Below are 268,065 nucleotides of genomic sequence, written 5' to 3'. Positions count from 1 at the left end.
AGGGATCTGTCTGCTTTCAACTACAGGACTAGCAACGAACCTTCAACATACCTTAATATTTGTGATAGTCTTAGGCGTGGTTCCCTGAAAAGACCTCAGATATGGCCTGTTAAATACTTACAGGATTTTTTAAGGACCTTCTTACATCTGCACAAAAACTGATGTGGTTGATGCTCTTCACAGTATTACTTTGTCAGGTTCAAGGTCTTAACAGCCTCATTCAGGATCATGCCATCATTGTGCAAAATAAAGCGTATAGGAGGTTGGTGGCCTCTGAAGCCTACCATACACTGAAACTGCTAGCTCCAAAACTGCAACAATATCTGCAGCAGGAATGCACAGACTGGGTTATCATAAAGGATTTCTCTTTAGCTCTAAGATGCATCACACTGTCTGCTCTGAATATTTTATGTTTGTTTGCCCATTTCTCTCCTACGAATTTTTTATGGATTATTTCTTTCTGATTTCATGTCATGATTCTTGTAATTTACTGCTGAAAGCAATGATTCCTGTGTTGTTGAGCTGATGAATATCCTTTCTGGTATAATGTTTGTTTCTGACACTGCCTTACAGCCTTCATGAAATTTTAATTTCTCTTTGCTTAGCTCTACGTTCGCTTTCTCCCTTGGTACAATGCAGGGGAAGGCTTTGTAGTTCTGCTTATTCACAGATGCCTTCATGTCTCTTTCCCATTCAGCTTCCTGTTTGTTTGTGTGCTTCTGCCCTTATCTGGAGCTAGTCAGTGCTAAAAAAAAATAAATAAAAAATACCTCTACCATTTTGGAATATGTTAGTACCATAAATGTATAATACATGATATTTTAAGGCACTGCTTGTATCCCAGGTATGATGGTTTGTTTCCTTGGCTTTTTCTGGTCAAACTTTCGTATAATGGTTGGTTTTACTATGATTACTAGATATAAATCTATTGTGAGATTTCTTTGAAAGGCATTACATTCGTTGTCTGCACATCTATTTTGCATATTTATCTCCCCTCTTCTGTATTTCTTTATTTGCTTTTCACAGTTTTGAGACATTTTTTGCTTCCTAGTTTTATGTTTTCTTTGCTTACCTCCAGGTATGTTTCACTTTGTTTATTCGTGCTTACCAGCTTTGTTCATACCTCTGCCACCAAGACAAGTCAGGGTGTGGGTCTTGGTTGTTCTCATCAAGGCTTTTTTTTACCCTTTATCTTGTATGTGACTACTGTCAGGACATTTAGTAGCCAAACCAAATATAGTATATATCCTAACTTGTTCTTGGGCCAGTTCCACTGAGAACTCAGCCTTTTTCACTGCTACATCTCTTCATTCATCTACTCAGGGACAGGAGCTACCACACAGTTGTTTTTTTTTGTTTTGTTTTTTTTTGTTTGTTTTGTTTTTTAATGTACTGCTATAGCTTTAGGATTTGCAACTCCTTTCTAACACACTTTTTAGTAGCAGAACATGATAAAAACTTTAAATTTTCAGATCTTTTCAGAGACATCTGTAGTGAAGATTCCCATATGTTCCCAGGTATCATAGCATGATGAATGTCTGGAACAGGATGGGGAGAACAAAGACTGAGCTGATGCTGGGCTCAGAGGAGTGGCAGGACATCAAGTACACTGCCAACCAGTTTGGTTTTCCTGGAGTGTGCTACTGGGGGACCCTGGAAGGTATAAAGGACCATGGAAGTCTAAAGGTCTAAAAGGACCTTGGAAGTTTTGCTTTCTGTGCATACAGCAATGATGACACCACGCCAGAAAATGTGTCCTGCCATGCATCCATCTCTCAGGTTGCCCAGGGTTAAGGATTAGCAGAAGAAAGCTTCAGCAGAAAACCATCCAGAAAGCAAAGTGGATCTTTGCTCTGCTGTCCCCTCGTCTTCCACATCACCCTGTTATTTAGAGACTGGAGGGACTGGAGGGACTGAATGGAGGGACTGGAGGAAGGAACCTCTGGTGTCTCTGGTCCAACCTTACTCTCTCACAGCAGAGCTGTCCCCAACATAAGATCACAGCAACAACAGCTTTCTCTAGATGAGTCTCAGAAATCCCAAATGGAAATCCCCCACCTGCCTGGTGGCCTGTCCCAGTGCTGCGCCACTCTTCTGGGAAAGGAGCTTTGTCTGGCATCCAACAAAGAGCCTTCAACTTGCAGCTTTTGCCACAGGTCTTCAAAAGATGCATATATGAAGAGACATCATCTTCTCTTCTCAGCTGTTATCTGAATAGACAGAATGATCTCTTTTAACCCTCTTCTGTCCAAACCTTCACAGACAATTAGTGCTGATTTTGGGGTTTTCTTTCTTTCTTTTTGTTTGGGTGTGGGGTGTTGTTGTTTATTTATTTATATTTATTTATTATATATATATTATATATAATTATTATATAAAATTATTGTATATTATTATATTATTGATTATTTTTGAATCCTTATCTGCGTTGTTTCCCAGTTTTGAGAACTGTTTTTTTTTTCTTTCTTTCTTTTTTTTCTTTTCCTGGTGTCTCAAATCTATCTTTGTCATTGTTGATTTACATCTGTTTAAATATGATTTAAGCAGTGTGGTTTTGCATTTCACTCTCTTATTCTTTTATGCCATACATGTATTTTGTTAAAAATTGGAACGTATACAGAAGGTGCTTTGTTGTGATCGTGATGGAGAAATTCATCAAAACAGAAAATACAGCACTACTTGAATGAAGATCCAGGCTGACTACAAGCACAGTAAAAAATAAAACTCCAGATATTTGGATTTCTTGATAAAAATCAATTACAAGGAGATTTCTGGTCAATCTTATATATAAATGGCCAGGATGAAAATAACATCTTAGCTAACCTGATCAGGACACATATACAAAGATGACACGTTTATGCTTGTTAGGACATTATTCACCAGAAGTTATGGAGCTCTGAATGCTAGGGGAAGATTTGCAGAGAAAGAAATAAATACAGTGTCATTATTCTTACAGTGGAAACCAAAGGATCAGTCACTAATTTACCAAACCAAGGAAAGGGTGGGGGGTGGGAGGGCAGTAGGTTCAAATCAAAACAGAATTTTTGTTATTCTTTTGATGCTTTGTTGTTTTCATTAGGTAAAATGCAACATATATACGTGCAAATTCCCTGAAGAATTTCATGGTACTGAAAACAACGCTTTCTGCTTTTTCTTTGGTTCCACAAATTCTACGTGTCTTTCCTTTTTGTTTTATGAATACAAATGCTTACAAGTGCCATTTTGAACCAAAGGTAAGACTGTTTTATTTTAAATATGCCACAAGTAAACAGCCTAACTGTTCAGTAAATATGCAAAGGTCTATGGGTAAATGTTTGGTATTCAAAAAAACAAACCAACAAACAAACAAACAAAAAACACAAACAAACCAAAACAAACAAAAAACCTCACCCCATTCTTTGTTCTTGAAAAAAAATTGCCAAACATAACACAATTTTTGACTCTTTCCCATCTTCCCTGAAATCTCCCTTCTTCGCAAATTTAGGGTTATTAATGTGAAATATGTTCATCTGATTCGTAACACACGTATACATATATGTGTATGTGTATTCTTGTGTAAGTGTGCATATAATTGTTCAGCTCCACTGGCAATTAGCCCTCGGTGAATGTAAACCCAAATGGCAGCAATTCTGATTCTATTGGAGAAGAATAAAATTCTGATTTTATTGGAGGACAAAGCTACAATTAAAAAAAAAAAAAAAAAAAAAAAAAAAAAAAAAAAAAACAGTGTGAATTTATATAAAGAATAAGTAACAGCATAAATCCATGTGTTGTGTTTGAGGAAAAGACAATAGAATGTTACAGATAAAACATTCTCTGAACCCTGGTAACAACCAGCAAATCTCAGTGTACCATGACAATAAATACATATGGACAGCACAGCCTAGTGGAATGAAAAAGGGGAAGAAAAGGGGAAGATGAACCAAGACATTAAAAACATTTTGTAGAGGTCAAAATCTCTCTCTCTCTCTTTTTTTTTTTTTTTTTTTTAATGTTTATGGGATGGGAAGGAAGATTAATCAATAATTAAATTTTTTCACTGGAAAGGTGTAAACTTTATTTGTTTGTTTTATTGCCACATGGAAAGAAAGTGCATTTGCACTTTTTTTTCTCAGTCAACACAAGTTATCTAGATGTCAAATAGTCATTTATGTACATTCTCTAGTGTTCTTTCCTACTGACTTTGGGGCTGGAGGATGTACTGCTCTGACTTGATTTCCTCCCTGACTTTCACTCTGCAACTTTCAAAAACTTTGAAAACAGCAGTCTCATTTTATACCGGGCAGAAAGAAACTGGTTTTCTCTCCCAGAGATCTGTTCAATTGTTTTTCTACCTTCCATCAGGCATAATCCATTAAGGTATTTTTCTTTCCCTTGCTTTGTGTATGATAAAACAATATTAAACTACTTCGATGAGGTCTGTCCCTGCCCTGTCCTGTGTCATGTGCTTCATTTGCTGACCGTCTTTCGAATTATTCTCAAATAATTCCATAGTACTTACAGTTTTCTATGCTGAGCCTCTTTCTCCTGTATTTGCATTTTCTTATGATTATCTCTTTTTCAGTAGCATTTTTATGATGCTCTGAATGTTACCTGGGTAGCACACACCATTTTCGCAGACATGCCATTTGTCCCTCTCCCATAGCATTATTGCAGATCATTGAAATGGATGTTAGCTGCCTGGTCTATCAGTAGTGGCACAATGCTCAGGCTAATGACAGTCTCCTGATGACCCAACACTATTTCTGATCACACGCCTCTTCCAATTAACATGTTGATAGTCCTGCAGGCAACAGCGCTGGTAGTTATTCCCCAGCATCCTTTACAGCTACTGTCCCGCTGAAAGCCGTTAAAATACTTGATGACTAAAAAACATCCAGAAATTGAAGACACAACTTCTAAGCAAGATTTTGTTGTGTTTTCTATCCCCCTACCAACTAGTTAGATTTTGCCTAAACTTAAAGTTGAGTCTGCCAACAAGGAGTATGCTAACATCAATAGGACAGTAAAGTGCTATCACCAGCTGTGACAAATTTCTTACTTTCCACCTCTGTTTTCATACAGGTTAATGTGAAGAAATTTAATGCACAAAGAAGAAATGTCTGTCTTCACTCACAAGAGTGTGGCGATATTGTTCACAGTGAGCAGAGTTAAGAGAAATGATCCCACAACAAGCAATCAAAGTAGTACAAAAAGGAGGGAATACAGTAATTTTAACTTTCTTTGAATTTCGTGTGACAGTGTATTATTCTGCTTAACTGATGGACATACATTAGAAAGGAATAAAGGACCATGTCCATGAATTATGGACTACAAAATATTTATTCTGCATCCACAATCCATTTTCAGCTTCAGGCTGTAAAAATCATCTCTTCCTTAGTGCAAGACCAGTCCATGGTCTGCATCCCCCCGTACATTTTTCATTATCACTGCCATTACCTCTGGTAACCAGAGGTAACTAATAACAAGAACTTAATAATGGTAACTGATCTCTACCTGTCCAGGGTATCTGTAGGCCATATTTTTGCAGCATCTTCCTCTGTGAGTCTTCAGAGACTCTCCCACCAGAAGGCATCTTTATGACTTTGTAGCCTGATTTTCTTCATAGCCCATGCCACAGGTTATTCCTGATTAAATTACTACTTATAGAGACAAAGATGCTTCAGATAAATTTATTTCCACAACCATTGGTAATGGCACTTACTTGGCAGCCCTGGGTTCCCATTAGATGGAACACTTGAGTAATTAGTATATCTACTTTTTTTTCTGCCTGTCCTATCTGAAGACTTTCTTTAATCAGCTTTTGCCTTACATAAGGGCACACACCCGCTACTCTGGTTAAAGGAAAAGCTAATGCTTGGCAATTTCAGTGGAGCTTTTCCATCCAACTTCTACTGGCAAAAACATTTCAGGGAAAAAAAAAAAATCAAGGTCACAGGAAAGCTTGCCAATTCAAACTGCTCAGTGGCCTGGATTTATGATTTTTTTTTTTTTCCCAATTAAATTCACGTTCCCTAAGTGGGGATTTCACACCCCTTGTGTTAAGTAAATTGGTGTCTGGATTTTTATGAGCTTTGGCAGGAAAAAGTATCCAGTGAACCAAGAAAAATACCGAGCTTTTGGATGGAAGCACCCAGGATTTCAGGCTTACATCTGAACCAAAGAAATGATTGTGAGAAGTCCTTTGATGAGTGAAGACAATCATTTTGATGCAATTTATAATTAAATATTGTTGTGTATCTCTGTTCTTCCAGAACATCCTCCTGTCACTGGAGTTTCATTTGGTTTATTTATGCATCGGTGATGTATTTTGAATGCCTCTCTAACATTGATGGATATTACACTTGATGTTTTTCCTTATGTCCCTTTGGTGGTGCAAATGTGAGAAAGGGCAATGAACTTTCGGTGACTCTCTTGTATAACTAAAAAAAAGATTTCTTCATCGGGTTCAAAAGTTCAGCGCGTCAAGAGAAATCATCTTCTTGGTGCCATTGCACACAGGGTGGGAGAATTTTGGGGGAGGCTCTATCTTACAGTAAAAGATAATTATTCTGGGATGCAAATTTGGTAATTCTCACCAATGGTGGTTTTCAAATTACCATGTTGATAAATTGTTTGTTGTGTTTTTATTAACCTCTGTGACCTAACAGAGTGGGTTTGCATACTGCAAGCGGCTTACACTGAAGGACAAAAAGCTCTTGGCACACCATTCGTTGTGGTAATAGCGCCTCAGGGTCCCTTCAGTATCTGCTTCGCTGAGGTTGGTAAAGTCAAAAAAACAAGGCCTTTCGATTGACAGCAGAAGAAATGATGGTAAGGAAACATGGAGAAAGAGCAAAGAAAAAAAAAATCCCACCAATTTCATCCCTCTTCACAAATGCTCACTGATCTTGGGACTTGGGCCTATCCATACACAACCTTTCTTCAGTGCACACTCATCTGCAGGCCTTTGAAAGCCAGTTAAGTCCAAAACCAAACGTGTTGGCAACAAAAGTCCATTCTGGAAAAGGGCCACCACAGAAAAACCTGGTAAACTTTTGTGCATGGGAAACACAAACGAAAAATAAATGAGATCCATCCCAAAAGAAACCAAACCAAAACCAAACCACCCATCAAAAACAAAACAAAACAAAAAAAATAACAAAACCCCAACCCAGCAACTTTGATGTAGCTAGTGAGAACAGCTTTTTATAGTAAATAGCTTCTCTAGGTGAGAGGTTATAGACCCAAATGGAGCATCAAGTCACTGAACTACTGAGCAAAAACCACTGATGGAGGACACCTTGATCATCGTACTATTTTTCCTTAGGACGTTTATGTGCTCTGAGGCAGACAAGCAAAACAATTCAATAGGATCCTCAACAGAGAATGGCATTTTCCCCATGAAGCAGGCTGTTTTCAGGGTGTAGCACTGTGTTTTTGACCAATAGCATCTTTCAGCAAAACATCTCCTCCCTGTGGAGTACAGAATCATTAAGGTTGGAAAAGACTTTCAGGATCATCTGGTCCAACCGTCACCCTACTACCAATGTCAACCATGTCCCTAAGCACCACATCCAACCTCTCCTTAAACACCCCCAGTGACAGTGACTCCACCACCTCCCTGGGCAACCGTTCCAATGCCTGACTGCTCTTTCTGAGCAGAAATGTCTCCTCATTTCCAACCTGAACCCCCCCCGGCACAACTTGAGGCCATTCCCTCCAGTCAATGGTGGGGCAGAAGTGCTCTTCTCAAGCCATCCTGATGTCCGTGTGGCTAATCATCACTTTGAGGGCCCTGCCACTGACTTTTCGTGAATCCCAACTCACATGGCTGCCAGTAGGACTGTGTACACAACAACAGAATCCTGGAAAGCTCCCAGAAACAATCATATTATGCTGTATGCACATCTCCAACGTTGCATCTTCCTGGTCAAATAAAACGTGGCTAACATATCCTTCTGTCCTGGTTTCAGCTAGGATAGAGTTGTACTACAGCTAGTAGTTGGCATGGTGCTGTGCTTTGGATTTAGGATAAGAATAATGTTGATAACATGCTGATGGTTTAATTGTTGCAGAGCAGTGCTTACACTAAGACAAGGACTTTTCAGCCTCTCATGTGCGTGCAGAAATGCACGTGTCCATATCTACATACATGTAAGTAACAAAGTTTTGCAATGGTTTGAGTTTGCTTAGTGAACCCCAGAAAAGGAGCAAGGTAAATTACCCTAATGGAGCTCCACCCAGAGACAGGACTCTTCTGGTATCCTCTCTTGTGTGTTTGCAGCAGATCAACAGTCTTCATAAAGCACCATAATAGACAGTATAGGAAAAAATAAATAAATAAATAAATCTGGAAAGTGCCTTACATTAAAGACAGAAAAACAGTGTGACAAATACCTTACTACGTCCAATGATGTGAGCATCAGAAAATGCCTGCAGAATTTTAGTTCAATCTTCTTTGCAACAGCTTTTAAATAGATGCAGCTGCAATTAAATCTTCCTTCAAATCCTTCTCCACCTGGCTAACCCAACCCCACTCTTCACCTCTCCTTGTGGGCCCTGTGACCCAGGTCTGACTGTCTTCATTGGCATCAGCTGGTCTTTCTCTATTTTATCCATACCCTCTTGAAATAGCCACAAACCTATTCACAAGAACCAAAACAGCCACAAGAAATCCTATTTGTTTTCACTGGTACTGACTGGAGAGGAAATTCCTTTATTTGGCTTGCCACAATCTTCCTAATGTTGCTTAGGTTGTGGTTTTCCATATCTGCAAGGAGGGCAGCCTCTTGGCAAATGTTCAGACTTGCATCCATAATTTCCTCCAGGAGGACTTGTGAATTTTCAAGATAGCTGAAAACATCCACTGCTGTCAGACAAGGGACTTGAGCTGATTTGGAATGACTCTGGGATGTTGCAAAGCCTGAATTGGCCTGAACATAATGGAGAACACTAGTCAAGTGCATCTTGCCAAACCCTTCTCTTTAAAACACATGTACATGTAGGTTGGTGTTTAACCAAGATACCTTTATTTGGGTAAAAGTTTGTCAACTGGTTTGAGTGCTTCCCCTTCAGCAGAAAGTGACAGACATCTCCCCAGAACGACTCTCCCTACCTCAGATGATGGAGGGAGAGTTCAGAAAAACTCAGACACATGGAGCTAGCAGAATTGTTCTTACCACTGTTGGCCACCAAAACTCAGATTGAATGCGTATTTGTTAGTGTCTCTGGGACACATGCACCGCACTGGACTGTTCCCCCTGGTTTGACTGGGCAGAGGAATCACTTCCAGTTGGGTACAATATAATGTTTCTTCTGTAATGAGATCCATCCCACTTGCAGCCTTCCAAGTGAGACAGCTCCTGTCCACAAACCCTCACGCACACTTCTGAGATAACCACTTGTACCAGCTCTTTTCCATGTAGGAAAAACTTCATCTTCTCTGTGATACCACCAGCCAAAAATTTTGTTTCTTCATCTATATTTACATGATCTACCTGGAAATATTATATAGGAAGGGATAAAACTTTGAATTTCAGGAGGCTATTTCTCTGGCATGGTCTCTGTTAAGGCTGAGAGAGGTATTTCATGAGTAGTTGTGCATCAACAAATATGTTGCATGTGGAGACAATTCTTTGCTTGGGTCCTTGGCACGCTGGGAAAAGTTTTTTTTTAGAAAATAGCTTGAGCTGCTGACAGTAATGCACTGGTTCAGCAGAGCAGCAGATTGCCTCTGTTTGGAAAGTGGGAAAGTCACTCCCAGTGCTTGCTGAGATGTTTGCAAAATGAGCATGCTCATCTTTACAAACTGATCTTAGAAGAGTGTTTTGGCTAGAATGTATGTATGGGGTGTTCATGCCAGTGAAGGAGATGAAGCTAAAATTTTCAAAAGGGTGACTGTGGCAACTGACTTATTGTGGAAAAAGAAAAACAAAACAAAACAAAAAGATGATGTGAATTGTTTTTGCAGTCTCCAGTACGGAAGGTCAGCAGGCAGTTTCAGTGCACCCTTTGTTACTTGTTTGGGGGCCAGCTCTGTCTCTGGTCATTTTTTCTTCTTGGTTAGTGCTCCGTGACTGATGAGGATCTCAGTAAAACACAAATTGATTTGCTTGGCTTTCGTGGTCACCTCTGGACTGTAATTACTCAGGCAGGAAAAATTAATTAGTCCAGTGTGGGCCGACTGCTGCTCTCCGAGCACTGCTGAATCTTAATTGGAGAGCTCCAGAGAAAGGTGCTGATTCACAGCATTGCACGATGGGGTGGGGATTTTAGTGAAGACACAAGGTGGAGGAGAGAAGGGAGCTGAAGGTCAAGATGAGGTATGTTTCCTGCTCCACCTTTAAGTGTGGTACCTTCTTCCCTCTGTTTCGCTGTGATAATGAGAACATTAAAGCCTGCTTACCACAGTAGTGCCTCTAATAATGCCACTGTATATCAGCAAATGATACAGCAACAGGAAAGACAATGGAGCCAGCTGTAGGGCCCATCATAGGGGTTAGAGGGGTTGCAGAGAACATCACAGGGGTTGCAGGGGCTGCAGGGTGGGCCTTTGAATCAAGTCAAGATGCATTTTCCTAGAACCAGACATTTCCTCCTGAAGGGGCTGAATAGCACTGAATGGTCTTCAAAATGCACAGAGGAGGCCGAGCAAACGTACAGCTGCTGCTAGGAAGTAGTTAATTATTTTTTTTAATTTCGTTAACTTGCTTCCCAATCTTCAGACATAGGCCAGCCCTTAGAGATGAAAAAGAACAAGAACAAGAAATGGATTAAGGAGATAGGTAAAAAAAAAAAAAAAAAAAAAAAAAGGAAATGAAAAAAGCATCCTCGCTTGCAGGGCAGTAGAAGATGCAGAAAAGTCCTTGCCTTAGTGGCAGCACTGCCCTGCAAGAGCTCCAACTTCCCTCTTAGCAGCACGCTTAGCCCCAAAATGCCCCCAAAACAGCACATTTCAGCTACTGGGAAGGAAATGAGCTCTGTCACGTTGAGCTAACTGCTCAAGGCCCTGCTCTTTGGCCCAGGTGTCTGTGAGGCGGTGTTGGAAGGAGTCCTGTTGTGTGAGTCAGTTCTTTGTGGGTGCTCCGTCCCCACCAGGCTTGCTTTGGAAGGCCCAGGAGAGTCTTGTGGGCACTGGCCTGGGTTCCCAGGCTGAGCCAGCTGCTGGCAATCAGGGAAGCTCGCTCGGTGTCTTGGCTTGGGTTTGCGTGGCCAGGCTGTGGGAGCGGGGGGGCTGCAGGGGTGTCCCCTGTGAGGAGAATGCAGCAGCTGCCCCATGGGAGCTCAGGGCCGCTTCCAGGAGGCTCCAGAGGGAGCATACCCTTGTCATACCCTTTTTGATCTGGGTGGAGGGAGAGGGCATTGGAGTTGAACATACATAGAGTACTTAGGATTGGATAACAGAACCACTCAATAGATGCATATGGTAACTTCTCCCTGCTAGTCACAGTCGTTTCCCAGTCTGCGGTTTCGCTTATCTGCCATTAGAGTGCACTGTTGACTCACATTTAGTTTGTCATCTACTACCTCCCAGTTCCTCTCTGCTGGGCTAACCAATTGCTTCCCAGTCTGTACTGAAGTCCAGGTTATCCTGGCTCAGGTACAGAGCTTGGTCCTTCTAGCTGCAGAACTTCATGAGGTTACTTTTGGCCCAGGCCTGAGGTTTGCTGTGGTGCCTCTGGTCTGATGCTCTGCTGTGTGCTGGCTGCTTCCTTGTATTTAGTGTTGTCTACAAATTTGGTGAGAGTGCATCAGAGTCATCATCCAGAAAGCATATGAAGATATTGAGATGTGTGAGGCCACTGCTAGACCCCTAGATTCTTTGCTTGTTACACAAAGTCAACGAGATGTCATTCTGCTGCCTTCTGAGATAGGTGGTCCATTACTACAGCCTTTAAACAAAAATATATTTCACTACATTATCTAAATTGTGCCCAATTATCTGTTCTACCACCTTCACGCTACCTCCACTGCCTCCCACCTCCTCCAGGCTGTGGCCTGGAGGAGGCTGCGGCCTGTGGAGAGCCCCCGCAGGAGCAGGCCCCGGGCCACAGCTGCAGCCATGGAGAGGAGCCCACAGGGAGCAGGGGCAGAGAGGGACCGTTGAAGAGGGAACTGTATCCTCTTTTTTCATGGGTGCTGAGATTGAGGATCAGGATTTCGTGGTAGGAATTTGTTTAGATGAACCAATTTACATCCATATTGGTTTTGTATGTTTGTTTCACCTTGTCTTGCAGGACCATCTTGGCTGGGTCTGCAGTGTTGTGCAAAAGTGAAGTTTTTCATAATAAAGAGCAGCTTTTTTTTAGGGGAAAAGGCTGAGGTGGCCTTCATCAGAGTATTGTGACCTGAAAATGCAGCTCCCTTAGGCCAAGATGACAGCACAGATCTCTGAGTGACAGGGTAAAGCTAGTATTTTCGGGTATCAGTGGCAAAGCTTAGTGTGGAGACAAATGTCAGCATCAGTCCCCCAGCAAACCAGGGTAGCATCTGGTGACTATCTCTGGACAGCCATCACTGTATGCCAAAGACAAAATTACCCAGCCATGAGAAAAAGAGTATTTTCGTGCTGAAGCATGAAAGGGAGACATTTACTGAACAGAAGTGCAGGCAGAGTTAAAATGACTGATAATCTCTGGTGATCTCCTCCAGCCTTCTCAATGCTCTGCATCCTTTGTACAATTGTGAGAGGATTTAGAGGCAAAAGTCTGACAGGTTTTATAGGACTCAGCTGTTTACAATACTACTGCCGCTTATGAGGTGTGTGTCATGGACAACAGCTTCCTTCTCATTAGCAGAGCATTGTGTATCTTGCTCTGGCGTATGGACTTACTCCACAGGCCAGTGCTGCCAGCGGGGACAGATCAGAAGGAGTTCCTTGTAATTAGTGCTGCTCTCATGAATGTATTGTACCTGCTGGGACTTTATGAGCTACCTCTTGCCATGCAGCACAGAGACTGATGGCCACTGGGGTCAGCCAGGACTGTGTCCCTTAGCTGTTCTCTGCTGTAACAAGGCCTGGCTGTTGGATGTTGTCTCTGCTCTACTTCTGTGGTGCACAGAAGTTTGCTGTCTGGAGAAGATGAGGCCTCTGGGCATGACATTTTGGTAGAATGCAATAGCTTGTACTAGAACAAAGCTGGGCTACATTGAGTCAGATTCTCTCTGGCCTTTGAAGGACGTGATGATCTGAAGGAAAGTACAGGAGAGCAGGAACCAAACCTTAATCTGACCAGTAATTTAACGATGTTGCTGCTGACTTTTCCTACCTTGCAGCAGGCCCCACGCTATTTTTGTCTGACTAAAACAATGGCAGAGTATGTTGGATTTTGCAGAGTGGAGAGTCCAAACGGCCAGAGGCATGTGCTCAAGGACGCAGAGGTGGCATGGTCATGTAGCCCCAGCTGGTCATTGTGGAGTCCCAAGAACAAATCCTCCTGGTGATGGACACTATGAAAACTTACATTAAGGGAAAAAATAAACCCCTAATGCTTGGTGGCATGGGGTGAGCAGACCAAGTTCTTTGAGGAAGTAAATACTGCAGATGCTTTGGGAAATGCAATTAAACGTCACTGGGTCTATGACTTGTAGTATTTGGCCCCCTGATGATCTGCTACCTTATCATGGAAAAGTAATGATCTTACTGAGGCCTGAACTGCTCCCCTCCTGCTGCCTCAAGAAACAAATTTTTGGCAGTGTCTCCATCCTTGCCCAGGTCTTCTGCCTCTCTCCAAGTTCTGGCCTCTCATCTTCCGTACCAGAATATTTCTGTCTGCCAGCAGAGAAAAGCAAATAACAGTTTCAAAGCAGGAGGCTTGATATTTTTTTCATACAGACCTAGTTCTTTACTCTGTGCTGTCAGGTACATTCAGACTAGACATCCTGGCCTTTCTCTAACCCCTTGGGAGGCCCAGGGCCTGCTCACCTCTCTGCTTTTCACAGAAAACATCTGCAGAAATACATATTTCTTGATATTTGCATGCAAGCTGCAACAAGCACCCTGTGGTTCAGGAAGAGGGACAGAACATTTTTGTTCCTTTGCTGAGGCAAACTTGCCCCAGGGAGCATCATACCTTTACAAGAATGCAAAAGTGAATGCTCTGTCCTGGAATCCAATGCAGAGCCTGGGAAGGAGCTCACTGTATGCTCTGAGTGATGGGATTAATGTACCAAAATTCAATGAGAGATTTTAAGGTATCAGAAAGGGATTTGATTTAATTTAACCTTCCAAGTAACTTGACTGCCTGCTTGCATTTCTACGTGCATCTTTACAAACACTGTGAAACATATGTCCAGCTAGTCTCAATAAGATCACTCGTGTGCAAGATGGAAGAAAAAGTATGCCAGCTATTGTGTCCTTAAAAAGTATGTCCTCTTGGTTGGTGAAGAAAAAGGTTTTTTGCACAGTCATGCCACTTGGGAGTCAACATTTATTGCATCGTAATCTTTTGCTTTAGAATTTTACTTGCTTCGCCCTCTCTAAGTTTTAACTAAGATTGCTTTTTGTTGCTTGCGTTTTCTCATTTTTGTTCTCTTGTGGATCTGGTCTCTTTGTTGGCATAACAGGAGAAGAAATTGTGGTGCATGGCTGCCACAGCTACTACTGCACAGGTCTTCTGCTGACAAGTCATTTGAGCTGTGGCCTTTGTGAAAGCAACACTTTTGTGTTTTTCTGTTGTCTGCCACGTTCTTTTAATCAGACTGTGCTTACCTGAAGACATCTCATACAACTCTTCTTTGAGCAAAGCCGAGCAGGATACCACATATGGTGGTGTTTGGAAGAAAGTATTTGATCTGAGGATCGATCCCTCGTCTTCTACGCTTACATGTGAGCGTGCAGAACCACCTCAGGGAATTCCCTGTTGTAGCCTCTGGGTGCCTGGAGCTTGTTGCATGACTGAGTTTCAGGAGATGACTTGGGTTCTCTGTGACTTTAGTGAGGAACTTTAACAAAGGCTTTTGAAAGACTAAGTCAATTGCATCCTTCACAACTGGTTGGTTGACACAGTCGAAGTAGATAGAAGTAGAAGTAGATAGAGGAATGCAATTTTCCCTTAAAGAGGACATGCTGAGTTCTCTGCTTTATGTGCCATGACCAGTAACGAAAGTCGAGTCTGTGCACGCATGCACCCTTCTTGATATACCGTCTGCTGTAAGATACATGAGGGAAGACAACAGATTGCTAATACCCTTTTGCAGAACTCCCTGTGCAAAGTTCCCTGAATCAGAAGGAAGACCTGTTGCAGAGGACCTTACATCTTTTTGTTGACATCTAATTATATGCCAAGCTTGGAGTTATCTTTAAGTTTTTCTTAGGGGTTGGATTATATGATTTGGGTGCTTGATTAGATTTTGTGCTTTATATAATAGTTAATAGTGAGTGTATGTACAAATAAGTATGTTTTTCACCTGTGGCTATTAAAAAACAGGGAAAGACCGTCTATTAGCAAGACATAGATAATATAGTGAAATATATTTTTGTTTAAAGGCTGTAGTAATGGACCACCTATCTCAGAAGGCAGCAGAATGATATCTCATTGACTTTGAGTAACAACCAAAGAATCTAGGGGTCTAGCAGTGGCCTCACACATCTCAATATCTTCATATGCTTTCTGGATGATGACTCTGATGCACTCTCACCAAATTTGTAGACAACACGAAATACAAGGAAGCAGCCAGCACACAGCAGAGCATCAGTCCAGAGGCACCACAGCAAACCTCAGGCCTGGGCCAAAAGTAACCTCATGAAGTTCTGCAGCTAGAAGGACCACGCTCTGTACCTGAGCCAGGATAACCTGGACTTCAGTACAGACTGGGAAGCAATTGGTTAGCCCAGCAGAAAGGAACTGGGAGGTAGTAGATGACAAACTAAATGTGAGTCAACAGTGCACTCTAATGGCAAATAAGCGAAACCGCAGACTGGGAAACAGGACTGTGACTAGCAGGGAGAAGTTACCATATGCATCTATTGAGTGGTTCTGTTGTCCAATCCTGAGTACTCTGTCTCTGTATGTTCAACCCCAATGCCCTCTCCCTCCACCCAGATCAAAAAGGGTATGAAAAGTAACCAAAAATGTCTGCTGGAGGGTGACAAAGATGTCAGGGATATCAGATGCAGGTCTTCACGCCTGTGAAGACAGGTAGAAGGAGCTGATTTCTTTCATCAGATGAAGAGAATGCTGAAGGGGAGGTAATCACAGCCCCCAAATACTTAAAGGGCAATTACAAAGCAAATGAAGCCAAACTCTTCTCAGTGTTACCAAACTATAAAGCAAGGGAGACAGAGACCCTATACTGCAGCTTCATAGGTTCAGATAGGATATTAGGAAAAATGTCCAGCTCATTCAGGTCCTGCAGTGATTTTTAAGACCTTTCCCAAAATGTCTGCTTTACCCCAGTCCCACACTGCCCCATTCAGCACAGACATTCCTATCTATGATCTTAGACAAGGTTCTCTTAGCAGCACAGCAAATGCCGATTAGGATAATTTTACATCAGTATTTATATGTGTGAAATTCTGCTTACATGAAACTTTTCATCAAGCAGATTTAAGAAAGTGCTTGAAATCTGTTTATAAGGAAATGAAATGAAAATTTAAGTAGCCTATTAAAACTTGTATTAACAATCAGTGGTGTGTAAACTGGATAGTCAATACCACAATTTGGGATACTACATACTTTGTGAGCAAGTGTTAGAATCAATTTTGGAAAGGAATAAGAGATTTTTTTAAATTCAGCATTACCACATTCCATCAATCGCTTGGCAAGTTACCCAGTGTTTCTCTGTGCCTTAGTGACTGCATATGACTTAGTAGTGGATTAAAAGAGAGCCACAATGTAAGTGTTATGGTACCTTACAGCAGGGATCCACAGCTCTGTGGAAGGAGCTGAGGTCCTATGGGTAGTAGGCCAAGTGTTAGACAGTACTGACAGACTAAATTTGTACAGAAGAGGCTGTGTCTGTATTTCTTCTCCCCTTTTCTCACTCCAATATTAACAGCACAGCTTCACTTTGTCTACTGTCAATAGACAGTTTTTGCATCCAAAAACCAGGTACACAGAAAAGAAACAGTTTGGGGGATTATTTCATACACTTGAATTTGGTGATCATTACAGCTTCATCTTCCCCTAATATTTTTGTCCCATGTGAACAGAAATGTTCTATATTTTGGCTTCTCCAAAACCCACTCAGAAGTGCAATTTTGTGCATAAACATAAGCGTATGCTCACGTGCCTATTTCCCCTGTATTTTAGACTCTCTGTATTTAAGGATTCAACTTTGTCAGTATCATTCCTTATGCCCTATAAAGAAAAGCTCATTTTTTTTTTATTATTTTTCTTTCCAGATCGCTTATTTTAAAATATTCTATTTAAATATTTTAAATATTCGCGAAGGTTCCTCACTATGGACTTGATGGTAGACTTTGCCTGTGACATCCAAACAATTTGACTAAATTCTATCCCTTTCTCACAGTGGGGTGTAGATGTGTAGCTTTTTTTTTTTTTTTTTCTTAAAATTGGTTGAAACAGCCTTGTATGTGCCGTTCTGGGAGACCAATTAAAATGTCTAAAGCTATGCACCTGTGGACATAGATAACGCCACTAGGAGGCATGTGCTTGTAAAGTGTATGTCAGTACCAGTATCTGTCTTTGAAGTGAGCAACTGTCTGAAAATCTTCCTGACTCCTTTTGCCATTCTCTCATCACCTTTTCTGATGCTGACCCATAGATTTTTGTCTGTTAGTCTAGAAGAGGGGATTGGAAATAGGACAGGGAAGAAACTTATAAAAAAAACTACAAAATTGCAAGCCCCTTCTTTGACTATTTTTCTGTTAGCATACATTTAAAAGCTCCACAGAAAAAGATGTTGCACACCCATTATATACACCAATCAACTGTTGAAAGATGGTGTCCTGAGAGGTTGTGCAGTCTTCATTCTTGGAGGTTTTCAAGACCTAAATGGAGGTTTTTGAGACCTGTTTAGGAAAAGGTCTGAGAATACCCATCTGACCTCATAGTTGACTCTTCTTTTTCTGAATTTATCAGCTATTTTCAAACTTACTTTTCACTTTGTTCAAAAATTCATAGATTTCATTTAATCCTTTGGTTACCTTATTTCCCTTCCCTTCCTTCTCTTCCTTTCCCCTCTTCTTTTTTTATTTATTATTATTATTTTATCTCACATAATCAAGCTCATCTTCTAAGTTTATTCTCTGTTCCTTTAATTTTATAACCTGTTGACTATCTCCACGATCCGAAATACCCATCTCAGATAACCTTATTGGTCCTGCCAAGACAATAATTCAGCTGCCATCCCTGACCAAGGAGTTCCTATGTGATAGTCCATGGGCACACAGTGATACATGAAAACCAGCTTTGTTCTCTGTTTATCTCCAGAAACAGAGAGATTTTCATCGTCAGGCTAAAACTTCATAGTTACAGACATCCACATGTGCTGCTGGTCTCTGCTGGGAACAGAGGGAGCACAGAGAAAGGCTTTTCACCTGCTCCCCAGTGATGGGGTGGCACCACCATGGCCTGTCATGGTCTGTGATTTCTGTCATTTCTGGGAGACGACAACATCCTCCTGATCTGGTTGGTGATGCTTTGGAGCGAGGCTGAACAAGCATACGGTACTTGAGGAGTTAATAAAAACTGCTGGATTAAAATCATTACATTGCCACTGAAAAACCCCACTGTTAGCCACGGGGAAGCACCTCATCTGCAGCTCCCTTACAATAAAATGAAGGGCAATTTCATCCAGTCACCTGCTGCTGACCTATTTAAGGTACCTGGAGGCAGGGCAGAGGCAGTCGCTGCTGTCTCAGCTGTTTGTCCCTCAGCGAGCAGCCTGGGTCCAGCTGCAGGTGGGGGGATCTTATCAATGTGTATAAATACCTGAGGGGTGGAAGACAGAGGGATTTGGCCAGCCTCTTTTCAGTGGGCTGTGGGGACAGGACAAGGGGCCATGGCCACAAAATGGAGCCCAGGCAGTTCCGCCCCAACATACGAAATAATTTCTTCACAGTGAGGGTGACGAAGCACTGGGACAGGCTGCCCAGGGAGGCTGTGGGGTCTCCTTCTCTGGAGAAAATCAAGGCCCATCTGGACACCTACCTGGGCAACCTGCTCTAGGGAACTGCTTTGGTAGGGGGGCTGGACCCGATGATCCCTGGAGGTCCCTTCCAACCCCTACGGTTCTGTGATTCTGTGATTCCTGAGGGCCTGTCCCCAAACCCCCACTCTTTTTCAGGTTGGGAAGTGGTAAGGAGAAGTGCCTGTGCTGCCTCCCCAGCATGAAATGAGTCCCGCCCTTGAAATTAGTTTTCCTGTTGTTTCTTGCAAGGAAGATTAGAACTTTTCGATTTTTACAGGGCCTCCAGAATTCCCATAACTTCACTTGACTACATTAAAAAAAAAAAAAGTCACGATGTTAACAAATGCACTGCAAGGCCAGGCCAGGCTATGTCTCTTTAATATACTTGTAAATGCATGTATTTCTGTCTGCCTTACCTGGGAGGGGAAATCATTTCTAAGGAACGTTGCTAGATATAAGAGGTGGATTACTAGAGCTGTGTCCTTCATTTAGGAATAACAGCCATTAAACTCCTTGTTGCCATGGGGCTGCAATTTCCAGAGGTGATACCCATTATCAGAGAACTGGCTGCTGGCAAGCAGTTAATGAGAGAGCTTTGAAATGGCTCAGTAAAAATCCATCATCCCTGCAGATTTCTGGGACGTGTATGAAAGAGGAAAGGGAGCCAAAACTGGATCCAGCTGTGAACTGCACAGACATGGTTGCTTTCACAGGCTGAGGGAAGCCCCTGTAAGGTTGCAGAGCTTTAGGGGCTATGCTGGCCTGTGGCAGGTCAGGGCCCTCCACCCTGAGCCCAGAGCTCTTCCCTGTGACCAGGGCAACCTCAGCAGCCTGCACAGACAAGGAAATACAAAAGTGTCTTTAAGCATTCAGAGAGCATTCGAGAGCTAGGGCATGGGCATGAAGGAGCTTTTTGCATCACAGAGATGTTCTTCTACTTGTGCTGGGTTTTGGTCTCTTCACCATGTCTTCCCAGCCTTGTCTTCCGAACTTGTGGTTGTGTGAAATTATTCCTGATGAAGAAAGAAGAAAGAAAGAAAGAAAGAAAGAAAGAAAGAAAGAAAGAAAGAAAGAAAGAAAGAAAGAAAGAAAGAAAGAAAGAAAGAAAGAAAGAAAGAAAGAAAGAAAGAAAGAAAGAAAGAAAGAAAGAAAGAAAGAAAGAAAGAAAGAAAGAAAGAAAGAAAGAAAGAAAGAAAGAAAGAAAGAAAGAAAAGAAGGAAGGAAGGAAGGAAGGAAGGAAGGAAGGAAGGAAGGAAGGAAGGAAGGAAGGAAGGAAGGAAGGAAGGAAGGAAGGAAGGAAGGAAGGAAGGAAGGAAGGAAGGAAGGAAGGAAGGAAGGAAGGAAGGAAGGAAGGAAGGAAGGAAGGAAGGAAGGAAGAGAGATCAAAGAAATAAACAAACAAAACAACAAACAACAGAAACACACTCAGGAGCTATAGCAATAGAAATATGCTTGCTGGACACCCCAAAGATCCAACATTATTCAAAATACTCAATAGGTGTTGTAATTAGCCTGAAGGAGAAGGGGAGGGGGAAGAAGGAGGGGAAGCTGTCATTCTTTGTCTCCTCCACAGACTGACTCTCGGAGGACAATAGTTACAAAGCATGATTTTTAATAGTTTTCAAGAGATTATTCCAGAAATACATGAATGAGGGCAATGCTGAAGCGCAAATTCCAGATTAGGCTCAGAGCCACTGCTTTTATCACTGCTTTCATAAGCAAGTGTTACATAGTACAACAAATTGACAAAACCCAAAGCAACCTTCAACCAGCCCTCAGAGATTATAAAGAGCAAAACAGGGAGCATATACAGAAAGATATGTGTTAAATTAAACAACCTGGAGAGCAAATAAGTCAACATTGTGACCAGCAACTATAAAACAAATACAATGATTATAACAAATCATAAACAAATTTATTAGGACAGAAAAGAAAGGTGAATAATAACAGTAATGGTAATAGTACTACTAATAATAATGTGTACAAACAAGTGATGCACAATGCAATTGCATCACCCGGTGAACGATGCCCAGCCCATCCCCAAGCAGCCAGTCCCCCCACCCTGGCCAGTATCCCATATTAATTGCTCAGCACAACACCATGTGGTATGGAATACCCCCTTTGGCTAGTTTGGGTCAGCTGCCCTGGGTCTGTCCCCTCCAGCTCCTGCTGCACCCCCTGCCTGCCTGCTCGAAGTGCCTGTGTCTGCACCGTGCAGGTCTCTGCTTTGCAGCAGTGCTTTGCTGGCTGCAAATGAGCCAGAAAAAGAATGGGATGCAGCCAGCCTGCCTGCCTAGGTGGTCCGTGCCATGTGAAGATCTTTACTGGAGACTGGAGAGAACTAAAAAGCCTTTGGACAGCTCTCTGGTAGTCATTCCCTACCTGTCTGGGCTCCTGGGTGCTTCCAGGTCAAAGCTAGTTATGGACTGACCTGGGGCTGTGTCACTTTGCTGTAGCTGGCATTATGAAAGACAAAATCTTTTATGTGCAGTCACTTACGTGCAGTATAAATCTGAGAGACAGAAGGGAGGAAAAGCGCTCTTTCCCATTCTAGTTGCTGTTCTCTGGATCTGAGAGACTGCTCTGAAAAGACAGCAAACAGAAAGGATCCAGCAATACTGCAGAGGGTGAGACTGATGAGAAGAGGATGGGGTAAATGAGCAAGCAGGTTTCTGAGGTGGCAGAAAAAACATCATCTAGGAAATTTGAGGTACTGCATACAATCTGTCACAGCCCAGAGGTCCAGTGAGTAGCTGGACTGAGAGCAAACCTGAAAGAAAACTTTCAGCAAGGACAGAGTGGGCACGAACTCTTCTTACTTCCCTTCTGCCTCCTTTTTAGAGGTTTATTGAAGATGGAATCCTTCTCTGAGTCAGTGGTAGGCCATTCAGTTGTAAGTAAAGTAGTGATTAATAAACCTGAAAGAGAAATTTAGGAAACACTTCCAAGTCAAGAAACACATACCCTGCTATGGGTATGCAGGCCTGTTTTTGTGCTGGGGAGAACCACAGAGCAAATGGATTTCTGAGTGAAGGTCAAGAAATATGGAGATAATGAGTGAATTACTACAGATCACAATGAGATGGAGATTGTAAAACTATGTTTTTATGAACTCTACAAAAAAGGAGGGAAATGGAGAAAGAATGGGATGACAACACGTAACATGTAAAGAGCATGAGTTACCTACCTGTACCTGTTCAGAAAAACTTGGGAAAAAATCTGGGGCACAGGCACAGAGCTGAATAGGCTCCACTTGAGTATTTTGAGCACCATCAGAGGCTGGACCACCATCAGAGATACTGAAATAAAGTGATGGTATTGAAGAGAATATCCTTATCTATGGACATCTGAAGAAAACAACAGGATGACAAGATCCGTGAGGTTATTCCTGACATAGATTTGGTACATAAATGAAAGCATGATCATTCCCTCCTCTTCACAGAGCATTTGTCATGTACTTTTACAAAATAATAGCAGTGCATTATGAATATTTACAGCTTACAGTGGGTAACCCCTCCTGCTTTTGCAGCCCCCTTATTTCCACTCTGCTGTGTTGTTTGAGCCATGAAATCACCAGTAATACTCCCTTTTGGCTGCATCCCTGGACAGATGCTGCATTGCTTGAGGAGGCATGGCCAATAAATAATCTGTGTTCAGGGAGGCTGATTGTTGGGATTAGTGCTTCAGATGCTCTTAACATCTGGAACTCCAAACTCATCATCATTGGAACCCGGAGGACAGCAGCAAGGTTGGTAAGAGCTCTCACATAGGGGGTTTTGCCTATTGAATTGCTGCTGACAGGTAGCAAGGCAAGAGGGGGCTTGTTGGGGGGCAAGTGACAGCCACGCTAGACTTCCAAATCTGTGATACAGTTTCTTGTCTGTATTTGTGATTCCCAAGGCTTAGCAGGGGCTTCAGGTCTTCAGGAACTGGCTATGTAAGAGGAAGCATGGCTGAGAAGGTGGAGAGAGCACTGAAAGTTTCAGTCGTAAAGGTCTCAAAGCTCCAATTCATTGTGTCTGGGAGGTGGGATGAGGATGGTTTTGCTACTGACAAGTCACAGAACTTGAGTACAGCCCTTGCACTGAATTCAAGATGCTGCCAAACAAGAGATAGAGAGAAGGCATTACTGTGGACTGGTCTTTGGTTTACATCCCTGTCCAAAACCAGTCCCTCCCTGTTAGCAGAAGAGCTTTCCTTGACTGGGCTTTCCTTAATGGGGCTTTCCTCCGGGTTCCAACTCTTTTTTTTTAAAAAAAAAAAAAAAAAAAAAAAAAACCTGCACTAACCTTTCTTTTCCCTTCATCACAGGGTTTTATGAGTCTTTTGTTTGTGGAGACAGGCAGCACAGAGGATGAGAAGAGAATTCTCAACAGCCATGGATGGGTTACAGCTGCGGGTAAGGCTTACCTCATGCAAATCACAACATTCCGCTTTTCTTCAGAGTCTCCAGCAGCTAACGGGAAGGAAAACACCAGCCACATCTATATCTAGTAAGCCTGTTAGCTGGGAATGACTCTCTTGTTTATCACTGCAGGGAAACTATAGGAGACTGTTCAGCATTAAGTCCAGAGAGTACCTGAGCTCCTTGCTTAAGCTTCTCTTCCTCCCTTGCCTGCAAACAGCTCAGCCTGCCCCCTCCCAAGGACTGCTGGCTGGAGCAACTCAGGGGCTGTCCATCTCATGAGTTAATCGCTTCCTGTTCTGATGCCAGAAGGAGATGAAGCTGTTATAAATAGATTGTGAAGCCCTCATGGTTTCAGCTGTGACTCACACACATGGCAGAGAAGCATTAGAGAGAATTAACATTCAATCTCTCAGGCACTTTCCTGAGAGCAAATTCCATTCTGTCCCTGTTGCTTAATCTCCTTGCCCAGAGGAGATCAGCAGCACTTTCTGGAGGGTCTGAATGGGTCAGATGGACAGGTAAACCTGGAGCAGAAACATCATGGAGCAAAGGCTACTTCAACTGGAGTAACTGAGCAGTGCCTGTCTGACAAGCAGCTGCATTTAGGAGCATGGCAAGGAGCTCTGCTTCACCTTTGCTGGGGCTGAGATCAGACAGTCTGGATTTGTTATGGCACACACACACTGAGATGCCTGACCACATCCTCTGGGACTGAGACAGCTTCGGCTGATGGTATGTGCTGGGGCTAGATGAGCATGGGGAGAGGGCAGTTACTGTACAGCTGAGTCTGTGTGCAACTCCCATTCCTTCCCCTCCATCATAAGTTTTCAAAGCTCAGGGGAAAAAAATGGAGCATGCACCTAACTTAACTTTGAGAAGCTGGGTGATCTTGTTTCCATATGTTTTTGAATTCATTTTCATGTGTCTAAGTGCTTGGTACCCTCACTCGCCCTGCCTTGTTGTATTTATGTGATTAGCAATGCAGATCATTGAGCAATGTATGTGAGATGGAAAAAAAAAAAAGTAAAAGAGAGGTGAGATCACACAGATCTTGGGGTGGGAAATGTGAAGAGTCTGTTTGCAGGTATCTATCCACCTTTTTGTCTGCCTGTCTTACAGGTACAGGGAAAAAGCAGTAAGAGTATTTTTTCCTGAAAGATGGCTGGGAGAGTAGTTTTTCCTCTCAGGATGATGAATATTCCTCACATCTAGAGTTGCACTTTGTGTGTTTAGTGTCCAGTGGACAGAAGAGATATCCATGCCTGTAATTTCATAGTACTGCCATGGTTTCATGGCATTTCATCCACAAGGAAATAAAAAATAAAAAAATAAAAAATAAAATAGTTTAGACTAATGGATGAGAGTTCAATGTCAGTATTTCTGGGTCCTCAGTTAGTGGTCTGGGGAGCCTGGCATTTGTGAGATGACGTATGTATCAGAAAATCTTTTCCTTTCATGCTCTTAGACCCAGAAATCAGGATTTCTCAGTAAAGCAGGGAAAAAGGCAGAAAAAAATCATCTGAGAAACTGCAGATTGGTGGTGAAATCACCTTATTTTGATGGAGATAGATTCAAGGAAATCACCCCATGACTACTCCAGGGGAAAGAGGGTTTTATCCAACTCCTCACTGCAGGAAAGTAGCATCTCATTGCAGCTCTAGGAAACATACTCCAGCATAAACTGAAGCCTGTCAGTGTGAGGATGGTAAAAGAGGTATTATACAGGCTTCTCCTCAGTGCCTGATAAGGCACTCTATGAATTGTAGAACAGTTTGGGTTGGACAGGACCTAGTTCCAACCGTTTTAGATTGTTTATATCTAAATGAAGCTCTTTATGGTGTCCAAACAGATTCCTCTATCTAGAGACACACATGTATGTGACTTAGTCTGATATCTAGAATATGGACTGCATGTGTGCTGTGTCAGGATAAGGCTTGAGTGGGTCTTTCTGCTGAGTGGGTTCTGCAGGAACCTGTATAGTCTTAAGGCATCCTTGAAGTCCTAATGATATTGTGGAAGAACCTGGAGTATGTTGCACCTTCAAAATGTATGTGACAATGCCTGAATTGACTAAGGGGCTTCGGAAGTAACTGCGGCATCTTTCTGTTCTCATACAGAAAGTATGCCACATTTGCAACCCAAAACTGCAACCCAGAGTTTCATCAGGGTCTAGATCCCCCAGAAGGATCCTTACAGAGCCACAAAGCCATGTGCTAGTGGCTCTACAGCTTACCTTACTGTAAGTGATAAGGCTCAGTTGACTGCAGAAACTCTTGCATGAAATACCCTATAATTCACCAAAAAAAAAAAAAAAAAAGAGTATTGGATGTAAATGGCAGGCCATTTGTTATATAACATTAATCACCAAGCTTTCAAACGCAACCTATTGATGTCTCACAGTAAGTGAAAGAGCAGAGCTCATGCTTAAGGACCTAATCACTTGTCATCTGTTCATTGTTTTGTTTTACTTTAACATTTATATGGTGGTCTCCCCAACCTTGATGGTCTCCAGCATTGTGAGATCTACATCAACCTAAAATATTAGCCAGTTTTCCAAAACATGACATTTGAAAATGTCAAGATTATGGAATATACATAATATAATGGGAATTACACATGCAAAAAAGAAAATGAAAAAGTTCTATCATTCATGGTACATGGTGAAATGTATATCATTATTTTATAAAAGCTGTATCAGGCTGGTGGCTGCCAAGAACAGATGCTGGACTCTGCAAAAAGAGGGATGGGGTGGAATAGATAACCAGGAATAAGTCATGGTGGTTGAGAAGGTATGAAATGAGAGCTATAAAAAATACTGCCAGTCTGGGCTGATGAAATTCACCTGCAGGAATGAAAAAAAGCAATCTATCAGCTGGTGTGTGGGTGTTGTTCTTCTGAGAGAATCAGTAAGGTCAAAAAGGTGAGGAGAGTAATGTCTTGAAAAACTCAGTGAAAGACAAGATGTCACCTCTGGTTCTAATTATAAATTACAATAATTACAACGTGGTCTAGAATGCCAAGCTAGGTGTCACAGGAGTACTGGGATTAGTCCATGTCCCTGCAGTAGTGTTATTGTTTGATGTAGTGTGCCTTTCACCTCACTGGCATACATGAGAGACCATTTTCCTGTCTCTTTTACTCTGAGATATCTTTTCTCCTTACAGCAGGAATCCAGCAGCCGGGGCCTCCTCAAGTTCATTGTTATGGAAGTGAAATGGATTCATGTGTTGGCCATCTTCTTCTTTCTGCTGTCTGTAGCTATGACAGGCTGCTTCCTGTGGCAGTACAGCCTCCCCAAACTGGATCCCAGTGAGTAAACAGCTTTAAGCCTGACCAGTAAAGGCCTTTTTCACTGTGGATATTTTTTCCCAAAGACCTGACAGCACCCAGATTAACACATGCTAATTGGTGCAAGAACAGAAAATTGGGTTGATGGGATGGCATTTAACTCTTCTGGTGTCCAGAGGAGCTCATGATCACAAGAAAATATAGCTCATGGATGGATTTGCCAATACTTCTGACTTCAACATAGATTAACTGATATACCAAGGAAAAAGACATTTTATTTCACATGCCTTCCCTCCTGTTGTTTTTTTGTTTGTTTTTTTTGTTTGTTTTTGCATCTTAATGTAAACATCACTCCAATTTAGAATGGATTCTGTTTCACACCCTACCATGTAGTTCATCTGATGGATTTGCTTCCTACTCTATTTCTCTAATCTTAGATCTTTGAACTGGCTCGAGTCCCAGGGTCGTACTACATACTTCATACTCCACTGAATCAAAAGATCTTTGCTTGCCCCCCCAAATTTAAGATATGTCTCTAGCCCATGCAGGATACAGTTAATTCAGAAGACAGCAAATACACTAGTTGATATAAATGTATTCTATTAACCATTGAAATTGTATTCAATTTTGGGTGGCACTTAAAATTCACTTCTACATCCAATTTCTGAGGTTAAAATATGCATGGGACAACACTGTCTTCCTTAACCAAACACAGACCCACCTCTAGACAGTGACATGGCACTTTTACTGCTTCTAAATCCAGTAACAAATAGTTTCCACGGTCTTCTGTAGACCCAGCCTCTTAGTCATCCAGGTTGCAGAGTCAGTTGCAGTCTTCTGCAGATCCTGTTTGTTCCATGTGCTATATCACATTGGAATGAGCAATAACAGAGCACAATGATCTCTTCACATCCTGTAGTATCCAAGATAGAAACAATTCCAGATTCTCTTTTTCTGTGCAGAAGTGTTTTTCAGCTTTGGACAATGCAGTCAATAAAGCTAGTGCTGACTGTTGGATGAGGTTAGAGATTCTCGATGACTCTATGATTTTCGGTATGTCTATTCAAGTCACGTATACTATCTGTGAACTGTTTTCCAGACCCATCTGTGATGGAAGTACGATCAGAAGCTGTGCAGATGTGCCCCCGCTATCCAGAACCAGTACCACTGGACCACCCAGTCCCCATTCTGAAGGATGCATTGGAGAAGGTCTGTGAGGAGAAGGGAACTGGGGGAGAAATAATTCATGACTACTGTTCTGAAGGGTATATAGGAGCCAATACACATTTTGCCTCAGAGCATCACTGAGGAAGGAGGTAGGGGACAGAGAAAAAGCATATCACATGAATCTACAAATGGGTATGTAAAACTCCTTCAGTGACCATACAGAACAGGTCCATAGGCAGATAACTTATCCAAATAATAAGCTATGATGAATTTATGTTATTGCTTGCCCATCAGAAGTTCTGGTGAGCATACATCAGCAGAAATGACAGCTGCGCTTGTTCTTGGCATCTTGTCACTGCATCATTCATGTCATGAAAGCAGTTGACTCATGTAACTAGTGCCTATTAGCCAGTGACCATCACTTCCTGATTTTATTGCTTTACTGGCTTTCTTGCATGCCACCATTTAAAAAACAAAAAGCTCTTGTAGCTAACTTCAAAAAAGAAGTGGAGGAAAAGGGAAAGGGGAAGGGGAAGGGGGTTGGGAAGGGGAAGGAAACCTGCATTTGAATGAAGGAGAGACCTGTTTTTTCTCAGTATGATATGCTTTCTCTAACATCGTAATGCTGTTTGAAATTCTAGTAGGCTCTATTTGAAATGAGGAAATCATGTAGCGTTGCCTTCACTGTATGAAGTGTAAGGACAACCAGGCTTTGACAGGACATGCCTGATTTTGTAGACCCTGATCATATGATATAGTCTTCCATTTGTCTCCTTTTCCAGGCTGCAGAGTCCTAGCATAATTAGTTATAATGAGGAAGCTGTCCCACAGCTGTGATTGCTGTTTTCATTCTTCTTTGAGTACTTTCCAGTTCTAGCATACTCTTGTGGAGATGCAGGAAATCGGAATCCTAGACAGTATTCAAGGTGCAATTGGATCAGGGATTTATACAATGACAAAGTACTGTTTTCTGTTTTACTTTTTGTTGCATTTCTAATAAGAGCGAATATTTGCTTTATCTCTTTTTCTGTCACAGAGCACTGAGAAAATGTTTTCATAGGAACATCCATCATAGACCCAAGGTCTTGTTCCCAAGTGCTAACAATCAGCTCATTGCCCATCTCTGTGTATGCGTGGTTAGGGTTGTTTTCCTACATGCACATCACTTTGTCTACACTGAATTTCAATTGCTATCACTTCACATTCAATTTTATTAAGTCTCTATTGTTGTCTCTGATGTTATTATAGAATGGTATTTTATTACTCAATTAGAACTAAGTCAGAGAGGTTGTAGGGCACCGAGTGACCAAGAGTCACCAAACCTCCCTTCTATATCCTCCTCAGAAATAAGGTATCCAAACACCTCCTAACTTCTTTGAAACAGACTAGTGAAACTATTTCTATTTTGTAAATTAAATAAAGCACAGAGAATCTGATTACTAAATATATAGGAAGACATAGATATTGAAAGGGGCTTAGACACCATCGCCTAAAGATTGTCTTCAGATCATCTCAGGCTCTGCCTGAGCATCAGGCATGCTTTTCGAGCAGAAGGTTGCTCAGGCAGGGCAAACAGGATGGGCAGAGTAGCCCTTCCCTCTCAGGAGACCATCACACCTGATGTCTGCCTTGCAGACAACAAATCCAGCCATGGTGTCCACCAGGCAGAAAGCTCGTGCCAAAAAGACTGGAAACCCAGACTGAATGCCTCCCCAGAATTGCAGCTGTTCAGGTCTCTGGCTCCAGGGAGTGCCTAAGCCTGTTGCTACCAATTTCAAACCTCAATCATTCTGTGATTCTGTGATTCTGTTGTGCCAGGGGAGGTTTAAGTTGGAAATTAGGAGAAATTTCTTCTCAGAAAGAGTGGTCAGGCATTGGAACGGGTTGCCGAAGGAGGTGGTGGAGTCACTATCCCTGGGGGTGTTTAAGGAAAGGTTGAATGTGTTGTGTAGGGACGTGGTTTAGTAGGCAATATTGGTGGTAGGCAGATGGCTGGAACAGATGATCTTGGAGGTCTTTTCCAAACTTAATGATTCTGTGACAGCTTTGAGAAAGTCATAAAAGAGTAATGCATTCTCTTTGTAGGAGGTGGGGGGAGCACAGTGGATGATTAAGTCTATATAACCCTGGAACAATAGGAAGCAAAAAGCAATCACAGCCTTCTGTGTCAGCACTGTTCCTCTGAGTGCAGTTTAAACAAGACTTTTAGCTCTAGCATGTTTGATGGCATGTAAAATATCATGGGATATTTGAAAGGTCTGGATCTGTTTCTGATACATATTTGAACCTATATATTAGTGTAAATAACAGGTGCACCATAAAATTTAAGAAGAAAGAAATTGCAATTTTTAGAGTTTCAGTGTTTTTTTAAATCATATAAACATCATAGATATTATCAGAATGAGCACCATATTCCTCTAAACAGTGGATGTGTACACTTGAAGAAAGAAACTGCATAATTCAGCATAAGCAATTCAAAGGAGCAGGACAGATAAAATATGTTCTTTTGGCAAAACACATTTGAAAAATCACCAGGCTGTGTATACTCTCAGTTGCTTGACAGTAAGTAGGGCTGATTTTCTGCATCTAGTTCTGCCTGTTACAGAGCATATGCATTATAAGACTCTTCACTTGGATATTTGTCATTTCCTATCATTTTCCAGGTAGATATGATGCTGCGGCAAAAGATTCATAGCTCTGGTCTCCCTGCCATGTCAGCCATTGTTATCTACAATGACACTGTACTGTGGACAGGCAACTTTGGGAAGAAGAATGGCTCAGATCCTTCCTCAGTGGTGCCGAACGAGTATACTATTTACAGGTGAGACCTGTTTCTACTGTGTTATATATGAAACATATGGGTTGCATGCTGTCAAATGTTATCCTCAAAGTGAACAATTTTGAGAAGTTTTAGTAGCTGTGATTAACAGATACACACACACTCCCCGTATCACGATACAATCCCTGCATAGAGGACCTTGTGCTATTTCTTCCAGAAGACCTTTTCCAAACTTGACTGTTCTGTCACGAGTGGTTTTCCCCAGGGGTCACTGTTGGGGCCCATCCTTTTCAATATCTTTATTGATGACTTGGATGGAGGAATTGAGCACGCCCTCAGTGAGTTTGCAGATGACAGCAAGCTGGGGGGACATGTTGATCTGCCGGAGGGTGGGAAGGCCCTGCACAGGGACCTGAGCAAGTTGGGTTGATGGGCAGAGGATGAGGTTCATCATGGCTAAGTGAACTGCACTTTGGCCACAACAACCCCATGCAGCACTACATGCTTGGGGCAGAGTGGCTCAAAAGCTGTGCAGAGGAAAGTTCTGTAATCCAATGCACTATTGGGGTTGCATTTAATCATGTAAACATCATAGATACTACAAGACTGTGCACCATGTCTTCTACACAGTGGACATGTAGACTGAACAAAAAAAAAAAAAAAAACACATAATTCAGCATAACCAATTCAAATGAAGAGTGCAGTTAAAATGTGTTCTTTTGCCAAAACATATTCAAAAAAAACTCCACCCTGTGCAGACTATTCCAGAATGCTGAATAGCAGACCATGAAGGCCAGAGTTAAGGATATTAACCTAACCTACTTTCCAGTATGTTAGCCATTCTGTTCTGAATAGAGGTATTGGCATGTAAGTCTACAGGTAGTGGGTCAGTTTGGTACTGAGTACTGCTCGTACTGAGCATCTGTTGTTTTGTTTCATGGGTTTCTCAATACTTTTATGTTTGTTTCTTGACAGAATTGCCAGTGTATCCAAGATCTTTCCAACCATTATGTTGTACAAGATGTGGGAAGAAGGGAAAGTCACATCTCTGGATGACCCTTTGGAACGTTATGTCCAGAACTTTGCCATTAAAAATCCTCTGGGAAGGTTCAAGGAATCAGAACAGAGATATACAGCAGATGGGCTGATTTTTTTGGAAAAAGGCTCAACACCACTTAAGCCATCTCCTGTTACCTTGCGTAGAATGGCCAGCCAGCTCTCAGGTGAGGCATCCCTACTTGCTCTCTGCAGACCACTGTGCCACTTGAAAGAGACCACAGAGACAACAGATCATGGGTCAGGGATTAAAAAGACAGCTCTTTAGGCTATTTATCAGTGTGGCATCTGCACTTCTCAGAGGTCAGGAAAGACCCTTGGAATCAAGCCATCAGGAGCTTCATGAAGTGATTATTGGAACTGCTCCAGGCCACCTGTTCAGAAAGGGGCCAAGCTGCTTTGTGGGCAGGGGAAATTTTTTTCCCATACAAGATGAATATATATTTATTTCAATGCTGTAGCCTGACCTGAAATCAGTCTCAAATTGCATAACAGTTTTTGTACTCCAGCCCGGAGTGCTCCTATTTTTCTGAGATGTAGAGTTGAGGGTCAAAGTGGCACCAAACATTTCTGCTTTGATCAGATAGACCTAGATTGCTGAGCTAAATTTAGTTGTCAGTGTGCTTTCTGATCTGGGATTCCTGAGCTATTAATAGCTTTGTACTTGCTGGCAGGCGACTATTAATCTTCTGCTACTTTCAAACCTGGGAAAATCTAATGTTAAGGTGGAAAGATTTCACAGGACCCAGGAGATAAAGATCCTCTTGAAATAAAGCTTTTAATACTTGACTTGGGGATTCCAGAATATACTGGTCAAAGACACCATGCTGAGATCTCCTGCAGCAGTTTCATTGAACTCTGTAGAACTTGCATTATTGCAGATTGGAATAAATAACCTAAAATAGGACCTGTGATTAAAATAATCTGTAGGCAAATTGCAGTACCTCAATACAAAGCATCACCTGAAGCCAGCCAAATAAGGGTTCTCCAAGGACTAATGAGACCAAAGTCTGGAAATATATCTGTTTAAAAGACAGAAAACACAAAGTGGCCTGTAACAGTAGGAGACTGAAAGGAAGGTCTTTGCACAAGGCTGCCCAGCTCCTGGCCATGGTGGTGTTGCTCTAGCCGTCCTAATTATGTCTTGAGGAGCACCAACTCTGCCTGGTTCTATCTGGCTCTCAGGAGTGCTCAAAGCCAGTGTGGCTACTTCTTGCAGGAGTAGACTGTGCTGGGGCTGCAGCTCCCTGCCTTGCTGTAGTTCCCCGTCATCTGGTGTCTTGCATCTCAAGCTCACGCAATGGCTCTCCAGCAGAAGTGAGACCTGTCCTCCCAACAGTTCCTGGATATTGTGGTTTAACCCTAGCAGGCAGCTAAGCATCATGGAGCCGCTTGCTCACCCTCCCCATACATTCCCAGTGCTATCCCCAGCTGTATCACGGAAGAGAATTAGAAGGGCAAAAGAAAGCTGGAAATCTCTTGGGTTGGGAGGGGAAGGGACTGTTTTTATGTTGAATCCAAAACACAGCACCATACCAGCTACAATGAAGAAAATAAACTCTCTCCCAAACCAAACCAGAGCATTGGACCATAACCGGTGTCAAATTGTGGGATGTTTCTTCTCCATGGTACAGGTCTGCCCAGGAAGCTGCGGTCTACCACCCTGCTGTGGAAAGGCAATACACAAGATGCTCTGGCTCTCCTGAAAGATGATGTCTTGGTTGCTGATCCTGGAACCAGGTCAGATGTATTCACCTATGGGCTTTTGGTTTGGGTTCATGTTCCATACTGAAATTAATCTCACCTGTATACTCCATGTCCCATGGAAAAAGACAGTTATTCCTAGAAGAAGCTTCAGTTTACCCATCTACAAATACACTTGTCTTAGGTTGGAAAGGGTTACTTTTAGAGGTGCCAGGTTCTTTTTTGATTGAGTATAGAGCCTGAGTGAGAAGCCTAGATGGGGCAAATTAAATCAATATACTTAGGTCCAATGAGCCAAGTGTGAAAGGTACAGATTTTCACATGTGACCTGGCAAGTTAAACCAGTGAATTTAAACTATCATAGATTTTACTGAAGGTTATGTTATGTCTGTAGAAATTTGCACATCTCTTATAAATGCTACTAACAGTTGTTTACATTTTATGTAGTCTGTTAAAAGTCTGTTACCTGAACTGCAGTCAAACAACCAAACTTATGAAAAAGAGCTAATGGGCAGTGGATAAAGGAAAAGATTTAGACTAAAAAAATAAATAAATAAATAAATAAAGTCTGCAAAATGTTTAGTGATTCAAATTATATTCTGAAATATATGTGTTCTGAATTCAATTATATTCAGAAATAATTAACGTAGGGTTACTAAGGATTCTACATCACATGAAGCCTGTAAGCTTAGAAAACTCTTTCTGAAAACAAATTAGTAGTTTGGTCTTGGCAACGTTGTGTGAAGTTCTGTCCAATATCACGTAGGAGGTTAGAATACATGTACCTTTTAGGACCTGAGTACCAAATGGAAAAGTTATCTGCATTGGTATCTATATATCATGCTCACCATTAAGATATGTGATGACATCTACTCACAATATCTGAACCCCTTATTACTTCACGTATTGTTTATTTTAACTCTGTTTCACTGGATATACTCACATATCATTCTTCTGAAAGGAAATTTATAGTCATTGCTATGGAAAACTGAATTTTCCATCACACCAGGATGAGGACGATAACGAATTATTCTATAAGGTATTAAGTGATATCTCTAGATTATCTGACCTTGTCCATATGGGAGACCTCAACTTCCCAGATGTTAACTGGGAATACCACACAGCTGCTTAATTTGTTGCTTGTAAACAGAGAGGGTCTTGTGACTGCGGTGGCAATCAGTGGCCATCTTGATCATTCAGTGACCATGAAGTAATTGAATTTAAATCTTTGATGATACAAGGAAAACTGCCAGCAAAACATCAATCCTGATTTCGAGCTGCTCAAGGAAGTAGGTGTAAGGTCCCCTGGATATCTGCATTTGAAGGTACTGGGATCTATCAGTGCTGGTCACTTTTTAAGAGTCATCTGTTAAGAGAGCGGTAGCAGGTAATTCCAAAGTGTCAGAAGTCAAGCAAGTGGGGCAGAAGCCTGTCTTAGCTGAGCTTGCATCTTTTTCTAGAGCTTAGGTGCAAAAAGAAAGTCTATGGACACTGGAAACAAGGTCAGGCAACACAGGACTATGGAGATTCTGTTCACCTTGTATGGAGAAAATTAATGCAACCAAAGCTCAATTACAGTTGAAGATGGCTGGTACTGGGGGGGACAAAAAAGGGCTTTTTAAAATGTGTTAATAGCAAAAGGAGGACCAGAGAAAATGATGGATCGTTACTTGATGAGGATGGTCACCTCACAAATAAGAATATAAACAAGGCAGAGGCATTTAATGCCTTCTTTGCCTCTATCTTCAACACCGATGATGAGCTCTGGGCCCCCAGATGTGCTGAGTTGGAGGACTGTGACGGTGGAAAAGATAAATTCCCAGCCAATTCCAAACTCATGCAGAATTTGCTGCTCCAGATGGATGCATATGAGTCTATGGGGCCCAATGGGATTCATCCCAGGGTACTCAAAAAGCTGGTTGATGCCATCACGAGACCCCTCTGAATTATTTTTCAATGGCCTTGGAAGTCTGGAGAGGTCTCTGTCAACTGGAAGATTGCAAATGTCCCAGTTTTCAAGAAGGGTAAGAAATTGTTACACGTGATCTGCAGAGAGGACTTAAATGTGTAATAAAAGGGTTGCAGATGATACTAAATTTGGAGCTGCTGACTGCCTGGAGGGTGGAGAGGCCTTGCAGGGAGATCTTGACAAATTAGAGGGCTGGGCAGTCACCAACAGCATGACATTCAACAAGAGCAACTGATGGACTCTGCAGCTGGGACAGGACTACCCTGGGTATATATACTGACTAGGGGACAAGAGGCTGGAAAGCAGCCCTGCAGAAAAGTATCTGGGGGTTCTGGTCAACAGCAAATTGAATTGGTAGTCAGTAGTGTGCTCTGGCAGCCAAAAGGATCAACTATAGGGAAGGGATTGTCAATTGCTAAGGGGTTGTCCAGCTCTGCTTTGCATTGGTGCAGCCTCACCTTGAGTTCTGTGGAAGGACATAAAACTATTAGAGAGTGTCCAAAGGAGGGATACAAAGATGGTGATGGATTTAGAGGGCAAGAAGTATGAGAAATGGCTGAAGTCACTTGGTTTGTTAAACCCAGAGAACAGGAGACTTAGGGGAGGCCTCGTGGCGGCCTGCAGCTTCCTCGCAAAGTGTGGCAGAGGGGCAGGCACTCACCTCTTCTATCTAGAGACCAGCAATTAAACTGGAGGGAATGGCACCAAGCCTTCTGGAGTTCTAGAAGCATTTGGACAAAGCCCTCAAACGTATGGTTTGGTTTTAGGGTGGTCCTGTGTAGAGCCAGGAGATGGACTCAGTGATTCTTGTAGTTCCCTTCCAACTACTTATTCTATCATTCAGTGATAATATATTTTTCTGGGAATGTTGAACTTCAGCCCATTTTTGACATAAACTTTTAGTCCTACGTGTATTTATTCCTGAGGTAAAATATTTATGTACACATCATGCTTTTATTCATCTAGATGAGCTGGAAGTAGTTGAAGTGGCTCCAAATTTATGATCCAAATAGACCTTAATGAGGTGTATCTTCACCCCATTTAAAAAATATCAAATGTTAAAACCACAATCTCTGATTTATATATTTTTTATGAAACAAAATTGTCCATTCATGTCTTTAAACTTAAGTGTAAAGTCTTAATGTCCTTTGTGCATATTATTGACTCAAGCACTTAGATGTCTTTAATCACTCACCTTTGCAGGATACTGCTTTAGAGATGTTTAAGTGCTTTTTAAGTGCTTTTCCTATCTTAAGATAGCTTAGGTCCTTCAGTGATTGCACCATGTTAAATCTCCTGAGGCTCACCTGAGATTTTGAGACCTTTAAGGTAAGCATGTCTAACTCTTGACTTTGCTCTTGGAGAGAATGAAGACATTCTTTATGTGAACAATTATTAGACGGTAAGTCAGGATATGCAGATATATAGGTTTTTGCTTAAAGGTTTGTTTGTTTGTGGGTTTTTTTTGGTGTTTTTGTTTTTGATTTTGATTTTTCCATCTCTGGCCTGCTTTCGAACCTTAGAAGTTAAATAGCTCAGCTGATGTTCATGTAAGAAATTTCTCCTTCCTGAATTAATCACAAATCAAGACATTAACACTTTTTCTCTGTCACTGCCTTCTCACTTCTTTCTCTTTCTCTAATAAAATCACAATCATTCCCCAAATGAAAGAGACCTAGCCATTGTTTTAACAAAGTCATACCTACACTGCATCACTGAGGTAAGGCTGATGCAGATATATTCCTTCCTTTTCAGATGCCACTACAGCAATTTGGCCTTCTCACTGCTGGCGCATGTACTAGCTGACCATGCAGCTGCGGGACAATACCAGCGCTGGATCTCAGAGAACATCCTAGACCGCTTGGGCATGGAGGACACTGGCTTCGACATCACACCACCGATCCGATCCCAAATGGCTGTGGGTTTCTATGGCAGCCAGCAGCCAGCCCCTCTCTATGACCTCGGCTGGTACAGGCCTTCTGGCCAGATGTACTCCACAGCTGCTGACCTTGCCAAGCTGGCAATGGTCTTTTTAGGCACCTATCACCGTCGTCTCTTAGAGCCTGACACAGTGAAGACAATGTTGACACCTCTGTTTAAGTGCTCCACTGAATACTTTGCTAACAAGACTGGCACACCCTGGGAGATCAATGAGCAACTGGGTTATGATGTCATTAGGAAGGATGGAGACCTTGATGGATATTCAGCTACCTTCTCACTTATCCCCAAACTCCGCCTGAGCTTCATTGTACTGATGGCAGGGCCCAGGCCTCAAGGTGAAGATATTGTAACTCGGACATATGAGTATCTGATTACTGCCATGGAGACTGCATTCAGAGAGGCAGAGAAAACCTTGTCTCCTCCTCCAAGTCCAGTCCCTTATGTTGGCTACTATACCTACTCCAACCTGACTTTCTATGAGATCAAAGTTGGACCTGGTGGGGTGCTGGTCATGCAGCAGTTTGGGCCTCACGTTGAAGAGCTGATCCCTGAGAAATACCGGACAATCAAGCTCCATCACCTGGAAGATCGTGTCTTCCAAGTTGTTTTTGACAAGGAGTTCCCTTGTGTTCTGCATCTTGGCTCTGCTTCCATCTCACTGGAGACCCAGAATGGGCAGCTCTTTAATTTTTATCCATTTGATCGCAAGGGTTTGTCTCCTGGGTTTGATGCACCGGGCCTGAACACATACAATGTATTGCGTGTACTTCGTAAACCTGTATTCTATAGCTAAATGTCCCTTCTCCTTTTCTGACCATTCCTGGGAGATGGCTCAAAATCTGCATCTTACCAGACTCTCCTGTCCATGTGGCTTTATGGATGCCGCTTGAAAGGGAAAGATGCTGGCAAATGACTCCCTTGTCCAACAAATATGTCATGTATCACTTCTAAAATAACTGCAATGGTTTGCCACCCCTGGCACTGCATGACAGGCTGGCTAGCAATGGAGGATGCCTACAGAAACAATAAGTGGGAATGTGCTGGATGGATGGTGTTTGTGTGTCATAAAAAAAAACTCAAGCACTTAGGTCTTCACACATTTACTGCCTGTATAATTACCATTGTGGTGATTGACTGGTACCATCAAAGGGCTGGGAATTTCCTGTGTTTCTCAGAAAACAACTCTTCTTCAGTCCAGTGGTCCTTTCAGGGCAGTTAATGAACCCAGCTCCCATGAACAAAATTCTTCATCTGGGTTTGGTGGAAAACGGCACCAGCATGATACCAGGCTCTGCTTGTGATGCCTGAGAAGTGGGGGTCTATTTCTTTCCCGGTTCACCTCAAAAAAACTGTGAAAGGGGCAAACAGCAATATGGTTATGTCTTGGCTCCATGGATTTCAGCAAAAGTTGGGGTCACACTAAGGATATTATAGCACTTAATTATAGAAGTTGAAGCACACTCCTGTGAGCTGGGTCATATGAATACATTCTAGTATATTCCAGCTGGAGTCAGGTTTGTTACTATCTCAGTACACAGGCAAGTGTCTGAGTGTGGCACTTAAATACAGGAGTGCATGGAAATCTTTATGAGTATTTTGTTGTGCCTCTCTCAGTTCCAGCTTCTGCCATCTCCCACCCACAAGCTCGTTAAATACATGATTATTTTTGCCTCATTTTGAGAAATCCAGTCTGCAGTCTGAGTGCTAAGATAAAAACTGCTACTGTCATGACATCACTCCTGACCTAAAATCTTCCTGACAAGACAGCCCTTTACAACATCCTTTGCTCCTAGCTGATGATACATTACAACTGACTTCACTTTGCTTCAGCAAGAGGGACGTATGACATGAAATCAAGCCACAACACATCACTATAAGCATGGCAAGAGGGCATAAATTTACAGGCAGCTTGAAAAGTCCTGGTTGTAAATCTGTAAGGTTTCGATCATTTGTATCATACATCAACAAATCCCTAATTCTTTCCTTCTGCTTAAACATCTGTCATCCGGCAAAATGACAGCTGGTGATAATTGGTATTTGCTATCATTAGGACTCTTCTGCCATCTCCTGGGCGAGATGTGTAAAAACCCTCAAGACATTTTTGCAAGAGGATGTATTAGCAAACCCAAAGTTACAGATGGAATTTTGAATACTCATTTCTGCTCTTTTGTAAAGAAAACAAATAAATGATAGCAAAGCCAATAGCCAAGAATCAAGCAAACTTGTACATAGATTTTATTCAAACAGTTTCTCAGACACTAAATAATTTGATTTATTAGTAGTCTTAGGGCACAAAGGAAAAATAATTAAAAAAAAAAAAAAAAGGTTATGCTATTAATGATTAAGCTAGGGTTATAGATATACTTCTCAGCCAAAAGTAATTTTCATCTACACATAAAGCCTTGTCCAAATAAGACAACAATTCATCAATATTAGTAAGAAAATTCAGTTGGAAATATTGAAAGTAATGTATTTTCCTCTTTAACCCTAACTTTGTAATGTCAGAATTCCCAGCACAATACATAATGCAAAAGTCTTCCCCTTCCTGTCTTTCCTGTCCCTTTGTGGGATCCTCTGATGAAATCTTTTTTGTTTTGCCTCTGCCTTTCTGGCCAAGCCATCAGTGTGCAAACCACACAAGCAAACACCATGAACTTACACCTCTTTTTCACCACATACCCCTCTGCATTCCCAGGACTCATTTAATTGGCTTGTTTGCCTGTTCATCCCAGTGCCCCTTTCCCTGTTTTCAAGGCAGGCTGGCTTAAAACAGGAGAAACCAATGTGCCAGGACCAGCAGAAGGTGACTGCCATCTTTTCACCTTTATGTTTGGCTCTCAGTGTTTGTACCAAGTCATGTTGCTGAACAGTACAACCTGCCAGCAGTGCCCATGCATGCAACCCCGAACGCACCCAGTCTTCCACACAGAGTGGTGAGAGGACAGGCAGGACTGCACATCCACTATGAACAAGCCATTGAGCCACTGCAGGGTGGAGAACACATGCAAGTGAGACAGATACTGTTTTTACAGTCCATTTTATTTAAAATTAAATGACTTTCCTGTCCTCAGAGCTCCTCCCTTGATTCTAAAATTCTTACATAGTAGTAGTGAGTTCCCAATAAAGGCAGACCTCAGTCCCTCCACTCCACGCAGCTTTCGATTATATCTGTCATGTAAGGTTTGTTCCATGAATTTTCATCCCCTTGCCTTGACAATCCTCTCATTCTGAAGACGATTTCACTGTGTGAGAAACCAGGCTGGACTAGGACTGGCCTCAGAGCAACATCTCTTCCAGAAAGAGTCATTATTTTGCCTCTAGGGTTCAAGAGGCTCATAGGGCATCCCACTGTGCCCTGGGAGGCCTCTAGGGCATCCTGCAGGAAACTGGGGGTCACTGGGAGGCTTTCCAGGGGAGCTAGTGGGAACTGGGTGGCCCTGGTTGACCTGTGGATGATCTAGAGTGCAGGGGAGGACCACAGGAGGCCTGCAGTGTGCCCAAGAGTGTGCTAGAGAGCCCTGAGAGGCCTTCAGAGGCCACAGGGTTCCAGAACAGTCCATATTTTGCCTATAGGGTTTAAGAAGAGGCTCTTAGGGCATCCTGGAGTGCCCTGGGAGGTCTCCTGGGCATCCCAGAGGAACTGGGGGTCAGTGAGAGGCTTTCTGGGGGAGCTAGAGGGCACTGGGTGGGTACTGCCATGGTGAGTGTGACAGTAGTTTTTAAGTCTGTGCAGCAGAAGGCCAGGTTTCAGTGTCTTGTAGTGTGTTTTGACCCATCAGCATAGCCTTTTGGTTTTCAGATAGCCTACTCAAGTGCCTAATTTCTCCTGTGAGTTATGTTGTTACACTGATTTTTTTGTTTGTTTGTTTTGGTTGGTTGGTTTTTGTGTTTTTTTTTTTGTTGTTGTTGTTTGTTTTGTTTTTTTGTTTTTTGGTTTTTTTTTGGCATGTAATCTGTTATGCTCCTAAATTATTTTTGCCTATGGAAAGAAAGGTTTGAGCTAATTCCAGTTGAAATAGTTTCAGCTACTTGCTTGATCATAGTGTCCTTTCAGTATTCAAAGCTGAAGCAAAAGCACAGGAATTGTTGCTTCTAGAAATAACCCAGTCCTCTGTGTTGTGCTTTGCACGCTGTTGAGCTGAGCCAGATAAACAAAAACAACACAGGTGCTGCTCATCCTGCTTGATTTATTTTATTTATTTGTTTGTTTGTTTTCTTTGCCCCTCCTTTTCCCAGGTGATCGGTTGGGTGCCAGGTGGGGCCTGATGGTATATAAGCTGCAGGTGTCCCATCAGAGAGCTCTTTCTGCTTGAGTTGCTTGTTGTGGGGTGGTGGTTACCTTTTTGAGGTAACAGCTGGTAGGGTCTTTTAGAGTAAAGCAATCTATATAAGTTGTAGGTGCCTGTATTGTATGCAGCTCTTCTTCAGGTGAGTAGTTTTTATAGCATGTTTATGGATAGGAAGATGATGTTACTGTGCGTGTTTGCCCTGTGGTTCTAGGACCCTTATGATTTTTGCAGAATTACGGGGCTTACTGTGAATGTGCCCATATGCCTTCACCTGTGCATTAAATATTATCAAAGTTACAATCTTGGTGGTAAAGTGGTGGAGCAGGGTTTAGGGGAAATGTATCATCCAAGTTCCCTGTGCCAGTATGTATCTGAAACCAGCAGCAGTAGGCAGGTAAGGTGTAGACATTTTCCAGGCTAGGGACAGTTTGTTATATTTTTAGAACTTCTTCCTGCTGTTTTGTTGGCTGTAGAGTCTTTTGACCTTGTAGCCTTCTACATTTTCTTCTGCCCCTCTACCGGGGCAGAGCATACACACTCAAGGCTCTGATCTCAGCAGGAGGTTTCTTTAGAATAGTGCTTGTACTAGGAAACCCTCACTTCCTCATCCCATATGTGCCTGGAACAAACAAACAAAAAAAAACCACCCCAAGCCTACACTGCAATAGCCTCCCAGCTAGGATAAATCAATATGGCAGCACAGATTTATCCCAGCTGGGCCCACACTAGTGCCCAATGCAGAAGTCATGCCATAGCATGGAGCTGTGCTTCCTCCTCAGCTCTCCTTTGGAGCATCTCAGTTTCACCCCAGAGCTTTTGCTCCAGAGAATATTGGATCAGGACTGAATCCTCTACAACTAAGTATTGTGGCAGGTTTTGTGCACTTGGTTGGGATGTGTTTTCTGGGGAAGTGAATCTGAATTGATCCAAGTAAACTTTTTTTTTAAAACTGCTTTAAAATGAGGTCCAAATCCTAGTGTTGCACCTGCAAAAGCTTCTCTGCTGCAGCAGCTCTGCTGGCCTGTTTGTGCTCCACTCCCCAAACCCCCTGGGCTGTGTTTCTGGACACATCTGCAGGGGATTATCGTTTCCACCAGGTCTGCTCCCCAGTACTAGTGGGGAAAGGAAAACCAGGTTGTCAACAGCCACCCACCAATGTGGCAGAGAAGGGGCTGGTGAGCTACGGTGGATAGAACTGGAAGGCTGAGACCTCAGTGAGGATGCCCAGGCAGCCTAGTGCTTAATGCAGTAACCTCCATTAGTACAATCTGCTCTTGGCCCATCCTGGAATGGCTCCTCAGGGCATATTTTGGACAGAGCTGGGCTACATACCTTCAAAGATTTGTTTTAACTGCAAAACAGACCTCCATTACTTGTCTCCACTGAAGCTCAGGTTGCATCAAAAGTAGGTGGAGTTGTCATGTTCCAAATAGTCTGACCTGCAGCTCCTGGAGTTTATAGGACTGATCTTGCTAAATCCAGCCCATTTTCACCATACACCAGTGAAAGGTCCACATGGCACCGAGTGAACTGGGGGCACTGCCACCTTGCCAGCCTCACCCTGCCTGCATCCCTGAGGAGGGGAGCACCTGGGCAGAGGTGCTTCCTGGAGCACTGGGGCATGCTGCACCCATTCCAGCAATTAAATCTCACATGCAGTTGTGGTCTTCCTGCAGCTGGTGACAGCATGGGTTTCTCCATCTTTTCCTGCCTCCTGGCTCTTCAATAAAGCTCCCTTCCTTAGGAGGACACTACACAGCCTAAAAACATTACCTCAATGAAAAGGGTATCTCCATCCTTGCCAGGGTCTTTCCTTTTCAGCCTATCCCTTTTATTGTGGCAATTCCTACCTTAATATAGATTCTGCAAACCCTCTCCCACTCCAGTACCCAGAGAAATGCTCTCCAAATGTGAACAGAGCTTGGGCCTTAAAGAGAGGGGCAATAAAAGGCACTAAGAGTCAGCCACTGGCATGGCACAGCCCCTCCAGGAACAGATGGGACCATCCCTCACGGTTATGTTCAGGAAAGGGAGCATTATCTGCTCGTTTCTGAGGGCATGACACTGGGTGACCAGACTGGAGCTTTGCAAGGACTCTGCCTTGCTATTGAAAATAGTTCACTGGTTTCCAGCCAAGGTGCCTGGGTTCCCTCCTCAATCACAAAGTCCATGTCTGAGCTCACATTCCTTCAGTCTAGAAGCAGTCCTGGAGGCCACGAAACGCTGGATCAAGGGTCACCTAGTGGCAGCAGAACTGACGAAGGTTTGCACAATCCTGCAGAGACCCCATGCAGTACCTACAGGAGTGGGACCCAATCTCCAGACAGGGACACTTGAGTGTGGCCAGGCCTGGGCAGCAGCTGCTGCGCAGTCCCCGCTCCCACATGGGGCCCAGATGCTGCATCCTTGGGGTTGGTTTTCCTTTTAGCAGCTCTCCCTCCTCCTCCTAAATTGAACACAGCAGAAAGTTGAAGGGAACCGTGGCTTTCCCATGCCCTGCACCCTCCTGCACTGATCTCTGGTTCGGTGTCTGGGTATAAACGGCCTCTCCCCCATCAGCACTGAAGATCCTACTGCCAAAAACCAGACAGGCATCAGAGCACTGAGAAATGGAAGTCAGAACTAATTTATTTAAGAAAAAAAAAAACAAAAAAAACTTGTAAAAAGGAGGGGGGCGCATCGATTACAAGCTTTGGAAGCTTTTGTCAGGACAGTGCCAAAGAAATTAGCTTTATACAACAGAGAAAGGGGTAGCAGGAGGGGCCCAGGGCCATTCCCCCACCCTGAGCCTCCCCAGACCTGCATCTGCAGCAGGGTCCACAGCAGTCCCCTGTGAGGGTACACCAGCATCCCGGGACTCGTCCCCTTTCTCCCTCCACCACAATTAAAGTGCAGCAGGGAAAGGGGGAAGAGGGGCTGGCTCCCACCCAGACCACCCCAGCACAGGCCACAAAATGTGAAGCCCCAGTGCCCATGGCACGATGCAGCTCCCTCGTCCCTGTGAGCTACGTGGTGACCCTGAGGACCAGCAAGGAAAGGGTTCTCACCACCACAGTTCCCAGCAATTTCACACACAGCCCCAGAGGCAAATCCAGGGGAAAAAAAAAAAATACTCCCTACAAGCTTCCTAACACAAAGGCACTGGGATTGAATTAAGACCCAGCAAGTGCCAGGAGGAACAGCACTTCCCTGCTGTGCCCAGGTGTCCCTTGGCAGGCAGGGGAGGTGGGAGGAAGAAGGGACACCCCCATCCTGCGTGCCCCAAGAGAGATGTGCCTCTCACTCGGGGTTGTGGAGAAGCTGCATCCCTTCTTCCTCCACCTCAGGCAAGAGCCATTTGCAATAGAAAAACCCAAAAAACTCAGCGAGGGCACCACAGCAGGTTCAGGATCCTGCAGACAGCGCCTGGAGAGCCCAGCTCAGCTCCTGCTCTCAGCCAATGCCCCCTCTGCCGGGGTCCCCGGTCCTCTCAATTTATTATTACTATTATGTGCAAGTAGTTTTGCGTCAGAACCCCCCCCAGCCCTCCTCTCTCGCCCTGCAGCTCCAGCCCCACGCCTGCACCTCAGCCCTGCTTGTGCCCCAGAAGGTTCCTCTGGCCCTGGGGTGTTGTGGAGAGCAAAGCGTGAGGGTAGCTATTAGACAGGAAAGACTCCACCACCCCCCCTCCCTCCCCAAACCCTGGCCCTCTCCCTCGCACGCACCCCCTGCCTGCGCTGCCAGCTGCAAGGACAGTCCGTGAGGGCCAGGTTACTCGTCGCCCTCCTCCTCGTGGTGGTGGTGGCTGGAAGCAGGAGGTTCTTCCACCTCCTGTTGGTGGTGGGCATAGTGATGGGGGCTGGGGCCCTCCGCAGGCATGTTCTCCTCTGTGTTCAGGTAGACGTTGAACAGGGCTCCCTCGTGGCTTGGCTCCTTGCCGCAAGCCTGGCAGCTACAGTGAAGTATCTTCTCCACCAGCTTGTCAACCCTGGGGATTTCGTCATTGCCTGGGCAGTCCAGTGTCACCTGGAGAGAGGGATGAGGAGGCAGCAAGCCTGAGTGCACAGACTTGACACCCCAGTGGCAATCCTGAGCCACATCGTGCCCTGAAAACTCAGGGTGTTTTAAGGCAGAAGCAATGGCTTGCTACCCAAATAAGCCTCCATGGTCAGTCTGCAAGGCAAGGGTGCTCTGGGAACATCTCACAGGTCACAAGCTGCACGGACCTATTTTACCATCCAGGAAATGAAATGACTCAAGTGGGACACTGCTCCCAGGCACAACTGGCACAGAAATAGCAGCAGTAGCTGCAAAGGCCACCCAGAAGGCACATTGCTGAATTATCACAGCTAAGTTGGCCAAAGCCATCTGCCCAAATGTCTGAGTCAAAAGCAAAGCAGAGAACTGAAGCCCTGGGTGCCTGGGCCTGCCCCAGAAGCAGGGTTTATGACCCTTCCAGGATCAACGATGGCATGAAATGTGCAGAGATGCTGGGAGGTCTGAGGGTGACTGGCAGATGGACTGTGGGAAGCACTTCTGGACAGCCTAGAAGGTAAAAACTCCCAAGTGAGGGGAGGCGACAAAGGGAGTGGTGCAGAGAAGAGGCACAAGGGATGGATAATGCAGGGACTGACGAAGGAAGCTTCTGCAAACAGTGACAAATGCACCATTCATCACAGCAGCCACATTGCTTCCACCCAGGCATCTCAAGGAAGGGGAGAGTCACCTGAGAGATACCGTGGAAGGAAACTACAAGCGAAAAAACCTCAGGGAAGGAGAATGACTTGTCCCAAAGTGGTGGCAGAGCAGATGTCAGAACCCCTGAGCAAGGAGGAGCATAAAAGGCCATGGGGCAGGCACGGATACTCACAATTTCCCACATGGACTGGGCTGGCATGCAGGAGTCACAGTGAACCAGGGACTCTGTGGACTGAGGGAAGGTGTTAGGGACGCTGTAGCTGAAACACTGTCCCAGGCAGGCCCTGTGAAGACAAGAGGAGGGATGAGGGCTCAGGGTAGGTGCCTGCTCTTCCCAACAAAGGCAGAAAGAGATCTGACTTTCTGCTGAAGCAGGCAGAAAGCATTAGGGCAGAGACAGGACATCATGCTTGGCTTCCCGTGTGAGTGACAGTCCCCACAGCGATGATGACAAATCATCAGCAAATGAAAACCAGCTGCTTCCAGCACTGCTCCGAGAGTGTAGCCGTACCTGTTCTGGATGGACTTGGACTCGCAGCCGCTGTGCCCCACGATCTGGGTGATGTTCTTCGCCTCGCACCAAGCACTCTTGTCTGGGAAGAGGGCGAGCTTGTTTATGGGGGGCGGTGCAGCCAGAAGCAGCGCTGGGAAGAGGGCACCAACCACGAACCGTAGCATCATGGCCAGCTCTGATGAAAACCTACAGCTGAAGTCAGAGGAAAGCATTAGCAGGAAGGGGAATGGGCAAGCCAGCCCATTTCTCTGATCTCGTGGCAGTTCTTGTTTGGGTCACACACAGGGACATCCTCCCAGTGTGCTGGTACACACATCTCCCTCCCCAGCTACTGCACAGGGAGCAAGCCATGGTCTGCCTCTCCCTTGTTCAAAACCAGCTCTGGGGCTGAGGCAGATGCCTGCATTACCTCTCCTGAGCCTTGTGCCAGGAGTAACAGCAGGCTTTTCACCATTTCTTACCCAAGACTGGGCTGGAAGAAGTTTGCAAAACAAAAGCGTCACCACCACAGGCCGTGCCAGGTTGGGAAAGTCATGGACCACAGAAATGTTTGTATTTGAGGAAGGTGCAGACCTCCCCACTTCCTTTTCTCCCACCTTAAAAACCAAAGCTGTCCTTGCTGCAAGCCTTCCCAGAAAAAAAGGGAAAGAAAAAAGGGAAAGAAAGCTTTCACAGGAAAAGAAAATCGTTCTTCAACTCACAGCGTGCAGCAGGTGTCGCTGCAAGGCAGCAGCAAGCAGGGAAATGTGGAAACCTCTCTCCAGAGGCAGGAAACCACAGAAATGACCAATATATCATTTATTTTTATAGAGCCATTCCAATTCAGCAGCAAGGCTGTCGAACCGTTGCTCTGAGGACAGGAACTCAGTTTGCAAACAAGAAGGGGTCCTTCCAACACCAAGCATAAACCTCACTCGCAAAGGTGGTCGGCCAAGGAGGTTCCTTACCACCCCAGAGAAATCCCACACAGGGTTTCCTTGCAGGCCAGCTGTATTCTCGAGCCAAGGTGCCTGCATTAACACTCCCAATCACTGGGGAAAGGCACATGGAAAAGCATCACAGAAATAGGTTTTTTTTTTTTTCCTTTGTGGGGTTTGGATCAAGTCACAGTGAAAGGCAGATATTTATACTTCCGAAAATATTTGTTAGAACCATGTTATTTAATTTTTCCTTCTATTTGTTTAACCAGACAAAGATCCAAAGCCCACAAAAAGCCCACACTGGAATGATTCCTGTTGACTCCCACGGCTCCTGGGCCCGGCCCTATAATGGAGAGGAAAAATGCCTTGTTTATCGGACACGGGTGTCAGGGGCAGCTCCGCACAGGGCACTCCCAGCCGGGCGTTCCCCAGTTGCTTCATCCATCTGTCACTGCTGCCTCCTTGGCCAGAGGACCACCGTGCTCATCTGGACCCTTGGGCTGGCTGGCCTGCTAATGAACTCTTGCAACTCAGCTGAGGTGCTTTAAGGTCACTACGGGAGAAAGCGTTTTGCCCTCTCACTCCCTGCACTGAGCTCAACCTCCTAGGCCTGAAGCAAGAAGTGCTCTTCATGAGGGCCGCAGGAGAGAGATGCTTCCTGACCCTCCATCCCAACACAGGAAAGCAAAGGGCATCCCTCCTCTCTAGCCCCCCGATTTCTGAAGGAATAAGGTCAGGGGTTCTGCTAACTTATCTTATTTCCTGACTGTAAGGGAACCCCACTGACATAATACACAACCACCTTTCCTGGCCTGGCTTCCTAACCCTCAGATGCAGCCCCGGCACTTGTTCATGTGAATCCCACAGATCCCTGGTGAGAATACCCACACAAAGCATGCTCTGCAAGTTTTGTTTGGAGACAAGCAGAGGGCTTTAGCCCCTGAACTTACATTGTTGTTAATGAGAGCAGTGTGGTTTGATACATTTGTCCCACAGACAATTCTTAGGGCTCCTTTCTGTTCCCTGCGAATTTTTTCCATTTCAGTAGGGAAATTCTGCAATTTCTGCTAAGAATTACACAGCAAAGCTGCATACACACTTGGTTTGTTTGGTTTGCTGAAATGAGCATCGCTCATTCCTCAAATGCCAGCAGCTCTGTGCTGAGGAATACCACTCCCAAAGACAAGCCTGAGATCAGAGCTGGGATGTGACCCAAACAGCAATTGCAAACCCCCTGGGGAAGAGATGAAATTCCTCAGGAGTCAGCACACAAGTTCACTTCCACATGCCCAATTAGAGAGCAATTTCCTTCCTTCCAAAGAAGGTGGTGGCTGTTTTCTTTCCCAGGTTCCTCTGCAGCTATACCCGGTGGCAAAGAGCCGAGCGGCTCTGACAGCCCCGCTTCCCTGGGACCTTTCTTCCCCCGGAGGGAGATGCTCAGCAGAAATGTGCTGCAGCCCTGGTCAGCAGGCACAGAGGCAGAAAGGATCATCCCAGAGCATCCAGGCTCCTGTCTCTGATATCAAGAAGAAGATGAGTGAGTTTGTGCTCTGCTAAAGCACTGGCCCTGGCCTAGATTCAGGAAAGCACTTAAACATATGCTTAAGCCCCTTCCTGAGCAGCGATGTCTTGTAATTGGGGCCCCCAGCATCACGGAGCTGGTCTGGTTTGCAGAGGGGCTGCAGGAGCACAGGGCACCATGGCAGGGCTGGAGCAACCACCAGGGCACCGTGTGGCTGAGCCCTGCAAACTCTCACTGAGCTCAGGCTGTTAACAGGCCACATCCGCGTGGTGTTTTCCTTCTCCTAAGAATGCCCTGGAACCCGCAGGCCCACATTTCTAGTAAGTAACGAGGTTTACGCCAGTGCCTAGGAAAACATCTGATGCAGCTGAGTTTGGGAGGGAGCTGGGGCTGGAAACAGCCTGCTCGCGACTGTGGTGTGTTCTCTGGCATAGTTCGAACCAGTCATGTGAACAGAGCACCGCTAAAACCATTCATCTGACAGCAGCCACAGGGCAGGAGACAAAAGCCCCATATTCCTCCTTCCCCCCTGGCTGGGAAGGGGAAGGAAAAAGGAAGATGAGGCACCCGAGCAGGTTTGCAAACTCCTGATTAAATAAAGGCATTGAGCACATTCCTCCATGACAAGCTAAATTACACGTTGCGGCTCCTCAAGGAACAAGTGTGTGCTCCCCGGTGCTGACCCCAGCCCCGACCTGCAGGTGGGAGTGAACACTTCCCCGCACACAGGAGCTTCTTTCTCCTCGCCCCAGGGCATTTTTTTTTTCTGGCTAGTCAAAGCTTTTCAAGCAGAAAGTTCAGCTCAGTTCCGGCAGGCCTATCGTCCCCAAGGGTGTCCCATCTTTGCTCTGCTCGACCTACACCGCAGCTTCCTCCAGTGTCCTGTCCCCAGCAGTTCCTGGGGCTATTCTGGCTCAGTGTCAGGCCCCTAACAGGGGATAGCTACCTGGGTCTCCCCGGAGCTAGAAGACGCCACGTGCTTCACCCTTCTCAGGCCACACATTGGGGTCATTCACCACCCAATAGGGCTGCATTCAGAAAAACAAACAAAAAGAAAAAAAACCACACTCCTATCACAGCCCCGAGTCCTTTCCCAGATGAAGGAGAAGGCAAAATGACTCAGCCCTGGAGCCTGGCACATCCCAGACTCCAGAGACAAACAACACGCACGCAGCTGCAGCCCTGCAGTGAGCGGCCCCTGAGCCCTTTTCCAGCCTGTCCCCGTGCCCGTGGAGCTCGAGGAGCAAAATGTCCGTGGCTGAGAGGTCTCAGCTGCCAGCTCCACGTCCCTTCGAGTTCTGGAGATTGTGGCAGGGGACGTGCTGCCAGCTGAGCCTCCCATCAGCATGGCTTTGAGGCCTGGTGGCAGACATTTGGTGTCAGCTCCAGTGCCAGCAGCCCCAGGGACACTCAGAGTCCTGCAAGGACAGTCACCGAGGATGCCTGGGAAAATCTACGTTGTGCTGTTGGCCAGAGGACAATCACGGGAATTACCTCCAAGACCATGTTCCCACCATCCAGCCCACAGCTGTTTCCAGCCACTTGGAAAACAAACACTTCTGGAGGAAAATAAAACAGATCTAATCAGTTTTACCCTCTTTTTCCAGAGGGAAGTTTACACTATAATACAAGACAAGCCTGCAGGTGGAAACGGGGAACATTTCATGAGTAGTTTAATATATTTATATGTATTTTTCTTATCCAGGATCTTGCAATTTTGCCAAATACATAGAAATATATACACGGGTATGTTGTGCTCATGGCCACACATGCAGCATCGCAGGTTCTGCGAGACAAGAAACCCCTAAGCTTCATAAATACTGCTTAGCTAAGGCTCAAAGCCCACAGATACAGCACAGAGAGTGTCAGCTCCATACTGTAGCTAAGGAAAATGAGGTACAGAGCAGGGAAGTGGCTTTACCTCAGTGTCTAACTCAATGACTGAAGTCTTTGCATGAGATGCCTGAGACACCAGTCCAAATCCATGGGTCAAAAAGCATCTCCGTGCCTCAGTTTCCCTGCCTGTAACACCAGGGGCAGGGACCACCTTACACCGTGTGAACTGATGGCTGCAGAGGGAGTGGGAAAGCAGAGGAAGGCCGGCTGACCACTGTGCTGATCTGGCCGTCCCTGCTCAGCAGAGAGGTTTATCTTGCAGTTTCTCCTTTCTTTGGGCTTGTTTGGTTTTTCAAACTGACTCTCAAAGCCAGCAACTGCTTTTCTAAAGGCAATACACTTCTTTCCTCAGCCCCTTTGGTCTGAAGAAGAATAAGCAGGAGCTCTCCTGGGAGATCTGTCCAGACTGGGTTGTTCCAGGAGTTTGCTCTCTTCTTCGGTAATTAAACATCAGGGCTTGATTTTCAGATGTACTCAAATCCCCAAAGTCCCACCAAGATACTTGTGAGCGAGACATTTTAAAGTGCGCAAGACTACGCTTCTAAAAAAGGCAAGAGATTATCTAGCACCTAAAAGGAAGCAAAGCCACATGAAGTCTCTGATTTGGTGACAAGTGGGAAGAAGCATGTATCAGTCCCAGAAAGAGCCCGTGTGGCTCTCCACTGACACAGGATTTTGTCCGTACAGTAACTTCTGCACACTGCCGGGAATGGCCTCATCTCAACTCAAATAATATTTGCTTAAGCAGAACGAAAAATATTTTAGGCCAGCCTTAGTAGGAAAAGTTAAAATCTGAACTGGGAAAACCTGAAAGGTTGCTGTGAAAAAAAAATCAAAACAAGTGATTTAATACTTTCCCTTTAATTCCCCCCCTTTTCATTTTCTTTCCTTTTCTTTCCTTTTCTTTCCTTTTCTTTCCCTCTCTATTTTCTTTTCTTCCTTTCCTTTTTTCTTTTCTTTTCTTTTCTTTTCTTTTCTTTTCTTTTCTTTTCTTTTCTTTTCTTTTCTTTTCTTTTCTTTTCTTTTCTTTTCTTTTCTTTTCGTTAAAACTTTGATATCTCTACATTTGAAAATTTAAAACAAAGTACAGGATTCTTTAGGGGGCTTCATTGTGCCAGTAATATCATAAACTAATTTGGTCGACATCATGATAATATTGCCAGGAGGGAGGGAAGAGAACTATGCACTGAAAATGTCTAGAGGTAAATCTTCAGGACAGCAAGATAGATGAGTGCTTAACTGAACACAGAAGCCTCATCTAAACTGAGAACTTCAGTCTGGCTTTGCTGAGCTGCAAAATCTGGGAAGAAATCACAAAAAAAAAAATAAAAAGGGAACTACCATAGGAAGATGTGTGATATTTAACATGCACAAGAATCAATCCCAAAGACTTTTGATAGTGGAAAAAAAGTCGTGTCATTTCTCACCGTGAATCTGTCTGTCTCTGCTCCTTTCAAAGACAGGAGATATTACAGCTTCTCTTCCCATAACATATTAATTTCCACTCAATCATAGTTGGGTGATTTACACAAATAAAGCAGAAATAGAGAAAAGCAGCACAGTGTTTTTAAACTCTCCCTTCCCCACTTTGACCAGAATTTCAGAACAGTTCACTAAATTGAGACTTTAAAATCTGGCTTCTTGACCATGCACCGAGCACTTGAGAAACTCAATTTATACAGCTAGAAAAAAAAAAAACCTGCAAGCTCCTATACCTATAAAAGTCATTGGAAAGCTCCCTATGGACTTAGGCTTAGAACGGTGTCCTAAAGGAGCTCTGATGAAAAAGGGACATGCTAATGGCCTGTGGAGGAGGCAAGAGTAATATAAGCAATTTCTGGTAATTTATTTCAATTGCTCAATTTCTTCAGCATTAAGCACAATCACGGCCAGGAAAATGCATCAGCCTAAAGCACTGGAATACATGCCTCATACCACCCTCCTCTGCTCCCTTTCTTCTTCAAGCATCTGCTTAAAATGCAGCCCCAAAGAGCAGCGGGGTAAGGCCGGGCTGTGCTGTGGGGCAAGGAAACCAGTTTTGGGGAGCAGCAGGAGCAGGGTTCCCTGGAAAACCACAGCAAGGGAGCACGTGTGGGCTCTGCCTATGCCCGTACCCGAGGAAGGATTGTCCTGCGACATGCTTTGGCTGGAAGAATCCCCCGTGGTAGGTTGTACTGCAAATAATACGAGATCCGGGTGCTTTCAAACACAGCTGTTTGCAGCCTTTTAGCCAGGGGCCTCGCTCGCATGCCCGGACCTGAGTGAGGCGCAGCTCCCTCCTGCGCTTCCCCCGAGCTGGTGTTTCCCACACAGCGTCCCACGCACGCACTGCCACCGAGCAGGCAGCCGGCACGGGCAGCGCTTTCAGCCCACACAATCTGGAGGCATCGGCCAGAGGTCTGGCTGTGCAGGAAGCCAGTAGGTGCCCAAGTGCAAAGCGTGGGTCCAAACCCTTTGAAAACCCCATGAAATTCCCCAAATAATGTGCAATTTTTCAGCTGCAGCTGGGCTGCCCTCCCTGAAGCTGTTTCCTGCAAGCAGCTGGCATGGAAAGGGGCTCCGTCCTCCCCCTTGTGCAGCATCTCCAGCCAAATGCTGACCCGCTGCCACTCGCCCCGCTGCGCCTTCCCCAAGCCCCAGGCTGGTGCACTCACGCCGCTTCCCCTTGCAACCGATGCCACAGCCTCTCCCCTCCTTTCCCCGTGAAAACAGCATTCCCGAGGACGGCGGTGAAACCCGTGCTGCCTCTGGGAAGGGTCCTGCGCGTCGCTCACGTTTACTCGTGTTTGATTTGCAAGCCGGCACCAGCCATTTCCCCAGGGAGCGGCGCGGGAGTGCGGCTCCCAGCAGGCCCAGTTCTGCTTTCACTTAGAGTGAGGTAAACTGGGACTGGCTCCTCCGAATGACTCCACTGGTGCAAATGAGATCAGAATCTGGCACCGCTCGTCCTACTCAAAACAAGCCTAACTGGAACCAGATAAAACCAGTTCTAGTAAATAGTGGCCACCGGGATGATTATTTTTTTCATTTCGCACACCCGCAGCGTAAGGCCGCCTCGCAGTCGGAGATGGGAGTTGTCTCGAATGCCAACCACGCTCGCTTTCGGCTTGGTCGGTCATTCATTACCAAACTTGCATAAAAAATCAAGCCGTGTCCTACGCAGCAGGGCTGTGCTCGCAGGATCAGGTTCCAAGCTGCCAGAACAAGAGGTGGAAAGAGGGAAGCAGAACGGGGTTTGCGGCTGGAGCCATGGGTCTCTCCGCGACATTCGGGAACCTTCCTCCTGTTTCCCTGCTTGGGCCATATCCTGGCCACAGCCAAACCAAGAGCACAAATCCAGCTGACTTCAGGGTTGCTGTTTTACCCACTTTTTCAATTTCTCTTTGAGCCAGCCTTCTCGGCGTTGATGACACAAAAACCAGCGCCTGCGCTATTTCCCATAGCACCGACTGCAAAATCTCTAACACCAAAAGATAAAAATATGAGGCACTGCAGAGCCAGAGGCTTTTGGGGGTAACGTAAGAGCTCACAGCCCTGTTGCTATTTTCAATTACTCCCAGACATGCTGGGGGCTGACCTCACACTTGACATTTAGACAGTGTCTCCTAAAACAGCAGGATTGGGCCCAGTAACCACAGTGAAATCAAAGCACGACGCGCTTGCTGGTCTTTCCCCCTCTGGCCAAGCCATCCGAGCCCAGGATCTGTTCCTCTCTGCAGAGAAGAGGGCTCGAGACACATCCCAGCGAGTGACCGAAGCGAGGGCCTGATCCTGTAGCTGTTTCCAAAGCTCAGCTCCAAGTGGCTGCAAAACCGAAACAAAGGTCTGGGCAAACGGCAGGCGCGGCTCTCGGCAGTGCTATCGGAGGCGCAGGAGACAGACAGACAGACAGACAGACAGACTGACTGCCCCTCGTCCCTGCTCCGGTCCTCCTCCAGAAGACCATGCGGACAGCCACCCAGGTTTTTAAGAGCCTGGTCTGAGTGGCTGAGCGATTTCTCTGCCCCAGGCTGTGCTGGAGCCCCTGGGGCTTTGCTTTACCACAGGGGGTCTCTGAGCTCTGAGGCCGGGCAGCTTTGGAGGAATTTTTTGCAGCAGGGTATTGCTGGCAGTTTAACGGGAGCAGCGGGAGGCTCAGGGAGGAACAAGCACTCGGAGCTTCTCGAGCAGGCTGTAGCAGCTCCACACTGCCTCGGCAATGCCAACACACGCCACGAGCACGGTTACTCCGATAGTGGCAGGTCTTCACGGCTGCCTGAAGAGCAGTTTGGCTCGGGGCCCAATCCTGCACTGCCTGGGCACCCAAAACTTGCTCTAACTCAGCTACTTTCCCCGCTGCGGAGAGACCGGGCACTCACGGAGGCTTTGCTCGTTCACCCTCTTTGCAAGACCACAAATTCCCCAAGCTGGAATTTGGCTCCGAGAGGTCAAGCCAAGAACCCGGAGACTTCTCAGGGCTGTTTGCAAACACTTGGGATTTTTATACCGAAGGCAAATTCCGTTTCCCATCCTGCGGTTTGCAAATTTGAGGCAAGCTGCCTTTTCTGAAATGGGAAACTGTCTTCAAAAAGCAAAAGTGCCCATTGTGTACAGCCGATTTTTGGCCAGTTGGACATTGCAAGGAGGATGTTAAGTTCTGATGCTAAAAATACAAGGGAAAATGTGAGCCTCGTAATACCCTAGGATCTTCCCCACTCGTTTCAGTGGGGTGCAGATTTTTTTCAAGAGAATCTGTACGGCAAAGTTACGGTGCCCCAACTCCACGAACACTTCACGCAGGCTGAATTTTAAAGTTGATGGGGTTAATCCTATAGAAAAAAGCGAGATTGAAGGGCAGAACATAGGTTTCTAAAAGGACGATGCCCTCGTATGATATTAGGAGCCAAATTAAAACACAAGGCATTGTCCAGAACAACTTTAATGCAGGCTAAAAATGAGTGAAAGCATGTTCTGTCCCCAAGAACGTCTCAGAGAAAAAGAGAAATCCCCACTCCACATAAAATGGGGAGATAATTGTATTTTACAAATAAGAATTCCTGCAAAAGCATATAGAAACTGAAAAATTATCTTACGATTCAAGAAACAGGTACAGATAGATCAAATATCATCCCTCATAATAATCCAGCAAGTACAAAATCTGTTTGCAGGATATGTGGCTGTAAATCCATGTAAATTCTTTCTCGGCGCAAACTTTTCCAGGAACAAAAGTTGACTGCCTTGCCATCGGGACAATTTCCTCCCCTTACGCTCTCTGAACTCCTACATGTCCTCTGCTGCTCTGGTTAAGCGATAGCAGCGTTTTCCCATCCTCTCCTCCCCACTTTTGTTTGAAACCCAAAGGAAGGACTCTGTCCCACAGATGTGCGACCCCATACCCAATTCTTTTATTTTATTCCAGCCGGGGCGGCAGTGGAAATAGCTGAACGGTTTGCACAGCAGATCCCCCCGAAGTCCGCCTCATCTGCAACCGATTCCAGCCCGTGGCAATACCCTCATCCTCCCGGCCATCAATCACACACAGGGTTTGGGGGGGTGGGGGGGAGAGGAAGGGCGAGAAAACGAAGCAGAAAATCTCTTGCTGGTGGAGGGGGAGGAAAGCCAAGCAGGTCCGCTCGCTCAGGGGGGGGAATCCGGGAGGGAAAGGGAACCGAGGTGCCCCTCGCAGGGGTACTCACCACCAGCAGCACCCGGCCGACTGCGGGCACATCCCACGGGCTGCGGGGCCGCGGGCGGCTACAGCCCCCCGGTGCCCGGCGGCTGCCGCATCCTCGGCGCCGCGGCCCCCGGAGGAGCAGGGCGGGAGCTGCGGCCTCCCTCCCTCTCTCTCTCCCTCCTCCTCCTCCTCCTCCTCGTCGTCGTCGTCCTCCTCCTCCTTTTTTTTTTCCTCCCTCCCTTCCCCCGGTGCCGGGCTCCGGGCGGTGCCGCCGGCTCTGCCGCTCGCGATTGCACAATCGGGGTGTTGGGTGCGGGGGGGGTGGGAAGAGGAGGGGAAAGGAGGGAGGGAGGGAGGGAAGAGGAGGGAAGGGAGAAGAGAGGGAGGGAAGGGGAAAGGGAGGGGAGGAGGGAGGGGAGAGCCGGCGGCAGGGCGCACACAGCCCGCCCGCCCCGCCGGGACGCCAGCCAGCGCGGAGCTGGGGGGGGGGGCTGCGGCCAAACCTCCTCCTCCTCCTCTTCTTCCTCCTCCTCCTTCTTCTTCTACCCCCTCTTCGGGTGGTGCTGGGGAGGAAGGAGGGAAGCGCAGGTTCCCCCGGCGAGCCCCGGGCTGTGCAGTCTCTGCCACGCACCCGGTGACAGCCCCAAAGGGGTCCCTAACCCCAGGGGGGTCCCCAACCCCAGGGGTCCCCAGCCCCACGAGCACCCAAAGCCCCTTGTCCGGGCAGTGGAGCCCCGCTGAGGGACTATAAAGCTGTGTGATGAACCCGCTGCTGGCTGTGGCCCTGGCCGTGGCCGTGCGGAGGTGGTTTCCCAGCGTTTGCTCCTCCAGCAACATAAACAAAGTCTGGGCTTGGCTCACGGAGCGCAAATGCTTCCTATTAAAATCCAGCTCTTAATGGAGAGGGCTTCGGGTAGAGTCCTTGGCATGGTGAAGTCTTTGGGAAAGTTCTTCAACACCAGCAGGGACGTTTTGCTTTTCTTTTTCATTTCCCTTCTTTTACCCTTTTTATCTTTTCTCTTTCCCTCTCCTCTTTTTTCTTTACTTCCTTTTCCTTCTTTCTTTTCTTCCTCCTTTTCTCTCTTCCTCTTTCCCATTAAAACTCTAACAGCCGAATACAATCCCAGTGAAACCCCATTCATTGCTATCTTTCACCGACGATAATTGTTCGAGACCAGAAGGGCTCTGTTTCTGTAAAGACGCAATTAATCTAATAGAGGCCTCCACATCAAACACTGGCACGGCGCTACCCAAATCAAAGATACCTGCGAGGCTTGGATGGGCTCTGCTGGCTCCTGCCTGCGTGCAGATTTGCATACAGAGATCAGAGAAGCAGGAAGGGATGGTGGTAAGAAAGCAGCAGCTGTGCTGAGAGGTGTGTTGGCTGTGCCCTGGCAGTGGTCCTGCATTGGGCTTGGGTGTTGGTGAAGGAGGCTGGAGGCTGCCAGTGGAGGAACGGTTGGTTTCCTGCTGCTTGGTTCCTTCCAACTCCGAGACAATAGGATTCTGTAAATAAGTAGGATGGCAAAATCCTGCTTCCATCATCACTTTCTTATCCTGCTACCGCAGCCTACCTGGCCCCGAACTGCAGTGCGCTGCTCAGCTCCAGAAGGACCAACAATGAACAAAGGAGCAGCCTTCCACCGCAACCGCGTACTGCAGTGGGGAGCCTGAACGCAATTTCCCTGGCATTTTCAATGCTGCCTCATCGAGCTGAATGTGGGCTCCGACTAATCCCTACCTGCTTCCCAGAGCCAGCATGACCATTAGTGAGCCTCTACCCAGGAGGCTGTTTTATTCTGAATAATGTAACAGGTGAAAGAGGAGACAGCAGAGGCTTGGGAGCAAGTTCTCAAGTCTGTGGATAAATGAGGAAAAATAAGATGTAGGCACAACCAGCTACACAGCAAGTGGCCGCAGACATTAAGGTGAAATTCACCCGACTGTATCATGTCCACGGTTTGGTATTTTGATTATTTTTGTGGGATCTCAGCCAGGGTGTGATAATTCAGAGTGCAGCGCTAAGCTGTGCACAGCAATGCGAGCCAGCCTGCAGTCCATTCGCTGCTTCCTACTATTCATCTGTGTTCCAGTCCTGTAAACAGCCAAACAGCAGAAAGGGGAAATGCAGCGATCTGTAAACCTGGGGGTGGGGAGGCAGAAGGAGCAGAGGCCAGGCTTTCTGCTGTCAGAAGAAACAGGCAGAGGTGCGACAGAGCAAGCTGGCTGAGGGATGAAAGACGCTGCCGAGTGGATGGCAGAGCCCCGTGCCAATACGTTCCCCCTCCTGCCTGGCGATGCAGCACCGCAGCCAGAATGAGGAGTGAGGAGCTGATGCCCACAGATGTCGTTTGGACAGATGCTGGTGAAGGCAGGGGCCAGATGCAGCTGCTCCACAGCTGGGAGCAGAGGGCAGTACATGCGGGCACAGAGGAGCCATCCTCACCAGAGGCTCCTCACCCCAGCCAGGTTTGCTGGCTCCAGCAGGGCTTTTCTACTCCCATTTTACCAGATCCTGCTCCCTGGGGAGCTTGCTGCCTGTCCCCAAAACACCAGCACCAAACCATGGCTGAGCAGGGCAACACGGGGGTTAGCACACCACCACTCTCCACTCTCACCCCAACAGCAAGCCCGCTCCATCCGCCTGTGGTTTGGCACCACAGCTAGAAACCATCTGAAAACACAGCCTTGCCCACGTACATCTTCCCCTCACCCCTTTTCCCTGCTGCTGGCTCAGCAAGGCTTCCACACACTGAGACCCAGCAGAAACCCATGCTCTGGTCTCCCCGAGCTTCCCTCCCTCACCCACTGCTGCTGTTTTGGGCCCGCTGACAAACGCTCGCAGTGCCAGGGGCTCCCCGCTTGTCAGGACAGGACTGGGAACTGTGGGCGTGAGAATTAAAAGGGTGTAAGTTAAAAATAAAACTATTCCTTTTATTTGTGTCTTAGCACTGATTCCAAGGCTGCCTGCCCATGGCTGGATGGTAGAAAACACTGCGGAGAAAGGCAGCTGGGAGAAGAGCGTGCCTGTGCTGGCGGAGGCTGCAGGCAGCAGCGAGGGAGTAGCTGCTCTTCTCAGCTCTGTTTCTCCCCAGGTGACTTGTTCTTTGGTCACGATCCTCAAGACACACCATACAGGGGCCGAAAAAGGGCTCCTGAGGGCAAACCTCCCCTGTTAGGCAAGACCTGAGAGGAACTGAGGACACAGGTCTGCAGCAGACCACCCTGCACCACCCCAGAGCAGCCTCTCATTTGCCAAAGGGTGCAATATTGTAGTGCAGCTCCCTGAAATGTTCCCTTCTCTTGCTGGATGGGAGAATTCATCACTTGGTTCCTAAATAAACCCTGAGACATCTCCAAGGTAGCAGCTCGGGGCCTCAGATTGCTGTGTACAAGAGCATATGTGCATGAGGGGAAGGGAGCAGGACTTGTGTCAGGAGATGGATTCAAAGATTTTACGGCTCAGCGAGCAAGGAAGCTGGGGGGTGATTGCCTTTAACCCCTCAGGTGGCTAAGGGACAGTGGTGGCAGGCAGTGTGAGCAGCAATCCTCACTCAAAGCAGGTGGGTACAACAGCATTTCCCTTAACCCCCCTGGGACGCACACATTGCATCTGGCTCAATAACCTGTGGAGTTAATGAGCAGCTGGAGGGGCAGGTTCAGCTGTGGGGGTAATTTGGACCTGCCACCTCCAGCAGGCCACAGCTTTAGGGTAACAGATCCAAGCCCTCTGTGTAGGCGCCGCAGAACGGCAATTCTGTGGTGGCAGTTTGGCTTTCTGGCTTGAATGGGATGTCCGACGCACCTGGCCACGCACAGAAAGTGAGACTCGAGGATGGACCTGAGTGGCAGGGCCTGTGCTCGGGAGTAAAGGATTTATCATAGAGCTCATTAGAAAACATCTGGGCTCAGCAAATGACCTGGAATGCGACTCAGCAGCGGGGCGCTTCTCTCTTCCCCAGTCCCGGGAATGTGAGCTCCCGCAGGGTGAGACTCGAGCCAGCTGTTTCCTCTAATCCCATCAGCTTTTCCTTTACAGGGGTCCCAATGCTGGTGAGCAGGAGAGAACAAGAAAGTCCCGTTCCCTCCCCTCAGTGACTGGGATTAGTGGTTTCTCTGCAGTGCCATGCCAACGCATTTTGGGGCCCTGGGGCAGCAGTAAAAAACAAAGTACCCCTCCCATCTCCGAGCAAGTCCAAGTGTGATTAATTGCTTTTCTTTCCACCTTGCCCAATCGTTCCCCTCCCAGGCATTCTAGGCCCCTCCGTCCCTCCCTCCTTCCCTCCCTCACTTCCCCAGCAACTCAGGTCATGCAAAACCCTTCTCCTACCAGGCTCGTGTCTGCAGGGGCAGTTTCTATCTGGGAAGGCTGGAACGAGGCTGTTGGGCTTCATTTGCAGGTGAACATTCTTCCCTTAAAGTTCTTTTTTTTTTTTTTTTTTTTTTCCACTTCCAAAATATAATTTTCCTCCAACTCCATTACAACCGACTCTGATAACTGTCTTATTTCTTGCTGCACAACTTCCCCCCGCTGAAACCCTTTTATTACACTCGTTATTTTCCTTGCAGCGCTGCCTGATGGCCCCAGCCCAGCTCAGGGCCTCATCACAATAGGTGCTTGTATGTGTTTAGAGACAGTTCTGGCACCGAAGCGCCTACAAACTGTCAACCAGCAGTACAAACTTAGAACATACACATGTGTGCAGGGAACATTTTGCACATTACCAAAAGGAAATCAGCACCCGCCTGAAATGGGGTGACTCAGCCCGGAGCAATATTGCGCTGCTGTTGCATAGGAAAAGGCTCGTGTACAAACTCACTGGCCTTTAAGGAAATCACCCAAAATCAGAAGGCTCAAAGTCCTGCTTTCTGCAGTCTTATTACCACGGGAGACAGTCAGCATTTTTTTAAAAGAGGGGAACAGAAAAAAGAATGGATATACTGATTCACTAACAGATTGAACAGCTCTGCTCCCACTCCCCCCACCCTCCAGCAGATAAATGCAAACGTAGTCCTTAAGGTGCTGACATGATTTTCATATTTTAGAGGGTATGGTTCCTAACATCACAGAAACACGGGACACTGAGAAATCTGCTTTCATTCCCTCCCTCCCTCCCTCCCCTCCTGTCCTGAAGCAGGACCATGATTTTTGGGTAAGCGAAGCAGGTAATACTACTGCAGCTGATGAGGAACTGAATGCAACTTGCCAGGGGACATGGCCAGAAATCTTAGCTTGTTACCGCCTTCTTGAACATGCTGAGTGATCTGTGCTAGTATTGACCAATTTTTCATCATTCTGTTTTTAATTTTTGTAACAGTACCGCTGCTAGGAACTGCTTCAGAGGCTGCTGCAATGTATGACAAGAGTTAATGTTGAAGCCTCAGTTAAGTAATTAAAGGCTCATCCTGTGCTCAGAGGAGTCACAGTGACCTTCCCTCTCTGCCAGCCTACCTCTATTTATTCCTAATATGGGTATAAAATCCACAACTTAGCAGATAGTAAACTAGAGCCTCCCACAAGCATGTCACCTACTGGGATGCTCCCAAAGATTTAAGGGAATTATTTCTAAGGCGTGAGACGAACCCACTAAGTTCGCTTTCTCTGCTCTGCCTGACGTGGTGCAGGCAGCACGGCTATGCAGAATTTCCTGTGCAATCATCCCAGTGCACCTCCAGTCCCAGCCCACAAACAATCCTGTAGCCCCACGCTGCCATCCATCATCCGAAGACACATTTATTGACATACAAAATGCCCCAACTCTTGACAGATTATCTACAACACCATGTAATCTTCTGAGAGAATGAAAAAAAAAAAATGGGCCCCGTGCCTGGAAAAAAGGGGGAAAAAACGCACAGAGCATCAGCCAGTCCCTCAAACAAAACCAAGGAAGCGAAAACAGGCTGAATGGGAGGAGCTGGGAGAACAAAGCAGTAATGATCAGCATAGAAATAGGTTGCCTTGCATCTGAGAGCCCTGCCAGGGACATCTTCAAGGAGTGTATAACAGGGTCCTTGAGCCGAAAAAATTCTGCATTTAGTTCATATCAGATTGAGCCATGGAACAGAGATCAGGAACAATGCAATCAACCGTTATGGCTGGGGAAGTTTAGGAGAATTTATGGCCAACAAGAAGAGTTTGATCATCTGATATGAATCCGTGTGTGTTACACGGGTCATTAGATTCCCCCAGTTACTCCCAGGTTGAGCACAGGAACTTGCATTTAACACATCGAGAGCTAAAAAAAATCTATCCATTCCTCAATATGCTTAGTTGCTGATCAGCTGGAACCCCTAAGTCCTTTGTGATCTCTAGGTACGACCAGCATTTAATGTGCCTGGATGCAGAACTGCACATTTGTTTGTAACAAAATCTGCGTCGCTGCACTTTGTTTTTTATTTATATATCCCACCTATTTGGTATCCCACTGAACAGCTATTTTGCACCTGCCATCATTTTTATATTTACCTTCAATAACTAATGAAAATTGCAGGTAACACGAGGCAATAAACACATGCTGGCTCCTGAGGGAGACCGGGCATCCACACTCCCCACAGCACAATCAGGACATGGAAAGATATTTTTTCCTGTGGCTTTAGTCCACCTTTGAACCTAGAAAGATGCTGCTACAGAGAGAGAACTCGTAACTTGTGGCTCAGTTCCCTTTAGCCCAAGCCTCTTTTCCCTTCGTTCCAGTTATAACTGCAGATCCTTCCAGCATCATCAAGGAGCTACCCCACCGTACCGAGCTGAGTCTCACCTCTGAGTGGAGTGGGTCTCAAAGCAATGATAAAGCAGGGAGAGTCTCATCATTCGCATTTTACAGGGGAGAAAACTGAGATGCTGTCTGTCACAACTGGACTCCTAAATCCTCAGGGAATGCAAGGCTCATGGGATTAGTAAGGGGTCTTGGGTTAAGCTGTTAGTCACTACTACTTCAAATGCAGCACTGAGGGGGAGGAAGAATACTCTCTAAAACTTCTAAGAAGAAACACACTCCTTCATACAACAAGAGATTTATGAACTGAATTTGAACTGGTAAGGGCAGGACCTTTTCTAGGAAGGGGCATACACTCCTAACCCAGAGCTGGAGTCTTTACAAGCAGTACCAATAAGGACTAGAGGTGACTATAGTGATTTATTAGTCACCAACAACTTTCTCAGCATCTTTATAAGCAACAGGAGGTGGGTACCCACCAGCATGAGGAATAGCCAGCTCTAAACAGCTCAAAGTGCTGTACAGCGAAGTGCTGACAGCCAGAAGTCACAAGAGAAACAGAGATCCACAGCTGAATTTCCATAAACTAGGTTCCCATTTAGTTTCAGCCTCAGTTAAGCATTTCACTGTGGGTGGGCTATAGGCTGGACTTTCAGAGCAGTTAAGACACTGCACACATTGCATACAGCTGCCTACCGGGGCTGGTGTGCCAAAATTCGCACCAGTCCCGTTTACAAAAGCAGGGGTGGGGTGGGAGACAGTGAGAAAAAAGTTTGTTTATTTCTTACTGTTAGGATGTGTGTGGTAGGGGGGGAAAGCAACAAAATCCTGCCAGCCCAGAGGAAAAGGGAGGGTCAGCAATACCTCCTATAGAAAGTGGTCTTCCAGGCAGGTCAATGCGCACTTCTTCCCCAGCTCTGCCATGAGCCCCGTTTAGCTCAAGTACAAGAGCTGTTGCTCTAGTTAGAAATCACTATGACGACAACCACAGTCTCCTTTGGTCCACTCATGCACCCACTGCGTGCCTTTGCAAACAAGCACCTTCACGCTTTCTTTTGCATTGCTCTGAAAACTCGGAGGGAACCCAATGAAAACATCTGGAAAACCAATTCCTTCTCCTTTGGAGAATCACCCTCATGAACCCTCTGGAAGAGTTGAGTTATGCCATTACCATTGCACTTCCACTACTTGAGCAATATTGTCTCCTTGATCTCCTCCCTCTATCTCTGTTACTTAAGTTTGTTTTTAAGGTGGCTCTGCTGAGGCAGTGACCATGCTCTGAGCTATGCCTGTGGTATCCCTAACACAGCAGTGTCCTGTTGGATGAGCAGGGCTCCCAGATGCAGCTGTGACACAAAGAACTGGGAATACATTTCAATATCTTTTCTCTTTATCAGATTTACAACAAAGTCAATATTGAGGACCTCAGTGTTTTGCTTGCGCAATCACTTGCTGGAGAGTAAAAATTATTTTACTGTCCTAATTTATTTTTTCCTAATTTATTTTCCTAATTTATCAGGTACTTGGGGCAATGTCAGCAAATGGTTACAGAACATACCCTTTCTGGAGTCTCCCAGACTATGAAGTGGGCAGCCTTCCCCTGAAACTCCATGACCTGCCAAGTGAAAAAACAGTCAGAAAGAAAGGCGAATCGAATCAGTGGCTCAGGACCCAAATCAGAGTCCCAGCTGCCTGCCACATTCCCTCCAAGACTTATCACTGGCCTTGGCTACGGCTTCTCCCATCTTTAAAACGGGTATTATAAACCTTTTTTTTAATCTCCCTTAATTCCATCTATTTGGTTTGTAAATTCTCCAGGGCAGAGACTAGTTTTTATTTGAGTGTACAGCACCACATACAGCAAGGTCCTGACCTTGGCTAAGAATCCTAGGCATGATTGAAATACAAAGAAATGACAGTATCTTGATCAAACACGAAGAACTCAGATAAACAATAGAAAAGCAGCTTGATATTTTTTTTTCCTGCAGTCTCTGCTTTTCCGTGACTTGTTTATTCATCTCAAAGCCTCAGCAGACATCTAATCAAGCTGTTAAGAGTCAGATCTGTGGCCAGTCAAGCATTCAGGGAGTTGTTAAATGTTCAAAAACATTTCTATGCTGCAAACAGCTACTTTTTTTTTTTTTCTTTCTCTCAAATAAAAATACAGTTTCTTTATTCGCTGTATACTGACCATTTTCCTATTGAAATTGCATCAGGGTGATAAAGTAACTTCTCCACTAAAAGGTCTCGTTAAGCTTTGGGTAGGAACACCTGATGTTTTTAGGCCTATCTTGTTTGCACTTTTTGGTACCAATCCAAATCACACTACAGTTAGACGAAGCAATGATTTCAGCAGGCTTAAGAAAGAAGGAAAAATGTGATAGTTTCCAGATGAGTGTATTATACTAAATTTAACATGCCTTTTGGTACTTAGAATTTCCACTTTTTCTCCTTCCATTTATGCAATTAGAAATCAAGCAGCAGGAAACTGTTCCTATTCCAACTTCAGCTGGGAACAGTATGGTCTCATTCCCACAGAGAGAACCAGAAGATTTGTCCTCACAAGGAGTTTTGTACAGCTTACACGGACAGGTTCAAAAATAGGTTTTTAAGAATACAATCTTAATAAAAGCAAAACAAAAACAGGCCGATTACACACTTGTGTAGGTATATATATTTATGTGTCAGGACAAACAAGCAGCAGCAGCAAGGCAGCTGTGAAAAACAAAGTCATTATCACCCTATTTAAAGAAAAAGAACACTGAAAAAAATAAAATTCCATTTCTTAGAGTAAAATCATGTAGTTTTTCCACATTCATCCTAATGAATTTTGTATTAACGAGCAAGCAAATTTGTTCTGGTTATTCTCACTCCACTCAGGACATCCACAGCATACCCTCTGAGTGCCAGAGCAAGAAGAACCACTTGTTTGCAGCCCACAGGAGATCAGACTAAGAATTAACTCTGGGAAGTTGTATGTAAACTAAAACAGAGCGTGCCAAGGCAGGGACATGCCATTTCCAGGGACAAAAAAAAATGAAAATGACATCCATCATCACAGCCTGAACAACACAACACTCGCTGAAGCTTTTTGTGCAGGTTGATAGTCAACATATCCAGAGGGCTGCTACCACTTTTGGTTTTCCTGTTTCTTCCCCCAGTTGATGCTTTTCTCTCCAGCTGAACCCATTGCTTCCTGGACGGCTAGCACTGCAGCGCACACACACACACAGAACTCAATAAAAACACTTTCCAAACCACAGAGGAGCTACGGCTCCAAAGTACATAGTTCAAATTAAAGATTGGGGCCAGATAAAATGATTCAAAATTGGGAAGAAAGATATCCTGTTTCCAATAAGTTGTTTTGACCTGACTGATGAATGCAGTCCGGCAAGGGAGGAGGTGGAAAAACAAGGACATGCTCAAGCAGTGGTCCTGGATGGTATCATGCTTTGACAGTCTTTAATGTTGTTCTGGCATTAAAGGTATTTTATTTCACAAGTCCCTTGCTCTAGGCTAGCTCTTCAGCTTCTGTTGACTCTGGGCACAGCTCAACATGTTTCTTCGGCGTGTACAAGCCATACGCAAGTGCCCACGGGATGTGGGGGTGCAGGACTGCTGTAGCACCTGGACCAAAGCTCAGTGCCATTGCTCAGCAACATAAGGAGTTTCTCAAGCTCTCTGAACTCAGAAGTCTGCCCGTCGGTCTGTCCCCTTCCCTTTCTGGCACAATTTGGAAAACAAATATTGTGTAACTTCTTTTCTATTATCTCCCCTTTCTGTAGGGGAATGTGTTGTCACTCTTCCAGTCACCTGCACTGACCACACCTTCAAGAGAGGAAAGCTCCTTATCAACCTATCCTATTTCCCTTCTGTCATGGGAGATGTCTATTTACATCGTGTGCTATATGGGCAGGACATACCAGGGATGGGAGGAAAAAAAAAATAAGTCCTCAAGAGCCATCGCAATTGCTAGAAAGCCATGCTAAGTAAAACGGTGAAGACCTCTTGAATCAGAAGAAGCGCAGTAGGCTGCATGCTAACAAATATTTACAAGGGCTGAGGTAAATGTAAAACAGAAGGCAACACTCGGACCAGTGACTTGCCAAGGTAATAAAGAGCTTTAAATATTTGTGACCCATTCCCAGACGCTGGAATCAAAACGTTCTCCCACAGAAGAAGGGTGAAAAAACAATCAACCTGAAACACAAGCTCTGAGCCAGCTGCCATGTGCATCTGTTTAATTTGCCTACTATACCAGGGAAATTTCAAACTTGATCTGCTCCAAGACTCAAAGCTACAAGAGACAACAGTGGCTAACTAAGTCTGCCACAAGGTTGGGATTTGCCCTTTTCTATCCTGCCTTTTTAGAGAGGACAAAATTCCAATTTTAAAGGGCAACTGTACAAACAGGACATAAGAGTATTTATATTCCTCTCCAAACACCGGCACAAGCAGCAGGGGTTGAGTGGGTGATTTATGAGGTGGGAATGCTTCTTTGAACTGTATGTTAGATGGGGGCTGCCTTTCAAGAGTGGAGAGCAACATACAACGGCTGTCTTTTCTGAAGAGCTCTGAGAGAGGCTTTACCCAGGTGGTCACAGCTGCTAGGTACTCAAATTGAAGTCCTCTCCTTCCATTCTCTCTCTCCCTCTCACTCACATACAAAGTCAACACACCAGAGAAGGCCATTTTTGTTTTATTTATTTCCCAGAAGAGCTCTTCCTTGAACTTTCCAGACATACAATACAAAACAAGGAACAGAACGTTGTTTTGTGCATGGAAACAGTTTGTTGGAGTATAAAGAGTTACTGGTGATCATTACTGAAGAATGTTGGCTTATTCCAGGGGCACTTCAGTATTCCTGAGGAATAATCATTGATTTCTCCTTCCTTCCCACTGGGATAGTCTTAGCCATTAGTCACTGTTCCTGTAAAGCAAGAAGGCTTATATTATTAAAAAGCCATTTGGGTTCCTCACATGGAAGGCGCTGCACAATGTAGAGCAAGCCACTGAGCTTTGTAACATTTCCAGAAGGCAGGCTAACATTTTCATCCTTTGCTAGACTGAGAAGTTAGGTAGTTATTTTCATACCAGAAACATGCCATGTTTTCATGCATATAAGCCTCTGTTATGGTCAACTTGGTACTTCAAAAAAAAATATTGTTCAAGTTAACTATTCACAGATTGAATAGAATACAGAAATCAAAACCACAAAGGGCAGGAGGAAATGTTCCAACTGCTGAACCTCTGGTGCTGTTGTACATTGATATAATCAACATTGTTATCAACGTATAATTTTTTGTAGTAAATATAGACCAAATACCTGAAAAGTATGATACTTGGCATTTTGCAAAGATGTCTAGGTCATGTAATTCTTGGCTATCCGGTTTTAAGCCTTGGAAAAATTGCTAAATGTTGTTTTTAACTTCATCTGAAGTCATGGCAAAATCCATTTGATCAAATGACTTAAAGCCCTCAATCTTATGACCAAAAATTATAATTTTACTGCATTTTAAGTAGTCTTGCTCTAGATGACTGGTTCTTGTATTGGTTTCATGATCATTTTACTAATCCAAAGGACAAGCAGTGAGATGATCCAAGTAACAGCCAAAATGGGTGCAAAGTCACTTTGTAGTCTCCTGATTATTTGATATTATGAGGGTCCTTCATCCTCTCTCATTCTCACTTGGGACTCACAATCAACAAATTGAAGAATCAAGAATCCAAACTGGATAAAGCCCCATGTAACCTGGTCTAACCTCACAGCTGACCCTGTTTGAAGTTAGATTAGGTGACCTCCTGAAGTCCCTTCCAACTTGAGTTATCCTGTGATCCCATGAATGTGACAGGTTCAGAAAACTACGAATAATTTCATTCAAGCCGATCCATGTTACACTTTTCTCTCTCTTAACAAAGCTGATTTTCTTGCAGAATCTCACATTTTGAGAAGGTAGCATTTGAACAAAAACTCAGTTTGGAAAGGAAGTTCTATAGACTTCAGTTACAACAGTATTTTCTAGGAAAAAACAGATGAGTGATAATGCAACAATATTTTCCATGCTCCTAACCAACAGAAATGAAATAATTTTGTTATAATAACCCTGGAGCCATTATATGTGACACAACACTTTGGAGAGAATTAATGACATTAACTGTTAGATGGCTTCATCTGCATCTTCCCTCTCTCAGCATGTTCAGCCTCTGTGTGCCAGAGAAAGCTAGTGGAGACAGCGTGCTGGAAACTGTCTAGTCTTGTGCCATGCAGGCAGCTGTGCTTCTTCTGTGAAGTGTCCTGTCCTTTCAATTACCTCATGCTCCAAAGGACCACCCTCGCTCCAGAGCACAGATTAAGTCCTTAATCCAAACAAAACCCCTTACTAGGCTGACCTGAAAGTCAGTTTTCTGTTACTCAACATTTTAAGTAACAAGCATCTTTGAATGAACAACACTTTCTCAGAATATGTGAACAGGGCATTCTCCCTTCGCATGAAGCCACAGACATTTCACTCCAGTTTCTTTCTGGGGACATAAATTGGAGCAATATCCTCTGGATGGCATGCAAAGCTAATGCATTTTTGACATGAACATATCTGGCCAGGAAAGTTATACACGGACTTTTGATTCTGGAACACCACTGGGCCGTAGCTGGCAAAGTTGTATCAGTTGGATCTAAGCCACAGTTGCTTTATTTCACCATCCAAAGTATTTTATTCTAAAGTAGTCAAGTAATCGTTCAAGAATCTTTCAAGAATCTTGTTCTTGTTTCCTTTTTTTTTTTTTTTTTTTTAACAGGCAGCTGGAGATGATCACAAAAAGGTTTGTCTGGTAAGATTCCAGAAGGCTGGCAAAAGCTCATCTGCCAAGTCAATCTGCAGAGGACTGGACTCAACTTTCACCTCTAGATGTGTCAGGAAAAAGCCTAAAATACTTTCAGGCCTTCTTCGTTAAGCAGAAAAGTGACACAACATCAACTTTTGCATTCTGTTTACTTCTCATGAAGAACTCCTGACGGAACATCTTACCTTGGTACTTTCTGAGGCACTCAAATAACTACAATATCCTGGTGGGTGCCTCTACACTGCTATCACTGAAGTGCTTTTAGCAGTATACGGTTTTGCAGATCCAAAACATTGCTCCCTCCCTTACTTATTTTTAAAAGATCCCACAACAATAAATTACAACAAAAACAGTCCCAACTTTTACATGTGAAGAAATAGACAGAATATTAATGAAGTCAGTTTCTGGATTTAGCGTATCATGAGCGCATTGTCAGTAGCTTGTGAGTAAAGAAATGGTTCCTACTAATTAATCTATTTTAAAAATATTAATATTAATCTGTTTTAAAATATTTAAGCTCCATGTGATCAGTGATAACAATGAGGTCATTTAAATTATTATCTTCAAAACTATTTGTGTACATTGTCTTCAGAATAATTATTACATTATGATCCAGCAAAACAAGCCACAAGAACTTCCAAATGATTGTTTTCAAGCTGCAAAAAGGTCAAAGATCTGCTTCCACAGGCAGATCTACTTCAACAGGCAGATCTACTTGACTTCCACTTGCTCCCTAGCCGATCTCTTTCGAAGTCTGAAGACAATCGTACTGTCAGTTTGGTTTTTCAGCTTTTCTAAGATCTATTTTTATACATATGTTCTCACATTGTGGGAAAATCTACCTACAGGATCTGCTAAACTAATTTTATCTGTCCGGTCTAATAAATTTACTGTTAACATGCCAGATATTAAGAATTTCTGATGAGCAAGGGAAGCACCCCTGCTACAGCAGCACAAGTTTCTTCTAACAAGTAAGACAAGTAGACATTTAAATGGTGTCTAGGTATACTATTTAGTGATAACTTAAACATACTTACTGAGTAACAATAAGTGGTCCCCATACTTACCTTTACAAATTTACCATGGAGAAGATATGGAGACTGGAAGTCGTGCTGACAATTGGAATAAGCCATTCCTAACCCCATCCCCGACCCAAACGCAATAGGCCATGTCTTTCCTGTGGGGAAGGCAAGCAGAGAGGAAAAAGTAAAATTGAGAAAAGCAATTTATTTCACATGACAGTGACAGCCTTGTTATATAAACACCAAGAAAGAATATATTACTGGAAGATGCACATAAGGCATTTTTAGTTCTATGAGTATCCAAAAATCTGCTAAAAAAAGACCACTTCAGAAAAACAGTAAGACATCATATTTAGAATTTAATGGAGCGCAAATGCTGAATTCAAGATATTACCGAAAATTATTCTGTTAGCAAGGCATAACTAGAGAAGAACTTAAAACCATTTTAAAACCCTGGCAGGACTGGCATAAACTGATGTCTAGACAAATGGCTCCAGTAATTTGGCACAGCGTTTCCTGCAATTCCAGAAGTTGACTGAGCACAGTAGGAGCTTAGAGAGATGTCACATATAACAACCCTGTTACCCAACAGTTAAAACCTTAGGTAACTCCATTTCAACTGGGAAAAAAAACACATGACCAATAGTGAAAGAGTTGGTTTAACAAACTGATTAAATTTTAACATACCTCCAAAATTTCTTGGTTTTAAACTGCAGCTATATTAGACAAAAGTTATGAAACCAAAAAGCCAAGATTACTGAAATACACTTACTTTTGAAGAAGATGACTGAGAAAACAATTCCTAATCCGAATCCAGCACCTGTAAGAATAAATTCAGCGAGTGACGACTAAGATAATGCAAAGAAATAAAAAATGATTTAGTTCATTACAGTAACTCTTTGTTCCAACTCAGGAATAACAGACTGCATGTTATTTCAATACACCAAACAAAAACGTTCTTTAATGCAATTCTGAAACAAAGAATTCTTACTTTCATCAATAATTGAAAGCAGCTATTCTTACTTTCTTCAATAATTGCAAGCAGCTAATTCAAATTAGAATCCCAACATATACAAGAACTTCATTATCAGGAAGAGCTGGGAAACAAACTAGACTCTAATCCCAGGGAAAGTTACTGAATTTCTGTCACCATCCACAATGTGGAATTAAGATTTATTTAGCTCATTGTCAGTAAATGAGAAACACCAAAATGAAAACTTAGTGTCCTTGAGCTTGAGATTTTGCAGATTAATATCTTATTGTATTGCGTTTATCTCACTACTTTAACTACTTCAATGTGTGTCCTGAGGGCAGCAAAACTTTGATGCTTTGTGTTACTCTATACCTTGCAAAAGAAAGCTCCGGGCTGCTTATCTTTCACATCCACAACATTCATTATGGAGCATATTTAAACGAATTAGGAATGAATGACTTTCACATCCTTATACTATATATAGAAATAACTGCAGCAGAAGAAAAAAACGTATCCAGCACCATTAAAAAATTCATCTGGCATATTTAAAAATAATTTTTGCTTTCCTTGGAAGGTGTGCAATGATTTTTTGCAAGAACTCAGGCAAGTCTGCAAAATTCCTCTCAAAACCCAATAAATATGAAAGTGAAAAGTCTGAGTTCAGTGGCTAAATTTGACCCCTAATTATATCCGCTAAAGACAAGCATTTTAGATAAGGTGCAGAAGTAAAGAAGTTTTTTTTAAAAAAACAACAGCCGTGCATATGCTCACTGAAAAAATACCTAATGGTTTCAGGTTTATTTTGCAGCAAACTAATCCTGCCAGGGTGAGGGCTTCTCTGCTTTTAATACAAATCTAACTTAAGTATTGCTACTTATGTTAATGAGAAGACATTACTTTTTTTTGCTTTAAATAGTCTTAAAAGCATGTAATCCTTAGCAATGCATTCAACAGGAGCTTAAATAAAAATTTAATAAAATTAAATAAATAAATGGGTTGAGTCCAGAACAATGCTAAAGAATCCTATACCATCTTGATCCATATGAATAAAGTTGTGTGGTTTTTTTTTTTTGTTTTTTTAAAGTTTCCTTTTGTTCCTTAAACTTTTCCTTCCAAAACGTATACTAGCAGTAGTTCCTGCTGAGGCACAGATTATTGAAACAATACTCTAGCAATGCACTACCTAGCAAATGAACAAAGCAGCCCATGCTTTTCGTTGATTAAAAACCCTTAACTATTAGAAGTAATGACTATATGAATAAACCCTCTTACATTTACTCTTGCATTAGGACCTCACTACCATATTTACTGAGTTGGAAATCAGAGTTGCTTTTGAAACCTCTTTGCATTTTACTACACATTTTCATTAGCTCCAACTGCGATAGAAGTAACTACTTTCCCAGGTCATTACAGCTCTGGAGCAGGCTTACAGAACACGCGATTGCAGGAAAGAACTCTGCTTGCCTGCCAAGCGGTCCTGAAAGAACTCCCCCACTTTTTAGAAACCGAGCATTTCACAGAAGGTCAGGTTTTCCCTCTAATCATTTGCACAGCTCAACTCAGGGCAAGTCTCAGCTCTTCGGATATCTGGTCAGAGCTTCATGCTATTTCAGCAATTCAGACAGCAAGAGATGCAATGCTTGTAGAACCTTGTATAAACAGCTAACTACTCACGCTGAATCGCTGACCAGCATTTATACTCAACTGGAAGAGACATCACGCATTACGAGGAGCAGCAGTTCCTCTGTGCTAATTCCTCCACCCCCCTCCCCAGGCAGAGCCTTCCTTCTGTACCTTTGCTAGAAGACAGCTGGTGCTGGCTCTAGCAGAATGTTTATGCTATTAAGGATAATTACTATCTTCGAGAATTCATCCAACAGACAACTGTTTGGCCCTCTGACCTGCCTCCCTCCGACAGTCTCTTCCTACCATACATAGTTGTGCTGACTTTTTGATTCGGGTGTTGCGCTGTTGGGCTGAATATGACTTTCTGGTGGTAATTACCTTCCGTTCAACAGCACCAGGTGTTGTTTGCACTGCCTGGTTCAGAAGGCCTGCCCTGCACAATACCGGTCCTGCACTTCCAGACAGAGAGCAGATCTCCTCTGTCAATCCAAACAGTTCAGCTAATCAATGAGAAATGATTTATAGGATGACAAATTTTGCACCACCTCAATGCAGAGCCCAAGCAGTTTCTAACGTCATCACATATTCCAGTCACTATTACCAGTCAAACCCACGTTCTTCTTACCACTGTGGTGGTAAACTGCTTACTCTTTTCTTTTTTTTTTTTTCAAGACAAGAAAAATGCACTGCAGAAGCAGCTGTAGTTAATAGTTTCTTTCCATCTACATCTTGTATTTGCTTCACCTCCTTTAGATATGAGAATTACACCCTCATTGTAATGGCTCTACACATAGGCCATCAATGCTGTTTCCTGTTGGCCATAAGGGAAGATACAGGATGCACATAAAGGTGAAAAATCCGTTACTTCTGCCAACTGCAAATCAACACAAGCCTAAAATAAAACCCAGGTCTTCCCCACACTTACATCCAGCACCACTGTTGAGCAGAGAGCTCACCATGCCTGACTTGCTAGGACAGAAAGGCATGTTCTTCCTAGGAAAGCTTTTTTCTGAAGTAGCAGTAAGCCAGGTTCTACGGAAGAGATTCCTCTTTTTCATGAAAATGCAAAGCATCTGTTTTGGATGCTATCACTCCACCCTGTTGCAGAAGGAAGGGGAGTACAGTGGCTGAAGATTTCAAAAAAGATGATGGCAAGTTAGCCAGGGCCTTGCTTTAGGTAACAAAAGCATCACAAAGAAATAAGCAAGGAGGTCTAACAGCTAATTTTTTCTTTTGTTTGTTTTCTGCACAAGAAGGAAACTTGAGAAAAAGCCAGAAAAGAAGTACATTAGTGTGCTTGACCCCAAAGGCAGGTTCATTTATTTTCTTGCCGAGAAACAGGCAAGAATCTACGCTGGACACTGCAGCTGATAGCATCACACCTACCAGCCAGGAGTGCCCAGGTCTGCCTCATCACATAGTACATGCTTATGTAACATTTGCTCTTTTCTTGGTTAGTTTAAACCAGAAGCTTGAGCTACACTTCAGTTCTTAGCCCACCTGGTTAAGAATCTATTTCTGTGGACAGTTTGTCACTCATCTTCATTCCGCTAGAAAGCAGTTGTGGTTATGCGGTCATTTCCTGTGTCTCCAAGACCAAGGGGAGCTGAACCGCCTTTCCCTGGAAGCGCAGTAATGCGTTTCACTTTAATTCTGTATAAAGTTACACCAGAGATAAACAATGGCAGAGCTGCTGATGAGTTTTACAGGTTTGAGTTCTCACATGCTCAATTTCCTTTTAAAGAGGCAACATGTTGCTTCAAAGAGCCTCCCACCTGACCAGGGGACACTCAGTCTGCAGCTGTTTCTGCTAAAGATCAGCACCTCTAGGCCAGGCTTTAACTTCATAACAATAAAACATGAAAGGTTTACCTTACAATAAAAACAAATGAACATGGAAAAGCTAAGGGCTCGAGCCACACTGGGCACATTTTCCCTCCCTTTCTTGCATGACAGACTCTTTGGAGGAAAAGGCCACAGGAAAGGGTACAACACATTTTTCACCTCCTCTGACAGCTTAAAATGTTTAACTAGAAAAACAGCCTCTTCCACCCCACATCTATCAATTCAGTTTAAACTCATTTACAGTCAGAGTCACCAGGGGACAGGCCAGTTCTGCTGACATCTTACTCCCCCTCCCTGGCCATATGTAGTGGTGCAGCCACGTGGAATTGGCATTAGGCAGGAAGCCTGGTCTCAGAAAATTCTCATTCTACTTTTTTGGCTCATGCACCTTCCAAGAACAACATCACGGTACCTCCAATCAATCTAACACAGAGGAGCACGTGCCACATACCCAACAGGACATCATAAAAGTGTCTCGTCAAGAAACACAGATCTTCCAGATAGACTCCTGTCCCTGAAGAACATCTGGGAAAAGCTATTCCTATAAATCTAATCAACAGCCCCCCCCCCGGGCAGTAAAACGACACGATTCTTTCCTGGGCTACCCGCTAGCTCCAGGCCAAAGCGGCTCTTAAGACTGCCACACCTAGATATGCTTCTCTTCAGTACCTTGAAGCTTCAGACAGAAAGACTGAAATATGTTTGTTGACATCTGGCACGTTGCTATAGCAGCTGGAAGTATTTTTTTAATTACTTAGTAGTTTCCTTTTCGTCATCAGATGGTTTTCCTCTCCCATTCCTTACTCACCAACACAAAACACAGAGCTTCAGCCTCCTCTCCTTCACGTTGTTATTCTACAGTTAAAAATAAGTGATAAAAAAAAAAAAGGAAGAAGCAACTGCTGGAAGATGGCTTCTTGCTCTAACAAAGTAATAACCGCTCTGCATAGACTAGGCTCTCTGAAAGGTGTCAAGGCCTTGTCTTAACAAAGAAGACTTCTCAACTAGAAGGACTCTGGTAGGATCAAGACAATCTCTGGAGCTCTGTTCTTTTCTCTCTGGGGACACTGACAGCAACAGCTTTGAGGCTTAACAGGCAGATCTCATCTGCAGGCCCGAGCATTAGCTCTGTACAGCACCAGAATGTGCTTTAAATAAATACGAAAAATCAAGGTATTCAAAACAGACAACCCTCCAAGTATCCCTTCCTTCCTGTTGTAGGGTGCCACATCCTGCCCTTCTCACCCCCCAAAACAACTCTTTGACAAGATACAAAGATAACCTTTGTATAAAAACGGTGTGGAGAGTCTTCTTCATAAACCAGGGTCTTCATAGGGCAGCACTTAGCATTATTAGAAATCTGAGACCATGCAGCCACTTCTTTACCAAGAGAATTAATTTTAAGCAGACTGTTAGCTAGGTCTTTCGCAGCAGGAGTCAGATTTTCTTCAAACACCAACCTCCAAGCTTTTGCTCTCATCTCCCCCGTTGTGCAGACTGTTTACGTAACAGACAGAAAAACGACCGAGGACACTGGAAGAAAACATAGTGAAACTATACACCGAATACTTGAAGAAGAGGCAGGAAAATGTCTGTTTGGTTTTCTTGTAGCATTTGACTGTAGTAACCCCGAATTCTTGGAATGACAGAATAAAAATACCCCGATACCTGTGCAATACAAAGATCCCAATATGTTTTCAGGGGCCACTTCCACCCGTTAGTGCTCCTGCAGCTCAACCACTGCCCAAACCTTAGATAAACAGCAGCACTTCTGCACGTGGATGCGGGAAGCGTCATGTTTAGCCCACTAAGCAGTTACAGCCACATGGTTTCACAGCCAGACCACAAACTCTTCATCCCCACACTGGTGGATGAGCTGGTGAGACAAGAGGGTACAGGCCTTTCCTCCCTCCCTCTTTTAAAAGAATAAAGGGAAACAGAGCGGAAGCAGCTCTTTGAATAATTTGGCCAGCACAATGAAGGATCTTGTTAATACTGCATCAAGCTTTTACACAAAATCAGGATTGTACTCTCTTTTGAAGCATGTAGGTAAGAAATCAGGAGAATACTCCTAACACGGAGGATAAAACTCCAGCAGAACACCCTACCTTGGCTTACTACACCACAAGATTCAACCAGTGAAAACAATAATATTGCTAGAACAGGAAGTTTTACCCAACACTTCTACACTTAAGGCTTTGGCAAACCTAACAGTCGTGCTTCTTCACACCCACCCAATGTAGGTTGACCATTACTGATGTCTGCTGGCACAGCTAAGAAACAGGGACAAGGCAGCGCAAGAAGCGTAATGATGGCATCCCAACTAGAAGTGTTACAGAAAGAAGCCTGCATTACTCTCAAATCTCTCTGTCAGTTTATTTTCATCAAGGATATACCAGCAGCCCTGATTTAGACAGAACTCAGTGTGACACAAAGAGCAAGGAGTTCTTCCTTGTCTCGTGGAGCAAACAAGTGGCTCAGGACACCACCTGCCTGCTGTCCCCTTTCGTCAGGCAGCGATATCTATCGCATGCCATCTCCCAGGGGTGGCCCAGCTGGCATCTTACCAGCGCAGCACTACCGTGGAGGACAAGGAAGTTGGTGTGCTTTGAATTCAGATGGCTGCAGTATGACATGAATGTCGCAGCTCTTCCTTTGGGTTTCCTCACACTCCAGCAGCGCTGCGGGAACCAGCTGGAGCGAGGCACAAGGAAGGCTTCCCCCAGGCACCAGCCAGGATGAACAGCAGGACACAGTCCAGCTACGGGAACAGAGACCAAGATTCCTAAAGACATCACTGCTGCATTTCTTCTTCTTCCAGGAGAAGATTAGAGCCCCTTACTTTGTAGGCAGGCTCTCCGTACAATTTTGCTAACAGAACTAGTGAATATCCCTGTTCTCAGAATGCTATTTGTGCACCTCTTCCAAACGAGACCTTTTTCATTGCTGTATCACCTCGCCACACAGCCTAAGGCACGCGCAGCCAGCATTTATACTAACTGGTTTGCTACAAGACACAATGAGTAGAACTGGACCTTCTTCTATACAACAAAGGAAAATAACTTGGGGGCTACAAACAAAGGCCACATAATAACGCAGTTGTGCACTCATGTAATATTTGTGTTCTCCAGCATTAAAAACAAAAACCCAAATGCAGAGCATGTCTTTTGTCCTGGTAGCTAAGCCTGGATGGTTATGTTAGGATCGCCAAGCAAAAAAACACTTCAAAAGAGGAATTTCAGGATTTTTGTATATTTAGAGAAAGTCTAATCCAGTTTTCAGAAAATATAATCAAGTTTTATCATTATATAGACTGACTTTATCCTATTCATAACCATGTGAAGGATTATTTAAAAATACTGACATCGCAATCCATACAATGATTCCTTCTGAAGAATTCAATCTGTGGAATGACACAAACAATACAATTTCACCCTTGCCATTAATAGAAACAGCTATTCAAGCAGGCAAGATGATGCAAGCCAGAAGAAGTCATGGAACAGTTACAGCAGAATTGAAAGTGCCTTTTTTTTCCTTAAAAAAAAAAAATCCTATTAAATGGGAATTAAAAGCATTTTATTTTCAGATGTCAAAACAGAGGATTAGAGGAAAACGAACATTACTACACAGAGTTATTTACAAGCTTCCAGGCTGAGTTTTGGTAAAATACAGACATATTAAAACATTTGTCTCCTGCAAAAAAATGAACTTCAGCACAGCAACTGAACAAACAAATGCAGAAAAAGCAGCATTCCTCGATTACCTTTCAGTAACAGGTAAATTACATTTGAACCATGTAAAAAACTACAATGGTTTCAAAATAAAACAAGACACAGGTACACACAGATTTACCCTCCCCTTTCACACACATACTCTTTGCTCTGGAAACAATGTATTATAGTTATTTGCCCAAAATTATAGCTTCACAGGAAAAAAAAAAAAAAAGCAACTCCACCAACTCCACCAATCTTTGAGGAGTTACTGTCTTTACAAAGAGGCATGAATTATTGCTCAGTTAAAAAAAAAAAAAAAGAAAAACAAACAGATCAAGCACAAACAGAATACCAAAGAAAACAACAAAACCAACAACACAAACCAAAAACCACCAAGAAGCTTTAAACAGAGCTTGAAGTTAGTAGGACAGAAGAAGTGCACAATACTATTTCCTTCTGAATCCTTTCTCCACGGGGCTTTAGTGATAACAAGAGTAAGGAAAAATCGGTTATGACAGCACAGTGCAGGATGTTTATAAAGCTTTTCATATTGAGAAGAAAAAGAAAGCCAGTGGAGTTTGATTCTCCTTCTCCACATATGAAACAACTTTTCTGATGAGAAAGAAAAGTCAGTTATCACTGAGGAAGATGGAATGGAAGTTATTTCAGTGAGGGCACAGGTGAATGAGTCTGGAGACCCGTGCAAAGCCAAAGCTGGTAGGATCCGGTCAGCCCATCAGAGAACCACTCAGTCAGCCAAGAAAGCACAAGGCAGACCAGTGTTTTGTGCCCAGTGGCTACAGCTAGATTTAGAAAGGGAAGAAAAATACCTACACTTACACTCATCATTAGCAAAACAAACAAGCAATGGCAGGCCCATTAAAAAAAACATTAACACAAACTCCCTTTAACAATGTTTGGACACTTCCTGCAGGCTACAGCGGTGTATAATATCTAGTTCTGAAATTAAACACTGTCTTAACAAGACATGACATCTTCTGCTTTCACCAGGAGACAGACAGACTTTTAATACTGAAGTACAAGACGCACACAGGTAGTGACTGAGAGGTCAAAAATATAATACTGGATTTCAAAAGATACCACTGAAGATAAATAATTATTTTGGACATTTGAATGGAAGGGGATGCCCAACTAAACCATTACGGTGTAAATACAAACGACAGAGCCAAATGCATGCAGACTTGCTCAAGCAACTGCAGTAGAAAGCCTGACAGCCTAACACAAAATAAGGCAGGCTGGGTGTCCCCAGCTATTATTTAAAAACAAACATTGCTAATAAAGTCATACCAATAGCTGCTACTTCCCCTTCTCACTCCCCTCTGTTCCCTGAATCCCTTCATCCTGCAACTTCATTTGGCAGGGTTTTGTCTCTACAGTTCTCACAGACAACTGAAAACTGTCACGCATGCAAGGCTTCAGAAATTCAGCACCTTCCTTTAGTGACAGTGTCTGAAATGAGACAATGCAAGGCTAATTGTGATGTTTGCTCTTCCCCCAAACTTTGGGGGAAGATATTTCTTGCAACAGTGCTCAGAAAAAATGCAATGGAGCAGACAGGAATGAAGCTGTGGCCACCAAAAGATGCTTGCACACTCAGCAGTCTGCCAACAGTTTGCCCAGCTAGGCCACCAAGTCCTGTCACATCGAAAGACCACCATCACCCTCACTTAGTGCCTACAGGCACCTCCCTGGGCTGCCACAATTTGCATCCTCACAGAGAGTCCGGTTGTTGTCGACACCATGAAGAAGGTTCCTTTAGTTATGAGATCAATCGTAAAAGCACACAGATCACAAAAATCCATTGCACGCGAGGAGAAATACAAGTCCTAGGCCATTGTGCTGCATCTAGTGCTGAAGTTAAAAAATCAAAGAGCTGCAGGCCACACACCCTTTTTGGGCAATTACTGAAAAACGAATTTTACTCAGGTCTCTATTCAATGCCATCGTGCAGCTAACAGTGGGAATCCTTGGACGAGAGCACTAGTGCAGAAAGCCTACATGCATTTTCTTTCCTCCATCACTGCTTTAGGATGGAAGAAAGCCCCAAGTGACAATAAATGCCTTGGTGATAAGACACGCCGCATCATAACCCAGTCAGAACCCACTTCTTTCAGCCTCCCTGAGAGGCTTTCCCTGTACAGGAACCCTACATGTACATGTACAGCTGCAGCACAGCGCGAGTTCTTGTTTATAATTTGGCATACTTAATATTTTATGATAAAGCAACTAATGCTATGGAAACATAAACATATCTGGGTATGTTTGTCAGACAAACCTGAATAGAATTTCATAAGACAAAACATTGCTCCGGAACACTTGACACTTTTCAAAGGTCTGTTATAAACAATGGAAGTTTCAGTTTACACAAAATTATTAAACATCTTTTCTAATGGAAAAGTATTAGGCAACTAAAACCCAGAGTTTCTCATCAGCTTTCAAGCATAAAGCCACTCCAGCAAAAAATAATAAACATTCACATTTCTCAGCCATTGTTTATCCTTCCAAAAAAGGCTTCTACACCATCAAGGTACTCACACCTTTTATATTAGGCACTTTGCTTCTTGTTCCATATGTTGTATTTAAAGATCTGCGTATGAACACTCATCTCACAAAGCCACAACCTCGCTGCAGTCAGTCTGCCAGCCCATCACGTGGAGAGCACTGAGCCACACACAAACACAACTCCGATCACTCACAAAACTCCCAGGTCAAAGTCAAACGTTACGAATGGTTTGCTGCACACATGAAGCACAAACAAACACGGAATAAAATCAACAGAGCTGTCTTTGTACTTAAAGAAAAGCCACAACTGGCTGCAGAGCTGGGAGAGCAGACAGGAAGCTTCTCAATGTCAAAGTGTGCACACTGTACTATGCAACACGTGCCAGAGCTCTCAGCTAGTCACGCTGAGCATTGCTTTTAATAAACACAGCCCACCTCGCACACCGAGGGATGGGAACAGCCCTGCACAAACGCCTTTCGAAACCCAAGTCGCTGTCACGGAGCCAGACGAGATTATGGCAGGGAAGGACCCGGCGATACCGAGCGGGGCCCATCCACTCCGGGCAGGAGGCATCCCTCCGGCTGCGGTGCTCAGCACAGAGCGGGATTTCTCCCCACACACCGCTCACCTTCACCACAGGCAGCGAGCAGAGCCCAGCCCCGACCCCCACCGGCGCCCCGCGGGTCAGACGGGGCCAAGCCCGAGGAGAGGAGCCCAGGAGGGACCGGGGGAGCCGTGCCCGCCTCCAAGGTCACCTTGCCGGTCACCGGGCCGCGGGACCTCCCCCCTCGGCGCCTCACGAGCCCTGAGAGCGACGAAGCCGCCGCGGGGGCCTAGGCCAGGCCCGGGAGCGCCGGGGGGGCTCCGGCCGCGGCAGGGCCCTCAGGCACCCAGCACGGCCGCGCCGCGGGACGTGCCGTGAGGCGGCCCCCACAGGCTCCGAGCCGCCCGGAGGGCCTCCGCCGCTCCTCCCCGGGCCCTCCCCTTGAGGCCGGCCGCTCCCCGCCCGTACCCAGCTTGACGGCGGAGTCCGCCAGGCACCGGTCCCACTTCCTGCCCAGCTCGCCCTCCGACGCCATCTTGGCCGTCCCCTCCCACCTCAGGCCTCGCCTCCTCCTCCTCCGCCTCAGGACACCTCTCGCGAGATCTGCCGCCGCGGGTAAAGGGCGGCCAGGCAAACATCGCGAGATTTCGCTCGCCCCGCCCGTTCCCCTGGTTACCGGCGGCAGGGCCCGGCCGAACGAGGCCGCCCCGCGCCTCAGGGCCCCGCCCTGCAGCCCCGGGCCCCGTCCCCTCAGCGAGGGTTTGCTCCTTTGCCAACCTGGGCCCTAAGTGTGAAAAAAAACAGCAAACACCAGAAATTGAAATGGTTTCACATAAGCACAGAATCATCTAGGTTGGAAGAGACCTCCAAGATCACCCAGTCCAACCTCTGACCTAACACAAACAGTCCCCACTAAACCATATCCCCGAGCTCTACATCTAAACGTCTCTTAAAAACCTCCAGGGATGGTGACTCCACCACTTCCCTGGGCAGCCCACCCCAATGCCCAACAACCCTTTCAGTAAAGTTCTTCCTAATATCCAACCCAAACCTCCCCTGGCACAACTTAAGCCCATTCCCCCTCGTCCTGTTGCCATTACTAGGGTAAGGAGTGGGAGGATATATTAGTATAATGTTAATACAATGGAGTAGAGAGGGTGAATTATGGATTTAAACAAATCATGGGTGTTTGGCACAGCCTGAAGTGGGCTGCGGTGTTGAACCAGGAATGTAAGTGTGAATAGTTTCAAATTTACTGTAGTGAATTTTATATTGCAAATGTGTAGGCTTTCTGAAAGTCTTTTTCTAGAAGCCTTATGGAAAAATCACAGGGTGTTTTTCAGGTCATAATATCCCCCTTCACACTTGGTAAGGCAATTTTTAACCATTTGCTTATTTTGATTTTTTCGCACTTTGACAGTTTTCTTTATCAGGTTGGAGAGGAGGAGGCTATACTGCTCTATAAAACTCAAAGTTCTTTAAAAAGTAAGTTAAAGATGAAACCAACAAATGAAAGCCTGAACTTTCAAAAGTTTGGTGAAAATTTCCTGAAGTTATTTATTACTGTTTGTGCTCTTTGGTTTGTCGTAGGGGCAAAACTGTTTTTGAACTAGAGCAACTATGAAGGCTTAGGTTTAGCTCAACTCCTTCACAAATCACTAAACATTCAGAATTAGCTATTATTGAGTTAACAATCTGAATAGCTTTTTAATTTATTTTTAATGAAGTTTTTGGAAGGCACGTGGTTAAACTAATCCACGTAAGGTTTAAAAGCTTTCACTGAAGAAGCCAGTTCTTGTTCCTCTGTAAAGGGAGCCTCCTTTTCTTCTCTTCCCCATCCAGTGTGCTCAAAACTACTTTGCATTTGTGTCCAGTCAGTATCAGAAATAGAGCCATGCATTGTGTTTCATATAAAAATACCAACGGGATCAAGCACTTTTTTCCCTGACAAGATAAAGCAGTGTTTCCTGAAACTGCTGATCCAATGGTACATCGCAGTGTGCCAGCTCTACCCTCCCATTTTCAAGCACTCTCAGCTCTGGAAATTATAATTATCAGAAGATACTTGAAGCCTCCAGGTAAGTCTTTAATTTTTCCCCAAATTAAATTCCAGAACTTGGTATTTTAAAAACAACCCAGAAATATGGTCTTCTCTTTGGCAAAACCAAATAACCAGCACAGTCCCTGTGTAATTTCACTTCACACTTACTCATTTTCAGACTTTTAGAGTCACTGGAAAGTGCTGTTTCTTCAGGGATGAAGGAAGTGATGGTGAGCAGTTGGACTATAAGGTGCTTTATAAAAGGTCACGTTGCTGTGTAATGGGTCTCAATGTGTATGACAGCTTTGTGTCAGGAACCTGATGCTCTAAATCCCTTTGAAGGATATGGAATAGTTCAGTGTAATTGTTTTGGATGTCCAGTTTCCTTCTGTGAAATCTGTCTGCTTCTTTTAAATCCCAGAGTCACTGAGTGATCAGAGGGGGCTCTGGAAAGCGTTACCCATTAATGATCTAGAGCATATTCTCTGTACCCCTTCTCCCCCACCCACTCCAGGGAAAAATTAAGGCAGGAGGGAATGTGTCCAAAGACAGCCTTTTCTCTCCATTGCTATAGTTACTTGGCAATTAGACTCTCTCAGTTTAATATTGAGTATTTATTATTGTATGACTCCAAGGTGATGTTTAGAACATGCGGTTTTGAAAAACCTGCTTTGCATTTCACAGCCTGCTGTGAGCTGTCCCTGGGTTCCTTCCCTTCCTTCTTCCCTCATGCTCTCCGCCCCTTGCTTTCCAGTCTTTTTGTCAGCATTGTAAATATATATATGGAAAAAACAGAGGAGGCTGGGCAATGAAAGAAGCCAGAAAGCTTCAAAAATCCCTACCATTCTCTGGTGGAAATCAAACTGTAGCAGGTTCAGGCCTTCAGTCACCACTTGACTTAATCGTATACCTTGCTAGAGTTGTGTATTAAATTAACAGGATTGCTCACAGGCTAAATGCTAGGCATTCACTGCTGCTTAGTTATTAAGCAGATAATCGTCAAAGAATGAAGAGCCCGAATTGGGAATCCAAGATGAATCGGGACTGCTGCTGTTGTCCAAAGTCGCATTTCCCTGGTGCCCTGGGGAAGAAGCCACGCAGAGAGCATGAAGAGGGCACAGTCCCTGCGTGTACCCAAGGTGAGGAGTTTCCCCGGCACTGCAGCAGACAGAACTTGCAGCCCCCTGCACACATCACGCTGCTTTCTTTTAACTATTTGTCCCAGCTTCTGCATAGTGCAGTATAGGATGAATTCACCGTCACCACAATAGTTTCTATTATAAAATTTTAAAGCGAATTTCCTTAAAATCCTGATCCTTCCCCAGGATGAGGATATCGCCTCTTACTCTGACGCTAGGCATGTTTTCAAAGAATCCCATAGCACCTTTCCTGTCAGTTCCCCATTGTGCATTGATGTGCTCCTGATCTCCTCTTTTCCAAAGAATACACATGTAAGTTCTTGCATATTTTTAAAATAACATGAATCTCCTTCCACACACATTTTTTTTTCTGCCAAGAGCAGCAGTAATCTGCATAGGAAGACAGCAGTGTAGGAGTTATCTGCTTGAAATGGTTGACACAGCCTGAGTAGTGGGTCCCCACTTCACTGTCTGCTCTTTCAGAACACTTCTTTTATGTCTGAGAGAGAATCAGACCCAGGCAGGAAACTTCTCCTCTCAGCCACCACTCCAGTTCATTTATTTTTTCTCACACTTAAGCATCCATATCTGCTGGCAAACGCTGGTTTTATTTTCCTCTCTGAAAGCCTCCTTGCTACAACAAAAACAAGTCTAAACCTGAAGTCTGAGGAAAAAGAAACCCCTTCCCAGCAGGACTTTGCCTTAAAATGGGAAGAGTGCCAGAGGCTCCATTAAATCTACTTTGCTGTTATTGATTTTATGTGGAAAGCAGTCAGATACTGAGGGGATGAACAATAGTCTAAGGGCTGAGGTAGGCTTTCATTAGGAAATGCAGCTTGTGATGCAGAGCGAAGTATCATTCAGCCTTTTCCTAGTGATCGCATGCACATTAATAAGCAAGTCCATTTTGTGTCTGTGCTAATGTAATTTCATGGCAGTTTTGCAAAGCTGATGTAATGTTACATGCAGTGGTGTGGTACTGCTGGTTACGGTTGTCAGGTATGGCTGATTGAAGTGGAACTTTGAAAAATTGAACAATATGTGTCACAGCTTGTTCTGCTAATTCTGCTTTAAGCTGCTTTTGCTGGGAATACGAAGTTTGCCTAAAAAACCTGTGGAGGAAAGCACTTACGTGGAAAGAGTGGTCTGTGCTTTTGTGAACTGCTGTGCTTTGTCTGTCTCCAGTACAGGCATCAACACCACTATGACACTTCCCATCTTCATTTGATGTCTAGAATTTTGTGATCCATTTTTTAGGTCAGTGGTGGAAATAGGAAAAGAACCAATGTGCCGTATTGATAGAGGTTTTCTAACATATAAACCCTTCAGAGTACTACTTCTTAGCTCTTTAAGTATGTTTTTCCATTCATCTGTGTTACTGGTTAATTCTATACAGATTCTAACTTGTGAACCATGACTGCTGTATTAAGAAGGAATCCAGGTCCTTCCAATTCTTTTGGCTGGTACATTAGCAAGCTTCCAATGAAGTGCAACGTGTCAAGGAAAGAGTAAAGGAATGGAAAATTTGGTTTCTTTACGGTGCATTTGATCAGCTTCTCCTTGCTTCTTTTTTAATGACAGGCTGCAAACATTATTTCTACAGTTGATGACCAAGTTTGACAAGAATGTTCTCAATACTCTCTTTGCTCAGGCTGAGACACTTTGAAACATCCTATATCAAGCTTTCTTTACTTACAATATGAAGTTAAAAGAGCAGTCACCAGCACAGAACTAAACAGCATCCCTGGATATACAGCTAAGAGAAATGTAGTGAAAAACAATGATCCCAGTAATCCTGCAGTCCACTCTTCTGGACTGATACTTAAAGAAAGCCTCACGGTCTGTTTCTGAACAGGCACTGCTGGATTTTGTCATGTGAGGTTTCAGGTAGGTCTCAGTCACATTTGCCCATTTGTATCACACATTTTGTGAAACACAACTGGATAAAATCTATGGGATATGGAAACTGTGGCTGCAAACAACTCCAGGGCATATCGAGAGATTGCTCTCAAAAGGTGGGCAGGTACTTCTGGACCAAAAGAAAGCAATTGTTATTAGTGGATGAGGATGTTACTTCATAAGTTAAAAAAAAATATTAAAAAAATCATTCTCTTATGTCTGAGGTATGGTCAAAAACTGCAGAGATGTGACTTTTTAACAGGGTGATGGTAAATGACCTCTCTGTGCATATTGGCTTCAGCTGAGTGACCCCGTCTGCACCTCAGATTGTGAAAGAGGGCAATGAAAAATGACTTGGTCTCACCTATTCAGGCAAAAGGCATAAAATTAAAGAAAAAGCTCAAAGTTGGATAAATCTTGTGCCTCTAACAATATGTGTGCTTGAGTGACATGTAACCTTTAATTTTTCTGCCATTAATGTGACAAAGCTGCACTGGCGGTAGAGTGTGTAATTTTTGCCAGTATATGGACATTTTAGGCTTGCTGTCTTTTCCGTTCATCAAATGAGCAGGTAGGCGGCAGATCTGCTTGGGTGCTAGTAAAGTGAAAAATCTCATTTTGGAGCCTGTTTTCAGCATTCTTTGTATGGGAGGAGGAGTGCTTCAAACCAGATGGACAGTGTGTTGGTTTTTATTAAACACCGTATTTTGATTTACTCATCAACTCCTGCAGTGAATGAGAAACCTCTCAAAACCTTTATACTCTAGAGTACCCTCATCAAAATTGCCTTGGAATTAGAATGGGACGGAGTTTTGTTTTTTTTTTTTTTGTGTGTGTGCTATTTTGACAGTGTGTTTGGAGATCTCCATAGTGAGAACTATCTGTGGCTTGAATATGTAATACCAAACTGTTGGGTAGTGTTGTAGGTATCTTTTTCCTATATTAGTTTCCAAGAAACGCTCAGTTTTCAGCCTCAAATCAAGTGATGCTGCTGGTTTACTGACTCTGACTAATAAAACCCAGCCAGCTAAACTGTACCATTGCTAGAAGAAGAGACTCTTTCAACAGTAAATTCAATTTATGAGAACTTCTAATAAAAGTTTACATGTCTTTCAAGTGCCACAAGCTGGGCAAGAAAGAAAATGGGAAATCTGACCCCCCCCCCCCCAAAAAAAAAAAAAAAAAAGCCCGAGATGTCTTTTTCTTTAATAGAAAAATGAATATTAGATTATTAGATGAAGTCTTAAAGTTTTCTCTAGGTTGTTGTTTCTGAGTATGTTCTCAGTCATCTTTGGTCCAGGCTAAATACTGGAATAAAGAAAATAAACAGCATTTCACCATGCATGCAACGTATGCAGAAGGATAAAATAAACATATCATGTTAGACCTCAAATACTCCATGAAGTTCTGGCTAAATGTGAAAAGTACTCTGTAATGCTAATAAGAAGTATTTATCCTTTTGCTTCCTTGAACATAATCAAACATACAGGGAAAGCATATGTATTTTATAGTTGCTGATTGCAAGATCAAAAGCCTTGTTATTAATTGCACATGAATCTGATGTTGTAGGGCTGTTAAGCCATCAACTAACATAATTGTTTGCTTCCTTTGTTTATAGGCCCTCATTTTGAAGATGCACAATGCCTACCACTAAGCTGCCCTCTTTTCTCTTTAGGTGGACGATTCCATGCTGGGAGGTGTGGGAATGCCTGCGGTGCAGCTAGCACCATCTCCCAGCACCAAGATTCATGGCATGGCTCCCACTCAGAGACTGCATTGGCTTTATTTGGTGACAGTGCCTCCAGGAATTGCACCAGAAGGTAGGATGGCTACAACTCTAGTCATATATGTAAAGCCTTCTGCCTGCTGAGATCCGCTCCACACTGCAAATTGCAGGCTACCAGAAGAGCCTGGTCCTACATTTAATAAACAAACAAATAAAAAAATTCCCTTAAGCATGTCCTGCTATAAACAATCAAAGCAAGCAGCTGGTCCTCATTTGAAAAGATGTTACATCAATTTCAAAAGGAATCTGCAGATCTTCATAATGCAAATATTTTTGGGAAAACAAAAAGCAGCTGTTTATTCTTCTTTATACCTATTAGCAGGAAAACAAAATCCAGGATGCTTGTATTTCTTCTTTTAAGAAAAACATCCTCTTGGCGTCAACGTTCATTTGGATCTCAAAACGTTTAAAATATACTACGACTGCATAATTGTGCTTTTGCTCTGTTTCTTCATCAAGCAGCTAGAAATGCTTTTTGTTCATAGCTGTGAGAGCTGTTAACTAAAAGCAAAACAATCATTGAGTCGTTTGCGTGAGTTTTGTGACAAAAGACGTGAAGTTTAGAACACACATTTTCAATTGTATCAATTCTGTCCTCCCAGACCCTGCCTCAAGGAAAACACGTGCATCAGATGTGTGGACCCCTGTAAAAGGAATGAATAATCTATCATGTAATGAAAAAACTGCTTTTTCTTAATTACTGTTGGTAATTACTCTCAGGAAACATAAGGACTGAAGGATCTGGGGATTGCAAAATACAAAGCACTTCAGATTGCTACATATTACAAACTGGCTTCAAGGAAGTTGGGCTGCCTAGTATTGGCGAATAATTGAATTTGGAGACTGTAGAGCAGGAAATGCCTTTTGAGGTCATGTGGCTTCTCTACTAGACATTGGCAAGATTTCCCATCCTAGGGTTTATTTGGTAGTGTTTTTTGATGGTTTTTATGTGCTTTTGAGGGCTTTTATGTGCTTTTGTTTCCCTGTGAAGTAACATAACTCCTGTTTTTCCTGACATTATTAGAATCATAGAAACACAAGGTTGGAAAGGACCTACAAGATCATCTAGTCCAACCATCCTCCTATCACCAATACTACACACTGAGCTATTAAATCATATCTCATAGCACTTCATCCAGGCACTTCTTGAACACTATGAGGGATGGTGACTCCACCGCTTTCCTTGGCAGGCTGTTCCAGTCCCTGACCACTCTTTGAGAGAAAAAGTTTTTCCTGATACGTAATCTAAATCTCCCTTGGCACAACTTGAGGCCATTTCCTCGAGTCCTGTCATTAGTTATCTGGGAGACGAGGATGACCCTCTCCTCATCACAACCTCCCTTCAGGAAGCTGTGGAGTGCAGTGACGTATCCTCTGAGCCTCCTCTTCTCCAGACTAAACAACCCCAGCTCCCTCAGCCGCTCCTCATAAGACTTGTGCTCCAAACCCCTCACCAGTTTTGTTGCCCTTCTCTGGACACATTCCAGGGCCTCGGTGTCTTCTTGTAGTGAGAGGCCCAAAGCTGAACACAGCACTCAAGGTGCAGCTTCACCAGAGCTGAGTAGAGGGCAATGATCACCTCCCTGCTCCTGCTGGCTGCGCTATTTCTAATACAGGCCAGGATGCTGTTGGCCTTCTTGGCCAGCTGGGGACATTGCCAGCTCGTGTTCAGCCGAATATCAACGCTCCCAGGTCCCTTTCCTCTCCTCAGTATTCTAGCCACTCTGCCCAAAGCTGATATCATTGCGTGGGGTTATTGTGGCCCAAATGCAGGACCTGGCACTTGGCCTTGTTGAACCTCATCCCATTTGCCTCAGCCCAGCAGTCCAACCTATCCAGATCCCTCCGAAGGGCCACCCTGCCCTCAGGCAGATGGACACTACCTCTCAACTTGGGGTCATCTGCAGACTTACTGAGGGTACACTCAATCCCCTCATCTAGGTCATCAATAAAGACATTAAACAAGATAGACCCCAGTACCAACCCCTGGGGGACACCACTTGGAACGGGACGCCAGCTGGATTCAACTCCATTAACCACAACCCGCTGGGCAAATCCTTCTACTGCTTTCTATCCATTGCTTCACGTATTAATTTTGTTCCTCTACTGAAAAGACCAGAGGTTTAAAAATGACAAGAACAATGAGAAAAAAAGCAAAAGCAGGCAAAGGTTAACTAAAAAAAAATCAGTGACAGCAGATTGCCAGTCATCAACACACCAACAGTGCAAACTGACCTCTATAACAGTTACGCCGTGACACAGGCTAGTAGCTCACGCTAGCTGCCGTAACGGAATGCAAACAGCTGAGCAGTAATTTCCTGGGAAATTAGCTCGTTGGTTTAGAAACTGGAAGTTGCAGCTGGTTTGCCCTCATAAGTAAAATGAGCGTGGTCAGAGTTGTCAGGTCTTGGAAGGTCCTGTTTGGTATCTGATAGCTACTACAATTACAAGTCAATCCACAAACGTCTGTGATAATGTCTGAGAGGGAAGTCAGGGCTTGGCCGTGGTTGTCTCCTGGTGGATGGATGTACCACAAAACATAACAGCAAAGCAGATCCCTCAAGAATACATCCTTTCAGTCACAATTGCACACATGCTGTGGAGTTTCAACCGTTTCCAGGAAGAATGCATCAGAGTAGGAAGCAGTGTGCGACTCCCCCTGACAACATTTCCAGTTTCTACAGCAAACTGAGGAAAGCAAATGGAACAGCAGCAGGGCTTTTGGCTCACGAGGGCCAAGTCCGCAATGCAGGAGCCAGGGAGCACCAGCAGAGGGTTCTTGGGATGCTGGCACCAAGCCTGTTGGTGTGATGCAGGCCAAAGTATTTTTCCCAAAGAGTAGCAGAGGAACGTGGTGCCACATACTACCTGAGATGTTCTCCCAGGTTAATTAAGGAGGCTGCATCTGTTAAATGCACATGTCCTGACTGGGGAGTGTAAGTATTGAGTCTGGCATCGGGATCATTTTTATCTGAGATCACTGAAATGTCAATGAGCATATTAGGAAAAAAAAAAAAAAAAAAAAAAAAAAGAAGTTTATTTCTTCCTGGAACAGCTGAGAAAAGCAAACATGTTTTATTTGTGCATACACCCAGATTTGCTGATTTTTATCTCGCGTTTGCGATCGGTAACACAGCCGCCCGATTCCTGAAGTCACCAAAATGTGTAAGCACCTGCTTACCTTCCAGCAGGCACCTACACGCTTTGCCGAATCGAAGGCTCAGCTCCCACAGGAGGCCGAACACCCGCCGCTCAGACAAACCAGCGATGCCGCTCGGTACCCAGCGGCCGGCCGGTCCTCCCCAGCGCTTGGGGGGTAAGGAAACCGAGGTGCGAGCAGCATCACGAGCCACACCACGGGACGAGGGCGAAGCCTGCGAGGTGGCAGCGCTGACACCCCCCGAAGCGCTCTGCCTGCACCCCGAGGGCGGCTGCGGGGCTGCGGGGCTGAAACCGCGAGGGTCGGCGCGCCGGCGCGCCATCACGCGCCAGCCCCGCCCACCTCCGCCCTCCGCCACCGCTGATTGGCTGCCTCCTCGCGGCCTCTTTCCCGCGCTGCCATTGGTCGCGCCCTCGCGCCGCTCCCTCCCGCCTATCCCCCCCCCCCCCCCGCCCACTCTGGCGCGCGGCGCTCCATACTTGGCGATGCCTGGCGAGCCGCGCGCTGATTGGCGGAGCGGGAGCGGCGGAGGGGGGGAAGGGGGCGTGGCCGGCGCGCGGCGCTGACCCGGATGTTCACTCCTAGGCAACGGCGGAAGGGGAAGGGGCCGCGGCCTGCTCGGACGGAGAGCGGAGGGGAACCGGGAGGCGCCGCCGTCGCTACCGCCCAGCGCAGCCCCGCCGAGCCCAGCCGCCATGGTGAGCCCCGGGGCGGCTCCGAGGGCCGGGAGGTGGGAGCCGGGAGGTTGGGGGAGGCTGGGAGGAGGCACCGGGCCCCTCCCGGGGCTTCCCCGGGGCTGGGCCCGGCCCTCGGTTGTTGCCCGCCGGGGAGCGGCGCCCCCTGGGCAGGGCTCGGGGCCTCGCCTCACGCGGGTCGGGAGGCTCGGGGGGGGGCAGGGCCGCGCTGCTGAGCTCCGGGATGTGGGGGGGGGGCTGGGGGGTGCGGCGGGGAGCGGTGCTGCCCCGCACCCGGAGGGGGTTGGGGGTTTCGGATGGGAGCCCGGGGGTTGGGAGGCTGCGGAGCGCGGTCTGTGTCGTGGGGGGTTTGTTGAATGGATCGGAAGGGGCAGCTTTGTGGTTTCGCTTCGGTGCCGGGTGTGGAGGGGGCTGCGGGCCCGGCAGGCTGAGCCAGCCCTCAGGGTGTCCAGCAAAGAGGGTGGAGGCCGGGCTGGGCGTGCTGGGCTCGGCCCGGAGGGGTGCTTCACGCCCTGTAACCCCCCCGGGGGGGGATCTTCTGTTTGGTGCGGCTGGTGGGCTTTGTGCTGCTGGGGAATTGGTGAGTGAGGTGCTTCAACTGAAGTTTTTGAGGATGTTCAAACACGGTTTGACTTATGACCATGCCTGGCTATCCGGCAGCATAAAGGCTGGTTCAGCAAACGACTCTTTTCTTATCTTTTACTGTGAGAATTTCAGAGGCAATGCTTTATTGTTTTATTTGAAACTGGAGATCACTGTGATCGCACCCCCTGCGCTGTGCAAGATGAAGCTCTTTAGTTTCAAGTGAAAGGTGAGGAGTGCCTGAGGTTCTGTTCTTCCTGAGCCGATGCTGTACCTGTCAGCTGAGTGTGGGACTGACAGGGTGGAGCATCTTGATTCTCCTGCACAACTTTAAATCAAGATGCCTGAAGGCCTTGTACATGAGACCTGACAGCAGAACTTGCTGTCAGGATTCTGATAAACTGCCCTGACTTCTGTCACGGCAGAAATCTTCCCAGGAAAAGACTTCAAGGAAAACAAGCAGGCTTCCTGTAAAATGGCAGTGGTGATACAGGCTTCTCTTTGAAGGGGATGCAAAAGCATGCTGTTAAGTCAGCTGGGGTGTAGGTGTGGCTCTGTCCCTCTTTTTGAGGAGGCAGAACCCAAACCCCTCAGAAGTTCTGTGAATGCTCGAAGCTTACGCTGTCTGCTGATTTTTTTCATGTTCAGTAATGGAAAGTGGTGGGCGTGGGAGAGCTCTGACCAGAACTGCCAACGCTGCACAGGTCTCAGCTTTGGGTACAACCGTGTGGCAGACAACACGTTACATGAGTGTTGTGGTGCCTGAAGACTTGCTCGCAGAGTGAGGCAGCTGCAGCGTGGTTTGTCTGGGTCTAGACCAAACCCTGGCCTTGGTGATGAGAGGCAAATGAGCTGTGCCTGTGGCTTCAAACCTTACTGTCTCTTAGAGTCAATGTTATGCAGGTGGTACAGTTGCGGCTCCCAGTTCCAGCTTCAGTTCCCACCCAGTGTTCGGAGTGTTCCAAGGATCTTTCGTGTTAGTGGTACGACAGGCCAGCGCTTCCAAATGCTGCACATCAGGACTGAAATGGCCCCGGCACCGCAGGCTGCAGCAAGTCTTGGAGCAGCTGGGAGAAGCTGGCGTGGTTCAGGGCGTTGGGTCAAACGCTCCTTGGTGCTGCAGGTTTTCCAATAGCAGGGTAGAGCAGGCAGGGGAAATGTTGTCTCCTCCTTGCTGTCATTTAAGACCGTCTCAAATCTGAATTGCTCCTGGGGAGTTTAAGATGTCAGGAGTGTTGGCATTTCGGTCAGGTGCTCACTGAGATGGGGCAGGGCAATGTGTGAAGCTTACAAACCATCCGGGTAGGTGCTGTCTCCTGTGCTAAAAATAAACTGAAAATACACTGCTCAGGGCAAAGCAGGACTTGAGACAGTGCTGACTTGTGGAATTGAGGGGTAGGAATGGCTAGAATCCAGTTACACTTCGTAAAAATAAAAATCTTCCAGGTAATGTAAAATATTTGCAAGTATTTCTTCTGCTTTGTGGCTCTTCAGGAAAAGGTGACAATCTTAGGAAAATTTACAGTTTAATCAACCATAAATACAAATTGTCTGGTGTAGCTTCTCATCACTTGCTCAGAATTTGTGAGACAGCTAAAAATCACTGAAGCACAGCCAGCGATGCAGGAGGTGACAGTGACACTTAGTGACTCTCTTTGCACATTGTTCGGAGTAATTAATGCTTTCAAGGTAGGGGATCTTTGTCTTGGGCAAGCACATCGCAGCTTCATCAATAGCTTGGTTTTGTGCAGGTGCTACCAAAACAATCCTGAGTGACTTGTGAAACTGAGCAGCTGAAGACAGCAGCACTTCAGGACGGCTTTTATGAGCACTGAGTCCATCCCTTCAAAGCCAGTTGTGTTGCTTTTGAAACTTCCATGCGAAGCATAAGAGCTCGGGGCAGGTGTTCAGTGTCTACTCAAAGTCCTTTGCACCTTGTGCCTTCATGGAAATGTCGTCTGAAGCTATTTTGTAGAGTCCATGTTTTATTAGCCAAGTGCATGAGCTTAGCTAAATGTTATCTTAAAAGGTGAATTCCCAGATTAATTGAGTCAGAGGATGTTGTTGGGATGGGGAATACTGTCACTGCAGTGATGCTGCATCTTGCATCTTGGCAAAAGAAATGAGCAAAAGAAAACCATTCTCAAGCTGAAGTTGTTCAAACGGGATTTCCTCACATGGAAAATACACACGCGTATATCTCACCAATTGGCAGCTGGGAGTCAAACAAAATGAAGTACGGTTTCTCTTCTGAGTTACTGTTCTCAGTAGTTATTACTGCAGCTGAATAGAGGAAGGACTGTTTGGGGAGGCCACATTGCTGCTGTCTTCCATTTCTAGTTCTACATTTGCCCGCCGTCTTTCTCTCAGCCGAATTTCCCGCGTGCAGGATATCGGATGGGCCTGGGGAGGTGCGCAGCTGGGCAGCGCTCTCCTCTTTGCCTTTGCCTGGGTAGCTGCCTGCTCCTGAAGACTCCCCCGGCAAGTGCCGGCGTCTTCTGCTGCTTTGGAGGTACTGGTTCCTTAATCTGCTAGATAAAATGATGGGGAGTCAATTATTTTCCTTTTCCCCTTGCACTGGTGCACGTTGCAGTCGTGTTGCCTCAAGTTTGATTTCAGCTTACAGATGGTTCGGTGCCTGCTGAGGAGCCGACACTTCTACTGGAGAGGCATGGAATGGGATTCTGAGCAGCATGAACAGTTTAGGTGTGTGCTAAGCCCAGTTTTCCACCCCACTTCTCTACAACGTGATGTTTAAGAGCTTTTTTTCCGAACAAAGGACGCAATGACAAAAGTTTAAGATGATCAAAATCATAATGGTCCTCTGTTGACAAGCGTGTTCTTATTCACTTGATGTGCGTTATAATTTCCCACTTTCCTCGTGATTTGAGCAAGGAGTTCTGAGGAGTTTGGACAGCCCCGACCAAACCATTTGTCTCTCTCCCCCTCCTAATGCACAAGATCCCAAACTTGTATTTTTCCTCATTTTCCCACGTCTCCTAATCCTTTGCCACTTCCAGGGTGATGGGGGGGGGGGAAATCTCATGTTAAAACATGGGATTTTGAATTTGAGTTTCCATTGTAGGTGAAACCCCTGCGGTATGAAGGAGCAGTGAGTGCATCTGAGCACCCTGAGCCTTTCCCTAGCTTCCCGGTCTCTTTAGCTATGCTCTAGCACGGGTTTTAGTTGCTAATGAGTTACGTTAATTAAAAAAACCTTCCCTAGCTTGTACATAAAGATCAGGAATTCGGCCCAATACAGTGGGAGTGCATGGCCATGTTAAGCATTTTTTTCTTTGTTGTTTCTGTAATGCCTTGCTAAGTACCTGATAGCCCACGCACGAGGTATTGGTGTTGACACTGATGTGATAATCGTGCAAATACTCTGAGCGGATGCCTGATGAGGACTGGACTGAAATGGGTGATGTGTGTGGAGATCACAAAGCTCCAGGGGCTTACCTGAGCTGGATAACGCTGGGTTCCTGTCCCCGGGACCTGAGCTGGCAGCTGACGCCCGCTTCTAGTCTTGGGTCTTAAGGCAGGGTGGTTCAGACCCTTCCAAAGGGCTTCTCCTGGGGAGTGGGAGCTCCCCCACATGTAGCAGGAGAGCTGCTTGCTTTTGAAATTTCCTTTATGGGGCACAGGGGCGAACACGGAGCAAGTTTCAGAGAGATTTCCCTGTTTGTTGGGCTGGGAGGATTTGTTACAGGAAGAAAATGGAGAATACTTGAGAAAGCTGCTCTGCTCGTTTCCTAATTATAAAGTTGTAATTTTCCATGGGAGGTGCTGTCTGGGTAATGCCAAACACAGTGGCAATCTAATCTTTTATGGATTTTTAGATACAACAAAACTTCTGAGTTACAGAATCAGAAATCTGTAATAAGAGAAATCTGTCTTATTTTGTGATTGCCCCAAATAAGCTTTTATTTAGTATTATTTTAATTGCGTTAGGTGGTATTTTGCGCTAGGCTTCCTAGAATGGTGGCACGAGCTGTGGTATCAACCAGTAAGACAAATTTTCTGGTATTATCTGGTGCTGTTCTTTGGCCCTGCCTTCCTCTTTTAGGATTTAGAACGAAAACACCCAGCGTGCTGTGAGCTTGTGCTCTTCGTGCCACCGCTTCCAAGTCGGGCTGAAAAATTGCAGAATGTATTTGCAGGCACTTGGCCTTCTCATAAATTACCGACTTTGTTCCTCCTCTATGCAAATTGAACCTTCCTGCTTTATATTCCGCCAGTGTAACCTGTGTTAATTTTCATTACGGGCTTGGTTTCGGAGTCCTGCCTCCTGGTTCAAACCCCCAGGACGCTCGTGTTTGAGCTGTGCCGCAGAGCGGGTCCTTGCTGCTGCTCTGAGCGTGAGGAGGATGGATGCCCTCCGGGTCGTTCTCTTACAGGAAGCAGAGCTGCCTCCTTTCCCAGTGGATCGAGGTGGAATTTCCAGCATGTCCTTGTTGCAGAGCGACCAGCCTGGATGACAGCAGAACCCGTGTTCGAACAACTTAGCAGTATCAGCTAGATGAGAATGAAAGCAGCCCTTAAGAGGATTTTACATGGAAGGAAAAAGGGTTGAGAACGCACTGAAGACACAAGCTTAGTGGTGGCCTTAAGCCACCAACCCACAACGCCATAAATAACATGTTCTTTATTCTCTCAGGGAGTTTCATTTGTATTCCTTCGTGTGATGGCTTGGCTTCTCTGTTTAACAAAGTGCTGAGCTTGGAAGTGCCTTCCCCTTTTTGCTTTGGTAAATGTTGGGATTTTTTAAAAAACAAAAGCTCAAACCACCAGCAGAGGTGGTTGGTGGCTGCCTGAGAGCCTGCACTGGCAATTTGAACCAGGCTCAAGAAACGAGAGATGAATTTTTGTAAATTAATTAATTAAAAGGATGAGAAAGATGTGAAATGAGGTAAAATATCAGCTACAGCACGCTGACTGCAGCCATGTAAAACTCAGTTTATCCACTGTACAAACTTACGGGTCGTTATGGAGACTTGTGGGTGTGATGCTGTGGGTGTGAGCATCTTGGCTCAGTAGCACGGTGCTCCACTAGATGGTCAAATACAGCATTCACATAGCCATCGGTACAGGTGGGGCTGCTTTAGAGTGTGGTGAGGTGAAAATTGGCCAGATGGAGTAACTGTTAGCTTCGTACTAAACTGAGGGAGAGATCTGACATGGATTGGAATTGGCAAATGTGTGTTGGGTGAAACACTGCTCCGTTATAACCTGTCTCTGCTACTTAACTTGAAAAGCTTGGAAAACCATCGCGTTGTTCAATTGCACGCTGTCTTGAGGGTAGGTCAGGCGTGTTCATAAACAGCAAGGAGAACGTAAAAGGACGGGAAGAGTGGGCAAGCATAGGGGTAAAGAGTAAGGGAAGGAATTCCAGGGAACGTGGATGTCTTGTTTGGTGGAGATGTGATAATTTTAAGGCCCAAGTAGATGCAAAACCATCAGCTTCCTAGCTTTAAGCTTGAAATTCTTATCACCGAATCCCTTGGATGAAAGTGAACCGTCCTGCAGGCTTGGTGGTGTAACCTGTAAGGTACTTCTTGCTAGACACCAAGCAAAAGACATATTGACCTACTTTTCTGACCTTTTAAGCAATTGGAGAACATGGAGGGATGAGGGCTAACTAGATAACCTCTCCCTGGCTCCTCTCTGCCTTGCCAGGCATTCAGTTACTTGCCAGAGTTATCTCATGAATTTACAACCTTGGCTACCAGACCTGGGGGCGCTGGAAAGCGCTGAGCTTGTGTTGTGCCAACCCCTGTGTGGGGTGGCGGAGTGGGGCACCGCAAGCAGCCCGACGTGCACCGATGGTTTCAAACGTTCGTGCCAGGCTGCCATTAAGCGTGGCTGTGTTCGTGGCCACCTTGCTGCTAGAGAATATGCCTCCCAGCTGCTGTGATCACATGTGCTTTCTCAAACGGTTTTGATGTTAGTAAATTCTTGCATGAAAAAATCTAGGTTGCAGTTGACTGGAAGGAGAACACGGACAACTGGGAACAACTTGCTGAACTGGGCTGTTCCTTCAAGAGCAAAATTCACCATTAGGATTGAGTAGTTCCTCTTCTGCTACTGGCTACGTTGATTCAAACAAAACAAGCAAGTACATAGGGTAAAAGAGCATTTTGAAAAGATTACCTGGTGTTCCCAGGATAAAAGCATCACAAACACCGCATCGCAAGCAGTGCAGTGCGGTCAGGATGGCAAATGGCAGCGTTGAACCTGAAGAGCTGTTGTGTTTGTAGTGAGCAGCGTTAAACTTTACAAAAATAAAGTTGAGGAACTTCCTATGTAATCACACGCATCTGAAGTTGCCCGGTGTGAATGCCCCGTGCGCTCAGCCCCAGGTATTCCCTGATGTGGCTGAAACAAGTGGCTTCTCAGAGAGGTCCCAAGGTCTGGCACCTCGAGGCTGTCCTATGGAAAAGGGGCTGTAGCTCCTGGTGGAATCTCATATTCAGTTATCTCCTGATAACAGCACGGGCTGTAACGCAGAGCTCCTTCAATTCCAAGTGCTGGCAGCTTCTGTCTTCCTGCAGAGTTGTCTCAGTTGCTGCTGTTTGAACTCTTGCGGCACGCTGCTCTACCTCTCAGCCCCAGAGCCTGGCTGGCCTGGTGGGACTGAGCTCAGCCTTTGCCAAGGGTACCCAGCAGGGCGCTTCCTCCGTCATATTCGGATGGAAGGCAAGGCACTGCGGATGAGAAACAGGTCGTGGGACTGGGGAGCCGCTGCAGACCTCCTGTTAGCTTATTTCAGAGGCCGAGCTGACGCTGGTGGTCAGGAGCAGTAGGTTTACAGTGAGAATGAAGTGGGAGGATGGTGACGAGGGAGCATTAATCAGTAACTCGGGATCCATCTGCAGGGCTGAAGCCGAGAGCCGTGTGATGCGATCTTACAGAGCTAATGCAAGTTTCTCCAAAGAGCTGACAAGACCCTGTCGATGATTTCCTGCCCAGGCACTGCGAGAGCTCCGCTAGCCGTGCAGCAGTGATCCTGCCTCTGGTGTGAGTCAACGTGAGCAGGCAGCTGGGGGCAGGAGGGCTGTGAGGAGGTGGCTTCACACACAGTTCTTCAGAACGCAAGATTTCCTTGCCTGCACAACCCCTTGGTGCATGCCAAAGTATTTTGCAGAGCGACCAAGTGAGTAGAGTGTGGTGCTGACTTAAGTCATAAGGAAATATCTAGGGGCATCTGGAGTTACTCGATGCGTCAGGTAATACTGAGTGGTTCCCCAAGAAGCAGGCTGGATATCTGTTGGGGTGTGTGTACTTGTGCTCAGCCTGAAATCTATTCTGATAGTGAAGCTATGGGGCAGACACACCAGCTTCCTTACAAAGTAGCTGCAAGATCAGGACAACTTCTTGTAGCTCAGGGCTGTGCTGTAACAGCTTTGCTTTGCCTTTTGTTTGGCTAAGATTTCGTATCTATAGAAATATCGAACAAAGACAATGTTGTTTTTGTGGTAAATTCAGACTTAAACTGGGGGGAAAAAAATAACCACAACTGTTTTGCAGCAACAGTAGCCTAATTAAATTTCTTAAATGTTACCCGGAATAGTTGGTCAGCTCTACAGTCAACTTCAGTGACTTTAATCCCATTTATTAAAAGTTAACAATGCAGCTTTGCAGACGAGCTTTTCTGTGTGGCTATTTTACTGCCGTTCCCATCTCCCTCTTTCATGTGGGGCTAATAGATTGCATATTCACTCGATGCCATGATTTATTGGGAAATGACTTTTTGCAAACTTTACGCTTCACAGGAATTCTTGGCAGAAGATGAAAGCTGGTAAATTACATTGTCATGTTTAATAAATAAAACATTGTTTCTGTTACCCAGAAGACAAACACCAGTGCAGAAATCATTAGTGCTGGTGGCAAAAGGTCAAGATGAATGGGCTGTTCCCAGAAAGCCTTGGTGCTGGTCCACCCCGCTCTTCTGTCGGTATTTGGTGGCTCTGTTTGTTGGGCAGGTGACAGATTTGCCTTGGATTTTGTGTGAACTACAACAATAGATGGTGATTTTAGGTCTGAAAGCACAAGTAGGTTTTGAATCCCTTTCGATATGTCCTTGCTGGGGAGGTGCTGAGCAAGCACGGGGCTTTCTTCACTGTGCTGTACACATGTGGAAGTGCTGGCAGGAGCTGAAATGGACAGGCAGCTCCAGGAGATGCTGAGCTCCTGCCTCTAAAGCGAAAAGCGAATTACAGCGTAATGGCCTGCTCCACGCTATCGAGGCTGCAAGTTTTTTCTTAGTTGATGTAACATCGTTTGACAAATGGTTGTTCCATGAGACTGAGCTTCTTAGCGAAGTAGTGCAATGAGCTCTGGTTTGTTCTGAAACTACTGGATGGAAATGCCGTCAGTGTATTATAATCCGCTCGGTAATTGCTTCGGAGGTTGTGCAGGGGTGTTGGGTAGTGTTCCAGCAATGCGGAGCAGTGCTCGCTTGATTTGGAGGCCAGGATGATGAAGTCCAACACAAAACAGGATTCAAAAGACACTTGAAAGCATCAGCTCAAAGGTAAAGAAACAAATGAGGGTTGAGGAAAACGCTGTCTGCGAGCTTTGAAGATCTTGAGGAAATCCTTCGGTAATTGCTCCTGGATGACCATGGCCACTCGCTTCATCTGTCTAGGACTTGCCTTAGGTGTGCTGGCAGCCTGAAATAGTGATAAGTATCCGATGTCATTAACATGCTGGTGGCAATGAAACTTAAGCTGCCTCATTTGCTTTCCTTCCCATAGATTATTTTAGTTCCCCATGCGACCCTTTGGAGCAGACGTCTAAGTTTCTCTTCTCCTCTTTACAGAGGTCCTGCAGGGATCCCTGGGGAGCGCCTGCCTTGCTGAGATTAGCACGGCTTAAATTTCTGGACCGGGGCAGAACAAAAACTGCTCAAAGCAGACCTCTCGTTTTTTGACAAGCGCACAGGTGTATCTGGTGGTGTGTAGGGCAGAGACCTGAATTTAGAAAACCAGCGTTGAAGGTGTTTTTGGTCATGTATCAGCACTAGTACTGCTGCTTCATGGCATGCTCAAGTCTTCTGAAAGGGAGAGCAGTGTAAATAAAGGCCAAGTACAGCAGATTTCACTAATGTATTGCAAGGCATCACTTCTTGCTTTTATTTTAAACTTTAGTCCTTCTCATTTGGAATCTGTGGAACGGGCGTTCTCAGCAGCCAGTCTGCCTTGTTTTGTCTTGACCACAGCAGCAATGTAATAGCAAATCGAGCTAAATGTTGGTATGGATCTGACACGGCCACAATTGTCAGAAGGTAAAAGCCCCAGAAAACATTCTGACCAGAGGGGACCAAGCTATGAGTAGGTTGAGAAGACTTTGTCTGCATCAGCATCGTGTTCTTTCAGTGATCTTTGATCTTTTATTGCTATCCATGATGCAGCATACCTTCAGCTTTTACTACACCTGATTACTTCTTAACTCTGCTGTGGGTGTTACTCCCACTCGTTCACCTTGCTGTCAGGAATCCCTGGTTTACAGGAATATTACGAGTGGCTTTAGAGAGGATCTGCCAGAAGAGGGTTAACAGCCAAGGGAAAAATCCTGTAGGAAAAGGGATTGCAAGGAGAATGTGTGGTTGAAGGAAACATCATGGATGCAGAATTTGTTTGGGTTTCGTGGGTCGTACAGAGTTACTCCCCTTCCATCTGGTATCAGGAAGTGAACGCTGACAGCCTCTTGTGCTGGGAGCCAGGAGGGGAATCCTGCACTTAACATACTATGGAGCTTTTATTACCCACGGTTACAATAATTCAACCCTGTGCTAAAGCTTCTAGCAGTGACACTGTTCTGCTGTGTGATTTGGAAAAGGAGTCCTCTGCCTTCTGAGCTCTGCACGTTGGCAAGGAGCAGCGTGGCAAGCAGGATGGGAAGCTGTTTATCCGTTTCATTTAAAAAAAAAATAAATAAAAATTGAGCACTTATTGAGTACCACAAAGCTGTAACATTAGTCAGACATTCCTGTTGGGAGAACTGACAGGAAATAATGATTTACAACCTGGGGTTTGTCTGCAACATAAAAGGAAGAAGAAAAAGTCATTTGCTGGTTGCATACTTCTGGTCCTGGATTAATTTACGAAGGTATTTTGCTTGTAAGCCGACCGGCGATCAAAGCGGCCTGATGTGCAATTGCTTGAAATTGCTTAAGTTAAGCAAATGTTTTATTTTTGGTGTCCCTTTGGGTTTTTATCTTTTTATTTCAGTTCTCTGTAAATTGAGATGCTTGCAGTTGGGGTAACTTTTCCAATGTGGGCATTTCAGCCCCAAGTCAGAAAATTCAGCTGATAAACAACATGGGCACCCCTGCCCAAATGGTGAATGTTTTCACTATGTAGGGTTTTTTAACCTTGATCATCCCTTCTGAAGTACTTTTTAGGTCATCCAGCTCTTCTAAAGTTGCATCAGAGACTGGAGAAGGCATGGGCCAGAGGTGGTGTTACACTTCTGCTTCTGGCTGGGCTGATTTGGCAGCCCCAGTGCCTGAGTTCTCAGGAAGGGCTGAGAGAGGAGAAGCTGCCACTGCAGGAGCACTTAACCACGTCTGCTGGCTTCTCCTGGTTCAGAAGCTAGCTCAGGGCGGTGATAATGTAGAAATACAACACAGAAGTGAAACCAGTCTGGTTTTCTTTTTGAAGAAACTGCTTAATTCTGTTTGCGCTCAGCAATAACATAAGCAAATGAGCAGGAGCCATCAGAACAAAGCAGTGAAGACCTGGGAATTAAATCTGCTGATCTATTAAATCTGAGAGAGAGAAGCAAATTCCTGCTGACTGCAAGGCTGGGAGCTTGAAGTGAAATCTCTCACCTGCTTTCAGATGCAGTGGCTTAACCTTTAGAACGGGCAGAGGCTTTGTGTAAACCCTCTTGTAAAACCTGGGCTGTAGGGTAAATCTCAGGTGGCTGGCAAGGGAGACTTGGGGAAACTTGTGAATGCAGTCCGTGAATTTCGGTAAGTTTCTGTAGTGGAAAGCTCATGCAGAGATATTTGTGAGGAGAAGTGAAAAATGCTCGTAGGTGGTAGCGCGTTGGATTGCTGCTGTCTGCTGAGAAGAGAAACCAAGCACAGCGTCTGGGGGGTGCTCCCAGCTCTGCCAGGGCCATGGGCTTCCAATTTTGGGTACAAATCTCGGCTCCTGGCAGCTGTGTTTATCAGGAGACAGTTCTGTGTAAAATGCGATGCAGGTGAGCTAGTTCTTCCTCAGGCTGGTCAAGCAGGCTTGGGTGCCGTGAACTTGAAGGGCTGTGCAAGAAGAAGGGTTCACATCCAGGGTGGTGTGGCCGTGGGCCAGCTGTCCCTGCCCAGTGCTGCTCTGTGCTGGGTGACCACCGAGTGGCAGCTCCTCTGTGCCCCGGGTCCCTTGCCTGGAGGTTGCGTGCTCTAAAGCCAGGGGGTCAGAAGGAAGTGCAGCGTTTTGCCTGTTTTACGCGGTCTTAACAATTTTTGCATGTTCTCTCATGGTGGCTGCCTACAAATGTGAGGTTCAGAAGAGTCCATTGCTCCTACAGCAAGTGACAACAGCCGTCGTCTGCCCCCGTTTCAAGTATTGACGATGGCAACACGTTGGTGTGTCGCACAAACAAACACTCCTCAAAACAATTAAACAAAACGCTGGTAACTTCCTGAGTTTTTGTGGTTTCTGCGCTGAATGACAGCTGTCCGTGCTCAGGGTTTGAACAAAATTGCTTTAGTATGAATGGAATGAAGAAATCACCTAACCGTGCCTTTGTGCAACTGTATACTTTGTGCACTTGTATAATAAATGTTTTTTACGTTGTCTGTTTTGATTTGAGCCTCAGTGCAGAGTGCTGAAATGACCAGAGACCTGGGGCCGTTTGAGAGGGTTTCCAGCTTTGCTGTGCTTAACGTGTTTGCAAAAGACTGAAGGGAAGAGCAGGATGCAGGCAAAGGAAGCTGAACAAACACAACTACTTCTAGAGACGGATTTATAACATTTTGCCCTGCAGTAGTATCATGGGAAAGCTATAGCAGATGCTTAAGTGGAGATTGGAGATAGCCAAATATCTTAGAGGAAATGTATTAAGGAGCTTTCATCTAAGCTAATATTTTCAGTCTTTGAGATTCCTGTGATCTCTTAAATCCTTCAGTGACTTGAGCTGTAATAAAACTTCATTTAGAATTTCTGTCTGAACTCCCTACTCCTCCACAGGAGCTCTGTGCTGGATGAAACGGAGGAATGGTGGAAAACGTCCTCGTATCACGTAAACGCTAAGCTCATTAAGTCCTGCAGCCTCAAAGAGCTTGGCTCCAAGAGCGGTCCAGCCTGAGAGACGGCCGGTCTAATCACCTTCCCAGCGAGCAGGGGGCTGTAAGCCTCTCCGTGTCCAAAGGCAAGAGTTGTGTAGCCTGTTTTGTCTGGAGATCTGTGAGGAAACCACGTCTTTAGGATGCAATTTACTGTGAGAATTCAGCAAACGCACACCCAGAAAAGGTGAAGCTGCAGTGTAGAGACGAGTGGGCTAGGTGGATGGCAGTGAGGAGGAGGCAGTGAGGACATCCCGAGTTTCCCAAGAACTCCTTCCTCTTGCACAGCTTGTGTAAGGGCTTTCTGGGATTTCCAAGTGCCTCTAATAACATGCCACTGTCAAAATTGCAGGAAAAATACATTCCTGGGAGTGTTCTTCCCTTTGTAAATACAAGGAGTGTGTGCGGCTGGGTTTGACGCCTTGGATGCGATTCCTCTATCTTTGTGATTCCCCTTAAATATCCACAGCTACTCTGGATACTCCAACTGGGACCAAGGTTGAAACCAAAGGGTATATGCAACCACAGGCCTGGTTTTAAAAACCTTACTTCACCTACACTGAATGAACAAGGAGCAAAAACTACGAAGGGGAACATTTACCTGTTTGGTTAAGTTGAACATAACAAATACATCCAGTACCGAAAGGCAGCGCTGTGCCCTGTCGTGTGTGCTTTGTGTTACCTTTCTGGTAGTGCCAGCGTGGATTTCTGCTGGCTCGAAGTGACTGTGTAAGCACAGAAATAGAGCAGAACCTGCCTTTATTTCAGTCCTTTAAGAGGTCTGCTACCAAGCCATTTAAATGCTCTGCAAGAAAACTGGGGAGTCCTGGTGCTCAGCTGTGCTCTTACCTCATTGATACCAGAAAAATGCAAAAACTGTTGGTATGTGCTTGGCTATTTCGTGGTGTGTTTTTTGGTTGCACACAGGCATTTATGCCAGCTATGGCTGAACCTCAATCCGTGCCTTAAACAGTCCTGCTTGTGTCTTCCTATAGCTGTTACTGAATGTACCATTATAAGGATGGTCAGTCCGAATTCTTTTGGTTAATCCATAAAATGCTGCAAATGCAGAAGACAGTCCTTCATTCAGATAGTTTCTTTCAAAATTACCATACTGTTAAACACCAACTCTGGGTTAATGGTAGTCTTTAACATCATTTTTTCCCTAGTTTTTTTGTCTATCAAACAACCCCAGCTGGCAGAGGAGGATGGAGCACCTCCATAAGTGTTCCCATGATCTCCAAGTGCAGAGTGTGACCTTGCAACCATGTGCCAGCTTTCCTTCCTTGATGTACGAGATAGCAGGAGGTAAAGACAATACATGGCATGAAAGGTCCCCTGCCAGGGCTTGGCTGCTGGAGCTGGGCAGTCACAGCCCATCTAAATCACAGCTTTCCCCAGGGACTAAAAGGTTAATAGAAAATAGTGAGTTTTCCCTTCCCTCTGTTTGAAGAAAAGAAGGATGTTGCTGTTGCTGGGGAGCTTTCTCCCATGAGTTTCTAATTATGCCTGTAGGTTACGCCTCTACTCAAGCCTGGATTGATGTTTCATCTTCATCTGATCTTAAATATTAGGCCCCTCCTGGGAAGAGGACTGTTTACTGTGTGGAAAGAGAGAGGAAATCATTTGTGACTGCACTCGTGAACAGTATGTGGAGTGGCTTCCTATTTCTGACCCTGCTAACTACATGGATCCTAGCGCAGAGAAAATCGAACTGCCCAGAGCTTGGAGCCTCGCTCGATGGTGGTGCCTGGGGAGGCTCCAGCCCCTTCCTGGTAACCTCCAGTCACTGACCATAAGGAAAAGGTGTTGAAAAACCCAGCCGTCCCTTTTTCCCATGAATGATGGCCAATTCCTCAATTGATCTGTGGTCGTTTTTCAAGATGAGTTAACTTCGGGCTTGTTTTGGCCAAGAATTTGCTTGTCGCATCACCCAAAAGTTTAAAGAGTGTGGGGGCTGAATTTGTGTGACTTGAGCATCGTTGCTTCAATCGCAGCAGGTGACTGCCACAATTTCTGTTCCTGGCATCAGTGCCTTCTGCTTTTCAGGTCAGAGGCTTCAACATTCAGGAGACTGTTGTGGGCAGATGAGTCAATGCCTAAATGTCTGTAGAACCGGAGCTTTTTCCAAACAGGATGTCCTAAAACTTGAACTGGATGAGAAATAAACACCAGCTCTTCCAACCCAGCTGTCTGAGTCGCTGTCTGTAAAATATTTATCTTTTGATAGTGAATGGGCAGTGCCTTTTTGGAACGTTTTTTGTAATGGATGGCTGCTAAACTGAGAAATCCCTCCTTTCCTCATTGCCGGGGTACAGATTAATTGCAGGATGCTCAACTTCCCCCTGCTGCTCGCTGATGTGGGGGATGCTACTTGAATAAAGCGATCACATAACTGCTGTATTTTTGAAGTCTTTCTTAAATACAGCTTTTAGAGCTTGGCTGAACATAGGAAATTAAATTTAAGCTCATTGTGTACAGGTAGCTAGAAATAGAGAAGTAAAATGAGAGGAAGAAGTGGTGAAAACAAGCTTGCTGTGCCTCAGCTGGATGATGACATGGTGGTCAAAGCAACATGCAGATTTTGGGGCACAAGTTTGTGGGAAAGTGTCTCTCTTATATGCCTTAGTGAGAAGGAGAGCTAAAGGTTATGCCAAGAACATGGTTCTGCTTATCAAGTGTCTGTGATGATGTCTGTGGCAGGTTTTACAACTCTGAAATGAATTTTAAGCTTTTTTTTTGTGGGTGGAATTGGACGCGAGGCCAGCTGCAACAAATACTATTGGGATACATTGCTGCAACTTCGCAAAATATTTAAAGCTGATGATTTCTCAGATACAGACTGATTTTGATTTGTGTTGTGTGGTGAGAAGGAAATAATGGATCATACCTTTGTCTGCTTGTTTCACTTTTTTTGTTTTTTTGATAAAGCTGAAGGAGGGGGGGAGAGCTCTGTCCAAACAGAATTTGCCTTGCATATGGGTTACCTTCAGCTGAATGGCACAACACAGATGAGGATGTACTAAAACTGCTTCAGGAAAAGGAACTTTCAGTTCCCTAACTCTGTTTATTGTTGATGTAGCATGGAAAAACATTTCACTAAACATTTGCACAAGCGTGGGAAACAATTTTCAGTGGGATCTGGACTCCTTTCCATCAACAGGACGGTGTTAAATTGACAGCATGGCACAAGCTTAAGCTGTGTCCTTATGTCTGTGCTTTAGAACGGGTTTTACAATACCAAATAAATAATCATCGATCAAATGGAACTGAACTTCATTGAAATCTATTTGTGTTGATGTAAAGCATATTCCTGATTAGAAATAGAAGCTGTGTTTGTCGTATTAGAGGAGCTGATGAGCACTGCAGTTCTTGTGCCTGTGAGTGTGATGTGCTTGTCTGTATGTACCGTGACCGAGGGATGTTCTTGTTTTCGCAGAGTGACCAGCAGCTGGATTGTGCCTTGGATTTGATGAGGCGTCTGCCTCCGCAGCAGATAGAGAAGAATCTCAGTGACCTCATTGACTTGGTGAGTACCGGATGCTCTAACCAAATGGTGGCTGAGCCCTAGGTATGACAAAGATCTGGTATGTAAGAACATTTTCTAAAGCATCTCCAAGGTATGGTGATCTGTGGTTCTCTCCTCGTGTTTCAGCAAGGTTGAAGAATGCAGTAATTGCCCAAAAAATGTCATGAATCTACATGTTTATTTCGGGCAAGCCAGCAGGTACTACGGTGTGTGCGTGGACATCCTTTTGGATGACGGGTCATTAGCAGCTTTCTTGATGAAGTCATGGACAGCTTGGAGGCTGTTGTTTAAAGCAGCTGGAATGGTTTATACAAACTTGATGCGTGCCCTTGCACGTGTGTAGAGTCTCCTGATAACTACCTGCCAGCCTGCAGCTTGACACAGGACTTGTGCTGCAGGTGCAGCGGGTGTGCGATGGCACGTGCTTCAAAGACCTTCCTGAGACAGAACATTTCAGGACTAGAACACCGGGGTTCTGGAGAATGCCCCAATTTATCTATAAATTATGCCCTACCAGGTATTCTGCAGCTCAGTGAGTATCCTAAAAACTCCCAGCCTGCTGTGTTGTGCTGCTACCTGTTTTCTGTTTGACCCTGCAACATTTACTTCCCTTCCATAAACTGGTAGTAAAGAAAATTAACTCAAGATTTATAATGGGCACAAGCATCCTTTTTCAGATGCATCTGATTTAGTCACATATTCCGTGATGTGATGTGTTTTTGGTTTTATAATAGGCTAATTGCTGTCAACCACAACTCCCAGATCCCTCTCTGCGGGGCTGCTCCCCAGCGTCTCATCACCCAGTCTGTACGTACAGCCAGGGTTGCTCCATCCCAGGTGCAGGACCCGGCACCTGCTTTTGTTAAATTTCATGTGGTTGGTGATCGCCCAGCTCTGCAATATGTCCAGATCTCTCTGCCTTTCCCCCCTCGACAGAGTCAGCAACTCCTCCCAGTTTTGTATCATCAGCAAACTTACTCAAAACACCTTCTAGTCCTACTTCCAAATCACTTATGGAAAACATTGAAAATAACTAGTCCTAAAATGGAGCCCTGGGGGACTCCACTGGTGACTGGCCACCAGCCTGATGTAACCCCATTTACCACAACCCTTTGAGCCCTGCCCATCAGCCAATTGTTCACCCATCGTGTTGGTTTTATCCATCTGTGTGCTGGAGATTTTGTCCAGTAGGGTACTATGAGAAACCATATTGAAAGCTTTACTGAAATCCAGAAAGATGACATCAGCTGGCTTCTTTTGGTCATTAACTGGCTTCTTTTAGTCAACTCGATGGATGTTACCAGAACAGGAAATTCAATTTGTTAAGCAGGACCTACCCCTCAGGAACCTGTTGGCTGTCACCTGTGACTGCATTGTCCCCCAGGTGTGTTTCAATAACTGAGGTTAATCTCCATAATTTTACCAGGCACTGATGTGAGACTGATGGGCCTGTTAGTTACCAGGGTCTTCTTTTTCACCCTTCTTGAAAATTGGCACATTTGCCAGCTTCCAGTCTACTGAGACCTCTCCAGATTCCCAAGACAATTGAAAAATAATTGAGAGAGGTCCCACATTGACATCAGCCATCTCTCTGAGCACCCTGAGACAAATCCCATCAAGCCCCAAGGATTTGTGTGGATCCACGTGGAGCAGCAAAACCTGCACACATTCAGGGTTGGTTGGGAGTTTTCTTTCCCACTGTCATGGTCCTCCAGCTCAGGGCACCCGGGGTCCTGAAGCCCATCATCGGTGTTGAAGACAGAGGCAAAGAAGGCATTAAACATCTCTACTTTGCCTATGTCCTTGTCTGTGAGGTGACCTTCCCCATCAAGTAGCGGACCTATGTTTCTCTGGTCCTCCTTTTTCTATTCACATACAATAAAAAGGGCTTTTTAAAGTCTCTCACAGACCTGGCCAGCTTCAACTGTAATTGGGCTTTGGTCACATGAATTTTCTCCCTACAAAAGCAAATAACATCCCTGAAAACAGTGTGGCACAGTTACCTCTGGAACAATTTAAGGTATCACTGAAATGCAGATGTGATCTCTATAGAACCTGCTGGATGGGGAGCTGTGAAAACTTGTTTCCATTGTGCAGTCCAAATACATGGCTTATGCTTAACACTTTTCTGACCTAAGCTTCCAAACGTGGTGCATTGGTTTGGCACAGAGCTGTTAGGCCTTTGAACTAAGCCTTTCTTCCTACCTTCTTGTGACAACTACATCCCCTTTCTGTACAGGTCTGAATTTTATGCATAATGGTGGCGAACCTTATCCCAGAGACATTAAAAACCTGATGGTTCTGCAACTGCTTGAACTAGTACCTCTTAATTAAACCCTTTAAATGGTATCCAAACTGTTTATCATCGTTACACATAGAAGAGTGGCTGCTTACCAGGGAAAAGTTGAGCTGAGGAGGTCTGTTACGAAGTGGAATTAAAGCTGGTGTTAGTGAGCTTGGGAGGAGTCCTATGGTGAAAAAGCTGGCTGACATAGATTTATCAAACTCTATTTAAATACTGCGTTTGGTTACACAAGCCAAGGTATAGATAAGAAAGCTCTGTGGGTGAGGAAGGAAATTATTCCCTGCAGGAAAGGGATTATTTTTTTACTTGAAACAATTTCCTAATTGGCTACATCTGTGCCACCAAAACTCTTGGCAACCTAAGGCATCATTTTTGTGGCTGTTGCTTGAGGTGGGACACAATAACTAAATCCTTGGTATGATCTGGGGTGACATGGCTATTTTTCTGATGGAATTTGGGGGAATGAAGGGATATCAGGGTTTAAGCAACTCTAAGGACCGACCAGAACAATGAGTGGTGTGGGGAGCTATGGTAAGCTTGGCTGTATAATTGGTATGAGGTTTTTCTAATGACTCAGAAAATTGCTGGTTCCCTCTCAATGTTGGAATTACTTTTGGATGGTGCTCATTAGTGCTCTACATGCTTAACAACGGCATCACACTGACTGGGATTTTTTTCATATTGGGAGCGTAACGTGAAACAGACCAGTTTGAACCATGCGCATTAAGAGGAGGGTCCATGGGATTCCCACTCTAGTTCCTGCAGTCCCTTCTCAGGGGTGGAGATGAAATAATGTGTTAAATCCAGTACGGCTTCTTTTTTGTTGAGACATCTGTAGACCTCCCTCTTCTGCAGCCCACTCTCAGCCCGACCTCCACAAGACAGAAGTCTGAACTCTGTACAGGAGCATTACACGCACTGCCACCTTGTAATAGTTCCAAAAACATCATGAGCCAGACTAGCAAATAGTTTTTTGACCTTTTTTTTGGCAAGTTTCATCTAAACCTTTACAGCTGATGGTTTTTATTCTGTTTGCTGTACTGTTACCAGACAATAACCTCCTTGAAGGCCAGGCTACAAATGCGTGATGAGCATGAGCAGGTTCATTAAATTTGTGATAGAACTATAAACGATGGCACGCTGACTTCTGCTTCCTTTGTGCTTGGTTTCCTTGCTTCATTACACTTCTATGCTGGAGTAAACTTGAAGCAGAGGCGTGAGTCTTTTTCCCCCCCCCCCTGTGTAAAGTGTAGGTTATTTCTTGAAGCCTGCTTGCAGCTCAGCTTTCTGCAGCCTTTCTATAGGAGCTGATCTGCATGCTGATGCGTAACTTGCTGTTCTTGTGCTGATTAAGGTCCGCTGGAAGACAACGGTGATGACTTTGTATGCAAAAATGTTTCCAAAATTGATATAGGAAGAAACTAACACCTTCCTAGGTTTGTAATGCTGCTGAGGATAGCTGTACTAAGTTCCCTGTCTGAGGTCCCTGTTACTCTGTCTAAACTCTGCTTTTTAATGAAAGAGCATCCTGGTGCCAGTAAGAATGGATGGAATATGCTCAGGGCTGTACATCACTGCCCCCAAGTGTTGAGCTGACCAAGGGAAAGGGTCTGGACTTGAACACAAAGTAAAAAGGGTGGGTAGAAGAGCAGAATTTTTGGGTCATTGGCCCTCATCAGACCAGGCACTTTTCTTTCATTAGCAAACCAGTTTGTGGGTTGCCCTTTTACCACATCTGTTGTTGCTTTTTCCAACTGCAGAGTCCTCAATTAGAGTTCATTAGAGACCTTGTCAATCACAGGACTCCAGAAGTGCAGGCTGAAAGCAGTTGTGTGCGGTGCTGGTAATGTGCCTTGGCATGGAAGGCTCTGCTTGGAATCCAATTAGTCCTTATTTGTAAATAGGCTGCTTGGAGGCTGTCAATGTGCAGGAGGACTTCAAAATCGCTACAAAAAGCGTTTAGTGTAGGCACATGCCTTTTTAAGGACAACTAATTTAAACTAGAATAATTTTCTATAGAACCCTGGAAACTGGGCTGGCAGAAGGCTCGGGGTGTGTACCTGTCAGCCAGGTCTGGAGGGTCATTCATTTTCCATGAGAGGAACATTACCAGGGATTGCACTGCTCTGAGATGGAGCTATCGTGAGGATACCCCAAGCAATAGCACTTGCAGTGTTGCTACACAATTAAAATCTGTATCATGAACACTGTCTCTCTTCCTTACTGCCTCAAGTTCCCCAGCAGAAGTTGCTGCTGTTGATGTTCTGTGCTTCCGGAAGTCTGTTGTGAACCACGTGTTCCATCACGTGCTGAAAGGGGAATATTAAGGGGATTTTCTGCATGGAAATGCTTCTTTTATCAGTTGACAGTAAGGCTTTAGTTTTGCTCACACGAATCCCGCTGACTGGCATGAAATAAGGAGGCTGGTAGAGCGGGCAAAGGGTTTATACTGTGCGATCAGAATGATCTTGGAGAATTGTCCTCCTGTTTCCTTTCTTTGAAGGTGACAGCTGTGCAGTAAGTTGGTCCTCATATCCTTTTAGTTGTTTTTTTTCTCCTCAAGAGAAGCCTCCTCAGCTCTCAGGCAGTGCTGTTGTGGAGGATCTCTGCCAAGGACACCTTGGAAGCACAAGGAAGGGGAGGTGAATGTTAGCTGGGATCACGCCTTCCTGAAGCCTTTCTTTTTTCAAGACATCTTCACTGGCATGACTTGGAGGGGTGCATCTCTGGGAAGGGTGGAGGATGGACACTGGATTTATTGTGCTCAGGGGCCACATGCAGCAAGGGGTCTGTGGCAGGGTTGCTCTGATGGCTTTGGCTTGGATATGGAAGCTGATGTGCCCTCGGTCTTGGTGAAAGTGAAGCAGGTTCCTCTGTAAGTAAGAATTTCCTGCTGAATGTTTAATTTGGATGATTGCCTGTCTGTGCACATATAAATGAAATGAAAAATCTCGCTGACTCAGAAAAATCAGATGGCTGCCATGAAGTGGGAATGGGGAATCATCCTTTCAAAACTGGATCATAAAATGGACAAGCAGACTCACCAGGAGAGTGGGGCTTGTTCGCAGCCACAACTTTCATCTCTTCCCAGTAGGATCAGTATACAGATAATGTTCAATTTATTCCCATTTTTCTTCAGTGTTAAATGTGAAAGTCTCCTTGATGTAGAGAATCAAGTTATTGTTGCCAAGGAAGAAATAAGGCTAAAGTTATTTATTGATAAAGCAATCAGTAGCTTCACTACTTGTTTTTCCAAGGGTAATTTGTAATTAAAGATTTGGGAAGTAACCATCTCTGCTTGAGTTTCTAATTACAGCAGAATGCTTAGATATTTTAGTATGTGTTACTTTTTAAAAAGTCCCAGAGTAATGAATTTACACGTGTATAACCTTCTGACTGAAATACTTGAACAATATTCATGAGCTTGCTTCATACAGCTAGTGTGCTTCCAGGCAAGCCTCAAATCTGCTTGTGTGCCTTTTGGTAACTGAAGATATATGAAGCTAGAGAATTTATCCTCAGTAAATGGCTGCACAGACCATAAAGAACATGAGAATGTGGCTGGGGTTCTTTGTATCTCGAGTCCAAAAGCCTAAGAAGTATACACTTTTGAGGGGAAAGATAAAATAATTGAATGCAGATGGCTAGCTGAACAGCTAGTGAGGATAGAAGATGTTTTCAAAACATAAATAAAATTCAGACCCCGTGAAAACTTGAAAAGAGTGGAAGCAGAACTACGTTGACAGCCTCATGGTGTAAGAGCTGAGTTTTTGACCTGCTGCTCTTCCTGAGCTTGCTGATGGGTGTGATGGACTCCAGGCTATCTGCAGCCAGTTGGTTTTCTAATGCAAGGATTACTGGCTAAAGAAAAGGGGGGTCTGGCTCTAAAGAAACTTACGGTGGTTGTGAGCCAGCTTTCCATTCAGTGAGTGGCTTTAAGCAGGCGCTTTTCCAGCTAGAAAGGATTACCTCTGGATACCCTGATGGTAACTGGAGATCGTGATGTGTGTGAGTGGTCAGTGTGATGCTGGCATGGAGCTAGCAACCCCTCTCGCATGAGATTGTAAAAATCAATTTCACTTCTGGCTCTGTATTCGTGTAGTCATTTTGTTTTTAAGCCTGAACTGTGTCTTTTTTCTTCCAGGTTCCTGCTGGTGTTACAAGCCCTTGAAATGTCTGTTCAAATCTTTCTAATGGAGTGTGTGTTGTGGGGTGTGTGTGTCAGGGGATCACCCAATGAGCTTGAATCCTGATTAGAGACCTATCTAAGAGCTTTCAAAGATTGGGGTGGGGGGGTGGCAGGGGAAGCCAGGCTATAGAAACTTCAAGGTAAAGAGCTGGAGAGTGCGCCTGTGCCTCTCCTGTAGCTGTTGCTGGATATCTCCAACACCAGCTGGACTCCTGACACATGCAGTCGAGACTTCCCAAGATATTGATATGCTGTGACGACTCACGGGACTTGTGACTGGTAATGAGATACAGAAGCCTTCACCTGCAGGTCACTAGTCAAACTCTGGGGCATCTCATTGTGCCTGCCAGATGGCTAGCTTTTGTTTCTCGGTAAGCTCCGTAATGCAGAATCCAGCAAAAGCCCTATTTTATCCAGCAAGTCAGCAGAAGAATGCCAAGGATCCTGTTTTATGAACAGTAGTCACCTTTCAGAGACTTTAGATGCACCTCCTTGAGCTGAATTGAAAAGGTTTGTAATTAACATAAAGTTTCTGCTATGACATCACTGACTGGATAAGTCCAGATTTGCAATCTTATGCTTGCCTCTTCCCAGAAAAGCTAATTGATTTTTCATTTCATTTTTGATAATTCTTGCAGTGCTGGAATTCAATGCAAATACTCAAGGCTGGGCTGTTTCCAATATCAATTACATCGGCCTTGGACACAAGAGTACATTTAAATGTCATTTAATAAACAAAGCATGAAGAATGTATGGCCCTTGGACATCTGATGGATCAAATTAAGGTTTAGCAACGTGTGGATTTGTGGGAGTGACTTTACTAGTGGTTTTAGGTCCAAGATGAATGGAGCCAGGCTTCCTTCTAGAGTTTCCACAACATCCGTTAGGCCACGTCTGTGTTCTGCAGGAACAGGAAAATCTGGGGCTGTGGAATGACTCGGAAAAATTATAATATTTTATTAGAGGCTGGCCCAGAGGGGAGGAATCCAGGCTGATGGGGGAGGGAGAGGGGGGGTGTCTTGTGCTAAAACAAGTCCTGTGGAACTACTGGTGACTTGTACGGACTGTTCTTTGCGTTCAAGTGGCTTCCCCAGGTAACACAGGCAATGTTTTTGTCTACTATTGTAATGATGTCAGTTGCATTAAAGGAAAAGCAAAGTCTTAAGAGTTCACATGCAATTAAGATACTCATTTTTCAGTTTGGTTGCAGCTTTTAGTTAAAAACTAATCAAGTTACGTGTTTTCAGATACCTGCATGTTATAGGCACACATTCCAAAGGACAAATGGCTCTGAATGCCTGCATTGCTAATATTTTGAAACTTCTCCTAAAACCTTAAGGAAAAATGTTTCACCTTTTAATTTTTATGCACTTAGCATAGTTCCGCAGTGTGTGAGGTTCCTTGTGGGTGTCCTGACCTCTACATAAATGTGGAAAAACACGCATTTTTAAAGCACAGACCCTAACACAAACAATATTGCTGCTTCAATTTTAAACGTGATTTATTTCAGTTAAGGCTGTAGGGAGGAAAAAAAAAAAAACTTTAGTGTAGTCATGTTGCACAGCTAGTGAGCCAGACTCTGAACTTTTCTGAATGTATGGTGGAGAATTAGATTGAATCCACCAGCCAGCCTAATCAAAGCTAAGCTGGAGAATGCATGTGAGGCTGAAGAGTCTCACATTCGCCTGTTTAAACATTTACCTGTGTAGCCTTTACTGCCCACTTATTCTAACATTTCTTAGAGGCCAGTTCAATTGTGTTTTAAACAGATTACCAAAACAATGGTCTCTGAATTAACATTACTGGAAAGTGAGTCAAGAAGGAAAGATTATTAGGTTAGCTATGCCAGCAAACGCACGGTTTTGAGCATGGCACAAGTGATTATTTGTCTTGATAGCAGAGCAGTCAACTTAATTAAAACACTGTCCACATACCTGGCTTGCTCTGATGGAGAATCCTGTTACACAAGACAACAGGATCCTTGTTCAACATGCAGCAGAGTAAGCCTAACTCATTCACTTTTTCTTTCCTCATCACTATGCGTTCATTGTGTATCTCCTTGGAAAAAATAAATCCCACAAACACAGTGTCCTGGTGCACGGTGTGTGCTTCTGAATGATGCTGCTATTGCCGTCCAGCCTGAACAGCTGAGTCCGGACCTCCTCAGAGTCCTCTCTTTTTCTTTACTGATTTACAGCGAGGGTGGTCTTGCTCTGAGTATATACACAAGCACTATAATAGATGGAGTGCTTATTTGTGGAAATGTGTGTGCTAGGGTCCAGAGCACACTGTGGACCGATTTGTATTAACGATGGCCTTTAGTTAAAGATACGAGGTTAAAATTATATTCTGCATTTGACCTTCCACTGCTTTGAGAATGGAGAAACTTGTGTCAAAATAAAGCTGGGAGCACACACTTTGCTTACAAAGCAATCCTCATATAGTCAATGTTTTCATCACAGCGATGCTTATTTATAGCGTGGTGATGAATGGAATAAAATCACTGCTCTGGCATTTTGGGATTGGCCTGGGAAGTGGGTTAATTCTTGCAGTTCTAAATTTTAAGTCGCAGTTCTCTGTATGAAGACTGTTAGAGACAGCTGTGCTTACTCAGACACCTAAGAGCCTTTTGGCTTTCCAGTTAACATAGACCTAGATAACACCAGAAGTTAACGCTAATCTGGTGTTTCAGCCTGAAAATTCAGAATGCTGGTGGGCTGGCTGGTCTCTTAAGCAGAACTGTCTTCACTAGGATTGGAAGATAAGGATATCTTCTTGCTAAATATAAACTGAATTCCACAAGAGTCTGAACAGTGATTTAAATGAAGGTTCAGTGCTTGACTTGGGGAAGAATTTAAGGAAGGGCACGTGCATAATGTAAAACAACTGTTCGATGCTTGCATTGCAGCAGCTTGTTTAGCCTGGCAGTGCAAAATACCTTATCAATGCATGTTTAAAAGGCAAAAGACATTAATTCTGAAGGAAACAAATAGCTTTATGTAGCTGGAGTCTTTAAAGCTGCAAATGACCAAGTTCAGATTACTGCATTTGCCTTGGAAGTGGCTTTATAACATAGAAGAGGAAGACCAGTTGGCATAAATCTTGCCAATCCTTTCTTAAAATCTTGTCTATCCTTTCTTAGAAAGGAAGTACAGCAGCTGTTGAAAGTTGATGTAATAAATGATAAAGAAATCATTCTCTTGGGGTACCTGTGCCACACTTGGACTTTTTTTTTCCCAAAAACTGTTATTATGTGAGTAGCTCCATCAGCTGAAATACCTCTGTTCTTCTATGAACGCTGTTGAAATTGTCTAATACTTCCAAGGTATGAGTAGATTTTCATCCCAATTTTATTCTGAAAGAAACGGAAGGAGCAAGGAATATGTTGCCTCAAGTCCTGTAGAGTGCTAAACGCTCATTTTCTCTTCGCTCCAGCCAATGTGATGGAAAGTCCCGGGTAGGAAGGAACCTGCAAAGATCATCAAGTCCAACTCCTGGCTCCACAGAGGACTGACCACCTGCTGAAGAATCTTACTGCAATACTGCATTGAAATACAGTATTATACTCTAAAAGTGTACAATGCAGCACATTCGCTGTTACAGCTGGAAGACTGGCCACAGCTCGTAGAAATTGAAAAAGAGGCTGTGCTTATAAACACTTCTGTTACCAACTCACCCCAAGAGAAATTTAGTTCATCACTGCTACGTGGAAGTGAAATGCCTTGTTTTTAAGGCATAACATGTCATGGGGACCTTCTGGTCAGTAAGAGACTGTGCGTTCCCATTAAGCAATACAGAAACCCCCTCAGCATCTGTGGGAACCTTGAGGCATGGCATAGCCTGGAGCTCTGGAGGAACTTTTTGAGGATTCGAATAATGAACCCTTAATGTTGCTTTGTTAATGAGACAGGGTTTGTAAATATGGAAAAAAGCCTGCAGCTATAACAGCACAGTCAGAACTACCCTAGTGATCTCTGAGCACTAGTCAATAACAACTCAGGTTTGTTTGACAGTGTTAATTTATTTTTTTTTATTTTTTAAATCTGGGGCATGGAAAATTTAGAGTTCTGTAGAGGTTAATCAGAGCTTTAAATAGGAATTTGCAGTTGGCTTTTGTTTTTCCTTAGTAGTTTTGTTGGTCATCTTAATTCCAAGTTTTGTTTTTGGCAAGTGAAGATGCTGCAGATGATACCTGCATTCCTGGGATCCGCTGATTTGGAACCACCTGAGGTTTAGGGCTCCATGTCCACGTATAGCGTGTTTTGCAGTGGTCCTTTAGCCAAAATCTCTCTGCTGTGTGTTCTGTCATCCTTTCTACCCAAGGGATCTCTTCTTGGGAAGGATTTTAGTGGGCATGTGCTATTTTTAGAGAAAATTAATTTTAATTAAAAAACAAAACAAAAAAGTGGAGGAGGGGATGGGGGAATTCCCGATGGTCTTTGATTCCTTGAAAGTTTATCCCTCAGATTTTGAAAGCTTTGCAATTCAAAGGAAATTCGTCCTGCATAGCAAGCCTTAGCCCTGTTATAAAATATTTATTTGAGCCAGGAGAGTGGTGGTGTCATTCACAGGCTTCATCTTGGCTCTTAAGGTGATATCTTAATTTTGTACCCGCAGAAAATTGTACCAGCAGAAAATTACTTGCATAGGTATGCTTTTGCCTTGTGGCAGTAGCACACTGCATTGTCTAGGCTCTTGAATAGCCAGAACGTGTTTACTTTGTTGTTTGTTGGGCTTTTTTAAGGGTCTTTGGTTCAGATGGATATAGGGAGCTTTTCCACAGGGGGATTGACACCGACTTGTGTTTGGGATTTCTTTTGGAAACGTTTTGTGTGTATATATTGGAGTTTGAAGAATTGTACAGCAAAACCTCTTGCGCTCTCTTACCACATCTTAGAGCTTCTCTGGAAGAAATGCAATAGTAACAGAGCCTGGGAAAAAAGCCACTTCTCTCCAAATCATGTTTTCATCACTGTTCCTCGTGTAAATGGCTGTTGGAGTGAGGAGCCTGTTTCTAGGGTGGGTGGGTGGCCCATGGAGCAGCCAAGGAAGGTTGGGCTCAGCTGGTTGCACCGAGGAGCAGCCCTGAGCATGGCTCTGAACGGTGAGGTCTGTGGGGCTTGTTGCATGGGCGTCTAAAATAGAAGTAGACATCTAATGTTGCTCTGCCCCTGAAGAGTCAGCCTGAAATTAATGGGCAATGGAGAACTGAAGGAAGAGGCAAAGTGGAACCAGATGGACTCGTGAGCAGGGATACATCTTTGCTCTTAGCTTGTGCCACGCCACTTCTGATTTGTATCAGCTCCGTGGAGTATTAGGATCATCTGTTTTCAGAAAAAGTAAAGGTTTTGCTAAAAGCTGCTTGCTTCCATCCTGCTTTTATTTACTCAGCAGCTGTATGATGGTTTTGAGGTTGCTTCAGCCAAGTCGCCAAGTATCAAAGAATGAACTCCTAGGAGAAGCATTTGGCTTTCTGTAAATACATAACTGCCCTCTTCTAAAGAATTGAAGTCCGAGCTCTTGTGTTATTGTTGGTTGCCACATTATATTGTGTATTATTTATATTGTGACCAAATTTAAAAAAAAAGGGGGGGAAAAATCATTTTTTAGCACAGTCAGTAGCTTTACCAACCATTTCTTGGCTTCCCTCTGTGTGTTTGTGGGGTGATATGTGGGTTAGCTGCTATGTCTCTTGCTAGCCACATCTTGTTTTGGCCTTTTTTTTTTCCTTTTGTGGTTACTTTGTTTTATGTGTCTTTGCTTACTTTGACTTAATACCTTCTTCTGTATGTAACCTCCTTGTACTTGGGATCATTATGGGTTTTGTTTCAGCTGGTTTGATCTGTTACGATACTTGTAGCGCATTAAAATAGGTTGTGCTGATGCCTTTGGGAGCTGTTGTACCCCTAATTTTTTTCCATTTAGGCTCTTTTCTTTTGAAATAGCATCAACCAGTCAGTGAATCAATGGCTTGAATAGCAGCAAGCAGATATCCATATTTTCTTCATTCTTTCTTCCCTTTTCATTTCTTACGAGTTGTGAATTCATCACTAAATGATTAATTTTACCCTGGGTTGCTTTTTGTCTCGATGTTTTCAATCAGGTTTTCATCTCTACAATGTAGCATGAAATGTAGAAGAGATTTCACATCAGTTATTTCTTCCGTTTTCTGTATTAACTCGTTGCTGTCACCAGCATATTCAAGAACTTCGCGGTTGTTCCATTGTGTTCCCAACTTTCTGCGGGGAAAGGATGTTTTATTTTAGTCCTTTTCCCTTCAGGGCGAAATCTGGAACTCTTTTCTTGAGGGAAACGCACCATACACCAATTATTTAATAACAGCTTCGGGATGGTTCAGTCAGCCCCCACGTGATAACAGTGCTGCACATGCCCTGAGATGGAATTCCTCCCCTGGCTCAGCCACAGCCTAGGAATATTGATACTGATACCAGGGCCACCATCAGCTCCGGAACAAGAGACCATGGGATGGAATTTGCTCTGTTTGCTTGGCTTGCTTTCATGCTAGCCTCAGGCTGCAAAATGTAATTTTGTCTCTTTGCAGTACATCTGAGCTTCTCGGCCATGTTAAAAGCAGATTTACCGTCTTTCTCCACTTGAAGTGCATGGAGACAGCTGGGATTATGAATCCATTATAAGCTACCTGTGTAGGAGATGTTTGATTTTACATGAGTGCACGCGTGCGCACACATGTATTTTTATTAGCCAACGTGGTAATGTTTGGCCAGCTGCCTGGAAACTATTCTAAACTCGACCCAGAGTGGGAGCTCGTGAAAAATACTCTCTAGCATACGGATGGCATATTCTTTTAGCAGCTCCCTAGTTTCCACTCCATTATAAATATTTACCTTTATTCATCAGTCCTCAACAATCACTTTACTAGATGTCATTGGCAAGAAGCTAACATTGAGGCTGTATATATTTAAGTGTGCTGGACCACACTAGTGGTTAGGTAATTAAATCTGAAATTATTGGAGGTGGGAGCCTAGGACTGTGTTGTAATTTAAGTGCAGTTTTTTTTTCTTATTTCTTTTATTTTTTCTAAAGGTTTCTGGCTTTGGGACAGATGTGAGCTATTAATAACAAAATCTGTTCTTAGGGATACCAGGCTCTCCTAATTTTAATATATTACCCTTTCTTCCCTTTCTGTTTTTTCTCCAATCCATCAGGTCCCAAGCCTCTGTGAAGATCTCCTCTCCTCTGTTGATCAGCCATTGAAGATTGCACGGGATAAGGTGGTAGGAAAAGACTATCTATTGTGTGACTACAACAGAGATGGAGACTCGTATAGGTGAGTTCATATCCCAAGAAAGGAGCTAACTGGCTTACTTTTCACATCAGAATATTGTAGTCTTAAATAAAATAAAAAATAAAAAAAATAATAAAAAGCACTATTAAACTCTTCTCAGTGATGAATTTTGAACTGTTTCAAATGCTGTTCTCTTGAGTAAGACAGTGGCAATGGAAGTAGCCCTTAATATCTCCCTGATACAGAAAGACACAAACATCATCTCCAGATGACGGTAGTTTCAGACATGCTGACTGTATGGTTGCTGATCTGATGACCTTTGCAAGGCAGGTCCCTGTCTGTCTGTTGCAGGAACAAGATATGTTTTATCCTAGAAACTTGGCGCTTCTGTGTGGTTTCTGTGTTGTGATTTGCAGTCATTCACTCAAGCCTAAAATGCGATGCCATCATCTTGTTAAAAGGCTGACACTAACAGATTTCTCTTAGGCTTTCTGTAGCGTAGATATGTTTTAGAGGATTAAAAACAGTTGGATCTTCAGAAGAAATGGCTGTGGTGGCCTTGATGTGAAGTTAAACCACCTATTTTTGCAAGGATGTAGAATCTTTGGAATGGATAACAACAGAGAAGTGATGATGCAAGCAATGAGTTTAAACAAAATCATCTTTTTGAACGAAGCAGCATGGACTTGCCAGCTGGGAAAGGTTCTTTCACTTTTTTTTCTTTCACATCTTTTGCAAGGGATTGAGTCTGACTTTGGATGTGAATTGTCATTAGTTCTCTGTGATAATCTTGGCCCCATTTTTTAGCAAAGAAAAGGAATCTTTCTACCAAAATAGCTCGTTTATATTGAGGACTATAGACAAAGACAGTGACAATATTTGAAAAACACGAGCTTTAGGTAATTAAAAGGGCTGTAATAGTGGAGTAATGCTATGATGAGTGTTCAGTATTTTGGCAGCTGCCTTGAATGTGGTTTCTCTTTTTTGGTTTTATTCCATCCCGTCCCATTAGGATGATTACATTTCAGCAGCCAACACTTACAGCTATTTGTTTCCCACTTTGCATTACCTGCCTTTTCTTAACATCTGTAGTGACAGTGCCATGGTTCCAAATATTTAATTACGAATCACAAAACTTATATTCCAGAAACCTTTGTGATTGCATCACTCTTTTCTCTTAACGAAGGGCACTATGCTGTGAAGTAATGAACCCCATTCATCTTCTGTCCTGCGTTAACAGCTCAGCTACTCCAACTCTTCTGGTTGCAGTTGAGTTGCATCTCAGGCTCTTTGCTGCTTGGTGCAACAGCTCATGTTTTTGGTGCTAGCAATCGTAACTGATCTGCAGTCAAAATTTAGCTTTGCCTTGTGCAGGTTTGCTGTAGTGACTTGCCTTCATTTGGCCAGAATGTTACAAATATTCTATTTCAACGTGAAATTCCAGAAAATATTTAACTTCTTTCTTCTAACTTTTTTTTTTTTTGGCTCAGGCCATCATTACAGAAGCAGGTAAGTTATGAGGGTTTATAAGTAAATTGTTTTTAATTACTTTGAATTGCAGGAAAGGTACTTACCTAAACTAAAAGCCTATCTGTCTGCAGATGATCGGTGCAGACAACATCCTGAGATTGATTTTGCCCTAAAAGTAGTAGGAGGAGACTGCTAATGGATGTGAAGATTGACAGTGCATCTGGATTGGGCCTGCCTGTAAATCTCAAGGAGGATTTTTTGTTTAAATATATCCTTTGTTGCAGTGGGCCAAGAAGTAAGAACATTTCTGCGGTGAAGTGTTCACTCATGTTCTGCAGGGCACTATTCTGATGTTGAAAGCTTGTTCAGCTGAAAGAGTTGTAGTAGCTTCTCCTGGCCTCCACAAGATGTGTGCACGCAGCTACATCCTTTCTGGCAGATGCCAAAGAGGGGAGCACATCACAGATACTCTATTTCTTGTGGGTCCTTCAAGAGATGCGTTCTCCCTGAGGCTTCAGTGTTTCTCTAACAGTCTCCTTGAATCCCATTTAGACTGTTGATGTGAGCATTTATCACCAGAGGCTCAGAAGAATTGGAGAGGCACTTGTTAAACAGAACCGTGACACGCTGCAATAACTAAATAACTAATAACATTTGCTCCCTGCCCTCCCCAGCACCCCATGTTTAATTAGCACATTTGGCAGCCCTCTCAGAGGCAGGCACAAAAGTAACCCTAAAGAAATTTGCTCAATCTTTTCTTTGCTGAGAAGATCCTTAAGTAGTTAAAAGGAAGTAAGAAGACTTGTGTTTTTTAAATCTCAGAAAAATGTGGGACTTACTGGGTTTTCAGAAAAGGTATTTTATTTTTTCATGTATTCAGTTGTTGGCGTTAAAGATTTCTTTTTTCTCTAAGGCTCTTGGTTCGAGTGTTCTGGATTGAAGTGATTCTCCCTTCTGGAATTGATTGGCCTCAGCTCTGTTTCACAAAGTAAATTCTTTCCTTCAACACAACGCAAAAGCCTTTGAAAACCAAGTGACGCGAACATGTACATGTGTTAATCCTATTCTGTGCCTGCGTTCAGACACTGTTATTCATACCTCATAAAATCTGAAGTTGTTACTGAGAAGTGGCTCTTACACTAATTTAATCAATTAGGCCAGAATCTAGGAGGAGTTTACTGTGCTTTTAAAAGCTTTTGGTATTTCCACAAAAATTTTCAGAACCACACAGTGGATGAGGACTCGGATACTATTCCCTGCCTGTAAAATGCTACATCTCCAATTACTGTGCATTTAAAACTAAACTTCAACTTTCTTATCGGAGTGTTTGCTAATTATGTTTCTTGTTATACTAATCCAAGGATTTCAAAGCATTTTGTGGACAACTGAGCCTCATATAATTTCTGCAGGAAAGGTGAAGCTAGATAGTCAGACTTTTTCACTGGGAATCAAGCTTTGTAGGTGGTTTCTTTTTTTGAGTGGCTTTATAATCGGACTGGGAGTCAGATTTAAAAAATGGCTGGGATGATTGGCCATTCTGGTGATAATCCCACCTGCTTCATGGGGCGTCATTCAGGGAAATTAATATCCTCAGTGCTGAGCCCCTCACAATTTTCTCCTTCCTCGTGTTTAGATAGACTTGGTTTTCTTCACATCAAACAAGGATCAGACTAAAAGGAACATCTGGAGTCTCTCTTGGATCTCCATAAATGAATAGTTTCACATCTCATCATAGCATCACTGCTGCTTGTGGGAGCAGCCTTCGGTGTGTAGTCTTGCAGGCACTTCTGCAAGTGCTCCTGTAGTAAAAGGTTTGTGGGGGATATCAAAATGCAGTGGAATCTGCATTGTGAAAGCAGACCTCATTTTCATTTTTTGATATTAGACTTCAAGGTCTCTGCCTTTGTCCATACGTTTCCATTCTAAGTATGTTTGATCACTCCATTAAATGGAATCCTTATGGGGAATTTGGTGCCAACAACACTGAATCCTGTTAGCTGAAACAAAAAACATTCTCTTTTAGGGGAATTAGAGGTCTGACTTTTGAAATTTAAGTGCTCTTGTCCATCTGTCTTTCTTCAAATAGTCTCCATGTAAGTTTTTAAATGTGTTGTGAGTACTCTTCCACAAAAAGAAAAAATTACAGGGTTGTGTTGTAATTTTTTTTTTCTTAGGTGAAGTTGCTGCTGGCTCCAGCTGTAATGGGTTGAAAATGCCACAGTCTGCTAGCTAGAGTAACGCTGCTAGGCTTTCCCTAAGCCCCGTTCTGTAAGCCTGCAAAGAGATCTGTTATTTGCAGCTCAAGTATCTCCATCATGTCTTCTGCAGGGATTCTTTGCTCACCTGTTTCCTTGAACGTGATGGAGAAGCACAGTCTTTTGAGTTGACAGAAAACAGATTTATTTATTCATTTTTAATCTACCTTTCAAAATTTAGAAAGAAAAAGCAAGCACGTCATATAAACGGTACTGAGGGAATAGTTGTGTGCCTCTGCACTTGCTGGCAAGGTCAGTGCTCTGTCTGCCTGAACGTCTCCAGCGTGGCTTGGTTTTGGGTGTGCTGCCTGGTGGGTGTAGGAGTGCCCTTTGGGAACCCTGCAGATAGGATTTTGGGGGATTTTTTTGTTTGGCTCTCTTCCAGATTTCAGAGAGCTGTTAGGTAAATGAACATTACTGCAGCTGTCTTCTCCGAAGTGACTGAGTTTTAAGCAACTGTTTTAAAATGGGAACTGCCACCTGAAAATCATTGCCCTGAGTTGCTGTGACATAATTTAGCTTTTCCTGATGTCTCACCTTTTTGTTCAGAGAGGGCTGAAGTCCTTTGAAGGCACGAGGGCAGAGCGAAGTGGAGCCTGTTCTTTGTGCTTTGCATTAAACATGTCAAAACTAGATGCTTTTCTGAGAAATGAATAACAAATGGCTACAGAGGCAAGAGCCCTTACGTATGGACTGCATTAAGACCTAGTGCTAGTTGGCTTGACTATTTTGAAAAGTGAGTAGGCAAAGGGTAGGGGTACATTTTCTTAAACTACCACTGCTATATGTAGGTTGGTTATGCACAGGGAAAATGAAAAGGAGAATGCAGGTCTACAAAAAGGGAATTAGAAAAGTCTCAAGCAGATGGGCTACGGGTTCCATTAATCTTTTAATACCAAATCTTTCATTAAGAGCACAAAATCTCTTCCACACGTGCAGAAATCGTATAGTAAAAACTACAGCTTTACAAACCCTGTTAAATCCTTCACACTGGTCAGACGTTTTCCTAATGCTGTGTTAAAAGAAGAGTTTATTTTAAATCACACTAGTGGAGGAGAAGTCAGACCTTAATTATAGACAGCAAAGTTTGGCTCAAATATCGTCAGACCCCAAATAAACTATACAAAGTGTGTGTATTTACATGAAAATAATTTTAAATATCTCGTGTAACAACTGAGGCCTTACCTTTGAATATTTAAGAAGGAACAGATTAAAACCCAAGCATGTTTTTTTTTTTTTTATACAGTAGAAACACGAAGAGAGGGAGTGGTCCCTAGTTACACTGCGGAGTTTGAGGAGTCAGTGTCCCCTTCCTGTGGATCAGGTCTGACCCACACATTTCTGACGTTTTGTTGTTTCTGTGTTGTCTAACTCTCTCTGTTTTTCTCGTCTCCTTGGCAGATCACCATGGAGTAACAAGTACGATCCTCCCCTGGAAGACGGTGCCATGCCATCTGCTCGCCTGCGCAAGCTGGAGGTGGAAGCCAACAATGCCTTTGACCAGTACAGAGACTTGTATGTCAGTTCTACCATACAGAGCCCTCTGCTTTCTTTGTTTCCTTCAGCAGGCACCCAATACCTGCAAATATATTGGTCTGAAATGTGGTCACTAGCTGCCTCTGAGAGTGGCATACCAATATATAGTTGAGGAAGAAGGGAAGGCAGCAGCTGATCTTCTGTTGGGGAATATATCCACTGATTTCAGGATATGAAAACGTGATAAAATTTGTCAGCTGGTGCTAAAGGCAGAAACTGAAGTGCTTTCCTGCCTCCCTCCCTCTCTCTCTTCTTGAATAAATTAATGGCATCTTTGTCCTGAAATGACCTGTGTTCTCTTTGATCTTGACTAAGTTCAGTCTTTAACGATCTGCTTTTTCTATTCCCTCTGGACTGTACTCTCAAAACATCTATAAATATATATAGCAGCAACTTGCACATTGTTCCATCTTTCTGTAAGATTACAAATCCTAGTTCTGGAATTTGGCAATTCACTTACTTCTGCTGCAAAGGCAATTCCCTGGTGGCTGTGTTTTAGGCTGTGTCTTATGAAAGAAATGTAAAGTGAAGTAATTAACAGAAGTTGTGTGAGAAAAAATTAATTAGGCGGTGTCTGTTTAAGGCTGCAGTAGCAAAATGTCCAGGTGACTTGTCAGGCCAACAATTTTTCTAAGGTGGGACTGCACTGGTCTTGCATTGCATTCACAGCTGCCTTGTGTGTGGCTTGTGGTCTCTTCAGCAGCAGTGGGATGAAATCTTAACGCTAAGTCTAAAAAGCAAGAATGTGTTGCAAAGCCAAAGAGACTTTGTTTTGTCCACTGATAGCTTGCTTTCTTATCAGAGATCCCTAATGACTATGAAAAGGTGAATAACCTTTGTTGCTTCTTCATGTTGTACACAACTGGAGATAACGGAGCTGTAGTTCATCATGTCACTTGAAATTTATACTACTTTAATGCTAACAAATGCAGGTTAAAGAAAAAATCTTGCTAATTTTCTTCTTCTTTTAAGATGTGACTTCGCGTAGCTTCTCTAGGTGTCTAATCTTCACACTTCTCTTTCAGATAACAACTTGTTACTTATTTTCTTGCATTATTTTTATAGTTACCTAACTTGTCATATAGCAACAGTTGTTACAGGTATCTGAATTCACTGAAGGAATGGGATTTGCACGTGTAGCAAAGAGGTTTGCAGTTACTCCTCAGGTGCAGACCAGACCAGTAGGGTGTTTTGTTCACCAAAACAAAAATGAGTAGGCTTAGGGAACCAAGGCTGTCTTTTTGAATCTGTCTGTGATCATTGACCATGAAGTCACAGCTGAATATGGTAACTGCTCTAAAGAAATTTAATTTGCAGAAAGGAAAGTGCAGTACAGGTTATTCTCAGACTTGGGTGAGTCGTCTGACCCTGCTCAGCATGTGGTACAATAGTAGCCTTAATATATTGTATGGAAGTAAAAGGAGAGATCTTATCAAATTTCACATTTCAGTTTGCCAGTCCAAGTTTTGTAGGCAGTGTGTTAGAGGGGCTGCAGGAGGGATTTCTCACAAAGACTTCATTCTTGTAGCATCAGCCAGAAGTGACTGAGGCGTTGTGACTTGCAGGGTAGTCAGACTAGATAAGAGCATCTGTCAGCACTGTGCACTTTGATGCATGTAACGTTCTCAAAAATGTGTCAGAAAAAGAGGAGAAGGGTGGCTTACATTTTGCTGAGTGGTGTAAAAATTGTGGTATTTTTGGAAAGAATTTGCAAAGTTAGGGAAACTTAACCTGACCACTTGAAGGGTTCCTCATGCTTGAAATTGGAAATGATTTGTACTTTACCTACAATAGAGATTTGGATAAAAACATGCTTTGTTTTTGTAGTTGGACTCTGCAGTTTCCTTGACAATTGGATTTGGTATTTTGACAGCAAAAGCTTAATTTTCACTTGGAGATTGGAGGGGGAAAAAATGAGGTGGGCTAACAATTGCCAGCTTTTCACACTGCAGCTCGCTGGTCTTGCCAACATACCAGGTTGGGAATGACTGTAACAATTACCGGCATAACAGCTGCTGAAATCCTGTGGGAGTCTTAAGTGTGGGAAGGTTGTAGGTGAGAACACGGTGGCAGTTGCCGTGATGTAATTTCCATGGTCTGCTAGACCTAGGAACTAATTCTGTGTACCCACTGTGCAGGTCTGAGTGCTGGCTGCTAGAGGTGTCACTGGCCTTCTGGTTTGGCAGCTGGCAGCACTGGGGAAGGAGCGTGTGATGCATCAGTTCCAGTACAACGTTATCACTTCAGATTGCAGACCCAGTCACAACAGGGATTTTCCAGCATTGTGAAAAATTTCAGGCTCGTTTGAAAAATACTGCTGGATTTAAAAATAAATAAATAAATAAAACGGGGAGGGTGTAGTGTGCTGGTAGTCTTTGATACTGTATATTGATACTGTATATACTATATCTTCTGTGGAAATCATGATTTTTGTTATTTGGGAGGGTTTATAACAGGGGCACACCTTCTAGTAGTGATGTTATTTTCGGAGGCAGGTTTTGTAGGTTTTTGTAGGCAAAAAAAAGTTTCTTGAATTGTCCTGTAGTGACTTTCATTGTCCCTGTGCACTCGGATGGAGCTTCCAGGCAGCCTGCTTGTAGGTGACATTAATACTTCACGTTATAAGTACTGTATTTATTAAAAAAAAAAATAGTGTGTTTAAGTGCAGCAGTTGTTGCACTTTTAGACTGAGATTTCATTGCAGGTTAAGAGGATGAAAAGGCGGCTCTGATTTGATGGACCAAGGTCTAATACAGCAGTCCCTTAAGATGCTCTTCTGCCCCTTCTGGATGGGATAGAGAATGGTTTTGATCTACACCACTAACCTCAGTTATGCTGTTTTATGGTAGAGAGGTAACAGCTAATACAAAAATAATCCTGTGTAAGCAGTCATTCACAGAGAACACCAGGCTCCAGTGTGCTTGAATTTCCTGCGTCGTTCTTGTAATGAGGATTTCTGCTAGGTTTTTGAAAGCAGTTTGTGGCTTTGTTTCTCAGCCTTGCTGGACTAAACAGCTGGATCTTTTGGTTGCAGTCCTCTGGCCAGTCACAGGACACTGCGCTGCGGGGCCTTGTCATTGATTCCTAGGGCTAGAAGAGGAAGATCATGGGTGGATGTGAGTTCAGGCTGCACAAGCAATTTGTTGCTGATTGCACCAGAAGAACCTGTGTACAAGAAAGCGAAGTTATTTATTTATTTATTTTATTTTATTTTAAACAAAACAACAACAAAAACCTGCCTGCAGTACGCTTGGATTTCTTACATTGAGTGGTAGCTTATAGTTGGGTGCTGAGGGAGTTTGAAACTCAAGCTGTAGATTGTAGTTCTCAATGCATCGAAAACAGCTGATAAGCGATTGTGAAAGAAGTACAAGGCTTTTCCTTGAGACAAAATACTAACCACAAAAATAAAGGGATGGAGCATTTCCTGCCCTGGCCTAAATTAATACCTTGTAAGCACTTATTCCTGAGATGCTCTGCGTGATGCTCGCTTCACTCGCCAGCTTTAGAATGCATCTCTTACTGGTCATCCCAGCAGGGAGCAGAAGAGGAGGATGCTTATTTTCCAAAGACAAATAAGTACTTCTGAGAACATGTGCTCTTTCCCCTCAGCGCCCAGCGTGAGGTCCAAGATTCCTTTGGTTTATCTCCCTTTTTACCTTTGTGCGCAGTAAGTGATAATATCTCACAGAGTTCATTTTGGGCTTCTTGTGAAATTTTAATAGTTTCAGTTTTTCCTTCTGTCAGTCCCATTTGGCCCACATACCATGCCTTTTTAGATTTCTTTGTAATCAGGTGTGGTAAGTATCCACCTACATTTAGTGAGTCATCAGCATGTATTTGCCATTTCCCAAGGGGATGACACCTGCTAGCGTGGGTGGTTTGAGGGAAACAGCCTGTTATGCATTTGTTAACAATTTGTGTGAAATAATCCGTTCAGATTTGTTCACTGGTGGTTCGTCTTTCTTTTGAGTTTTGTCTCGAAAAGCTTATTGGCCAGCACACAGAATGAGTGTAGTGTGAGAACAAGTGGAAAAGTCTTGTAGGATCCCATAAAATAGTTTCAAATCATGAAAGCTTGAAGAGAAAAAAATTTCTGGAGCATGGAATCATCAGTGCCTCCTAAGTTATTTCCTGTAAGGGTCTGTTTTAATGTAAACTGCTTTTTAAGCATCACTGAGTTGTCCACCTTTTATTTCTGGAGGAATGTTCATGTCTCCTTGGGTCGCAGAACACCAATACTAGGCTCTCTATTATATGTGCAAAACAACAAGCATATTTTTTAGTTATTGTTTTACCAAAGTGCATGTCACTTTCCCAGAAAAACAACTGTTTAAGTTTGATCTCCTGCTGCCAGGTTTAACTCAGACACTGCCTGAAGCTAATGCCCTGGTATGTTTTTGTTCAGTGAGTTATTATTCCCAGATGGAAGTCTAATATCTTACACCATTCAGTTAGAGCTTTGGCTTTCCACTTCAATATTGTGAAGATAGTTTCTTCAAACACATGGTTGTAATTTATTGCCCTTCTCTTGACGTGTGTGTGCAATTGATTGAAATCAAAGCGTAATGAGGACCAGGGCGTCTGGATAAATCTATTCATTTTAGATTCTGTGTTCTGTTGTTTTGGGTTGGAGATAATCAGTGCTTTAATTAAGTAATCTAATCGCTCTTTGTTGTCTGGAAGAAATCATTTCTGAAGTGATTAAATAGACCTCCCTGGGGAAGGATGCTGCTGATCTGAATATCTCTACAAACAAGATGAGTTTTGGCGACTCCGGACTAGTTTAGTAACCTGACATGCATTTAGAATCATTCTGCTTCTCAGAATATTTTTATTGATTAGGGCTTTGAGTTCCTTCAACAGAATAAGTCATGAAGCCTTGAACTTCTGCTTCTGCCCTTGTTTTGATGTTGATCTATTTTCAACTTACGTTAGGGCTCTGGATGAGGAATTTGATAGGAGTGGAAGGAGGTCTGGGAGAGGACTGACCTCTAAAATACGTCTTCATTGTGTATAATCCTCTCGTTACTGAATTTTGGATTGCAGTTGTCTGAACTAGAGTTAGTCACTCGAATTTATGATGTGTTTTTAATGTTCTTAGGTATTAGAAATGCTGAGGATGGCACCCATGCCTTTTAACTTTGAGAATGCTCAGGGGTGACTTTCATTGATGTTTTATCTCATTGAACAGCCTTGATTCGCTCAACGTCAGGGACGTCTCATTTTGGCTAGACTCTGGCTCTTCACCGCTCAACTTTTTGATGTTGTCTCTGCCACTGAGTATCTTCAAATGTCCTGGAGGCTCTGGATAACTTTACTCTTTTTAGCTGTTCTTACCTTTTGCCTTAGTTTGTTTTGGGTTCTGTGCATGAACCACCTCTGGTGTTAACCTTTCTTTACTTCACTTCATAGGGAACAGTGGCAAAACTGTAGTAGGGCTGCCCTCCAACTTTAACTCTTTCAGATTGCTGCTACAGTCGTCATCTCGTGTGTTCTTCCCTGACTTTCTGTACCCCTTTACCTTACCATCCTTTTACGTGATCTGATGAGGTCCTCTGAGCGGAGTTCATTCCTCTCTGATTTTGAAAATATCTGCGCTTCCGAGAATGTTTGAAGCAATTGTTGTATTTATCGGTTTGACCAAATTTGATTTATTTTGTATACAGAACACGCACCTATCCCAGCAAGTAAATAAAAAGAGAGGACCAGATGTAAGGGATGTAATTAATGATTTGGGGTTAGCAGACACTACCAGTGCTCCTGCCTGTAGCTATACATGGGGGAGCAGCCGCCGAGCTTCGCTCCCTGCAGCCCGCAGTGTAACTTTCAGCTCACAAAGTGATTAGGCAGCTGCAAGCTCTTTATATAAGCATTCTGTCTGTGTTTAGATGTAAACTTAGTTTGCCTAAACTAAAAACCCATGGAAAGCTTTGAAGTGACTTTATTGCCATTAGCTCACTGTTCCTCATTAATGGTTACTAGCCCTTTGTGATGGCTTTCTCTTGGGCATGATAGTTACTGTGGTTTTCACAGCAAGGGCCCTGCAGATTGAATCCAGATGCATTTGTTATGCATCCTAGCACTAAGGAAACCTGACTTTCCATCTCACTGCTGGCTAGGCTTTTGCACAATAGGGTGTGACATCAGGATTATGTCATCTGTGTGATTCTTGCCTCCGGGTTAGACTGATAAGTACAAGATGAAGTTTCATAAGACAGACCTAAACTGCCAAGATGCTCGCTGCTTTAATGTCCGTGTGCTTTTAAAATTAAAACCATGATGTTTTCCCAAGGAAATTGTTTAGACGTAAGTGTAAACAGACCAGTGTTGGGGTCCCTTCTTTAGCTCACCCGTAGCCAGCTTAAAACTCAAAACAGCTCCAAAATTGAAGTTGTTAGGCATTATACAGGGTGAATTTAGAAGAGAAGAGGAAAAATAAAGTATACTGTCATGCTGTAAAAACTAAATTAGTTGCTCTTCATCTGATTTTATTTTCTTTGGGTGCTTCATTTTGGAGCATTTCTGGACAGCCTGCATTCTTATCTTCTGAATCTGCGATTTTCAGCAGAGGAGTTTTCCCTTGGGTTCCCACGGTTCTGTGTGATTACATAAAATCTGAATGCTGGAGAGAGCGAGCTCGGGTTGTGAGGCCAGTGCTGATGATGCAGCATTATTCTGAAACACCGCTCTCTGAAGGTTTTAAATCCCTAAAATGAGGTGATTTACATACTTTCAAAAATGGAGCGGGACTAGATTTTAAAGTATCAGTTTACTATGATCTGGAATTTTTGAACTGATTCTCTCTAATAATACATGTCTGTGTTTGTACTCAGAAATTAACTCCTGTCACAAATGCATGGTGTTGTCATGATGGAAATTTGAAGACTAGAGTAAGAACGAGTCCTAGCCATCTTGCAGCATATCTGATAAATGCATATTTGAAGGAAGAAGTCTCTCACACGAAATCTGTAGCCTGTGCAGACTCTGGCATGCGTAGTACATGACACGCGAGGCTGCTGCTTTTTCCCCTCCTACCCATATTTGAATTGTAGCTGGCAGCATCTAAAACGTGTCAGACTGTTGGTTGATGGAGCTGTGGGCTGTCTCTGCAGAGCGTGCTGGACGAATGGATGGGTGTGAGTGAGAGACTTGGTAGCAGTTGGTGCTTCCTCGTGCGTAATGAACCCGTTACGCGTTTGGCCGTGTTACAAAGTGACCCATTGTCTTCCTTATTAGCTGTCTAATGGAACTGTTTCGAGGTGACTTCCCAAGAAGGATTTGGTCATTAGGTTCCATCTGCCAAGAGCAATTGGGTGGTAAGGAAAAAGTGAGCAATACAGCGTTGTGTTTTGTTTTAATAATGAGAGGTACCAGAAAACACAAAATCTGAGGTTCTGGAAGATATTTAGCCTCCAGGATCCCATTGTTTGGATACTGTTTTCCTTCCATGCAGAGTTCCTACACTTCACAACTCTGCTTCACAGTTTGAGTCATCCCACCACGGTCCAGATGTGTGCTTTTAAGTACAACTGGCATTGAAGTTACACATACCTAACGAGATTGGTATGTTTGCTCCAGGGATTTTTGCACCTGTGTATGCTGGAAAGAATTTCTGTAAAATACCTGTACAGAGTCCGTGGGCATACTTTGGGCTGCGTTCATAAACGGTGGTGAAAAACAGCTGCTCTGAATACACAAACATTTTACCTTCTTCCTAGTAAGTATTTAGGTAACATTCTTAAAGCATTATGCAGTTACACTCCTGGGACCAAAGAAGGGGAGAGAGAAGAATTTGAAATCCCCTGTGTTCAGTGGGAGAAGAGTTAATTCCTGGCGTGTTGCTGGTACCAACCTGCCCTTTTTAGTAAAGAACAGGCGCTCAAGCCTCATTACTAGAAAGCTGGGCACAGGCAGTGAAGTCATTTACTGACAACTCTGATCTCTTGATGTTGTCCTAACAACTTTTTTCCCCTTTCTTTGAGCTACGAGGTTGCAGGTGATTTGAATAAACACCTTAGCAATGTTTTGGGCTTGGTAGGGAGTGGGTTGCTAAAATTTCCCATTTCCTTCATGTTTGTGTTGGTTTGAAATTACGGGGTACAAGCAAGCACAGGGGGAGGACTGGAGGATTGTTACCAAGTCATTTGCCATTAGCATCATCTGTTTTTATAATAGTTGAAGTGTCAGCTTCCTCACTTCATCTTTCAGGTAACGTGTCTGGTTGCTGTTAGACACTGGCTTCTCTGGTTGTGACTTTGATCATTGTCACTGTAGTGAAAACATCTGTAGGGTGAATGCTCAATATTTTCCTCTGGGGCAGGTTTTTTTTTTTAAGACAGGTCTGTTGGAAGAAATTGATCTAAATGGAGACACTTCCCTTTCTGTGCTGAACTTCTGTAGCTGGAAGAGGTATCTGTGCAACATTGAGGGGGGAATTTATACACACACACACACACACGTATAAATATATTTTGCTGCTTTGCAAGAGCCAATTTGAAACACTGCAACTCTTTTGAAGATCTTCGTGGTCCTTCTGAGATTCCAGGTATGGGTACTTTGGCATCAGGGTTTTGTGTGCTGCGAGAGTCATAAGCCAGATAGAAAAACCCACCCACTGTCTTTGGCTCTCCGTTCCTTACTGGAAAATACACAAGTGTTTTTATGGATGAGTGATTTGGTTCTAGAGTGTAATTGAGAGTCATAGCTTGTTTTTATTGCTGTGTGGTGGAAACTTATTTTCTCAGCACACAGTCCAACATTCATTTGTAAGGCTTCTGAGAAATAGAATGCTGTTGGGAAGGCTGTGGTGTATTTTCTGATCTGTTATTTAGCGGTAAAACAAAATGATTAATCTGTCCTCCTTTACTGAGGTATCTGCTGGAAGCTGGGGATTTCCTCCCCTGATAGGTCCCTCTTGAAGTTATGGCTTTGTTCTGGCCACGGTCTTTTCAGTTTCAGCCTGGTTACAGCTCAAGTTCCTTAAACAAGTTTCCATCCTGTCTCTCCACCCGCTTAAACTTCAAACACTTCATAAAGCTTTGGATCACTCTTAGCTTAAATATTTTCTTTTATTCTTGCGTTCATAAAGTAGGTCAGTCCTGAGTGTGACATTTTTTGTATAAAACAGCTTTTTCCAGGAGTTCTGTGGTTGATGAGTAACGGATATAAAACTTAAGTGTTTGATCATGACATTAAAACTAGAATTGATTTTGAGTGGAATGCTATTCTGAATTTTGCAGAGAGAAAGAGTGATTTTGCTGGGCCGTATGCCACTCAACCAACTTCCCGGGCAGCTTTATAGAAGCTGGTTTTACCGGAGATGGAAGAACTCTGTCCTCGGAGCAGACAGATGTAGTTTGGCAGCGTAACCTTTAGCTTGTTGGTCAAGGGCCATGACTGGCTCATGACAACCATGGGACTGTTTTTTGTTGTTCCTCTAACAAACTTCTGCCTGTAGGTAAGTGCAGGGACTGTCCCCCTTGTGCTCTGCGCTCTTATGCAGAAGAGGACCGATAGTTTTGCTTTGAATTGCCATCCTTTGAAAACAGCTTACCCTTTGGGGATGTTTCTGAGGTACCCCATTAGGAACTGCAGTTTTCCTCCCACATTGGGTCTCTTGCCCATCTGAGAAGTGATGATTGCCTTATATTGAGCCTTGGATACCTTGGGAGAGAACTCAAGCTCTTTAGAAAACAGAGATGTGCCACTTAAAAATGGGAGGGTAACATACCAAAAACGTGTATCAAGAACAGGGGGTCAAATAAAATCCTGTTCCAGGATCTGTGGGGGGCTTTCAGATTGTTCTGCTGCAAATACTGCCTCTGGTTCTGACGGGTATGTACTCTGGTTTGCCCATCCTTTTCCATCACAGAGGAGGTATCTGCTTATGCCTTCCAGGAACTTTTTCCAAGCTGATTCTCATGCTCAGATTTTAGTAAGGACTGATTTATTTTTTTTTAAATCTGTGGCGAAGGGGTTTCTTGGAGATAGTCTGGATTTGTTGCAAGGCCAAGTTTGAGTGTAGATTTAAATTCCTAACAATTTGTCTGTCATCCAGTTTTTCTTCGTGTAGCAGCCAATTAACCTGTACTACTAATAAATTTTTCTTGAAGAAAACAAGTTTCAAGTAATGTTCCCCTCTTCCAACATAGCTTTCATGGGATTAGATAGTCTTCGGAAAATCCCACTTCAGTACATTTTAGTTGCTGCATGGGGAAAGGTAAAATCTAATGTTGTGACCTATTCTATATATTTTCTCCCCGTGAAGAATGAGTGATGTTTTGGAATTATTATGCATTGGTGGAACGCAGAGGAGGCTCTGGCTGATATTTATCCCGGCATGCCTTGGATTCATAATGGTTCAATCACTGGCATTGTTGTTGGAGTCTCAAAATACTGGATCTGACTATGTCAAAGCAACTTTATTGAAATAGCATGTTAGTATTTAAAACAATATTAATACTATATTTGATTCATTAAATATACAAAGGCAAGTTAAAGCACTTCCATGTGTGCACTGTTAGTTCTGGCAGGAGGTTCTTCAGATGGTTTTATGTGGTTTCAGACAACATTTTAGCACATTCTTAAAATACCCACAAAAGCCTTTATGTAAAATCTCATAAAGGTGAACCACATAAAAATGATTTTTTTCCTGTTTCATGTCATTAGGATCAAAGTACAGTAGGTAAGAATAAATTTCCCAAAACCTTGTTTCAGTCCCTGTCTTAATTAATGTTTCATGCTCATAGCAAGCTCATAAAGTGTGTAATAGGGGAAACTGTCTGTACGCACTAATATTCTCAGCGATTTCTCAGTTCTTTTTGAATGAAATCACTTATTTTTTATATGAATACTTCGAGCAAACTTTCTCTGGAAATGGACAGTGCTTTGTGTTCTCTGGTCTTTGAGTTAAACTGGTCAAACTGTTCTTCTGTCAAAGGAAGCATCGGTCAGGTTAGAGCTCAGCTTTGCTGAGGGACTGAAATTCCTGTTAACTGCATTAAACAAAATCCATTTGTGAATTCCCCAGGGGATGTGGTGTTTGTTGGTTTGTTAGGTTTAAATTGCCTGCTGGAAGTCTGGCTTTAGCATGCCTGTGGAGCTAAGGGCTTTCCTTTGATGGCATGCTCTCGGTTGCCTAACAGATATCATAGGGCAGTGCTGTGTATGGTTGTTTCCTAAATGCCTGGTCTAAGCTTGTTGGTGACTAGCAGTAGGCAACCACTGAAAATAAAATGATGTGTGATGAGTTAATATGAAGTTGTATACACTCCTTGGGACAGCACTGATTTTGGTATAAGCATGGATGCACTCTATTGAGGAGAATCAGGGTTGTTTTAGGCCTTAAAAAAAAATTTACAAAACCCATCTCTAAATGCAGAGAAAACGTTCAAAGCTACATAAGCTGTTTGCAATACCTTCCTGATACCTTTTCTCCTAGCTTGTGGAAAAGGATACGTTAGCGTCGCTGAATCTGCAGCACTTCAAGCTAAGACAAAGTCCAAAACACACAATACATGAAATCTTACATGCCATTAATAACTGTCAGGATCATGTTTAGAAAGGAGGGGAACATGAAGATGGGAGGTTTCAACAAGTTTTTCATGTTGGCAATGAGTGATTCTGTCCTTTCTTGCTGAGGAGAAACATGCAGTCACTTGCACATCTTTGTGATTGTGCCACTCGTGCCAGCGAGGGGCAGGAACATGGAGCTGCTCAATCTGCAGGGCTCCAGGGAACTGTCTGTCACAGAAACTCCTCATTTCTCTGGGTGATGGGCTTTTGCTCACCTTCAGACAAGAAATTCCCAGGTGTTTTGTCTTCTTTATATACATACGTGCAGAATAGTCAGAATAAAACCCATCTGACTACTAAAATTTCTTGTCATTCATCTGTGTTTGCCGAAGCTGCCTCTCCTCCTTTCCTTAACCTTTCACCAGAGGTGGTGGTTCTGTGCAGCACTGAGTTCATCAATGAGATCTGTGAGTTGTGTGCCATGACAAGTGTTCCCTCTTGTGTGATGCTCATTATGGCTCTTTGATAACTTGAGAATGGAGACGGTTGTTAAATGCGGTAGGTTATAGTTTCATTTTTCTAGAAGCCAAATTTGTTTCTTGTGCATCACCCTTCCTACAGCCTTGGGTTGTTTACCATTATTTTGAAGTGTCTTTCATCTAGCACGTAAGGAGCTTGGCAGTAGTGCTGTAAAGGAATTGAGTTCTGCAGATGTCATTGTTTTGTTAGTTTTCTAAAAGTGTACTTTGTACTAGCAGAAACCTGAGATTTAGGTGTTTTCTGTCATCTACTGTATCTGAGGCTGGAATAATACGTGAACCTAGACAGCGTCTCTTCTAAGAACTTTGGGTTTTGGTTCAATTCCACTTGGAATAAATCAGTAAGGCAGCTTCACACAAACTCTTGAGACAGCAGCATAAAGCTACTTACTTGCTCCCTTCTGTCTTAATTAGCAGACCTTGTTGTAAAGAACTTCCAGCCTTGCCCAATAGCAGGAGAGAAGGGGGGGGAAAGAAAACCAACTGTAAAATAGTCTTACACTCAGCCTACTTTGTAGCTTGTGTTTTCACCAGCTGTTACATTTAATTGGAATGCAATTAAAGAGGAATTGTTTGCTCAAGTACTGTAGAAATGCATAGCTAGCTTTGTTTCTCACTAGGCTTTTATTCTCCTTTACAGAAACATAGTTTTTTTGTAATTAAAATGTGTATTATAAGATGATATGAACAGCTGTGTTTCCAGGTATCTAACTATTGAGAGAGTGCTGTCTTACCATTAAAAATCTTTGGTAGGATATAGAGATTCTGTATTATTATTATTAGACTCTGATTTAGATGTTGTTTACTTTTAACATACCTATTGGATTGCATCCTGCAGGTATTTTGAAGGTGGAGTCTCCTCTGTCTACCTCTGGGATCTGGATCATGGTTTTGCTGGTGTGATCCTCATTAAGAAAGCTGGAGATGGATCAAAGAAGATTAAGGGATGCTGGGATTCCATCCACGTGGTGGAGGTTCAGGTACAGCCTCTGGGGCAGCTGATATTCCTAAGTGAAAACAAAACCCAGTTAATTCCAGACAGTTAACGAGCACAGGTGTTCCACTGAACAATACAATATTGTGTTAGGGGCTGTAAACTTCTTTTCCATGTTAATTTTTGAAAATTCCCTGAAGCAATTTGGATAAAGATAAGTCAGGGCTGTAATCAAAAAGAATCCCAGAAGAATTGAAAGTATGTTACTTTCTGTGTGTGTGATTCTGTGATATTTTTTTTTTTTTTAATGTAAAGGTCTACAGATAAATACCACAAATTAGGTAATAAAAACAAGGTAATGGGAGGTTAAATTGCTCCAGCTAGATTTGCTTTTGGAAAATTGTAGAAAGGTGCATGCTTGCAATTGTCTGTCAGAAATAGACTGTGCTCTGTAAGTGCACTTAAATGTACCTCTCCTGTTGCACGTGCAGTCTCTGGGGCCAGCCACCTTTTAGTTTTTGGGGAGGTTTTAATCTTTTGTGTCTTTCCTTTTTCTTATCCTTCCACTTCTAGGAGAAATCCAGCGGCCGTACTGCTCATTACAAGCTGACCTCCACAGTGATGCTGTGGTTGCAGACTAATAAAACTGGTTCTGGTACCATGAACCTTGGCGGGAGCCTTACCAGACAGGTAGGTCTGCAAATTGCACTGGAATACCCTACAGCCCCTTGCCTTATTTATATCTCCAGTAGCCTCAGCTGGGAACAAAAAGTTTATTTTGTGAGGTGTTGTATAAACATCTGTTTTCCTGCTTCATATGCAGTCCAGTGAAGCAGTTAATCTGCAGTCGTGTGATTACCAGGAAGCCCTTTCAGCTTTGCCTGATGGCAGAATAGCTTTCAATTAGAAATAGAAAATATTCAATTTTATTTTATTTTAAGCTCAGATTTTATTTTAAGTCTTGGTTTTGTGGTTGGTACTCTTAAACTTTTATACTTCTGCACGTGTTGCCTGGACAGATCATTTTATCTTTAAGATTTGCCCACTTCATTACTAGAAAATTCCAATAGGATTATAAAAACATTGCATCTCTTTTTTTAAAAAGCAAGGTAGGCCAGACCTGTATTTTGCATAGACCCTAGGATTCTTCTGTTCTTAGGCTTCAAGTATCTTCTAGTATCCTTCTTCAGTATTTTTCATCCTGCTGGACCAGGACAATGATTTAAATAAATAAATATCTTCTAGTCGTTTGTTTTTTTTTTGTGCCAGTTCTAATTGCTTAGACTTCTTGAGAAAGCCATTTTTCAGAGGGAAGGTGCCACACTGATGGCTGTTCAGGCAGTGCTGCTATCTTAGGTCTGCCTGGTCTCGCCTGTCAGAGACTGACTTCACTGGCTGAAGGTGCTTCTGCCCCAGCCACCTGCCCAAAGGGTCCCGTCTCTTTATGGCATGCTGCTGATGAATTGGGGTTGCTCAAGATCTGGACTGTGGAAGTCAGTGACTCAAGGAGTAATAAACTGTGGGGGACAGGAGGCGTATTGTATGGTTGGGAGTGGCTAGAGAGATTGGCAGTTGCTAAGACTCCTTTATGAGACTTCCCAGGGCAGACCTTGGATTTCAATACAAAGGACAATGCAGGCTGTTAAACACTCCATGGTTTTGTACAGGTTTGAGGCAGGTGAGGGAACAAAGAATCAGTGATGGCAGAGAGAGGAACTGAATTGGATTAGCACTGTAGTCACAGAAGCTTGCTCCTAGGTGATTTTTCTTTCCACGTTGATTTACAAAAGAGGCTGCTGCAAGAGCAGGAGGGGAGAAAAAAGCGTCTGGAGACAGTTTTGAGCATTGTGTACTCTTTTAAAACATTTGCAGTACTTACACCCGAGTTATGGTGACCCGGACAAATATTTAATCACAGGCCTTACCAAGACTTTAAATCATAGCTGTGAAGTGGACGCCAAGGGCTTGACTCGAGCCATGGCCTTATGGTGTGGGAGAGCTTTGCCAAAAAAAACAAGAGTCTGTTGAGAATAGGTGTCCTCAGTACACCTTGGCCTGAAGTGCTGGGCCTTGTTTAGTTTGACTTTCACTCTCTTAGCTTTAGTGGGGAGATTCATGCTTCTGTCATCATTTTAACAGTAGACCATTTAATTCATATGTGATGCATTAAAGCAGGGGCCTGCTTCCAATGTAAGTAACCATAAAGAAGCCACTGGGGTAATGATGCACTGCTTCTGCACAAACAAAGGAAACTTAAAATCTAAAACTCAGCTTTGGGCTGGAGATTTTCTGCTTTGCAGGCTTAACGGGACAGGCTTCGTCAGAATCCAGCACAGAAAACGAGATCTTCATCATGCCTTGAGGTGTGCTATGGGGAAAGGAGCTCTTTGTCCTGAGCTGCTTATTTGGCTGTAGCTGGACTAAATTCCTGAGTGCCAGGCTTTTGCTTTTTGTGCTGTAAAATCAGTTTGCCCCATTACCTAGGGACAGCAGGTTTTGTTTGTACTTTTTGATGGGCTTTTTATACAGCCTGCAGTGAACTTAAGCACTGAAAGTAGCTTTTAGTTCTCTCTTGAATGGCATGTTACTGTTTAACTTAGACAATATTGGTAATCTGTTGTTCTAAGCATGATTTTGAAATAATTTTGTCTGTGGTAAATTGTTCATGTTTGTGGTAAACTCAACATTTAAGGTACTTGACCACTTTTGATCCTAAAATGTGAAGAGCAGATGTCCGTATATTTCTGTGGAAGCGTTTGAAGTGTTCACAAGCTTTGTAATATCCTGGCTTATAAACTGATGGCACAGAGAACCTTTCAATGCTTGGAAAGGCAAGGCTGTTGAGAGCCATTACTTTGAAATCAGTTTTGCCTCATAGCTGCAAATTGGTTACTTTTCAAGCGTTGACTGGAATGATGAACTAAGCGGCCAGGAGCAGGCGCAAAGGAACGGCTGATGGAATGCCTCCTGATTTACCACCTCTGGCAACTACAGAGAGCTGGGCATGTCTCACGCTGAAATGCTATGGGGAGCGTTTGCAACTTCTTATGAAAATGCTTGCTCAGTAATTCCCCTTCCTAATGTCTGCAGATTGCACTTGGTGCAAGTCCTGTTTGTTCTGTAAATGGGCAGCACAGCGCAGTGCTGTGGCAGAACCGAATCTAAAAGAGCCCGAGACATTCTCTGCTGTCATTTCCTATTGTTGAAACATCGTTGCCCCACATCAGACACAAATATACCTCTTTTTTGTTTTTAATTTTTGTTGCCTTTATCAAGACAGTTTGGAGAAACTTTGCATTTCCAGAGTATCCCCAAACTCCTCTTAGAAGGCTCCTGCTATGAGGGTATTCCAAATGTTGCATTGAATTCCTAAGAATAACCTCTTTTTTTCTCTCTCCCTGTCCAAGACACCATATATTTCAGTGTTCTTACACCTGGCTTGGGGCCATGGGATGATATGTTCTGGGTAGATATTACTTAAAGTCATTTCCCTCTCCTATGTCTACTTCAGTGTCATACAGTGAGAGCTGATGCCTCTCTTCCAATTTGCTAAACTGCTACTTCTCAGTGGTTTTCCCAACGCATTTCAAGTGGTGCTGTAGGAGCTGGGATATCTATACTGTTGTCCCTTTGTCTTTGTTTATAATTGGAAAGTAACTGTACAAGCATTTTACATTTTAAGTAGGCAGAATAGGGAAAGAGAAGAGACGTGAGAGACTGAGTGAGGAGCTGACCTGTTTTAGGAAGTTGAAAATCTCCTTCGTGTAGCTTTAAATTTACTTGACTTAGTGGTTTTCAAATGAGAACTTAAGGCTTTTCCTTTATCCATGCAGTTATGTAAAGGTATTTATGACACTTGCAGTGTGGACTAATTGAAATGAAACGTCACGTTCTGAACAGAGTTTGGGATTTTTGGTTTTGGTTAAAATGTGGAATTAAAATACTTTCCTGATCAAATATAGAGATGTGTGTATATGTACACACACAACTCAAAAATGTATATTGTGATAGAAATGTCTTAATTTATATACATTCATAATTGGTTTATATGTATGTACAAACTATTGAGAGGATGAGAGATTCTTAGCCAGCTCTGTGCACGTGGGATCTATAGCACAATTTCTCTGAAAACTTAGGGAGAATTACAGCCTCAGTGACATCTTCACATTGGACATCACATTGAAGGAGCCCTTTTGTATGGGAGAACAATTTTTTTTTTGGCCTGGTGAAGACTTTGTAGTTATCTTTAGCAATACATGCTGGTGTTACACACTGTGTCTATATTTATGTTTGTAGCCATCCCACTTTGACTACAAATGACATTAGAGAAGAAATTTTTGATGCGACTGGAAGGCTGAAGCTGTATTTTGCGCCCTCCTCTTGCTATAGTCCTCCCCAAAAAGGCAAGAAAAATGAGATAGAGATGTTCTATTTTTACAGTTGTCTAAACAAGGGTGCTCTTCCAGGCAGTCAGTGTTCTGGAGACAAGCCTGGATGCTTTTCAAGAGAGCTGGGAGCTGAAGCACCGCAGGCCAGGATGGAGGAAGGAACTCTCAGCGCACATCCGATACTGGCAGGCTTCAGTAAATACAAGGGCTGAGGCTGGAATTTGGATAGGGAAAGAGTGATCAGTGCGTTTTGTGCTGTCTGCGTCAATGAAGGGCTGCAGATTGAAGGGCTGCACATCTGAGAGGAGAGGATAGGACGCTCTACCTTCAGTTTGCAAAAAGGAGCGATGCTTACAGGGAAATGGGAAGCGCCAGCAGCTTTTCAGTTCCCTTGCACATTCTCCAGTGGCTGCAGGTAACTCCCACCCGCCTCCTGATTCAAGACAGATGCCTGGCAGATGATTCTCTCTCTGTCTGACAGACGTTAAGGTTCTGTCCTCTTTGTAGTGTATGTTGGCATGACTCATTTGCCACGGCACTGTACTGCTTTGGCTGAGCTTTGTGGTTTCCTTAGGCTGCATTTTTATTTAGAGTAAGAGCAGTCATATGGTCCTGTTTCACTTTATGCAAAGTAGATACAGCCTCCCAGCTTCCTGGCAGATAGTCAAAACTGCACTTTGCTGGTCAGATTCCTAGAGCCCCCTCCTTAAAAACCAAGACTAACAGGTGCCTTTCTGAGATCTCGTAGCGCACAAAGAACCCCTGTGTGTTTCCGAAGCCAGGATGAACATTGTGAGGAGGTGCCAGCTTGCTGAGGAAGAGGTTGGCTCAAAACCTATAGTTTATTTACATCTGGAGGTGTGGGAAGGGGAGGATATAAAGTTGTAGGGGAAATGAAGCCTGGGATTTCAGATTAAAGCAGTACAGATGTGTGTTGATTTTCATGCTTGAAATACTCCATAGCAAAGGTGGAACATTTTGCAGAGCTTGGATGAAGGCTGGTCTGCTGTAATCTGAGCTTTTCCTGTGTTTGGGAAGATGTGCCCTGTGATATATTACTGCTCAACAAAGCACCAGAAGAGACGTTTTGCCGTTTATCATAATAGGTAAATCCTCTGAGGCTAGTGCTCTGCAATTAGGCAAGTCATATATTTTCATCAAGCTGAGCTTTCATGTAAAGGCCTATCCCACTGACTTCCAGATGCTGTAGCAGTAAGCGGGGCGCTGGAGGAGCATGTTTCCACCAGAGGGATCTTCAGGTTGTAGCTGTCATGATCCTTGATCCCCACCCTCAGCTGTTGTCCAGTCCCATGGAGGCATCGTCTCTTCAATTGCCAAGGAGTATTTGGGGCGTGGAGGAAAACGGAGATACACTGAGCAGCAATCACCCAGGAAAATGTTTCTGGTTCCTGTGGCATATGGATCTTACAGAGTTTCAGTTTATTTAATAGCTGGTTTTAGAAAGAGAGTAGAAGAAATGAGCAAGTGGGGACCAGTGGCATGGAGAGCTGACGTAGTATCACCGTTTTTGCTCATGGTTTTGAATGTGCAGTTTGGTGAAAGGTAGGGGGTATCTTTGGTTCCATTGATTGGAATAAATATGCCTGAAGACCATGAAAGGATGAGGTTAGTTCTTGGCTGATTTGTATAAAACCGCAAGCTATGTAGAGCTCACAACCTTCATTTGTCTGGTTAGAGTTTGAAATAAGTGTTGGAGAAAAAGGCCAATTTTTGCTTAACTGATATCCAAATAATTCCACATATTTTCCACCTGGATACTTCAGCCTGCCCACTGCCTGTGGCTTGGGAGCCTTTGGCTCACGTTGGTCTGTTTGTGTTTCATTAAGGAGATTTTTCACATTGCTCTACGGCCAGAGCAGCTGTGGTTGTTGTCGTCAGTTCTTCAGAGCGACACGGTGGATGAATTTGCTTCTTATCTTTCTAGTATTTTTAGACACTGCCACGAGGAACCGAAGTGTTTATCCAACGTACATTTCTCTTATTAACTCTTCCTCCAAGCAACGTTTACAGAAAGCCCAAACAGCTGCTCTGTTCTGTGCGGGGAACATCCAAAGTGACCAGCCAGCCACCGAGAGCTTAACATACCCCGAAGAGTGAGTTCCCCTCTGAGTCAGACTCGTAGCAGATGGCTGGGGAAATGAGGCAAGGAAGCCAAGCAGTGTCTCTCTCGAATGGGAGAGGAGCGACTGAGCCATGTGGATTGGACTTGGCTCATTCTGGAGCATTAGGGTTTTTGGCTGAGCTCAACAGCAGATGGGGAGTGACAGTGGGAAGAGGAGCTGCTTGTTAACGTTAACTTAGAGAATGGAATTTCCCCTCCGAGCAATTTAACCCCTTTATTTAAGCAGATACAAGCTTTCTGCTTAGGACCATACAGTAATGGCCAACGGAAGGAACCTTTAAAAATCCCAACAAGTCTGCTGTTTGTATAACATGGCTGCTTACTGACTCTGAACTCCATTAAAGCAGTGTCTCATAACATCTGGGCTTCTATAGCGTATAAAAATGTTTCCATTCTGGCAGCAGATTTTATGGAGATGTAATAATACACTTTTTGCAAAAATAATTCTATTTTCAGATTCTGTTTCTTACCAGTGAACTTAGCATGGCCAGGTGTGGAGGAGATGCAGTGGGGAGCTTGTGGAAGTAAATGACCCTCTGCCAGCTCCCCCGCTGCCCTACATTTGGTCAATTTGCTGATAGTTCCCAAACTCACCATAACCTGTGTGTATGTGCACATAGTTCAGATTTCTGTCCTCCCTCTACTGCGACTGGATCCATTCTCCCGGCAGCATGTCTCCATTACGTGTAAACAATCTGACTATTCCTAAAGGAAAAAAAATAATCTTACTCTTTTTCTCTCCCTCTTCTAGGTTATCTTTTGCCTTTGGGGTTCCAGCTAAATTACATGCTTCCCCAAGCCTGTTAGGGACTTGGCTTATTAGAAGAAACCTGTAGCTGGTCCAGATACTTAAACTGTACCCTGAGGGAGGGATACGAACAGATGGATAAGAGAATTCAGAGGGATTAGTAAAACCCTTTGAAGACTGTTCTTCCCACTACATTTTTCTCCCAGTTTTGTTTTCGTGCCATCTCAGCACATCTTGTGCTGGTTGATGTTCCTGGGACTGACGTTCATTGCTCAACAGCTTGTCTGTGTTTAGCCAGAATTTTCATCTCAAGAACTTGGAAAGATGGTCTCTTTCCTAGCATCAGAAATTTATAGATCGTGGACAGACAGCCATGGCCTCTAGATGAACATTATGTTGGGTAAAAGGCAGATGAAATATGGAAAGTATGGCACTCTGCAGTGCCAGCTTCCAATTTTTGCTCTTAGTGATGAAAACTCTTGCGTAGTTTGGTACCAGTCTGCTGTCGAGGCAGTACTAAGGGTGTGGTATCATGGTATATTTAAATTTGATCCAATTCTGAATTGCTTCTACATAATGCAGTCTGCTTTACACCCCCACCCCATGCTTAACACTCAGTACTTCCTTCCCCCAGCAGACAAATGTGTGATAAGCTACTCCTCTTTTTGGTCTAAAAGGGGAAAAAAAAAGACTAAAATTTCTCATTAAGTTAAATTATCAGCAGTCTTTGAGGTGGTTGTGATTTTTTTTTTTCATTTGACTGTTCTTTCCTTCTCTACTGGAGTGCACATAATGCCTAGGATGTCTTTTGCCAGGAGATCCTAAAAGTGGAGAATGTGCCCCATGTGTGGTTGGAGATAGTATTTGAGATGAAGATGAAAAGAAACAGCTGATTTTGCAGGGATAGCTCACAGCCATTAACACTGACAGCACCATCCTCGTGTGCATCTCATCAACAACATTGTTTTTGTGTCCACATGCTGTGCTGCTAGCCCTGGTACACGTGCACTGCCATAGATCTCCCGCAGTCCCTTAGTAGGTAGGGAATGACAATTTTGTAGTGCCTGTCTGCATCGGGGGGCTACAACAGGATTTTACTTTGATTCATGGCTTTCATTACACTGTGTTCCTGTTACCAACATGTGAGGCTTTGTCTAGTTGTAGGAATTTCTCAGCATGTTACCAGCCTGTTTGCACACTGAAAGAACAGTTCCTCCAGGATTTTGAGGCTCATGTCTTTTATTCCTTCTCTTGACAAGTAAAGCTGTTGTGCATCTGCCGTCAGGAGATGAACAAGAGCGTACCAGTGGATCTGTCTCTTTTCTTTCTAGATGGAGAAAGATGAGACTGTGAGCGACTCCTCTCCACACATAGCCAATATTGGACGCTTGGTAGAGGTAAGTGTTGTGAAGCTATCACAGCTTGAGCCTGCTGCAGGTTCTCACCTGCATATTTGGTCCTATGCCAAAGAACTCTGCTGTACGCTCACTTTTGCCTTGACGAATTATTTATATTGTACCAAGACTAATGGTGTGAATGTTGCTCAGTGTTTAATGGCTCAGCATTCCTCTTAGCATTGTCTTCCAATAGTTTGTAGATATAGAAAAGCTACTCTGCACTGCTCAATACAGCAGTAATTGAGAAGTAATTTGAGAAGAGAAGACTGAGAGGGGATCTAATTAATGTTTACAAGTATCTTAAGTGTGGGAGACAGAGGGATTTGGCCAACCTCTTTTCAGTGGTTTGTGGGGACAGGACAAGGGGCAACAGCCACAAAATGGAGCCCAGGAAGTTCTGCACCAACATGTGAAAGAACTTCTTCACGGTGAGGGTGACGGAGCACTGGGACAGGCTGCCCAGGGAGGCTGTGGGGTCTCCTCTGGAGATATTCAGGTGTCTACCTGGGCAGCCTGCTGTAGGGAACCTGCTTTGGCAGGGGGCTTGGACCTGATGGTTTCTTTGAGGTCCCTTCCAACCCCTGCAATTCTGTAATTCTGTGATCTTCTTGTGAAACAAATGGTCCTTTCTTGAGAACTGCCTACCAAACCCTCTTGTTCGTTTTTGCAGTCATTTTGGGGCAGAATTATTTGAAGTCTGGATGTATTTTTCAGAACTGTCCCTTTAACTTAGAAGTTCAGTATGTATCAAGTGCTCATTAAATCCACTGGAATTACTTTTGTTAGTGCTCAGTTTTACGGAACCTGTTGGTCCTGTATGCTCAGCACAGTGAGTCTGAAAGATGGGATTGTGTTAGAAAGGTTTTGGTGTAGCACTAGTTTGCTGTCATTACACTGTCATCTATGAAGATGTTTGGATTTATTTGATTCTCAGAGCCACTTTGATAAGAGAGGAGGAGGAAATTCTCAACTGAATTAGACAATAATATATTTTTAAAGGTACTGGGAAATGAAAGAAATGCAGATGCTTTTTGTTTTTGTATCCTTTTTTCCAAGTTTTTGGCCTGAGTAAAAGTGACCTAAGAAGAGAAAGAAGCTATTTATTTGGAAGTTCTTTCTCTAAATTGTTTCAAAAAACAGTTTTAATGAACTGGTTACCAGCTTAAAAATTCAGAGAATTTTTTCAAAATTCAAAAAAGTACAAAACTGTTGCTCTGTCAGCTGTGCTAAGTGACTGACTTGCCACTTGTAGCCTATTCAGTGTCAGGAAATTATTGAGTGAAGTTGAGGTGGAACACACTTGCCTTTTCTGCAGATCAATGCAGAAAAGTTGATTGGTGGACAGAAACTGCCCTCTTGTGGTCCAGAACATACATCCCGTGTGTGTAGCCTAGAGTAATATTAGGAGAGGACAGGAATAGAGCTACAGCTTTTTATCTTGAAGACCAGGGTCATACTATCTGCTGTGAGGATTAATTCGTTTACAGCATGAATCGTGCTGTAGCAAGTCTTGTATGTCAGGATGAATACTTAAGATATAAAAAAGAGTAAATGCAACTGTCCTGTAAACAGCTACAATGACTAAAGACTCGTTTCTTTTTTTCTAGGACATGGAGAACAAAATCAGAAGTACACTGAATGAGATTTATTTTGGAAAAACAAAGGACATTGTTAATGGGCTGAGGTAAGGAGCTCTCTAGCTGACCACTGGAACCCCTTTGCCTCCCTGCCATTCCCCTGTAGTGCCTGCAGCACTGGCCCCAGCTTAGCAGTGGTCTGCTTTCTCACTGGAACTCCCCTTGCCTTCACAAAATCTTTTCACGTCCCTAGTTATTCACCTCACTGTGCTGTGGAAACATTATTTGTTGTGTGGTGTTTAGGGACCTTGTAACTACAGGAATTTGAAGTGATGTTTCAATCCTTTGTTCCCTCACCAGGCAGAAAATAGCCCAATTAGCAACGTTTGTACTTCAGAATTATTTTTAATTAGGAGTTTTATTTTTCACAGTTCTGAAAGTTGTACTTAAATCCTGACTTCTTTCTAGTATTTTTTAAAACAGCCAGTTGGTCCCAGAATTAAGATGTGACATTAATGGCTTGTGGTGCTTAGGCTTTGTTTTAAATTCTGTCTTTGCCTCAAGCACTGCTGGTCAAGATATAGTGATTAAGTGAATGAGCCCTCTGTGCCTTTTTATAGGGAAACTACTGTACTTCCCACCCCTGCTCATGTCTGGTCAGGAATTTTGTATAGAAATCCCAAGCTGGTAGTTCTGCTTGTAGAGAAAAGCACAGAACTGTGATGCCAAATAATTTTATTTTAAACTGCAGATAGAGCTCCCCTGCACAGTGGGACAATGTAGGATAAACAAGTGGAGCACTTAAGCATACTGCTGTTCTGTCTTGTACGGAAATACGAAAAAAAAGTCAGTAACCTCTCCTTCAGATGATAGAATAATGGTGCTAATTAAATATCTGTGCTGCCTTCTTAACAGCATGGGCAGACGGAGTTGACAGCGTCTTGACAAAGCAGCTGCTCTTTTTTTTTTTTTTTTTTCCAAATCCGAGCTTTCATAACAGGTCTCTTTTCATTTGTGGTGTGCAGGGGTTTTGACAGGAAGCATTTAATAACATTAAAAGGAAATCTGTAATGCAGTCTTTATGCCTTGTGAACATTGCCTTAAGTTTTGGTAATTGAATCTATTTCCTATGTCTCCCCACTGCTCAGTTTGAGTTATGTTATTTTGCGCATCGGGGAGACGACCTGCTCAGAACCGGTAACACATCCAGCATCTGGCTTTGGCTTTTCCTCTAGCCTTTTTCCTGTTTCTTCTAACTGTGTATTTACACTTATTCTTCCTAAGTGTGCTTCCAGTGGTTTCCAAAATACCAGCTCTGTGTTACATAGTTCTTCTGACTGTTCTTTTCCCTGTTTACTTCCCTCGTTTCCAAACTGCTCTCTGTAGATCTATTGATGCTATTCCTGACAACCAAAAGTATAAGCAGTTGCAGAGGGAACTTTCTCAAGTGTTGACCCAGCGCCAGATCTACATCCAGCCTGATAACTAAACCAATCCAGGTACCCCCTGCCTGTGAGGTGTGACAACCAGCACTAAACCAGGACTCACCCAGCCGAGACCTCTGCATGATAACTGAGGCCAGAACTAACCCCTAACTCCTGCAGACTGATAAATGACATCTGATCCATGTTTCACCCAAGGGTTACTTCTTAATAGAGCCAACTAAACGTTGTCATTTGACTTGACATGTTTACTCCATTTGAAGTAGCACGCTCTGAAATGTGTCAGGACTTACCACTTCACACTCTAGCTTGGGAGCAAGAAAGGAGCACATGGTCATTTACCCAAAGTGGTGTTAGCTTGGATTTGCTCTATCCATAAGCCCCGGGACCCTGTGCCTTGTGCACCACCACTTTTTTTACAGCAGTAGTACACCACCTCAGTGAAGAACTTCTCTGTAATCTTGAATTCCTCCTTGCAAAAAGACACGAAGTCTTGAAACTCTCTCAGTTTTGGGAGAAAAAAAGAAAAATCTATGGCAGTGGTACTTCTCAGAGTTCTGAGAAAACGTGAGCTTCCCCCACATCACCTATTGCCTGGTGTACCTTGAATTTTCTTGGAGCTTGAAAATCCAGGCCCAGTCGAGCTCTGCTGAAACATTTCTAGCTTCCACTTGCTTGTGCTCTGCACAGCCTCTGAAGGGATTTGTTCATATGCTCTCATTTGCTCTGGAGCTCTGAATGTCTAGGACGCACAGCAGTGACTAACCCTGAGCCAGTTTAACCTTCCACTCCAATTCATAATGAGTTACAGATGTTGTCTTAAACACATTAAGCTGACGAAGGGGAATATGCACTGTTTGTTGATAGTGGCTGAGAACCACTTCTTTAGCCTGTGACAAATGCAAATATAAAATGTATATATTTTTATTAAAGCAGCGGAAGTCTCCAGAGACAAGAGAATGGAAATACTGTTATAAAAATGTTAGGAAAATAACTGACACAAAGAGCAGCCTTGTTTACTGGAGACAGCATCCAGGCAAAATGAGGTAGCTTTGAGTACAGAAGAGGGTGTGAAATATGGCTTATGTGGGGAGAAATCCTCCCAAACTACATCTAACCACTTCTGTGTTAGCAACTCCTGAAAAGTCTAGTATTACTATTCTATTAATGATCATATTTAAAAGTTTTTTTTTCTTTATATTGGAAGCCTTTTACTGTATCATTGGAAAGCAAGGTTCCTCCCCAGCTATCCGACAGGGCAGTGAGCCAAGATGACTTTGACTTAATTATTTTTTTTTCCTCTATAACCAAACGTTTAGCAAAAAGAAAGCCCTGCAGTGATCTTGCTGACAGTTTCTCTGTTCTCCTATGGTTGCTTTGGTTTGCTAATTACTATAGGTAAGGTATCAATTGGAAAAACAAATTCAAGAAGAAACTCTGGGTGCTTTTCTCACTGGTGAATATGCCGGAGAGAGGTTTTGATGTGGCAGCTCTACCCTGGGTGATCAGTCTGCAAAAAAGCTCAGGAGCTCTGACAGCTGGGCCCTTTTCCCATTCGTTGGTAGAGGCTGGACTTCTCTACCTTCCTGGCGTGGTCCTTCTGAGAGTGAGAGCGCTAACATCTTTTGCTGATGGTATACTGGGATTTTTCCAATCTGTAACATTAAAAAAAAAAAAAAAAAAAAGGAATCGCCCTCCAGCAACTGGAGGGTGAGTGGAACTTCTGGGGAAACATCTCTTTTGGTGCAGTCCTTGCTAGACTTAACTTTGCTTTGGTATAATCACTGAAGTGTTCACTTTGCCTTCTGTTTTCTGTATTAAAACAGGCGAGTTGTTTTATTTCCTCTAAGCCTGGGTTGAGGTGCTTCTGCTATTGTCTCTCATGCCAGAAGAACTGTTAAAAACACCTCCTTTTGAATGCGTTGCCTCTGACTTGTGTTTTTACTTCTTCCCCACAGGTCTGTGCAGACTTTTGCAGACAAATCAAAACAAGAAGCTCTTAAAAACGACCTGGTGGAGGCTTTAAAGAGAAAGCAGCAAAGTTAAAATACTCTTCATGCTAACAAGACATGCCATGCACTCGTTAGATTCCTTTCTTAGAAAACTCATTCCCCTGACCTTTTCTGTTACGTCACGTCACAGTTTGCATTCAATACTATTCATGCAACGCCATCTTCTCCCCATGAATAAAGCTGTACAAACTTTTTCAGTCTCTGAGGCCTACTTTGCACCCCATTTTACTATTGAGACCTTAGGCTATGTTTCTGTAGAAGTCCATGTATTTTTTTCTCTCTTCCACCCTCCCCCATTTATATGCATACACACGGATCATTGTTTGTCTTTTCCTCCCCACCCCTCCTGCCTTTTGTTACATTGGTGTAAAAAATGTAAAACAAAAATTTATTAAATACTGTGGTGTGTGAAAGAGGAAGAACTGGAAAAAAAATCTATTCCACGTATGTTTGGGGGCTGGGCACAGGGCATGGCTGGTGGGAGGGAGGTAAGAGAGGGTGTTCCTTGGTGTTGTACTATACTGACTAAACCAGATTTGCAAGGAGACATTGATTAGGAGACCTGCTGAGTTCTGCTCTTCTATAGCCTGGTTCCAAGGCGCTTTTCTGTCAATTTTTATGGAATGCAAAAGGAGTTTTTGTTTTGATTTTTTTTTGTAAAGCTTAAATTGAATCTACATCTGATACTTGAGCCTCCATACTAAAAAATAAAAAATAATTATAAAAATAAAATTAAAAAAAAAAAAATCCCAGGAAGCAGTGTGTGTGCAGTTGGTGTTCTCCTTATTTCTCTTTCCCTCCTGCTGCATTACGTGGGGTTCTCTAACTGAAATGCTGTGAACTCTTTGCTTTGTAACAACTGGAAGCAATCATGCTGTCTGGAGGTAGGCGTGTACTGGAGAACAAAGGCGTGCGATGAACTCATCAGTTATCCAAACAGCTGCTGCAGTGTATAGCCATAGAAAGAAAATAAAGCTCCCCCCCCCCGCATACATATCAGCTGAAACTTGCTTGTTCTAAGCAGGATTTGCTGTACCACAGGATTTGCTCTTTGCACAGGCAGCGGCGGGCAGCTGTTACTTTTGCCATAACTTTCTCAGTGCTGGGATTGGGGTGGAAGTTGGGATCCCATTGCGTGCTGGGACTGGCGCTGCAGGCATCCAGCAAACATGGACCAGATGTGTTTAGGGAAGGATTAGGGAGGCTTTGTGTGTGGTGGAAAAATTTGGGAGGGTGCCTGTTTGCACTTCTGTGGGCAGAGGGGCAAGTTTCAGCAGTGCTTGGCAATTTTAGGTGAAAGGTTCTATCTGCTGCTGTTCCCAAAAAGCTACCTCTGTGCATAGTCTCTATGTAATTTGCGAACCTCATGCCCACACCCCCTCTGCTAAAATCCGTGGTTGGAGGCAGGCATCGTGCACGGTGTCAGGTTTGCTGCCTGCTCGGCTGTGTGCTTTGATCATGGTGCTGGTGAGTGGGGAACACGAGCACCTGTACGCAACCTCGGGAAGGAGCCTTTGGCTGAACCCCTGTGAACGCAAGTTGAGCCCGTTGGCATTAATATTGATTAACTTGCTCTAATTTTCCTTTCCTAATATGACCTATTTTAGCATCCAGACATCTGCAGGTGATTACGGACCTGTGCTTTATCATTTCCCTGGGGCCTCTGCTACGGCTCATCTGGGAGCCAGACTCGAGGGAAGGAGCACGCAGATGCTTGCCTCAAAGCCAGGAGCCCCGAGGAGCACATGTTGAGGTCCTGCTGCTGTTGCCTCTTGGTTCTGCTGTACGGAGAAGGTTTTTTTGAAGTTGGAGATAAGCCTGTGGGAACTCTTGAAGCTTGAAAAATAGCATCCTAACCCAGGGTGGGGGAAACGTGCAGTTCTCTGCTGTTTCCAGTTGCAGCAGGCACATGCGTGTGCTGCTTTTTGGGAGTTTGTTTTCCTTCTCCAGAGCCATCTCTGCACACAAGCCAAAAATGAAGCAGTGTCTGATCCCAGATGAATTAAGCATAGAGGTTTGTGCGGGTACAAACACCCTGATGGCCCCTGTGCAGGGCTGTGCCCTTTTCACAAACCAGTCTGAGCTGCAGGGAGATGCAAGCGCACCATCGGTAGTTTATTCCTCTCCCTGTTCTCACAGCACCATAACCCTACGGCTTGGGTACCTCCAGCTTCAGCTTCTGCAATCCCAAGCCTGCTACTACGTTACATACCCACTTTAGGACAAGTTGTTTCATGTCCATGCCTTTTTTAACACCTCTTCACAAAATGTGGAAGTGGGGGGGTATTTTGAGAACACGGCTGCATTATAATCTCCGAGGGATAACATCAGCCAGAGCCTTTCAGGTCTCTGCACTGCGAATCTCCACACACCACCACCTGGATGGTTGCCAGCACAGAAACTCAGGCTGCCAAATGCAGAGCTGTGTTTGCCTGCTCCCATCATCCCCAAAACGGTAAATCAATGCCACATTTACCTGTGCTCTGGATGCACTTTGGGAACAAATTAAATTTTTATGTATATTATTTTAACCTCCTTACGCAGCATTTTTTTCTGGCTTTAAGACAAACTTCACTAACCAGCACGTGGCTGTTACCCAGCAGGGGACCAGCAGACACAGCCCTTCGTTTCTACAACGAACATGTGCCAAACTCAAGCCTAGCCCTGGTCAACATGGTAAATTCACCTCCTAAGAAAACAACTGTGCCATCTCCCAACTTCAGGGCATGAGCTAGCAAAAGTGAGCTGCATATAAAAAAGAAAAAAAAAAATCTTCCTTTACCAAAACCAAGCCTCAGGGGCTTCAGCTGTAATGAATGGGTATTGAAATCTAACACAGCTGTGCATCCTCATGTTTTGCCTTAAGTTGCCTTGGCCAAACCCAAATTGTTCCCTTGCAATTCCTAGAGAAAGAAGGCAGAGCAAATGCTGCTGGATGGAGAACTGGGAAGAGACAAACAGCCCCAGCTCCTGTGAGCCCAGAAGGGAAAACTGCAAATGAAGGGAGTGAGAAAACTCACCTGCTCTGCCCAGAAGGGTTGAGGAGTCTGAAAAACATTTTGCTTTCGGAGAACAAACGGGTAAGCCCCAAACACAAGCCATTTTGGTTTTTAACCAACATGCTGTTGCAGTCTGCAAGGCTTTTGGTAGTTTCAGTTCCCATTTCACGTAGGATCCAGGCTGAACTGTGCAGACTGGGAGCTGTGGCTTGGCCGGCTCAGGGGTGTGCAGAGGGAGCAGGAAGAGTGCGTGGTGGGGGCAGGAGCGCCACTTCCTCGGGGAGGACAAGGAAGGACGAGCATCACGGGGCTTGCTGAGGCAAGTTAATGATAAACATTAGCGAAAAAAAGGCAGAAAGCAGGCGTGCTGCACGGGTAGGCAGCTGGGAAATGCTGGATATTAGGAAAACTGGAGCTGTAAGAAAGGGAAATAAACAAGAGCTAATTTCTAGGAGGACAAGCTGTGCCAGTTTTCCTTTAAAGGCCCTGCAGTCACACTGGAGTGCCTGGCTGAGCATGGGCTGAGACAGCCACCTGGTGGCTATGGGACCGGGGCAAGTGGAAAGGCAGCACCTTGACACTGGGTTTCCTGCAGCCACCGCCTTGCTCCCACAGCATGACTTTGCACATCCAAGCACACAGCCAGGGAGAGCTCCCAGGTCCACGATGCTTCACCTCCTCCCCGCCTCCCTGTGAAGGCTCCAGGTAACTGCAGCCTCTCTTCTCATCTTGCCTCATCAGGAGGAAGGACCATCTTCCCCCAAAAGCCCATACAAATAAAATGTAGGTGAGGTGAAAGGTGAAAAGTCCAAGCACTTCAGAGAACTAATGAGAACAATTAGGAGGCAGGAACTAACAGATGAACCAACAAAATAAAAACAAAGGAGGCACGTGGGGCAAGGACTTGTTTATAGAAATCAGAGCCACGCTAATTAAAATACCTGTGTGTGAACCGAAACACTTTGGTTGCCCTGCACCTTCCCTTTGTTCCAGATGGGTTCCAGTCACTGCCCCGCCTTCCAGAAGTTCAGGGGCAAGGACGTGAGACCCACCCACCCCCCAGAGGTGTGCGGTGCTGGCAGCTGTGGCGGGTCAGTCATCTCTGTGCCCTCCCCGCAGCTCCTTTGGCTCTCGTCATCGCTTCTGCCCGCAGCGTGCAAGCTCCACATCACCGCTGAGGTACAGAAAGCAGAAGTGACTGAGGTCAGCTGCGGAGCTCAGAGCAGGGAAGAGTGACCTGCTGAGGTATCGGAAGTTTTTCTGTTTATCCCGGTAGCATCATTGGTATCTATGTGGCATGAGGTCTCTCAGCAGCATCCTGTGCCACCTGTGTTACAGGATACATGTTTTAGCAGCACACATCACTCGCTGGCTCGCACCCTCTTCTCTCAAGTGCCACCCAGAGAAGAGGACAGGATTGAGAGGCAGGTTTGCCCCGCTTCAAGGCCAGCTTCCTCACCAGTACCTTGCTGCTCTGGCGCTGGGCCGCGCTCCTTTGTCAGCTGTCCAAGCCGTTGCCCTGCCCGCCGAGAAGAGCATCTCTCTCTTCACCTGTACCTGGCTGCCCTTCGCGGTAAGCAAGGAACTGGAAAGAGATCTGGGAAGACGTTAAGGCTCGTCACAGGAATGCATGGAGCTACGACCAGCCCCAAAAAGCTGTTTGCACCACAAGAGGAAGCACGGGGAGGCCTTGATGTGGGTAAAGGGATGATGAGCTGAATTGCAAATTGGTCTGAAGCACTCTGCTGTTGCAATGCTGAATTAGTCACCAGAACACAAGGGAGGAAAGGACAGCCTAAAAGCACCACCACCACGCGCTTCTGCCCAATCCTGGAAAAGCCGTGTGTCACCATCCCAGAGAAAACCATGGGAGGAGAAAGGATACGACCACGTCCAGGGAGAGGACGCCCAGGCTGCCGATGAGCCAGGGCAGGTGGTGCAGGACATAGTCCCCTTCACCTTGCCCCGGCTCGGGGTTCTTCAGCAGCACGCTGGCACCGTACAGCAAGTTCCCCAGCATCACCAGGGCGAAGAGGGAGTAGGAGACGCCAGCGGTGGATTTCCTCTGGTACTGGAAGGAGAGGCCATGTTACATGGGGACGGGGAGAGGAGCTTGGGTGCAGCTCCAAAATCTCCCCACCGCAGTGGCATTAATCACCCTCCCCTGGGAAGAGAGAAGAAGGGTGCTGAGGCACTGCCTTTTAGTTCCCCTTTTGCTTGTAAATGAAGAAAAAAAACAAAAAACAAAACAAAAAAAAAAATGAAAGACCATGTTGAAAGTATTGCTGCATTCAAGGGAGGGGAGAAAAGTTAATCAGGCTGCAGAGCGTAAATACAGAAAGATAATCCCTTGTGACATGGTGAGAGGCAGGGGAGCTGCAGACACCAAGCAAAGAGGAACTAAAAACCCCCAACTAAAAACTAAACTCGGGCTGAGATCCTGGGGCTCACTGCATCCTGCCCAGCCCTCACTTACATTGGTGTAGATCTGGGGGAGACGGGAGCAGAGGTACAGCACGGAGGAGACAGAGCCGATGGTGAAGCCGATGATCTCGCTCCTGGTGAAAGGCTGCAAGGCAAAGCAGGCTCTGAGCGAGGCCCCCAGCCCTCGGGGGCTCCCCTTCCTGCCTCCCTGGCCTGAGGAACTGGCTCACCTTGGACTCAGGCTCCTCCAGGCCAGCAGAGAGCAGAGACCTCCCTCTGAAGGCTGTGGTGTCGGAGGCCAGGCCTGGGGCCCTGCCCAGCAAGGGGACGGTCGAGGCCGCTCCCAGGAGGCAGAAGAGGCAGGCCACGTTGATGGGAGCCACGACTGCAGGGAAGCAAGCAGAAAACATTCAGGGCAGGCTCCTCCACCCTGGCAGCCCTTCTGCAGGGTCTGATACCCTCAGATGAACACAGGGGAATAAAAACCCAAGCTCTCCTATCTTCATCTGCGGCTGCGGAGTCTGTACCAGACAATAGGTCGCATGGGATTTTTATCTCACAGCGATAAGGGCAATTTGTAAGTTATCAGGGAGGAAACTGCTCCTATCTCGGTAGACCCAGAACGGTCAAGTTTTAAAATAGCCCTGAACTCTTTAGAAATCATCTCCCTGTCTTGAAGCTTTTCACACTCTTAACTCGCAGCAGTGCTTGTTCAACTCCCTGCCAGACCCAGCCCTTTTTAAAGGTCTTAAAGGTTTTTAAGATCCTTAAATCTGCTGCTCGTCCTGCACAAACTGGCTTCACCATGCCGCCCACCCTAGTAAGGGACAGGGGTAAGACAGGCCCTCTTTACGTAATATTCTGTAAATAAGTTCTCTAGCATTAAGATAGCATTAAGATAACTGTATAGTTGATGAGCTTTCCATCAACTGGTTTAATAAATTGCTTTAATAAGTTAAATAATGTCCAGGGATTTCTATTTGTAGTTCACAGAAAGCTGCCGCACTAAAAATCGGGTTCTCTTGCCATTTAAGCCTCACAAGACCTGCAGAGCCCTGTTCAGGTTCCCTTCCCTCCCTTTATTCCCTCTGATCCGGGAAGAAATTCTCCATCCTGCCAAGGCTGTCACTACCTGCAAGAAGGGCTGGGACCCCAAAACAGCTGGCAGTGCCACCACAGGCAGAGGACGGTGCCCTTTCTCCTGTGTTTTGGCAGAGCTGGTTGTGGTTTCCAGCCCCAGCACAGTCACCGTGTAACTGCTGGTGCTTTCTGCACTCCCCCGACTCACGAGGGGTTTATTTTCAACCCATGCTCCGTGCACCTCCCCGATGGCTGGTAGGGCCAGCACAGCCCCCAGCCACACCAGTACCGTTTGCTCTCAGCAAAATGCTGTTTTAGAAATAAATGGGTGGCTTTCATGGGTGGCAGGTCATCTGTGACAAAAGCCAGCAATCAACAAGGGGCATCTAACAGACGATATACACCTCTCCAGGGTCCCTCTACCCCCGCATCCTCCCTCAACCAGGCAGCAGCGACCAAGCAGCTGTAAGCACCATCCCGCCATGCTTCAGCCAAAACTCACATCCTCGGCCCTGGTTCTTAGCTTTGTAGTAGCAGTACAGAGACAGCATGACCAGGTCTGCCAGCACGTAGTACACGGCCGTGTAGACCTGTGGGGAGAGGCGTGAGCTGGTGGTCCCAGGGAAAAGCTTCCCCCAGATCACATCCCTGGGGAAAAGGGAGAGATGTGCAGGTTGGAGGGTACCTGCAGGGGCAGCTGGTTCGCCAAGAAGGAACCGATGAGGTTCAGGAGGTCCCCCCCCAGCCATCCCAGTAGGAAGTATATGGAGAGGGCCCGGTCCATGATGCCCGTCTTGCAGGCTTGGTAGAACTGCCTGCAGAGGGGACACAAACTGTCAGCTCCAACCACTTCAACACCACCTGGGACCCACCCCATGCTCTGGGGCTGCTCCCTCCGGGTGTGAAACCCAGCGTTTCTGAGTGGGACAGAAAATCTGGTTCTTTTGAAGGTATTTCGTGGTACTCACGGGAATGACGCGGCGGCAAAGCAGCAGATGGAGACCAGCCCCAGCACCACGCTGGCGATGTCGCGGCCGTCCTGGGCGCACTCGTCAAACACCTCGAGCACCCAGCGGGAGCCGTTGGGGCAATCAGAGCCGTTTCCGCCCCACGAGGCCATGGCGGGCGGCAGCGGGGATGCTCCTGAGGGGACGCGGGGCGAGAGGTGAGGGATGGAGCCAGGGGAGCTGTGCTGGCATCGACACCCCAACCGGTCACAGCATCACAGAATCATCCAGGTTGGAAGAGACCTCCAAGATCACCCAGCCCAACCTCTGACCTAACACTAACCAGTCCTCCACTAAACCATATCACCAAGATCTACATCTAAACCTCTTTTAAAGACCTCCAGGGATGGTGACTCAACCACTTCCCTGGGCAGCCCATCCCAACACCCAACAACCCTTTCGGTAAAGAAGTTCTTCCTAATATCCAACCTAAACCTCCCCTGGCACAACTTTAGCCCATTCCCCCTCGTCCTGTCGCCAGGCAGGTGGGAGCACAGCCCAGTGCCGCCTCCCTACAGCCTCCTTTGGGGTGCCCGTGCCACAGGGCAGGGTCCCCCTGAGGCAGAAGCCGCCCCCCGCCCCCTCACGGCACCGGCTTTACCTCTCTCGCTGGCGACGCTCTGCTGCTTTTTTTTTTTTTTTCGGCAGGGTGCTTTTTGGGGGAAATCTGCTCCTTTTTAGAAGTTTGTTGTTTGTTTGTTTTCTTTTCTGAGGGGGAAGCTCTGCCGTTTTTATCCGCAGGTTTACCGTTCTTTCCAGATCTCTCACCTGGCGAAAACCTGCCGCTTTCGTCCCCAAACCCCGGTTTTTTTTATATAAATATTTTAAAGTTTCTTTCCGCGCAGGCCGGGCTCTGCCTCACAGCCTTCCCCCTTCCCCTCCCTTTCCCCTCCCCTCCCCGGGCGGGGCGAGCAGCGAGCAACAAGGAGGCTCCCCCTGCCCGCGCCTGCCCAGTGCCAGAGGCAGCGATGGCGGCGAGAGGCGCGAGACCCGCTGTGGTGCTGGGCGCCATGGAGCTGGGGCGGCGGGTGGCTCCTGAGGGGAGCGCCCCGCTGCTGGACGCCTTCGTGCGGCGGGGCCACCGCCTGCTGGACACCGCGTACATGTACGCGGGCGGCGAGTCCGAGCGCATCCTGGGCTCGCTGCTGGCCGCCGGAGAGCACTCGGGTAACGGGCAGGGGGAAGGTGGTGAGGGGGGAGCAGGGGGCGGAGGGGAAGGGGTCATGGCTCGGTGCTGGGGTTGGTCCTCTTTAATATCTTAATCGATGGTATGAGGGGATTGAGTGCACCCTCAGTAAGTTTGCAGATGACACCAAGTTAGGTGCGTGTGTCGATCTGCTCGAGGGTAGGAAGGCTCTGCAGGAGGATCTGGATGGGCTGGACATGGGCTGAGGCCAACTGCATGAAGTTCAACAAGGCCAAGTGCCGGGTCCTGCACCTGGGGCGCAATAACCCCAAGCAGAACTACAGGCTGGGAGATGAGTGGTTGGAGAGCTGCCAGGCAGAGAAGGACCTGGGAGTGATGGTGGACAGTCAGCTGAATATGAGCCAGCAGTGTGCTCAGGTGGCCAAGAAGGCCAACAGCATCCTGGCTTGTATAAGAAGCAATGTGGCCAGCAGGACTAGGGAGGTGATCGTCCCCCTGTACTCGGCTCTGGTGAGGCCGCACCTCGAGTACTGTGTTCAGTTTTGGGCCCCTCGCTACAAGAAGGACATCGAGGTGCTTGAGCGGGTCCAAAGAAGGGCGACAAAGCTGGTGAGGGGCCTGGAGAGCAAGTCCTAGGAGGAGCGGCTGAGGGAGCTGGGCTTGTTCAGCCTGGAGAAAAGAAGGCTCAGGGGTGACCTTATTGCTCTCTATAGGTACATTAAAGGAGGCTGTAGAGAGGTGGGGGTTGGTCTGTTCTCCCACGTGCCTGGTGACAGGACGAGGGGGAATGGGCTGAAGTTGCACCAGGGAGGTTTTAGGTTGGATGTTAGGAAGAACTTTACTGAAAGGGTTGTGAGGCATTGGAATGGGCTGCCCAGGGAAGTGGTGGAGTCACCATCCCTGGAGGTCTTTAAAAGACATTTAGATGTAGAGCTTGGTGATACGGTTTAGTGGGGACTGTTAGTGTTAGGTCAGAGGTTGGACTCGATGATCTTGAGGTCTCTTCCAACCTAGAAATTCTGTGATTCTGTGAGGGCGCGACCCCCGGCCCTGAGGGGAAAGGGGCCATCCCTGGGCGCCCCGAGCCTGTTCCGTTCCCGCAGAGCCCCTGCTCATCGTTGCTCATTTTCTCTCTGCCAGTGGAAGTCGCCACCAAGGCCAACCCATGGGAAGGGAACACGCTGAAGCCCGAGTGCGTGAGATCGCAGCTGGAAGAGTCCCTGCGGAGGCTGAAGAGGACAAGCGTGGAGCTCTTCTACCTCCACGCCCCTGACCACGGCACCCCGGTGGAGGAGACTCTGCGTGCCTGCAATGAGCTGCACAAAGAAGTAAAGTGGGAAGAAGTCCAGTCCTGGACTGTCTCTTGATTCCCTCCCACCACATTTTAAATTGGGATGCTCGCTGCGTTCCTCTGCAGCGTGGGGTTTGCACAGCGCTAGGTGGGGGAAGCCATACAACTGGCACTCGTGCACATTCACCTAGTTCATGTGGTGCACTTTGTTCTCAGGCGTGCTTGGAACCGTTAGAACTTGTGAACTTTGTTTTCAGCTGTGTTAACAGACTAGGTTCAGATCAGTTCAGGTAATGGGTGAAGAATTCCTGAACTGTGTTGACCTAATAGTGCCACTGAAATTGGAAGTGTGAATTCAAAAGGAATGTGAAATAGGGGAAATGTTTTTGTTAGGTCTTATAATTCGTAATTATCTGGAAGAGCTGGACAGGGATGAGCAGAGAACTCTGGGCTAAATTTCAGTGACTGTCCCTTTCACCATACATATCTTGCACTGTTTACAAACACACTTTTAAAGCTTGGCTTTGAATATCCTTTTATTCCTTTTCTCTACAGGGGAAGTTTAAAGAACTCGGACTATCAAACTATGCAGCGTGGGAGGTCGCAGAAATCTGCTCCATCTGCAAATACAACAACTGGGTGATGCCAACTGTCTATCAGGTGAGGGATGTGGACCTTCCATGGTCCAGCAGATCTTTTGTGGAGGCTGAGACAGATTGAACTGAAAGAATCTGAGGCTTCAGACCAAAACAACGCACAGGTGGTTCTGTGTGTCTTAACAGCAGACAGCAATGGTCGGTCACCATGAGGCAGGGGCTGGGAGCCCCAAGTCTTAGAGTGGCTCCCAGTGTGCCAGATATAAACACTAAAAGGAAGCTGCTGCAGTTAGGCTGGCAAGTCCTTTCAGGACGCATTTCAGGACACATGTGAAGAGCAAGTTGAGTGAGATCACTTCCAAGAAAAAGCTGAGTATGCACTTTTTTTTTCTGGAGTTAATGAGTTGTGTGATGTGAAACTAAAATAATTTCTACATTGTTGTTTGCAGTACTGTAAGTCTGTTCCTAGGCAGCTAATGAACTGGTATGACCTGAAGCCACTCCTCTGGATAAGATGATAGTATTGTCTGGGAAGGGTGGGGAAAAGGCTGTTTGAGATCCTTTAATGCATGATTGATAAAGCTGTGATCTATGGAAAGGGGCACTCCCACACCATTTAATGGGAATAGCACTTTTGAGGAGGAATCTTGCTGCTGCAGATGTATTTTTTTTTTTCAGGAATGAGTAAAAAGTTAAATTATTTTCCCAGATTGCATATCTGCTGCAAGTCCAGATCCCAAAATGCCCAGTTTTGTTTATGAGCAGAAATTAAAATGAGAAGAAAAGCCTAATGAGGGATAGAAGTGCATTGCTCTGCAAATAAACTGTTGCTGCTGGCTGACAGACCTGGTGTCAACTCTAAATGATACCTGGGTGCCACCTGATAAGCAGATCTAAGTCATGACTTAACCAGCCAGGATTCGTGCTGGGAGGCCTGAAGCCATCCTGTGCACATCACTGCTATCATGAGCTAGTGTTTGAGGTTGTTGTCTTCACCTTTGTGCAGGGCATGTACAATGCAACCACTCGCCAGGTGGAAGCTGAGCTGTTCCCTTGCCTGAGACACTTCGGACTGCGGTTCTACGCCTACAATCCCCTGGCTGGTACGGGGAGGGGTGGGCAAGGAGGGGTACTGCGGGGTGGTGTGGGCTGGAGGGGTGTGACCACTGGAAAGGAGAGACAAAAATAGGTATGTGGTCACAGGAATTTGTTAAGGCATCATCCGGGTCAGGGATGCCTGGCTGGTCAAGGAGACTTTGAGACAAAAACACGTGGAATGGGGGCTGTAGAAGAGCCAGCTCATCACTAAACACGCTGCTGACCCTTTGCAGGAGGGCTGCTGACTGGAAAGTACAAGTATGAGGATAAAGACACTCGCAAACCCACTGGAAGATTTTTTGGGAATGACTGGGCTCAAGCCTACAGGGACAGGTGTGTCTTGTACCCCTGGAAGAATAGGGAGGTGGGACAGGAGTGGCTACATTTTCAAAAAACAAAACAAAAAATCAAAACCTTACAGTCTGCTGTGAGGAAGCAAAACTGACCGAATCTTGTGCAGTAATTCTATGCAGGCTTGTGTCCTTTCTGGGCTGCTGCAGGGCAGCCTTCATGCTGCCCTTGTTCAGGATTGGGGTAACGGCACTGAGCACCTCACTTCCTTCTGAACACGGCTGGGGCTGTGGCACATGACTGAGCTTTTCAGAGTGGTTTTGAGGCTCAGCTTCCCCGACTTGCAGGGGTGGATTGTGGAAGACCTCGGGGGCTACAGATAACTGTACGAGGCTCCCAAAAGCCTTTCATACTTGTTTAGTATATAGATTTATGATTCACAAGGGCAGTAACATTGATTTCTCTTCTTGCAGGTACTGGAAGAAGCACAATTTTGAAGGAATTGCCCTAGTAGAAAAAGCTCTGAAAGATGCTTATGGTTCCAACCCACCAAGCCTGACTTCTGCTGCTTTGCGTTGGCTGTACAATCACTCCAAACTGCAGGTAAGAGTTTGACCTGGCCATAACCAAGCAGTCTATGCAGCAGTACCTGAATTGGGCAGCTTTTGCAGCACGCAGTGGTTTACTGCATGCCTGTGGACAGTTATCTTTTAATCTAAATATCCTGTGGGTTCATGGTGGTTCAAAATGAAAATTGCCGTGCAGTCTCTGCCCATCAGGATGTAGGGGCAAGTCAGCTGTTGAAGATTTTAAGTGCCAGTTACTTTGGTCTTGGTTTCCCCACCAGCCAGCTTCTTTGCAGAGATGACTTAGCTTTTCACTGACTAGGAAGTCAGTGTTCATATTCCCCAGAATAGCCCCTGCCACCCTCATAAAGTGGGATTTAGCAGCCTTGAGGGGTAGGCACAGTTTGGAGATAGCAACTTGGAGTTCATGCGAGTTTAACTCCATTGCATCAGTTGCGTAAACATCCTGGAGTTACTGCGTTATCAGAAACATTTAAGGTTTGGCCTGAAATGGCTTGGGAGGTGAGCTGAGTTTCTAAGAGGAATTGCTTACCCTCAAATTGCTTTACAAGGGTTCTCTGGGAGACGCCGTTATCATCGGGATGTCCAGCTTGGAGCAGCTAGAGCAGAACCTTGAGTACAGCGAAGAGGGGCCCCTGCTCCCGCCTGTCGTGGAGGCCTTTGACGCAGCCTGGAACCTGACTGCGCACGACTGCCCCAACTATTTCCGCTAGACTGGGGTAGGGAAAAGAAAGTTGGTGCCATGAGAGGCTCAGCAGGAGGGTGAAGCACAGGTCTCTGGAAGCATAAGAGATACTTGCCCATGCCACCCCACTGATTGATATGGCAGGTTGTGATTTTTCTCGTAGTGATGAAGCTTTGTATGATTCATGTGCCTGTGCCTACACTACCCCCTTCAGCACTCGGTGCGTTGGGCCATGCTTTATACTGTCTCCCCTCCTAGAAGTTTGCCTTTACAGAGCACATGATGTAATTTAAAGATGCAGTTAATAGGAGAAAATAGAGAACGTAACTGGGTGAGGGTCTAGTGCTGCTTTCAGTTAATAAGGAATCTTAAATAATTATGTGAAAGAATAAAGCATTTTCCTAATCCAGTCCCTGCCTCTTAATTGTGGTGCTTTAACATGGTTGGTATTTCTCTGGCAGCCATAGCTCTTATCAGAAGATGAGCCCAAACCGATAACCTTACCTACCAGGTGTGTTATGTCAAAACAAGAATTACCAAGTAGTTGGTGTATATAGGGAAATTTCTGCTACGAGCATTTGCCAGTCTTCAACTCTACACCCAGAACTAAACTTGGCCTAAGTCGTCTACAGAGCTAAACTGGACCCTAATGAAACAGGAGTCTTGGGATTTCCTTGGATCCCAGCAGCACTCATACAGCACCGACACCAAGCTGAAGTTTTATATACATTTATATTAAAAAAGCATAGATCATCTTTTAACAAGATTTGAGTTAGCCATACATCTTCTCCCTGCAAACAGGCAAGGAAAACATCCTCCCCTTTCATCTCTAAAACAGAGATCTGTCTAACATCCAAACACAAGGACTGCTGCTAGTCCTCACAGATGTCATCGTCTTCTTCCTCTTCATCTTCTTCCTCCTCGTCTCCCACAAGCTTCTGGAATTCTCCTGTCTCAGAGTTCCACACAAATTTGATGGTCACTTTAAACTCTGCCATCTCGTAGCCGAAGAGTTTCTAGGATAGAGCAGAAACCTGTCATTCTGAGCTGTTGTCTCTGTGGCCAATTTAACAATACAGGTACCATATAAGCTGGTTTTGAGAAATATTACATAGAACTGAATTTCCCTAGCAGCCAAGAGTTGGTGCTGCCCCATTTCCTTGATTGCTTGGGTTTAAGGAACACCAAAGTAGCACCTACTGAACAACCACCTTGGCCTCCAACACATCCCTTGGATTGCTGTTTTTTCAGCCTGGCTGTTAAACCCTGGTGTTCAGCTTTATCGCTGCAGAGGCAAAGCAGAGTTTTGGCACCCCCTTTAGGATATTCACTGCATCGCCCTGACCAATGCAAAGGACTGCACACCTTGGTCTAAGAACTGAGACCCCTGAGCAGAATTTAACCAAACAATTAATGATTTTGTCTCTGCAGAAATTCAGAGGAAATACTGGCTTGTGCAGGTGCTATGTCACATTACTCACCAGCACACGAGCTTGTTCAGGAGTCAGAACGTCCCCTTCTTTGCAGACTTCATAATCTGAAAGTAACGTCACCACACCTGCAGGAACAAAAGCTTTTGTAATAGCCTAAAAACAAACAAATAAAATGCATCTGGCTTCTGAATTGAATGCTAGTGTGCTGGCTGTAGGCTAGGCCCAGCTGTTTGCACCAAAAAAAGGATGGCAGAAAGTCAGCTGCTTCCCTGCTCCTGTGACTTCGGTTTGGGAAAGATAGTGCAAGAGGAATAAAAAAAAAAAATTTGAGCACCACCTGTACAAGGAGAAAGGTTTCCACCAGATTTTCTCCAACACTCAGTTCTCGTTACAGTTGACTAATATTCTCCTTAAAACAGCCTGCACAGACCTTACAGACCAAAACCGAAGCAGCCGCCTCACGTACCTTTCTTTAAAGCTGTTGGCAATCCCAGCTGCCGTAACTGAGGCTCCATGGAGTGGGGAAATTGCTCCAAGGGTCCTGCGTCGAGCGCGACGGTGTAAGTTGCCTTGTTCCCTGCTCGTGCGAAGTCCACCTCCTTGAATTTGGAGAACCAGCTGAGACAGATGGGCAATGAGAGGCTGAGCTACAGGAATGCTCCCTGGGCAGATTGCTCCATGTTTTTTTGTTTGTTTTCGTAGGGAGCAGAGGAAGGCAGCGCTTAACTGCAGGCTTTGCGCTGCTCCCTACTGTTGGAAATACCTAAAAAAACAGCACTGCTACTTGAGGTAGCATAAATCGGAGTGGCAGTAAGTGAGGTAGTCAGGGAGATGAGAAAGAGGCCATTCTGCACTTCAGAGTCACAGCTATGACATGGACATGTGATACTTACTCATCCACCTCCTCTTTGGTGCGGTTGGTGAAGAGGAGACCAACTTCCCCCCTCAGGTGTTTGCTGACCTGGAAGAAATAAGCCACGTGGGGGCTGAGGCAACATCCAGGCCACCATTTTCTAGAGTTCAGTCCTGTATGTTGGAATAAGCTTTGAAACAGACCCTAGAACCGTTTCTAATACTCAGTGTTGATTATTATCCACCCCTTTTGCACATCTGTGTGCAGGGGCAGATTAAACAGCACACGATACATGCAGAAAAAAGAACCAGGTGAACCCATGAGGGGGGCATTCTGTTCCACGGCCTGCTCCAAGCCAGACACGGCTTTGGGAGGCCCTGGCCAGCATCCCCTACTACCCTCAGCACCCACCTGGTGCAAGTTCTCCTTGTACTCGCTGCTCGGCTCCTTCCCCAGCGCCACCATCATGACTTTGTTCTTCCCGAAGAAAATCCTGCAGAGAGAGAGGAGGTGAAGGAGGGGGGGAGAAGCGCCTTGAATCCCAATTCCCCCTTCCCCACCCCGGGGCCGGCAGCTCACCGGCTGTGCTTCCAGGCGTTGCGGACGTCCTTCAGCTTGCTGTTCCTCATGTTGGCGACGGAGAAGACGAAGATGTGCTTGTAGGTGTCGGCGCATTTCCGCAGCTGTGTGAAGAGCCGTCAGTGGGGAGCGCACCGTGAGGTGGGGGGGGGGGGAACGGGGGAAACGCGGCGGCCGCGCGGGGCTCACCTCAGCGATCAGCGCCTGCTTGGCCTCCAGCCCCTTCTTGGGCGTCTTCGTCAGGGATACTGAGGGGAGATAATACGCGTTAGTGAGGGGAGATGAGGGGGGGACAGCCGGGGAGGGGAGCTGGGGGCTCACCCTTGCGGTCTCGCCTGGATTTCGGCATGGCGCCTGCGGGGCCCCGGCCGCCGCGGGGGCTGCTGGGAGAGGCGGCGGCGGGCTGCCCGCTGAGGGGGCCGGGGCTGGCTCCGGCTCCCCTGTGAGGGGCGGGGGCTGCCGCCGCTTCCCCTCACCCCGACCCGTTTCGGGCTGCTGTGGGGACACCGCCGCGGTTCTAGGTCCGGGTTTTCACTCAGGCAGCGTTGAGTGCGGCCCTAGGGAGGTGTTAAAGCCCCGGTTTCCTGTGGCGGGGCACGCTGGGAGCTTGGCGGTGCTGCTATGGCGGCGGGGCTGTGGGCGCTGCTGCTGCTGGTGCCGCTGGGCGCTGCTGTCTACGAGGACCAAGTGGGGAAATTCGACTGGTGAGTGCTTGGGGGGTGCCTCCTGGGGTTGCTCTGCCCTCGGTCCGCCTCACGGGCCCGGCGTCTTGTGTCCCCGCAGGAGGCAGCAGTACGTGGGGAAGCTGAAGTTCGCCTCCCTGGAGGCCGCGCAGGGCTCCAAGAAGCTGCTGGCGGCCACCCAGCAGAACGTGGTGGCCGCGCTCAGCTCCAGGAACGGCGAAATCCGTGAGTGAAGCGGGGCCGGGGGGGGGCAGAGCGCGGCTGGAGCCGTGGGGGGCTGAGGGCAGCGCGGTGCTGGGCTGGGGGAGCTTCAGCTGCTTCATTAGGGCAGGCAGGCTGCACCCTGCTGGAGCTTTTTGCTGTGGGTTTTAAAAATAACAACAGCTAAATACTCCTGGGGAGTGAATCTCGTTCTCATTTAACCGTGTTTCTTTCAGTGTGGCGCCATGTAGACAAAGCAACCCCCGAAGGAGCGATAGACGCGATGCTGGTCCATGGGCAGGGTAAGGAGAGCAGGCAGGTGTGAGCGATTGTCCTTAAAACAGGATCTCAGCCGTGTGTTGGGATCTGCGAGGCTTGCCAGAGCTCCTTGCTTTGTGGAGTTGTGGTGGACGTAAGCTTTGTGTTTGTTTCCTGAGCAGATGCGATCACCGTGTCCAATGCTGGGCGCATTCTGCGTTCCTGGGAGACCAACATTGGAGGGCTGAACTGGGAGACGTCACTGGACACTGGCAGGTAAGACTCGTGTTTGGGCTGTGTTCTTCCCTTTGTCGTGGTGGCCTACAGAGGAGGAAGGGGGTCTCCTACTTTGGATCTGTGTTATGGGGATATATTGGATGTGAGGTTTCCAAAATAACATCTGGATAAATTCTATAGCGATGCACAATTAGTTGAATTTAATGCTGTTTTTGTGTCTTTGCTAACCAGTAGTAGACGATACACTTTTTATTTCATGGGTGTTTTCTTTTCTTCCCACATACAATGTTAAACGTGTTTGCATTGGGCTATTTAGATTCCAGTCAAATGATCAGGCTCGAAATCAGCAAGGATAGCTAAAGTGACTTGTAAGCTGTACTTCAAGATAGGCCTTAAATATTTGAAGGAGGTGTTCAATAGGGTGATTTTTATCCTAAAGATTACTTTCTAATTCATTGTTTCTGACTTGTGTTTAGTTTCCAGACAGCTAGTTTGGTGGGGCTACAGGACACGGTGAAGTACGTGGCAGTCCTGAAGAAAGCAGCTATCTCCCTTCACTACCTGTCCAACGGGCACCTGAAATGGGTAGAACACTTACCAGAAAGGTGAGAATGTATTTTCAGTAGAAGCGTAAACTTTTGTCAGACTCTGATGCCTTGGGGATAAAAGGATGCTGTACTTGTCTTATGCTTCTGCAAACGATGACATGAGAAAGAGGTGCTTCATTGCCACTGCTTCTCTTGCAGTGAGAGTACTCGGTACCAGCTGTTATATTCCCGTGGGACCGGAGTGATCCATGTGCTTGGAATCGTTCCCCAGAGCCACTTGAATGTTTTAACGTTCAGTGTAGAAGATGGAGAAATCACAGAACAGGTAATGCTTGATCATGGCTCCAAAATGTTGAGCTTGATGTTAATAAACGTGTTGTGCAGAGTAATTAATTGTTAGTGTGATGCAATTAAACTTCCCTTTCACCATGGCATTGCCTCCTGGCCAAGAAATGGATTTCACCATTGAATGCCCTGAAAGCAATCTTAATTGTCCTTGTAGTTGCTAGTCAAGACCATTTTGGAAATCAGAGCGTGATAGACAGTTTATCCCGGGGTCATGTGTAAAAATAATTCTATCTTAAATATCTTTGGCTGTGGCCGATTTTTTTTTGAAGACTTTTATGCCGTTGACATCTTCATTATGTCTCAATTGGCAGACCAAAGTAGCAGCCCCGTGGCTGAAGAGCTTAAACGGAGCATGCAGCGTGGTGGGGGAGGCAGTGCTGGTGTGTGCAGACGTGGATACGCATTCTCTTTATGTTTGCTCCTTGGAGACAGAGCAGGAAATGAAGCAGATCCCACTGCAGGTGAGCAGTACTGAGAGAGCACTGTACACAATTCATTGCCCAACTAATTTGGGGCCTGACTGAGCCTGGGAGTACAGCAGTTCTATTCTCAAACTGCAGAACGACTGAAGAGGTGTGTGTTTGGGGGGGGGAGGGGCGTGATCCAGAAGTTGAGGGAAAGGAGAGAAAACTACGTATTGTGTCTGTATCAGTACTTCTGGATTGATGTTTCCAGAGCTTTGCTTCAAGGGTAATCCAGCTCTCCTTGCTTTTTCTCTTTTTTTTTCTTTCCTGATGGAACTTTTTCATAAAATGTATATTGCTGCTGATAAAAGGAAGCTATTCGTTTCACTGAAGAAAAAGTTTTCATGACAACATATGCTTCTCTCCTTTCCACAGTCACTTGACCTGGAGTTTGCTGATGGCTTCCAGCCCAGGGTGTTGGCCACTCAACCCAATCTAATCAATGCCTCACGGACTCAGTTCTTCTTGCAATTGTCTCCTACCCACTTCTCTCTGCTGCAGTACAAACATGGGCTGCTCAGCCACCTTCGAGACTTCCAACAGGTAATCAAAAATGAGCATTTAACTGAGAGGGCTGATTACAGCTTAAAAACAAACACCCCTGTGCTAAGTGTTTTTAACAAGCTGCTGAGCTTCTTTTTTTCAATTGTGTTCTCTGCTGCAACATCTGAAAACCATTTGGTTGCATTTATAGCATCAGCTGACATGTTTCCAAAAGTGGGTTTTGTTATACTTTGTTGCTGGTAGCTGTCAGCATTGAGATGGCTTCCTGGGTTTGAGGTGGATGGAGAGATGCGTGTATCTATGTGACCTGTCTTAGGAATATTTTCAGCTTTAGAGTTTTCTGTTTGTTTGTTTTTTGGTGAAACAATACAATTAAAAAATTGACTGTGAAAGCTTATCTGTTAATTCTGCACTGGCTTAATTTGTTTCATGGGTAGTTTTTGTTGAGGTTTGGGGTTTTTCTTGTTTGTTTTATGACTTTCTGCTTCTTTTATTTTTTTTTTTCTCAGGCAGCCCTGGTGAGCTTTGCAACAACTGGAGAGAAGACTGTGGCTGCTGTGCTGACCTGCAGGAGTGAACTGGTTGGTGCAATTTGCTGGTACTATGTAGCAGAGCTCCGTAGTGTGGCTGTTCCTTGGGGTGGGTTCCGCAAGTGTTTTCCTTCATAGGCCAAGGGATGACTAGCAGCTGTAGAGAGCAAGATTTAATTATCTTCTCAGACGTAGGATGTCAATGGTCATGCAAGCAGATCTTGATTACATTCACAGCTAAGGCTATCCCTGGCTTGGTGAGGCATGCTGTCCTATGTACAGCCTGCTTTTTGCTTTTTTTTTTTTTTTTTTTTAGCATTGGCTAGTGCTGTGTCGCTAGTGTGTAACCCAGAAGTCTACTTTACTGATGTGAACTTTATCAGAACTATCTCCTGCCTGACTTAAGAGTCAAGCTGAGACTTGTCAGGCAGTCAAAAAACATTTTATTTTTATTTTTTATACTTCCATTGGGGACTCAAGCCATGTTACCTCTTCTCATTTCAGAAACCTGTAAACTCTGATGACCTTTATGCAGGAAATGCTCTGGAGGATTCCCAGAAACAGGTATAAGGCAGGTTGTTCTCAAGAATGGAAGTACTTGACAGTCCATTTTCTTCCTTTGCTTGTTGGAGCAAAATGTAAAAGGTGTCGTACCACTTCCACACAAATAATGCAGAACCATCTAGAAGCCATAGTTCTTGCTCAACATGAAATTCTTGTGCAGAATTTGGCGTGGCATTTAAGTTCAACTCAGCATTTTTTTTTTTTGCATGATATTACAGGAATCCTTAACCTGTTCCAATCAAACCTACAATATTAATCTCTACCTGGTTGAAACTGGACAAAGGTTGTTGGATACCACAATTACCTTTAACCTGGAGCATAATGGTGCCAAACCAGAGCAGGTGAGCAGGGAGAGATTACTTCAATCCTGTGATTTATGAGACTTGCAATACCCTTATACCCTGATTTGGCAGGATTTGTAGAGCTGCCCAGATGAGATGCAAGGCATTCTGTGAATGTACAGGATTACTGTGTGCAATTGTACCATTTGCTCATTTCACCTCAGAGGCCTGAGGTTTTGCTTTCCTCCAAGAAGGTGATGTGATCATTAACCTTATTGTTTTGCTCGCCTTTTATTTTTTTCCAGCTATATATCCAAGTTTTCCTGAAGAAGGATGACTCTGTGGGCTATCGAGCATTGGTGCAAACAGAAGACCACATGCTGATGTTCCTTCAGCAGCCAGGTAATTAGCATGAACAGCTAACCTGGTCTGTTTTTTGTTTTTTTTTTTTTTTACCAGTGTATACCTTCTTGTTGTAGGACGAGAAGATTCCAGTGCTGTACAACCCAGTTCTTGTATCTTATAAATGTGTTCTTTGGAAACTGCCAAAATTAATTGAAATCTCTTGAGCTTTATCCCCTGAAACTATATCTCCTGAAAGATACTGGAGGCTTGCATCATCTTTCACCCTCTTTCACATCTTTCATAGGAAACTATTCTGTGATATTTGTACAGACAGAGCCTTTGGATTTTTATTTTGATTTATTTATTTTAGATTTCAAAACTCTTAATGTAGGATGAGACCTTAACCTGTGTTGTAAAGTTTCCTCAATGTTTCTTCAGGAAAAAATCCTCATGGCAGAAATGCTAATTTGGACAAAGGGTTGAAAGTCCATTTTGGTGACATGAATATTATAGGGGTTAAAAGGCATCTGTAAGTTCATACTGAATATTAAATATTTTGAATAAACTTTACAGATTTCAACCCTTTTAAAACATTAAATCGGTTTTAGTGTTCTTGAGCTTTTTTTTTTTTTTTTTTTTTTTCAATAGTGGCTCCAGTTGCATAATGTATCGGTCTGTCCATGAAAAAGCAAAGTGTGTTTTATTAGGTTTATTCTATTTTGCATTTAATGAAGAACAATGATTTGCATTTGAAGCACCAGGAAGATATTTCTATACCAAGTAATGATTTTTCCTCCAAAAGCGTTTTCTCGGAGATTAAGATGAAAGGGCTTTATGAGCAACACCAACTAGGCATAGCACAGATATGTAGTATGCTCTTACTTTATTTTGATTTTTCCCAATATCCTACTCATATTTCTTACCAGGAAAAGTTTTATGGAGTAGAGAGGAGTCACTGGCAGAAGTGGTGAGCTTGGAGATGGTGGATCTACCTCTCACAGGTGCACAGGCTGAGTTGGAGGGAGAGTTTGGAAAGAAAGCAGGTAAGCCATAGACTTAACGAGATTATGCACGAGTTTCTTTTTTCTTCCTGAACAAATATTTTCTTTTTCATCTGATCTGAGAGTTGAGATTGAGATTTCAACTCCTGGCAATTCAAGTGAGCAGAAATAAACCCATATTTGTTTAAAGTTCAGTGCCAAAGGTAGAGCAGGTGAATGTATTACATTCTTACAGTCAAAAATAGTTGGCAGCAGTAGGAGGGATTTTGGCCATCTCCCTTAAAAATTTCCCTTTGATCCTCTTATAGTGTTCTTTCTGGAAGACTCCTTTGCAATAGCTTTTGTTTTTGCTTTGTTTTGTTTTTTCTTGCTGTCCTGGATGCAGCCATTCAAGGTAACCTCAGACTGCATGCAGTGTTGTCTAATCCTTGTCTAATCCTTCTGACTAACGCCTTCTAGTGGAACTCAATCTGCTTTTTGCTTGCTTTCCCAGTGGTGAAATATATGTGAAGCCTGCTGGTTTTGCTCCTTTCAAGTAGCAAAGTATAAACCCTAATTGGGTAGAATTAAGTATTTTTTAACTACAAGTGTTTTTGTTGCTCTAAGTGATGAGTGCAGAGGGGAGATACTGACCTTGTAGGTGGGTTAGCTTTAGGAGGGTGCTTGCTGCAAGCCTGCCAGCAAGAAAGAAGGAACATTAAGGAAGAGATCCTCTACACTGCAGGAAGGTTTGCTTTCAGTTGGTGAGAATGTCCTTTGGAATAAACTACACTAGTGGCAAGAAGGTTGGTAAATGTTAGAAGGTGTGTCATAAGCGATAACTATAACCCTGCTTTTCTGCATGGGAAGGCAGAGGCAAACGGCTGTCCTAGGTTTGTGCATGGCTGTGGTTTTTCTGCTGGTCAAGATTGGTAATTGTGGAGTGGGATGTAACCTTTTTCCCCTTGTTATCACCATTGGTCTATTTGCAGATGGTTTGCTGGGGATGTTTCTGAAGCGGTTGTCCTCCCAGCTTATCCTGCTGCAAGCCTGGACTGCCCATCTTTGGAAAATGTTTTATGATGCCAGGAAACCCCGGAGTCAGATTAAAAATGAGATTAACATTGACAATTTAGCCAGAGATGAGTTCAACCTCCAGAAAATGATGGTGATGGTCACTGCTTCAGGAAAGGTGAGGAAGTCAGGGTAAGAACCTGATTCTGGGCTGAAGTTTAGAGTCTCAGCACTGAATTTCTCCCGTTTCTACCTGTGCTTGAGTAGAATGTCTTGAGGAGATGTTTTGTGGTAGCTTTGGATAGGGACTAAAATTATTTTTCCTTGTCATACTTGGAATAAGGATGCAGTACTTGAATGTGAGAGATGTGTTCTTAACTTCGGGTTTTATTGTGTCTCTCTGCTCAGCTTTTTGGCATTGAAAGCAGTTCTGGCACCATCTTGTGGAAGCAGTACCTCAGGAATGTGAGACCGGGTGCCTCTTTTAAGCTGATGGTCCAAAGAACAACAGCCCATTTCCCCCACCCTCCACAATGCACCTTGCTTGTTAAGGACAAGGTGAGTCCCTTTCCTCCATCACCCATGATGTGGTCTCGATAGAAAAATCTCTTCAGTGGTCCAGGCAGAATACTTTGATGGAATAGTGAATGCTGGCAGGTGGCAGGTAGACAAGCACCTCTTTTGTCTGACTTAAAGTTTTGCATCTTTTTTAGGAAACCAAAATGAGCTTTCTGTATGTCTTTAACCCTATCTTTGGGAAGAGAAGTCAAGTAGCACCCCCTGTTTTGAAGCGTCAGATTCTTCAGACTTTGCTTCTGCCTATTATGGATCAAGACTATGCCAAAGTACTGCTTCTGATCGATGATGAGTACAAGGTAAATTGCTTTGCCTGGAGACAGTTTTCTTCATGTTATGGCTAATGATATCTCTTGGAGCAAAACAAAAAGATGTTGAGTTTAAAAAAAAATATAAAAAAATCAAAGATGTTTAAGGAGGATCCGGGAAACTACAGGCCAGTCAGTCTCTCCTCTTAAGGTCAAGGGACGGGATCCTCCCCCTCTGCTCTGCCCTGGTCAGGCCTCACCTGGAGTACTGTGTCCAGTTCTGGGCTCCCTGGTACAAAAAAGACAGGGATCTCCTGGAAGGAGTCCAGCGAAGGGCCACAAAGGTGATACGAGGCCTGGAGCATCTCCCCTGTGAAGAGGGGCTGAGAGTCCATGCAGCCTTGAGAAAAGAAGACTGAGAGGGGATCTTACTAATTTTTATGAGTATCTTAAGTGTGGGAGACAGAGGGATTTGGCCAACCTCTTTTCAGTGGTTTGTGGGGACAGGACAAGGGGCAACAGCCACAAATGGAGCCCAGGCAGTTCCGCCCCAACATGCAGAAGAATTTCATGGGAGGGTGACGGAGCACTGGGGCAGGCAGCCCAGGGAGGTTGTGGAATCTCCTCCTCTGGAGATATTCAAGGCCTGTCTGGATGCCTACCTGGGCGGCTTGCTCTGAGGAACCTGCTTTGGCAGGGGGGCTGGACCTGATGATCTCTGGAGGTCCCTTCCAACCCCTACAGTTGTTTGATTCTGTGAATTGCGTTTTACACAAAAATAGGAGATTATCCTGATGAGACAGACCTCGTCCTGTTGAAAATGTTTCAATTAATCTGCCTGTGTTTTGTTGGTTTTTTTTTGTTTGTTTGTTTTGTTTGTCTTTCAGTTCAGTTTTAACCTGTTTAAATTTCTTTGCTTTTCCAGGTTACAGCTTTCCCGGCAACTAAGAATGTTCTTCGTCAGTTAGAAGAAATAGCCCATTCTATCTTCTTTTATCTAGTGGATGCTGAGCAGGGCAGGCTCTCCGGATTCAGGCTGAAAAAGGTGTGGAAGATGTATTGCAATCTAAGTGATTTTACTTTCTTAAACATCTACTGGATAGTGGTAGATCTTTTCAGTGGGTTTATATAGCTTGGCATGGAATAGAAGTAATCCTGCTGACTTATGTCTTCTAGGCTTTAAATGTGTCTTAAAAATTTTAAAATCTAAAAGCAGAGAAAGTTCCCTTTGTTTTACTGGTGAAGATGGTTTCTGAGGACAAGATAAAACCTCCTGCGTTGTGCTTTTCTCCTTGTAGGACCTTACAACGGATGAGATCTGGGAGGTGTTCATATCCCCTGAAGTACAAAAGATAGTAGCAGTGAAAGGGAAGAGATCCAATGAGCATGTGCACTCACAAGGCCGCGTGATGGGAGATCGCAGTGTTCTCTATAAGGTGCTGTAGGAACTTTTTGTTGATGCATTAGCTCACTGCAACATTTCAACACCTTTTGTAGGCACTAGGCTGAGATTAAGCCTTCGCCCTGTGTTGCCTTTTTTCCTATATGTATCCGTATTTTTTCCTATCTATATCTATATCAATATCCATAACTTCTTGCAGATGAGACTAATTTTGATGCAGGTTTTATTTATAAAATCTTTTCTTGCAGCAATTAAATCAGTCAAATGTATGATGATGGGGAAATTGCTGCTGGTTTCTCCATAGGGTTTGTGTGAGTAGGATGCTTTGTTTTGTGTGACTAGTCCTGGATGAAATGCAGATAAGCATGTTGCCTGTGGCACTAAAAGCAAGGGTTTCACTTGTTGTTTTTTTTTCCTGCTGCTATAGTCCTTGAATCCAAACCTGCTTGCTGTGGTGACAGAGAGCACAGATACACATCATGAGCGCACTTTCGTTGGAATATATCTGATTGATGGAGTCACAGGCAGAATCATCCACTCTTCGGTACAAAAGAAAGCAAAGGGGCCTGTCCACATGGTCCATTCGGAGAACTGGGTGGTGGTAAGGAGTATTATTCTGTCCTTCCTGTTTAGGAGATAGGATGTGGAGAAGATGCTTGGACCATCCTCTGTTGACTCTGTTTCCTGCTGTTGACTCAATGTACTCTACATTCCTAAAACCCCTCTCGTTTCAGTATCAGTACTGGAACACAAAAGCGCGTCGGAATGAGTTCACTGTGCTGGAGCTGTATGAGGGGACGGAGCAATACAATGCCACAGCCTTCAGCTCCCTGGACCGCCCGCTTTTACCTCAGGTCCTCCAGCAGTCTTATATCTTCCCCTCTGCTATCAGTGCCATGGAAGCCACCATCACTGAGCGGGGCATCACCAGCCGTCACTTGCTCAGTAAGTGGGAGCTGCTTTGATCTGAATGTTTGTGTTACGTGCATAAACCAGGCATTGTGCTCAGATGAATTTCTCTGGCTAAAATCCTGCTTGTTGTGGGCTGTTTTGGAGTCCTGGATGTGCACCAGGAGAGCATTTGTGTTAGTCATTAGAAAATGCTGTCAGAAATGACTGTTTTTAAGATGCACTTCTTTTAATGCACAGTTGGGCTTCCCTCTGGGGCTATCCTCTCTCTTCCAAAGGCTCTGCTGGATCCTCGTCGCCCAGAGATTCCTACAGAGCAGACCAGGTAGGCAAGGCACAATAACGGTTGTTCCTGGGCAGCTTTGAATAGTGATGGATTTTGTGTATAATATAGTGTGAAGTAGAACAATTTGTCCTGGACAGAATAAGGGTAATTCTTGCATGAATTTAAGTGAGGCTACTTTGCTCCCAGTCTGTATTACAGCAGGTCTTACTGTTAGCAAAAAGCCTCTTGTCTGCACTCTAAGAAGTAGGTGTCTAATGGGCTGAAGTTTTTAAGAGTGACACAGAAAAAAATGTAGAACTCTAAAAGGAGGCTGCTCCAGTGTAGCCTGATCCAGCTGGCATGCTTGGTTTGTCTTACAGTAAAAAAGAATCTGCGCTGGGGAAAAGCTGCTGAGTTTGCTGTTTTAGTTCACTAACTTGTGATGATTAGGTGGTGTCCTTTGCATGCTGTGTGTATAGCTGGGTTTTGGTTTCTCTTTAAATACCTTTCTTTTGAAATACCTTTCAGAGAAGAGAACTTGATTCCATACTCCCCTGATGTGCAGATCCATGCTGAGAGGTTTATCAACTACAATCAAACTGTATCCCAAATAAGAGGGATTTATACAGCCCCCTCTGGTCTAGAGTCTACGTGTTTGGTGAGTAAAAGGGAAACACTTCCATGTAGAGCTGTGGAATTTGTGGGGGGAGCAGTGTGATATGGTAGCCTGTGACAAGCAGGTCTGTAACTTCAGATCATGTAGCTGCTCACTGCTTAATTATTTCTTCTTGTAATCAGAACTGTAGATGTGGGTTAGTTTTTTTTGTTTTTAATTTTTAAATGTAAATGCGTTTCTGCAGGAAGCTGCACTACCTGCTCACAGTGTTGTCTCTCTAGGTTGTTGCATATGGCCTGGACATCTACCAGACCCGAGTGTACCCCTCAAAGCAGTTTGATGTCCTGAAAGATGACTACGACTACGTGCTGATAAGCAGTGTCCTCTTTGGGCTAGTTTTTGCTACTATGATCACAAAGAGACTGGCTCAGGTGAAACTGCTGAACCGTGCCTGGCGGTAAGGCTACGTGTGATGAAGAATGAGGCTGGAGAAAGGTACCTGGGACCTGGGCTGGTTTGTGACCTGTGACCCAGCATCGCCCCTGGGCTCAGTTAGAGATGCCATCCTGAGTGACCATGATGAATGTAAACGTTAATCTTGCGTTTCTACTGGAAGATACATACAAGGAAAAGCTGCTTGTACAACAAAACGGTATGTTTCCTGAGAAGAAATGGAAGAGAGAGAGTGAAGAGACAGAAGGATGTTGTGACTGTATAAAACAAAACAAAACACTCCCAGACCTCCCTGCGCTCTCTGTTAAAGCCCTAAAATCCCTGTTTTCAGTGAAGATAATACTAAAGGTGTGTTCTGTGGATGCTCACCTCTTCTTCTGACTGAGAATCGTGGTGATGGAAGGATGCAGACTGACACCAGTTGCAATTTGGATGGAGCTGTGGGAACTGGGTTGGGGGCTTGTGAGGTGAAAGTCACTTTAGTGTGGGGGGAAACTGCCTCATCGGGCTTTGGAGGGGCGGGAGGGAGGAGGAATGTGACTGTGAATTCTCTCCGTGAACTGTATTTATTACAACACCGCTCTCTTCCACTCCTCACCGCCTGCTCTTTGCTGCGCACCCGCTTTTACCTCAGCGAGACCCCGCCCTCCCCCCAGCCTTTCTCCCCCCCCCGCCGCCCTCACCGCGCACGCGCCGCCCCCCAAAGGCGCTGACTCACGCAGTGCGCAGGCGCAGTGGCCGCTTTCCCGTCCCGTGCTGCGCGGCGGGGGGAGGCTCGGGGAGGCTCTTCCGGCCCCCGCCCCCCCCCCTCTCCTCCCCCCCCCCCCCCGCGGCCAAGCACAGCGGCAAGATGGCGGCGGGCGGCGGGGCCGGGCCCGCGGCGGAGCCGGGCTGGGAGGTGGCGGTGCGGCCGCTGCTCTCCGCCTCCTACTCGGCCTTCGAGATGAAGGAGCTCCCGCAGCTGCTCGCCTCCGTTATCGAGAGGTGAGGGCGGCCCCCTCCGGCTGTGTGGAGGGGACGGGCGGGCGGAGCGGGCCCGCTCCCGGCGCCGGTTCGCCTCCCCCCCCCCCCCCTTCCCCCTTCATCCCCGTGAGGCGGCGCCGCGCGCCTCAGCCGGTGCCGGGGGCGGTGAGGGGAGGCTGGGGGGGTGGGGGGGGGCGAATAGGGGCCGGTGGATAACGGGGGCCCCGCGCTGCCCCGGTACCAGCCCCCTTCCCCCCCCCCCGTTCGGGCTCGCCGTTATTTCTCGCCTCTGGTCCCGTCAGTCGTGTCCCCTCCGCCCTGCTGCTCGGGTTGTGGGCTCAGCATAACGTTTTTGGGGTCACATCGTAACGCTCTTGGGGTCACAGTGCAGCGCCGCTTGCCTTTCGGGTTGCTGGAGCGACCCCGGTGTGTCCTATCCAGCAGGCTCCGAGCCTTTCCACGCAGCACGGGGCGGTTTGATTTATGGGTTGTTCTGGGATCTGAAAGGCCGGAGGAGGCCACGGTGTTGTGCCCAGTTGCAAAGATACAAGCCTGACCACAATTGCTTGTTAGGAGAGAAAAAATATATAAACACTGCTCTGTGGAAGATAATAAAGTGGATCCTTGTGGTGATTTGTTAAATATAGAATGGCTGAACATACAGACAAGGGATGCTTCACATCAGTGTTCTGTGCCTATATACATTTATGTGGCTGTGGTTCACCTGGAAACCTGCAAACACTGAATATTTACATGATTCAAGTACTTCTTAGGCTAATCTTTTTTTGAGAGACCATCCACATGCAACTCTGCTATTGGATTCTGTCGGTGGAATAACATCACCAAAACACCAAGTGGGCGCGCTTGACTTCTGGGAGAGGTCTGTTTCCTCTGTTAGTGGAGCTGACGGCTCCATTTGCCCCTCAGAACATCCTAAGCAGTTCTCCTAGGTTTGAGTTGAGTGCCTAGCATTGGCTGCAGCCGAAACCCAGCAGAATTCAGCACAAGTCATGGGCCTGGGGCAGGGCAGTGTCTTTTATTTCATGCCTTGGTGCGCAGTACATGACAAATCACAGAGGGGAAGAATTTCCCCTCGTTCACGTGTGGAATCGTGCCCTTCTGTCCTAACAAATAGCTTATCTTTAGATTTCTAATTAAAGTACGTTCTCTCTTTATTTTCAGAAGATGATTGTTCGATCTTTTAGCAAAGCTGTTGCTTGGTGCTGTCCGCAAAGAGGCTGGATTTCCTGCTGCAATGGCAGTGAAATCACTAAGTTTTTTTCAAAATAAAGTATCACACTTGTTTTCTGGACAACTCATCTCTTTAATTTTTGAGTATCATCAGTTCCCTGGTATTCTCTTATTAGTATGAGTACTCAGGAATTAATAGGCTTTGGCCTCTTTTTGACATAAATCATAGAAATTCTGACTTGGAAAGACCCAGCAGCAGGTTTATGCAGTTTGTGACAGTCAGAAGAAGCTGACTTTCAGGGATGGTTTTCGGTGGCGAGGGAACTGCACCTGCTGTTGTGCCTTTCCAAGGAAGAGGCTGCTTTGTGCCTGCTGCCTTACATAAAGGGTCTATTTCTGGCCTGGTTGAGGTTTGGAAGCAGAACTGAGAAACGGATGGTATTTGCTGCTGAAGTGTTATATTTGAGACTGACAGGAGGGCTTCTTGGTTAACGTGACTAATGATTTTTCCCTGGTAATCACGTTATTTAAGCAATAAATCACAATAAAATAGCCTAAAGTTATTAAACTTCACCGTATGTACAAAAAAAGCACCCGAGCACGTCACAGATGAAGCTGTTATCTTACTTTTTTTATTTACGAGGACTTGATGGTGACGATCAGCTGACAGGTGCCTTTCACTTTCCATTAACGTAACAAGCCCGTGACTTGTTTAAATAAAACTCAAACCTCTTATTGTCCAGTTCGTGTGAAATTCCCTGTTGTGTTCTGGTTTCTGCATCTTTCTGTTCCTGTACCTGTGGCTGTTGTGTCTTGCCCAGCCTGACCTACGCAGCAGCGTGGTAATTAGCAGCTGCCAGTTTCTTTTGCACTCTGGTATTCCCAAATTGTTCTAATTTGTTCTCTTAAAACACGTTGCATCCACCTTCTGCTGCTAATTTAAAGTTGGCCATAAAGCAGCAGGTGAGCAGAGCCAGTGGCTGAGCATGGAGCACAAATTGTTTTGCACGCTCAGTCCCAGGATTGTCACCCATCAGCGTGCTTCTGGCAGGAGGTGGTGAGGTGAAGCCTGCTGAGCGAGACGTCAAGCCTCAGTCACGTTGTACTGTTCAGTTACTTCAAGTGAAGCCTAACAGCTACTTCTACTTTTCTACTTCAGTTTCTTGGGTAGACTAAGTGAAAAATTCCTCAGTGCTAGGAACTCAAAGCTTCAGCGCTGTGCAGTATTTCTCTCTGTTCCTTTCTCTGGAAGGAATGATGAATTCTGTGTGTTTGTTTTTTCCTGTTTCAGCCCTGATTTCCATTGTGACTGGTAACAGTGACTTGGGATAGAAAAAGGGAAGGTGACTGGGCTTAAACTGGGGCTGTTCAGGCCGGCAGGGAACAGAGGGCCCTGTTCCTCTAGCCAAAGGCTACATACACGTTGCTGCTTGTGGGTGGGTGATGGGGATACACGGGGTCTTTTCACCGTGCTCTGCAGCAGTGCTAGGCGCTACCACATCTGAGAAATCATCCTTTTAGTTGGGGTCAGCGCCCCGTGACAGGCTGGCACCCTCTGCTTTCCACCGACCCTCCAGAAGTAAGCTCTTTGGCCAACGACGGAGAAGTTGGTGTTTTGACACTAAAGGTTAAAGTGGTCAGTGAAGCTGTCACGTAATCTTTTCTTCCGCCTTACTCATTCACCTCTCTGAATGAAAGCTTCTATCATCTGCAAATGGGAAAGCAATTAATTTAGGCATTTAATAAGCAGGTATCCACACCGCTTAGTTTTGTCACGGGAAAAAACACGGGCTGACCTGGCCGTGGAGGCAGAGCTCTCTTTCTCCTTTTGGTGTGTTTGCTTTCATGTCTGTGGAGATGGGACACGATGTGAAGTTTTGCTGCAGCTGCCTTTCGCAGGCTGTTTCTGTGTGCAAATAGGTGTTCTCTCTGGCCTGCAAGCCTCTCTGAGAAGCCTCAGAGACTTGACTTTCAATGTGTTAGTGAATGTTTTGCTTTACGGTTTTTAATTTTGGTTTGAATTGGTGTTAAACTTTCACTTGCTCTGAGCTTTATGTTGATTTCTATGCAGAGAAAAATGATAAAACAATGCAGATCTCTGACACTTCAAGTCTCTGCCCATGAGGCTGGTGACAGCGGGTGTATTTTTCTCAGCTGTGCATTACCTTCTAAAGCTCCCCACTCTCCTGTTTGTGCAGATGCTGCATTGTGTATTTGTTGTTGTTATGCAATTGGCTGCTTTGATCCTTCTGTTTTGCAGAATTGCATAAAAACTCCTGTTGATTCTGTGCCTCGACAAAACGGGAATGCCTGGGTTCCAGTCCTGGCAAATCCTGCCTAGCATTAGCAGAACAAACAGCCCAAACTTTACGGGCAGCTGAGTTTAGAGTAATTTAAAGATTAATTGATGGGGAGAGAGACTGGTAGAGCGGCTGACCTGTTGATGATGCAAAGGAAAAATACTGACAATATTGGGAGGTGCTTCCTTAGACTTCTAGCATAGGTAGTGATCCTGATGCCCTGATACATCTGCTGCGAGAAGATTCTGTTCCCATAACTTTGATTTGGAAAGACCGTGTGATTTTAATGGTCTTGTCTTACATGGGGTAATAGATACATCGTGTTCTGAGCATTGTATGGCAGCTGCTATTGTGCTGTATCGAATTGACCTACCTCCTGTTCTCCTGTTGCAGTGAATCGGAAATCTTGCACCATGACAAACAGTATGAGCCTTTTTACTCCTCCTTCGTTGCACTTTCAACACATTACATCACTACTGTGTGCGGTCTAAGTAAGTGTTCACCATCCTCTGCTTCTTTATAATGACTAGGATATAGTAAAAGTTGGCCAGAGTGGGTATTTGTCTCAAGCCCTGTTTCTGAGTCAGATGTTAATGTAGTGCGTGAGACCAGAGCTGCTAAATTTCATATTGACAGAATGTCAATTGAGATGGAAAGGGAAACTTGCCCATAAGAGCGTTTGGCCACTGAGTACTGGGAGGCATTGACTTTTTGGTTGCATATTTGCTGTCCTGACTTCAATTAGGAAAATACATTTTGTTTGAATTGTTTAAATCCATTTTCAGGATTTTTGGAATATCCTTTAGCAGTTACGTTACTACGTTGGAGTTAATGATCAAAGCACTGTGACTCAAAATATTTTAGATTATTTTGGCTGAAAGAATCAGACAATTTCAGTGAAAATGTACTTTTGTTCAGTTTGTTTCTTGTCCTACAGTGCTTTTTCTCTAAGCTCTACCAGTGTTAAATAATAAACATTGCTAGGGAAGCTGTTACATCTATCTGTATTAATTTGTCTGGGTAGAAGGTATTATCCTTGCTTTCCTGACATTTCTTGTGTTACATTTTAATGAGACAATTTATATTGTCTGTGTATTAAACATGATATATTGCATATGCATGCATGTTGTGTAGCGTTCTGTTTTACTGAAAGCGTTAAGAACGTGTTACGCTGCATTATTTAAAAACTTGTACTGAGTGATGCGAGCATCTGCTTTTTTCAGTACCAAGAAACCAGTTGCAATCAGTGGCAGCAGCTTGCAAAGTCCTGATTGAATTCTCATTGCTGCGGCTAGAGAACCCAGACGAAGCATGTGCTGTTTCACAGGTGAGCACAAGTGGACTTTGGCCTTTAATGCCAACGTATTTGTTGTAAAGTTGTATAAAGCAGAATTTACCGAAGTTCTTAAAAAGTTGAAGATCTAGGACTTCAGTAGAAACCGATTGCTGGATCAATCTTCCCTCTGCATTCTTTTTGCAGAATTTCAACTTAAGAGCAAGCTGCAATAAATGTGGCCCGAAGCCTTGCTTAAGCAGATCTCAATTCTGTTGCAGTTTCCTATGTTCTGATTTGAGTTTGTGTAACGATCTGTTAGGTTGTCAGTTTGTTGAGGTTTTTAAGATGGGTTCTTCCTCAGCTGTATTTAGAATGAGTTTAAATCTATTCAAAGAGGAAAGGCAAGTTAAAAATGTTTGTGCAGTGTAGCTTCTGATAGGGCCATCTTTAAGCTTTAGCGTGTCATAGGAGGGAGAGAGCTTTTACAGGGCATTTCTGCAACAAGCACGTGGGAAATTGTTAGTGACCTGAATTATCTGCAGTTAGTAGGCCATCATGATTTTTGGTTTGAAATCAGATTGGATCTCAGATGTTGCAGTAGCTTCAGTAGCTGCAGCATTGCTAGTAATGCAGAGTTTTAGGGTAAATGATACCAAGGAAAATTTGAAATCAAGAGAGTTTAAATTGTACTTGATGTCTTTTTCTTTGTAGAAACACCTCATTCTGCTGATAAAGGGGCTGTGCACAGGCTGCAGCCGCCTGGATAGAACTGAAATTATTACTTTCACAGCAATGATGAAATCAGCCAAGCTGCCTCAGACTGTCAAAACCCTCTCTGACGGTAGGTGTTTCAATGGGTGATTCTATCGCTGTGGCACTTGAGTTAGGCATAGAAAATGTTACGTTTTTGATGTATGAGATGATGTTTTTACTTTTCCTTCTGCAGTAGAGGACCAGAAGGAGCTGGCTTCCCCAGTGAGCCCAGAGCTAAGACAGAAAGAAGTGCAGATGAACTTCTTGAATCAGCTGACATCAGTCTTTAACCCTAGAGTGTCATCATCACCATCTATCATGCCAGAGACACAGGTAAACAAACAGCTCCAGAATAAGAGTGGTCTGATTTTTAACATTAATAATATTGGTGCAGCTATGGACAGAGGGCAATAAGTGGTAGTTTTCTAATATTCGTATATAAAGAGAAGTGTTTAAATCTTGCATGTTGATGATTGGCAGATGAAAAAATACTGTTTGCTACTGTTTACTATTGATGACAGTAGTTTTGTTGCCTCATGGAAGCTGATGTATTCAGTGATGCTTGTACCTCTTCTGAGTTCAGCTGCTGCCATGCCTTGCTGCAGTGTAGAGACTCATTGCAATGCCTTGTATTTTTAATATTTCCATGATATATTTAGTATGTGCATGCTTTTAGGTGGAAGGAGAAAACGAGGATCAGGCTTCCACAGATCAAACCTCGGCAGCAAAGACAAAAAGCATATTCATTGCTCAGAATGTAGCCAGCCTGCAAGAACTTGGTAAGAATCAGTTTTTTAGCATTGGGGACTTAAAGTGCTGTAGCAAATGTTTCTCCTGTATTACACGTGACAGCTCTGAATAGGAAGAAACTTGCTGACCTATAGCATTTGTTTTTTAGGACTCACTTGGTTGTATGTATGCTTATGTTACCCTGGGGGATTGTGGTGATCATTATGTAGTTATCTTCATTGCAGAGGAGATGAGCTCAATGTATTTGTATCTGTTGGCTGTGTTTTGGAGGAAAAGGTGGACAATGTAAAATAGCCAATGGGATGGTTTACTGAGCAGGTGTGAATTAGACCCAGTGTGCCATGTAACAGGCACACAAAGCTTTATGATGCCCGTTAAAAGTACTGGCTGAAAACTTCACCATCTGGTTTATGTCTTGTAAATTAGTCTTTATCCTGTTACCTCATCTATGATGATGTTGTCTCACCACAAAGAATAATTAAGTCAGTAATTAATGACTATTAGATCATTAGAAGTTCTGCCTAGAAGCTCTCCTGTGTAACAGTAACAATAAAACACTGCTGTTTTTGTTTGGTAGGTGGCTCTGAAAAATTGCTGAGAGTGTGCCTGAACCTCCCATACTTTTTGCGATACATAAATCGGTTTCAGGATGCAGTGTCAGCCAACTCATTTTTTATTATGCCAGCCACCGTGGCAGATGCCACTGCTGTTCGTAACGGGTAAGACTGTGTTGTCACTTTTCTTTGGTATGTGCCGAGTACACCATATGAGAGAAAATAAATTTACTAGCTATGCTGTATCTATTATTGTGTTGTTCCTATGGACGTGTGATGTGTGCATTGCATATTGCATTGTTGAATCTTAACCTGTGTCGTTTCTGTAGATTTCACTCACTGGTAATAGATGTGACCATGGCACTGGATACTCTGTCTCTGCCTGTGTTGGAGCCCCTGACACCCACGCGGCTCCAAGATGTGACTGTTCTTGCTCTCAGCTGTCTCTATGCAGGTGAATAGATTTTTTTAATATTTTTTTTAAGAGCTTAAAGTCGCTTTTGCTTCTGCTCTGGTTTGTTACCTACATATCTGAGGCTCAGCCCACCTTTATTTCTCACAGACCTGAAATTTATGCACCATGCTGCATAGTGTGGGGACTGGGTAATGTGAACATTGTTCTAGTGGTACTGCAGTTCAAATTTGTTCTGCAAATGCTCTTGTCAGTTTCTGAGAGACTCTGTGACTCTACACATTCTTAATTGCCTGTAATTTCTGTTCTCTTATGTTGAGAGCATAATACATTTTTGTGATTCTTATTCCTTCAGCCTAATTGGTTATATCCCCAAATCATCCTTGTTTCCCTGGAGTGGTTTTAAGTACTCCAGAATCCTGAGGGCTTATATTGGTATGGGTAAGATTTTAAAGAGTTGGTAATTGAGTAAGAAGGTTGCCTTACAAATGGAATTGAATTACGTGGTAAAACATTTCCTCCTTTACTTGTTTTCACACGCTTACTTCTGTAGGACAAAACCTTGCTGTTTCAGGTGTACTTCAGAAAGATTTTTTTTAATCTCTCAGCTGCAAGAATATATATTCGCAGCTCTCCTGAGTTCATGTGCATGTTTAATACTGCTTGTTTTTGTGTACTAAATGGGAATGTTGAGTCCCAAGAATGGCTCCTAAGAAGACTGTTACCTTGTTTTCGATCAGGTGTGAGTGTGGCAACTTGCATGGCCATCCTACATGTGGGTAGCACTCAGCAGGTTCGGACTGGGTCAACAAGTTCTAAAGAAGAAGATTATGAAAATGATGCTGCTACTATTGTACAGAAATGTGTAAGTAGATGGGAAAGTGTGTGTGTATGTATTGGTTTCGTTCTCGGCAAGTGAAGTGTGTAGAATTTGTATTTATTTCCATTGCAGTACATGTCTGTTATTTCTAGGCACTAGTCTGGCGGATCAAGTAATTGGGTGGCTAATTGTGGAGGGGAAAAAACAGTTATGTCTGGAGTTTTAAAAGTGTGGTTTAGTGTGGTTTAAAAGGTGGTTTGGTTATTGCCCAATCAAGTGCTTAAACATTACCGTGGTTTGGGATTTATTTGCAGCTTGAAATCTATGAAATGATTGGACAAGCCATCAGCAATTCACGCCGTGCAGGGGGTGAGGTAAGATCTGTCTCTCTTCAGGAAGCTTTCTCACTGTTTTTGTGCTGATGTATTTTGGCATTTGGACTTACACGATTCTGTCTTTTTTTTTGCCTCCACTTTTTGGGTGATAGCATTATCAGAACTTCCAGCTGCTTGGGGCTTGGTGTTTGCTAAACAGTCTCTTCCTCATCTTGAACCTCAGCCCCACGGCCTTGGCTGATAAGGGGAAGGAGAAAGATCCATTGGCTGCTCTTCGCGTCAGAGACATTATTGCTCGTACGAAAGAGGGCGTTGGGTCTCCCAAACTAGGACCTGGGAAAGGGTATGTAAATACCCCACTGAAGTAATCATTGTCCATGTATCTAACCATGTCCAGCAGGCAACTACTATGGAGTCCTGTTGGTCTCCCCATTGGAAATTCAAGTCTTGATTCTTGAAAAATAGTAGTCATCTCTTCTTTCTTGGTTTATCAAAGCAGTTCCTGTCACTTCACTCAATCTTTTTTTATTTTTTTTCCCCTAAAATTACATTGTGTCTTTTATTTTTCTGTAGACATCAAGGGTTTGGTGTTCTGTCAGTGGTGCTAGCAAATCATGCCATCAAATTGCTGTCATCTCTCTTTCAAGATTTGCAAGTGGAGGCATTACACAAGGTGTGTAGGTAGTGTGTGCTGTTCTTGTGAAAGGTTCATTGCCTTTTCCACCGAAACACACTTTAAATTCTCGTTTCATTGTTGTCCTACAGGGTTGGGAGAGTGATGGTCCGCCAGCAGTGCTGGATATCATGGCTCAAAGCACATCAATACAGAGAATCCAGAGGCTGATAGATTCTGTACCTCTCACTAATTTGTTGTTGACTTTGCTATCTACATCCTACAGAAAGGTAGGAATGGGCATACAGTTGGGAAAGTTCTGCAGCTCAGCCACTCCTACTGAGTATCATCTGCATGCAAAATTATCTCTTTATAAACTATGCATATGCAAAGGAGTAATTAGAATTCTTCTGTTAGAAGCTGTCAGTTGGGGCCTCTCTCTTTTCAGAGATGTAAATTTGACAAACTTGTTCTAACAATTTTTTTTTTTGTAAGCACAGTGGTATTTATGAATTTAGCAAGAAGATGAAAAAACTGTATTCAAAACAGGTGCTTTCATGTTAAAGCTGGTACTCGAAGTGTTACAAGGTTGGCACAGATTTATTTTTAAAAGTCAGAATTTTTATAAATTTTGATATCTAACTTAAGGTAGAGGAGTTGATAAGAACTGTTAATAAATTAACTGAATAGAATTTACTAGAAGAAAATTAGAATTATTTAGAAAGATGCTCTTGTTTTCAAATTCTTGTCTTTCATAACCCTAAAATTTAATTTATTCTGGTGTTCTAAGGCTTGTGTCTTGCAGCGTCAGAGGAAGGGCTCCATGAGCAGTGATGCAAGTGCCTCTACTGATTCAAATACTTACTATGAAGATGATTTTAGCAGCACTGAGGAGGACAGCAGCCAAGGTAACAGAATTTGCGGCAAGTAACTTAAGTCAGGATTTTATGCTGTCTTAAAGACGTAGTGGAAACCTGGATACTGGGCTTTTGTCTTCTTGGACTGGAATGATATGTAATGCTAAAAATATGAAACTGTAAGATCTGTTGGCAGAAGTAATGCTGACTGTACTCTCTTCTGTAAACTTAAGCCAGAGTGGCTGGAATTTGGCACAGTTTGCTTCTTAGGAGAGTAGAAATTATTTCTTCTTGTAAATTCCTGCTGGACTGCTATAAAACTGCTGAGCCCTGTGATTGGAAGGGAGAAATGAAAATTGCAAATCCCTTAACTCTGCTCACAGAAACTCTACTTCAGTTCTTTTCTATGCTAGGTAGTTTGCATAAGGCAATTGCTTACTATACTGTGCTTTTCTTTTTCTTGCTTCCTGTGTTAGATGATGATAGTGAACCAATCCTGGGGCAATGGTTTGAAGAGACAATCTCTCCAAGCAAAGAGAAAGTGGCTCCACCACCACCCCCTCCACCACCACCTTTAGAGAGCTCTCCTAGAGTCAAAAGCCCTAACAAACAGGCTGCAGGAGAGAATGGGAACATCCTGGCCAGCCGCAAAGATCCAGAATTGGTATGGGAGCATAATAAATAACAGATGTGCTGCAGCATCATTTACTTGACAGTGGCTAGCTGTGTTGACAAGTAGCATGGTAAATGTCACTGACGGAGAATCAGTGACTGTCTAGGCTTTGAGGACAAGAGTTTGCTTTACTATTCTATTTGTTATTGCTACGGAAGCGAAGACTGAAGGTATCAGTTTGGGTTACAGAGGGAGAGGCAAAATGAGGGCAGAACTATAAGTGAACTAATTTTCTGGTAGAATGCTGTGAGCTCCAGCTCCATTGGATAAAGATAAAAATAAATACTTCAGTCAAGAAGTTAGAGACTTGCAGATTTTTCAGAGAATTATAAAATCGGTCCTGATAAGGAGCACAAAGTGCAGTGAGTTGCATTGCACTAAGTAAACTAAACCTGCACACCACTAACTGGGGTGTTGTTAGGGAACTCAATTTATTTTACTGATGGTTTTGGCTTTTTTAATGTTTTCTCATACTCCCTCAGATTTTTTTTCTGTTTCTACAGTATATTTTTCTTTTTCTTTTCAGTTTTTGAGTCTAGCTTCAAACATTTTGAATTTCATCACTTCTTCTATGCTGAACTCCAGGAATAACTTCATTCGCAACTACCTGAGTGTCTCTCTTTCGGAGCAGCACATGGCAACATTGGCTAGCATCATCAAAGAAGTGGATAAGGATGGGCTTAAGGGTGAGTGAGCGCAACTTCTCTGTTAGAGAGTACAAACAGTAGGATTTATAGAATATTTTCTTAGTTCCATGTGGAAATCTTAAATATAGGAGAGCAATAATGTTAAGTGGCTCAATCCCTGTATTATAGGCACATCAGATGAAGAGTTTGCTGCTGCACTGTATCACTTCAACCACTCCTTAGTGACCTCAGATCTTCAGTCCCCTGCCTTGCAGGTAAGTCTGTTATGAACGTGTAAGTGAAATAAAGAAGTGTTGGTGTCAGTTAATGCTACTATGTGGATTCTCTGTACCTAGAGTAGTGTGTTGTGATTCCATTTGGCCTCAGAGTATATTCTTTTGCAAACAGAGCTTAAAATATTTTGGATCCAACAAGTGGAATGACCTTTACAATCATCCAGTACAAAACATCCTGCAGCATATAGGCTTAATATTCAGATAATCCACTGAATTGTGAAGGTGATGAAGGTTGAAGGGGAAGTGAGTTTGTATATTTTGTTTTGGAGACTTACCTCTATCCATGTGTTTGCCAAGATTACTGCAGATTTACTTTGCTGTCTGGACTGTTGACAAAAGGCATTGAAATTACTTCAGGAGAATCAAATTAATCTCTTTGCTTTCATGTGATGACTTGGTAGCCTCTAGGTTTCTTTGCTAGGTCATGGGCTGACCTGGCTTAACACTGTAAGTAGAGATTGCTTACCACTCAGTCAATTTGTTGCCTATACTTTTTGTTGACTGTTTTCTACTGTATTTAAAATATCCCCTGCCCAAAAACAAACAACCAAACCAAACAAAAAAACAATTGTATAAACTTTTGGCTAAATCTGAAAAGAAGCAAGTATTTCTATGATCAGTAGAAGCGGTCTACTTCTGAATTCTTAACTACGGAATGATGTTGTAATTGTCTAATTTGATGTTTAGATGGGTAAAACTTGAATGTTTTTAGTCAACTAAATGACATTGAGTGAAGAACTTCTACTGTTTTGTTTTGTTTTTCAAAAGTGGTCCCAATACTATTGATCTTAATGTATCTGAGGAAGTGTTTTCATTTTCTGAGCTCTTTATTTTTTGCTCTGTCATTTCTGGAGAGGTACAACAATATCTCCCAGATAGTTGCTTCTGATTTGTTTTGATTTTTCAAGCCTTGAGGGGTACTCAGTTCCTAGTTTTTACAATAACAGTACCAGTCAGAGTAAATCCAAACTCTGCAAGCTGACCCGTGTCATTCTGCCAAAGCGTAATCTCTCCTGCTGCGATTTTTGCAGTAAATGAGTAGAACTTATTAATGCCATTTTTTCTACATTGGAGGTGAAGTTCGCAATTTGTCGTGTTTTAAGTAGCAAAATGACAATGTAGTTATCCCTCAGTAGCTGTACTACATATTTGAGATAGGAAAAATATAGCTGTCCAGTACAGCTTTACAAGCTCTGAGAGCAACACTCTTTATTCAGATCTTGCTTTTAATTAAAGCAGCAAGGAAGACTTGCCTCTTTTTAAGAGGTCTCTGTTTTGTTCTAGAACACACTTCTGCAGCAGCTGGGAGTTGCCCCTTTCTCTGAAGGACCATGGCCTCTCTACATCCACCCTCAAAGTTTGTCGGTGCTCTCACGACTTCTCCTCATTTGGCAGCATAAAGCCAGTGCCCAGGGAGATCCTGATGTCCCAGAGTGCCTTAAAGTTTGGGAAAGGTGAGATAATTTTGTGTTAAGTTGAAAGTCAGTCAGTCATCTCTTATCTCTCTGATTTTTTATTGAGTGAAAATTCCTTGGCACCAGAGTAACAAACACACATGCGTGTGGTGTCTGAGCACTGGTGGGTATGTGATGCTTGGAGGAGCAGAATGTCAGTCTTCTGTGTGGCTGGAGCTATTCACCTAAAATGCAAGAAATGAATGAAATCAGTCATCAGAATGAGGATCTAGGTGGATGGAGGCTGAATAACCTACAGTAATGCTGTTTTTAAAAAAGGAAAAACAAATGTCTTATTTCAGCAGACTTATAGTAGCTCACTTCTCATTTAGCTGACTCAAAGCCATAGTGGACTGCCTTTCCTGTGGACGCGAGTGTGCATCTCTATCTCCTTTTTAAGTGATTGTTCATATTTTCCATCAAATGTATTTTGCCTCTAATTGAATTTATGCAGGTATTAGAATTTGCATAGTCTCATTCCTGTACATAATGTGCTCTCCTGTGTTGTGCCAGGGGAGGTTTAGATTAGATGTCAGGAAGAATTTCTTCACAGAAAGGGTGATGAGGCATTGGAACAGGCTGCCCACGGAAGTGGTGGAGTCGCCATCCCTGGAGGTATTTAAGAGCTCTGTGCATGTGGAGCTTAGGGATGTAGTTCAGTGGTGGATGTGGTAGTGTTGGGTGATGATTGGACTTGATGACTTTTGGGTCTGCTGCATCTTAACTGATTGTATGACTCTTAAGTAGAAAAGTCATTCATAAACTTTCTCGTTTTCAGGTTTGTGGGCACACTGAAGCAAAATGCCTTGCAGGGGACTCTTCCCAACGATACAGAAGATCTAAATGTTGAACATCTCCAGCTGCTGCTGCTTATTTTTCACAATTTTTCCGAGAGGGGCCGCAGATCTATCATGATGCTCTGTATCCAGACAATTGTGGAGCTAACAGCGAACATGGATACCCAGCAAACTTCTGTGCCACTTATTGTGGCTCGTCTATTCTTGGTGTTCGACTACTTGCTCCATCAATATTCCAAGGCCCCCGTTTACTTATTTGAACAGGTACAATTTTGAGATCATGTTCTGAATATGCAGCTGGTCACTAAGCAAAAATCTGTAGCAGGCAATCATTTGGTGTCCTCACAGCCTTTGTGAGTAACTTGGTTTTGGTTCTGTTACCAGCCTTTTATGTTATAACAAATGATTAACTACAGTTGCCGATGCCTAGTGGCAGTTTCAGTTAGAGTGTAAATTTCTCACGTAACTGCTGTTCAAAGAAATCCTAAGGACAGGATGGAAGCCTTGCCTTATCTTTCAAAATCATGAGTATTTTGGGTATAGGCACCATTTCAAATACCTTGTACACATCGTTATTGCTTTAGCTTGTCACTGTTTTTTGGCATTGTTCTCATTGATGAGATGCTAGTGTTCTGTGTGTGGCTTTTTCAGCTGTTGGAAGCTTGACCACTGATTTAAGCTGCTCATTCTGGAGTAAAAGTCATTAGTTAGGGCCCAGGGCTTCCCTCAGAAGCTGAGAATGATTGTGTTTTAGCATTGGGGCTGTTTGTATTTTGTTTCTTCTTTTGTTACTATTGGGGTCTCCTTGCTTAATGATGAAGTTGCAATGTTATTTTTTTCTTTTTTACTTAGGTGCAATATAATTTGCTGACTCCACCCATTGGCTGGGTGAGTGGGTCACAGGACAATAGCAGACGAACTTCTGTCCCACTCTATCATGGTTTTAAGGAGGTGGAAGAAAACTGGTCTAAACACTGTTCATCAGGTAAGAAGGAAAATGTAAGGAATTTTTTATTCTAAGATTTGCTTTTACAAATAAATGAGAGCCTTTCCTACACCCTGGCCTGGGTACCTTTTCCTGCTTTTGATGGGCATAGTTAAAACAGATTAAGAAAAGCATATAATTATACTTAAACGGTTTTATTAAAGAAAATTATTATTGTCTCTAGGAATATGTTACAAAGTGTTTCAAAATAAAGATGATAATACAGTACTGTCAAACTAAAACTCTCACTGTAAATTTTCTGTACTCTCCTTCCAGACGCAGTTCCACAGCCCAGATTCTACTGCATCCTATCTTTAGAAGCTTCTGAAGATGACCTGAACCGTCTAGATAGCATGGTATGTGGGATTTCTGTAAGCCTTCAGAGGGCAGTGTTGACTTGACAAGTGCCAGGGAAAAGAGACGAGATGGAAAAACCTGATGAAGCAGCTAGAGCAGAATTTTTTCTCCAAATGCAGAAACATCTAAGAGAAAGATTATTAGAGTTGCTTTGCTTTCCTATCAGTTTGTTCCAAGGTAGTTTTCCCTAGGTTTTGTTTCCTCAATAAGTTTGTTGTCATTGAAGGCTTGCATAATGCATGCTGCATTGGAACCAATGCGTTGGTACCCTGACTGGGAAGAGAAGTACCTGACAGTACCTGACCTGTTAACTTCCTGAAGTTACATTTCGCATAGTTCTGGTCTGTGTGTATTCTGAATTCTTAGAGAAAATCTTGACTATATAAATGCAGATGCAAGCAATGATCCTGACTTGTCATCCCTTGCAGGTTTGTGAGGTCCTTTTCTCTAGGACTATGAAGTACGATGAGCTTTACACAGCCCTGACTTCACTACTTGCAGCCGGGTCACAGTTTGATACACTCAGGAGGAAGGAGAACAAAAATGTCACTGCACTGGTAAGACTGTATGCATTGCTGTAATGGTGCCTATATTGAGGAATAACAGGTTTTTACATTTGCTGTTTAAAACAGATATTCTTGATAGCGGTTGAAGTAATTGAGAGCTTGAAAATCCCATGTGTAATGGTAGTATTTTTAGTGGTGGTACATCTCTCATGGGTTTTTGGTTCACAACATGTTTAAGATTTACTGTTCCTCCCTGGTAACTCCAGGAGGTCTGGCTAGAATATGATGAGACAGAAAATTTTTATGTAATCTTTGTCTTCTTTTACTCTCTGTTGCATACTTTGCTGCAAAATATGGAACGGTGTGTGGATTTGATTTGGCACGTTTACAGGAGTCTAGAGTCCCTGATGGGATAATTTCAGTATAATGATTGAAACTGTGATCTTCCATTACTAATTAGTCCAATGGTACTTTTGTTTAGGAAGCCTGTGCACTTCAGTACTACTTCTTGATACTGTGGCGAATTCTAGGGATTTTGCCTCCATCCAAAAACTACATGAATCAGTTGGCTACAAACACACCAGAAATGAGTGAATGTGATATTTTACACACGTTGCGCTGGTCTTCTCGTCTTCGAATCCCATCTTACGTCACATGGATCAAGGTACGGCCTCATTGTTGTGGTGCTTTATAATGTTGTTGATAGTAAGAATGTCAGTCTCTTGTTCTTCCATGCTTACTACATGTGGGCTTTGTTGTGTGGGCGTGGTGGTGAGAAATTGGAACTTCTAGGCTAGAATACTACAGAAAATGCAGACAGTAGATGGCAGAGTGTGTTGATTACAGAGCACTTCTAAAGTGTGATAAGTCTTTTTTTTTGGCATCTATAGGATCACCTTATCAAGCAGGGCATGAAAGCTGACCATGCTGCTTCTCTCATTGAATTGGCCTCCAGCAAGTGCAGCTCAGTGAAATATGATGTAGAAATAGCAGAAGAATACTTTGCTCGTCAGGTAAGCTGGTGCGAATGCAAATGTGGACGTGGAACATCTACTTTCATGGAATGATTTGCACTTACAATTCCATTGCTTTGTATTTTAAGATATCTTCTTTCTGTGGCATTGACTGCACAACTATTCTCCAACTGCATGAAGTTCCCAGTTTACAGTCCATTTACACCCTTGATGCTGCAATTTCCAAGATCCAGGTTTCTCTAGATGAGCACTTTTCCAAGCTAGCTGCAGAAACTGATCCGCAGAAGTCCTCAGAGATAACCAAGAACCTCCTGCCTGCTACGCTACAGCTTATTGACACCTATGCTACATTTACAAGGTACAACCTTAGCATCTCCAACAGAAATACAAGTTTCTTATGTGCATGGGGCTTTTCATTTTATTTGTTGTTTTTGTAGAGAGGTGGTTCGTTTAATTGTCTGGCCTAATTTATCTAACTTAAGTCCTTTAGAGTGTCCATTGTTTTTAAAAGGAGAAAAAGAGAAGCTTCACAAGCTATAACATGGAGTTTCTTATTTCTAAGTAGACTTCTTGTCTGATCACCCAAAACTTTCTTGCAAGTTTGCAAAAACAGTTTTTCTCTGAAGATGAAACCTCTTCTTACCACTTTCTAGGATAGTGCTGCTTAAGGTTATTTCACTGACATACTATTGAGACTGTCAGAGAGACCATCGTGTGTGTGTGTGTCTGTGTGTTAATTCTTAGATTAGGAGTTTGAAGTCTTCTAAACTCTCATTAGCCCCTATGTAGAAGAAAGCAAAAGTAAATCAGCTTTTTTCTTTTGAGCAGATACTTTTCCTGGTAAGCAGCTTAGAGGAGATAAAAGCCCAAAACACTTAGTGGTATCACATGAAGTATGGGGTAGAACTTCAGAAGTTTGCTTTATGTGTCACCGTATTGACATGTTTAGTTAAGAAATACAGAACTGCTTCCTGAAATGAATCCTTTCCCTCATGAATGCAGATCTTACTTGCTACGTAGCCTCTCTGAAGAAGGCTCCAGTGAGAACAAACCTTCTGAAGAGAAGCTACGAGGTTATGCTGCTGTCCTGGCCATTGCATCCAGCCGTTCCAAGTCTAATACCCTAGGTGAGTGTCCTGGATAGTTCAAATTTCCTTCTGTGTGTGTGGGTGAAGCTCTCTACAATGCTGCCAACATTCAGTTTCAGAGCTGTATGCTGGCTAATGCATTCTTTTTCCTTCACCACCTTGTTCAGATAGTGTATTAACCTGTCAGCAGCCGACTGGGAAGTCTTTTCTTTTTAGTGTTGTAAAAGCTGAAAAAGAGGGGCAAGCCTTGAAAAGTAATATGTGGGCTTCTCTGGCTTGTTAAAATGTTTTTTATACCATGTTGATACCATGTTTTTTTTAACCATGTTGGCGCTCCAGTGGAATGGCATGGCATACTGTGAAATGCTGGTATTTTGAAGACTGCTGTGAATTCGTATGTTTGCTATGTTTCCTGTTGTTTTAATAAGGTGAAAGTAACTGGAAAGCTGATGCAAACTTCAGGGATAATTTTAGCTTGTAGAAAAGCATGAAAGTAGCCCTCAGTGGAGTTACAGCTCAAACTTAGCTAGAATTGTGTCTTACTTAAATCATGATCTAGTTTTAAACAGTGATGTAAAATCATTCTCTTTCTTCAGTAGGACCCGTGACTCACTGGCTTACGATTCTGTATTGATTGCAGGTCCAACGCTTGTTCAGAATTTGCCATCAGCTGTGCAGACTTTATGTGAAACATGGAACAACATTCATACCAATGAGTTTCCAAACATTGGCTCATGGGTGAGTCCAGCCTTGTGGATTGATCTGACATAATCTCAACTATGTAAATTGCAGGGAATGATGAGTAGTTTGTCTTTCTGCTAAACAATTCTGATGTTTTTGTATATGTATCTGTCTCAATCCTTAGCGCAATGCCTTTGCGAATGACACAATCCCTGCAGAAAGCTACATCAGTGCAGTTCAGGCTGCCCACCTTGGTACTCTCTGCAGCCAAAGTCTACCTCTTGCAGCTTCCCTAAAACACACCCTTCTCTCTCTGGTCAGACTTACTGGGGATCTCATTGTGTAAGTGATGTTTTTCATATTACGTTCTTGCTGTATAGGTCTGTCTACTGCTCTGAATGTCTGTCTTCATCAGACTGGTTGGAACGCTTACTGAATTGGATATGTATTTTGAACTAAGCCTTAAGTGTACAATTCTAAATGAATGAAAAATAGCCTTTCTCTCTTGATGGGATATCCCTAAAACATAGGCTCCCTGATAGAAACATTTAGCCCTTCCATTGAAGGAGAACTTGAAGAAACTGGGGTATAAGTTGAGGCAATATGGATCTAATTTGATTGTGTGTTATCATTCAGTTGTGTAATCTTTTCAAAGATTAAAGAAAGAAGTGAAGTGAAAGAATTATTTTTTTTCATAGGGATTTAACACAAAGATAGTCTCAAACAAAGTAGTTGTCAACACTGCAGACAGATCCAAAAGCCCTAGCAAGTGATAATGTGACTTTCTAGGAGAGTGCTGTAGGTGTATGTATATGTGCAAAAATAACGTGTAGGTTTTTCCAAATGAGAACCATATTTCAGAGGGGAAAATAGCTTTACCCACTGTATTTATCCCTGCTTTCTGAAAAGAATTTTTGTCACATACTTCCATCCAGACTTAGAGTTTACTGGTGTGACTTAAGATTTACGCAGTAAAGATGTTTCTATATTTTACCATATAGATAATTAAATTGTTTTCTTTTCAAGCTGGTCAGATGATTTGAACCCACCACAAGTGATTCATTCCCTGTTGCCCCTCCTTTTGGAGGCCAGCACAGAGAGTGTGGCAGAAATAAGCAGCAACTCTCTAGAAAGGATCTTGGGTCCTGCAGAATCAGATGAATTCCTGGCACGTGTTTATGAGAAATTGATCACAGGATGCTATAACATACTGGCGCATCACTCTGATCCAAACAGGTAATGGACTGTGTGGCTTGTTGTTGTTTCCTGAGCAGCGCAACAGAAATGCAAAAAAATCTGCTTTGTTTTTTTTTTATCTGTTGAAGACTATGATACTTGTTGACTGAAAATGTAAGACACTTCATTCACTTCACCAGAATTTTCAGTGTTGCGGTTTAGGCAGCATGGATTTTAATCATCTCTTCTAACTCTGGATAGATCATATATATATGAATAGCTTTTTTACTTAAGCAAATAGAAAATTATGTAAATACAAGCACAAAATCAAAGTCAGACGTGCTGTGACCTATCTTGCTTTATATTCCTTTGCCTCTATTCTTGTTTATATGGCTAATCCCTGCTTTATCATAGTGAACTAGCCTGATTATGCTTCCTACCCCTTACTTGCTGTGTATATAGAGAATAAGCTTGATGTGCAAATGTTGATTCTACCCATCTGAAACATAAAACTATTAGATGTGATGATACTGCATCTTTCTAACACTCATTCTCTCCGGATGGAAGGTATTCAGAAGATCTACTATGCCTTTTGATAGAGGATGTAAAAGTAGTTGGATTTTACTTGCAATATGTGTTGTGGAGTGGGGAAGAGCACAGTAGAGAACAGGTGCAGTGACACTAAGAGACAAAATATGAAAAGAGCAGCAATTTAGAGGCATTCGTACTGTGAGGTGTTTGAAAGGGCTATATTATTCTAGGTTTCTGACTGTAACTTGCCTACTGTGTGTGCCATGTTTTTTCTGATCATTTGTTAGATTTGTTGGACTTAATGCGATGTTTGTTAATCAATTGTTTTTCTCCTATCTCTTGGAAGGAGAACTTCTTTTAGTTAGCAGAAGGTTTGTAAGAATTGTTTTAGCAAAATTGATCATGTATTGTCTCAGAATTATTGAAATTGTGCTTATATATTCTTATTTCACCGTGTCTTTTGATCTTCAGTGGCCTGGATGAGTCCATCTTGGAGGAATGCTTGCAGCATCTGGAGAAACAGCTGGAGAGTAGCCAAGCCCGAAAAGCCATGGAGGAATTCTTTTCAGAAAGGTAAAATTATCTTGAAAGTTATAGGACAAGCACTTTCTCTTCCCTTTTCTCTTAGCTTGTCACCATTGACTCATTAGGGATATTAATACCTTTGTACAGCACAATGCAGACTGTATAGGGATAGTATATCCTTTAAGCAATGCAGGAATTTGAAAAGACTTTCTGTGTGGGAGAGCACCTAGATCTTTGTTATTCCAAGTAAAATATTCATCAGATCCTTGTAGTGATAAGAAATGGGGGATCTTGTGAGAGGAAAAGCATTGGAAGGAGATTTTTGACAGATCATGAATCATAGAATGGCCTGGATTGGCAGGGACCTCAAAGATCATCTAGTTCCAAGTCCCCTGCCACAGGCAGGGATGCCACTCACTAGATCTGGTTGCTCAGGGCCTCATTTAGCCTGCTCTTGAACACCTCCAGGGATGGGGCATCCACAACCACTCTGGGCAACCTGTTACAGTGCTTCGCCACTCTCTGAGTGAAAAATTTCCTCCTAATCTCTAATCTAAATCTCCTCTTTTTTAGTTTAAAACCATTCCCCCTCATATTGTCAGTATCTGATTGAACTAAGAGTTGCTCTCCATCTTTTTTATACACCTCCTTCAAGTACTGAAAAGTTGTCATGAGGAGCCTCCTCTTCTGTAGGCTGAACAGCCACAGCTTTCTCTGCCTGTCTTCATAGGAGAGGTGCTCCAGCCCCTTGATCATCTTTGTGGCCATCATCTGGACCCGCTCTAAGAGCTCCACATCCTTCTTGTGGAGCCTTCTTGGCTCCAGACCTGGACACAGTACTCCAACTGGGGCCTCACAAGGGCAGAGTAGAGGGGCCCTCCCTTGACCTGCTGGCCACTCCTCTTTTAATTGCAGTCCAGGATGCAGTTGGCCTGTAAGATGGTACAGTTCAACTTGCAAAACCCCAGGTTTTCTCAGGCATTGGCCTGGCTTAGAATTACGAAGGGTAATTATGATGGAAACATAGCAACAAAGCAATTTCTGTGGCTTGGCTGCTGAGCAGTGTTAGTACAGACAGTTACCAATCTTAAATGTGAGGACAGATACAATGAAATTGAAGTGGGGAAAAAAAAAAAAGGAATGCGTGCTCTTTTACAAAGCTGACTTATTTTCTTCTTCATCATACAGTGGAGAATTGGTCCAGATCATGATGGCAACAGCCAATGAAAACCTCTCAGCAAAGTTTTGCAACAGGGTACTGAAATTCTTCACCAAACTCTTCCAGCTAAGTAAGTGGTTGTGTTGAGTTTCCCTGTTATGCCTTTGTCCACTTACTACTGTTCTTGTATTAGAGAGACTGCAATAGGAAAATGCTTGAAAGAAAAGCTGTAAAAGGAAGTGGAATGACATCTTCATGCATAATAGTTTCGTATGATTTCTGTATATTGCTCATTCTTTTCTCACTTCCTCTCTTAAGCTGCACATGTTTATTTGGCCATTTTTTCTTTCAATATTGGTAACAGCTAACTTTAGCGTTAGAGAGAGATTTAAGTCTGAGGAGAAGGTGGTAGGTGAGCATTTTGTGCTTGTGTTCCTATAATGCCTGTCAGGAAATAAGTACTGCATCCTGAAGAAATGATATTTGCTTGTTATAGCTGATTACCTTTCATAAATAGGAGAGAAGACAGTTCCAAGGAAATGTTTTATGTGACTGGGATCAGTTAAAAAGGGAAAGCCATCTTCAAACATGTTAATTGTTTGTCACTCACTAGTAATTTTCTCCATCAGCTGAGAAGAGTCCTAACCCCAGCCTGTTGCGACTTTGTGGCTCTTTGGCTCAGCTGGCTTGTGTGGAGCCTGTGCGTCTCCAGGCCTGGTTAACCAGGATGACCATGTCCCCACCCAAAGATTCAGATCAACTGGACATTGTTCAAGAGAACAGGCAACTGCTGCAACTCTTGACAACTTACATCGTTAGGGAAAACAGGTGAAGTACACCTTTGTCATTGCTTTTTTGCACTGCTCCTTTGTTTTACTCTCTAGATGTGCAAATTAATTGAGTTGCTGATGGCTTCCTGTTGTCAGCTTTCAAATAAAATGGTGGAGGAATGGCTGTTTCCCATGAAGGGATTGCTGAGTCAATGCTCTTGCAATGTAGGCCTTAGCTGTACTTCCAGTGGATGATGTGCAGCATCTGAAACTTTCCTCTTTTTGATTAGCCAAGTTGGAGAAGGCGTGTGCACTGTTCTGCTGAGTACTCTCATACCAATGGCAACGGAAATGTTGGCCAATGGTGATGGCACAGGCTTCCCTGAACTGATGGTTGTGATGGCAACTTTGGCCAGTGCAGGACAAGGCGCGGGACACCTCCAGCTTCATGGTGCTGCTGTTGATTGGCTAGGCAGATGGTAAGAACAAACGGTATACTGCTGTTCATTCAGTTGCATCAATTAAAAATGACTTCTCTGATCATTGCTGGACAGAAGTGCATGTTTAATGATACATGCTTATTTTGTAATTTATTATTTGTTATTTGGAGGAATACAGAGTGTCTGAGATGGTGGGTGGGACATGAACTAGCCTAAGAACAACCATGTGATTTCTTTGTCTTTTCCACTCTTGATGGTTTAAGTAATTACTGCATTGATACATTTCCTGTCCCTGATCTAGAGCAAGCTAAATGGTAGGAGCTGTTAGTGGGAACTGAGTTTATACTTCCCAAAGACAGTAGCAATGATCTTCTCTGCTGTCTTGTGTTACAGCAAGAAATACCTGTCTCAAAAGAATGTGGTAGAAAAAATGAATGCCAACGTCATGCAGGGGAAGGTAAGACACATGGCTGTTGTTTAATTAGCAGGAATAAATCTTAGGCAGCAGCTGTATCAGCTGTCTTGTTTTGATTGCAGTGAGAATTTGAAAATAAAATGGTCAGGAATGTGTGTGTTATGTTTTCCTGCCTTATAGCAGCTATAATGGGATATAAGCGTTGCCTCTCATTTTCATGTCTCTACTTTATAGCATGTAACTATCCTGGAGTGTACATGCCATATCGTTTCTTACCTGGCTGATGTCACTAATGCACTGAGCCAGACCAGTGGCCAAGGACCAAGTCATCTTTCTGTTGATGGTGAAGAACGGGCAATTGAGGTGGATTCAGACTGGGTAGAAGAGTTGGCAGTGGAGGAGGAGGACTCTCAAGCCGAAGATTCGGTAGGCGGTAGTCAACAGTTAATACTGCAAATGAGATGAACATTTATGTTGCATATTTCAGATCAGAATTGTTTGCTATAGATTGAGAGTTTTTTATTTATTCCTAATGTGAGACTGAGTGAAGAACCTTAGTCTCAAATCTGGAAGAGAATATCTGTTGTTTGTGTTTAGATATGACTATGAGATGCCAAAAAAAAAAAAAAAAGTTAAAAGGTGTTTAAAACAGAGAGGAAGAAGTGGAGTGAGATGGGTTTGTTCCAGCCTATTTGTTGTTCAGTTACTAGCTCTTGTATTAGTACACATCTTAGATCAGGCTTTTAAGTACTGTTGGGTGAAAAGAAAGCTGTTAACTCATTTTTGAAATTTTGTCATCCCAAAATATTATTTTGTCACTGTTTTCTGTTTCTCAGTTCACTCTTTCTAGTTCCTATAAAATATCACCATCTCCTCTTTCTGTGTGGTTTGATACCAGTTGCGTTACTTTAGCTAGGTGGTGCTAAAACTCACTGTTCTTAAAATGCACATATAACATATGAGGAATGTATTCTGTACCATGAGCCTTTACTGAAGCTGTGCAGTTCTAAGACCTTACTAAAAAATCTTTCTTCTTAACAGGATGAAGATTCTCTTTGTAATAAGCTCTGTACCTTCACCATTACGCAGAAAGAATTCATGAATCAACATTGGTAAGAATCTCTCCAAACTCATGGTCAGAATTTCACCCTGATATTTCCGACCATTGAGAAGAAAACAATGCAGTCTGTAGAGTCTTCCTGAAGCACTGTCTTTAATAACTCACGTGACTTCTTTTGTGCAGGTATCACTGTCACACTTGCAAGATGGTTGATGGCGTTGGTGTTTGCACAGTTTGCGCTAAAGTTTGTCATAAGGATCATGAGATTTCTTATGCCAAATACGGATCATTCTTCTGTGACTGTGGAGCAAAGGAAGATGGTAGTTGCCTGGTAAAGTGTCTTGATGTCAAAATTCAAGTTGTGATGTCAAATTTCAAGCTGTGTATTCCTGTGGTATTTCAAGTCTTTTGCAGAGGTTTATGTTCTGCAGTAAGTTTTGTAGTGATAAGAATACTAAGATCTGAAGGCTCTGGCTTTACAGTGAAGCCTCCTAATACACAGTTTGTCTGGTGATTTATTTTTTTTGCACCAAATAACTAAATAAGTGCATTGGCAAATCTCTGTCCTAGTGGCTACTGGGATTCTACCTACTGATACAGCGTTTGCAAGTTAGCTTAAGCTACATAGCTGTCAGATACTACCTTTCCCACATTTTCCCCTAACAACAAAGAAATTTTATATTAAATGTGAAAGCTTTTCATATACTTGGGTGGAGAGTGGCATGCTGGCTACTGTTTTCATTTCTTAAAAAATGCATTTTAAGAGAATTTAATTCTCTTTCTTTGAAATTGCATGAATCTTGTTGCCATTGAAATCTATATTTGTTCTGTAAGTGATGAATTTGAGTCTGGTTTGAACTTTTAGCATTTGTGTCATCTGCAGGCTTTGGTGAAGAGAACCCCCAGCAGTGGTATGAGCTCCACCATGAAGGAATCTGCCTTCCAGAGCGAGCCTAGAGTGCCTGAGAGCGTCATTCGACATGCAAGCACCTCTCCTGCAGAGAAAGCCAAGGTCACCATCAGTGAGGGGAAGGGCCCTGATGAAGAAAAACCTAAGAAGAGCAGCCTGTGTAGAAATGTTGAGGGCTGTCGAGAGGAATTGCAGTCCCAGGTATAATTATCAGCTAGCTGTTAAAAGTTTCATGGTTTATGTTGAGGATCTCAGGCAGACTGTGGTGGTTATCAGTCATGGTACTTGATTTTTGGGATCTTCTTTCTGACAGTAAGGATCATAAAGGCAGCTTCAGGTTTTGAAAACTTGCTGAAATGCAGATCTTCCGAGGACCCAGCAGGAGCATCTTGAGCCTCACTTGTGATATTTGTTTCTTGTAGGCCAACTTCTCCTTTGCTCCTTTGGTGCTGGAGATGTTGAATTTCTTAATGGATGCCATTCAGATAAACTTCCAGCAAGCCTCAGCTATGGGAAGCAGCAGTCGTGCCCAGCAGGCTCTCAATGAGCTGCATACATTGGACAAGTCAGTAGAAATGACAGATCAGTTGATGGTATGATACTAAAGGGGCTATTATTATCAGTAATTAGATTACGGGTAGATTTTAAGCAGAAAAAGTCAGTGATGCACTTTCTTATGCTTTGTCTGCTATGAATGGCTCAGGTCCCAACCCTTGGCTCCCAAGAAGGTGCATTTGAGAATGTCCGTATGAACTACAGTGGTGATCAGGGCCAGACGATCCGACAGCTGATCAGTGCTCATGTGCTAAGACGAGTGGCAATGTGTGTGCTGTCATCCCCACATGGACGTCGGCAGCACCTGGCTGTGAGTCATGAAAAGGGCAAGGTGAGTTCTTTCATTCTGTAAGGACTCTCTAACTGTGGGGTTGTAAAGGAAAATGAAATAGCCTTAGAACACTGAACAACAAATTGTGATTTGGGCCACCTGTCCTCAAATCTGGTTCTTCTGTCAAGTACTGTATGGCTTAGAATAACCTCTAATTTTTCAGAGAAAAGAATTTTTGCAGCAGAAGAGGTGAAAACAGTAAGGACACAGTCATAGAGATGAAATAGAAATGACATTTTCTCCCAAATCCTAAAGTTGGGTAACTAAGCTCATTTTGTTTTGCAGATTACAGTCCTTCAGCTCTCAGCTCTGCTGAAACAAGCAGACTCCAGCAAAAGAAAACTGACACTCACGCGCCTTGCTTCTGCACCTGTTCCTTTTACTGTACTGAGTCTAACTGGAAATCCCTGCAAGGAGGACTACTTAGCTGTGTGTGGACTGAAAGTAAGTGTCTCACTAACCCTTTTCTAGGCCCTTGGAAACCTCATCTCAAAACCGTATGTATTATTTTAAGGAGCTAGCTCAGAGCCAGGTCCAAAGATCTGTCACTAATTCTAGTTCATGAATCACTTCTTTACTAGATATGTGAAATAAAAGAAATGGTACATGTATGAATAATGCTGTAAATGGGACAATGCCTCAAAATAATGCTTCTTAGTGTTTTTAGGTCAAACTTAAAAGACGGGAGTCAAGAGTGTCTTAGTCTGTAACAAGTATTTTGTAGCAAAGACCCCTTTTTTGGTATTCTCCCAAATTTGGATTCAGCTTTCACAGTGTAGAATCCACAGATTTCTTCTTTATCTAAGAAACATCTGGACTAGACTTTTTTTTCTTACTGACTTCAATGTCACTCATATTAAGTGCAGGAATTTAAAATTCCTACTATATGAATCATTATTGAAGCTGAGAGGAATGCCAGCTTTTAACTCTGTTCTTGGCTTGATAGGGATACAAGTATTTTGTTCCAATATTTGACCTAATCTAATATTACTATTTTCATTACTCCAGGACTGCCACGTGTTAACATTCAGCAGCTCTGGATCAGTCTCTGACCATTTGGTACTTCATCCCCAACTAGCTACAGGAAACTTCATCATTAAAGCTGTGTGGCTGCCAGGATCTCAAACAGAGCTTGCTATTGTGACTGCAGACTTTGTGAAGGTATGTTTGGCCATAACCTACTCATGAGTTGTGGTTGTCTTCTTTCAGGCATTACATTCTGGGTCTCTTGATGAGTTGTATGTAGAAGAAGGTGGTATTCTTAGAAATAAATTAAAGATGTAAATTTGTGGTGGTTGGCTAGCGTAAGAAAAGGCAGAGACAAAGAACACAGAGGAAAAAAAATGAACTATAATCTGTAATATAGGCATTCCCTTTCTCAACTTTTATCCATTTGAACTATGGGGAAAAAAAAAAAAGTTTAATATCCTATCAGTTAACTCTTTCCTTGATTTCTCCCCACAGATTTATGATCTCTCTGTGGATGCCTTGAGCCCAACATTCTATTTCCTCCTACCCAGTTCCAAAATCAGGGACGTCACTTTCCTCTTCAATGAGGAGGGAAAGAACATAATAGTGATCATGTCCTCTGCTGGGTACATCTATACACAGCTCATGGAAGAGGCAAGCAGTGCCCAGCATGGACCATTCTACGTCACCAATGTGCTTGAAGTTAATCATGAGGACCTAAAGGTACTGGTGACTTCTCTTTCTTGTGGTATAGGAAATGTGTCTTTATTAGTCTTACAGTTGGAGGCAGAAGTGTTTTTTTTTTTCTTTTTTTGAAGTTCCCTCATCTAGATCAATGAGCTTGGCATTCCTTTAAGAGAAATACCCTTGCAGTGAAAGGGAGTGGGGTTAAAAATGAACTCCCTTGATCCTTTCATCTAGGAAATGAAGCGTGTTTTTCTGTGCCTGGCTGTGAAGTTACGCCCAGCAGGGTATCTCAGCACGGAGATGCCTTTGGAGCAGTGCTGTTCTCTGCCTGAGGCTCTCCAGGGGTGCGGTAACCAGAATGGATAAAGTTACTGACTGTTGCTGAAGCTGCAGAGATGGAGTGAGACTTTGTATCTCGCCCATAGCTGGTTTATAGCAGCTCTGTAGTCTTCGGGCATGCTAAGTTACAGGTGACTTTTAAAATCCATCCACATTTTACTCAGTGCTTTTCCCCGAGCATGCTCCGAAACAGGGAAATAGATGAGAAGAGGGCCCACAGGAAAGCTCTTTTTATGAGCTGGGAACATGGGGAGCACTCCATGTGAGATTGTCATACAACATTCAAGCACACAGATGTGGTAGCTGAGGGCTCTAACTACAGCCTATGGGTATGCAATCTCAGTATCCCATTCAAAAGCCTTTGAAGTATCTGGTGGATGAGTTCACTACGGAATTTAGCTTCGAAAATTGTCATCTTGGGCTGTTCTCTCTTACCAGTGGGGAGAGGGCTTTTGGAATAATTTGATCAGTTGAGAAACTTAAAAACCTGACTGCTTGAGAGTGTTTTGGAGGATGCATATTTATCTTAAATGTTGTTTTTTCTCTCTGATCTTACAGGACAGTAATGGCCAGGTAGCCGGAGGTGGTGTGTCAGTGTATTACTCCCATGTCCTACAGATGTTGTTCTTCAGTTATTGTCAAGGTAAATCCTTTGCAGCCACCATCAGCCGGGCCAGTCTGGAGGTGCAGCGGCTATTCCCAATTAACATAAAGAGGTGAGACTCGGCTGCAAGGCTCTCCTGAGGTTTTCCTATCTGGTAATAAATAGCAATAAATATTGCTAATTGACAACCCAGTTCCAAATGGCCAAAGCCTGTGGTGAAGTTCCTCTTACTGAGTGATGTTTTCTTGTTAATTTGCGTGTTGCTCCTGGTCTACTATCAGAATGATTTGAAACCAGAACTCACTCTTTTAGCAGCGGGATGCATGTGCGTCTCTTCCCACTAGGATTTCACAGCAGAAAGGTGGCTTCCGAGCAGCCATGCTGCACTGTGTGGAGCTGCGACTCATGCGGCAGCTGGAACCGATGGGATTACCCTCCCTCGCAGAGGCTGCGAAGCAGGAAGCCTTTGTTTCCTTTCGGCACCAGTACTGCAGTGGACCTTGTGCATTGTGCATACTAAGGCTTATTTTCAGGCTCCCTTGCAGGAAACCAATCTCTTTTTTCTTGCCACATTCATAACATAACACATCCTGTCATCTACTCTGATAACCTGAGCTGGGCATTTCAGCCACAGATTCCTCGCTAGCTTGACACAAAGCCACTATCTTGAGTGGGCCCCATGGAAAGGACACATTCCATGAGCTTTCTGGCCCCAGTCGAGCTTGGCTTAGTGTTTATCAACTTTTTTTTTTTTCCAGTAAACAAAGTCACAAAGATTCTACTGCATTGGTCTTTGTTTAGGGCTGCTGGGTATGCTGAAACATGGAACAGTGTTCATGGAACTGTGTGTTCACATGGATTTTAACCTGTGTGCCAGACTGTGCTAGAATGTAGCAACGTGGTCTGTTGGTACCCCTAATAATAACCTGATAACAGGAGCACATGCTTTAAAAAGATAGCTGAAAGCCATTTTAAAATTACATTCTTGGCTTTGGGTATAAAATATTACCAGGTAAGTGTCTTACCTTGAGTTTTCAGGGCTTCCTTGAGAGATCAGGGCCATGTATGGGAATGCTTGTGCCTTTTGCCTACTTGACACTTTCTCGTGTTTCTCACCTATAAACTGGGTACCTGTGTTCCTAGTTGTTCAGTGATTTGAATTCCTACTGTGGAAGAAGCTTTAACTGATTTAACGGTGATGGGTTTTTGTGTGTTTTCACTTGTTGCTTCTTAAATCAGTGTCATTTTGCCCTTCATCTCTTGCAGTTCAAATGGTGGGAGTAAGACTTCACCGGCATTGTGTCAGTGGTCTGAAGTCATGAACCACCCTGGCTTGGTGTGCTGTGTTCAGCAAACCACAGGTGTTCCACTGGTGGTTATGGTGAAGCCAGATACCTTTCTTATCCAGGAGATTAAAACCTTGCCAGCCAAAGCAAAGGTTTGTTGTACTTCCCTTTCTTTTTGGTCCTTCAAATGTAGTCTCTTCTTGTTCCAATAACAAGATCTCTAGACTTTTTAACGCAAAGAACAGCAGTTGTCAGGTCCCTTCCTTGACTTGCTTTGCCTACTTTTGCAGATTCAGGACATGGTGGCCATCCGACACACAGCCTGCAATGAGCAGCAGAGGACGACTATGATCCTCCTGTGCGAAGATGGCAGCTTGAGGATCTACATGGCAAATGTAGAGAATACCTCCTATTGGCTGCAGCCCTCTCTCCAGCCTAGCAGTGTCATCAGCATCATGAAGCCAGTTCGCAAGCGCAAGGCAGCTGCAATTAGTAAGGGACTTCTCATGTATCTCATGTAAGCTAGCAGTAGCAAATACAGATGTGAAGATTGATCAGCAGCGTGTAGATACTTAAGACATTCACATCTGATAATTAGCATTTAACCTCAGGGCTGGCCTAAGTATTGGCTAAAGTATGGGTAAAATCTTCCCATTGATGTCTGTAGCAATACATAGCTATCTGGCTAGCACAGGCATTTCCAAAGAAGGCAAGTTCATTTTGCTGTTGCTTTATCATAGCTTTGCCTCTTAAGAATGTTTCTTGCCAAAAGCATCCATCTTGTCTCTTATAGCAACTCGCACATCCAGCCAAGTGAACTTCCCTATTGACTTCTTCGAACACAACCAGCAGCTCACAGATGTGGAGTTTGGAGGCAATGACCTGCTGCAGGTTTACAATGCTCAGCAGATAAAGCACCGGCTCAATTCCACTGGCATGTATGTGGCCAACACAAAGGTAAATGGGGAAATTCGGGCATTCTCTTGGACTTCCAGGTGACGTTATTGTCTAGATTGATAGTATGCCTTTGTGATTTGTCTTCTGCAGCCCGGGGGTTTCACCATTGAAGTTACAAACAATAACAGTACGATGGTGATGACAGGCATGCGGATTCAGATTGGCACGCAAGCAATAGAGAGAGCACCCTCATACTTGGAGATATTTGGCCGCACCATGCAGCTGAATATGACCAGGGCTCGTTGGTTTGACTTCCCTTTCACTCGCGAGGAAGCCTTGCAAGCTGACAAAAAATTAACTATCTTCAGTAAGTCATTGTTAATTGTTTGCTTGGACTGCCTGTTGGTTTTGCTCAGGCATGTTGAAGCTACTTTGCTTCAGCTCGTAGTAGGGAGGGTTTCCACAAGCTGTTTATTTGACCTGACCTCAGAAACAGTTTGAGGAGCAGATCTTGCACACCTAATAGCTGTTTCTTTAGGGCGCAGTTTCTTTCTGCAGCAGGTGAACATGCAGTAGCTCAGCTCAAGAATTTTGGGTGGCGGTAATAGAGAAGGGAAGTAGCCTTGAAAAGGAGATCAAACTGTCAGGTCGGGCGTATATTGACACAGCACAATTACTGTCCTTGCCTTAAGAGGCTATGTTTATTTTTATTCAAAAGAAAAAGTTTTGTTAGTCTTTAAAAAATTTCTCTCATCACCACAGTTGGGGCTTCCGTGGATCCAGCTGGAGTCACGATGATGGATTCCATAAAAATTTATGGCAAAACCAAAGAGCAGTTTGGATGGCCTGATGAGCCCCCTGAGGATTTCCCATCTGCTTCAGTGAGCAATGTTTGTCCCCCAAACCTAAATCAAGGGAATGGTACTGGAGACACGGAGTCAACTACCCCTGCTGCTGCCAGTGGGACTGTCCTGGAGAGGTATTGCTGCAGTCTTTCTTTAATTTCTCCATGAAAATGGATAGTTGCTCTAGAAGGCACCTAGGTACCTTTGTGTGCCTTTCAAAACTAGGAGAACTTAAGGAGTTAGTGCGTTGTTCTTGATGCTGTATAAAACAACAGCAGAAAAGTGAATGATTGTCTCAAAAGGAGAACTTTGTGCTCCCTCTTGATTCATCTGGTGGATTAGAGGGATAGTTGTGTGCGCATGCTTTGTAAGCTCAGTTCACTTGTTATAGGAGTCTTGAAGAGCTGAAAGAAAATTCTGCTTTCTTGGTGCTTTTTCTCATTTCAAGTTAGCCCTCTTTTATTCTCTGGAGCTCACAGAGTTTAGGTCTCTCTGACGTTCAGTTCATTTTGAGGAGGACTTTGTGTGTGACCTTGCTTTAGATGTGTGGTTCCTAACAGGTTAGCAATAGAGCCCGTATATTACAGGCTTTACTGTGGTGGAGACAGTGTTGTTTCCCCCTTCCATATCCATACTGAGGGTCAGAGCACAAGGGTGAGTTGGGGGATATATTTACAGAAGAAAGGGAACTTTTTGTATATCCATCCCATTTTCTTTCTCTGGGCTCATACAGCCTGTGCCATCAGGGTTGTAGAAAGACTGGCAAGCTAGCAAGGACAGGAGGGCAACAGGTCATAGAAGAAATAACGCTGCTGAAAAATGAGCACTGTAAGCCTCTTGACTTTGAGTAAATCATGGCTGAGTGTCTTGCTGAAATTCCCACATAAAGGTTCAGAGCTTGAAGTAGTAGATACATCCAGTGAAGGATCTATTTGGACCTATTTTTTCCTGCCCATAATTTCTCTTTTCTTCCCTTCTCTGCTGTGACATCTCCACAAGATGTCTCTCTATGCACGGACATGCCTTCCATTTTTTGAAAGCAGTGGAATTATATCCTAAAAACTTGGAACCAAAGGAAACTATTCTTTTTATTTTTACTTACATGTTACAGAACGCAGTGTGGTTACCTTATAAAGGGCCTCTTGAGTAGGAACAACTAATGGCAGGCAAGAGGCAGCTTTCCTTTCAGAAGTTCGGTGTCTGTACTTCAAATTTAACCTTCAGTTGTGCTTTAAGCAGTGTGCTTGGCTTCTCTGTGCTAGGTGGCCTGGATCTCCTTCATTTGTTGTGCTGTTAGGCAAGTGTCTGCTGCCCAAATAGAAGAGCCATGCTTAGATTTACTGTATATATTGCACTCCCAGCTTCATGATTTCCCTATTTAATTTGCCTTTTGCTTAGGATGTGTTCTAGGGAGTTTTTCTGTGAGCTTTACACATATTTTTTTTTTCTTTTTCCTTTTTCTTTGCTCCCCCAAAGTTCTGAAACTGAGTCCCTAACCACCCTGGACCGGTTAGTATGCCATCCTTTTCTCTGCACGAATGAGTGTGTGTCAGAGAGGCAGACACATGATGTGGCTTTTGTTGACTGTTTTTTTGTTTTCCAAGTGACATTTGCTTCTTTACATTCTGGTCATTGCATGGCAGATGATTTAGCAAAATGTAAAGACAAGGCGGTTTGCAGATTTTTTCTGTACACAGCATAACTGTTGCTTGTTTGACAGACTCCTCTTTTTGCTTTGTCCCTCCTTACGTCTTTTTCTCCTGCTTATATTTCCCTACTAGCTTTGTGAAGGGTGACTGAGGGTAGGGGATTTCAATTTTATTTATCATCACCAGACCAGAGAACTGTTGTTTCTTCTATCTCATATCCAATCCTACACTGTTATTTCTCCCCTTAATGCTGTCTCTTCCCTCCCTCTTCCTATATTCTTGCACTGCTCATTCTGGTGTGCCAGAGGGCATTTCAGGTAGTTCTACTGCGAGATGTGAAGTGGTGCTGCAAGGGAGAGTCAGCACCTTGCTGCAAGTCGTAAATAAGGTTCTCAGTTGGGGCAAGTATTTTACTAGCCTGCCTTATTGCTGTCAAAACTTTGCATCCATCTCTCGCTTGGGTCATACCTGGTGCTCAGAGTTAATTTTCCTCTGGAGTACTTTGCGCTGAAACTCCAAATTGGAAAGAGCAACCTGTGTGAAAATAGCAAGCGAGTAGAATCTTGCTCCCTTAGAAAAGTCGGTTACGCTTTTTCCCATGTGTCATACCAACCCTTGATCTGCAGTCATATGTACGTACGTCTGTGGGCCATGGTGAATTGGTACTGTCAAGACAATCCAAGTTATCCCTGCTGCAGGCTGTGTAAGGAAGTGTTTTATCCTCTTTGGTAGAGAAAAGCCCCTGTCTTTCAGCTGTGGATTATTAAAGCAGTCCTAAGTTTGTCTGTGAGCGTGAGCCAGGTTTAACTCTGGTCTGTAACACAATGAAATGATATGCATGGTGCCTGTGGCAGGTTTTATCATGCTTTGATTTTGTACTTGGCATTCGTTAGCTGTCTCTGAGCTACTCATGACTGTAGCCTGCATAAAGCAAAGTGCTAAGGCGAGAGAAGGGTTGCTGTACTCAAGCCTGCTTTCCTTTCTCCCTTCAGGCTAGTAGTGAGTTCTTTAGAAGCGCTGGAAAGCTGCTTTGCTGTAGGACCAGTCAACGAGAAGGCAAGTAACTTTCTGAATACATTCTTGAGCTTTCAGAGATGGGGGAGGAGGGGCAAGATCATCAGCACCTCCTGCAGCCCTGGGGGCCTGATACGGAAGAGAGCCGCATCCATTTTGCTCACAGCACTGATCTGAAAGTTGACTTAGCGAAAAGCGTTTGAAACTAGTTTAGAATGACAATTGGCATTTGCATTTATTGCTGGTGGGATTTTTGTGCTGTAGAGTGACCTCGTTTGCAAAATCATCGGGGTAGAAGCCTATAAATCTCAAAAGGACTTGTTTAGGCATGTGAAATGTTCTTTAAATGTCAAATAATAAATTGAGGGGTTATCAAAACTGTATTGCAAGAAGGTAGAAACTTGCATGCTCAGTGCAAGGAGGGGAGGTAGCCTGCAGAGAAATGGGACTCATGCATCACCTTAATGGTTAGTGAACTGAAGAATGTTTTTTTTTGTCTGTTCTTGGGAACAGGAGAAGAATAAGGTGGCTGCTCAGGAACTGGCTACTATGCTCCTGTCCATGCCAGCTCCTTCCAGCGTCCAGCAGCAAACCAAGAGTCTCTTGGCTAGCTTGCACACCAGTCGCTCAGCATACCATAACCACAAGGTAAAATGGTGCAAAGATTTCAGCAACTACAGTAACTTGCTAGTTCATGTTTGAGGTGCAGCCTGCCCATAGAAAGCACTTTTTCCATGCAGTGTAAAGCTGCTGGCTAACTTTCCTTTAGCTCCTGCTGCCTGCCTTACTGGTACAGTGTTTCATTGAAGTTTCACTAGCTGAAATGCTTTTTGAAGATTTTGTTGGGGAATAATGGCAATCAATCCAGAGGAATCAGGATCTTGAAACACAAGCTTGTTTGTAAACTGTGTCAGTAGTTCTGATTTCTGTTTGCACGTGCATCTGACTTAGGGTGATAGGAGTATACTAGGGTAAGAAGTGGTTGGACTGTGCTAATATAATTGCAGTAAATGCATAGATGCCTGCAGGTAGGCATTCCTAACGATTTGAATGGTTATGTTTATACATTGGTCATCCTGTCTGCATTTAAGCCAGAGGGAAAGAAAAATGAAAATGAATTCTCCAGACAGATTTTTTTGTTGTTGTTACTGGGTGACTTTTTAATATTGTTCTGTATAGATGACACTGGCAAAGAGAATTAAAGCAGATGTCTCCATGAGCTATCCTGCGGGTGTATTTCAGCTGTTTTGCTGTTCTGCAGTCTGTTGTTTTTCTTTGCCTATGTTATCTTCTACTTTACAGGATCAAGCGTTGCTAAGTAAAGCCATTCAGTATTTGAGTTCCTCAACTAAGGAAGGAAAGGACCTTGATCCTGAAGTGTTTCAGAGGTTGGTCATCACTGCTCGATCCATTGCTATTATGAGACCCAACAATCTGGTCCATTATACGGAGTCAAAGCTGCCACAGTTGGAAACAGGTAGACAAGTCTGGATTTTTCTTGAGCTTTCTCTTGTGGTGCCTGAAAATGTGTTGTGGTATTTGGTTCAGTGTGAGAGTCATATTTGAAATATGATACGTCTGAGATGGTCCTTGTAATGGACATCAGACTCTCTTAACAAAAGCCTTTTTCAAATAAACTTGGTGTTTCCCTGCATATGAAGGCTTTGCTCTGCACAAGTATGACAGCTGTTCTTTGATCTGTACAGAGAGTGAAGAAGGGCAAGAGGCCCAGAAACATGCTGAAGGAGAAGGCTGCACGTTTATTACCCAGTTGGTCAACCATTTCTGGAAGCTACATGCATCGAAACCCAAAAATGCATTCCTCGCCCCTGCCTGCTTGCCAGGTATGCTAGCTCTTTGTTTGCTATAGTCAAGGTTGTGTGTTTTAAGGAAGCCTATTTTGAGCTTGTAAACAGAAATTATTTGTTTCAAACTAGACTTAAGTTGTTAATGATGCCATGCATGCTTTATAAGGTATATCTCTGAATTCTGCTCTAAAACTTTTCTTCAAAAATAGGTGTATATACTAGTAAAAAGAGGCTGATGATTGATTTATTTATGGTTGGCATTAGGGGATATTCAGTGGTGCTGGTATAAGGCACATGCAGTATTCCATGCAGTATTCCATGTTCTATACAAGTTTGGTGTTCAAGCTCATTTTGGACTGAAGCTTCAATATTTTTGTGGCACTAGCATTGTGCTTTGATAAATAAAAGATGCTTCCTGCAGTGTCTTGATCTATGTGCTGAAATGGAAAGGTAGTTGATTGCAGCCCTACTTTTATTCCTCCTTAGGTCTGACTCATGTTGAGGCCACGGTCAATGCCTTGGTGGATATTATCCATGGATACTGCACATGTGAACTGGATTGTATCCATACAGCATCCAAGATCTACATGCAGATGTTACTTTGCCCAGTATGTAACCTTGCTATGCTCTGTATCAACCCATAACACAAATAACGTGCCAAGTAAAATACGTGTAAAATGATGAGGCAATAAAAATAGAAGCTTGCAGCCAAAAACATACAACAAGAGATAGATGAAGGAGATATGCATCTCTCCTTGTATTTTAATAATGTTTGTCATGCATTAACGTGTAATAATAAGTGCTGCTTTATGGCTTTTGGGAGAAAAAGGGAATTTAGAAGGTAGGCAATGACATACGCCGTATGTGAATCGTGACCAATCAGAAGTGTATTTTTGCCTGTCTTTCTAAATACAGTAAATAAGAACTTAAAGCTTAAGAAGTTTAATGATTACCTATTAACCCTCTAGGACCCTGCAGTGAGCTTTTCTTGCAAACAAGCTTTGATCAGAGTACTGAGACCAAGGAACAAACGGAGACATGTCACCTTGCCATCTTCCCCTCGCAGTAATACTCCCATGGGTATGAAAAAATCCATTCATCTTTGTCTTTAAATGAACATGACCTGCTTCATTTGTCAGAAAAGACCCCAAAAAGTAGCTTTTTTAATGGGACAAAAGTAGCCTTTCTTCATTCTTCTCCTTTCTTCCCTCTATCTTGCCTCCCTACAAAACTTTTTTTTTTTTCTTCTAATACTCACCTTGTCTTTGATATTCTAGAATTCAAAGGAGAGGTCTCTCTGAGATACTCTGATTTCAGTGACAGCAAAGCTTGAGTATTTTATTGAAACTGTAGCAATACAGTAATACATGCATATTTTCAAGCCTTTACATTATCGGTAACAAAAATATGTGTGGACAAAGATTAGGGTATCAAATCTGCATTCAAGAGATACTTTTTAGTATTGATATGAATTGTAGCTGTCATGGAATCTATTGGTAACTGTGAGTAAACAGTGGACGGGTTGTTATTTTTTCTCAGCACTGATTACCTTGTTTATGATATGTAAGGAAAGAGTGCATTTGTGAATTAATCCTTTTTAACTCAGGAGATAAAGATGATGATGATGACGACGATGCAGAAGACAAGCTGCAGAGCTCTGGGATAGCAAATGGTGAACATATCCGACAAGAAAGCCAGGAGCAAAATGAAGTTGATCATGGGGACTTTGAGATGGTGGTAAGTCTAGAGTACTTCTCTTTGGAGCCTTTAAAGTCTGCTAGGTACTTGGGTTTAATTTGGTTACAATTAATCAATCCTTAGTGTTCCATTAGCTGGTGGTGGTTTGGCAAAAGCTCTTGTGTTTCTTCTCCACAGTCTGAATCAATGGTTCTGGAGACTTCTGAAAATGTGAATAATGGGAACCCTTCTCCCCTGGAGGCTCTTCTGGCTGGAGCAGAGGGATTCCCACCCATGCTGGATATTCCTCCAGATGCAGATGATGAAACAATGGTGGAATTGGCTATTGCCCTGAGCCTGCAACAAGATCAGCAAGGTAAGTTGTAAGCATTTATTGGTAGTCAGAAAGGTGAACAGAATATGGGGAAACTGGGAAAGAAGCAGAGCAGAAACTGTTGATGTGACCACCAACAAATCAAAGGTAGTAGAACTATGAAATATAAATGTAAGGCCAGAGTTAATGTGGTTTGTTTGTGGGAAGATACTCATTGTTTTCTTCTTGCAGGGAGTAGCAGTAGTGCACTTGGACTTCAGAGTTTAGGACTGTCTGGCCAAGCACCAAGCTCTTCATCTCTTGATGCCGGAACGCTCTCAGATACAACAGCATCAGGTAACTGTTCACTGCAAGGAATACATATATATAAATAAATAAACTTATATATAAGTTTAACCTAAATAATGATTTAAAATTCGTTTGTAAATAAGATTCTGAAGAATCAGTTATTACCATTGGCTTCATGTATCTTTAATAGTGTATTTATGACCTTTTTCTTGCTTTGAAAGACTTTCATTATGGAGTTCAGAGGAATTTATTTCCTCCTCTTAAAATAAAACAGACAAAGGAAATTGTAGTTGGTATTTCCTTTGCATTTATAAACAACCAGCCATTGCCATTCAAGTAAATTAGATATTTGTCAATTTGACAATAAGGTTTCCTTCTCAGGTATTTCCCCTCCACTGCTCTTAGCAGTCGTAAGTGTACTGATGAACACTCCACATTCTTTTTTGATTTGTAGTTGAAAATTGACACAAAATGAAAAGATAAATCTTTGTGGCTTTTCTTTCTTTCATATACAATTCTTTTGGAGTTATATTAAGACAGTGTTTTTACTTGTAACAGCTCTCTTTATTCTCTTAGCTCCAGCATCTGATGATGAAGGCAGCACAGCTGCAACAGATGGCTCAACTCTTAGGACTTCACCTGCTGACCATGGTGGGAGTGTGGGCTCTGAGAGCGGTGGCAGTGCGGTGGACTCAGTGGCTGGTGAGCACAGTGGTGAGTATCTCTTGCTGGGTTCTTGTCTGTATATCTGATTTCTACGGTAAAAGGACTTTACCAGCATTAAGTGGGGTGGATAATCCCTGGAAAAGAAGAAATCTGTTCTAAATAGGTGATGCCATGCATTGTTTTGCAATTACCACCAATGTACCCTACAGAAAGGATATTTGCTCACTTTCATAGTTCTCTAGAAGTGTGGGATAGTACTTTTTGCTGGCCTGTAATAAATAACAGTGCAGTAGCCTAGAGCAAGAATAAAATAATTAACTATACTGCAGCATAAATTGGGATGGGATAGAAGTAATTTTCTGCTTTTTGCTTGGGACTGACACCTACGTAAAGCTGAGTAAAACAGAATTAATGTATTTAAGGGCTGCCAGTAATCCGACTTCTATCAAAAACAACGTCCACACTGCCTGTCCTGTATAGAACACTTTTCTTCTGACTCAGTTTAAATTTATTGCTGTACAATCAACTCGATTTGTGCCACAAAGATTTGAGTCAAAAATAGTGCTGGGGGTGTTATATTGCACTGGTGGAAAGATGCTCTTTAAAATTTTGAAGGTAACCACGAACATAATCTCTTTAGAACCATAATTCCAAAGGGTAGTGCAACTTCATTGGTCGCTAGGAAGAAGGCAAGATGCATGTGCACTTATGCTGATACTGTATTTCCCTTTCTTCTTTTTCTTCGTTTCTTTTTCAGTGTCTGGCCGTAGTAGTGCTTATGGGGACACAACAGCTGAAGGCCACCCTGCTGGACCAGGTAGTGTCAGCTCGAGCACAGGTGCTATCAGCACTACCACAGGCCAACAAGAAGGAGATGGTTCAGAAGGGGAAGGGGAGGCAGAGGGAGACGTCCACACCAGCAACAGGCAAGAGGCTTTGTTTTCATTTTCAAAAACCACACATCTGTTGTGCAGGGTCATTGTTTGTAGAGGAGTGGACTGTAGGTCCTGAAGTTCATGGAATGGGATTTGTAACTTTGGACAGTAAAAATCAAAAGCCAATCTTGTGTCTGAAACAGAATAGAGCAAACTGTTGTTGCAAAGTGCCTCCCTTTGTATGCATTCACCATGTAACATTACACTTACGTGTAATGTGTCCCACAAAACTGCTGCTTTTACAAAGTGATTAAAAAATTGATATGAGCCTATTAAACAGAAGAATCACTAAAATCTAACTCTGGGAAGCTTGTGAAATTCAGTGTTCAGGGGAAAAAAGCATGTACGTCATGCTAGGCAGTCTGGTTCTGCAGAAAAAGACTGTGTCCATTGCCTGAGTTGCTCTGCATCTTTCATACTGCTTAAGTGTAAAGTCTGAGGGAGTCTGTCTCTGTTGGTGTTAATGTGATCAATTTAAGATTTCATGATTCTCGGAGTGTCTGTGGTAAATTGCAGTGCTCTGGTGATAATCCTCTTGGGGCTAAAATTTTTTGCAATATGTCTGATTCCTGCCTTCTGACTTCGTAGGCTGCACATGGTCCGACTGATGTTGCTGGAGAGGCTGCTGCAAAACTTACCTCAGCTCAGGAGTGTTGGAGGAGTCCGGGCCATTCCTTACATGCAGGTAACTGAGGAGGGCTTAGGAGTTGAGCCTTAATCAAATAGTTGATCACTGCTACTACTCTCAGGTTTTTGTTTCCACATGCTTTTCCCTCTATCTTTCCTTCGCAGTCACAGTGTGTGAGTCCCTCTCTAAAGTGTTCAATCTGTTGCACAGCATTCCTTACCCAAAGAGTTTTGCTATGCATATACCCTTTCTCAGTGTGGTGTTACTTTAACTGATGAGCCTAAGGGATAAAATCCTTGATCCCCTATATATTTGTGTCTTTCACATTTGTACTGAAAATTCACACTAGGGAGTGGTGTTGCAGGCAGAATTTGGGAAAGAACATAAATTAATCAAGATAAAACCTGTGCAGAGGTTTTGTGAAAGATAGTCTGTGTCTATCTTGAAAACATGGAAGCTGTCTTCTGTTAATTCTCTCACTTCTATTTCCAGGTTATTCTGATGCTCACTACAGACCTAGATGGAGATGATGAGAAAGATAAGGGAGCTTTAGATAACCTTCTCTCCCAGCTGATAGCAGAACTGTGCATGGACAAAAAGGCAAGTTGTAGTATGAGCACACAATCTTCTAGATTCTTCTGGCTCCTAGACAAGGTTTCTTCCCATGGAGGAATTAGATGCATTGGAGTCATAGAAACATAGTTGCTGAATGGATATGCTCAGGCATTTTATTTCTGTTAGTTCATTTCATGTAACATAGAAAAAACCTCATCTGTGCCTGGTTCCAGCATTAGCAAGTGAGCATAGAAACTTGCTTGCCTTGAATTAAACTCTTAAAACAGTCTTGATTGATCAGTGATGTACAGTTGACATGTATACATTTCCATTTCTGTAACTCTTTTCTCGCACCCAGGCCACTGTCTAGTCTTAGAGTTGAGGAATATGGGTTGCTTTTTTAGTATTACTGTTTGAGCTTAAATTAGAAATGCTTTGTGAAGATCAGAGCACTGAAATTCAGGTGCTTAGGACATGATGCTCAGCTCTGTAAGTAAACAAGCTCTCTCTTTGCAGGATGTGTCTAAGAAAAATGAACGTTCTCCTGTGAATGAAGTACACTTGGTGGTAATGAGGCTGCTTAGTGTGTTCATGTCCAGAACTAAGTCAGGATCCAAGTCTTCCATTTGTGAGGTATATTTTTCAAAATGCTTTTTCAGGAGTGTGATGTGGCTGGGGAGTTTTTCTTCAGCAAAGATGTTATAAAAGCTGTTACGTAAAATAGCTAGTGTAAAACTGAAAAATGGTTAAAAGTGCTTTGGACAAAGTTGTGATGGGTCTGTAATGTTTCTTGACTTATAGATAAAGATCTTTGCTGTAACTCAGATGGAGGAAACCAACACGGGATGTCCGAATTTGTTTTATATGCAGTCTGTTCTGTGCTAAGGGCAGAACATTAGTGATGTTATTTAAAATGCTCTGGTAGATTTTGTGTTGCATCTTATTGGTGCTGAAGGGGTTAAAAGGATTTGTAATGTGATTATTGGGAAGCAATATGCTGCTGTGTCAACGTAAAAGTCGCTAAGAGGATTCCTTAGATATTTGTTGCTAAAAGGTACAGTAATAAGGCATAAAAAGCAGTATGTGTGGTGGGAAGGAGATTAATAAAAAAGCATAGAGGTTAAAAAATTTAGTCTGAACTGCATCAAATTTTAATGAGCTTATGAGCTGTGGGGTTTGTTTGGATTTACAGGGCTGCTTTAATAGTTTTATTTACAGTAGCTTTTTCTCCAGCCTTTGTTATTCACTTGAGCTTCCCACAGAAATCAAAGCTCATCGTCTTGCAGAATGCAGGTGGAGCAATACCTGGGTGGAGCAGAGCCTCTGAGCAGCATATGCATCAGGGACTCTTTCTCTACCAGAATTCACCCTCAGCTGGCCAAATCCCAGATAAACAAATAGAAATCCCAACTTAAAAAAAAATAAAAATAAAAAAGGGAAAAAAAGCCCTACTCGTCTAATCCATAGCTCAGTGGCCTCTGGCACATGTGTCGAGGGGAGATTAGACTTAAGAGGAGATTTTATTTGTTTTCCTTTACTAAGCGCTTGTTCAAAAGAGTCTCTGTAAATGTTTGAGTTTCTTTTCATAAACATGAAAAAAAAAACAAAATCCAAAAAAAAACAACCTCAAACAAACCGCAAACTTAAAAGCTGCCTGTAAAGTTTCATTAAAAAAAAAATACTCTTATCCATACGGTCAGCAAATGCCATCTGATTGTCACAGCTTCCCTTGCTCTTCTGACATGGTGGTTCTCAGGTGCTCTAGTAATCCATTTTCTCTTTGTTTCAGTCTTCCTCCCTCATCTCTAGTGCCACTGCTGCTGCATTGTTGAGCTCTGGTGCTGTTGACTACTGCCTGCACGTGCTGAAGTCTTTGCTAGAGTACTGGAAAAGCCAGCAGAATGACGAGGAGCCAGTAGCCACTAGCCAGCTCCTGAAACCTCACACTACTTCTTCTCCACCTGATATGAGCCCTTTCTTCCTCCGTCAGTATGTGAAGGTGAGTTGTGCCCTATGCAATTAGTGTTATGTGACCTGCATTAAAGGACTGCTGCACAGAAGCAAGTAAAAGCATCTTTGCAGAAGGGGTTGCTGCTCAGTTGTGCAATTAAAATCTGTTCCCTTAGTGTGTAAAGAAAATTATAACAGCTCTGAGTTCTCTAGCAGAGCAGCCCAGCTCGCTATCTCTTGCTGCCTGGATAAATGAGGCAGTTCTGTGGAGCTGCTGTCATTCTTTCTGGTTCAGGTGTTAATCTTCCTGAGGGGAAGCTACTCCATCATGCGACTGTTTATGCTTGGCAGGCAGAATTTCTGAACCACCACTATTCATTGTGGCAAGGAAGCCTAGCAGTTGATAGGGATTTCTGCACTAAACCCCAGACTTGTTCAAGCACCATGGTGCCTTTATTCCACTAGAGGTGGGGGGAGGAGGGTTGATACACGTACAGATACAGGGAAAAAAGTCCAGTTAAATCTAAGTATGTCTCCTAAGTTGAAAGCTCATATATTAAAATGCCTTAGGGCTACAGAATAATTTACTGAGTCCTCATAGTTGCCTTCTAGGTAAAGTCCTTGTGCAGATTTGTCAGCTTATTTTTGTTTATCAGTTGGGAGTGTTTATTCTGGTTGCAAAGGTACAGAAGAGTTTTTGTTTTGGAAAATAAACAAACACACCCCGTAGCTTGTCATGACAGCACAGTGGGAGTTCTCAGTGCCAGGGCCTGACTTGATTTCTCTCACTTTTAGGGTCATGCTGCAGATGTTTTTGAGGCCTACACTCAGCTTCTGACAGAGATGGTACTGCGGCTTCCCTATCAGATCAAGAAGATTGCAGACACAAACTCCCGCATCCCACCTCCCATCTTTGATCATTCTTGGTTCTACTTTTTGTCTGAGGTGAGAACGTGAAACACCTGCAGGTTTTAAGCAGAAAATTCCACTAATGTTACCGTACTTGGGAGAGATGAGGAATATCATAGAATCAATCTCTGATTCACATCTGATTTTCCTCCCTCTTGAAAGAAGGTGAACAACTGGGTTTGTTTTTTTCCTGTTGAACAGGTAGCTAAGCATAAAGCATATGTGGAAAATAAGATTGCTCTTGCTCCTTGTAACTCAGTGTTTGCTGCCTTAATACAAAATCTCTGAGATGGTACAATGTAATGTCATGCTTTGCTGTTGGTATTTAACTTAGTCCTTAAACAAGGAAATAATAAGATGTTTGAAGTTTAACTTAATCCTTAAGCAAGGAAATAATAAGATGTTTGAAGTATATATTTTCAGTTGTATTGTTTAATTTTATAGCTCCATACTAGAAATAACAAATTATCTTACATTTGCACAAGTTTGTGGAAGAATTTCTTAATTAAGCTTGACTAGTTTTTTATTTGAGGTCACGTTTTATGTTTATAGATGACAAAGAATAGTTTCCAGAAGCAGTTTCACAATCACACTGCTCAGGATGCTGCACTATTGCTGTGCAGTGTTTCTTCTGCCTATGACTTGCTTTTATGGGTGACTTTACCTTAAAGTTGACTGATTCGTTAATGCATCTCCAGTATCTTAGTTTTTTGCAAGAAAACATGTTTTTGTTGGTGCAGGTTGCCTACTCGTGAGTTCACAGTGCTGATGTTGTAGGCTTTTCTTTGTTTAGTACCTGATGATCCAGCAGACTCCCTTCGTGCGCCGCCAAGTCCGCAAGCTTTTGCTCTTTATCTGTGGATCAAAGGATAAATACCGCCAGCTCCGAGACCTCCACACTTTGGACTCCCATGTTCGTGGAATCAAAAAGCTCCTAGAAGAGCAAGGCATTTTCCTTCGTGCCAGCGTGGTCACAGCAAGTTCAGGCTCTGCACTGCAGTATGATACATTGATCAGCTTGGTAAGGAAAAATGTGCAACTGTACTCGGAAGAAGTGTATGTTGCACTTATGTAAGATGTCAGTAGTTAAAATACTGGTGTGGTATTTAATCCTGTCTCATTGTGCCTTTCAGATGGAACATCTTAAGGCTTGTGCAGAGATTGCTACACAGCGAACAGTGAACTGGCAGAAATTCTGCATTAAAGATGACTGTGAGTTCTTTCTCTGAGAGAGGAGAGGGTATACATTACATGCCTTGGTTTGAATCAGGACTTCTTGGGTGGGGAGGCTCAACGGACAAAAAGAGAGGGACACAACTGAGTTTTGGGTAGGACTGAACCATTTCCATTACTAATTGTCACAGTGGTCTAATTGCATGTCTTCCTACCTAAAAAACGCAGTATGGTTTAATGGATAACTTACTAGAACATGAATTATGAGATCTGCCTTCTCTTTTTTTTGTGCTGCTGTTTTTCCAGCATGTAAATTGGGACGAAACACTTTGCCTTGTTGTACCCAAATGTTATGCTTCTTTAGTGTAGGGATTGGAATGTTCTGTAAGTCTGTGGGATGGTCCTTGTCATGATCAAAGGTGTTTTTTGTTGGTGGTGGTTTGGTTTGATTGTTTGGTGTGGGTTTTTCTGCTTTTAATTCAGGCAACAAAATTTTTCTCTTTTCTCTGCAGCGGTTCTCTATTTCCTCCTTCAAGTCAGCTTCCTGGTAGATGAAGGAGTGTCACCAGTTCTCCTGCAGCTGCTGTCTTGTGCTCTGTGTGGCAGTAAAGTACTGTCCATGGCTTCATCCTCCGGATCATCAAGCACCTCTTCCACCTCTGCTCCTGCAGCATCAGGCTCTGGGCAGACATCCACACAGAGCAAATCCTCCACGAAAAAGAGCAAGAAGGAAGAAAAGGAAAAGGAGCGAGAGGGTGAGCTGCAGCTGTGCCCTGTTCTGTGGTTCTTTCAGGGATGAAGTTTGCTCCTCTTAGCTTTTTGTACTTCTGTTTAGAAAGAACTGCTTGTTTCTCATTGTGATAAATAGTACTGTTGTGAAGGAGGCATGGATCTTGGCAAGGGCACTTGCAAACTTTAGCTACATCTAGGAGAGTGGTTTTACTGTGTGTAGTAAAGGGGTCAAAGAAGAAGTAGTATGCCGTAAGAGTTGGGACTGAAATTAAGTGTTGGGTATACCCCAAACCCACTATGAGTATTTATTAACTTGAGTGGGCTTTAAATTGTCTAATGGAAGTTGCCTGTACCAGTGACCAAGTAGCTTCCACCTAAATTGCTTGTACTGGGTTGTAGGAGATTGAAATGCTCATGGAAATTAAACACTGTTGATGCACACCTAATTAGCTCTGCTCTTCAATGGTTATGTTCAGACTTGTTTCCTCTGTCTGACTTGTAAGCTATGTTGGAGCCAAGGCTGCTTCTTAATGGATGTCCAAAGTCTTGGGAAAGTAATTAAGCTTTCCTGTAAAAGTCATGGGCATAAATTCCCTCCTGGCTTTTCTTCAGGAAACTATTTTGGCTTTCTCTGACAGACGATTCTTTGTGAGTGTTTTCACTGCCCTATTATTTCTGCTTCTCTTTTTTATCAGGATGTGTAGTACATTTCTCACATCCTTACTGGCAAGTATTCTGGGAGTTTTCTTTTGTATTAGTCAGAAGCTTTAGCTTATATTTAAAAAAATAATCATAAAAAAGAGGAATATTGAACTTGCTTGTTGACTTAACCACAGTCATTTGCCTCCATTATCTGTATGATCCATTATTCTTTATGATCTATAGAATAGGAAACTGGCTAGCCTGTGAGGTACTCCATTCATCTGCTTTCTTAAGTCTGTATCGTGCTACCCGGTGTCTCCTAGGTGAGAGTTCGGGCAGTCAGGAAGATCAGCTATGTACAGCTCTGGTGAACCAGCTGAACAAGTTTGCTGATAAGGAGACCCTCATTCAGTTCCTGCGTTGCTTCTTGCTGGAGTCCAACTCATCCTCTGTGAGATGGCAGGCCCACTGTCTCGCACTCCACATCTACAGGTGAGCTGGGAGGGAGCCTTTCTGAGCCAATTTCAACTCAGTTCTGGAAAGATGAAAAAGCTCTGTCCTCGTGGAAGAGTTAATGTTTGAGGCTCTGTCCTGAATGCTTCTGAGACTTGCAAATAATGACATCACCTTGAGTTGCTCACACTATTCTGCAGTTGTTGGGACTGGAGATTTAAGTTGTGAGTTGCACATTTCTGATCAACTTGAGTTATCATCTGCAACAAGCATTTTATTTCTGCCTTCAGCGTCTGGCTCCGGACATCTACAGGAGTAGGTGTTTGTGGGAGGGTGAATTTGTGAATCAAATACAGGCTTATGCAATTAGAAAGGTGGGAGTTATATATGCAAAGGCAGATAGCAGGATGCTGAACTACTTCAAGAGTCTATTGAGTTGCTGCAAGACCTCTGTTTTTATTTCAGAGAGTGCTGGAATACTGCTGTTGGCAAGAAGAGTTGAGATCTGATTCTGAACTCTCATGTATAGCAAGATAATAGTTACAATGTTTAGTGATCTGATGTATTTTCCATCCTCTATATAGTTATCTTGTCAATATAGCTGTTGTCAAAATAGCTATCTCAACAAGCCTAATTGATCTGTAATCTATCCAACAGGAACTCTAACAAGTCTCAGCAAGAATTACTGCTGGATCTCATGTGGTCAATCTGGCCAGAACTTCCAGCCTATGGAAGAAAGGCTGCCCAGTTTGTAGATCTCCTGGGATACTTCTCTCTGAAAACACAGCAGACTGAGAAAAAGGTACAGTGCCTTTCTGAAAAGGTACATCATCCAAGGCCCAGCCAGTTATGAATTTTGTTAGTACTTGTTTAAAAGGTGCCGCTGGGACAGATTTTCTGTCAAAACAGCTTCTGGTAGAAATGTTTTCATTCCCAAAATTTGAATGTTAAAAAAGGTAGACTCCCTAAAAAAAATTGGGGACTGGAGATTTTTTTTTATCTTGCTTTGTTGTGTTGTGGTTTTTATTTTTATTTTATTTAGAAGAAAACTTTTCCTTGGGAAATCTGCTGGTTCCAATTTATGGATTTTTTTTTTTCAGTTCTTAGAAATTTTGTAACCGTGACTTTTGAACAAAGGAAGTGCTGGGATTTCTTAGGGGACCAGTGGGCTGAGAACAAATAATTTAGATGCACTGATACTTGCATATGTATTTTTAAAGAGCTGGGAATACCCTAGGAATCTTGGCAGGCATTTGCAGTCATTGGCTTTGACAAATAGCACTGTTATTGTGGTAAAGGTCTAATTTTAGGATCTGTTACGTTTCTGGTTAATGACTTAACCACACAAATTCCTGTGGGTATAGTGCGTGCATCTTCTGGGGGACCTAGCATGCCATAAGATGAGTAATCTTTGTCTTTGTAGCAATTAAAAAAAATGCTGAGAAAACAGTATTTCCTAATTGTATTTCAGTTGAAGGAATACTCCCAAAAGGCTGTGGAGATCCTACGGACTCAAAACCACATTCTTACTAACCACCCTAACTCCAACATTTACAAGTGAGTTTCTTCTTTCTTTGATCAATTTCACTAAAGGAGCTTTGCAGCAGAGAAGCTGCAATCCACAGGGGAATACACAATTCTTCTAATGAAATTGTGGTGGAGGAAGGACCCCCGCTGAGATTATATACTTGCTTCAGCTGGTCTTGAGAGAATAGCAGGCTTTTTTCTGCCATTAAAAAAAAATGAATTGCATGTGTGATTGGCATTAGTTTTTTTTTTTCATTTTTTTTTTTTAAGGCAGTAGCTTTAGGATTTTTCTGCTCTTCTGTTTGGTAAACGTTATAAAATAGTAGGAACAGTTGGAGAATAATAGTTTTGCAGAATGATGTTTTGTGTTCTTGGTCATATCTTGACTGTTAATAATTTTACTGAAATGCTGCCTATGCTGACAATTATAGCTAAACTAAACTCTTCGGATTACCTGAATGGCTCATGCATAAAACAAAGTGAATACCGAAAGGCTGTAAGTTAGTTTTCTTCCCTTCATTCCAGCACGCTCTCTGGGCTGGTGGAATTTGATGGGTATTACCTGGAGAGTGATCCTTGCCTTGTCTGCAACAATCCAGAAGTGCCCTTCTGTGTAAGTACCTGTTGTTCTTACCCCCTTTCCAATTAATTATAGGGATCCCAACCTTTTACAGCAGCGTGATTTGCTGTTTGTGTATTGTTGGAATGTGATCATATTGGTTTTTGTCTTCTCAGTATATTAAGCTTTCCTCCATTAAAGTGGACACACGGTATACTACCACTCAGCAAGTGGTGAAGCTGATCGGCAGCCACACCATCAGCAAAGTGACAGCGAAGATAGGAGACTTAAAACGAACCAAAATGGTCCGAACCATCAACCTCTATTACAACAACAGGACAGTGCAAGCTATAGTGGAGCTGAAAAACAAGTATGTTCATCCATGTTTTTTGTGTGCAAGCCCCTTTATTTGATGTTACGATTTCTGGTGAGGTGAATAGGTTGGATTTGTATTGGCCATTCTGCATGGTTTGTTTCATCTTCCTGGCTCGTTTTAGGTAATATTCCTTCTTAGACTGTTACTTATCACTGTCTGTCCATGCTGAGTGGGATTGTTCTGAATCTCCTACAGGAATTTGTTGAAGAAAAGATCCAAATGTCACCTAGAGCTTGAAATATGCCTGTAAAATGTCTGTACACAAATTTTGTACAAGCTCTGTTTTAAGCACTTAATTGTTTGGAAACCAGTATTAATACCAATAGCACCTTCTGGGGAGTTTCACTGAGAAATGCATTTGGACCTTGCAATGCATCCAGCAGTGCTGAAAGTGTTAACATTACTTGCTTGAAACCATATAGTAGAGCTAAAATTAGGAGTCAGATAACCTAGCTCTCGACTGCTGCTTTACCCAGGAAAAATGCTCCTTTTTAATATATTGCTCAGTCTGGAGCCAGTTCTGCTTATATGCTTTCCCTTCTTACTTCTTGAGATGTTCTCACCAGAATCAGATCTCTTTGGCTTAGGGATTAATCTGTGCCTGCTGCTTATTGCTTATTTGAAGTCTTAATCCTCTGTGACATCACAAGTGGCTGCTGTGGAGAGGATTATGATGTCACAAAGAGAGGATTCTGACTTCAGGTTGAGAATAAGCAGTGGGAGCAGATGAGATCTTAAGAAATAAATATCCTGTTTTCATGCAAATGTCTTTACTAATAAAAAAAAAACGGAGGTGAAAATCCCTAGAAAATGTCTGTAGAATTAAAGTTTTTCCATGAGGCATCAACAGCTCTTTAATCCTAAACAGTCTCTCTCTATGAAGAGGATAAAGGCTTAAAATGTATTTCTGGCTACATATCATGTCAATACAGAAGCTAAGGAAGCGAATCCTAGAACTGCTCTCCATTCATCCCATTTAAAGTAGATTTGGAGCTGAGGCGGTTGTGTTTGGCTTCCCTTTGTGCGTGGGCAGGAGGGTACTTCCCTGTTGAAAAGCGATGTGGCTTGCTTTTCTTTCCCAGACCAGCTCGATGGCACAAAGCCAAGAAAGTCCAGCTGACCCCAGGCCAGACGGAGGTGAAAATCGACCTGCCACTGCCCATTGTGGCTTCGAATCTGATGATTGAATTTGCGGATTTCTATGAGAATTACCAGGCTTCCACGGAGACCCTGCAGTGCCCTCGGTGTAGCGCGTCTGTCCCAGCCAACCCAGGGGTGTGTGGGAACTGTGGTGAGAACGTGTATCAGTGCCACAAGTGCAGGTACGTCATCACAGTTCCTCCCCACCGAGCCAGCGCGAGGGGTTTATGGAGCCCTTGTGCTGTTGCCCATGTTGGATGTTCAACAAAATACCCTGCTATTTAAATGCGTGATTCTGCTTAATACAACTGCACAATCAAATTAGTTGAGAAGTATAAAACAGGCTTACAGGGATTTAATGTTAATACAGTCTAACAAAGGAAACCTGATACGACAATACTGAAAGAACACAGAAGTTTCAAATCAAGCCCTCAGAAGTTTAAAAAAGAAAATTCCCAGAAGGGAGGTTATTTTTAGCCTGTCTGTTCAAGGGCATGGGGCTGGAGTTCAATTAGATGGTTGCAGGGGGGTTCCCCCACAGGATCCCTGACTTAATGTGCAGGATGGACAGTACTCATTTGGCTGTTCAAAGCTGTTGTACTCTCCTCATTCAGAGCAGAGCTCAGGGCATAATTTACTGTGCACTATTCAAGCTTTCACTACAGTATTACAAATCCTCCTCTTTTGTGAGTTTTGTCTCCTCATCTGAGGTCTATTCTCCCCTCATTGTTGTCCCATATTCCTCTCAAATCCTCATGGGATTCAAGGTGTTTAGCAGATTCTTTACACAAATCAACTGATTATTGGTATATTGAAAAGTTTCCATATTCCCTGTTCATTTATGGGAGCTATAAATCAGTTCGTGTCATGCTGCTGTAGTCTGCAATAGGATAATAAGTATGCTGTCACTAGTCCCACTGCAACTGTGTAGAGAGTGAAAGCTATTCAAAGCCTAGACCTTACAAAATGGTTTCTTTTTATCTGTGTTCTTGTAAAGGGCACGATGCCCTAGTCTGACATTCTGCTGGGAATTACTGTAGTTGAAGTAGAATGGTTAGGAACAAATTCACGTCTGTTTCTGCTTACTGGCCAGAATGTGGTACCACTTCTATAAGGATTTTTGGTGCCTGATTTGTAGCTTTTGATTCTCATGTACAGCCTGTATTTCAGTCTTACTGTTTCCCCAGGACAGATTGGTAGCTTAGGCATTTTTGAGGGCCATCCTTCTCCTTTACATGAGTGCATTCACAGCTTGCTTCCTTCATTTTCTCAGTTACTTTGATAAGCTCAGCTGTTGTTCTCATATCTTTCTGGCTTGCCTTTCAGATCCATTAATTATGACGAGAAGGATCCCTTCCTCTGCAATGCCTGTGGGTTCTGTAAATATGCTCGCTTTGACTTCATGTTGTACGCGAAGCCTTGCTGTGCAGTGGATCCTATAGAGAATGAAGAGGATCGAAAGAAGGTGAGGCTAATAGCTAATTCATTAATGAAATGCTCTATCTCTTTGCCAAGTCAGCAGTTCAGGGACATCAGAGGCCCACCTGTCTTGTAAGTAACATGGAAAGCAGTGCTCCTTCAGCACTTCTCACCAACTAATGTGTTTCCCTTAATTCTGGTGATCTCACAAAATCCTCATTCTTGTTTCTGGCATGTTGAGAGGTATAGAATACAATCCCTTATTTACTGTCCTGATCCGCTAAGTAGATTACTTTTCGAAGACATTATTCAGTTCTTTACTTACAAACTAGCTATCTAGTATTGCATCTCTGTCTTTGTGTTGGACACCAGAACAATACTTGTGGCAGAAGCAAGATACAGGATTACCATGACAAAACTGTGTCCTCTGATTATACTGGCAGTGTCAGGTTTTCCAAAAGTATCGTAGCAAAGGGGAAGCCTGATAGCAGATTTGCTTGTAGAAGTTTCTGTGGCTTTTGGGAGCAAAGTGCCAATGCTTCCCTGTTGCACTTTCTGTCAGAAGAATCTTACTAGGCATTTTGGTACGTGGACTTTAATGTGTGGCCACCATGACTTCAAGGAGTCCGTGTACCCAAAGCCTTGCAGTTAGCATTGCTTTTCATTAACACAAAGAAAGACGAAAGACATGGGAAAACTTGGAGGTTGAGAGTTGTATTTCAGGAGAACTAACAATCTTGTCTGAATATCCTTTCTTCTTTTATTCATAGGCAGTAACAAACATCAACACTCTGCTGGACAAGGCTGACAGAGTGTATCACCAGCTAATGGGACACCGACCGCAGCTGGAAAACCTTCTGTGTAAAGTGAATGAGGCAGCTCCTGAAAAGCCACAGGTAACAAGGGACAAATGAATGTTGCATAGAACCAGCCCTTGCAGGAGACAGGCTTGCGGGGCACTGGCCTTTATACTACCAAGGACAGCTAAAGATCCTTGCCTCAGATGCTGTTCTGCAGCAGTTAGTTTTGTGCTCCATACGTGATTCCTTTTGTTTTCCCCTCTCTTTCAGGATGAATCTGGTAGTAGTGGAGGGATCAGTTCTACCTCAGCTAGTGTGAATAGATACATACTCCAGTTAGCCCAGGAGTATTGTGGTGACTGTAAGAACTCTTTCGATGAACTTTCCAAAATCATACAGGTATGATGCGCTTTAATTTGTATGTGGGCCATATGTTTTTTTCTATTACCAGATACAGTGCACATCAGAAGTAGAAAGTAAGATGTTGCTGTTCTGTGTTTAATGAAATAGATAACAATAAGTGATTGGCTGCATGTTTTCACAGAAAAAAATAACAAAACAATAATTTTTAAATTAAATTAATTTTTAAATTAAAAATGCTTACCATTAATACTATGGAGTCACATTTCCAGTGTTAGATTTCACGTAATATAGACAACAAGCTTTTAAACAAAACAGATAACTGGGACTTACGCTGCTATTTCCAATGGATTTCCCAAGTCTGCCATTGACATGAAGAATTTCAAGTTTTGAGAAAGTTTCAAATTTTTATCAGTAAAATACATAGTGAAAATAACTGTAAGCAAAATTAGCAATTACATACTACTTCACTATTTTATAATTCTCATTTGTCCTTTTCTGTGTTTCCAGAAAGTATTTGCCTCTCGAAAAGAGCTCCTGGAATACGACCTTCAGCAGAGAGAGGCAGCAACAAAGTCCTCACGAACCACTGTCCAACCCACATTTACTGCCAGCCAGTATCGTGCCTTGTCTGTTTTAGGCTGTGGCCACACATCATCAACAAAGTGTTATGGCTGTGCTTCAGCTGTCACAGAACACTGCATAACGTTGCTCCGGGCTTTGGCAACTAACTCTGCCATCAGGCACATCCTTGTGTCCCAGGGCCTTATCCGAGAGCTCTTTGACTACAACTTGAGGCGAGGTGCAGCCACAATGAGGGAGGAGGTCCGACAGCTCATGTGCCTTCTGACCAGGTAAGGTTTGGTTCAGCGTTCATAGCCCTGCAACTTTCAGTGAACTCCAGAAGATTGCATTCTTATAAAACCACAATCATGAGGGAGTAGCTCTACAGGGGAGATATCTTTGATTAGCAAACTGTAGACCATGACTGCTTGTTGTACGTTTGTCATCAGCTAAGCTGAAATCCAAGGAGCTTTTGGTATTTAGTATGAGCACACCATAATACTGTTCTTTTTTTTTTCCTTCTGGAATTAGGGACAATCCAGAGGCCACACAACAAATGAATGACTTAATTATTGGGAAGGTTTCTGCAGCTCTGAAGGGACATTGGGCAAATCCAGACTTGGTGAGATGTTTTCCTATTTCTTTTTTCTGACCCTCCGCAACTGCTGGTGTATTCTAATCATCGCATCTTCTCTGTTATCATAGTCTATTTGTAATACAGAAGATGTTTGTGTCTTGATAGGAATTAAGGTAAAGCACAAAATTATGTGATAGTAAATGCCTGAGTTTCCTCACATAGTTATTCCTGTCTTGGCTGTTGCTTGCAGCTCACCTTGCAGCTCTTTCAAACAGATTGCCAGTCATCCCAAACGGAACTGGGACTAACCTTACTTAGATGTATGTGTTTGAAACCTGTATTTTTTAAAATACCAGAAGGCAAAAAGGACTGCTGTATCACCAAGATTTCTTAAGCCTTTCAGCGTGTCTGTCTTACAGGCTAGCAGCCTCCAGTATGAAATGTTGCTGCTAACAGACTCCATCTCAAAGGAAGACAGCTGCTGGGAGCTCCGACTACGCTGTGGTGAGTTCAGACAACTAATGTGAAAGCTTTATTTCAAAATGCTATACCTAGGTCTGTGCACTATAGTAAGATTTTAAGGAAGGGAACTGATCCTGATTCAGATAGTTTGTGATTAGGATTAGAAGGGCAGTGAGCACCAGACAGCTATGTCTCTGGGTTATTGAAGGAGGAGTGCTGAGAAATAGAAAAGTGGAGGTGTAAAGGGATGGTAACTCTATGCTAGCCAAAACCAGAAGACATTGCTGTTTTTTTGTATTAAAAAAAAATTGTTTTCCATCCATGGTTTTATGTGATAGCTTTGATCTTACCTAATTCTAAGCACTTTTGATGTGCTGTGCAGAGCTGTGGAAGGTGTCCCATGAGCAGATCTTAGAGGCGTGAACATTTACATCTGTCTTTCAGCTCTCAGCCTGTTTCTGATGGCAGTGAACATTAAGACTCCAGTGGTTGTTGAAAACATCACCCTCATGTGCCTGCGCATTCTTCAAAAGCTGATCAAACCACCTGCTCCAACCAGCAAGAAAAACAAGGTATCATCTTAGATGCTGAGCAAAGCATCTGGAAATGATCTGGCTGGCACACCCATCTCAGTGATGAACAGCTTTGTGAGGAATCTAGGGGTTGCTTTTCTGGTCATAGGAAAGAGGACAGGCTGTGGTTTTCGCAAGAATTATAGATCTTTTTTTGTTTATAAGGATGTGCCTGTGGATGCTCTCACCACGGTGAAGCCTTACAGCAATGAAATCCATGCACAAGCTCAGCTGTGGCTCAAGAGGGACCCCAAAGCATCATATGAAGCTTGGAAAAAGTGCCTCCCTGCCAGAGGTAGTTCTGTGTTTTTAACTTTGTGCAATTTTGTGAAAGAACATGTATGTCCTTCCAAGTTTAATAAGGAATATAGTTCTATAGAGTTGTGTTGGTTTCTGTCCATCTGATACCATCTTCACACTTAACTGTATAGCCCATAGAGATTGCGATACTGACCTTTCTGGGCTGTGTTGCTCAAACCCTGAGCAGAAAATGCATTGTGCCTGAAGATAATCAGTGGAATATCAAAAATGAAACTTGCTGTTTATCTAAAATGATACCAGCCAGCTGAAAAGTTAACTGAATGTGCTGAGAGGCTGGGGGATTCGCACCTAGCTTGGAAGTGAGCATAGCTCCACATAGAAGTGAAAATAGCAGCAGAAATAAATGAGAAGCTGCTCAGCATCTCAGCTGGAGTTTGGAGTATTCCAGTATGAAGAAGTAAATATAATGTCAGTTTGCTGTTAATAGTTGCAGGCAGTTCTTGAGCTGTGTTCAGTATTGCAGGTATAGATGCCAATGGGAAATCTCCTAGCAAAGCAGAGCTTCACCAGCTCTATTTGTCAGAAAAATATGTCTGGAAATGGAAACAATTCATGAGTCGCCGTGGGAAGAGAACTTGCCCTCTGGATCTCAAGCTGGGACACAACAATTGGCTGCGACAGGTAAATGTGTGTGAAAGTTCCAGTGTGATGCACTGGCGGCTTGTCAGTTCCATAGGGCAGAGTTGACCATCAGAGAACATTGGTAGTTTGCCATATTTTGTGTATTTTGCACAAGATATGAATGGTGATATGTGAGGAGACTCTAAGTGAGTTAGGTTTGCAGCTTTGTTCCACAGAAATGTTAATCCAATAATCTGCATGTTTTTAAATCTCTGAGCCTTTAATTGCCACTGTGCATTACCTGTCCAGTAGCTGCATTTTGACTATTGAATTTTCATGGGTCCTGTGCAGTCTTTCCTTCCTTTGTATGTGGATTAGTATGTTACCTACTTAGTGCATTGTTTAAACATTTTGATGGAGAACAAAGTAGATGTTCTCACAGGATCAAGTCTTCAGAGGAACAAGAGAGCGTTGCCTCTCGGTGTCTCTAGGACACCAAACTGTCCAAATGTATGGTGTGTCTCTTTAGAAAAGTATCACTGGTTTATCTCTGCACATCAAATGATACCATATTTTAATGTTCTTGCCATAGGTGCTTTTTACTCCAGCCACTCAAGCTGCAAGGCAGGCTGCGTGTACTATTGTGGAAGCACTGGCTACCATCCCCAGCCGTAAACAACAGGTCCTTGATCTCCTTACAAGGTATTTCCATGATGCCACCCTTGGCAGCTCCAGGGTTATTTTTCTCTAATTCCCATGAGAAACATTCCCTTCTCCTGGTTTTTATCACCCCTCTCCTTATTCTCCTTATTATACTTCTGGTTCACATGTCCTTTTTGGGCTGGATTCTTAAGCTTAATTAGCTGGGATGATACTGTTTAAATAAGACTTTTTTTTTCTGCTTGTCAGTGTGTATTTTCCAGAGGCAAGCAGAGGGTGTTCAGCTGTGCGGGCAACATTTTCTCTGCCTCTTAGACAACAAAATAATAGGGAGAATGCTCTTCTAAGTACTGTGACATAACCTAGTGCAACTGATACTATTAGCACAGTTGGTCACCTCCTAGTTGGGACAAGATATCACTTTAGCAGTAACTAATGGATGATGGTAATGTTGTTAGCTAGGAAGGACAAAGAATGAGGATAGATTTCTGGAGCCTTTTTCCATCTTTCGTTCTGCAGTGTCCTTAAGCTGTGAATGCAGCTTGTGAAGTGGTCGTCAGTTTGTGTTTCTCTTTACTAGCTACCTGGATGAGCTGAGCATTGCTGGTGAATGTGCTGCCGAGTACCTGGCATTGTATCAGAAACTCATCAAACCTGCCCACTGGAAGGTCTACCTGGCAGCCAGAGGAGTTCTGCCATATATTGGCAGCCTCATCACTAAGGTACGGGATTTTATGAAGGAACTAAGTAACAGCAGAAAACTTGTCCCTGACCTGTCAGTTGATTTGTCTTTTGTGTTTTGAAATCTTCATCTCTTTGTTCAGTTGCTGACCCTTGCCAGGTTTATGAAGTTCATACTTCTTGTTCTGTCATCTCTGAACAGAAACAGCTACAGTGGTTTTAGTCCAGCAGTAGCTGGGCCTCTGTGTAAACTGACTTCCACACTGCCTTGCACACGTTAATTAACTGCTCAGGGGGCAGCTGTGCTAACGGGTATAAATATTGCTGCACTGACTTGGCATCAGATTCAAACGGGAAGCTGTCTTAGGTGCCAGACTGGACTCAGAAAGCCCTTACTGACGAGGGAGGATTAGGTGTGCTACCATTCCTTGAGTTTGAATTATGGCCTGTTGGAGAAATGCATTTAAGCTGCAGTCTTCAAAGTTAGTTCTCAACGGTTTACTGGTGAGAAGAAGCTGTTGGGCGCTGATCTCAGCTGTCCAACAAAGAGGGAGACACCTTCCCATGTTAATGGTGGCCTTAAATCCACCATGGAGGGTCACTAGAGCAAAGCAGTGATAACAGCCACGAGGTAGGTGTAAAGATAAGATAAAAGAAGGATGTTTGGGTCAATTTTTCTCTTCTCCCTTTTCTCCTCACTGCTGCATTGCAGTTCTGGTTTCTCTGTGGTTGGCTCTGTTTCTTTGCTTTGCTCCTTTGCACCCTGCAGGTCAGTGTGTTAGGTTGCAGTGTGTTAAATGCTCACCAGCTAGTTATTATTGGTGTTTTGGTTTGTTGTCCTAATAGGCTTGTTAATTATTTTCAGGAAATAGCTCGTTTGCTGGCCTTGGAGGAAGCAACACTCAGCACTGATTTGCAGCAAGGATATGCATTGAAGAGTCTCACAGGTATGTGGTGGCATCAGCGCAAGTCACGTAGTAGGATTAGAGATGGGAGTGATTGTTGTTCTATAACAGCATGTAGCAGAATGTCAGAGAAGTTTTTTGCAATTGTTAGCATTGGATTTTTGCTATCCATTTAACATTCAGTCCTTAAATAGATTTTTCCATAGCTTTTGTGGTCAGTTTTAGTGTTCAGTTACCTGAAATGGGGTAATGTATCACAAGCAAACTTTACGTATTGCTTTTCTTCTCCATTTCTTGATGATATTTATTGAACGGTGTAATTCCTGGTGATGTTGCTGGTTGTTTCTCACTTACTGTATGGTAGCTTTTTTTTTTTTTTTTTTTAATCTTCTGGGGCATGCTTTTTTTCCAAAAACTTGTTTGAAATGGGAGTACATCATATTAACTGGGTTGCTCTTTTTCGTATTCTCTTCCACATCCTTCAAAAATCAGTGGACTAATTCATAAGACCTGGGTTCTTGCCAGAAAAAGCATGTTGATAAATGTTATGGCAAAGAATCCAATTGTCTGCTGATTCTTTACTTTGTTATAGGATCAATGAATATGGTGATGAAACTGATGAGTCAAATCATCAGAGCTAACTTAAATGTTTGAAGGGGAGCAGTCATTTGTTTTTGAAGTATCTTAGGACAGAAAAATGTCAAAAAGTACAGACTTATATCAAGCACTTAGTTCATTTTAACTTTTCCTCATTCCCTCACCATGTTCCTATATGGAATTTAAAAGCAGTGCTTGCAGGCCAGGGTTTTTCCTCCAACTGTTCAGTTCGTAGATAAGAGCTTTAAACCCCAAACTGACAATTGGAGTCAAAACAAGCCATTTCATTGTGCTGCTTTTGTGCTATTGTGCCCTATTTGCTGGCCATGTGAAATTCAGAGCTAACAAATCACACACTCTCCCCCACTTCCTTGAATATCTCATTGCTTTATAGGTCTTCTCTCTTCCTTTGTGGAGGTGGAATCCATCAAACGGCACTTCAAAAGCCGCCTGGTGGGTACAGTCCTAAATGGTTACCTGTGTTTGAGGAAGCTAGTGGTACAGAGAACAAAACTGATCGATGAAACTCAGGACATGCTGCTGGAGATGCTGGAAGATATGACAACAGGTACAGCCACATTGGTTCCATAAATCCAAACTCTGGGTCAACCAAGATGAAAAAGCAAATAGCTACAGCCACATAAAGAACTTCTTACTAAAAGACTACTATAGTGAGGCGGGTTTTTTAAGGCTTAGACCTTATAATATTTCCTTTTGGCACGGAAATGGTAAATAACATTCCTGGAGTTGTCTCCTACCTTCCAAGAATTTAAGTCTCCTCTTATTTATGGGATTGTTTTCCTGCAGCCCAAGCATGTAAAGAGGGTTGTTTCCTACTAAACATACCAATAAATAACTTTTAATCTTTTGGGAATGTAAAAGAAGGCAGTAGAGTATTGTGATTATTGCGTATGCATTTATTGTCTATGTTGAGTTAAAAATGGAATTCATCAAACTGACTCTTGTGTCTTTTTTAATACTCCTGTTCCTCGGCAGGCACAGAATCTGAAACCAAAGCATTTATGGCAGTGTGTATAGAGACTGCAAAACGTTACAGCCTTGATGACTACAGGACTCCAGTTTTCATCTTTGAGAGATTGTGCAGTATTATCTATCCTGTAAGTATATAAATAGCTGCAGCATAACGTATAAAATCAGACTTGCTTGTGTATTGCCAAAAAATAATAGTCTACAGTATTGATTTCCTAAGAGCCAATATAGAACTGTAGTAATACACTGTCCCATTTTCGGGTTAATAATGAGGTTTCCTGCTGTGGCATGCTCTGTGCAAAGAAATTAGAACCGTCAGTATTTCTTCATGTTAAGGAATTTGCTTATTAAGTGATAATAGATGTCCTGTAAAGTTCTATGTGTGGCAATGTAAAACAGGATGCACTAGTGATGAAAGTACTTAAGGTTCAGGGACATCTTGTCACTGCTAACACAACAGTGCAGGAATTTGGCTGGGGGAAAATTTGTTTACTCTGCCTCTTCTGCTGTTCTTCAGGAAGAGAATGAAGTGACTGAGTTCTTTGTAACGCTGGAGAAAGATCCCCAGCAGGAAGACTTCTTGCAGGGCAGAATGCCAGGAAATCCCTATAGCAGTAATGAGCCTGGCATTGGGCCACTCATGAGGGACATCAAGAACAAAATCTGTCAGGACTGTGACCTGGTAGCTTTGCTGGAGGATGACAGTGGAATGGAGGTGAGACTGCAGTGTGGTTTCTTGCACAGATGTGTGGGAACTCCATATCTAGGCAGTTGATAACTGCTAACACAGCAATGCAGTGTGAGCTTGTTCTGTACTTCTTATTTCTTCACTTTCAGCTTCTAGTGAACAACAAGATCATCAGTTTGGATCTGCCTGTGGCTGAGGTCTACAAGAAGGTGTGGTGTCCTACTAATGAGGTATCTATTATCTTTATATAAATATATATTAAACAGCACAAAGCACCTGTCATTTATATTAATATATATATATTCACACGAGTCAGGATTTATTTCTTGACGTATAATTCCTTCGTATAATTGCTCAGCACCTTTTTGTGCTCTCTTAGGATAGACTATTACTCAATTCTGCAGTATTAAGTGATTTAAAATCACATAACGCTGACCCAGGTGAGTGTATTGAACTTGTGTAGTATACCAGATATCTGATCTTCCTTCTTGAATAAGTTTTTTTACTTTCTGTTAGGTAAAGGACTGAATTTTGTGTCACTGCCTTTCAAAGAACATTTCATGCTCCATGTACGCCTGGCAGTTTACTGCATGTGTGCAGACTGAATCACCAGATCGCTCCATCTGTCTGTGCTTCAGAGATGAACTCAAATTACTTATGCAAAGAGAGCATCTAACGTATCTCCATGTTACTTTGCACTTCTGCTCTTGTGCTTTTCATGCAGGGATCTTCAAAAAACTGACAGATTCCCTCCCCCCAGTTTGCTTTTAGTAGTGGATATTGCCTGTTTTTCAGATAAAAGAAAGGGTCACACAAATCTTAAGGGACTAGTCCACTATGTCACAGTAGGCCTGTTTCTGAGATGCACGTGGTCCACAACAAGCTCTTCCCTTCCTTGTCTTGTGAGTACCAAAATAAACTCCTGATGAAGAGGAGTCCACCAAAGAGGAGTTTTGTTATGATATGGGGAATGGTTCTGATCAAACTTTATTTAAGTAAAAAAATCACTTCTGTGCTGCAAAATGGAGCCCAAAACTAGGAGTGGTAACTTTTTGGTAAGGTACCGACTTGAATAAGGAAGTGAGATGCAGGTCTCAAACTGTAAAGTCTTATTTGAACCCTGATTGAGTCCCTAAGGAAAATGAAAGCGTGGCACATACTGACCCAGCCCACTTGCCCGCTCCAAGCGGGGAGCTGCAATGCCTGCGAGACACAGAGCAGTACCCAACATGCTGCTCTTCTGAGATCCAGTGCTAGTGGGGAAAGGCAGTTTGCTCAGCATTACTGTCACTGTGCAGCTTTCATCTGTCTTCCTTTGTGAGCACCTCTGCAAAGCACTTCTGGAGTGGCAGCACACGTTCCCTAGGAAATAGACAGGCTAACAAGAAAGCAACCTCAGGCCCCTTTTTGTTTCCCTTGTCTCTCACTGGCTTTTTTTTGTTCATCTGCCACTTTACCAGGGCCCCTGTGGTGCTAATTGCGGGTCTCTAGCATGGCCTTTGAGCAGATCTTCCCCCCGGGGCTTTCCCTGTGCTTATGTATTTGCTGTGACATTAAGCACTGCTTATTCCATATTAGGCTTAGCGTGCTCTCTGACAGGTTTTCTCTTGCAAGGTCTCCTGCTCCCAAATCTGGGATTTTTCTTTTCTGCTTTTTATTCAGACCTATGGATTAATATGGAAAGTTCAGTGATATGCAGTCCATATTTCCAGCTTGAAATGCATCTGGAAAATTAGCACTTTCCCAGGGTAAAAGCACAGCTGGCCCTTTGGTGGGTTTGGCTGTATCATTGTAGTTAATATACTGTCTTACTGAAAGCTCATTAAATTGGCTTTTACTCCTCCTCTTCTATTTTCCATCACTGCAGATTTAATCTATTTGAAAGCAGTCATCCAATTAGCCTCTCTTGCTTCATTTACTGGGCTGTGCCCGCCCCCTGTATTTTCCAGGTATGTTGTGGAATACCTTTGGAGGAAAAAGTTGCTGTGAAAAGCAGTTTCTCTAGAGCTGAATACATGATTTGCTTGGCTACGTCTTTCACTGCTGCTAAAGGAGGAGATAACTATTGGAGGAGTTATATGGAGGAAGAGTCTGATTGTTACCAGACTGTCCATCTAACTAGCAATGCCAGGAAAAGCTGGACAGCCCAATAGATGATTTATTGAGGTTTTTGCAGGTGATGGCTTGACTGTTTGTTTTTAATTAATTTCAGTGAGGCAAGAATGATGAGGGAGTGGAAGTTTTCCCCATGTTATCATCTGCAGTCCAAGCACTGTGGTCAAGTGTCTGTTGCTGTAAAGGACTTGTAAATGTGTGTCCACAGAAGCATAGTTAATATAATGCTCTCCTTTCTTGCAGGGGGAACCAATGAGGATCATTTACCGCATGCGAGGTTTACTAGGAGATGCAACTGAGGAATTCATTGAGTCTCTCGACTCCACTACTGGTAATGCACTTGTCTCCTGAAAGCTGGGATTAGATTTGAAATCTGAAGTTTGCTGCAGAGCAATGATACTATTATCCTTACAGCAGCAGGCTTAAAGTTGATTGATGTTTCTTTTGCTACATTTACCTGCTTCACCTAGAGTGGAGAAGGATTTTAACAATTCTTTAAGTCTGTACTTTAAATTTGAACACTTGCATGGCACATGACTGTTCTGCCTGTCTCTCCTTCATGTTCCTGCTCATAATTCTTTTCAAATTCGACACTTGAACTGCTGTTAAATGTGCCCTACTATACTCTCCATTTTTGCCGTGCTGTTTTATTCCCTACGGGCTGCATGAGCTTGCCAAACTGACAGCTTCCTTTCTTCATGATCTGTCTGTCCCATAGATGAAGAGGAGGATGAGGAAGAAGTTTACAAGATGGCAGGTGTCATGGCCCAGTGTGGAGGCTTAGAGTGTATGCTCAACAGGCTGACTGGAATTAAGGACTTCAAACAAGGCCGGCACCTCTTAACTGTGAGTCTCAGTTTCTGTTCTCTGGGGTCAGGAGATACATGATAGAAAATGCCACAAGCATCAGTGAAGTTTCTACTTTTAGTTGTCTGCCTTGTGTAGCAGATTAAGTGTTGGAGCAGATTAACTAATTTACTAGGAACTGAGAAACTCCTTTTCCTCTCGTGTTCCTTTTGGTTAACAATTCTTTGCAAAGACTTTGAAGTGTGTAGAAATTGATAAGGCTAAATCCTACCTTGCTGGAGTTGTTTTCTGCCTTGGCCTTTCTTGAAAGCCAGAGCTGTCTAATACTGGTGTAATAGTCTGGCTTGTATTTTACCCAGAAGTCTAGAAACTGGCTACATTGTCAGGTGCTTTTAGTTTCAGCAAAATCCTGGTACTCATTTTGAAGGTACCATCAAGAATGCATTCTCTGTGTTTTGTAGGTGCTGTTAAAACTGTTTAGTTACTGTGTGAAAGTGAAAATAAATCGTCAACAGTTGGTCAAGCTGGAGATGAACACTTTGAATGTCATGCTGGGAACTCTTAACTTGGTAAGGACAACATGGACTTCCATTAATTGTTCTGTATGGAATCCAGTGAATTTACCTCTGACTGTCGTGTTTATTTATGACAACTACAAGACAACTTTAATGTTGCTGGACTGGCGCTGCAAATAATGTGTTAACAATTCATTACCTGGAAGTAAGTGGAAATGTGTGTTACAATAAACTGCTGCTGTCTTCTCCAGGCTCTGGTAGCTGAGCAGGAAAGTAAGGACAGCGGAGGAGCAGCTGTGGCAGAACAAGTGCTTAGCATAATGGAGATTATACTGGATGAATCCAATGCAGAACCTCTGAGTGAGGACAAGGTGAGTGCCTGGGGCTCGATGCGCAAATGGAAATGTTGACTGGGATTCAAGGCTTGCAAGCACCTTATTACAATGATGCTGAGCTTCAGGAGCTGTAGAGGTGTGCTAAATAGGAGTCTAAGCCTTATTATGCTTGCTGGCGTGTCTTAGCAGGCCTTGAAGGTAGGGCAAGAGGAGTGCCCTGAATCAAAAACACTGCAAGACTTATTTTGGATGATGCTTGCATAGTCCAGGTGGAGGTTAGTAAGCATTGCTTGGATCCCTCCCCTGATACTTTGGGCCACAGGGCAGTGAAAGGCAGGAAAAGGCACTGCACTGCTTTGTTTTCAAGTGTTTTTGTACTTACTGAAAACAGGGGTGTTTTTCCAGCAAATTGAATAAGAACTACATCTTGAGTACACTGAGAATGAAAAGAGTTTCTTGCTCATCTTTTGAAACTATGGGCTTACAGGAATCTGACCTCCTTTGGGCTGGGATTATTAGACGTTTTTGACTGGAAAATGCTTTAATAGTAGGCTGAAGAAGTCAGGTATCAGCTAGAGAAGTTTTATAGCCATTCCCGAAGGAATCTGGGAATGAGGATAGCTTTTTTTTTTTCTTTATCAGGCTATCTTATCAGGGTCTAGAGCTGTAATCCTTCCAAGACTGGAGTCTAACAGCTACTAGAGAGTGAGGGTTTCCTTGAAGGGTATAGATCTATTCCTGAATGTAAGTCATGCTCTTCTTCCATCGCAGGGTAACCTCCTCCTTACTGGTGACAAAGACCAGCTGGTAATGTTGCTCGATCAAATTAACAGCACTTTTGTCCGTTCCAATCTGAGCGTCTTGCAAGGCCTATTACGCATCATCCCTTACCTGTCCTTTGGAGAAATGGAGAAAATGCAGATTCTGGTTGATCGATTTAAGCCCTACTGCAACTTTGATAAGTATGTTGTCATATTATGACTAAAAGTTTGAAATCAGATATATTGATAAGCCTGGTTTTTCTCATTGAGGCTTGCTTCAGTGTAACGCAAAGCTTCAGAGATTCCTGGTACATAGGCTTAATTTCCTATTTCATTTCTAATCCATTTTGGAAAAAAACGTGTGAGCATGTTGCTTGGATAATAGGCCTTTAAAGTACATTCTGAGATGACGGGTCTGAATAGGTTTTCTGAGTCTGAACTGGAGTGTGTACGTGTATTCAATGATAATGTAATGAGAATTACAGATTTCTGGAGAGCCTCCAAGTCACCATTTGTCCTCCCTTTTCAGGTATGATGAGGAGCACAGTGGAGATGATAAAGTTTTCTTAGACTGCTTCTGTAAAATAGCAGCCGGAATAAAAAACAACAGCAACGGCCATCAGCTGAAAGATCTCATCCTTCAGAAAGGGATTACACAGAATGCCCTTGACTACATGAAAAAGCACATTCCCAGTGCAAAGAAGTAAGAGTCATTACTTAATGTGTATGGTGATCATGAACACCCTTTGCTCATTTCATCACCAAATGAAACAGTCTTCTGAGAAAGCTGTTAACAAGTCCACATTCAGAAGCATTTAAACTTTGCACAGCTGTGATGCAAAGGGTCCAGTGGAACAGTGCTACTGTGGGGATAAGCTAAAAAACCTGTAATAGTCCCACTTGTTACCCATCTAAGCTGGTTTCTGGGATATTATGATGTATGTATTTTCTGCCTGTTCCTTACCTGTGACACCAGAACAGAGCTTTTGCTATTGATGGCCAGCTCACAAACAAAACAAATCCCAAGGCTATGAGTTGACACGCTGCCTAATAGCATGCACGGCATAGAAGTGGGAGTGTGAATTTCATTTCATTAATTAATGGAGGAGGGACACGGGGAAGGGTGCTTGTCTTGCCTGCAGCCTATGCTCTGCAAGCTATGTGGCCAAGGGCCTTCTCAGAATGGGTGACTGCCCTTCAGCTGCTACCTCCTGTTTTCTGTGCAGTTTGGATGCAGACATATGGAAGAAATTCTTATCTCGACCTGCACTTCCTTTTATCCTGCGCCTGCTCCGAGGACTTGCCACGCAGCACCCTGCTACGCAGGTAAGGAGAAAGCCATCTTGAAAGCCAAGCAGGGCTTGGCTGGCTTGGTACGCTGCTTTTTGTGGTTGTAGCTAAGCAGATGTTTCTCTGCAAGTTGATTCTACACTGTTTTTGTTGGGCTTGGAGAGGCTCAGCAGCTTCAGGTAATTTAAGACTGTGAGCTGTGTAGTATTGATAGGCTTCTCAGGGCCTGAGGGCTATTTTAAGAATGCTGTCTATCCAGTGTCTTAGTAATGGCTGGTGTAGAGGCAAGTTGTCCCAGTCTTGTATGCAGTTTTAAGGCCCAAGGCGTGGATTGTAGAAGCATTAAAGAAGAAATGAAGAGGCTGTCATTGGCACAAATTGTTCTAGATCAGAGCTTCTGTTCGTTTGTGGTGGCTGGGATCAGAGGGAAGAGTTAATGTGTTGTGTGCCCTTTGTCTGAAGCAGGTGCTGTGTTTCAATCTCTGCTAGGTGCTAATAGGTACAGACTCCATTACCAATCTGCACAAGCTGGAGCAGGTGTCTAGTGATGAAGGGATTGGGACGTTAGCAGAGAATCTTCTGGAGGCACTAAGGGAACATCCAGAGGTGAATAAGAAAATCGATGCTGCCCGGAAGGAGACACGTGCAGAGAAGAAGCGTATGGCCATGGCAATGAGACAGAAGGCCCTGGGCACTCTGGGAATGACGGTAATGTCTGTCTGTGCTGACAGCAGGCTATTAATCTATTGATCTTTTATTTCTGTCCAGCTAAAACTGACACACAGGGAATTGTGTAAAGTGATTTATTGACAAATATTGTGGAGTTCAAACGTACAGTTTGCCTGGTGCTGCTGGGAGAGTAAATATAGTTGCTAGTAGAAGGCCGGGAAATGGGTTGGGCATTCCTATTACAGTGGTGAGGATGATGCTATTCATTATTGTATTTTTAACTTGCTTGAGTTGTTTTCTTTTTCAGACAAATGAGAAGGGTCAGGTAGTGACCAAGACTGCACTGCTTAAACAGATGGAAGAACTTATAGAAGAACCAGGTCTGACTTGCTGCATCTGCCGGGAAGGATACAAGTTTCAGGTAGAGTGTGATAAATTTGCAAAGCCCTCTCACCAACCTGTGGGAACTTGCTAGTGTCCAGTTACACAAGTCTTGGTGCATTTGCTCTGGGAGGTCAAGAAATCCTAGGTTTGGTTCTTGGAATCAATAACTGCAGAGACGGGCAGGACACAGAAGTGTGATTCCATTGGAAACTGGAAAAAAATGACTCAATGTAATTTTGAGATAGGGACTGAGATAGATGAAATACTTTGCAGTGTCAAAATGGCATAAAGTATGAATTGTTACATAGTATAACAATAACATATCTGTTGTGTCATTGCAGGCTACAAAGGTCCTAGGTATTTATACTTTCACCAAACGTGTTGCACTAGAAGAGTTTGAGAACAAGCCCCGAAAACAACAGGGGTACAGCACAGTCTCTCATTTCAACATTGTCCATTACGACTGTCACCTCGCGGCTGTACGGTACGTTCTGATCACCAGCAGGATAGTGGTGGTTGTTACTTTCCAAGGTGTCCTGTGAGCATGGCACCTGGCCTTCTAGCTCAGAATGGGTTTGCCTATGACTTGGTCCCTATGTAGCCTGCAGACAGCCACGGGCTTCTCTGTTGTAGTCTGCTTTAATGTGTCAAATTGAAATCAATACTGGGCACTTAAAACTGAAGTTCATAGCTTCAAGGAGCTGTGAAATTGCCAAGCTTTAGATAGTTTCCTAGAATAAAAGCTTGTGTACTTCTGACTTGCCTGGGTATGGCTTGCTTTCTTAATGCAGGCTCGCTCGTGGCCGTGAAGAGTGGGAGAGTGCAGCCCTACAAAATGCCAACACCAAGTGTAATGGGCTCCTGCCAGTCTGGGGACCTCATGTACCAGAGTCTGCTTTTGCTACTTGCTTAGCACGGTGAGTAGAAGTCAGTACTTCTCAAACTGTTTTGTATTTGGGTTAGGTGAGATGTTAGGTTACCACAGAGGCACATAAATTTCAAACTATCAAATCAAAGATGGCAGCTAAATCTTAGCAACCCTGAGTCATTTCAAGCTATACCATTAAGGGATCCAAGCTAGAGAGCATCTCCTAAAAAAGAATAGGTGCCTTTCTGTTTCTTGGCTTTGTATTGATGCATGATCTGATAAATTCATTACCTCTCAAGCCCCATGTCACTCCTGCATGCATGCCGTGTGCATCTTTAGGAGTGTTAATTCATTTGCAGCCCAGTGACCCCTGTTTTACAGAAGAAACGTATCTGACACCAACAGATTACTTTCTGTAGCTTTCTAAACCTCTTGATGTTAATGAGTTACAATAACTGACCACTTACGTAGAGCACAACAAGATTGTTCATCCTGTTGTCCATGTTCTGGATCACTTTGTGTAGAACTTGTACAGTCATGTTAGAAATTAGGAGTAGTAATATCTCGAATGCATTTCTGCCAAGGAGTTGTATTCCAAGCCATGGACGTGGGAAAATAATATCGATGTGTGTATATACGCAGATGGAATTAGCTTTGCTAGATATGCAGATGGAATTAGATTTGCCAGAGTAAGGTTTCTTTTTTTGTCAGACTCCCTTTGGGGAGGTTAATCAAAGGCAGCAGTGTGTGCATTTTTGTATTCTGTTTGTTCTTTAAAGCTGTGCTATAAGATACTGATCAGATTCTGTGTTCTGACTTATTTGCAATGTGGAAAAAGAAACTTGTTAGAGTTTATAAAAGGTTTTTAATAAAGTAACACTTACTGCTGTTTTTCAGACACAACACGTACCTCCAAGAATGCACAGGGCAGCGGGAACCCACCTACCAGCTCAATGTCCATGACATTAAACTGTTATTTCTCCGGTTTGCAATGGAGCAATCATTCAGCGTAGATACTGGAGGAGGAGGAAGGGAGAGCAACATACACCTCATTCCGTACATAATCCACACGGTGCTCTATGTCCTCAACACGTCAGTATCTTTTAGTAGCAACCTCTTCCTTCTACTCTTAGTTTTGGAAAAGACTATAAAGGGAAGCAGTCTGTGCTTTGTACGTGTGTGTGGTAAAAAAAGGTGGGAAATCACACGAGTTTCAGAGGGAAGCACATTACACATATTAAACAGACTGTAACAGGTTTACATTATTCAGAGTAAAGCATTGCAGCTTGTAAACATGCTGGATAACAGGGAATCAACTGAGTAAAAGCAACTGGGACTTAGCTTCTCTTTCCATTCTAGATATAATTACCACCTATGCGGTGAGTAGCAGTGTTATTAGATTAAAGAAACGCTGCCAGCTTAGCTTTTTGTGGAGCAAACAGTGAAGAAACAATATGAAGAAGAAATTGTCAGCTGAAAATAACCTCGGTATCATTTTTGTCTGACATGAAAATAACTTGATTGGTTTGGGTTCCGGTTTTAATGTACTGGAATTCTCTTGTAGCACTCGGGTTTGTCAAAATGTCAAGACAATCTTAAGATTAAATTTCTTTTTACCAGTAAACAGCAGCATACAAACACTTCTGCTGAAGTGTTTCAGTAATATCGTATTTATACAAAGTGTAGTATCTAAGTGTATAAATTAGACACTTAATTCTGGTTAATGAGCTGGTTCTGATAGTACAGCATCTCAGGCAAAAATATAATGCCTTTTATTTTTGTAGTTAGACACTGGAAAGTAATATTAATTATATTGAGGGTATAAATGTTAAAATAAATGCCTCTTAAACCAAGGTCATTCCAAACAGAGTGCAACAAAATCTCAGCTCTCTTTGCCGCCTGGAACTAATCAACATTTTGGCTCTAATACAGTTTGGCTATTGTTCTTAATATCTATCGCCAGATTCCTCTCCTATTGTTTTCTGAGTCCCTTGAGAGACAAATAAATGAAACTATTCTTTTCATCTTGTAAGTCTGCTTAGTGGGACCAGAGAACCCGCTGTGTGGCTGTTGTATAAAAATGCATTATGTAGTTTCCAAACATCACTTTTTTTTTTCTTTTCTAAAGATGTGTTTGATACTAAACGTAGAAAATAAGAACTACTGGTTGGCTACCAGCTGCATAATGTAGCAAATGAAAATTTCACGAAATACTAACACCCAGACACAGCTTTATCTGTTAGTGATACTGATTTATACCTCCTGATAGGGAGGACATACGTAACTTAAAAATCGAGGGACCTACCTGGTTGGCAGACTCTTCCTGATGAAGTAGAGCAATAGACGGTGATAAACGGCTCTACATCTTTGCAAGAGTTTACAGTCAGCTCTGGGTCATCCTGACTCCTGAAGAAAGTGAACCAGGAGACAGGAAATAAATATAGATACAGATATTTAAAATATAAAAGCTAACGGTAAATATGTTATTTTATTTGTTTTTGAAATTGGCCTATATCTCCTCGACTGCTTTTGCAGGAGATGGAATTTCATGAATTGATCCTCAAGCCTGGCTGCAGGAGCTGCAGTCACATGCTTAGCATCAGCCAGGCAATGGTACAACCTGAACACACAGAATGGCTGGCCTGACTCTTTGTCCCCTAACAAAAGGAAAAATAACTTCACAACGGGATTGCCCTCTAGTGGGGCAGTGCCAGCTGGCCTAGAAGCCTCTCTAGTACGATAGGCAGCTCCATGGAAAAGTGAGTGTGCTAGACTTGCATGCCTCGTTGTGAGCAAACTCTCAATCAGTGGATGAATTTGGGAAAGATCTGGCAGTGCAAAGCTAGAGGTGTTTTTTCCTGTGTAGAGCTGCTTAAATGCAGTACCCCAAAGCTCCTGAGAAGTTGCTAATAACATACAAGAGCCAAGAAAATTGATAAAAGTTCTTGTGTTTCAGAACTCGAGCAACCTCGAGGGAGGAGAAAAACCTCCAGAGCTTCATGGAGCATCCCAAGGAGAAGTGGGTGGAGAGTGCCTACGAGGTGGATGGGCCGCATTACTACACCGTGCTGGCGCTGCACATCTTGCCCCCGGAGAAGTGGAAAGCCATGCGAGTGGAGATCCTCAAGCGACTCCTCGTTACCTCCCACACGAGAGTGGTGTCACCAGGGGGAGCCAGCAGGTCAGCCACCACCTACTGCTGCTCCGCAGCTGCCAGCTTGCTCGTGTTACTGTCACAGGAGCCACAGCCTCACACAGGAAGCTATGGGGAGCTGAGGAGAGGAGTGAGCGTATTTTAGAATAGCAGATATTAACCCTTTCTGAGTAGTTTTGTGCTCAGTGTTGCAGTTATGGGAGGAGCATTCAGTTTAGCTGATTTTTGGAGTAGATTTGTCAGTCGATCGGTGAAAGAAGTGCTTTTCCTAGGTGCATAGCTAGAAGTTAAGATGAAGACCAAGATGCTGATTCTTCCCCACTTCCAGTAAGTTGTTGTAAGTAGAGCTGCTGTTGTGTGCTCTTTCAGAGCTGTTAGCATGCTCTGTGCTTGCCTGACTGAAAAGGCTGTTTCTGTTTTCTTTGTGATCACTGCAACAGCTTCCTAAAATAGAAATAGAAATCAAATGCCATTGCTCTCAAGAAATAAAAAAAAAAAAAAAAGAAATCAATAGCAGCTGTCATGCACTTGAGAAGTGCGAGAATAAATGGCTGTGCCTGCCTGACAAAGAAAGTATTTCCAGAGAAGGAAAGGGAATTCTAGTTTCTGAAAAGATGATTTTAAATAGCTGTCATTTAAGAATAAATTCCTTATTATTCTAAGTCATCTTAAGGGGCATTCTTATTCTGATGACATTAATTATGCGTTTGATAAAGTAATTACATTGTAGTTACATAAAACACAGCATGCATCAATGCTATTAGAGGCATCAGAAGAGCTTCCTTGCACTTAAAGGGGCTATAGTACCGTTTTCTGTGTTAGTTTCTGCTGTTCAGGCTCAGCCTGTTCTGTGTTTGTGTCTCTCATTTCCACCACTGCTGCCTGAGTTTTGGGAAAGGGGGTGTGACAGGCACAGGAGATATTATCTTGGAGGGCTGCTTGCTCAGAAACAAGGGAGTGCAGCCTTTCATGTGGCCTGCAGAGGAGACTGGTGAAGCAAAGCTCCTGTGTGGGATTGCCATAGGTGTTTGGTGTTTTTGAAAATCCTCAGTTAATGATTTTTCTTTCCAAACTTATCTCTAGGTAAAGACGTAACAAAAACATTGAAATGGCTACAAGAAACTTCCAGCTAGCCCTCTGATCTCTGGAATTTCAGGGGAGAATACTCAGAAATAGTTCTCAGGAATTATGTCAAGGTTTATTCAAGGGCTTTCTTTAATCCCTGCAGACTAAGAGAGCACAAAGCCTTCCACTGATAATACCTCTCAAATAGAAATATGGCAATTCTGATTTCCAAGGTCTCGTTTTATTTATTCTTGTGGAAAATCAGGAGGAGGGTGATGGACGGTGAAGTTCTCTGCGGATAAGTGCCAGTACCTTGGCTCCACAGGCTGAGGCAGAGAGGAAGCTAGTGTCTGTAACGTCAGAGTAATGTCTGCATACAAAAGATTAAAATTAGCATTCCATGTTTGAAGCAGTACAGGGGTGTTCTCTGGGAATGCCACCATTCCGAGTACATTGGAGTGGTGCAGACTGAAGGTTGAAGAAATGCAAGGACTCGCTGCCACCTTTGCTGGCAGAGATGGAGGGAAGTTGCTATAGCAACTATCAGTGCATCTAAAAGCAGCTGAGGATCACCTCCTGCTCCTAAAACGGGCTTGTAAGTCTGATTAATGAAGATGCAGGCGATGCTATGCATTCCCCTGTGTTAAATGAAGGCAACAAATACTGCCCATGCCCTGTTAGGTGTTCTGTTCAGCTGCTCAGTATCCTTCCTGTGTTATTAAATATAAGACAGAAGTGGGGAGAATCTAGCCAAAAATGTGAGACTCATAAATTCTGCCAGTTTGTACCCCAGGGCATGTATCTCCCCGAATAAGGATGAAAGTAAATAATTACTGCAACCCACCTCAGAAGGCTCTCGTAGCTGTTGGCTCGTTATCCAGCACTGCCTCCCCTGTCCCTCAGAGAACTTAAACCGTCTCCTGTCTCTGCCAGCAGCTACAACTATTGCAGTTTGTCTGCAGGACCAAAGGGAGAGGCACACAGCAGCTTCCATGTTTTAGAAACTCTTCAAATTTAAACCCAAAGACAAGGTTACCAGGGTGGATGGGAGTTCTGGGTTTCTCCTTTTTTTTTGGTAAATATAGTTTACAGATGCCAAAGAAATGAGTCGAATGGCTAATTACCTGCTTGTTATTACTGAACCAAGAATTCTAGCTAGAAGAATCCGGTAGACACTTTGCAGCATAGCTTTCATGTGGGGTTTGAGGGGAGAATATTCTTTGATATTTTTTTTTCCTGTGCTCCTGACTGAGACCTTTGTAAAATATTCATGAAAGAAATGAGGCTCCCAAAGTGTTAATATCTAACTTTCTGCTGGAAATCCATGCATAGCTGATGAGCCTGAACCAGCTTACATTAATGAAAACGCAGCAGCTATTTGTGAAGTGGATGTTCCAGAAGGTAGCTACCCAGACTTAACCCACAAGGGCCTTTTAGTTTTCAATTAAAGGAGCAGACTCCAATTATACCAAAACCAGTCACATAAAAAGAAATTCTCTCTTGCAGTACTTGGGAGTGTAGAATTAGCCTCCCTCTAAGTTGCTGTTCTTCCCGTGCAAATTTAGTCACCTTTACTAATTGGTTTTCCTTTAAATAATTAAGCCTAGCTGCCCAAGCAGACTGCCACCTACCAGGCTGTCTGTTCCAAGGGAAAGAAAGATCATGTAGTCACACAGACATAACCTCTTAAAATAAGAGCAGCAAGATGTTCATATCACACACAAAAAAAAAAACACAACACAAACCAACTTGTGTCAGATTGCAGCTGGTGGTCAGATGATACCCTTTTGTCCTGCTGACTTCTGTCAGTGGCAGCTGGACTGGTTCTAGATACATTTAAAAAAGCTTTTTTTCAAAGCTTTTAAGTGGCGAGCAGGAAGTATCTTGTGACAGAGGCAGCTGTACCTGAGAAACGCATGCAAGAAAATTCCAAACCCATTAGAGTTGCTGGCAGGGAGGTTCAGCCTTGCCTCAACCTGTTGGTGATTAATCCTTTAAACTTTGGGAGCTGTTATCCCAAGACATCTCTACAGCTTTTATAGCATTTTTGCAGCCGGATTCTGAAAGTCCAAAGGCAGAAGTCCTTTCATGGCCATAGAAATCTTGTTGATTACAAGCAGGTATTAAATAAAAATTCCTCCATTTCATCAAGGCTCCTTTTTTTTGGGCCAGGGTGAGATAGTTCCCTCAGAGTCTTTCAGAAACAATTCCATGAGATAGAAACAAAAATATGTTCTCTGTCATTACTACAGACTATGTCCAAGACCTGGATTTAGTTATTTTTTGGGGAATCTGCTATGCTGCAACCAAGGAGCATACAGCTGTACATTCTTCTTCTGTCTTTGTTGGAAAAAGAGCTTTGCTGTTGGATTCCTAGGTAGTCTTAGCAGTCCTTTTGCTTCTTTGCTTGTTTTCTTCCTGTGAAATACGTTTTTATTGGCTCACCTGGTTTGGTTACAGTAGGTACGGCTTGTAAAGCAATTTCCTAGCCACAGGAATCAGTGTACAGAAATCGAGGATGCCCAATGTTTGTTTCATGTCCAAGACCACATAACAGAGCTTACTGAAAGCCATTCCCCATGCGTATTATCGATAGGCGTTTTGGCCGTTTCAGCTTTCGTGCTATTCATCAAATCGTTCGCCAAAGCATGTGAGTAAAGTGATTAACTCAAAGATTGATTTCATTATCTTCCTAGAATGACGGATAAGGCAGTGAAGGAATATGCAACGTACCGCTCTGGCCTTCTCTTCTGGGCCCTTGTAGATCTCATCTACAACATGTTCAAGGTAAGAAAAACATTAAGGTTCAGCTGTAACTGCTTTCTAACCTGAGGAACTTAATGCATTTGAGTTAGAAGGCAGGGTGTGAAACCCCTTTATCCAAGATCCTCGTAAACTTGGCCTGCCTGTGTGAACAGAAGGGCTGCAAGAGGTTGTCTGTGCTTTTTGCACTCTAGAAATTTGGTATCTGAAGAACTGAGAAACTTTTCCAGTGTGCAGCTCTCCTCCTGTACGTGTACTTGCTTATTTTCCAAAAGGATGTTCAGGACTGCACTGGGGAAACACTTGGGTGAGGAAAGAGGTGGGGGCATCGCCGCTACCAAACAGAAGCTTGTAGCTTCCAATGAGGGTAAATAATTAGGGTGGGAAAATGCCTGCAACCTTTTCTGCACTCTGTACGAAAAGGTTAAAAAGTCATTTGTGGGGTAACTCTTTTATGTGGCTTATTTACGAGAGGCAGGGGACTTAAGTCCAAGGGCGTCAGGAGAAGGCAACAGAGTTTAGAGTTCTTCTTTGGGCTGATTTGCACTAACTGGTCCCATTTGCCCCCTTACAGAAGGTGCCTACCAGTAACACAGAGGGAGGCTGGTCCTACTCTCTTGCTGAATTCATACGACACAATGACATGCCAATACACGAAGCTGCAGACAAGGCCCTAAAGACCTTCCAGGAGGAGTTCATGCCAGTTGAAACATTTTCCGAGTTTTTGGATGTGGCTGGTAAGCTTTGCTTTCCCTTTTATAGGCTGCCTTATGCAACTCGTGACTTGAGACAGCAGCATTCCTGACACGGCGGCGGCAGTTTGTTTGTGTGAGGCAGAGAGAGGAGGAGACCTTGGCACTCCAGCTACTGCCTCAGCTATTTCACAAACAGATGAGAGGCACACTTGAGCATCCCCAGACAGGAAAATTTCTCTCACCTGATCCCGCAGGTCCTCCCCTGCTTTGTTAAACATAACTACTTACATCACAGCTTAAAGGTGTTTTGGGGTATATGTGATTTAGAGGCTGGTAAACAGATGAGGCAGCCATTCAGTGCAGTGCGAGTTTCTGCTGTAGGGATTTTATTATCCCCAGGAGCTGCTGAAAATTCACTTGCAGAGAGTCTGTTCTTCTCTTAAGAGTTCCAGTACCTTGGGCCAGTCTCTCATTGTCCAATGTATGGAGCTAGCAGGGTCTGTGTAGTAGTTCTGTTCCACAAGAGCAAGTATGGATTTAACGTATACATCTCGGTCCCTGCTGCACATGCATTCAGCAAGGGTTTATCTTCATCTGCTCCATACTTAAAATAACACTGCAGCTGTCATTATTAACTTACTATACATACACCCTAGCACAAATCCATAATGTCGGCAGGAGAAACTGCTTTGTGGAGCTAACTGTTCTGTATTGTCTTTTGTTTAAAGGGCTCTTATCAGAAATCAGTGACCCTGACAGCTTCCTCAAGGATCTTTTGAACTCCATCCCCTGAGCCACCAGCACAGAGAAGCGTTGGGCAGAGACTACACTAGCTTGCCTTCCATCCCTTTGTGTTCCTCCTTGTGCAGCCTGTCCCTTCCCTGAGGAGTGCTGCAGTTTATTGGGTTTTTGTTTTGTTTGTTTGCTTTTTTTAATTATTATTAATATTTTCTACAGTTTTTCTTCCTGGAGTGATTTGGAATTTAGATTCGTTTTATCTTCTGTTTCACTGCTTCTGTCTGTAAAGCTTTGTCTATTTGAGCTGGTTGAAAAAACTTGTACAGAGGAATACATACCAGTAAATCTTAATGCTTTAGTGTGCACCTCTTTGAAGTTAAATAAATCAAACAAATGGGTAAGATGGGTTTGACTAGTATTTTAACCATGCAGTAGCTTAAATGCCAAATTCTTTCCCATCTTTTCTTTCAGAGCTCCTTCTTTCAGGGCTCAGAGCTGTTGCTCTTTATGGCCCATAGTCTGGACAAGGAGACACAGGAAACAAAGGACTTGTAGTGAACAAAGCAGCAGACTGGCACTGTGTTTACTGATTGTACATGCAGAGCAGGTTTCCCATTGTGGGACATGAGCCTTAGAGACTCGTGGATTGCAAGGACAGTGAATCCTTCCACCCCTTCCTCACCTGGGTGAGGGGAGCCGTGCCAGCTGCAGTCACCTCCCCTGGCACTTCGTGTTACCCCTCTCCAAGGCATGCTGCATATCACGGGCTCTTTCCTGACTTTATTCTCACCAAGGCTGTATTCAAAGCATGCTTCTTGTAACATACTGATGGTGATGTTACCTCGCAGAGGGATGCTACTCACATCAGATTTGTAAAATTTTCAGCTTTGAAGAATGCATGGAAAATAGCCACTGCGCACTTCTTGAGCTGGCCACTTGCTCTTTCGCTAGTAAAAGCTTGCGTTTTGGTGTGCATGCCCTGACTTGAAGCCAAGTACCTGTTTTGAGTACAGCCTTGCCTTTTCTCACTGAGTTGTGCGTGCTGGTAACCTACCTTCACCATTACCTCTGCTGTCCTGTAACCCAGCTGACACGTGGTTAAGCTGGAATCTAATAAAGCTTTCCCTGTCTTCCTCGTCTCTGTTTGAACTTGAATTTCTGCAATCCTAACGCAGTCCCATCATGCAGTGCCCCATAAATAATAATTATTTTAGAGGCTGGATAATTCGGCAACCTATTTGATGCCTTTGGTTAGTGTTGAGCACGTATTGTGATTTGATGATTAGCAGATGGTTGTAGGCTCTTCTCGCCTCTGTGGGTGCTTATTTCCCTCCTGGCAGTTGGATGTGATTCTGGGGAGGAACACTGAATAGCAAGTTACCTCAAGGAGTTTGGGTTCGTGTCTTGTCAGCTGGGTAAATCTGTCTTGCTTTATGGAGATACAGGAGGGGGACTAATGTGTGTAGTTGGTTTCTCTTTAATATGGCAATATTAAACTTTCAACCAGTGTGCGGTGTATCCCTTGCACCACATAAAAGAGAAAAACTCCCTTTGTTTTTAAAAGCACTGTAAAGTCAAACCTAACAGTCTTCTCTCCAAACAAGCAGCTGTAGCATAGCTGACGGGTGGATGTGCAGATTGTGCTTACCAATACCAGTGTACAGTAGCTTGAACAATACTGAAATTCCCTTTCAAGTGAAGGACCTTTCAAGTCAGTGTAATTTCTGAAAGCAGCAGTAAATAGGTAACATGAAAGCAACTTTTTATCATAGGGAGAGTTCAGGTGCAAGACTGAAACCCTAATGTGTTTTGACTTTGTTATTTGGGTAAGATTGTGTAAGACTGGTTAAACTCAGGACAGGAACTACTAATGGGATATCTCAGAAGCTGGGGAGGGAGGAATGCCAAGCCGCTTTGCTGCCTACAGAAAGGTAGAAATGGAGAAATACCTTTTCCTCTTCAGCACAGCCTCAGTGTTTCAGGCAGCCCCTCGGCTTTTGCTTCACAGCTGTTGCTTCACTGAACCAAAGGAGGATGTGAGAAATGCCTCGTGCGCTGTCTTCCCACACTAACAAGGTAACTTCAACAGAGCTCAGGCTTCTGCTGATGCAAATCCTGGTGTAACTCCATTTATGGTGGCACAGGTCTTTGAAAACATCCTCTGCCATTGCAGGAACTGGTAAAGTATGTACGAGCAAAATATTTCTCCCCCAGTGCAATTGTATCCGCAGCTCCTTAAGCTTACCTGGAGCAGAACACGGAGACCATTTCTTGCCCGACATTTATACAACTGCAAAAAAGCAGGACTTTGAAAGGAGATCATAAACTGTCTCCTTATTGATACAAGTCAAATTGCAATAAACAACTCAAACCATTCTGGAGGGTTTTGCACAGGTCCAGAGATGTATTTTGGAAAATGAAGTCGTTGCATCAAGGGCCTCAAGCACGAGAGGGCTGACTGATGGGGAAACCTGGTATGAAAAGGTGGAAGCAGCGTGATAGCAGATAAAAGATAGCAGAATAGCCTGGGAGGGACTGAGGACAAACAGTAGCGACCCCAGAAAAGCTAGAAAGGGGCAAGAACTGAGAAAGGCTATAGAAAGCTTCAGCTGAGGCAGGTGCTGAATTGTTTGCAGCGCTGCACAAAGGCAATGCGCTCCAGGCTGCAAAACCCCCAGCAAGGTGGGTGGGAATTGGACAGCCTGGGATGTCAGCAAGTGTTGGGAAGTGTTTTCCTTAAATTAAGAGGAGCAAGGGGGTTGGGAGGGGGAGAATTGCCTCAAAACAGGTACGAGTGGCTCAGGTTGATGAACCAAACCACTAGCTGGACATTAACATCGACCTCCCTCCCCCAGATAGTTTATTTGAAAGACATTTTGGGAACTATCCTTAGATGCCCGAAAGGCTGTGACCTCTGTGATTGCTCCACATCTGGCTTTGTGGGTAAGAGCTTCCCCAAGACAACCAGAAATCATTGTGGTGCCTGTTCATGCTGGGTCAAACCTGTGTGGTTGTTTATTAATTAATTTTGAGCCAGCAGTGGGTGCAAAGGCCCCTGCCAGCCTGAATTAATTTGCTGCCGCTGCTGAGATGGTTTTATCCCTCCCTGTGGGTAGGCACAGTGGATGCTCTGTCCCTGGGCTGCCCTATGGGGTCGGGAAGCCTTCATCCCACCCTCCTCTGCATCGGTACCAGCGTTCCCAAACAGGTCTAGAGCTGAGTTCCTCTCCTCTTTGCCTCGCCACAATTGCCTGGATGTGTTTTTGAACCAGCCACGGGGTTACGACTGCTGAGCATAAACACCCTGTGAGTGGCAGCGCCTGGACACTGCTGGAGATTCCCCAGAGTTTTTCCGATGGAGAAGTGATTTATCTCCCCAGGCACACGTCCCCACAGCTTGTTTTTCAGGCAGGACGCTCTGGTTTTGCCTTTGGGAAGATCATGGGAGAGCCTCACCACGTAAGTTTTGGGCTCTTGGGCACCACTGCAGAAATTTAGAGCAAAAAGCTTGCTGTCCAAATTCTGGGGAGTGTTACCATGCGTATTATGGCACCGAAGGCTCCCTTTCCTACCAAATCCCTGCCGCTTTCCCCTGTTGTGGCTCAGTTTCTGCTGGGGCACTGCTGAGATGCTGCTCAGTCTCTGCAACCCTTCCCGACTCCTCACATGATGTAAGAAGCGTTTCTGCAACGTGGTGAGCAAAACCCCTGCAGCAAACGGCACGGTTTGTGCGTGACAAAATTCACATCTTTTCCAGAATTTCCACCTTTCTGTAAACTTTCTGGAAAGATGCTCAAGAGGTTTTGAGGTGAAAGCACTTCAGGGCTGCGCCCCCTCAGATGCAACAACCAGGGGTGGTTGACCCCTTCCTGCTTTCCAAGGGGGAGAAGAAAAAGGCTAAATCCCCACCCCCAGATTTTTTTTTTATTTTTATTTTTTTGACAGTGGTGATAGGGCTCCCTACAGCTCCCGATTTATTGCCTCTAAGGCCCGTTGCAAGCTCCTTCGCCTTTATAGAAATCAGAAAGCGTTTCGCTTTTGAGGCAGCGTAAAACCAGGCAGCACTCCAGCAAGGCTTGGAGGAGAAAGCAAAAGAAAGGTGCAAGCTGTAAAATGTTAAAAACAAAAGGTGCTTCACTGTAGGTTGGCTCCAAGCCCCTGCCTCTGTCCCTGCCCCACAACTCCCCCTGCGCTGCTGCGTCGCACTTGTGCCGCCGGCTGTAGCCACGGTGCTTCTAACGGGGCTCCAGCACGCAGCAAGGACAGGATTAAGGGCAGTGGGGAAGCACCCAGGTGTCTGTGTGGGATGTGGGCAAGCAGGGCCCTGGGGCAGGCGTTTTCAAGCTTTTTCGTAGAAGAGAATGGCTTTTTTGGTGTTGTTTTGGGGACACCGGGCACTGCGCGAGGTCCAGGGGGTGGGGATGCCACCTGCTCCACTCATCCACTGCCCTGATGAGATTTCAGAGCAATTCTCTTAATCACGGGCTGGGAAACTGAACTGCAGCCCTGGCAGGGCGGTGAGCAGCATGGAAACCCCCCCTTGCAGCAGCATTTGGGCAAACAGCTTGTGCTGAAGGAGGGGGGGAGGAATAACAGAAAGGCTTTGATTGGGAAAATGCTTCAACCAGGGGATGTTGGGGGCTGTGGAAGTTTGCCTCTCCCTACATGGGATTTGGGCTTCAGCTCAGGAGTTGGGTTCCCGGCCTTGAGGGTGGAAAAATCACAGCCTTGGGGAGCAGGGAGAACTGAAATCAGTGCCTGTGTGTGCTGGTCCGATAGGATCAGGGCTCCAGCCCCTAACGGGTGGCTCTGATCAGCCACTGTGTTGGCAGTGGTACCAAAAAGGAGCTTCTGCCAGGCTGTTTTTTTAATCCATTTAATGAACAGACACATACAGCCCGGCTCCATCCTTTAATTATTCCTACTATTTGATGACAAAAAAAAAAAAATTTGCTAATGATGAAATCGGACATTAAAGGCACGGCTCCCCATCTCCAGCTCATTCGCATTTCTCATCCCTCGGTCCGCGCTTTGCCCGCTGTCAGCAGTTCTGCCTTAACGAGCTCAGTGACTGAGGCGGCCAGCACAGAGGAAAGACATCCACGGGCTGGCACTCACTGACGAGCAGGCAGGCGTCTGTCAGGGCGCTCCACCCCGGGACATTGGGAAACCCTCGGGGAGAGTGGCTCCAGCGAGCTGAGTCAGCCCCGGTGATGCACGAGGCCGGGCAGCGGGTTCAAGGCTGGGCAGCACAGAGCAGCCCCTCGGCCCTGGGAACCAGCCATGGAGCGGAGCAGGGAGCCAAAAAATGCCCAGTGCTAGGGGAGCAGCAAACCAGTGCAGGCCAGTGCTGGCTGGGTTATCTCCCAGTGGTTGCTCCCAGTTGCTCGTCGACGCCTCCAGCTGGCCTTTGGCCATCCCAGGAGTTATTGCTGTGTTTTGGATGGGAAATTTTGACTTGGCGGTGTACAGAGCTCCTCTGCTGCCGCAGATCCTCCGGCTGCATGGAAGCAGGGAAGCACCACCAGCTCTTCTGCTGTGCCCATAAGGGGGGATGCCAGCAAGTGCCTGAGCACATGGCACCCACATCAGTGAGCACGGAGCAGCTCCAGCATCTTTGTGCTGCCATCAGCTCTTCTCCATCCTGGGCACGTACCGGGCTGAAATCCCACAGCACAAGGAATGAAGGTGCTGGGTGGGTGAAAGAGTCTTCGAGAGGTAGCTGAAGCTGCACCTGAATGGTGTGGGGTGGCCACGTGTGCTCTGCTCCGCTTGGTGCAAAGTGAGGGGAGGCAAAGGAGAAATGACCAGACAGGGCCAGAATCACCCAGCATGGTTTTGTGCCTGGGTTAGCCAGCACAGCACCTCTGGGAGCTTAGCACTGATGGGATTGAAAGCAGGGATTTGGGCGCACGCAAAACTAATGCTGCAGCATCCTGCAATTATCCTTGATAAACTGCCAAAGCAATTAGTGTGAGCTAAAGCACACCTGCAGTGGCCTGTACAGGCTTATCGGGGCATATTTGCTGCCCTACTCAATACAGATGCAAATATTTGGTTACTGAGGAAGCCGTGAACATTGCCACAGTCTCCAAGGCCATCCCACGACGTGTCTCAACCACTCCGGCTGGTGGATGCCCTCCCCAAAGCGTCTCTATCTGCGTCCAAATCCCTGTCCCCTTAATTCACCCGCCATTCAGGTCGAACCCAGTGCAGAAGATTTGTTTCCAAAATATTTATCTCATCTCCATGCAGAAGGGAAGCATTGGTATCACTGGGATGGAAAACATCCCGGCAGGAACACCGGCTCACCTGCGCAGGGCACGGTTGGGGTGGGAGGTGATGCAGGGAGCGCGTCCTTCCATCTGTGGCAACAATTTTGGGGAAATCTTGGGCACGCAGGAGATCACAGAAACGTGCACAGTCAGTGGTGCCCCTTCCACACATCCTTCATAATCAGTGTTGGTGAAAAAGGCTGGATGCAACGCCACCACCGCCTGCAGACCCCAGAGATTCAGCAGGGGCCAGATGTGGCAGAGGGGATGGGGATGGGGATGGGTCCGGTGCTGGAGGCGCTCAGCCCGGCTCTGTCTTCTGCACCAGTGAGCGGTGCTTGGAGGGCAGATTTAGCGAACTTGGAAGAGTGGGAGTGAGCTCCTGGCAGACCTTCTGTGCAGCTGCATTCTTCTTTGCAGTGCTGGCATGGAAAGGAAAACCAAATGTGGCAAACTGAGATTTTTTTTTACCCCTGAAAAAGGTGTCTGGCCAAGGAACAGAGCTGTAATGGGAGAAGGTGCTGGGTTTAAGCTCAGCTGTTTGCGTTTCACATGGTGCTAATGGAATAGGTAGAAAATAGAGTGGGATGAAAAGCTTAGAAAAGGCAAGTTTGAGGAGGAGAGAGCTCCTCAGAAGGCAAGAAGGAGCACGCTGCTGCATGTGGCAGCTTCTAGCAGCTCTTCTGCATGAGCAATGG

General features: G+C 43.9%; 9 protein-coding genes and 2 long non-coding RNA genes across 23 annotated transcripts; 5 read left to right on the top strand and 6 right to left on the bottom strand.

The window, feature by feature from the left end:
* Positions 1–759: 759 nt before the first annotated feature.
* Positions 760–8,673, bottom strand: LOC137843489 (uncharacterized). Its single transcript, XR_011089556.1, has 2 exons — positions 8,380–8,673; positions 760–2,210 (listed from the first exon to the last, which is right to left on the bottom strand). It is a non-coding gene; the product is annotated as an uncharacterized lncRNA (long non-coding RNA).
* LOC137843488 (uncharacterized) lies at positions 5,657–8,320 on the bottom strand. 2 transcript variants are annotated; one of them, XR_011089555.1, is made up of 3 exons: positions 8,207–8,320; positions 7,297–7,455; positions 5,657–7,000 (listed from the first exon to the last, which is right to left on the bottom strand). It is a non-coding gene; the product is annotated as an uncharacterized lncRNA (long non-coding RNA). The 2 variants fall into 2 exon arrangements; XR_011089554.1 differs by having other exon boundaries at positions 5,657–7,455.
* A 14,713-nt stretch (positions 8,674–23,386) lies between the features above and the next one.
* Positions 23,387–39,705, top strand: LACTBL1 (lactamase beta like 1). Of its 3 annotated transcripts, none has more exons than XM_068658944.1 (7): positions 23,387–23,476; positions 26,650–26,794; positions 27,873–27,982; positions 30,604–30,761; positions 31,695–31,942; positions 33,410–33,515; positions 37,204–39,705. In XM_068658944.1, the coding sequence occupies exons 1-7, from the start codon at positions 23,432–23,434 to the stop codon at positions 38,180–38,182; spliced, it is 1,791 nt and encodes a 596-aa protein (XP_068515045.1). In that variant the 5' UTR covers positions 23,387–23,431; the 3' UTR covers positions 38,183–39,705. The 3 variants fall into 3 exon arrangements, with proteins under 3 accessions (XP_068515045.1, XP_068515047.1, XP_068515046.1); XM_068658946.1 differs by lacking the exon at positions 23,387–23,476 and adding an exon at positions 23,817–24,217 and having other exon boundaries at positions 26,653–26,794; positions 37,204–39,704; XM_068658945.1 differs by lacking the exon at positions 23,387–23,476 and adding an exon at positions 23,817–24,217 and having other exon boundaries at positions 37,204–39,703.
* A 4,583-nt stretch (positions 39,706–44,288) lies between these two features.
* Positions 44,289–57,113, bottom strand: NBL1 (NBL1, DAN family BMP antagonist). Of its 2 annotated transcripts, none has more exons than XM_068658947.1 (4): positions 56,883–57,113; positions 46,867–47,061; positions 46,528–46,639; positions 44,289–45,683 (listed from the first exon to the last, which is right to left on the bottom strand). In XM_068658947.1, exons 1-4 carry the CDS (start codon positions 56,912–56,914, stop codon positions 45,429–45,431), a joined length of 594 nt encoding a protein of 197 aa, XP_068515048.1. In that variant the 5' UTR covers positions 56,915–57,113; the 3' UTR covers positions 44,289–45,428. The 2 variants fall into 2 exon arrangements, with proteins under 2 accessions (XP_068515048.1, XP_068515050.1); XM_068658949.1 differs by lacking the exon at positions 56,883–57,113 and adding an exon at positions 53,862–53,885.
* Positions 57,114–68,259: 11,146 nt separating this feature from the next.
* Positions 68,260–93,025, bottom strand: MICOS10 (mitochondrial contact site and cristae organizing system subunit 10). 2 transcript variants are annotated; one of them, XM_068658950.1, is made up of 4 exons: positions 92,710–93,025; positions 72,211–72,258; positions 71,484–71,593; positions 68,260–68,506 (listed from the first exon to the last, which is right to left on the bottom strand). In XM_068658950.1, exons 1-4 carry the CDS (start codon positions 93,008–93,010, stop codon positions 68,498–68,500), a joined length of 468 nt encoding a protein of 155 aa, XP_068515051.1. In that variant the 5' UTR covers positions 93,011–93,025; the 3' UTR covers positions 68,260–68,497. The 2 variants fall into 2 exon arrangements, with proteins under 2 accessions (XP_068515051.1, XP_068515052.1); XM_068658951.1 differs by lacking the exon at positions 92,710–93,025 and adding an exon at positions 83,132–83,269.
* Positions 93,026–93,226: 201 nt separating this feature from the next.
* CAPZB (capping actin protein of muscle Z-line subunit beta) lies at positions 93,227–155,698 on the top strand. 2 transcript variants are annotated; one of them, XM_068658609.1, is made up of 10 exons: positions 93,227–93,386; positions 109,697–109,786; positions 123,468–123,589; positions 128,674–128,787; positions 141,703–141,844; positions 142,372–142,488; positions 150,409–150,474; positions 152,082–152,158; positions 153,438–153,550; positions 155,452–155,698. In XM_068658609.1, exons 1-9 carry the CDS (start codon positions 93,384–93,386, stop codon positions 153,538–153,540), a joined length of 834 nt encoding a protein of 277 aa, XP_068514710.1. In that variant the 5' UTR covers positions 93,227–93,383; the 3' UTR covers positions 153,541–153,550; positions 155,452–155,698. The 2 variants fall into 2 exon arrangements, with proteins under 2 accessions (XP_068514710.1, XP_068514711.1); XM_068658610.1 differs by lacking the exon at positions 153,438–153,550.
* Positions 155,699–159,392: 3,694 nt separating this feature from the next.
* SLC66A1 (solute carrier family 66 member 1) lies at positions 159,393–163,908 on the bottom strand. 3 transcript variants are annotated; one of them, XM_068658608.1, is made up of 9 exons: positions 163,617–163,908; positions 162,977–163,151; positions 162,694–162,823; positions 162,511–162,598; positions 161,159–161,313; positions 160,981–161,073; positions 160,390–160,575; positions 159,964–160,101; positions 159,393–159,831 (listed from the first exon to the last, which is right to left on the bottom strand). In XM_068658608.1, exons 2-8 carry the CDS (start codon positions 163,126–163,128, stop codon positions 160,003–160,005), a joined length of 903 nt encoding a protein of 300 aa, XP_068514709.1. In that variant the 5' UTR covers positions 163,129–163,151; positions 163,617–163,908; the 3' UTR covers positions 159,393–159,831; positions 159,964–160,002. The 3 variants fall into 3 exon arrangements, with proteins under 3 accessions (XP_068514709.1, XP_068514707.1, XP_068514708.1); XM_068658606.1 differs by having other exon boundaries at positions 159,970–160,101; positions 163,617–163,907; XM_068658607.1 differs by having other exon boundaries at positions 159,970–160,101; positions 162,977–163,148; positions 163,617–163,907.
* A 30-nt stretch (positions 163,909–163,938) lies between these two features.
* LOC137843394 (aflatoxin B1 aldehyde reductase member 2-like) lies at positions 163,939–169,119 on the top strand. Its single transcript, XM_068658605.1, has 7 exons — positions 163,939–164,182; positions 165,303–165,490; positions 166,009–166,113; positions 167,056–167,152; positions 167,381–167,480; positions 167,912–168,041; positions 168,577–169,119. The coding sequence occupies exons 1-7, from the start codon at positions 163,984–163,986 to the stop codon at positions 168,736–168,738; spliced, it is 981 nt and encodes a 326-aa protein (XP_068514706.1). The 5' UTR covers positions 163,939–163,983; the 3' UTR covers positions 168,739–169,119.
* A 304-nt stretch (positions 169,120–169,423) lies between these two features.
* Positions 169,424–171,975, bottom strand: MRTO4 (MRT4 homolog, ribosome maturation factor). Its single transcript, XM_068658612.1, has 8 exons — positions 171,897–171,975; positions 171,765–171,823; positions 171,576–171,679; positions 171,408–171,489; positions 171,037–171,104; positions 170,610–170,761; positions 170,192–170,268; positions 169,424–169,726 (listed from the first exon to the last, which is right to left on the bottom strand). The coding sequence occupies exons 1-8, from the start codon at positions 171,922–171,924 to the stop codon at positions 169,583–169,585; spliced, it is 714 nt and encodes a 237-aa protein (XP_068514713.1). The 5' UTR covers positions 171,925–171,975; the 3' UTR covers positions 169,424–169,582.
* Positions 171,976–172,146: 171 nt separating this feature from the next.
* EMC1 (ER membrane protein complex subunit 1) lies at positions 172,147–183,369 on the top strand. Its single transcript, XM_068658604.1, has 23 exons — positions 172,147–172,279; positions 172,359–172,483; positions 172,696–172,761; positions 172,900–172,993; positions 173,431–173,559; positions 173,701–173,827; positions 174,162–174,311; positions 174,690–174,857; positions 175,328–175,399; positions 175,853–175,912; positions 176,131–176,253; positions 176,499–176,595; positions 177,465–177,581; positions 178,511–178,710; positions 178,941–179,090; positions 179,246–179,407; positions 180,282–180,401; positions 180,655–180,792; positions 181,186–181,359; positions 181,493–181,703; positions 181,908–181,992; positions 182,461–182,590; positions 182,830–183,369. Exons 1-23 carry the CDS (start codon positions 172,197–172,199, stop codon positions 183,007–183,009), a joined length of 2,961 nt encoding a protein of 986 aa, XP_068514705.1. The 5' UTR covers positions 172,147–172,196; the 3' UTR covers positions 183,010–183,369.
* Positions 183,370–183,809: 440 nt separating this feature from the next.
* On the top strand, positions 183,810–261,493 carry UBR4 (ubiquitin protein ligase E3 component n-recognin 4). 5 transcript variants are annotated; one of them, XM_068658600.1, is made up of 107 exons: positions 183,810–183,985; positions 187,849–187,946; positions 188,679–188,782; positions 189,443–189,572; positions 189,678–189,817; positions 190,161–190,263; positions 190,812–190,953; positions 191,118–191,242; positions 191,941–192,065; positions 192,335–192,394; positions 192,508–192,698; positions 192,929–193,028; positions 193,121–193,258; positions 193,759–193,876; positions 194,302–194,489; positions 195,025–195,184; positions 195,314–195,399; positions 196,705–196,874; positions 197,653–197,935; positions 198,524–198,656; positions 198,933–199,012; positions 199,442–199,570; positions 200,001–200,183; positions 200,410–200,532; positions 200,622–200,851; positions 201,496–201,620; positions 202,222–202,319; positions 202,447–202,604; positions 203,289–203,498; positions 204,441–204,542; positions 205,683–205,783; positions 206,283–206,481; positions 206,714–206,902; positions 207,257–207,320; positions 207,513–207,704; positions 208,320–208,390; positions 208,522–208,669; positions 209,222–209,449; positions 209,671–209,841; positions 209,952–210,134; positions 210,420–210,578; positions 211,143–211,295; positions 211,599–211,826; positions 212,688–212,845; positions 214,000–214,171; positions 214,310–214,511; positions 214,813–214,976; positions 215,067–215,283; positions 215,679–215,895; positions 217,238–217,270; positions 218,403–218,466; positions 218,938–219,072; positions 219,727–219,901; positions 220,131–220,268; positions 220,719–220,840; positions 221,201–221,312; positions 221,839–221,969; positions 222,108–222,285; positions 222,475–222,579; positions 223,114–223,245; positions 223,955–224,123; positions 224,721–224,817; positions 225,253–225,360; positions 225,832–225,948; positions 227,105–227,314; positions 228,061–228,210; positions 228,968–229,195; positions 229,308–229,386; positions 229,860–230,102; positions 231,045–231,213; positions 231,832–231,976; positions 232,646–232,731; positions 233,227–233,314; positions 233,437–233,630; positions 234,719–234,958; positions 236,103–236,241; positions 236,966–237,091; positions 237,266–237,394; positions 237,866–238,209; positions 238,451–238,541; positions 238,916–239,000; positions 239,403–239,530; positions 239,696–239,825; positions 240,315–240,472; positions 241,005–241,114; positions 241,653–241,794; positions 242,619–242,700; positions 243,650–243,823; positions 244,252–244,373; positions 244,763–244,960; positions 245,083–245,163; positions 247,292–247,379; positions 247,767–247,894; positions 248,317–248,424; positions 248,622–248,741; positions 249,477–249,667; positions 249,996–250,169; positions 250,693–250,792; positions 251,246–251,464; positions 251,733–251,846; positions 252,151–252,293; positions 252,601–252,726; positions 253,575–253,769; positions 255,634–255,858; positions 259,593–259,683; positions 260,234–260,396; positions 261,083–261,493. In XM_068658600.1, the coding sequence occupies exons 1-107, from the start codon at positions 183,852–183,854 to the stop codon at positions 261,145–261,147; spliced, it is 15,519 nt and encodes a 5,172-aa protein (XP_068514701.1). In that variant the 5' UTR covers positions 183,810–183,851; the 3' UTR covers positions 261,148–261,493. The 5 variants fall into 5 exon arrangements, with proteins under 5 accessions (XP_068514701.1, XP_068514700.1, XP_068514699.1 ...); XM_068658599.1 differs by having other exon boundaries at positions 223,108–223,245; XM_068658598.1 differs by having other exon boundaries at positions 223,090–223,245.
* Positions 261,494–268,065: the final 6,572 nt, after the last annotated feature.

Source organism: Anas acuta, chromosome 22 (genome assembly GCF_963932015.1).
Source record: "Anas acuta chromosome 22, bAnaAcu1.1, whole genome shotgun sequence".
NCBI classification, from domain to species: domain Eukaryota; kingdom Metazoa; phylum Chordata; class Aves; order Anseriformes; family Anatidae; genus Anas; species Anas acuta.
This window is presented reverse-complemented; position numbering and strand designations above follow the sequence as displayed.

Coding starts and splice junctions, on each gene's coding strand:
- LACTBL1 (XM_068658944.1), top strand. CDS start 23,432: ATGAGAAGAGAATTCTCAACAGCCATGGATGGGTTACAGCTGCGG. Junction 23,477..26,649: donor TGGATGGGTTACAGCTGCGG/GTAAGGCTTACC, acceptor TTCTCCTTACAG/CAGGAATCCAGCAGCCGGGG. Junction 27,983..30,603: donor TGAAGGATGCATTGGAGAAG/GTCTGTGAGGAG, acceptor ATCATTTTCCAG/GTAGATATGATGCTGCGGCA.
- NBL1 (XM_068658947.1), bottom strand. CDS start 56,914: ATGTGCCCGCAGTCGGCCGGGTGCTGCTGGTG. Junction 47,062..56,882: donor TCGGCCGGGTGCTGCTGGTG/GTGAGTACCCCT, acceptor CTCTGACTTCAG/CTGTAGGTTTTCATCAGAGC. Junction 46,640..46,866: donor TCCAAGTCCATCCAGAACAG/GTACGGCTACAC, acceptor TTGTCTTCACAG/GGCCTGCCTGGGACAGTGTT.
- MICOS10 (XM_068658950.1), bottom strand. CDS start 93,010: ATGGCGCGCCGGCGCGCCGACCCTCGCGGTTTCAGCCCCGCAGCCCCG. Junction 72,259..92,709: donor GTGTAGGTGCCTGCTGGAAG/GTAAGCAGGTGC, acceptor TTATTCTTACAG/GTGCTGGATTCGGATTAGGA. Junction 71,594..72,210: donor CTCAGTCATCTTCTTCAAAA/GTAAGTGTATTT, acceptor CCTTCCCCACAG/GAAAGACATGGCCTATTGCG.
- CAPZB (XM_068658609.1), top strand. Junction 128,788..141,702: donor TTTGACCAGTACAGAGACTT/GTATGTCAGTTC, acceptor TGCATCCTGCAG/GTATTTTGAAGGTGGAGTCT. Junction 152,159..153,437: donor GACATTGTTAATGGGCTGAG/GTAAGGAGCTCT, acceptor TGCTCTCTGTAG/ATCTATTGATGCTATTCCTG.
- SLC66A1 (XM_068658608.1), bottom strand. CDS start 163,128: ATGGCCTCGTGGGGCGGAAACGGCTCTGATTGCCCCAACGGCTCCCGC. Junction 161,314..162,510: donor TAAGAACCAGGGCCGAGGAT/GTGAGTTTTGGC, acceptor GCTTCCCTGCAG/TCGTGGCTCCCATCAACGTG. Junction 160,576..160,980: donor TCCCCCAGATCTACACCAAT/GTAAGTGAGGGC, acceptor CTCTCCTTCCAG/TACCAGAGGAAATCCACCGC.
- LOC137843394 (XM_068658605.1), top strand. CDS start 163,984: ATGGCGGCGAGAGGCGCGAGACCCGCTGTGGTGCTGGGCGCCATGGAG. Junction 167,153..167,380: donor CGCCTACAATCCCCTGGCTG/GTACGGGGAGGG, acceptor GACCCTTTGCAG/GAGGGCTGCTGACTGGAAAG. Junction 168,042..168,576: donor ACAATCACTCCAAACTGCAG/GTAAGAGTTTGA, acceptor TTGCTTTACAAG/GGTTCTCTGGGAGACGCCGT.
- MRTO4 (XM_068658612.1), bottom strand. CDS start 171,924: ATGCCGAAATCCAGGCGAGACCGCAAGG. Junction 171,824..171,896: donor ATCCAGGCGAGACCGCAAGG/GTGAGCCCCCAG, acceptor ATCTCCCCTCAG/TATCCCTGACGAAGACGCCC. Junction 170,762..171,036: donor ACCAAAGAGGAGGTGGATGA/GTAAGTATCACA, acceptor CATCTGTCTCAG/CTGGTTCTCCAAATTCAAGG.
- EMC1 (XM_068658604.1), top strand. CDS start 172,197: ATGGCGGCGGGGCTGTGGGCGCTGCTGCTGCTGGTGCCGCTGGGCGCT. Junction 177,582..178,510: donor AGAGTTTGGAAAGAAAGCAG/GTAAGCCATAGA, acceptor GTCTATTTGCAG/ATGGTTTGCTGGGGATGTTT. Junction 180,402..180,654: donor CCGGATTCAGGCTGAAAAAG/GTGTGGAAGATG, acceptor TTCTCCTTGTAG/GACCTTACAACGGATGAGAT.
- UBR4 (XM_068658598.1), top strand. CDS start 183,852: ATGGCGGCGGGCGGCGGGGCCGGGCCCGCGGCGGAGCCGGGCTGGGAG. Junction 194,490..195,024: donor GCCGCAAAGATCCAGAATTG/GTATGGGAGCAT, acceptor TTTTCTTTTCAG/TTTTTGAGTCTAGCTTCAAA. Junction 249,668..249,995: donor CCCTACTGCAACTTTGATAA/GTATGTTGTCAT, acceptor CTCCCTTTTCAG/GTATGATGAGGAGCACAGTG.